The sequence below is a fragment of the Dermochelys coriacea genome, chromosome 6 (assembly GCF_009764565.3).
Source record: "Dermochelys coriacea isolate rDerCor1 chromosome 6, rDerCor1.pri.v4, whole genome shotgun sequence".
NCBI lineage: Eukaryota > Metazoa > Chordata > Testudines > Dermochelyidae > Dermochelys > Dermochelys coriacea.
Genome location: NC_050073.1, coordinates 60,150,653 through 60,433,556, shown reverse-complemented (window position 1 = coordinate 60,433,556; position 282,904 = coordinate 60,150,653). Strand labels below are relative to the sequence as shown.

The following is a 282,904-nucleotide window of genomic DNA, read 5'->3' as shown; positions in this document are numbered from 1 at the left end:
CCAGCCATGCCTTCCCCAAAGCAGTTTCTCCATCTGTCTGCTCTTATAACGTATCCTTCTTTCTATCTGAAAATCCGCTTCCGCCTTCAGTCCTCAGCTCTGCTTCTTCCCCCTTACACTGGGGGGAGGTCTGAGCCGAGAGTTAAATCCCTACTTCCGGAAACCATGAAAGACATCTACCTCCCTGGCATCGTTTAGTAAAAGTTGGGCTTTACAAAGCTCATATTTTGTGTCATATTAGACCTAACATCTCTTACTCTCAGTGCTAGTCAGGGTAACTTGTGTGTCCTCCTTCTGGGGGAACAGAAAGCAGAATCCACTCCAGTATATTCATGCAGTGAATGAGCCAGCAGTTTCAGAATGGATACTCTCTCATCACCAACCTGTGCTGTTCAGTAGAGGTTAGATACACCTGTAAGCAGATACGCAAATCTGGTTTACAAAGTTATGCTTAAAGCCAGCATATTATTCAATTGTCAAGTATTAGTGGTGCACTGAGTGCTGTATAAACATAAGACAGGGTCCCTGCCCTCAAGGAGCTCACAAACTAAATCTAATTACAGGAACAGGTAAAGGTTAAAGTACATCTTACCCAAAACAAAGTAGACAAAGACTGTCATGTCCCTGTTGCCTTCTGCTGACCTGGAAAGGCAGCCATTCATCTCAGTGCCATATCAGGGAAAGAGTAGGAGAACCCCAGCCCTGCAGGGGCTGGTAATGCTCAGGCACGTCAAAGAAGTCTCTGATGGGGGTAGTATACCAACTGCATCACTTTCCACTACTCCCTACAGGCCTATTAACGGCACAACATGAATGTCAGATTCTGTGCACTTTCCCACCTAGCCAAAGGGAGAGGTGATTGTAGGGGGGCAAGGGTGTCAGTCAGTACAGGAGAGCTGCAGTCAGAGAAGATCAATCAATGGAAGTGTAGGGCAATATCTGCCCTCTTGTTGGTAGCCTGCCTGGGACATCCCATTAATTAGGCTTTCCTGTGTTGGTTTCTTCCTCTAATCTTTGTGAATTTTAAAACTCAGTTTTAAATTATCTGTCCAAGTTTGATGTACATTCATGATGCCCTACACACTGCTGGTGCTATACCAATATATAATAATTGCCACTGTTCTTGAAATTATAATCAGGAAGCCCTTTGCACCACACAGTTTCCTGGTATTGGATGGAAATGCACAAGACATGCATGATCATTTCAGTAGACTGTTTTAGCTTTGGCTTATTCAGTGATCTTATAAGAACTACCCAAAAGGTTCACTAGTCTGGCATGGGAAGATGCAGGTACCACCCGCATGAGAAAACCCTGCTATCTGATTGAGGTCCTGTAAGTGTGGTATCTCACTGGAATCTACACAGACTAGGATAGTTAGCTGAGTGATGACTTCAATTTTTTTTTAAAGAAGCATTATTTAAAAAAACCCTGATACAGAGAAATTTTACTTTAGCCTAGACTGGATAAGCAGTATGGCATTCACACAGAACTTTGCCCATATTCATTTTTATTCCAGCCTAGGGACCCCACCCAGCTCTGCCAATATACCATTATCCTAACCTGCATCACTGTCTTCTATTCCATTACTAGGCTTTGGCACAGCTCTGCCAGTTCTGGTTAATCCCGATTTACAGCATCCCCTGATATTCCAGTCCAGAGCCTTTCCTGTCTAGAGCACGATTTATGCCATACCATGCAGCAGTTGTGTGCCATGGACAAAGACCTAACTGGCAACGTTTGAGTTTAACACTCCTCTCAATTTACACTTGGATAAATCAAGAGTGATTCCACTGAAGCCAGTGAAGTTACACCAGTGGAAATACGGTATAAGCAAATGGAGACAGGACCTTTTATTGTTTCACTGAGCAGGGGAAGGGGACCAATAATGTATTCCTTCTCTATACTCTATACTCTCTATCCATTTAGATCCCATGACCCTAGAGTAGCGGCATTAAAAATCAAGGCTAAATTCCAGTATGGGTAGTTAGTCTGCCTGCCTAACATTCCTCCTGCAATTTCAGTTGAATATGGGGTGGTATTCTTTGCTTCTGAGCTATACTGTTGTGTAGTTTCTTGGGTACTCTTAAACACTTGTTTTGTTCCACCTTAGAGATGGCTGCATCTCACTAGGGGGTAAAGTGCTTCCTATATATCCCACTGGCAAAGCAAGATGGGATTCTCCTGCTAGATAAATATAATTATTTATATTATATTCAACAACATCACTGTGGAGAGATGGTAATTTTGTTAATCCCCCATACAGAATTATAACAACCCTGGTGGCATTGAGGGTGGTGATACCCTGGTAAAACTCCTTAGAGGGTCAAAATCTCTCCACCATAATCTCAAAAGGGTCAAATTCTTTTGTGTTTAAAAATTTTTCTGATCATAGTGGCATGTTATGTACAATGCCTTCCAAAGCCAATATTCCCTATCACTGCTGATCATCTGCTGTTTCTCCCTGATGATGTACACCTTCTTTGAAGGTATTGGAGAAGGCTATGTACAGCAGGTTTTCATATATTCATAGAGCTTAAGGCTAGAAGTGACCATTAAATCATCTAGTCTGAACTCTTGTCTATCACAGGCCACTAAATTTCACCCACTTATCCCTGTACTGAGCCCAATGACTTACTTGTCTGAAGCATGTCTTCCAGAAAGGCACCCACTCTTGATTTGAAGGCATCAGGAGAGAGGGAGAATCTATCACTTCCCTTAGTGGTTTATTCAAATGGTTAATCACTCTCACTGTTAAACATTTGTATCTAATTTGAATTTGTGCAACAGAATTTGTGTGCATATATTATGCTGCTGTGTCAGCTGAAAAAAATCCCCAAGGAAACAAAACAAGTTAGACTAATGGAATGATTCTTGCTGTTTAATTGTCCACTAGTTCCCCAAGGATGCCTGGCAAATTGGAAGAGGCCGATCTGGGACATCAGGGAGTTTCATATGCACTAATGAGCCTAGGGGAGTTGAGTGCCTAGCTCCTTCCCATAGGCTCTTTTGAAAATCCCAGCCATCACTTTTAAGTCTGTGGGGCCAAATTCTTTGCTGACACAGCTCCAGTTTAGTCAATGGTGTTACATCAGCAGAGAGCTTAGCCCAGGTAGTTAACTGAAAACTTCTAAGAAAGAGAGGTCTGAAATAATAAAGGAAGATAGATAAATGGTTGGATCCTGTATAACAAGTTCTAGCAACCCCAGTATCCCGATGCTTCACAAGGAAGGCATAAAACCCATCCCAACTACACAATATTGTTGGAGGTGGGAATCTAAATCAGTACAATTTGGGCTATTTGGCACATTACACTCAATATGCACCTTACATCATTAAATAATTATCTCAAAATGTGCATATATGTGTTGAGGATTATTATTATGGTAACAGTCTGCATACAATGTGTATAGTGTTTAAAGATATGTATTAGTTGTCCTGATGACAGTTGTTTGGGGAAAATGTTTAATTGGACATGTGTGTGTGTTACATGCCACAAAAATTACTATTGTGATTTGAATAGTACTGGAATAGACTGCAGAATCTTCACAGGACTTGTCTATTGACCTATGTGTAGTAAAAGCCAAAGCCACCTTTGCTTGTGTTTAATGGAAGTGATTGTTCTGACTTATGATCAACAATTTGCTGACTTCTAGGAAGTATTATTACTTTAATAAAAGGGAAAATTGAGTCCTGGATTAATGTGTACAGCTGCCTTTGAAGTCAGTGGGTGTTGCAACCATTCCCAGCACAACTAAATTTGGCCCACTTCACATAAAAAGGAAGCAGGAAATATAATAGAAAAAAAGAGGTGCAAGTTTGGGGAAATCTTTTGAAGTCTGAGATTCTTGAATACTCTGGATAATTATCTCTTCAGAAGCATGTCCATCTGTCCCAAATAAAGTAGTATTGGGAAAAGAAAATTATCTGTCCTCATCTTATAGAAAGATGGTCAAGCCTTTCCACTGTCGTAGCAGATTGCCCTGGTAGTGGAAGTCTGGGTTTAGAGTGAAACCCATCTCTGGTGAGGAGAACAAGCACAAAGCTCTCCACTGTCTAGGGGCTGCAGGAGGGGAAGAGGGGCTTGCCAGCTCAGCAGTCACACAGCAATCCGTGCCAAAATATGCAGGAGTGATGCAAGAGAGCAATTTGAGGGTGGACCGGGGAAAGGCTGCAGATCCACATTTTCACAGGTCCACTGGCCCGAGTAGCCCCCACACAGGCTGAAGTAGCAGCTGTGGAGTGGAAGAAGTTATGCAGCCATCTTAAACTGGGGATGAATTTCACCTTCCCAGCTTCCCTGTACAGAGCCTGAATACTTGGGCTTTATGCAGGTGAAGTGAATTTTACCCTTATTAAGCCTAAAATATAAAAATCACTGGTATCTGAAAGGACTGAAATCATAGTGTGTGACAACTCTGCAGGCATGGCTGCTGCTGTGTGTGGTACAAGGGGAATTTGCACTAGGAGAATAGTGATGATTGCTGGAATCCCTATAGACATGGTATTGCTAGTAACAGTCATGGTGTTTCTGTAGGGGATTATATCAGTACAGAAAGGGTGTAATTACTTTTTAGAAGAAAAATCTATATGCCTGAATAAAGCAGGAAACTTGTAAACATCAAGCCTCATCCTATCCAACCTTCTTAATAATAATAATTGTACTCAGCATCTTCATAGGGATTTTCATCTTTAAGATGCTGTACAAAACGTTAACTCAGGGTATGTCTACACTACAGCAGCATATCTATGGTGTTGTAGTTGTGCTGCTGTAGTGCAGATGCTTCCTATATCAATAGAAGGGGTTTTTCCATCAATGTAGTTAATCCACCTCTCTGAGAGGTGGTAACTAGGTCAACAGAAGAATTCTTCTGTCAGCCTAGCTACATCTACACAGGGGATTAAGTCAACCTAACTACAGTGATAAAGGCGCAAACGTTTTCACAGGCCTGCCCAATGTAGGTAGGCCAGTCTAATGTTTAAGTGTAGTCCTGGCCTTAGTCCCAAACCAAAGGCTTTATTAAAAAAGAGTTAAGATTAAAAGTGTGTTTCAATGGGGTCTAGCTAACACCCAAACACTGTATTACACTTCAACTCTATAGCTCTTTAAAAACTTGAACAATTAAAAGTCTGACAATGGATAGCTAGGGGTTCCAGACAGTTTCCCACTACCACAAACCTACTTTCATCACCCGCCCAACCTTAACTTCACCCTCTTTTTTTTATTCTGTAATGGTAATATGCTGTTGCATGTACACTGACATTGTCATCACTTATTAAATGTACAGTAAAGATTTTTGAAAGGAATACAGCCATAGTGTGCAGTAAATAAATCAAACTTCTGTACATTTTCTTTTTAATATAATGGGGTGTTGGACCACAAGGATATTTTGATGGATAGAATTGAAATGATTGATCTGTCTGGTGTTATGAAATATGTTGATCAGATCATTTTGAGGGTTTATGAAAGTGTATGAAGATATTACAATACAGCAAAATATTTTAGTATAGTGCATAGCAACAATTTTTTTTGTTGCAGTGAAGAATGTTTGAACATATGTAAGAACAATCCCCTGAATAAAAAAAGGGGGGGGGATTTTATCGTTGGGGGTAAAGTTAAGATTCGGTAGGCAGTGATAAGTAGGTAGTGGCAGTGAATGCCAAGGGATTATATGGCATTGGGAAACTGAGTAGATTCCCTAAGGGTTTCTTTCCAGGCTTTCTAAAGTTGGGGGCGGGGGATAAAGTAGCATTTTCCCAAAGGATGTGTAGTGTTGCTTTCGGTTCTAATGGGGACTCCAGTGAAATACTTTTTCAACCTTAAAAATCTTTAACAAAAAGTTGTTTGGGAATTTCCCAGTTTTTTGAATGAGCTACATAGTTTAAGCTGGGTTGGACTCCAAATGAATCCCAGAAGAGAGGAGCTCAGTTCTAACTGATTTTATCTGGCTTGTTAAAGCAGGACTTCCTTCTGCCTATCCTACCTACCTGGGAAGAGAATGAATAGAGACAAGTGTTGAGAGTCAGATTCTCTGGGCTTCCTAGGCCAGAAAGAGCAGGTGGAGAATCCCCCTTGTGTAGGGGACCTCTCTGCTAGCAGAAAGCTGCTCTGCCACCTCCTGTGCAAGGGAAGGGAGAGGTTGTGTCAGGGGCATTCCACTGGCAGGCTGTGATGACCAGACCTCCACTATGTCCGATTTTCCACTGGCATAATAAGAGCTGAAAGGCTAACCAGAACAAAGTTTTAAACTCATTTCTGTCACTGCGCTAGCAGACGTCACTCTAAATATACAGCAAGCAGATCTGTGGAGTAAGAATGTCTGATTTCCCTTTCCCCCCGCCCCCCCCCCCACAGTCAATTTTCTCACCATACCTGCCCTTTAAGGATATAGCTACCTGCCCTTGGGAAATTTCCCCCTCAGACTACAGTGATATGAACTGCACAAGTCAGCCAACCACACCAGAGTCAATGGTCCTAATTCTCCACTGCCTGGCACCTTGTGTAAAATGTGTGTAAAACATTATCAAATTGGAGTGCTCAGTTAGGCATGTTATCCCACCTGCTTTAAAAAGGTGTACCTGAATACAAAAGAAGGACCAAGGCTGTGGAGAACTGGGCCCAAGGAGCACATGGGCTATGTCTCTGTTCAGATTATTTTTCTTCACTTGAATCGGCTTAACAAACCTAATTATAGACATTCATAAATAAATGCACAGAAAGATTTAATGTCATACATTGTCACCTATTGGTCTTCTTCCAGGGACAGTTCTGATTCTGACCAGATTGTCCCATGTTTTGAGATATTAAAACACTCAGAAATATCTTCCATAGAGAGGACCCTTGGTTTTGACTTCAGGGCTGGTGGACACAATAGCAAGATGCAAATTTTAAGATGCCCGAGTCCAACAGTTTTGTATCAGAGTCTAAAAAGTAGAACCTTTTCTACAGTGGCTAATGCGGTAGGGACTTTTCTTTTCCTTCTCAAATGAGGGGAAAGACATTGGTGTCTTAAGACTATGTTATTCTTTACAGCGACACCATCCAATCCTGCATTTAAATTGAAGCCCTGAGAACCAGCTCCATGTATCTGAAGTTGAGCAAGTTCAAACTTCTGTACTAAACTGATATAGAGTTTGTTTTTAAAAAAATATATAATTTCCCACCCATTCGGTATTCCAGCTGCTGAGCCACATATTCAAAGACCACACACAAGGTACAACAGCGGAAGAGGCCTGTTGAAAATTAAAGTGAAGGGACTCAGTAAAGAGACTGGGTTCCAATGTTGCCGCAAAGTAAATGGGAGCAAGAGATGAGGACAGAGAGGCTGATTGGAAGATGGGGAGATTCAGGCTGAAAGCAGACAGCACATGGGAATCTAGATTAGAGCAGGTTTTACAGAAATTTCCTTCCCATACCCAGAAAGCTGCAGCGATATGAGGCTTCATAGGCTAAATGGATAGAGGGCGGAGCTGAGAAAGGGAGGTAATGTTATCTAGTGGTTAGAGCAGGTGACAGCTTGTCAGAACTCCTGGGATTTGTTCCCAACTCAGCCACTGACTTGCTGGGTGACCTTGAGCAAGTCATATAACCTTTCTGTGCCTCATTTCCCCATATGATCTAAGATTCAGTTGATGAGATTTGTAAAGTGCTGTGAAATCCTCCCATGCCCCCCTATGTTAATGCAATCTATTATCATCACAGACATTCAGCATGATTCTCCAATTTATGTAACCAGTCACAATGAAAGACTGCTTTATTCACCACCCCACTGGGTATATTGATCTGAGGAAAAGTAACTGGGCTGCTAGGCAGGATTATTACCTATTCCTGTTAATCTTGTAGCAAGATCAAATAATTGCATTGTGACTCTGCTTCATGATGATGCCAAGACATAAATAGCATGAAGTTGGGTCAATCACATACCGACACAGCTTTATCATGTCACAACAGCTCTCTTTCTGGTGGAAAAAAATGGGGATTCTTTCCCCTGTTTTATGAGCCAGACTTGCAGGGCCTTGGACAGACCACTGAAAATCAGAACTATCCTGTGGATTTCTGTTCATGTGTTAATGTTCTGCACTAATCCAACACTGTTATCCATAAGATCTTAAAATGCTTTAAAAACATGCCACAATCCATTGCTATGTGATACAGAATGGATGCATGTATATTGTATGTAGCTGCTAGTCATGGCTGAGTTGAATTTTACAGTAAATGTGGATTATTTTACCCATCACTGAAATGAAGTTGCCTTTAAAGCAGAAAGCTGTGGCGCTCTAACAGCACACAATAACACTACCCAACAGTTTAGAACAAGAAGCGAAGATTTACAAATGAGGTTGCAGAGGGAATTTAGGGAGGCCAAATGCAGTTTCTAGAGTTTGAATTTGGCCCAGACACAAAAGCTACCACCCTACTCCTATGAGAATTGCCACTGAATCTTCAGTCAGCATAGGCAGTTGTGGCCTCACCTGGAAGAAGTCAGTTCTATCGATAGCTCCCCATAATACCATTTTGGGGGATTGGTTCAGAATAGATTAAAAGGGAGGAGCTCCAGGTACTAGATCATGAACCTTTCTGCTCCACCTGCAAGTCCCAGCTAGCAACTGTAATCAAACTAAGAATATGCTGGAAGCAAATGCTAGCTCAAACTACCCCAAATCAAAACCCCGGAGCTAAACATTGGAGTAGTTTGAACCCAGAGCCAAATGTTGTGACTGGCACCTTTCTCAACAGTGGACTGAACCAAAGCCATAAATCTGAACTCTCAAAGTGTTTGGGGGCTTTTGCATCTGGATCAAGATCTGGAGTTCAGAGAACAAGCTCTTAAATAAGACAGACACAGACAGTAATCTGTGCTAGCCAATTCAATCATTCCCTTAAATTTTGATACTTCTACAAATATATAACACTTAAAAAAAGGTGTAGAAGTATCAAAATATATATAAAAATTATCCTCTCCCTCTGACTCATGCCAGAAACTATATACAGAGAGAAGTCATTCAGTACATAATTGCCTGCAACCATCTTTTGGAATATCCCACTGAGGTACATATAACCCTTTTTCTTTTGATTGATAGACATTGCTGGGGAAACTTAACAGAACAGATGTGTGCGCATGGGTGCCATCAAAGGAATTTTAATGCTGTTTCTCCCCCCCCCCCCCCCCCACACACACACACACTTATAAAGCTATTCTAAAAGACACGTGAATCCAAAATGATGGGGGGGGAAAAGAGAGTTTGGGGATTAAGGGAGATCTGAAGAAAGCAGTATAAAATAGCACTAAAAGCAAAAATCCTCCCAACCAACTCACCTCCCCATCCACCTCAGTGTCAACAAATATGCAACCAATTAATACAATTGCAGAGTTATTTATGGTGCACAGGAAAGTGTAGTCAGGGACCCTAAGAAACTAAGCTGTAGGGATAGGAAAGGGTCCCCCCTCCCTTTCCCCCCATCCCCATTTGGGGATGTTTAAATTGACTTGTGGTATCCATGTGTCTGGTATCCAAGAGCTTGTCTTGAGCTCTGCTTGCAGGTGTTATTGCTGCATGGGGGTGGGTAGGAGAGTGGATGGTGGGAGTTAAGGGTCTTCTGGTTTCAAACTGTGACCAAAAGATATGGGTTGTTTTTAGATAGCCTCCTTTGCAGTCCACAATAGCCCCCACTTAATCCTCTTCTGGTGACCCTTTTGACAGTAACAACAAAATTTGCACACCCCACTAAAAAAAATTCTTAATTCCATGATTTGATTGTTCAGGGTGACAGATTTGTTACTGTTCAATGCCCTGCACAAGAGAGGTTTTAATTAGAGCTATTGAGTGGTTCGAATTGGCACAATTAGGGTCAGCATTAATGATTACTGCATGTGTTCTTTTGAACAGTCAGGCCCGTTTTTTTGTCCAGCGACAGGAGGGGGTAGCAGCTAATGAACCAGGAGAGTACAAATGCTCTCTGCAAAGCAGGGGAAAGCGTAACACATACTGAGGATGAAGCAAAGAGTAGGAGAAGACATGAAAAAATGCTTCTAATGGGCCAGATCCAGAGTACCTCCCAAGAGGTGCTGAGCACTTTCAGCTCCCATTAACCTCCTTAGTGGAGTACAGCACCTTGACAGGGAGACAATGCGTGGCAGAGGAAGGCCTTCCTCTGCCAACTACATGCAGTATTTGTAATACACACACACACACACACGTGTGTGTGTGTTACAAATTTTGCATGAACTTGACATACTTTATATGTACTTTTGTGTCTAAATATATAGATAAATAAAAGAAAGTCAGAAGATGCCAGGAAAAGAGCTCCACTCTGTTGGGAACAGAAACAAGTTTGAAAATAAGAGGTCTGATCGTGTGAACCCTTACTCATATGAGTAAATCTTACACACGCAACAGATCCCTTCAATGGGATTACAGAAATACTCCAAAGAGTAAGGGTTTGTAGGATCTACATACTATATATATTTGTGTACAAGCCACACCATATCCCACTCTCAATTTACATGTGAAAACTCCTTTCAAGTGAATAGAACTGCCTATCTGTACAGAAGATTTATACAGGAGTATAGTCCCCATGGGAGGTACTGTGAGCGGTCTCAGTCCCAACCCCTGGTGAGAAGACAAGAACCATCACAGCAGCTGCAGCTTTAACGTACAGAACAGGCCTTCTTAGGGAATGCTTTCGAAGCTCTGCCCTTGCAGGTCTCATATGATCTGCACATGCAGAGCCTGTAACATCTGTATTCATCCCCATGAATGGCCCCAGCTGAGCCATTTTGCTGGCCAAGGCAGAAAACGTTTTTGGTGCCCCTCCCCTGAACAGCCAAGCAACAAAGGGACCAGTCAATCAATGAAACAAAAATGGCCAGCCAATCAGAATGAAGAAAAAACCCAGCACACTGCCAAGCAGCACAACAGCAGTCCAGCACTCCCTAGGGGAAGCCCGCTAGGGCATCTTAATTTCTTGTTCAGTTTAAATCCAGTTGAAACTATAAGAAGAATATACCTTAGTTGAAATTTGACCAGGACACCAAGGTTAGCAAGCTTACTCTTGAGAAACATGCCATGTACTCCAGGATGACCACAAATCATTAAAAAACCACTTTAATTTTACATGTTATTTGAAAGACATAATATTCACATTTCCTGGGAGGCTGAAGGCACCTTTAGCCTCATGTTTACCCAACTCGTCAGAGGTGTAAGGGAATCGAAGGGAAATCTGCAGACCTTGGTGAACATTACTACACACATCAGCTCTTATGGCAGGGTTGATTGAAAAAGCTAAACCAAGCCAACATTATACTACCACCAATCCCAGTTATCTTCCAAGCCATCTCCACTACAGGTCTCCCACTGTGTATTTGTCTGATATTTGTCCATCTTTTAGGGTCCAGTTCCACAAAATCCTCTCAGCTCTCACAGGAGCAGCTTCATTGACTTCAGTTGGACTAAATTGGGCTACTTTTGCAACTAAGAGATACCCACTATGAGTCATGGAGTCTGAATGTGGAACAAACTATCAGAAGAGAGAAGATTAAGTCAAATCCCACCTGTGCTTAGAGCATGCTGCAAAAATCTGCTGGCTATAGCCTTCCCATCGTAAGAGAGGTGAAGAATTATTAATGCTCAACAACAACACAAGCACAGAACCTGATAAAGGCAACAAACAAGATCTACTATGGCATCTGGAACAATACTATTCAAATCTAAATTATTGTATTTAGCCATTTGGTACTATGGTGATGAACACTAGAAATACCTAGAATTGATAGTCTAGAGAGTAAAAGTTTCAAGATCAGATCCCTGGGCTGTAAGCTCCATGAGGCATGTATATGATTTTATTTCTATTTTGTACAGCACCTAGCACACTGTTATTGCTTAACAAATAATAAGCAAAAACTATAACGGCCCTTCATCTCATATCTACAGTTCAATGGAGTTATACCAGGGATGAGTTTGGCACTTATACAGCACCTTTCATGCACGAAGGTCAATGTGATTTACTATGCAAACATCACGACCTGGCACTGCTGCCATCGAAGTCAGTGGCAAGATTCCTATTGACTGCAGCATGAGCACTGTGACTTAAGCCTCACAACAGTACTCAAATGTAATCAGTATTATCCCCAGCCAAGATTCACAAATGAGTGCTTAAAATTAGGCTCCCAAGTCTATAGTTAGGCATTGAAACAAAATAAGAAGCCTGAATTTCAGAAGTGTTCAGCAAAGTTCACTTTGAATTTTGGCCAGCAGTGCTAGTGATTTGACTGACATATATATATATATATATATATATATATATATATTTTAGTACTGACACTTTACTTCTGTTAACCCTCCATTACTAACACAGCCATGGGTAACTAAGATGGAGTCTATTCTGCCTAATGCATCACCATCTGAATTGTTAATCAAGTGCCAGTTGCAAGATCTTTCTGGCTTATAAAGTATAAAGGGACAAGGGTGGGTGAGGTAATATCTTTTATTGGACCCACTTCTGTCGGTGAGAGAGACAAGCTTTTAAGCTACACAGAGCCCTTAATTCAGGTACCTAGGAAAGGTACTCGGGCCATGTCTACACTAGAGTTATGTTGACCTAACTTTCATCAGCATACAGCCAACACAGTTATTACATCACTTGTGTGGGAGCACAGGTGGTTCCTTGTGTCAGCGGTGCACATCCTCAGGAACACTTGTATTGATTGTATTGTCACTGTGGGGCATTGTAGGAGGGCTCCTGAAAGCCAGTAGCAGTCAATGTAAGCAACAGTGTCTACACTGATACTGCGTCAACCTAAAAACCTTGTGTGTGACACTATGTCGCTCGGGAGGTGGTGTTACTAAATTGGCATAGAGAGGCACTTAAGTCAACGGAAGCCAAATTTAAGTGAAGACACTTCCACAGTTAGATCAATGCAAGCTTATATTGACCTAACCCTGTAGTATAGACCAGGCCTTAGAGTGTCACTGCTACATACAAGATGGAACAGATTGTTAAGAAAAGGATTTAACACATATTGCAAGAAACCATTCAAGGTGAAGTGGGCAGTTCAGACCTTTGCAAGTCGTAGGACAAAGGAGGATTACTGGGTTACAGACTGTTGTAATGAGCCATAAATCCATGATTTTTAGTGTCTAGCAAAGTTATGGAGTCTCTCTCCAACAGAAGCTGGTTCAATAAAAGCTGCTACCTCGCCCACCTTGTGTCTCTAATACCCTGGGACCAACTCAGCTACAACAACACTCCAAAGATTTCTTATCATAGATTTCTTATCATAGAATATCAGGGTTGGAAGGGACCTCAGGAGGTCATCTAGTCCAACCCCCTGCTCAGAGCAGGACCAATTCCCAATTTTTGCTCCAGATCCCTAAATGGCCCCCTCAAGGATTGAACTCACAATCCTGGGTTTAGCAGGCCAATGGGTAGCAAAGAACTCAGCATAACTGTCAGGGTGAGTTTGTGTTGCTGGCGGTTAGAAGAATCATTTTGTTACTTGTAAACTGAGCACATCTGACGTGGAATCATGACCGACACAAAGATCCAGATCCATAAAGATATTTTGGCTTCCATCTTTCATTAATTTCAATGGAAGTTAGAAACCTAAATATTTTTGAGGAACTTGGCTTAGCTCTGGAACTTCACAATGCATTGTTACAGAGCCACTTCTCAGTGTACTGCAAGGTCAGATTCCACCAGTGACAACCCCAGTCACTGAAGTGGTTGGGAGGTTGTGGAAGACTCCTTTCAGGGGGAGGGAGTGATGTAGGGTTCAGGAGATGCACTTATCCAGCCTATCCCCTCAAGAGTCTCCACCAGCAGGGCTCTTAGGTCCGATGAAGCTCTGTCCATCACTCAGTGCTGTTGCCACTAGTGGAAAAATCACAAGCAACACTGCATGTCCTCTCCGCAAGAATTCCCCATTTGGCTGCAAGAGGCCAGATTGTATAATTTAGATCTCTCCAGCCTGTCTTCTGTAAATCAGGCCCATTATCCAAATCTCCCATCTGTATGTATCTTCTTATGTGTACCAGTGTGTTGGCAAAGAGGGATTTTTATATATTGAATAGTGGCCACATTACTGAGGAGAATTTTCCTGTTTTCAGTGCAGCTGTATTATACATTTCCTGGCTTGTTTTGACTGCTTATCTCTCAAGATGAAGAATCTAGAGCTATGCTGCCACAACAAAGAAGAGAGTCAGTAACATAAATATAATGAATATTTATCACAGACACGCACAGCAAGTGTTCTGTGATGCAATGTCTTGTTTTCGGCACAGCTTGGGAAACATTAAATGCTTCTCAACTTCAGCTCTCTTGAATTTTCTTTAGAGTGCATCTCAGAGCAACAAGGATGCTTTGGCCCTTTAACAATCTCCTCTTGTCCGCCAGAGTTCCTTCTTTCATAGTCCCCAAAGTTCTCCCTCCCCTCACCCCGGAGCTAGTTAATATGTGCCAAGTCCTGACACCCTGAATGGTTTCTCAACGCCGATACTAATCACGTTTTAGGGAGCAGGTCAACAGTGCAGGAGCTGAAATTCGTGTGAAAAAGTCCCTGGGATGGCCCCGGTGGCTCACACCTGCATGCCCTATTCATCTGCACTGTTTACACATTGTCATCCACAATTAATTCTTTCCAGGGACGCTCCACTGATTGCCCTCCCGTTGCACAGGGACCCCATTCTGAGCCGTTGTGTCTGTTAAATTGAGCATGGGGCGCTGTGATTAAATTAAGTTTTGTGGCTCTCTCTCCCACCTCTCCCTCCTCTTCTCTTTTCTCTCTGTTAATAACACTGCCTGATTGAGGACTGCTGGCACTGGAGTAAAGAGGTAATTATACACGCTAAATGTGGGGGGAAGAAAGGTTTATATTTGGAAGTGTGAACCGGGACGGCAAGGGGAAATCTTTTTCCAGATGGCTAAAGTTGGCATGAATGTACGGAGGGCGCAACAGTGCCATGCATATGGCAGGCAATGAAGGAAACGTCCTAGTAGGGCTGGGGGAAAAATCAAGATGGAAATTTGAATCAGAGTGCTGCATTAAACATGAATGAGAATTTTCTTCAACAAACAATGTTACTGCTTTACAGTGCCATGGGATACCAAATAGGATCAGGCACCCATTGTGTTAGGCAATGTGCAAACATAATAAGAGACTGTCCCTGATCCAAAGAGCTATAGAGTTGTTATGTCACCACACTGTTGGATGAAATTTTGTAATTAAAGGGGTTTTCTGAGTTTTTTTTTATTTTTTTGGGGTGGCAAGAGGGGAGCAGCTAGGAGGAAGAGGAGGAGAATCTGACAAAATGTGTCAGTTTCAAGTTTACAAATTGTCCAGGAAGTTGCAGAGTTGCAGAGCTTTGCATATGCACATGCACAAAATTGACAAATATTTCTGATTATTTAGATGTTTGTGAAATCAAAAAAGTCATTTTTGCTCAAAAACTGACACTTGCACATTTCTGAGTGAGAGCAGGTTAGTGGATTGATCATAGGAGTTCTGGGCTTTAAGCCTTGAGCTCTGCTATTCACAGGACTTTGTACCACAATGTCTATGGCCATCTTGGACTTCATATTGTCAAAACATTACATGTCACATTCAGAATTTCACAGTGGCAATAATAACAGAACTCAGACACGCCTGCTCCAAAAGCACAGCCCATCCACTTGAGCTAAAGGAGAATCTGCAGCTGCAGCTTGCGGTATCAGTCTATGATACACAACACAGCCTGAAAACTGTACCAATGTGAAAGTCCTCACCATTGAGATATTTATATTAAAAAAAAAAGTTCACCAGGTACATATACAACCTTTTAGTGGCTGCAGGGATAGTAGCCTCTTCTCTAAAGAATTGTCCCACCAAAATAAAACCTTTATGTTGGCTACTAAAAAGTCTCCATATAAACTGTTTTTTTTGCAAACAAGTCTCATCTCAGACTTGACAAACTCACTACACTTAAATACATTGCTTACATTTACAGGGTAAGTTTACAGTGGTCTGCTAGTTGAGTTGGTGCTCTCAAGGCACAAGCTGCCTATCCTTTGTTTCTTGATCACCCTTGTGATAACCATATTCATGTTTTCAATTAATTCCTCCTGTAGCTCTCCCACCTGTCGCCTTAGAGATTCTAGCAGTAGGCACCTCTCACACAGATGGTCTCCCCAGCCTAGTTTTCTGTGATGGCTGACCTAGGAGAGAAGGGTTTAAAAGCCAGATGCTAAGTGACCAAGGGAAGCTAGCGAACAGGAGAGTATGAGAGGGAGTTTTAGGAAGGAGAAAGAATAAAATCACCATGGTTCAGAAAGGCCTTATCACCAATAGCTGCACTGCTCCTGGTTCCTCCACCGGCACCTGTGTCCCGACAGAGAATCTAACCATAGATGCCTCTATCCAGGCCCCAGTGTGGATTTGCAGAGACTGTGGCCTGCATTTCCCCATCACAGAAAACCAGGCTGGGAGAGCTACAGAAGGAGGTGGATATGCTGAGGAGCATCTGTGCACAGGAGGAATTCATTGAAAACATGCATATGGAGACCTCCAAGTCTGAGGAAGAAGTCCAGCTGGAGAGGAATGCAGTACCACCATCAGGGGAGGAGAAAATTTCTCCTTCATAGGGAGGTACCGGGCTACTGGTTACTTCTGGCAGCAGGCAGTGCTCCACCCCAGATCTAACCCACCATCCACAGAAAAAAAACATGATGTTGCTCTGGCAACAAGGGATAAGGCATCTCCCACACAGGTGGAAGAGGAGAAGCCATGTACCCCTAAGTCTGGAAGGATCACAGCCACCACTCCCAAGAGGAAACGAATGGTGGTGGTGGCCAGTGACTCTCTTCTAAGAGGGACAGAGGCATCTATCTGCCTGCTTGACCTGGCCCCCAGGAGGTGTGCTGCCTGTTCGGGACCCATATTAGACACATTACAGAAGGATTTCTGAGGATCATCCAGCCCTCTGATTACTGCCCCATGTTGCTCATCCATGTGGGCACTAATGATACTGCCAAGGATGAACTTCAGCAGATCAGAAGTGACTACAGGGCTCTGGAAGTGAGCGTGAATGATTTGGGGTGCAGGTGATGTTCTAATTGATCCTTCCAGTGAAGAGGAGGGACCCGGGCAGAGACAGACACATCCTAGAGGTAAATACGTGGCTGCATGGATGGTGTTGCCAGGAGGGCTTTAGATTCCTCCACCATAGGATACTGTTCCAAGAAGAAGGACTGCTGAGCAGAGATGAGGTCCACCTATTGAGGAAGGAGAAGAGTATCTTCAGACAGAGACTGGCTAGCCTAGTGAAGTAGGCTTTAAACTTGGATCAACAGGGGGAGGAGACAAATACCCATAGGTAAGTCCAAAACATGGAAACCTGGGTGAAGGGTTGGAATCTGGGGGGAACATGGGCAATCACAACAGGCACAAAAGAGAGACAAGAGGGAACATAGAGGGGAAATCTAACAAATAGCTTAGATGTCTGTATCCTAATGCAAAAAGTATGGGGAATAAACAGGAAGAACAAGAAATACTCATGAATAATCACAATTGAGACAAAATTGGCATCACAGATAATTTAGAGGGATATTCACATGACTGGAACATTGGTATAGAAGGGTACAGCTTGTTCAGAAAGGACAGGCAGGGAAAAAAGGGGAAGAGATATTGCACTTGCACTGGGGTTGAGATAGAAGGGAAAGTCAGACCTGTTGAAAGTCTCTGGGTAAGAATGAAAGGGTGATGTCATGTTAGATCACCTAACCAGGAAGAAAAGATGAAAGAGGCTTTTTTTAAAAAACAACTAACAAAATCAACCAAAACAAAACAAGACTTGGTGGTGATGGGAGACTTCAAATATTCAGACATCTGTTGGGAAAATAATATGGCAGGTCAAAGATTATTCAACAAATTGCATTGGAGACAACTTTTTATTGTGGATGGTGGAGAAAGCAACTAGGACAGGCTATTCTGGGTTTGATCCTGACAAACAGGAAGGAACTAGTTGAGAATCTGAAGGTGGAAGGCAGCTTGGGTGAAAGTGATCATGAAATGATAGTGTTCATGATTCTAAGGAATGGTAGGAGGGAAAACAGCAGATGTATGGGTGAATGGCTCACTAGGGTAAGGGATGTTACCCTGCACAGTACCACACTCTGGGTATGTACATTCACACGCACACCCTATTTGGCTGGCTATGGGCTTACACTGACTGTTTTCAGACGCATTTATTTCTTTGTTCCAATTCTCTTCCCCGTGTCATGTCCCATCACACCACACCTCACTTTGCCACATAGAATCATAGAATTGTAGGACTGAAGATACCTCGAGAGGTCATCTATTCCAGTGCCCTGCACTCATGGCAGGATTAAGTATTATCTAGACCATCCCTGACAGGTGTTTGTCTAATTTGCTCTTTAAAATCTCCAATGATGGAAATTCCACAACCTCCTTAGGCAGTTTATTCCAGTGCTTAACTATTCTGACAGTTAGGAAGTTTTTCCTAGTGTCCAAGCTAAGCCTCCCTTGCTGCAATTTAAGCCCATTGCTTCTTGTCCTATACTCAGAGGTTAACAAGAACAATTTTTCTCCCTCCTCTTTATAACAAAATTTTAAGTCCTCAAAGACTGTTCATCATGCCCTCTCTCTCAGTCTTCTTCTCCAGACTAAACAAACACAGTTTTTTTCAATATTCCCTCATAGGTCATGTTTTCTAGACCTTTAATCATTTTGTTGCTCTTCTCTAGACTTTCTCCAATTTATCCACATCTTTCCTGAAACGTGGCACTCAGAAATGGACACAATACTCCAGTTGAAGCCTAATCAGTGCAAAGTAGAGCGGAAGAATTACTTCTCATGTCTTTCTCACAACACTCCCGCTAATACATCTCAGAATGATGTTTGTTTTTTATATAACACTGTTGACTCATATTTAGCTTATAATCCACTATGGCCCACAGACCCCTTTCAGCAGTACTCCTTCCTAGGCATTCATTTTCCATTTTGCAAAAAGAAAAGGAGTACTTGTGGCACCTTAGAGACTAACAAATTTATTAGAGCATAAGCTTTCGTGAGCTACAGCTCACTTCATCGCATGAAGTGAGCTGTAGCTCACGAAAGCTTATGCTCTAATAAATTTGTTAATCTCTAAGGTGCCACAAGTACTCCTTTTCTTTTTGCGAATACAGACTAACACGGCTGCTACTCTGAAACCTGTGATTTTCCATTTTGTATCTGTGTAATTGATTGTTCCTTCCTAAGTGGAGTACTTTGCATTTGTCCTTATTGAACTTCATCCTGTTTACTTCAGACCATTTCTCCCAGTTTGTCCAGATCATTTTGAATTTTAATCCTATCCTCCAAAGCACTTGCAACCCCTCCAAGCTTGGTATTGTGCGCAAACTTTATAAGTGTACTCTGTATGCCATTACCTAAATCATTGATGAAGATATTGAACAGAACCGGGCCTAGAACTGATCCCTGCGGGACCTCCCTTGATTGCCCTTCCAGCTTGACTGTGAACCACTGATATCTACTCTCTGGGAGCCAGTTTTCCAACCAGTTATGCCCCCACCTTATAGTAGCTCCATCTAGGTTGTATTTCCCTAGTTTGTTTATGACCCATGGTGGCATGCAACCACCCACAATGGTGAGCTGCCCCTCCTGTTTTAGTGTTCTTTAACCACTGGCTGCAGCAGTAGCTTTGAGACATTGCCTGATTCTTCTCCAGTCATGGAACTAATCCTGGGGACATCCATTGCAGACAGTGGGGCCAAATGGCCCAGAACCAGCTCTGGATATAAAAACAGAGATCTCTGTTTAACTTGGGAAGTTACAATCTCAGCTTCTAGTGCTTTTTGGCTTCATAACAAGCCTGATTCAGTAAAGTCAGAGCAGAGTTGTAAAGTGTCCCTCCTCCTTGCACTCATATAGTGCTATGCGAACAAAGCCCATTTCACCTGACATTCACCAACATGGAGGCCAGGCAGTGCTCCAGTCCCAGTTTCTGCCCCTGCCCCCCCCACTCCTTGTCCCAACCTATTCCTCCAAGACTGTCCTCCCCCCCCAAAAAAAGGTCAGGCTCTTGTCCTCTCTGCATTCAAATCGGGCAGCCTCCTCCTCCTCATAACCTGGTCCCAGCAGGAGAGTAACAGGAAAGTAGCACGAGACAGTCTCTCAGTTCAGATGTCTGGATCTGGAAGTGGATCCAGCCTGACCCACAGCAGCAATTGCAAGAAAAGTTCTGCTTGTTCCCAGGCTGGAGTATGCCCAGTATGGATGGAATCTTTGGGGAATTCAGCTATTTAAATCTAAGTAGTCTCTACTGAGCAAGTGAGAATTGATTTTTTTCCCCAATGGCTTATAACTTGGCCAAATTTGGGAGGATTTTCCTGGGGTTAGCAAAAAAAAAAAAAAATACATCCCTGCCAAGAGATCAGCCCTTCCCAAATCTCAAGTCCCTGCTCCAAAGCATGGGGGCACTAGAACTTTTCAAAGAGAAAGTCACAAAAAAATTTTGACCTGGGCAAAACAACATTTTTCCCTAGCCTCATTTTTGGAAATAATTGAACCAGTTTGGCTGAAATTTTCCAAATAATTCAGCCTGAGGCAGACACCCAGCATGGAAAATGATGATGGGAAGTATTGAGAAACCTTAATAAGCAGGTGATGCTACCAGTCTCACCTACGATAATTAGAGGGAAAGACATATCTCTAGATGCCTCCCATATAGCAATTCTTCTTTTTAATAAAATTAAGGCAAATCCTGTGAGGTGCTGAGTTCCCTTTGCTCCTGCTGAAGCCAGTGGGAGCTGAGGATGCGCTTATAATAGTGTGAGCTGCCCCGTGCTCTTGTGACCAAGGGTAGCTGTACAGCGCCAAGCCTCAATTTCCCCTTTTAACCCTGTAACCAGCTATATGCTCTCTTTGTATCAGGGCCAATCATCATGCCCTCATTCTCCACCATATTTGAGATACTGGCTTCCTCACCAGCCTGGGGAATTATCAGCGATATCTAATTAGTGTTTAGCCCTTGATTCTGGGCTCTATTTATTGTCCACGTCACCAAAAAATTACAAAAGGAAAAGAAAATTTCCAGCTGGGGATTTCGATGCAGGCACAACTCCTAGGGCAAGGGTGGCCAACCTGTGGCTCCGGAGCCATATGCGGCTCTTCAGAAGTTAATATGCAGCTCCTTATATAGGCACCAATTCCAGGGCTGGAACTACAGGCGCAAACTTTCTAATGTGCCAGGGTGCTCACTGCTCAACCTCTGACTCTGCCACAGGACCCCCTCCCCCGAACCTGCTATGCCCTCACTCCTGCCCCGAGCCTCCTGCATACCACAGAACAGCTGATCAGGAGGTGGAGGGAGGGAGGAGGAGGCACTGATTGGCAGGGCTGCCAGTGTGTGGGAGGCACTGAGAGCGGGAAGGGGAGCTGATGGGGGGCTGCTGACATATTACTGTGGCTCTTTGGCAATGTACATTAGTAAATTCTGTCTCCTTCTCCAGCTCAGGTGGGCCACCCCTGTCCTAGGACTTCCCACCTGGATTTCCTCAGAGACTCTGGAGATGGTCCTTTCCTCCAGTCCTAATCCCAGTTCCCCGCATTGAGCCACTTGCTGGCTTTTGTAACCACTTACTCCCTTCCCAGCTGGGTCTGATAACTGACTAGGGCTGCTAGCTCCAGGAGTTTGGCCCTTAAAGGGGCAGGCCACCCTCTTACAATACCAATTAATTAACAGCACTTACCTAGCAATTTACATTTTTTAAAGTAATCTAGAAACATGAACTAATCAATCATTAAATAATTAAGATTATTCTTTCTATTTCTCTCTAGCATTCCTAAATTGATGGGTGTTACTATAGCAACCAAGCAGTACAACTTAGTCAGGACAGGACTGTGTTGCTTAGCAATAGGGTGCTACTGGGCAGGCCCTTTGGCCCACCAACCCCCTGGAACTCCCACAGGGTAGGCAGAGAGTGCCTGAGGGGGTGGCTTGCTAGAGGCCTTGAACCTTATAATGAAGGCTCTGGAAATAGCAGTGTTCACAAACAGGTATCATGAAAAGGAAATGGAGTGTGACAGGGCAAAAATACACCTCAGCTGAGATCTCAAAGTTGACTAGGAGTCACATCTATAGTTACGAATAACTGGACCGCAGCCACACTCTGGTCCCACCTTGGCCTCACCCCCTGCATGGTCCCCACACACTGGGTCTACACTGCAGTTGGTGTGGGCTCTTCACCACCCAGGAAACCCTCTTACACTAGTTCCACCACCTTTAGGGACCCTTTTACTTCACTAAAGACATAAAGGGGCCATGTCTTTGAGAATCAGGCCCTCTGCCTCTGCATGGGAAATAATTCAAACCTAAAGCCCTTACAATGGTCTACCAAGTGAGATTGCTTGACTGGCTGCACTATATCAGAGTGTTCCTTGAAACTGCTCCACAGAAGAGAATGAATGAGCGGAATAGAATGAATTACTATAACTGCTTGTAGTAAATCTTTACACAGTATCCCCTGCCTGGTCCCTTTGTGAGCTATGTGGGATATAGCAAAGCAACTCATTTTATTGCCGAAGCTACGAGTAACATTTCTTCCAAGACAGACCTGGTAAGACCCTACAAATACTCCCAGTCAGGAACTGAAGAAAAGGGGAGAGAATGTCTTCACTTTTCTGGCCCTAGGGTGTCCCGATTTTATATGGACAGTCCCAATATTCAGGGCTTTTTATTATATAGGTGCCTATTATCCCCCACTCCCCTGTCCCAATTTATCACATTTTCTATCTGGTAACCCTACTTGGCCCAGAGAACAAACTATTCCCCCGGGCTACTTTTCATGCTCCATACCTTCCTTCATACCCCACAATACCTTGGTTCTAATTCTCTCTTCCCATAAGCCAAGTGGTCTTCCTCAGGTACTTCAAACATTTCTTTTGCATAGACTTTCAGTGCTGATCTCCTCACAACCGTGTCTGCATCTCTTTATATCTGAGCTGTTATCCTCTGAATTGCATCAAACTGAATTGGATTGGAAGTTACCTGATGCAGGGATCTTGTCTTCCATGTTTTGTAGTTGGGTCTCTTACCTCTTGCAGCTAGAATGCAGTCATGCCTCAGTTTCCCACTGATCTGTACTTTCCCTCTTACTGGTTGGGTAGTTTAATTTAGCCCTCTTGCTAAATTAAAAAGAAAGAAACCCTCAGCCCTTTCAAAGTAAACAAGAGTCCAAATGAAACAAAACAGTTGCTTGGCTCTTTTCCTTGGGCCACAGCCTCTCCCCAGGGTCTGTGCAACCCTTGGCCGCAGTAGATCACAAAGGCCTTAATGTAGGGTATATCTAGTCATATCCCCTTGGAGTCAATGAGGAGGTCATGCCATCCCTCTATTACAAGCTCCAGCTCCGGGGGACCTAGACAATGAAGCAGCCATCCTCTCTATCCGCACCTTGTCTATGCTTTAACTCCCCCCCACCCCGAGTGCTGCAGCCTCCATATTCTCCCACCGACTTGGGATACTAAGGAACACTCTGTGACCAGCCTCCAGCTCTGTTCATCTTAGTGCTCTGTAGCAGCATGACAAAGACTTCTCCCCATTATACATTTCTTATCCTTTCTCTTACGTCTCTTCCCAGGCATTCATCTTTCAGTTCCTGGGTTCTATACTCCAGTCTGGTCCTACCCCAGTGCACTTACCTAGGGAAATCACTGGTTCTGGACTCAGCCTTACTGAAAAAAAGGGAGCTGTTTTATATCCCTTTCCCAGCATGCATTGCTGCCAAGCCTCCAACTCCCACCAATCTTGAGAGATATAGTTCTCTTGTTTTGGACTGAAACTGGGAACAGGCTGTGCCAGGTGTGTACTGACCGTGTCATGGTGCTGAATTCATATCTATTGATAATGATGTCATTCTAATTCATAATTCATTCTCTTAGGATTGAAGGGAAAAAATGCAGGGAAAAAATTCATATCACATCAAGGGCTAAACAAACTCTCTTGGGTTCTTTTGTTGTTGGGTCCATGAACTGAACCTGGCAGGATCCATTTATAGAGATTGGCAACAGATCAGTCGTTACAGGATCACTTGGAGGTTTGGATTTGACACAAACCTCATCTTCAATCAGAATCCTCACAATTTCTCCACATGCCACCTGCCTATAGACCAAGGGAACCCCCAAACCCTCAGGCCATTTTCTTTAACATGGTTGTCCTGAGCCAGGAGGGCAGTGGAGAGGTGACCTGATATACACCCAACTGCTTCCTGGCGTGTATTGCCCCCACCCTCCAGCTGTGGTGTGCAATATCTTATGGAGCTCTGTTGCTCATGATGCTGTGGATAGGAGATCACTGCAGGGGACAGGAGTGTTTCTCCCACCCTGCTGCCTTGGGATTGTGAAGATGCTTCATGACACATGCATACTAAGGACTATAATGGATTGCAGTGGCCATCACTGGCAGTCCCCCATCCCAAAAGGAAGATTGCAGGCAACCAGGTAGTGCCCCCAGCAGACCCTGGGGAAGACAGGGATGGGGGCTGCAGCGTTAAGCCACTCTTTAAAACTATGGGAGTCGCCAGGGATGAAAGAGGATAGCTCAGGGAGTGGTAGTGGGGGACGGATGCCTTTGAGGGATAACAAGTGGGGGGTGGTGAGATATAGGGAGAACTGTGCCAGCCCAAGTCAGGCAAACTTTCTGATGCTGATGCTTTCAGTCTACTCTGCACCCTCCCTATAACCCACAGTGTGGGGTTGTATTCGGGCTTTGGAGTGAACACTACTCAGATACACTAATAAATGCAGCATGGTAAGGAGGTCTCCTCTGGCTGAAGTGTACTATTCTCATCATAGTCACTGCTCAGATGAGACAGAAGTGCTCCCTGGGGAGAGAGGAAGGGAAAGAGGGAATGCATGTGTCACTGAAGTTCTGAGACACAAGCTGCTGCTTCCTTTCACCAAGGACATCTGCAACTTACTGACAGTTCTACATTTCTTTCTGCAACTTTGTTCTCCTAAATGGAGTTGGGGAAAGCACTGGAAAAAAGGTCCACCTACATTCTTCTACCAACCCCCATGTCTCACCCCTAAACCACACCACAGCCTTGTGCCCTCCAGCTAAAGAGGGCCCAAGCACTGATCACTGGACCTAGCAATATGTATAGAGCTTCATCTCCTGTGGTATGTACCTAAAGGATCGCACGAAAGGGGAGTGGGAGGGAGCTTTAAATCATCTGCTGCATCTTCCACACTTGCCCCAGTCGCCATGACAGTAAACACACTTTGGCAGGGACAAATACCACAAAAAAACATTAAGTTGGTACCTCTTTAGGTCCAGGTGCAAGAAGACATCTGGGAAATTTCACCCGTAACTACTTGTCTGCTACACCAGAATAGCAGCACCTGTAAGGTCCCTATGGATATGGGCCTCATCCTGCTCCCCCTGAACCCAGTGGGAGTTTTTCCACTGAGTGCACCATGGGTAGGACTGGGCTTTATATAGCCCCATGCTCTGCTGATGTTCCAGGAGACGCAGTAGGAGCCACAGGGTAATCAGGGGCATGTCTTGTACATTGAAATATTAAGGGTCTTTTCCCTTGCTTTGACATTTTCCATCGACCTCTGTGTTCCTTCAAATCTCTTTGATGTGTGAATTATCCTGGAGGGTTTTATTTAGTAAATAATCCAGGTCAGCTATGCACTAACACCCCCTCACAATTGCTGCCAACACCTAATAATACATTTTAATTGTTTCTTGGCTCTTGATGCCTGAAGCCTTCTAGACAACGATATCATTGTTATTTATATACCACTGCAGGTGTACCACAGTGCTGTATCGTAGATCAGATGTGCCAAGCACAAATTATAATTCTCTGTATCTGAAATAGATTGGGAGCTCCTAAGAACTGTGTCGTCTTTGTTCTAAAAGCACCAAGCGCACTGTTGGGCTCAGCATCCTTGGCTCAAAGCTCTTACTTTCTAAAGGTATGAGCAGATAGAATAGAGAACAGCACAAAACAGACCACATTCATACACGTCACTCTAGATAGACACATCAGTGGAAGGAGGAGCTTTGGAAGATTTTGAGAGGGAGGGCACGAGGTGAACATTATCAGGCAGGCAATTCCCTGTGTACATAAAGGCACTGTAAATCAAAACATTATTATAGCTGGTACACTAGCTAGCACTATAGTTAAGGTTACATGAACCGTGCCATTAAAACAATCTCATGTTTTCAGTTGTTCATAACTTTCCAATATTTTCACCCACCGGGCTGAACTGTTTCTCAAATCTGGTCCCTGCCCTAAAGGTGAAATTTTCTGGGAAGTTTGAGAAGGGAGAGTCTAAAGCACATTTTCCCTGTTATAAAAGCATTATTATGAAGTTTGGTTTAGTACAGTTTTTATAAGTGGCGGTAGCGCTGAAATGGATTAAGCACATAAGAATGGCCATACTGGGTCAGACCAGTGGTGCCAGATCCTGTCTTCCAACAGCGACCAGTGTCAGATGCTTGGAGAAAATGAACAGAGCCAGACAAGTATTAAGTGATCCATCCCCTGTCGTCCAGTCCCAACTTCTGGCAGTCAGAGGTTTTGGGGCACTCAGAGCATGAGGTTGTGTCACTGACCATCTTGGCTAACAGTCATTGATGGATCTATCCTCTATGAACATATGTAATTTGTTTTTGATTCCAGTTATACTTTTGGCCCTCACAACATGGTAACGAGTTCTACCGGTTGACTGTGCATTGTGTGAAGAAGTACTTCCTTTTGTTTAAAAACTGCTGCCTGTTAATTTTATTGGGTGACCTTTGGTTCTTGTGTTATGTGAAGGGCTAAATAACATTCCCTATTCACTTTCTCTACAGTACACCAGTCATGATTTTATAGATCTCTAGCATACCCCCGTTCTTCTCTAAACTGAACAATCCCAGTCTTTTTAATCTCTCCTCCTATGAAAGCTGTTCCATCCCCCTAATTATTTTTGTTGCTTTTCTCTGTACTTTTTCCAATTCTAATACATATTCTTTCAGATGGGGCAACCAGAACGGCATGCAATATTCAAGGTGTGGGCATACCATGGATTTATATAGTTGCATTATGATATTTTCTCTTTTATTATCTATCCCTTTCTTAAGGGTCCTAACATTCTGTTATCTTTTTTGACTGCTGGTGCACACTGAGCAGATGTTTTCAGAGAATTATCCACAATCCAAGATCTTTCTTGAGTGCTAACAACTAATTTAGATCCCATTATTTTATATGTATAGTTGGGATTATGTTTTCTAATATGCATTACTTTGCACTTATCAACATTGAATTTCATCTGCCATTTTGTTGCCCAGCCACCCAGTTTTGTGAGATCCCTTTGTAGCTCTTCACAGTCAGCTTTAAACTTAACTATTTTGAGTAATTTTGTATCATCTGCACATTTTGCCACTTCATAAATGTTCTGGAGAAGTGGGTGAACAGTGAATATATTATATAGCACAGGTCCCAGTACAGATCCTTGGGGGACCCCACAATTTATCTCTCTCAATTGTGAAAACTGACCATTTATTCCTACCCTTTGTTTCCTGTCTTTTAACCAGTTACTGATCCATGAGAGGACCTTACCTCTTATCCCATCACTGCTTCCTTTGCTTAAGAACCCCTGGTGAGGGACCTTGTCAAAGGCTTACTGGAAGATTGAGGTTGAAAGCTGAAATTGGGCAGAGAAATTGTTTTAGCTGAAGAGAAGCACCCAAGTGCCCTGGTGAAAATTGGTTTCTATTTGACTGAGTTAAGAGGGTTTGGAAATTGCACTTTCCAAACGTGCAGTAGTTTCTATGGGATTCTGCACCATTTGTTGACATTGTATGGGAAGGAAGGAGGCTGCACTGTGAGTGGATCCAGATGCTAAAGTGTGCAGTGTGGCCCCAATTCTGCAAAGCACTTAAGCTTGTGAGTAGCTCTATGTCCATTGCAGTCAGTGAAGTCAGGCAAGTACTTAAGGACCTTGCTGAACCAGGGCCTAAAAGAGGCAGGGCTCCTACTTCATTTACATTTAAAACTAGGGAGGACAGAGCACCACAGACTGCAGTATATACTATAGAGAACAACTGGTAAATGACCAGCAGGTGAGGAGCAAATGGCCTAGTACTGTCACTCTTTTCTTTTTATGTAATGATACAGAAGGGCAATGGGTCCCACAGAGGAATGAAAAAAAGCAAACAACCCTCCCCAGGATATAATAAATATACACAACATATCCAGACCAGGCACATACAGATATAGCCAGAAAGGAACCAAAAAATGTATCCTGTTGTACACAAAAGGGAAGAGATTTCTAGAACCATGTGCCCCCTGCAAAAATATCCCTGCCCTCACCTCCACTTCTTGAGATTATACCTTGGCTCAGTCAGCAGTTCCAGCCACAGTCTGCCAGGGGAGATAGTCCCTGTTGTAAACTATTTCTGGTCCTGTTCCTATATCATTCAAGGCTTTATCAATGTAACCCTTCTGTCAGGTGCTGATGTTAGGCTGTACTCCTACTTCTGGCTATGGGGAATTACAATATAACCTCCCTGGTCATGTTTGTAGGTGGTTTTTCCCCCCTCTTGCAAGTACTCTAGAGCCCTTAAGAAAATGGAATCACAATACTTTGGAGACAAGGGAAGAGACAAAAGAAACATGATAACCAGACATGAATTTACATGCAATAAAATGAGCAAAACCATTGGCATGGCCAACCCTACAATTGCAAATATTCATTGCCTGGCTTGGTCCAGAGCCCTTAGTCATATAGCAATCCTCACCTTCCTAAAACCTCATTCAAAGGTCCAGTTAGACTCAATGAAAAGCAGGGGGGAATCAGATGTGGCTTTCCTCTGCCTGTCTGCCCCAGCTTAGAGAAGTCTAAACCACCATCCTGCTCTGATGTGCAGCTACCTGGGTCAGTTCTTTGACAACTCCTCTGCCACCACCGGTCTGGGAAAGGTACTCCTTGACTGAAGAAGAGCTCTGTGTAGCTCGAAAGCTTGTCCCTCTCACCAACTGAACATGGCCCGAAAAAAGATATTACCTCACCCACCTTCTCTCTCTAATATCCTGGGACCAACATGGCTACAACCACACTGCATACCACCAGTCTGGGCAGTCTTGCGGCAAAGTCAGCTCTGTGCTGCCACCACCTGTCAGGGTGCTATGAAGTTGGCCTTAGGCTACTGCCATTGGTCCAGTCAGGCCCCACTGCAAAGTCAGCTATGGAGCAGCAGCACCACCATGAGTTCAGCTTGATCCAAGACAGTCCAGTCCCCCAGAATCACTCCCCACAGGGTTCAGAGTCTCCTGGGGGAAGGGAGAATCCACAGCAAACCAGAATCCTTGGACACAGTCCTTGATCTCTAGAACAGAGTCTTCTGCACTTTCTGTTGAGCTTGAAGCCTGTTCCCAAGCCAGAGTCCACTACTTGTAATACAGGGTGACCCACTCAGTCCAGGGCATATCTTGCACAATTCTTATGCCCTTTCATGTGTAGAGTTACAGTAACAATCCATTGTCATTTATACAATCACAACATAGACACATTCCAACTAAGACAAAACACAGTATGTGGAACTATGAGTAAAAGTCAAAGTCCACCCCAAGCCACATTTCGCTGATGTCGTTGAAGTACATCAATTTCCATAGCCAATGGTACACAAGGGAGAGAGGTGGCTAGCACCGGGTCTGATCACCTTTGACTCCCCTAACCCAATAGATCAGGTACCCATTTGTAGCTGGGTGGACTGGCGGTGGCCATTCTGGGTGAAATCAAGCAAGACTCAAACCCACAACTTCTGGGATTGCAGCCAGATACACAGTACCTCACTATAGATAAGTAAGTAACATTATAATTCACGTACATGAGAATGGCCAGGACTGGCTTTTCCTCTACAGAGGAAGTAGAGTGTTCATCTCTTTAAGCCTTCTAGCTCCCAGCTAACTTCAAGTAATCTTGAAGCAAACGCTCTGAACAGCCAGCCAGCCATTTGAAAGCAGCTAAAAACCATGTAGCTTTTTTCAGCTGTACTGACAATGTGGCATAAACACAAAGTCTGGCAGGGCAGCCCTGGCTTCCAGCATAAATAGGCACCTAAGAATTCATTGTGAAGGAGCATCTGACATTCAAAGCCTAGTTCTAACACTGCTCTCTAAACATACAAATACACATTCTGTGAGAGAGCATTGCCTCATGGCTAGAGCAGGGGAAAGACAGTCAAGAGCCCTCAGTTCCATTCCTGGCTCTGCTACCAAATCGCTGCATGAATGTGAGCAGGTCACTTAACCACTCTTTGCCTCAATTTCTCCATCTCCAAAATAATTTTATACAGGGAACTATGGGGCTTAATGTATGAAAATTACTTCATAAGTCTCAGGGGGAAAAAAAAGATGCTATAGAGGCCCCAGGTATCACTATTATGGAGCAACCAGCCCATGAAAAAAAACCTTTAATAGAAAATAACTTCTCTGTAGTTTTATTTTCAATTAAGCACCTTAGAGAACTCTCTCATTGCAACAGAATTCTAGATGGTGCAAATATCTAGAGAAAGGAGATTTTTCTTAAAACAGTGTAACGGGTTTTTAGAGTGATTGTTATAAATCCTATTTATAGTTCAATACAACCTTACTGATTTCATCCCTGGTAAATTGCATAGGATTTTTCTTAATTAGGCTTTAGGGCCCTGGGAAGTTTCTGTTGCTGCCCCAAGAGCTTGGGAGGTCTGGAGCACACAGACAGGTGCATTTGCACTTAGCCTTTCAAACTAACATTGTCACCTCCACTTCCAGCAGCCCCTCCAAAATCACAGGTCTGTGGAATTCCTCAGCAGCAGACTGCTGCAGAAGAGATCAGCCAGGAAAGATGGGGCAGGCCCGGCATTAGGCCACAGCAGCTATTGCTTTTGAACTCTGTGGCAGCTGAGGTCTCTTCTCCCTTCTCCTGTTCTGAGAGGCCCACCAGGATTGAGAGTCATATATTATGTGCCACAAAGGAGTATAACTCTCACCTCACAGAGCTGCCCTGTTTCGTAGATGGCACTGGGTCTTCTGTGCACTAGAGAGAAATGGAGGAGCGTTTCCGGTGAATTCAGGCCAGGTACCACAGGGATGGGAATAAACAGGGGAAGCTGGTGTAAGTCATTTCTACTGTCATTCTCAGCCAGCTTGGAAATGAGGAACTATTGCTACACCTGAGCTAGTCTTCTGGCAATTCTAACAGCCCATCAAAGTTACCTCAAACTCATACTTCAGCCCACATATGCCCTAGATCATACCCTTTTTCAAGGCACTGCTATTGGTTTCCACAGAGCAGAGATGAAGTGTAGAAAACGTATCTAGTGGCAGGGTCCATCCACAGACATATAAATAGTTAAAATTCACAGGCAAGAGTGATTCCCAGTTGAAATACATGACTTGGGCAGAAGAAGGCATCTTCTCCTATCCTGCCAATCCCAAGCACTCAAAAATCATGAGTCGGGCTCCCCAAATCATAGAATCATAGAATATCAGGGTTGGAAGGGACCTCAGGAGATCATCTAGTCCAACCCCCTGCTCAAAGCAGGGCCAATCCCCACTTTTTGCCCAGATCCCTAAATGGCCCCCTTGAGGATTGAACTTACAACCCTCGGTTTAACAGGCCAATGCTCAAACCATTGAGCTATAAATGAATCTTCATGAGATTAACTTAAGAAAAGTAAGATTTTTTTTTAAAATGGGTTCTTATTTGCCTTCTGGCTCTTCTCCACAGCCATGTGGGCTAGAAACTTTTTTTTAAATGAAAACTGAGATTCTCACATTATCACTTGACTCCAGGAGCTGGAGATTTAAGTAAAAACACCAAGTATCACTAGACTCATGATAAAATCATGAGAGCTGGCAACCTCTCTTATATATGTTGTGGGTCTCTTACCCACCATTTCCCCCTTGCTGTGTGCAAAAAAGCATTAAAAGACTTTTGCAACTTTGAAAACAGCTCATTATTTGGAGTACGGGGAAACCCCTTGATCAAATGACCTCAGATTTGCCCCAAAGAGTCTCCCTCTGGACCAGACCTTGCCTACCAGTCTTCAGCCCGATCCTTTCAGCCTTTGTGGAACAGAAATTTAATACAAATATAACTACAGAGCAGCTAGACACCACCCGTAATACCTTCTTCACTTCCTGTCCCAAACTGTTGAAATAGTTGCCATGTTTCACTCCAGAAGCATCTGCATCACAGTGTTGAATAGAGTGATTCCTTCCTAGGAAGTATATCAGTTTTAAAGCGTATAGTGATCCACCCTACTAAAACCCGCCATAAATGTAAGCTCATTACCATTACAATTCAAAGGCTCTAAATAGATTTACAATCTTTATTATTGATTACTGCCTGTAACAGAATGGGCCACTCTCATTTGCACTAATCTCATTAGGTTTGTTTACATTAAAACTTCCTGAAGCACTCTCTGTTGTAGATAATGACTTCCTTTGTGCTACTTAGTCTTTTGTTTGCTCTCAGAATGAGCAGATAGAAACTAAAGCATATTCCCAACAACTGTGTCCTTCTTGTGTAATTAAAACAAGATAAAAACTGCTGCTCTTTGGGGCTGGGACTGTGTTTTGAGGGTGCTTGGACAACAGTTAGCACAGTGGGCTTGCTACTGGAATACAAATAATAAAAAGATCCCAAAGCATACTTCATCTGTGGAACTCCTTGCTTCCAGGTGCCATTGAGCCCAAGAGGTTAATATGATTTTTAAAGATTAGAAATGTATATGGATAGTGAGAACATCCACAGTTACATTAGACCAGACCTAAAAACCAGAACTATACATTTCTTGCTTCAGGACTTAAGCCAACAACTAACTGATAGGAATTAGGAAAAAAACTTCCTCTATGGCAGATTACTTCATAATCATCAGCTATGGGGTTTTTGTTTCTTCCTCCAAAGTGTTTGTTGCTGGCCAGTGCCAAAGACCGGATAGTGGGCTAGATAGATTCTACTTATCTAATCTGGTATGGCAATTCCCATGCTGCTACAGTGAGCTCTGCCATTTCCTTATAGGTAAATAAGGATCTGACTTCACTGGAGCTTTGGCTGCCCTTGAATTCTTCAGCAGGTAAAAGTGGTAAGTGTCACATGCTGAGTTCTGTGTCGTGCCATTGCCTCCAATACTGCATTACATAGAACAGAACCGTCTCTGCTACAGATGCCTCACACAGATGACAGGGGAAGCCCCCCAGTCTCACACACTTAGGGATTTCTTAAGCACACTATGCACTCCGGGCAAGCCCTGAGAATATGACATGGCTTGTAGGCACTACAGGTTCTGTTGGTATAAGTTATGTCGCTCAGAGGTGTGAATAAGCCATCACCCCCCCCCCAAGCGATGTAAGTTATACCGACAGAAGTGCAAGTGTGGATGGCGCTATGTCAGCAGGAGAGCTTGTTGTGGAGGTGGTTTTATTATGCCAACAGAAGAACACTCTCCTGTCAGCATACAGCGTCTTCACCAGACACACTGCTGAACTTTTCATGGCTCATCCACACTGAATGGAGCTGCCCATATTGGTGATTGACCTACCAACAATTCAATTAAAGTAGGATGCAGCTGGGCAAGAGGACTTTCTAGGACACCCCAGAGCTCTGGAACAAGGTGATCCAGCTCATGGACAGCCACCATGGTGAGACAGAGAAGACCCTGACTCACCCTCAGCTGGAAGGACCCAATAGCTCACGAGAGCTTATGCTCTAATAAATTTGTTAGTCTCTAAGGTGCCACAAGTACTCCTTTTCTTTTTCCAGAACCATTGTGTCAATACACTCTCAGCATGCTATTGCTAGAGGGTCTCTAGCCAGAACATTCTGGATCCAGAGCCAAACTGCCCATTTGTCTGAGGTACTTCTATGGGCCCCCCTTTACTCCACCCTCTGAGCACCTCACAAGCATCATTGCATTTCTCCTCACAATATCCCATGAGGTGGGGCTATTCCCCCTGTGTCACAGATGGGAACCGAGGCCCTGAGAGACGAAATCTCTTGCCAAGGTCACACAGGGTGTCTGTGGGTCACAAAGCATGGAACTGAACCAAGGTCACTGGCTCACATCCTAACCGCTGGGCCATCCTTCCTCTCCAGCTTCCGTGTGGCTCCCACGCTATTTATTAGAGTTGGGGGTGAAAATTGACAGTAAACTCCAAAATGAAAAGAAATTCAAGGGGCCAGCTCCTTCCCTGCTGTTCTTTCTATGGGCCCCTGGAGGTAGGTCATCTCCCAGCCAGCAGTTCACTGCTGCCATCTAGTGGAGCTCTCCTTGAATGCGACTGGTGCTTTGCAAAGTTAAGGTCTGACTTTTGAATAAAAATTAGGTTTGGCAGAATTTGATTTTTATTATTTTGATGGATAATATCAACGTTTATTTTAAGCCATTTTAAATGTTTATCGGTTTAAATTTTTAGTTTTGGGAAAGCTGGGGAAAAGGGTCCAATTATTTAAAGACAGTAGACCTGAGATTCAAAAAAAAAAAAAAAAAAAAAAAAAAAGTTAAAACTTGATAACCATTAAAACACAAATTGTCAATATCACATGTCAAAATATTGAAATTCAATAGCCTTAAATCAAACTCTAATAAGTTCTCAGGCAACATTTTTTATTACTTTGGCTATCTGTAAATTTCTATTAGTATTGAGGGAAATATTTTTTCATGGGTTTGTGTGCGTACAGTGAAATCAATGTTTACTGACATTTACCAATAAAAATTGAATCCTTCCAAACCTAAATAAAATCCATTCTACAACATTCCACCCCTTCTCCTTTTCCTTTTGCAAAATCTCTATTTACTCCCTTATTTGTTGGTGAATAACTTGCAGGCAGTTCCCACTATTTACTTTTGTGCCTCCTTTGATTAGTATGAACACAAACTGCTCTGAGGCCCAACTCAAGCCTTGGAGCGCTCCTCAAGGCAAAGCCACTGCCAGCAATGCTCTTTTAAATGTTGTGCCACCAGCTGGGGGCATGCCCCCTTAGGGTAGGTCTTCACCCTAAAACACTGCCAATGTGTCTCTTCACTAATATCCAGATAATCTAAGATAGCAGTCTTCAATTAATGGTAGTCTCTAGCCTGCTCTGGGTCAAGGCTATGGTAGACCAGCTGTGCCTGTACCTCAGAAAGGGGGCTGTCATGGGGTGCACTCACTGATGGTCTGGTGCCTCCTCCTGGTCACCATAGGGATTAGCTGTTGAGGTCAACATCCCCATCCGCAATTTACACACCATCATTTATCCCTCTGACAGGTCTGCCGCTCCTCTTGTTCCAGGAACTGCAGTGTCCTCTTTGTGACTCAGCCCTCCAGCCAGATCACTCAGTATTCCCCCATTCCAGAGTAGCAAAGTTCCTTCTCCCTAGCAATCTTCGCTCTCACTGCCCCAAGGTGTCACTCCCTTAGTAGCTGGTAGGGGATCCTGGACCCACCCTCTCCTCCAGGTTCCAGTCCAGGGACTCTCCGCTCAGCAGTTCTGAGCCTTCCTCTCTCAGCCCTCACTGCTCTTTCCTTGAACTACTTCCTATCACACCTGGTTCCCCTTCTCCCTCAGGGTATAGCAGCTCCAAAACCCTCATCCAAGGGAGAGGCTGCTTGCAACCTTCCCCATATCTGTTGCCAGCTACCTGGCTTTATATAGGGCCCACCTGTTCCTCCACAGCTGAGCCTGCTCTCAGTTATGTCCCTGCCACCTCCTCCTCCAGGTGCAGCCTGTAGAGTTAATTGGCCTGCATCGCCATCTTACCCCTTTCCAATCCTGTATGGGGTGGACACCCCATCACAGGGGCTAAAACTAACTCTCAGTGCTTTGGAGGCTATTGAGAAGCCAACACTACCCTCTCAAAGATGGTGAGGAATGCCTCCAGATCATAGTTGGGGGCCATCTTAGTTAACTTCACTAGCACAGGTGGCATAGCTCCCCTGGTATATTGGGCCCTGCCAGGCCTCCCTGAGCAAAGGTCAGGGTTTTTAACTGCTGCAGAAAATCTCTCTGAAGTTCTTTCTGGTGGGTCACAATCTCCTCCAGCAGCTGCTATTGCTGTGCTGTCAACTGCTGCAACATCTGCTGCTGGACTTGCTGGTGCTGGTTGGCTTGCTCTGTTGCCATTCTGCCATCCATTTATACCAGTGCTCTGGATCCATCTCAACTCATGCCCCTTCTTCAAGGACTGGTGCAGAACCTGTTTCTCTCTCAAGGCCTTGTATCAGGCATAGGGCATCATGCCCACATTTTCTAACACTTGTAGTCAGCCAGCTCTCAGCCTGGGCTCAGCCATCATCTCTTTATGCCTCTTGCCTGTGGATCCCCACAAGAACCCCCACCCCTAGGCAAGCTCACTATTCCCTACAGGAGCTAAGCTCACTCTTGGGGTCCTTTCTGAGTCTAATTATCTCCAGTCCCTGGCACTGCTCCTCAGGTCCAGCTACAGAGCAGACAGCCAGAGCCCCTCTCAGAACTGTTGTGTCTGTCTGCCCTAAACCAAGGGGGAGGAAAAAAGTGGGGGTGGACTCTCTAGCAGCCTCTCTTCTTTCTCAGGAAAACTCTCCCCCCCCCCCCCCCCCTTTGTGGCCAGCCTCACCTCTTTAAGCTCCCCTTCTCCAGGCAGTGCATGCACTGCAGGTGTGCCTAATTAGCATTGCCTGAGTGCAGGGATGCTCATTAGGCTTACTGTCAGTGGGCTGGGCATGTGTCCCATCACAAGCGGACAAAAAAGTACCCCTGGCACTTGGAGCAGAAGGTTCCTGAAGGAGTTTGTTCCACAGACTTGGAGCATCCCCCCCAGCAAAACTCTGTCTCCTGCACATATGAGCTTTTTTACCCCCTTATACAAAGGGGATTTGGGGAAAAAATTGCTTGGTCTGATTACTCTCTGGCTAAGCAATGACTGAAATCTAGGCCTGTGGAGAGGAAAACAGATTTCCTAACAGTGTAAGTGCATCATTGCCCTGTGTCTGATCAAATCAGAACTGCTCCACTGTGCCACCCACACTGTGTTTGCAGCACAGGTGCAGAGTATGGTGTAAGCTATACAGGAGATCAGAATTGTTCTCTGAGTCAGAGTGCCGCCTACTATGTACGCAGCGGTACCACACAGTTACACCATCAAGGGATGATGCTGGATCCAGTTGTCGGTGAATAAATGAAGCTACAAACTGGTCATAGCTCTCTAACTTAAGGACCCAGAGCTCTCAACCATTTTGGCTCATGCCAACTAGTGGAACAGGCAGAGGCAGATTAAGATTTATTGGGGCCCTGGGTGCAAAGAACATTTGGGCCCCCCCATCCCATTAAAAACATGAATGTATCAAAATGCATTAATAAAAAGACTCCATTCAGTGCTTTCACACTGCATTAATAATAAAGCAAATCATATCCCAGTTCATTATGCCTAAATTAAGTGCTCAGTTTTTCCACATAGAAATTGAATATGGCTAGATATTATACATACCATTACACAAAAGTGTTCACTGCTAATGTGGACAAAACTGGGGTTACAAGAGTCAGTCATTCACAGGTCAACCAGTGGTTTTTTCACCTCCCCCAGTTTTCTTAAACCTGATCATTATGCACTTTTTTCCCACCTGTTGATGCTGTTACAGTTTTTCTACTGTGGAAACAAAGATGTCTGAAAGACAACTGTCACAATTCCAGAAAGTAATTTAATTAAAAGAAATAATCCTAACCTGAGGTAAAATTATTCCATTATTAAGAACTAAGTTTCAGCCAATGGTGAGAACTGGTTTAAAACAAAGTTTGCAACTGATCACATAAGCTATGAAAAAATGGTGAAAGAATCTGAGGTGTGTGCCAAAGTGACTCTTTTGTCTTTCTGCCAAAGGCAATTCATGTCAAACCAGGAGAAAGTTGACATTTTGCCAATTAAGTTTTAAGACTAACTATTTCAGCCAATCAGAAACTAGCTTATACATATACATTAAATCACACTTTTAAGAATAGGCTAGGTTCTGATTAGCCAGAGCACACAACAGGATGTTCAGTCATGACTCATTACTAAAACAATGAGAATATAATTTTTCCAATAAAACTGCAGAGATAGAATATTCATCACTCCATTCTACCAATGCTTCATCATCAGTGTAATGGAGAGAAAAAAGTCACTGGAACTGAAGGTCCTCACAAGATAAATCTCTCCCACGTCTATAGCTATCTGGGCTTGTCCTTTATGTTTTATCCCCCCCAACCAGGCTTGGCTTTGGAATTCACACAGCAATAGATAACCATTAGCCCATGACAACAGGTGATTCCACTGACCATCTTTGTTAAGTAAATTTGATTGGGTCACAATTCATTGTGAAATTCATAGCTGAGTGAGTTGGGTCTGGAAGCAGTGGACAAGCGTAAATAGTGCCACATGAGTCCATGCTGGTTGAGGGGGGAAATACACACAAAGATCTTAAATGGGATAAATAGCACTATAGTCTTTTATCCAATGCTAAGGAGGGAGAACTATACTGTGGAAGGCCTCATGTCAGCTGAGCAGGCAGATAAATAATGCCATATCACAATGTATATGGCAAGAATCCACACTAAGATCCCAAGGCTCTGAACCACATGGCTGGGGAGGCGGGGTCCACAAAGGTTGCAGGGGTGCAGGTGGGGGTAAGTAGAGATATATCATGACATATTACAATGGGATAAATAATGCTGCATTGTGAGATACAGGGATGGGGCATCCAAAGGCCTCAAACTGTGGATGGAGGCATAAAGAAACCCAAAGAAAGCTTCTGTCTCTCATATATTTACAATCACCAAAAGATACAGGAAAAAAACTGGAAGAGGAGGGGAGAGAATAGGTCACGCCTTGGGGAGAGAAGTGATTGAACATTGAAAGGCAAGGAAGAGGCAATAGCGGCTCCCACAGTGTGTGTGGGGGGGAAGGATTGGTGGTTTCCATGTTTCCCCATCTTGAGCAAGACAACAGAGTGTCCCCTGCCCTTGGCTCCCCGTGTGCTTGTGGGGGTTGCATTTCCCTGGGGGCTGCCCCCGTGGGTTGAGTAGTGAGGATTTCCCCAGCCGGGGGGGGAAGCTGTAGGGGGATTTCCCTGGTTCCCCTGGCTGTGGGGAGCTCCCCATCCCAGCGAATCCCCACCCCACCCCTCTTACCGTCTATGTTCTCCTGGTCACTGATATGCTGTAGGTTGCAGCCCGTGTCCTGGGCAAGAGCTCCATGAGCCCATGCGTTAATCTGCCCCTGGGAACAGGGCTTACATTTATTTTTTAAATGTACCCATCACAGTGGTTCTGGGCCCACGTACATAAAGTAGCACAAACAATACCAGTTTCAGAGTAGCAGCCATGGGTTAGTCTGTATCCGCAAAAAGAAAAGGAGTACTTGTGGCACCTTAGAGACTAACAAATTTATTTGAGCATAAGCTTTTGTGAGCTACAGCTCACTTCATCAGATGCAATACGGTGAACAATACAAAATTAGTTGTCTGTTCAACTAAATCTAAAGAGATAACCCCACAGTCTGAGCTGAGATACGCCTCTCCCCTACAGGCAAAACCCTCAGTAAACAGAAGAGCTTTACGTCATGCCCTGAAGGACAGCAGAATGGTTTTGTTGGACAAATGGCCCAGGGAAAGTGAATGGAGGGCAGATATGGCCTCCATGCAATATACTCTGCCATCAACCCCTAGACAGTCCAATCTGTGGACTGTTAGAAAAAGCACATCAGCTTATCTCAGCTGTTACAATGGGACAGAGGTGGCTTCCACAGGTAACCAGGTTCCAAACCACGTGTAATCAATAGAAATATCCTGAATAACACCCATAATTGAATCTGGAGCCAGTGCAGTCTTGGAATGATGGAGTGGTATGCTTTGTGTGGCTAACACAGCTCTGCAAGTGCGGCCATTTGACAATGGGTGTTATACTGTGCTTCTGCAGAGAGAGGGTCACTAAGCCTTGGATAGCTGTGGCAAGAGCCAGAGTGTAGATAAACTGCTCCCATCAGCAGATGATGAACAAATGAGAAAAGTCACTTCTCCTGGCCAGGGCACGCCCTAGACCAAATGACGGCCCAGGTGGGGAGCATCTTTGGTACCCACCCCGACTCCATTTGCTACACTTTTGAATGCCTTATATTTTATTGCATTTGTACCCCATTTCATTTTCATTTTTTGTCAAATTTCCCACCATTGTATTACTCGGCGTGTGAACACTGAAAGCATTTTTAGTATTTATTGCTATTTATTTATGTAGGAAGTATTACAAATCCTTGCCATGTAAGATTCAGAAGCAAAACAATAATCATTACTACAACGAGCTTTTGTTTAAAGAGACATTATAGAGTAATATAGTCATCAGATCTCTCTGTTTCACAGGGTGTTCCCATCTTATAGTGTGAGTATCATTACAGCCCTATGACGTATCGTTTCTAGTGATTTTATTAAATGGAGAGAAATCCCTGATTACATGCATTTTACAGACCAGGAATGTCTATCAAATGTTAATATCGAAGAATACTGGACAGGTGTGCTGAGGGGATGGGGGTTGCAAGTGAATGTACTTTGCCTGAGTACTGAATAAATGGTAACCAAATATCTAAGTATCTGTTTGTTCTGTGTATATTTTGCTGGGTACATCAGTGGAGTGTTAATTTTTCCATAACAAACACCCTTATTTTTTGAACCATTCCTCTAGAGTTGGACTATTTTTAATTTTACAGTGAGCGGCTATTAGTAGCTGAACAGTTGCTAGCGGATCAGAGATTAATTCTTCATTTCCTTTTGTGTGATCATTTCCACTGGAAGCATTTTAATCACAGTCACCTCTAGATCTGTGGTTAAAATGCTGGCAGACAGTCTACACTAGCACCTGGCTGCTGTTGCTGAAGCAGCTGTAAGAGTGGTGTGACAGGGGGAAATTTGAAAAGGAATGCTTCTGTGGAGACAGCCTTGTTTTGTTAAATTTTGTTCCAACTCAGAGTCAACAAATCTGGGATCTTTTTTCTCCTGAAGTTTCCATTTCTGCCTTCATTGGAAGATGCCAACCCCAGCCCATGCCATCACGCAGTTAAAATAAAATCTGAGAACAGTTAGGTTTTCTGATCATTTCAAGTACACAAAAAAGGTCAAATTGCATATTCCAAAGTATACCTAGATAATTAGAGAAACCTTAGCTGAATAGAAAACTGGCATCTGGGTTCTACTACATTCAAATCCTGGGTCAGATACTGACTTACTGTAATGCGCTGGACTGATCAATTAACCTGTGTTAACATTTCTATTGCAGTAACACGTAAAGGCCACAACCAAGTTGGGCCCCCTTGTACTATGTACTGTACAAGCATAAATAAATGCCAGCTTATGCTCAAATAAATTTGTTAGTCTCTAAGGTGCCACAAGTACTCCTTTTCTTTTTGCCCCAAAGAGGTGTGCCTCATTTTCCCCATCTGTAAAATGGCAAAGTATTTACCTATATTGCAGGGGGATCTGAGCGTTAATCAGTTAATATATGTGAGCTTCTTTGAAGGTGTAAAGTGTAAAGGGGATTTTCTTTAAAAAAAAAAAGCAAACACAGAGCACACCATTTCACCTTTTACTGAAAAGTCCATAAATCTCTATCGTATTTTTAAAATACATTGTTAATGCATGGAGGATGGTAAGCATTCTGTGTGCAGCACCACTTGTTTGGTTACTTTCTACCAAAGAGATTTAGGGGAAGAAACTAAACAGTGTCCATTAATTTTGGGTGCCCCACTTGCGGCACCAAGGTCAAAACTGTGGCACTTAAACTTAATCCATGTTGTTTAAAACTGAGGCCTTAACATCCATTAAAAGATCTCGCTTGCCTTTTAGGACTAACTATTGTGCTATTTGTTACCATTAGTGGTGCTAGTGTGCATTATATCTTGCCAAGCTATTTAGCTTTATATCACATTGCAAGAATAAGGTCCTTTGTACTGTGAGAAAATATACTTGCGCTTATTTCTACTATGGGGGAAAAACAAAGAGTTCATTGTGCTAAGAACTTAGTCCAGAAATTGTCCAGAGTAGGAAAAAATATTTGTATCAATTACAGTTCCCAGGGCAATCTCTGCACTGGGAATTAAACTGTCTTAGCTGAATGGGTTTAAAATGGTTATGCCCACTGGCCTAGCAGTGAGGGCTCAGTTGTGCCCTCACTTACAACCATGCAACCTGCTTTGATATCTCAGCAGGTTTCTGCATAGGGAGAGGGCAGAATGCAGCCACCCATTGTTAAACTATGTTGAGGGAACTTGGTTGAAAACAGTTCAAACTAATATAGCTCAGTCCCCAGTGTGGATGGGCCCCACCCAGCCAGTAGAAACTTTTTAAGCACAAGCCCCTAGTAAGTATTTTTTAATTGTTACTATTATTAGGACAGTTCAGACAGTTGCTACACTCCTAAAGATGTAGATGGAGAGAACTATTTACAGTGTTGTCAATTTTTAAATGTTTAACTCCTGCAGCGTCGCTTGGGATATTCTTTGGGCAGCCAACGCAGTGACACTGAATAAGAGACCAAATGCTTTTGATTAACCCTCCTTGCATCTTATGACATTATTCAGTATTAACATAGAAGACAAATATAATAGAAAGCAAACAGCTACCCAGAAATTCTGTGGATATTTGGAGAAAAGGAAGTGGGGGAAGGGAAGAGAAATTGCTGTGGATTTTACCCCAAAGTTCCCTCTAGATTTCCAATGCCCTTGTACATGTGCTACCTTGATTGTGTTTATTTATCACTCATACAGCCCTTTAAACCATGCCCTCCTTGCCCCCAAATAAAAATGCATCCAAAAATGCACAACTCTACATAGCACCTTTTTCTTCTTGCTCAGCTATGGCCTTGGAGACAAAGATCTACCTTCATATTATATCACACCATTCACCTGCAGGTCTCAAAGCACTTCTTAAAAATGAAGCTTCACAATGCCTTCTGCAAGGCAAATAGTATTATCTCCATTTTACCAGGATGAAGATTATCCATGAGTGTGAGAGGTGATGCAACAAAAAGATCAAATAATTTTCTTGAGGCCACATTGCAAGTCAGTGGACAAGGCAGGGAAAGAACCCAGGCGTCCCTGTGCCAACCATTAGTGAATATGCTCATTAAATTCTACCTTACCTATGGCTCCCTCCTTCCCCTAACCTGACTGGGGATGCCTATGCAACACTCAAAAGTTGTTGCTGCTCCAGCTACTTCTTCCTACCCTTGTGACATCCTGCCTATTAGAAGCGTTTTCAAATCAACACTAGAGAGAGAAACAGGAAAGAAAGGCTCCTACATTCCTTCCAGCTTTCAATCATGTTTCCAGAGCAATTGGGCTGGAAAGTTGCTCACTGGTGAGCTCCACTATGAATAGAAGCAATGAATAAATTACTGCAGCTGACAAATTAGAGCTGTAGAGCTTCTCCAGCAAGAGGGAAGGGTTCACAGAGAAAGCAGTGCGGTGAAAATCCATTCCCCAACCCTGTGCCCAGGAGAAAAAGATCCAACCTGCACAGGCTGCCTCCAGCCACATCCCCACCCAGAAGATTCCAGTCTTGGTCTTCTAGGAGCTACTATCATACTCTGCAAGCACAGGACCAGGCTTTGCCAGATGGGGAAGGGATTTTCTTGAATCATAATGGCTAAAGGGCTTTCTGAGTTTTATTGCTTGGAGAACTCAGCCAGGAATGGATCATCAAGTAGCATGTAAACCCTTTGAAAAGTGCAAAGACAATATCCACCTTCTGAAGCAGAAGTCTAAGGGCTAACGGTAAATTAATTAATTTCCACTCTGTACTTTAATGTGTCTAGGGATGGTGTGTTTTTGCAGACACCAGGTCTGATCCTAATGGGAGTCTCCAGATGGCTTGCTCCATATTTATTTTTGTATGTGTATAGGGGCTTGGAGAACAGGGAGCAAAGAAGAAGATTGGGCACCAGTAAATGCAGTTCCCAAGTCTGGCATACAGAATGAAATGTGTCCTCCTGATACATGGTTAGAATGGCAAGGACCTACTGGGGGATCAGAGGAATCATTTCAATTTGCAAAATAGTTTCTTTAAAGGATACCATGCTGGCCCCCTCTTCCTCCTTATGTCCACCTGTGCAGCTCCCATTGATGTGTGCTGCTGGTAGCTGCAGGTATGACAGGAAACATGGCTGTCTGTCCCATGCTTTAACAAGGCCAAGAAACCTGGGGGTTTTCCCTGCTCTGCCACTGACTCGGTGTGTGTCTTTGGATGAATTAGGTAGCCTCTGTGTCTGTTTCCCCATCTCTAAGATGGGAATGCTACTTTGGAACATTGTGAAGCTTAATTAATTCATGGTTGTAAACGTAACAGAGGAATTGCCCTACCAGATCAGAGTCTATCTAGTCCAGTATCCTGCGATCAGCAACAGGTGCTTCAAAGACAGACACAAGACAGCCTGTACTGGAATAACCTGTCCACAGGAAAAGCTTCTTCCAAACTGCCATGTGTCGGAGGTGGGCTTAGCCCTGAAGCATGAGGGTTTGTAACCCTTCTTAGGCTTCATCTATACTGTGAGGTAGGGGGTATGAGTCCCCTGCTCATGTACACATATTCTAGCTAGACTGACGAGAGTTAGTGTGAGTATAAACAGCAGTGTAGCCACTGTAGTATGGGTAGCAGCAGCAGAGGCACAGCTTAGCCATGCCGAGTACAAACATGCCAGACCCCCGTTGGTATGCACATGGCGTGGCTAAGCTGTGCCTAGGTTACCGTAGTTACGCTACTATTTATACTCACGCTAGTTCAGTGAGAGCTAGCATGGGTGCGCGAGCAGAGGAATTGCACCGCTAGCTCATAGCGTAGATGTAGCCTTAGAGGGAAAAAATGAATTATTTCTAGTATAACGGGGGATGTTCTCACTGGGTGTAGAAACGCCTAACTATTTTGAATCCTGCTAAGCTCTTGGCCTCAGTAGCATCTTGTGGCAATGAGTTCTACAGGCTATTTCATTTTATCGGTTTTATATTAGCTGCCTTTCTTTTTCATTGACTGTGCCCTTGTTCTCATCGTGGGGGAATGGCTAAGGAAGTTGGAGAGGAGTCAAGGCATTCAGTTGGAAGTCTTGGAAAGCTAGTATATAGTGGAAGGTTTTTATTCTTGAAATCAATGGGCTCTGTTTCTTGGCTATCAATGAATAGCCATGAGACAGAGGCTGAAATTTTGTCATGCATGAAATATTAGTCAGCCATCAATGTGGATATTAGAGGGGTTATTCTAGTCCTAAAAATTAGGAGAGTGCTTTGAATTCCTAGGGCAGAAAGGTGCAAACTATTAAAAATATGATCCCTGACAAAATAGCCTTCAGCTGCATTCAGTACTAGATGATAAGAGCTCGGGCCTGAAGAAGAGAAGGTACTGACTGCAGGAAGGGGGAGTGCTGGATGTGATGTTTACGTGCACTGGATTTGTATTGTTTCAGGCTTTTGAAGTGGCTTCCTTCCTCACTTTGCCAACCACATCAGAAAGAAGGGACGGCTAAGCTCATAGTGACAATGAACAACTCCAGAGGAGCCGATGGGAGCCCAGAATCCTGGAACCCAGAACACACCAAGAATGCCTCCTTGCCCAACTTTACACTGCCTTTCACGTTTCGCCAACGGGCCACTGACCAAGCGCTGAATGGAATCCTCATTGCTGTCCTGGGCATTGTCATGGTGTCACTGGGGTGCACCATGCAGCTCTCCAAGATCAAGACTCACTTCTGGAAACCTAAAGGGGTGGCTCTTGCTGTGGTGGCTCAGTATGGCATAATGCCTCTGACAGCGTTTGCCCTGGGAAACCTCTTCCATTTGGGCCCTATTGAGTCTCTGGCTGTGCTCATCTGTGGCTGCTGTCCAGGTGGAAACCTCTCAAACATTTTTAGTCTGGCAGCAAAAGGAGATATGAACCTGAGGTAAGGAGAGCTTGGTACCTCACCATTGTCATTGGCCAGGCCATTTTAGTTAGGAGACTGGTCTACAGTCTAACTTATTAGTTCTCCCAATTCTAATGCTTGAGGCAGGAATAAATTTGGTATTGTACCCAAAGTATTTTTGAGTACTCATCAGCTTGGTGCTAAATGCTGCTTAGTCACTATTGGTCCAGAGCAGCGCTATGGCACCTAATATCTAGAACAGAGCTGCACTCCAGCACTTGGGGTCATACCACCACTAAGATTTGACCTGGCTACCCCTCCATAATGCCAGCCAGAGCAGTAGTCAAGCCAAATTTCAGTGGCGGTGTGACCTGATGTGCCAGGTTGCAACACCACTCAAATTTAGCCCAACCACCAATGTTCCCTCATGTTCCCCACACGTGCATCAGTAAACTACCTTATGTGGCTGGGAATGTGACTGATGCCTGGGTTAGGCTCTCCTGCCAGAACCCACAGCAGCTCCTCTTGGCACTGGGGAAGCCTCAAACCAGCAGGGAGGAGGGAGAGTAAGGAGCAGAGTAGGGTGGAAGGGAGCCCAGCCAGCAGCTGAGTCCTGTTCTGCCTGCTGAGCCCTCCTGCCAGAACCCACAGCAGCTACTCTTGGTGCTGCTCTGGGAACCAGCAGGAAGCTGAGAGCCAGCCAGCAGGGAGGAGTGAAGTAGGCAGAGGACATAACACTCTCCCAGGAACCCAGGGCGTAGGATCAAGCCATCACGGAAGGTAAGGAGCAATGTGAGGGTAGGCAGAGAAATAGCGGAGTTTCCATCAGTCAGGACCCAGGAATTAGATACCCCTACAAGGATTATAGCTTTAGGAGGAAAGAAACACCCAAAAGAGGAAGACAAGCTGTGTACTTTTGTTGGTGCCATAAGAAGAATTGATTTCAATAGCTTACCTGTGGCATACTCATCAGTCTTGTTACTCAGCACAGTATTGGACTACAAGCTGCATTTCAAAGAACTTGATGTGAGTTTAAACCTCTTCAACCCAGGATTCAATCAAATGGAAGATGTTGTGACCAATTCCCAATCTAATCATTTAACTACCCAGTCAATTTGTGAGACAAAGGTCTATGTAAGCATGATGAAAATATAATGATAAATTAAAGCCAAATCAGAGTGGTCCCTGTTTTCTCATCCTTTCATTAACAAATTCAACTGGTTGACATAAAATAAGGGACTTTTGATTATTTAGTTGGTTGTTTTAATAGTGCTTTTTGTTGTGGTGGTGCTGGATTTTATTTTTATTGCATGGCAATATGGATCCTTGTGTTTGGTCCTGTGACACAGAGACCACATTTTCAAGACTGGGCTGCATATTTATGATAACCTTGTTTGCATTTGGTGCCCAGTCACATATTTTGTGAATGCAGAAAAGCAAAAGCTGTATGTGCTCAAAAACTGCAAGTTTGTCCGTGGGCAAAACCGTAGGTTCAGATATAAAGAAATGGGGCTTGATCCTGCATTTCATTAACTCCCCTTTTATAGCGGTGTAACTCCATTCATTTAGTTCAAGTAGAGTTACACCAACTTGAATCTGGAGTAACACAATGGTGATTCATGGCCATGGCTGAGACCCTTTTGAAAATTCAGTCAATTCAGCATAAATTCACATGCCACAGAGGTTTAGGAGCAAATGCTGAAATTAACTAAGGAAAAGTGGCATTTCTCCCTGTTAGCTCTCTGCCATTAAACAAAGTGCCCCATAGTGCATCTTTATCAATAAACTCATCAAAATGACAAGACTTTCTAGCAGATCTTTTTGTGCACCCTGTGATTTAGAATCCACTCACCATAGATTTCCCATATGACTACTATGCAAGACCACTAAACAGCAAAATACTGATCAAACATTTCATGCTATTTTTCCTAAGGAGATGATTTAGAAGCAATAATAGGAGAGGGTCAGAAATTCAGGAGGCAAGGCACAGTAGGGAATATATCCTGTGAAGGTCTTTTGAAAACAGTGAAACGCTTTATAGAATAAGCGGGAAAATACTACAAATTAAGGACAGGAGATGCAGTAGATGGCACCTCTCTCCTCAGCTTTTTTGTTTATTTTTAAGATATCATTATAGTCTGAATCACCTTAAAACACACCAAGTTTTCAAGTTGAGAGTCACACTTCTTTCCAAGCTACCATCATAAAAATCTTATGTATTGATCCAATCTACCTTTCTTCTAAAAGGTTATATGATCAATTTAATAAGTGGATGTGAAATCTGAGTAAGATTCAAGACCAATGTAAAATATTCTTCTGGCATCTTAAATGCTTTATTTGAATTTTGCAGAGCATATGTTTTATAAAAGGAGTATTTTACATGTTCTGCCGATGGCCTCTGACTAATTACATGTGTGCTTTGCTACTTAGTTTAAAGTTTGATATAGGAGCTGAGCTACACGTTTATATTAGAACAAAATGTGCATTTATTACTAATGTGTGAAGTCTCAATTACTGTTGCACCGATTTTCAATTAGATAAAATTTACTGGTAAAATGTTAGTTAGGTTTCAAAAATGGCTGCTTTATCTTATGGTGACATCACATGCAAGATGAATTTTGGAGACTCTCTCACGTGATAGAATTACCACCTTGAGGGAATTTCTGCAGGGCTCCTGCACTATCTAGTTTAGCACTACAGCATTACTGTTGCATCCTCAGATGCATAATGGGGTTTTATACCTTTTTTTTTTTTATGTGTCCAGCATTAGCCACTGTTGAGGGCAGAATATTGGTGTAAACGGACCATTGTTTTGTTCCAGCGTGGCAATGCCTACATTCCCTTCACCATTCCAGTTATTAGTACTCTTAAGAGACCTCCTTCCATTCCATGTAAATCAAGCAAGTCTTAAGGGGCTACCCCAAACAGAAAAAGATAAGCCCCTCCCCCTAAAAATGAGACAAGCATTGCCTCAGTCCAGTGGCCCTTGTCCAAGATAAAAGAGTGGAAACAACAGCAAGGGAAAGACAGCTGAACTTTGCTTTCTCTGCATAGCTTCTGAACTTTTGCACTTTATGTACATGGATAACAAGAACATCCAGAGTTATAAAAGTAAGTATTTAGAAACAAACCAACCCAAGACCTTTGAAGATATAAACCGTTATGTCTCAGGGGAAAGCCAAACTTCTAACTAATAGGAGTTGAGAAGAAATTTTCCCTATGGGCAGGTTATTCCATAACTGCCTATTGTGCAGTTTCTTGCACTTTCCTTTAAAGCAACTGGTACCAGTCACTGCTGGAGATAGGATACTGGACTAGCTGGACATGATGCAGTATGGCAATTTCTATGGACCAAGATGCAAAGGGGAGAAATGGGAAAAGTGAGCTGAAATTGTAGATGGAAGTAAGTGTCCAAGTTAGATAAAGAGAAGAATATTCCAACAAATAATTTCATTCTACTGCTATTACTTTCTCCCTTCATCTCAGCATTGTGATGACCACATGCTCAACGCTCCTGGCACTTGGGCTGATGCCTCTTCTCCTGTATCTTTACTCAAGAGGGCGGTACCAGGGCAACCTAGAGGTCAAGGTGCCTTACAAGGGAATAGTCATCTCCTTGGCCATGATGCTCATTCCCTGCAGCATTGGCATCTTCCTGAATGAGAAGAAGCCACAGTATGCTCGCCTCATCATCAAGGTAAGAAGTGGTAATCACCTTTCCCTAAGGGCCTCAAAACTATTTACAAACATTTTTTGTCTTGTCTTTCCCAACTCCTGATCCACTTTTATTTCAGGCAGGGATGATTGTGCTGCTTGTATCATCTGTTCCAATAATCGTTCTGTTTGTGACAAGTGTTGGAAACAGTATTTTGATCATCTTCTCGCCACCCCTACTGGGAACGTCTGCCTTGATGCCTTTTATTGGTTTCCTGCTTGGCTACATGCTATCTTCATTTTTCAAGCTCAATGACAGGTAGGTCTCTCTACATCCGTGTAGAGGGGCAATTACACCCTATCCCCCTTTGGGGGGAGGGGCAAGTCTGTCTGCCTGCCCTGAGCTTCAGGGCAGTATGGCCCAATGGCCAGAGTCAGTATGCTTACTCTTGTCATCAGGGCAGTACGGCATAGTAGTGGAGTCAATATGGTTGTCAATGTCAGGGCAGCACAGCCTAATGGCCAGAGTCAATATGGTCACCTTTGCCGTCAGGGGAGCAGAGTCAGTATGGTTGCCCATGCCTTTAGGGCAATATGTTCTAATGGCCAGAGCCAACAGAATCCCCTCCTCAGCGTAGTCGTGTGGCCCGATGGCCAGAATCAATGTAGGCTGCCCTCCTCAGCAGGGCTGGATGGTCTAGTGGCCAGTTGGGGGAATAGGCAGTCATCAGTTGGGTGGGTGGCAACCAGGATAGAGGGATCTGGGACCTCCAGGCTCCACTCGGTCCCAGCCCAGGGCCCTGACAGTGGCGAGTGTAATTGCCACTGAGTCAGCAGGGATCTGACCAAAACACACTGGCTCAAGATCCAGTTTGATAACTGGTCCACTGTCTAGTTCCCCATGGCTACTTCCTACCATATTCCCTGATGCTGTGGTCTAGATGTCTTTGGCGTCTCCCGGATTTCTCAGCGTGCACTGTTCCTGGCAGCTCTGGCCTCCCTTGGGCGTCCACAGGTATCCAGGCGTCTGCCTGGATCTCAGTGCCTCTGGCTCCTGCCATCTGGGGTTCCAGCTGCTCCCGGGCTGAAGCCTATGAGGTGCATCCTTCCTTTCAAGCAGTCAGCCTAGAATGAGCTGGGCTGCTCCATTTTATACTGCAGCAGCTGTTGGAGCATGCCCAACAGGGTGAAGGAGCATGGTTTCCTCTGTCCAGAGTGTGGTATTAACCTCTTCTTATCCAGTGCAGGGCAAGTACACCCCATCACAATCCCTTATCACACTCGCTCCTTTTTTACCTGGGAGTTCTAAGAAAGGGGATTGAGTACAAAAGAATGACACTGAAATCTTGGGAGACGCTGAATGAGTTGCTTTCAGCATGGAGGCTCTGACGCACTCTGACAACTGAACTTTGAACATGATCTCCCAGTGCTGATGCTGAAGTCTGAGCACAGATGAGAGAAGCTGTCTACACAGATCCCACCCTCACCCCCCAAAAATATGATTTTGTAGTGATAAAATGGTGCCAGCAGCAACCCCGATATTAACACTTCTTATTTAACTACAGGATGCACTGTCACAGCCTGTATTCAAGTGTAAGTTACCTCTGTACCAAGTTCCCTCTAAGCTCCATGGCTGCGCAGCTGGCTATCAAGGGTCACGCAGGCAGGAAGAGGTGCCTCTCCCCCAGTCCTGGAGCTGCTGCAGCAAGAGAGGGCTGGGGAGAGTCCTCTCTTTCCGCCCCAAGGCAGCCTGAACCCCAAACCTACCATCCCTGACCCCACTTGAGAGCCTGCACCCCCAACCAGAGCCCTCAACCCCCTGCACCAGCCCTGAGACCCCTCCCACACTCCAAACGCCCCACCTCTGCCACACATCACCTCCATATTGGTGCACATAAAATTAATTCTGCATATGGATGTAAAAAATTTGAAGGAGCATTGCCTCTGTATTGTCCCTAGCCTACGTGCCTCAATCCTTACTGGGAAGAGAGATAAGTAGAGTCTCATGGACCAATTCATTCTTTGGCTCTCTTGGGTCTGCCAAAACTGAAATCAATGGCAGAGGCAATTCTGTCAGATGGATGTGAAGACCCACCAAGCTGTTTCACACAGGCCTCTGAACAAGCTGATGGATGGTTTGACTTTTGGTCACTACAGACCTGTTCATTTCAGAATTCTCAGTTACTGACAATGAAATATGAAAGAGAAAAAAGTCAGGAGAACTCCCAAGTAGAAAGTGATGGAGAAAAGGGTTAGTGAGTGCTGATAGGACTGCCAGAACTCAAACAATTATTCCTATTTTGATAACTGCCTCACATCACAAAGGGCATAACAATATTCAGCTGAAGACCCCAACACTGACTCAAAGCAAGGATCCCACTACACAACTCTGAATCATCCCTTATCATGCCTTGAGACCATGGGTAACCCAGCCAAGATAAACCTCCCCTTACCTTTCCCGGGCGGCTCTCTCTCCTCACTTTTGAACCAGATTTTTTTTCCTTGTGGTAGCAGCAGCTCCTGGAAAACCTCAGATTCATGACCGCCAAGCATTACTAGGCAGGATTTCCACCCATGCACACCACCTGTCACTACCTACCCTTGCACACTTTTAAAGGAGTGCTGGGCAAAGCATCTCATTTGAATTCTCAACACTGCTCCTAATGCAGTTTCTTTTACCACAGTCAAATGCATAAACATCTGGGCACCTTGTCTATTTTAAGTTGTATAGAAATGTAACAGTTCTGCAATTCACACCTGTGTTTAACTCCTTCCTATACAGGTGCAGGCGGACAGTGTGCATGGAGACTGGTTGCCAGAATGTGCAGCTCTGCTCTACCATCCTCAAAGTGGCCTTTGCCCCTGATGTCATTGGACCCCTTTTCTTCTTCCCTTTCCTGTACATGGTATTCCAGCTTGGAGAGGGCTTTCTCCTGATACTGGCCTTCAGAGTTCATGAAAAGCTAAAGAAACCAAACGGCAAGTGTAGTATAACCAAAACCTCTCCTGTTCCTACATGCTTTTCATCTCAAAAGTAGTGTATAAACCACACACTGGTATCACTGCCCCATCACTGAACTGCTGCTATCTCTGGGGTGGAACTCAGTTGCTGTATAACAGCACACAGCAAAACGAAACAGCAGCTAGAAGTGAAGAATAGCCTCTCCAGATAATACTGCATAGGGAATTGAGGATACTAGGGGCCACAACTTCTGATATCAAAAGTTTAGTAGTGTGAGATACTGACTATGCAACCCACCAATGGTCACAGCTTTCCAGAGGATCCTGTGCTTCAGTGTGCAGGCACACCCCAAAAGCAGGGAATCTGTATTGACACAACTCAAAGGAGATGAATATCATGTCCATTTGAAACTGAGAGGAATATGAGGTAGACAGCAGCCTGACAAATCCTGAGTATCACTACACGTTGTTGAGTGAGGGGTGGGAAAGGAATGGGCCCCCCTCATATGCAAGTCACATGTCATGTCATTAGAAAGTAAATGCTGGGAGCAGGCCCCTAGACATTTCCTATGTGAAATTTCTGCATAGAAATTAGAGGCTCCAAGACTGGAAGCTCTGTAGTGTGACATACGAAGATCTTCACCTTCATATTGTGTTACCCAGCCCTGGCTAGTAACATCATGCTCATTACCATCTGACAACTGTCAGAGGTCACTGTGACAGGGTGCAACTCGTGTGCACCCCTTTGTGGTACAACATGGTCCTATGACTGCTCTGCCTCAGTTTCCCACATACATACTATGGCCTATCCAACCATAGTATCAACCAGCCCTCCAGCCAAGTGACCTCAAAGCATCCAGCCCCTTCCAGGAAAAGGGATCTTTCAAAAGATACAAAACAAAGGTATCATCTGCCCAGCCAGGCTCTACCAGTGCTGTAATTGCCAGGCATTGCACGCTACCTCCACATCTCTCAAATAGTTTAGTTTCATAAGTGCAGCAAATGTGGATACCTGAGCCCAAGACTGGCCTTTAACCCTTTCTAGCACAGGATGGGACAGTCTCACCCCATCACAGTGGCCTACAAATAGGAGTTGATTGTGTCATTGAAGTTCTTAATTAACATGAATTCACTTACCTCTGCCACATGCTGCTCTTCTGGACCAATATACAATAGTTTAGGACAGGAAGTGAAGAATGCTTAATCCAAATGAGTGGATTGCTTTTTGGTGAGGTTGCAGACAAGTATTGCAGCTGAGAGGGGAGACTGGTTGGATGTATAAGCAAATTCAGCAGCTGCCTTTGTGGTTTTAAAAAAAAAAAAAAAAAAATGGGTAGGCCAGTTTCATAGCAATCAGGACAGCTGTTCTAGTCCAGTACTACTGCAGCTCTCCTTCTGGGCTTCAGCTGGGGAACAGCTTCAAACCCCATTGAACCTTACAGGCAGGGGCTGCTTGGGAGAGCCACTCAAGCAGAACATCTAGCAGCCATCTTAGGCCTGCCCCTGCCCTAGATAGCTGGCTCTATCTACTTTGGTAGACAGAGCGGAGGTTTATTTGCACCATGGAGTGCAATAGTGGTGGTTTGTCATATTTTGTAAATGCAGCTAGTTTGTGGATAGACATTTTCTTTTAAATTGAAAAGCAGTGTGCACTGGAAACTTAGAAAAGGTGACATTTTCCACTTACTGTTAAATGAATTTTTAGAAAAGAGTCCCATGCAAATGAAAGTCTGGTTCATGAAGTGACTTGAAACAAAATAGCTGCAGGTTTTTTTGTTTGGGGGAGGGGGGGGGGAAGAGCGGGCGGGTTGCCACTTTTATTTTGCACAGCTCTGTCCCTTGGGCTTCTTTGAGATCTAAAGAGGGCCAGGCATTGCTCAGTGCAATATAGGAATCCCTGCATTACAGCAACCACTCATCTTTCCTCCAGCATCACCTTCCAGTGATATGGGTTAGGGACAATGTGGTCTCATATGACTTTCCCCCCCCCCTCTTCTTTAGATACAGCAAAAATGATCTATACAGCTGTGGATGATCTTGCACAAGAAACAAAGCCACCCAGGCTCCTACGAAACACCAGCAAAATAGGGGGCTACTACAGAAGCACCACACCTCAGATACACCCACCAATGCTCCAGGTTAAATCTTCGGCACCTGGTTTGCTGAACTCCAGCAGTTTTGCATGCAATGTTGATTTTAAAACAAAGGGGTGAGCAGATCCTCTCAAAGGCCCACTTCTACCCCCATTGGATGTTCTCCAGAAAGGGCACCAACCACCACAGGCTATAGTTTGAGACTCATTGGACTAACCAATTTTTGGTCATCTACAAAACATTCATATTTTGGCTGATGATGAAATGGTGCAGTCCATCCCAGTGAGCTCTCTCCCAGTTTCCCACGAGCTCTGTGCCAGACACTTTGCAACTAACAGCATTACAGCTTATTATTGATTGCTACCATTAATGCAGCCAGACCCATTCTTTTGAGTTGTTTTTCTGTGCACAGTTTTGCTGGCAAGCGTTAGAGGGAGAGGCAAAAGCCTTTCAGAAGTTCAAGCTAATTTCTCTAATTAGAATCTAAAAGCTAGCCTGGAATTTTCTCCTAACAGGATTGACAAATGAAAAGTGACCACATATACAGTTTAGGAGTCTTTTACTATCAATCACAGGCACTCCCCTTCACCCCAGCTGTTTTGTACATCTACGATCCCCAAACCATAAGCCTTGGAGCCCCAAAACACGACCTGCAGCCAATCTCAGCTTGTCTATAATTTAACATGGAGAGGTTTCTAAAATACTTATAAGGCTGACCCTAGTGTCTGACTGCCTCATACACTTAAGATCTATTAACCACATCTTATAAAAGGAGAACTGAGGCACCCAGAGGCTGCGACTTGCCCAAAATCACACAATATCAGAGCAAGAAACTGAACCTGGATCTGCCTCATCTTAAGCTAGTACCCTAACTGCTGGACTAGTCTGCCCAAGGACAAGACCACTTGACCCGAAGTGCCTTGCTTTGTAGAAAAACTCCTACATCTGAAGTAATAATACTGAACACTTTGAAAGCATCATATAAGCATTAACTAAACCACAAGGCCACAGTCAGTAACAAAGCAACATTAGAACTCAGAAGCTCCAGGCTCCCAGTTCTGTGCTCACACCAGTGGTTCACCGTACCTCAAAGTAAAATTTAAGAATATTGAGCACATTAAAAACCACCATTCAATAAAGCCAAACTTTTGACTTGCAAAACTACAGCAATTGTTACATTATGTAAATTAGATGTACGCCTTAGGCTCCTGGCAAGAGGCCAATAGTCCTTGGTGATGCAAAGGATGAGAACTTCTTTTGCACGCTTAGTTTCCGATTAAGACCGCATTGAAGGGAATCGGAGCCTTTCCACTGACTTCCATTATGCTGCTAGCCATCATGGTCGTAAAGCTCTTTAGAAGCAAGTATCTTTAGCCACTGACCATTTATTCAATGGCTGTCTCACTTGCATTCCAAAGACTTTTATCCCTTACGCTGCTGGATAAAGCTTTCCGAAATGCAACAATTGCATATGGATAATGTCCCTTTAATAGCTAGTATATCTTCGGCTGCAAAGTTTAAAGATTTCACTGTAACTCTGCCAACCCCCTCCATTCAAAACTCATCGGGACCCCTCCCACAAAGCATGGGATTGCCTTAAAATTGTGGTGTCGTTTTTCAAACCCATTTTTCAGCAGCACACATTCACCCTCCACATTATCCTGTCCTCTACTTGGCTCCTACATGACATCTCATGGTGGTCCACCATCTTCCTTGAGGGCAGATTGATTTCAGCCCCTTGGAAACAGCGTTTACTGTCTTCACTGATAGCAGCCTGACTGTGACCAGCTGGGTCTTTAGCGCCATGCACATTAGCAGCAGCCATATTAGGAAAGAAATAAGCTTCATAGAAGCAAAAACAGAATCAGTCAGGAAAATCCTTATAAAACACCACATATACTTTGGGAGCAGAGGCATAATGAGACCTGACAGAAGCCTGCTGTGGATTTTAAGGGTCTGTTCTGTTAACTTAAGTTTAAGCATAAATAGAACTATGTATCTGTAAGTGTAAGAAATTGCAGTGTAATCATGTTTGCAAGACCAAGGAAGAAAGTGACTAAAAAACTAGGCAGCCAGTTTGAATCAACACTTAAACTTGTACTGAGAGGAAGAAAGTTAACATGGAAATGAAAAACTAATACATATGCATAAGAGAACAAGTTTATGTAACAAAAAGGTAGTTTAAAGCTGTATATAGTCTAGTGCTGGAAACAACTGATCAGGTCATCCCACTGAGCTTCCCATTTGTAATGGGCTGCTACTTGCTGAGCGTTTGCCTTAATAAAGATTTTAGACTTATCTGCTGAGTGACTCCAAAGCCAACAATCTATTGCAAGACTTGAAACAATATTGTGAATTGGTAATACTATCCTTGGAAGAAGTTGCACATGGCCACCACTTGTACCCCAAACAAAAAAACCGAAGAAGTAGAAAACAAATTCTGCCTCACATTTAATTGTGAGTTTAAAAGGAACAGGGCATTTTCAGTGCCAAATATGCAACTCCTTGCAACAAGAACTAAGCGTACTTAAGGTATCGCTTGTTTTAAAGCATAAGGCAAGTCCTGTTTTTGCACAGACCAGAATCTTAACTGTAACAAGTCTAACAAATTTATTTGAGCATAAGCTTTCGTGAGCTACAGCTCACTTCATCGGATGTAGCTCACGAAAGCTTATGCTCAAATAAATTTGTTAGTCTCCAAGATGCCACAAGTACTCCTTTTCTTTTTTGCGAATACAGATTAACATAGCTGCTACTCTGAAACCTCTAACAAGTCTGTCACCATCTAGAACCGTCACTGACGTGTGGACACATAAAATGGCAATGGTAGCCATGACAGAACTCTGATCCAGAACCTAGAACTGGAATTGCTTAGCAGTACATAGCCTCTTTTATATGCAACTGAGCAGTTAAATGGTTGTACGCAACTTGTCCTAGCAGAACATATTTCCCCAGAACGTCCTATATTGTTATAACTGCACCCCAAGAGATCATCCATAACCAGCTGCAATTATTTTAGTATTGGGCACTGATAATTGTTAGAAAACAAAAATTCACACATCACTTGATTTTAAAGCAGACCTCAGCCTACTTGGCAAGAAGTTGTCAAGTTACTACAGCTTTCTAGGCCATGCCAAAGTGCTCTGCTACTGCTGAGACCCTAACCCACGATGAAGTATTACCCAGAGATTTCACGTCAGCTAACCATCTATAGCGCTCTGGAAAAGGCTCCCAGTTTCTGATCAATACCACTCAATTCCTCAATGAGCTCCACCTCTCCTAAAACAAGGCCCTGACTACCTCAAGAACTGCTCCTGCTTCCTAGCAGCTTTTTAAGTACATGTAAATAATGCAAATATACTACAAGTACCCACATTCTAAGTGTTCAGAGTAGCAGCCGTGTTAGTCTGTATTCGCAAAAAGAGAAGGAGTACTTGTGGCACCTTCGAGACTAACAAATTTATTAGAGCATAAGCTTTCGTGAGCTACAGCTCACTTCATCGGATGTAGTTCACGAAAGCTTATGCTCTAATAAATTTGTTAGTCTCTAAGGTAGCACAAGTCCTCCTTTTCTTATTGTGTTTCCCTGTAATCAAGTTCAAGCTTGCTTTCTTAATGGCCTCTTCCTGTTACCACCTTTGCAGATTGAAAGAAGGAAGAGTCCATTTTACACCCCTGACTTTTATCACTAATTTCTCAATGGCCAAACCTCTGAGCATAAAAGGCAGACTGCTTTTCATGACAAGATTCCATGTATACTACTGTGGGTAGACACCACATGACATGAGAGGCAAGGTGGCTTTAAGAACAGCCATACTGGTAAGAGCAAACACCCATCTAACCCAGTATCCTGTCTTCCAACAGTGACCAATGCCAGGTTCCTCATAGGTAATGAGCAGAAAAGGTAATCAAGTGATCCACCCAATTGCCCATTCCCAGCTTCCAGCAGAGGCTACAATTCCTGCCCAGCCTGGCTAATAGCTATTGATGGACCTATCCTAAAGGAACTGATCTCGTTCTTTTTTGAGCCGTCAGTCTTGGCCTTCACGTTTTCTGGCAGAGTTCCACAGCACATGTTGTATGAAAAAATACTTATTTTAAATCTGCTGCCTATTCATTTAGTGAGTCCTAAGAGTTGTGTTATAAGGAACACTGCTACACCAGTCATGATTTTATAGACCTCTATCACATCCCCCTGAAGTCATCTGTCACAAAAGAGAAGTCCCAGTCTTCTTAATTGCTCCAAAGCCTGAGCTCTTCCCTAATCATTTTGTTGCCCGATTTGGTATCTAGGAATAGGTATCTCGTTGGAAATGACGGCCACATGAGCACACAGTATTTGATGTAGATGTACCCTGGATTTATATAGATGCAATTTGTGTCTAATCTTTTCTAATTATTCCCAACATTATATAGTCACACTTGACTTCCTTTCTTCATATCCATTTAATTGTGCTTACTCACAACCAGCTGTTCCTTGAAGATATGCACTATCAAGTGTTAGCTAGGAGGACAAAAACCATTTCCTTATTATGAGTCTGCTTGCACACAGGGGAGCTACACAAAGTCACCCCCACAAGTTCCCACATGGCCTGAGAGACAAAAACTGATTTTTTTTTTTTTTTTTTTAAATGAACTGTGTCATTAGGAGACCTGAGCAGCATATAGATGTTTTGGGTTCTTTGAGTATTGAGTGAAGATGCATTTTAAATGAAATGAGAATTTTTAAAATTAAAGGTTTTATTATCAATCTTGAACAGCATAGTTATTTTGCTGACTCAACGGAAACAGTTGAAGCACAAAAAACTCCCCGATATAAAGCTTTATGTACAGCACATTTGTAGAGCTCTTAAAATGTCTAAAGCTACTAGTTTAATTGAAGACATTAAACTAATCTTGAATTACCTTTCACATGTCTGAATACACTGGGAACTAAAACGTTCAGGTGATTTATTTTTTTTGAGTACAAAAAAAATTGAAATTAGCTTTAGTTATAAAGAGCTCTGCCCATATACACAAAACTATACACTCAACATCCACAAAAACGTGAGCAAGAAAGAAAAGATTATCAAAAGACAATACATTTAATTCATACCCCGCTGTGGTCCATATCTACAAAGTTTTTATCCCTCCCCCACATCCAAACCCTTCCCCACAGAAAAACCACATACTTACCACAAGTTTTAGCAAGTATGCTTTTAAAAAAAAAAAAAAAAAAAAGGGCCTTCAAGCATGTTACTTATATAGTTCAATTTCCACTGTCAACAGATCTGGACCTTGACCGAGACCTCTGCCGATCCACAGATGCTGGAGATTTTGATCTACTAGAAGAACCTCGTTTCTGGCTCTTCTCAGGCATTGGAGACCTACTAACTGAACGAGACTTGCTACGGCTCCTACTCCTGGACCTGGTGTAAGACTTGCGGCTTCGGGAACGAGAACGGCTGCGAGACCTGGACGAACTCCTGCTACGGGAACGAGAACGGCTTCTGGACCTACTAATGAAGTTATACAAACCGATGTTAGCTACTACATATTGACATAGTAGTACAATAGCAATGTAAAATTCTGAATGCTTTGTCAAGCAGATGTGAGTGTTCACAAGGAAATTTTAGTCTGTACTTCATTTGGAGGTTTAAAAAAAAACTCATACCTGTGTCTTTTGCTGCCTTCAATTAGTTTAATTTTCCTTCCATTGATTTCTTTGCCAGAGAGTTTTTCAATAGCATTCTTTAAGTCACTGTAAGAGGCAAACTCAACCACCCTTTAAAAAAAACAAAAACAAAAAACACACACCATGATTCACAGGTTTCAGAGTAGCAGCCGTGTTAGTCTGTATTCGCAAAAAGAAAAGGAGTACTTGTGGCACCTTAGAGACTAACAAATTTATTAGAGCATAAGCTTTCGTGAGCTACAGCTCACTTCATCGGATGATTCACATTAAGTGACAGGAATTACCTAGCCCACATGATAGCTCTTAAAAGTATTGCTACAAGATTTGTTGGCTCATTCATGTCAGTAACTGAACAGCAAATTAATGTTTTTCTCCCCCAAATGGTACTCATTTGCCTTTTTGCTAAAATCCGATGGAGCCATGTTTCAACTCAAGCTGTGGGCACCCATTAAGAGTGCTGAACATACATTCAGTATTTAGAAATATCTGAATCTAGTAATGACCATTCAACAAGTTTGAGAGAAGTTTCAGATACTGACCCTTCATTTAGCTTAGGCCTGTGTGCATCTGCAAAGGTTACTTCCCCAGCTTGTCTCATGAAGTCTTTGAGATCCTAACACAAGACCAAATTTGTTATGCAAAGAAACAGAACCAGTGTTTACATATATAAAAAAAGATAAGAACATGACTACTGAAAGAGAAGATGTTAGATAAATTACAAACATGGCACTTGCCATACTTGTATTCTATCAAAATTGAATTAGCTACATCAGGGCACGAAATAAATGAAAATAGCACATTTGCTTAAAGCAAAATGCTGATAGTTTTAACATTAAAAGAAAGTATTAGTCTATATATTGAGCTCAGTGCATATTACCTACGTATTTTTGAAGTGTAAAAAAATACTGCAATAGAATAAGCCTTATGTTCATACAGAATGTTTACAATACACCAGTTATTTTGTGCCCCATATGTCATAAAAATATAGTTTACTTTACCTTCATTAAAATTTCCCTAGGCTAGCCAAGCAGCAAACTGCATTAAGCGATCGAAGATACCGTCATGATATATGCCCGACTGGCTCTTCGCCACCCATTTGAAGAACACTACCCAGTCGATGGAAGCCTTTAATCGCACAGCCCTCCCTATTAGCAGACTACTGACGGATGCAGACATTTTCTACTCCTGTGGAGTTACCAAGGACCACTTTACTGCGATCAGGATTCCAACGACCGACCACCTAATTTCGTATCTTTCAACTCTTTTCGACCAGGACCTCTTATTCGGAAGCGTTACAGGAGGAACAGCTCTCAACTTAAGGATCAGATCTCGTTAACTCTCTGGGATCGCTGCAAACTGGCACTTTAAGGAAGTGCATCGAATACGTCTAGACCGGCAAACACAGATCTAGAGGTGGCCAACTGCTACATTGTAGGAGCTGACTGGAAAAGTCAACCAGGCCCAACCAAGAGTGACCAAGACAACGATTAGGATAACCCACAGGCACTCCTCGTCATAAGGCCAACGACACAGATAGGCTGGCAAATAAAGGGTTTAATATGTGGTTAAAATTGATTTTGAACAAGAAAAAATATATATATATTTATAAATTTGTTCAAATATTTACATTGAGTATTTACATATTACATTAGTTCTGAAAATACCTAAGTTATTTAAACTTACATTAATAATGTTTTCAAGTATATATTTTATTAAAATATTTTTAGTAAAAGTATATTTTACATTACATACCTATTAAATGAAGACAAAATAGTTAATTATGTTTTAACAAACCTGCCAGCTGACTCGGGAGGACAGATTCTCTACTATCAGACGGTTTTCTGTTCGTACAGGTGGGGCATTTCTGTGTGGAACAATATTTAGTGTCATCTTCAATATTTTGAGTCAACACCACTAGAATTTCAGTAAGTTTTGCAGGACCAAACGAAAAAAAAGGATGGTTGAGGATTTATAAATATAAGCTACAAAGTAAGCTTCCATAAAATAAGCAGAACATGCCTATTTCATGTAGTATCTACAATTGATATAGCAGTGCCAAAAGAAGGACTTATGTGGGAAGTGAAGTCAGATGGTGGTATGACACCACTTAACTGGATTCATATACATTAAGACTATACATACCTCCTGTCATTACGTGGACGACGGCTACTAAAGCGATCAGAATATCGCCCTCTGCCTCTGCCACCTCTGGAACGGGCCCGTGCATGTTCAATTGTAACCCTGAAAGAAAACAGGACTCCATTTCACTTGTGTACCCTTTGTGACAAGCTTTTGTTAATGAGAAATACAAGAGAACTGATATTCATGTTTTATACAAAGTGAATTTAAGTTTAAAACAATTGGATTTACTCATCTAGTTTTATTTTAAAGATGCATATGAAGCAGCATACTGGATGCTATTAGTATCAAGGCATTTACCTCTCACTGCAGAGCTCCTTTCCATCCAGTTCATAGACTGCATCATCTGCATCCCTTGGATCCTCAAATTCCTAATTCATAAGAAAACATCATTTTTGATACTACATTTAATAGAAAAACATATGCAAACTGCCTTGTTATTAGAGACTACTACAGCCTTATAGAAGAAATCATTAATAGCAGCTCTCCAGTTTATGAAACTGAACCTTAGCCCACACTAGGAAATTAGGCTGGCATAACTACACCACTGAGAGGTGTGAAAAGTCCATACCTCTGAGCATGTAGTTAAACCAACTTTAACCCCAGTGTAATCAGGGCTAGGTTGACAGGGGATTGACCAACCTACCACCTTTTAGGGAGGTGGATTACCTACACTGACAGAAGTCCTGCACTTGGCATAGGTGGTATCTTCACTAAACCACTGCAGTGCTTTAAAATGTATACAAATCTTAAATACATTCGCAAAAAGAGAAGTTGTACTTGTGGCACCTTAGAGACTAACAAGTTTATTTGAACATAAGCTCGGATGCATCCGATGAAGTGAAAGCTTATGCTCAAATAAATTTGTTAGTCTCTAAGGTGCCACAAGTACTCCTTTTCTTTTTGCGAATAGAGACTACCATGGCTGCTACTCTGAAACCTGTCATTACAACACATTGCATTACTAGTAGAAAACTTCACTTTTTAGACAAAAATTTTTAACGGAAATGGAAGTTTACAGGCTGCATTCCAGCATGTTTACACTGCACCATAAACTCTCAACCCAGACAAGCAAAATCTGTTAGTCCAACTTCCACCCATCCCAAATGAAAAGAAAAATTACACGTTTTATCTGACTAGAATGGAAAGCAGACAAGGACATAAATTAGGTCAGTCCTTATCCAAGGAATGAATCTGCCTATTTCACTCTCACCTATGAGGTAGATCCAGTATATTTCAGAGACACTGATTGCAACCTCTGCAACAGCTCTTACCACAAATCCGAAGCCCCTTTTCAGATCAATGTCCCGGATGCGTCCGTATCCCTTGAAGAATCGCTCCACATCCTTCTCCCTGGCTGCAGGGTTCAGCCTCCCGATGAATACGCGGCAGCCGCTCATAGTGTCGTTGTCACGCTTAAATCGGCTGTAATAGAAACAAGGCGACCATCAGCCGCGCCAGGCGGCAACTGGGGCCCGACGACTCCCCTCCCCCCCCCACCTCAGGTAGCTTTTGTCTGCCTCTCCCCCGCCCCCCCCGTCCCGCGAGCCGCAACGCCCACCCCACCCTCACTGCGCAGCCGCAGAGGCCAGCCCTGTGCCGCAGCGCAGAAACCCCGAGAACATCAGACCGGCCAGCCCCGCCCCTCCCGCTCAGCCCCAATGGGAACGTGCCAAGTAAGACACCACCCCTCCCTGCACCAATGGGGACGAGCCAAGAGCGCTCCCGCCCCACACCCTGGTGACTTTTCGGCCGAGTTCAGCGACCCGCGCACGCGCGCAGAGTTCCCAAGTTAGAGGAGAAGGCAGTAGACGCCGCCATTTCCATTCCACAAAATGGCCGCCCGAGCCGCGCCCAAAGAGAACGGCAACGAGAAGGACCCCCCGCCCCGAGACTACCACCCAGCGCCCAAAGGGCTGGATTAAGTACCACCGAGAACGCGACAGCAGCACCAAGCCCCTCCTCCTGCTTCACTCCCGCAGACCAGAGACGACCTCCCCCAGGAGCGCTCCTCCTCCCCACCCCGGTCTTCCCCAGCCCCGTCCCGCGTTCCCCGCAATTTCCTCTCCCAGCTCCCTTCTCTCCTATGCCTAGCGGGGCCCGCTAGCCCCTCACCAACCTGCGCTACGATGGTCTCGCGATGCGTGCCGAGGCCAGACGGGTGCGCGGGTTGGATGAGCAGTAACTACTTGCCCGATCTTCCCTCTGCGGCGTCTAGCTCCCGACTGGCGAGTCCGCTGCTTAGCTGCGCCACAAAATGGAGGCTGCTAGCGCGTGACGTTGGCGTCACGTGACCCATCTCCGGCTCCCCCATGGGTGGAGAAGCCGGGGGGGGTGGGGCCCTCTTGACAGAGAGAAGCCAGGTCAGCGGGTAGGCGGGGCTTGTCCAGGCACCCCTGAGTCTCGCGATCCGGGCCCGGCGCGCGGCCCTGCCTGTCAGTGGGGGGGGGGCTGAGGCGCTGGGCCCCGTAGAGCCGTGGGGCGCCGCCAGGACCGCGGAGAGCAAGTCGGGCCGGGCCCATCCAGTCCCCCATTTCTGTACCCCCCCCCCGTACCGCCGGCCCGGTGCAGTGCCCACCCCACCCCCGGCGGCAGTTGCTGGGGCACGAGCCTTTTGACACCTTGACTCACTCCAGGGCCTGGAGGAGCCTGCGGGCTGGCCTGGGAGAGGCCGCTGGAGCGTGGCGGGGGCTTATCAATGCCAGCGCAGCCTCCGCATTCGTAGCGCGGTAGCACCCCCGTAAGCGAGCCCGGGACTCCCCGCACGAGTGGCACATGCGTCAGGGGAAAATCGCCCCTTTTTCCAGCTTGGGGAAGCCCTCGCGCGTGGTGAAATCTTCCGGCTGCCCTGGGTCCTCCTCCCTTTGTCATATTTCCCTGCTCCCAAACTTCCTGCCCCCAGGCTGGCCCCACTGCTGGTGGAGGGGAGAGATTGGGGGGACGAGGTCATAGCTTTTATTGGATCAACGTCTGTTCATTGCAGCATGGTGATGAAGCTGCCGCTGACGAACTCATCAAATCCAGTGTTGTTCTAGCACACAAAGGGCAGGACCAGCCAGCACTTTAAAAAGAGCGTTTATTTCGCAAGATCCTTTACAGACATCAACAGTAACTTGAAACTGTCTTAGTGCGCGCGCGCGAGAGAGAGAGAAACGGCTGTAAAAAACTGGCCTGACATCATAAAGTCTGGAACAGAAAGGGTTAAACATTGCATCAGCCAGGAAGCCATCTTGGGGCTGCGGTGGAATACAAACAACTCTGTTTTCATCATGCTTCCTAGCCCAGCAGCGTACCTGAATCTGAAATAAAGTGCTAAGCTAATAGCAAGAAGGGTTAATAAAATATTGGGCTCTCTCATCTTCTAATGATACAACAATTAAGAACTGCACCTCTGTTGAGCATCTCATGGTCAGGACCCAGACAGGAGTGAGCAGAGGCTTGCAGGAACTGAAAAGCAGTGTGCTCTTGCCCACCAGCTTATTAAAACAATAAAAATAGACCAGAGATCTAAATAATTAAGGTTAATTCAGAACCAAGCAAATAGTGACAAAGTAAAGACATAGCCAACTTCAGCCCTGATTTAGCGCCATTGATTTCAGAGATTAATTTGGCCTAGGATTGGTTTTTTTAGTTTGATTCCAGAGGAAATCCGCAGTCAAGATAACAAAAACTGGGTTCTACAAGTGAAAAATCTAGAAGTTAAAAAATAATGCAGTTTAGTTGTTTCTTCTAATTTGAACTGAATTAATTGTGGGAGGGGAGGAGGTTCTTGGTGTGGGGATGTGAGAAGCTAAAATATGAGACTGCCATGATGAGATGGGCCCTTTAACTCTTGGATAAACCTTGAAAGATAGGAGTAAAAACTAAGACTCCATGGACATGTTAGGCAGAACTCACTGGTTTTTGATGGTGCTGGAAACAAGCAGAAATATGTTCGAATTCCCTTCAATAATCAGTGGGGGTTTTTCTTCATTACTCCATCTTTTTCCTGTCTCTTCACATTCCTCTCTTTTCTTTGTTTCTCCATACCTTTATTTCCTTGTTTTCTGCATTCCTGTTTTCCCCTATACATACTTTGTCTCTTTTCCGTAATCTCTGTGTACTAGACTCCTCTATTGTTATCATTGGTGTACCTCCACTGGTGAGAGCGATAATGAAGTTCTTGTTTTAAAGGTGTTACTGAAATGGCAAAAATTAAAACATAGAAAATAACCTTTGCACGCTCTTTGAATTGTTCATGGTATTTGATGAAAAGTGAATTGATACAGAGAATAGTATGTTTAAGAATCATCCCCGGCAATTTTTCACTGGATTTCCCACTTTTTTATTAATTTTGCAAGAAATCTAAAATCCTCTGTATTAGTCCTTTATCCACATTGCCAGTTCCTGTTTGGATTTCTGGTAAATTATATATATATTGATAGTGTTTGTCTACAGAACATTTTATAACTCTTTAGCCATCATAGAAAATATGTGCACCAAGCTAAACTTCTAGATTTTAATTTGATGAGAAATTTGCTGTGAGGTGGAGATCAAATGAGAAACTAACACCAGCTTAATCAAACTTGTTGTTTAGGGCAAACCTTAATAGGGAGCATAGTCTAAGAAGAAAGAGCAGCTCCAGAGACAAGGGGGGAAAAAACCTGCTAACACGACTGCATGAAAACTGCCACCCAACTTCATTTAGTGCATGCTACTTTGGCAACCTCCTGGTGCCTTAATTGTCTCTGACAGTTGTTTTCAGTGGATGGCTCATTCACACAAGTTTCAGTGAGGTTTAACTCAATGCATAACTAGGTTTAACTCAACCCATAATAATAGTGACCTCAGCAGCGTTAATGGAGAATAACTTCCCAAAGACATGGAATGTGTGACAGTTGATAAGCATATGAGGTCTGTTCAGGTTTTGCCTTAGACTACAAGTTTGATGAAGTTGGGGGTATATAATGCATTTTGGTATCTGTTGGAGATGGAAGCAAAGGGAATGTTGGGAGAGCATTATCAACAGCGTAATAGTAATGAAGATGGAAAGGAATGTGCAAAGCTTTCCCTTTAACAATTTAGAGTCAACACTATAAAATTAGATCCACCTAACTATGTCTTTCAGGGTGTGAAAAATCCATACCCCTGAGTGACATAATAAATCCAACCTAAGACCCAGTGTAGATAGTGAATGCTCAGTTGATGGAACAATTTTTCCATTAACCTAGCTACTATCTCTCAGGGAGGTGAATTACCTACACTGACGGGAGAACCCCTCTCATTGGTGTAGGTAGTGTCTATACTGAGGTGCTACAGCGCTGTAGCTCCAGCTGCACCACTAGCATTTCTAGTGTAGATAGTCCGTAAATTCCATGCTTTTAAGGTTTTGGGTTGATAGACTGTCCTGCCATAGCATTAACTATCCGTAGTTTTGTGTGCTAATTTTAGAGAAACGTTAAACACAGTACTAAAGTGATCATGCTTCCACTACACAGCCCAGACAAACTGTGTTTAAACTGTGGTCATGATTACAAGAACCATTTTTAAACCAGATGGACTAACAAAACACTGTAATTACCATACAAATGTTAGCAAAGCAGAATTACTTGCATATCCGAGAGAGAGTTTTACATGCATAGGTGGTGTCTATTTTTATCTGTGCCCTCCAACACCCAAGGTCTTGTGTTCCAAAAAAAAAAAATCAAGATGCAATTTCCTGTACAGTCTGAGCAGCATGGAATTGTGTCTTAGGGCTGGTCTACACATAGTGTTGGTATAGGGCTGGTATAACTATATTGGTTTAGAACAGATATATTTAAAACAATACAGTCCTTTAATGTGGATGTAGTAATACCAGTATAAAGGTGTTTAGAAATGTTTATTTTGGTAAATATATAGGAATAAGCTATTCACTGACAAAAAAACTTTGTTAATGTAGAGCTAAAGTTACCTGGTGGTATCTTGTGCCTTTCCAGAATGTCGAGGTTAGCAAAACTCAAACTTCTGAAAACCAAAGAAATGAATTATGGTACATAGTCTCTAAGGTGCCACAAGTACTCCTTTTCTTAGTCCTAACTCTGCCCTCCTGAAGCTGACAATGCCACAGGGAATAATTTGCTTGTAGGTGTAGGTATACTGAATGGTGTTAGGGTAGCGATTTCCCTACACTCCCCCCCCGAATTTCCCCAACACCCCCACCAGTTTTGTGAACTAGTTCCGTGCCAATTTAGTGAATGTTTGGAAATTTGAATTGAAATTGAAACATTAATACACACTTTAAAAGCATATACAGTGTATAATAAAATAATTCCAATTCAGAAGTCATCAGCCACACTATCAGAGGCTCGTTCACCTGCGCATCTACCAATGTGATTTATGCTATCATGTGCCAGCAATGCCCCTCTGCCATGTACATTGGTCAAATTGGACGGTCTCTATGTAAAAGAATAAATGGACACAAATCAGACATCAAGAATTATAACATTCAAAAACCAGTTGGAGAACACTTCAATCTCTCTGGTCACTCGATTACAGACCTGAGAGTGGCTATTCTTCAACAAAAAAACTTCAAAAACAGACTCCAGCGAGAGACTTCTGAATTGGAATTAATTTGCAAACTGGTTACAATTAACTTAGGCTTGAATAGAGACTGGGAGTGGATGGATCATTACACAATGTAAAACTACTTCCCCATGTTATTCCCCCACTGTTCCTCAGACGTTCTTGTCAACTGCTGGAAATGGCCCACCTTGAGCATCACTACAAGAGGTTTTCTTCCTTCCAACCCCCTACCTCTTGCTGGTAATAGCTCATCTTAAGTGATCACTCTCCTTACAGTGTGTATGATAAGACCCATTGTTTCATGTTCTCTGTGTATATAAATCTACCAACTGTATTTTCCACTGAATGCATCTGATGAAGTGAGCTGTAGCTCACGAAAGCTTATGCTCAAATAAATTTGTTAGTCTCTAAGGTGCCACAAGTACTCCTTTTCTTTATTGCAGCTGAAGTGCTTAGCCCTGCTGTGGGGACAGTGTTTCTGTGGAAGACACAGCCCAGATTGCACTAGCAGCGAGGTTTCCCCACTGAGAGCTCAGCTGAAATGACTGAGAGCGGGGTGGAACCTCAAGAGACCAACTCACAGAGGTTACAGTGGCAGGTGGCAGCAGAAGGTGACTGCGCAGGGCCATTGGCAACGGAGTGGTGGAGTGAACGGTGGCACAATGAACAGCAGAGGCCAGAGCGAACAGTGAGCAGCTGGAGGAACGAGCAAGGTGCCTTCTTTTCCCCCCATCTGGGTGGTATACTCACATGAAAGCACCTCTGAACTCTGAGTCTCCACTGACCAAGGACAACACCGGTGAGTGGGGTGCGGTGGAAGAAAAAGTGAGGGGCATGTTAAATAAACATTTGTTTGTTGGACTATATTTTAGTGACTTTGCTCCAGAATGCTATATTTGTGACTGGGAATGGAATATGTTTCCTAGTAGGCCAAGATTTTTAAAATGCATTATTTGCCAAGGTTGTTATCTCACAATGTTTCTATCTTGAGAGGTTGTTATGTTGGGGAGTTTCTGTACTAAACATTTTTTTTATTATTATAATTAATTTTTACATAAGAATGGTCATACTGGGTCAGACCAATGGTCCATATAACTCCGTATCCTGTCTTCCGACAGTGGTCAAGTCCTGGTGTTTCAGAGGGAATGAACAGAACAGGTAATCATCAAGGGATCCATCCCCTGTTGCCCATTCCCAGCTTCTGGCAAAAAGGCTAGGGACAGTCAGAGCATGGTGTTGAATCCCTCCCCATCCTGGCTAATAGCCACTGATGGACCTATTCTTCAGGAATTTATCTAGTTCTTTTTTTAATCCTGTTATAGTTTTGGTCTTCACAGCATCCCCTGGCAAAGAGTTCCACGGGTTGACTTTATGTTGTGTGAAGTACTTCCTGTTGTTTTTTTTTTAAAACCTGCTGTCTATTAATTTCATTGGGTGACTGCTAGTTCTTGTGTTATGTGAAGGATTAAATAACATTTCCTTATTCACTTTCTTCACACCAGTCAAGATTTTATAGACCTCTATCATATCCCCCCCTTAGTCGTCTCTTTTCTAAGTTGAAAATTCCCAGTCATTTTAATCTCTCCTCCTGTATCATACCCCTAATCATTTTAGTTGCCCATCTCTGTACCTTTTCCAATTCCAGTATACCTTTTTTGGGATGGGGTGACCAGATCTGCACACAGTATTCAAGGTGTGTACATACCATGGATTTATATAGAGGCAATATGATATTTTCTGTGTTATTATCTATCCCTTTCTTAATGATTCCCAACATTCTGTTTGCTTTTTTGACTGCCGCTGCACATTGAGTGGATGTTTTCAGAGAACTATCCACAATGACTCCAAGATCTCTTTCTTGAGTGTTAACAGCTAATTCAGACTCCATCATTTTGAATGTATTGTTGAAATTGTTTTCCAATGTGCATTACTTTGAATTTATCAGCACTGAATTTCATCTGCCATTTTGTTGCCCAGTCACCCAGTTTTGAGAGATCCCTTTGTAACTCTTCACAGTCTGCCTGGGACTTAACTATCTTGAATAATTTTGTTACATCTGCAAATTTTGCCACTTCACTGTTTTACCCATTTTTCCGGATCATTTATGAATATGTTGAACAGTAATGGTCCCAGTACCGACCCCTCAGGGATACCGCTATTTATCTCTCTCCATTCTGAAAACTGATAATTTATTCCTACCCTTTGTTTCCCATCTTTTAACCAGTTACTGATCCATGAGAGGACTTTCCTCTTATCCCATAATTTAAAGTCAATTTAAATTAAATACATTTTTTTTAAAAAATTATATTTTTTTAGAAATCTAAACCTATGTTTTGCTGTATCTTGCATTATCCTTATATTAAACTTGCATTATCCTAACAAAATGTTTACTTTATTCATATCTCTCTTATATGTTGCAGGTCAAAATGAAAATGAAAAGACAAAACACAATACAACTTTTCCACTCAAAGGCCTCAAAAACTAACCAAGGTGAAGAACATATCAAGAACCAAGAATATAGCAACATGTCATCTGAAGGTTCAAGTGGTATATCTACATCCGACCAGCCCAAAGCACAAATACAGCTACCTATGGAAGATACAGTGTCTCCAAAACCTAAAGGCAGTTCCCAATGTTCGTTGGTCAAAGTATTCCCATTTATTGAAGTTACAAAAGATGGCTACTGGTGCATCTCTTGCAAAAAAGCTTACAGAAGAAGGAAAGCTTCCCAATGCTATAATTGGTAAAAGTGGAGGAGCTTGGTTTGTCAAACGGATCAACAAAGCCAATGCTGACAAACTACATGAAAAGGCTGCAAAACACCAGGCATCTGGAGTGCATCAACATGCAGAAAGCCTTATAAGCCCACTTTCAAAGCCAATTGTAGAAGTACTTAATGAGACTGTTAAGAATGCTGGAGACACAACACAGTTCATGCGAACAAACATGGCTGTGGCATCCTACTTTCTATTTAAGCAAGAGATACCACACACTACAAACGGAGGCCAATGTTAAGTGCATTGTCACTTGTTCATCCTGAAGTTGAAACTGGTTCCAAACAAGACCAGCAAATGCTCACTATCATTCTGCAAGAAACTCAACTGACTGGCTAGAAGCATGTGGTGCAACAGTGAAAGACTCAACAGTTCAAAAAAAAGTGAAGAACTCTCTCACTACATTCAAAAAATTTGCATACATGAATGCACTGATGCAAATGGGCATCAAGTATTAAGTCACTGTGTAGGTTATCTTGATATCAGGGGTAAGACAGTAGATGCATTTCTAGATGTTCAAGTTATAGAAGACACATCGGCTGCATCTGTTACAACCCACATCTTAGAGTTAAATGCTTGTCAGTTGGACTCCAAACAGATGGCTGCTTGTGCATTTGATGGAGCTGCAAACTTCTCTGGAAGATGTGATGGAGTACAAGCTTTGCTCAGAGAAAAGTGTCACTCTGATCTCTCCTATACACATTGCAGAGGCTATCTACTCCAACTAGCACTAGTATGAGCTGCAGAATCTTCTAAAGACATTTAAAAAGCTATACATTTAATGTCTTCATTATATTCTTTTTTCAGTAGGAGTCCAAAAAGACTGAATATCTTGGAAAATATAGAAGATACACTGGGACTGAAGTTCAAATTAGTCCAACCTGGGAAAACCCGCTGGCTTTCTCATGAGCGATCCTTGGCTGTTGTCTTAAAATTACGCCAGCCATTATTACTGGCTTTGGAAAGTATCTACCAAGATGGAATGGATCTAAGTAGAGAGGCTGGTGGATTACTTTGCTACTACGTTCAGAAAAGACTATTGCCATTCTCTCTCTCGTAAGTCTACTGTTGAAACCACTTGGGTCATTAAACAATGCCATCCAGGCATCTCCTACAGCAGTAGTAGATCTTTGACCAGCAATAGAAGCTACGTTTGGATCAATCAGAGAGCTATCCATTGAAAAAAGAACTGAAAGAAGCAAAGATTTCAGTCCAGAAGTTGACTAATGAAGGCATTTATATTGAATCCTTAAGTGAAGAGGATAAGAAGTGTTTAAGACAACTGAAAACATACACAGACTTGATTCTTAAAAATTTACAACAGCGACTTCTAGATTCTGCTTAACCTCTACATAGCTTTTACAGATGCCTGTCGCATAAAACACCGAAAGTTGAGTGGAGTGAGGCACTACCAGCAATGGGGCTGCTGGGTGCTCAGGACAGAATAGAGAATTTGAACACAGTGTAATATCATACAATGAATGAATGAAGATTTGACTTCAACTTCTTTTTTATCATCACTAGTGGCTTGACCTGATCTTTGTGCTATGTTTCCTGGGATAAAAGAAGTAGGAATTAATCTCTTGCTACTCCCAGTCACAACAGCTACAGTTGAGTGTTTTTTTCATCATTGAATAGAATTTTATGTTCTGAAAGAAGTCGCTTTCTGCCTGATCATGTGAATGAATTAATGAGCATATCAATTGAAGGAATGGAAGTACCGGACACACGAGAAGCCACCGAAGATGAATGCATTACATTCAAGAAATTCACGAACAGAGTTGTGCAAAATTATAACAAAAAACCAAGAAGGATGTGGACATAGTGGTTCATAGAAGGCTTGAGTAGCCAATTTTAATTTGTGTGATTTTGAAACATGAGTTAAATCTAATAAATGATCATGAAACATTTTTTCAGTTTTTTTACTATGGTGCCATACAGCCCACCTTCACCCTCTGGGTCTCACCCCTCGTTGGCCCTGACCACCACCACCCCCGGAAATTCAAACACCTCCCCCCACCTGCCCCTAATTTCAGTTTCTGGGGAATACACTGGTTAGGGGTTCTCTAACTTCATTGCATTGCAACCGCCTTGTGACAGCAAAAATTACTGCACGACCCCAAGATGGGGGATCAGAAGCCTGAGCCCGCTCAAGTCCCACCACCCCAGGCAGGGGGATCAAAGCCGAAGCCCAAAGGCTTCAGCCCCAGGCTAGGGCCCTCTAACCTGAGCTTTGTCAACAAGGGCTTCGGCTCTGGTCTCAGATAGTGGGGCTCGGGCTTTGGCCTTGGGCAATGGGGCTCAGGCTTCAGCCCCTGCCCCTGGGCCCAGCAAGTCTAGTGCCAGCCCTGGTAACCCCATTAAAACAGTTGCAACCCACTTTGGGGTCCCGATCCACAGTTTGAGAACTGCTGGTGTAGGAATTTGTGAAGCATCTTGGCAGAGCTATGAAAGGCAATCTGGGGGGCTAACATCAATGTGTGTGATCAAAGGAAAGAGGTGCATGTATACCCTGAGAGATTCAGTATGTCTTATTTCAGAACTGTGATGCATAAGTATTGTCAGTAGCAGGATACAGGGGTCTTGTTGCCATGGGGATTGTCAGTCATTAGGTGGGAGAAGAGTGTGATCTGGGATTAATGAATGGTAAGTGAATGTATAGTGTTAAATGGCATCCTGCACATAAGGGTGAAAGAGTTGTAAAATGAAATAGGTGTGGAGTTCTTTTTATGGTCTAGGTTTCGTGTTTCAGTGTAGGGCAGATACAGTTAGGCCAGGGGTGGGCAAACTTTTTGGCCTGAGGGCCACATCTGCGAATAGAAATTGTATGGCGGGCCATGAATACACACAAAATTGGGATTGAGGTACGGGAGGCGGTGAGGACTCTGGGTGTGTGGGCTCTGGGGATGAGGAGTTTGGGGTGTAGGAGGGTGAGTCTCTCCAGCCTTTGATAATGTTACTGTTGTTCTATGATCTTCTCCAAGTTTATCTGGATTTTAGATTTAAGAACAGCACTATTGATATACCAAAATAAATACTGGCTTGCTTTGAATACATGGTGTCAAGGCTGATTTCCCCACTCTGGCACTTCGAGTGCAGAAGGTGGGAGCCGTCAAGGATTCTAAAAAATTATACTGGCCACTCCAGGCTTGTATTAAACTCCCAAGGTTACAACTTTTTCCTGAGCTTGGATGGGTAGATGTTGCCACCACCTAAGTGCAAAAACACCTTTGAGAACCCAGGAAGGCGCACTTGGGAATTTCTTCCTGTGGGGTACCCTCAAGCCCTTTCACCCTCTCCTCCTCCGGGAAGAGCTGACAAAGAAAACCAGCTGTTGCCACCAGCTAATTAAACAACATATGCACAAACCTCTTAGGACATAAAAATCCAATCCTGCCCATTCCAACTTCTTCCCCAAATCCCTGCCCCAGCCCTGCCTCTTCCCCCCCCCCCCGAGCGTGTCATGTTCCTGCTCCTCCCCCCACTCCCAGAGTGTGCTAATGCTGCCAAACAGCTGTATGATGGCGACCAGACGGGAAGTCCTGGGAGGTAGGCGGAGGAGAAGGGACACAGCGTGCTCAAGGGAGGGGCAGGGGGTGAGGGTAGCTTGGCTGCCAGTGGGTGCAGAGCACCCACAAATTTTTCCCTGTGGGTGCTCCAGCTCCAGAGCACCCATGGAGTCGGTGCCTATGCTACCAGCTTTGACTGCTTTTCTTGAGGGGAAAACTGTGAATTCATATTACCAGGCAGATCTGACAAAACTGCCAGTCTGTATTGTGCTGCTAACATAGGCATAAAAACGGGCTCCTTCTCTAGTTAAAGGGAGATACATGAACCCTACCCTCAGACATCTGAAAGATTAAAAATATGTACTATTTCACTAGGCACTGGGACACTACTTAACATGGGGAAGAATAGCTTCCCCTAGTAAAAAACTACAGGAATCCATATTAATGTTTTAACATACAGTAGTAAACTCAGGTGAACTGGAGAATTTTAGAGGATTACTGCATTTCTTAAAAGGTGACCTGTAAAGGGGGGGGGGGGAAAGGTGATTTGGGTTGGGAGGGTGATTTTTCCTGTTTATTTTTACATTGGGGAAGGGAGGATGGTACTGTGGTTAAATAATTGAACTGGGACCCGAGACCTGGGTGTTGTGAGGATAAAATCCATTAGATATTTCAAAGCACTCAGATACTATGGTATCTAGTATGCAGGAGGATAGAGAGAGAGAAGAAATATACTGTGGTCTACCTTTCAAGACTAACTGGAGAATAAGTGAAATGAGGTCATCAAAAGGACCAAGATGGTGGAAGCTGTGTTAATGAGAGGGAAATATATATTTAATCCAGCTATTTAAGATTCTCTTTTGTTTAAATGTATTTAACTTCAGTAGCTAAATAAGATTAAATTGCTAATGGGCAAAGGATCCTTTTGCTAAAGCTTCAGCAACTTTACTCTTTTAAGAGCTCACAGAGAACATGTTGTGAGGTACAAAGGCAGACCTTACATTCCTGATATTTCTAAGGTAGAAGATATTTTAAAAAACATTTTTTCATGCCTTCATTGTATAAAATAAAGCAGCAAAAAAACAAAACAACAAAAGACAAGTTCAATTCTTTAACAATCTTTTGCTGGTCCCACATAAGAGTTATTTAGGGTTATGGATCCTAACAGCTACATTTTCTTGATATACATATTTTTTGAAAATAAAAATAAAAACATTAGAATTTTGGCTGCTCAAAATTAAAAGGCAGTAGCAAAAGTTGCCCAAAAGCGTTGCCAGTCCCTGTCTGTTGAGTTTATATCTTCTTGTAAAGAATGGCTCAGAGTTGTTTGGCAAAACAAATAGGGCAGGGCTGGTTCTGCCATACAGGGAAGTACAGGTAATTGCTCACAGTAGCAAAATAATATATTTGTACTATATATTGCATAGCTCTGACATTCACTGGGCACGCTGTCATGTCTAAGTTATTGACACAAACTATACACTAGATGAATTGTCAAAGTCAACAACAAGGTAGGTGAGGTAATATCTTTTATTGGACCAACTTCTGTTGGTGAGAGAGACAAGCTTTTGAGCTTCACAGAACTCTTCTTCAAAGAGGGCTTGTCTCTTTCACCAACAGAAGTTAGTGCAATAAAAAAAATATTACCTCACCCATCTTGTCTCTCCAATATCCTGAGACCAACACAGCTACAACTACACTGCAAAAGTCAACATTACTAAGACAACTCCTTGTCAGACTGACCAAGGAAGCAAGTTCCAGAGATGAGGACCCTCTGCTGAGAATCTCCTTCCCCAACCCCAGATGAACAAGTTGTATGAGTTGGCGCAAATGCCCCAACTGATCTCATCTACCGTGTTAAAACATAAGGAGATAAGGGATCTCACAAGTCTTGTTTCCACGGGACTCTTTTCTTAGGATTTCCTACTGTTGCTATCACCACTACAGCTCCACTGAACTTAGCAGAGGTCAAGGTGGGAGATCTAGTTTACCCTATAGCCACTGATATTTTAACAGTTGTGTCTTCTAAAAATTCTTTGAACTGGGCTAGAGGTCACAGTGGTTAAAATACTAGCAGCTAATGGCGCTACTCTTGTACTTCCACCATTGCTAGTACTAGTAAAGTCTCCCCACAATAGCAATGGAGGGTTCGTCTACACAGGAACTAGACACACACGGCTGGCCTGTGCTAGCCAACTTGGACTTGCGGGGCTCAGCTGCGGGGTTGTTTCATCGCTGTGTAGACTTCTGGGCACAGGGTGGAGCCCAGGGTCTAGGACCCTGTGGGATGGGTGTAGACATAGAATCATAGAACTGGAAGGGACCTCGAGAGGTCATCTAGTCCAGTCCCCTGCACTCGTGGCAGGACTAATTATCTAGACCATTCCTGACAGGCGTTTGTCTAACCTCCTCTTAAAAATCTCTAGTGATGGAGGTTCCACAATCTCCCTAGGCAATTTATTCTAGTGCTTAACCACTCTGACAGGAAGTTTTTCCTATTGTATGATCTAAACCTCCCCTGCTGTAATTTAAGCCCATTGCTTCTTGTCCTATCCTCAGAAGTTAAGAAAAACAATTTTTCTTCCTCCTCCTTGTAACAACATTTTACGTACTTGAAAACTGTTGTCATATCTCCTCTTTCCCAGACTAAACAAACTCAGTTTTTTCACTCTTCCCTCATAGGTCATGTTTTCTAGACCTTTAATCATTTTTGTCACTCTTCTCTGTACTCTCTCCCATTTGTCCACATCCTTCCTGAAATATGGCACCCAGGACTGGACACAATACTCCAGTTGAGGCCTAATCAGCGTGGAGTAGAGTGGAAGAATTACTTCTCGTGTCTTGCTTACAACACTTCTGCTAATACATCCCAGAAGGATGTTTGCTTTTTTTTGCAACAGCGTTTCACTGTTGACTCATATTTAGCCTGTGGTCCACTATAACCCCCAGATCCCTTTCCGCAGTACTCCTTCCTAGGCAGTCATTTCCCATGTGGTATGTGTGCAGCTGATTGTTTCTTCCTAAATGGAGTACTTTGCATTTATCCTTACTGAATTTCATCCTACTTGCTTCAAACCATTTCTCCAGTTTGTCCAGATCATTCTGAATGTTAATCCTATCCTGCAGAGCACTTGCAACGCTTTCCAGCTTGGTATTGTCCACAAACTTTATAAGTGTACTCTGTATGCCATTACCTAAATCATTGATGAAATATTGAACAGAACTGGACCCAGAACTGATCCTTGTGGGACCCCTCTCATTATGTCCTTCCAGCCTGACTGTGAACCACCGATAAATAGTCTCTGGGAATGGTTTTCCAGCCAGTTTTGCACCCACCTTATAGTCGCTCCGTCTAAGTTGCATTTCCCTTGTTTTTTTATGATAAGGCCATGTGGGACAGTATCAAAAGCCATACTAAAATCAAGATCATACCATATCTACCACTTCCCCTCATCCACAAGGCTTGTTACCCTGTCAAAGAAAGCTATCAGGTTGGTTTGTTACGATTTGTTTTGGACAAATACATGCTGACTGTTACTTGTCACCTTATTATCTTCTAGATGTTTGCAAATTGATTGCTTAATTATTTGCTTCATTATCTTTCCCTGTACAGAAGTAAAGCTGACTGGTCTGTAATTCCCTGGGTTGTCCTTATTTCCCTTTTTCGCTATATTTGCCCTTTTCCAGTCTTCTGGAATCTCTCCCATCTTCCATGACTTTTCAAAGATAATTGCTCAGATATCTCCTCAGTCAGCTCCTTGAGTATTCTAGGATGCATTTCATCAGGCCCTTGTGACTTGAAGACATCTAATTTGTCCAAGTAATTTTTAACTTGTTCTATTTTAGCCTCTTCTGATCCTACCTCATTTTCACTGTCATTCACTATGTTAGACATCCAATCGCCACCAACCTTCTTGGTGAAAATTGAAACAAATAAGTCATTAAGCACCTCTGCCATTTTCACATTTTCTGTTATTTTTCCCCCCTCAGTGACTAATGGGCCTACCGTGTCCCTGGTCTTGCTCCTAATGTATTTGTAGAATGTTTTCCTGTTACCCTTTATATGTCTAGCTAGTTTGATCTCGTTTTGTGCCTTGGCCTTTCTAATTTTGTGCTTACATACGTGTGTTATTTGTTTATATTCATCCTTTGTAATTTGACCTAGTTTCCACTTTTTGTATGACTCTTTTTTGATTTTTAGATCATTGAAGATCTCCTGTTTAAGCCAGGATGGCCTCTTGCCATACTTCCCATCTTTCCTACACAGTGGGATAGTTTGCTCTTATGCCCTTAATAATGTGTCTTTGAGAAACTGCCAACTATCTTCCATTGGTTTGTCCTTTAATGTTAGGAATGTTTAGGCTAGACAGCTCCTGTGAAACCCTATGGTGGGCAGATGCTTGAAGTATCTGTTTTTAATAGACACGAGGTCTTTGGTTCCCTTTACACCTTTTCAACACTTGTATAGCATGTTATGCAAACAATGTATTTGGAACACACAGCCAGATTCTCAGCACTCCTTGTGCCTGCTTTGGACTGCTCATTAACATTAGAATCTTAATTCTGTTCCCATATAGATGCCACACTTCTATCACTTCTTCCTTCCATCACATTTTCCCCTTCCCTTGGGAGCAGAGTTAAAGTTGTTTTCCAGAAATTTTGTTTATATTTAATGCATTTGTTTTGATATTGAAAGACTGATTTTTGGAGTGTCTAACATTTCATTGCACCCCTTGATCTGCCCAACCAAAAAAAACCCCTAAACATTATGTGACAACATATAAAACTAGGTAATTTTTGTCATTAGGTCTTGTGAGAGGCAGTTTTCAATGTCAACTTTTTTTTTTTAATTTGTCTGTTACTTTGATTTAGTTTTCAAGCAATTTCTCATTCTGTCCCTGCCAAAATGCTTTCTTTGTCTAGGGGAAATTTTGCATAGTTTCATGTTTAACTGATTAACACAGTGTTTAAGTAACGTGCAAAGGTGAAGTTTGTGGTAGTGCTGGGAACAGAGGTCTAACCTGTGTAACCCATATCTCATCCACTGGGGCATAGTACTTTGATATAGATGACTTTAAATTTTTATACTTTATTAAACCGAGTTTAATGGGGCTAATGCTGACACCTCTTTGAGATGTGCAGGCGAAAGAACACTAAGCACATTTTTCAGTAGGTTATGTGGTTGAGGCAAAGGCTATGGAACTGCAGACACAGGGTTCTTATCTCAGCTCTCCACTTGGTTATGGTTTATCTAATAATCTAGTCAGCTGAAGTCATGGTTTTGTTACACTGTTCACCATTTCCTGTAATGTCTGACACAAATCTCCATGATAAAGCCACCAGATCAGCTGGATGACAGCTCTGTGCTTCAACCCAGGTCCCTCCCCTGCAATTGTTCTCTCATACACAGCAGAAATGTTTTTGTTTTAGGTTACAGCCAGCCATTGATAGTCCCATGCAGCCCATTTTGGGCAAGGTCATCTCAGAACCTTAAAAACAGGGATGCCCAAACACTTCCCCCATAAAAATCACTATGGCCATTTACCAAGAGGAGCTGCACTTAATTTACCTAAAATTCACTTACAGAGCAGTTTTCAGCCACCCTCATCTTTAGTAATACTGAGACAAGACCTACAAGGCTGCTGGACCCAGCTTGCACTGCTTCAATTTAAGTCAACATTAAGGATTGCAGGCTGGAACTGGTTCTGGTAGCTCCACTGACCCCATCTCCACACTTAAAATGAGACTGGAACATGACTGTTGTGTTCTGTATTACTCTGTGGGCCATGCTTTTGCCTAAGCTACACTTTGGCCTCCCAAACTCCTGTTCCGCTGAGCTGTGAAATGAACTTATCATAGGTCACCTGACTTGCCAGTCAAAATTGTAAACATATCCCTCCCATTCCCTATGGACAACATTCCTTTTCAACAGGAGATGGTGCTATTTAATCACAGTGGCTTCTCTGTCAGAGGTTTTTCTATTCTCAACCAATACAATATAAATAGAATCACTAAATGGGGGATTACTAGCATCATTAAAGTTGGGGAGACCTCAGAAGGATCTGTTGGTAACTCCTGGTCCTGATTAGAATAGCTTAATGACTTTAATTCAGAATGGCAGTGAAGTGAAAGTCCTTCCAATATCAGTGCTCTTCAGTAATAGCTTGTCCTGTGCAGCCTGCTTTTAACTTTCTTGCACTGATTTCCAAGGAAGTATGTTCTGGTTAATAATCTACCCTTCTCTAGGTTGCCTCTGCCCCCTGCTTTTTCTCATTTGCTAGCCCTTCCACCTTCCCTTGCATAGCATGAGTGGTGATGCATAAGCCTCTGGGCTAATGAGTCATGTTTCACAAGACATTTTGGATAATATAATTAGATGTTCAATGATCGGATATTTTCAGTAATCATCTCATGGTACAGTAGTAATAGATAATATACCTTCAGGTCTGGATTTACTATGCATGATAAGGAGGACTAGGTGATTTAAGTGAGTGGTAATGAGCTAGAACCATTAACCTCTTGGTCACCAGTCCAAACAGTTAACACACCCCAGGTCAATAGTTAACATCTGGAAATGAATGAACTGGAGAGGAGGGTGTGGGTGTGTCTCAGTCAAGAGGCCAAAGACCAAACAGATCTGATAATTGAGGTATCATTTTTGTAAGAGGACCGCTCAATGCAATAAAAATAAGTCTATTGTGACAAAGCTCTGTCCATGCCTCCATGGGTTCCACATTTCCTGGCGGATTTCGCTAGCCTCAGAGGCTCACTGTGACCCTCCACGTAACCTTTCTTTCTCTAGAGACAAGGGTCACAGTATACTGAGCCATTTTCATCATAAGCCAGCGAGGGAGGTGAGGAGAAATTATCCTTCCTTGCACAGTCTCTGTTGTCTCCCAGTCTCAGTGATTAATCAGGGGGCAAAGGTGGTGGGGGAGCCCGGGCCCATCCTCTACTCCAGGCTCCAACCCAGGAACCCTAATAGTATCAGCTATGGTAGCTGACCTTTTAGAAACATGACATGGACAATTCCCTGGGCTACTTCCCCCACAGCAGCCCTCATTTTCTCAAGCTCCACTTCACCCTTACCTCAGGGCCTCCTTCCTTGTGCCTGATATGGTGTGTACTACTCAGCCTCTCCAACCACGCAACTTCTTCCCACAGCTCCTGACATGCACACCCCCACCTGACTAACTTGGAGGCATTTAACTAGTTTCAGCCAGCCCCTGTTTGGCTTCAGGTGTCCCAATCAACCTAGCCTTCTCCCTACCTTCTGGAAAGTTCTTAATTGGCCCCAGGTGTCTTAATTGACCTGGAGCAGCTGCCATTTCACTTATCCTGGTACCAGGGATTTGTTTAGCCTGGAGCTAATATATCTGTCTCCCACTACTCTTCCATAGTCATCTGGCCTTGCCCCGTCACATATCCCTCCCGTCGCTCAACACCATAGAGTTGGGCTACTTGGGACGCCAGGCAATATGCTCGTGACAGACCATCAACGTTGCCATGGTGGCATCCAGCCCTGTGCCGTATGCAGAACTGGAATGGTTGGAGGGATAAGAACCACCTGGTGACCCTTGCATTATTTTCCTTATTCCACTGCATCCACTGGAGGGGTGCATGGTCCGTCACAAGAGTAAATCGCCCGCCTAAGAGGTAATAACAGTGTCTCCGTAGCCCATTTGACAGCAAGGCATTCTCTCTCAATGACTGCATATTTCTGTTCTCTTGGGAGAAGCTTTCTGCTTAGGTAGAGGATTGGGTGTTCCTCTTCTCCCACCATTTGTGACAGAACTGCTCCCAACCCCTCCTCAGAAGTGTCTGTTTGTAAAACAAATTCCCTGTTAAAGTCCGGGGCTACGAGTATGGGGTCATTACAGAGGGCCGTCCGAAGGTCTGTAAATGCCCCCTCTCCTGCATCTGTCCACTTTACCATGTCGGGACCTCAGGCCTTCACCAGGTCCGTTAGAGGACTTGCCCTAGTGACGAAGTGGGGCATAAACCATCGGTAGTAGCCTACCATACCTAGGAACGCACGGACCTGCTTCTTTCGGGTCGGCCGGGGCCAGTTTTGAATTGCCTCTAGCTTATTCATTTGGGGGCTTCACTATGCTCCTTCCCACAGTATATCCCAGGTACCTAGCCTCTGCTAGCCCTATGGCGCATTTAGCAGGATTAGCAGTGAGACCAGCCCACCTTAAGGTACACAGTACTGCCTCAACTTTCTCCAAGTGGTTCCCCACTCTGGCATATAGATGATGACATCATCTAGGTATGCAGCTGCATAATTAATATGGGGGCGCAGCAGCTTATCCATGAGGCACTGGAATGTGGCTGGGGCCCCATGTAGCCCAAAAGGGAGGACAGTGTACTGGAATAGTCCACCCGGGGTGGAGAATGCTCTCTTTTCTTTAGCTTCTTTGGTCAGAGGAATCTGCCAGTACCCTTTTGTCAGATCCAGTGTAGTCAAAAATCGGGCACTACCCAGTCGGTCAACCAGTTCGTCGATGCGTGGTATGGGGTATGCATCAAAACTGGGATATTTCATTCAGTTGGCGAAAGTCATTACAGAATCTCATGGTACCGTCAGGTTTAGGCACTAGAACAGTTGGACTGGACCACTGACTATAAGATACTTCAATAACCCCTAATTCTAACATTTTCTTTACTTCGGCTTTGATTTCCTCTCTTTTGGCTGGTGGGATTCGGTAGGGTCTCAATGTTACCTTGGCTCCGGGGATTGTGCGGATATGGTGATAGGTCTCAGTCATCTGCCCTGGTTTTGTAATGAACTCATCTCTGTTGCAATTAATCATGTCGGCTGCCTCGATCTTTTGGATCAGCGTCAAGTCGGATGATATCCTCACTTGCTCGTGCAAGTTATCCTCCTGGGGAAGGGTCTCCTGCATGACTAAGCATGTCTCTCGATCGTGCCAAGGTTTTAGAAGATTGATGTGGTAAATTTGCTCCGATTTCCGGCGGCCTGGCTGCCACACCTCATAGTTCACCTCTCCCACGGCTTCGATTATTTCGTAGGGTCCCTGCCACTGGGCCAACAGTTTACTTTCTACTGTGGGCACCGGTACCATCACCCGATCCCCTAGTTGGAACCGTCAAAGCTTCGCTTGGTGGTTATAATGGGTTGGTTGGGTCTCCTGTGCTCTCTCCGAGTGTTCCCGTACAATGGGCGTAACTCGGGCTATCCGATCTCTCATCTGCAGTACATGCTCAACTATGTTCCTTCCGGGATTTGGCTCCTCTTCCCAGGCTTCTCTGGCTATATCCAATATGCCCCGAGGATGGTGCCCATATAGTAGTTCGAATGGAGAAAAACCCGTGGAGGTTTGCGGAACCTCCCGGATGGCGAACATGAGGTAAGGCAATAGGGTATCCCAATCTTTCCCATCCCAGCTCACCACTTTCCTGATCATAGCCTTGAGGGTCCTATTGAACCTTTCCACAAGGCCATCTGTTTGCGGGTGGTATACAGAGGTCCGTAGGGTTTGTACATGGAGCAATGAACAGAGATGTTTCATCAACTTGGACATGAAAGGTGTCCCTTGATCAGTCAATATCTCCTTGGGTAGCCCAACCCGGGCAAAGATCTGTACTAGCTCCTTAGCTATTGTCTTGGAAGCTGTGTCGCGCAGGGGAACAGCTTCCGGGTACCGGGTTGCATAGCCAGTACAACAAGCACATGTTGGTGGCCCCAAACTGTCTTCTCTAGGGGCCCTACCAGATCCATGGCTATCCGTTCAAAAGGAACCTCTATTATTAGAAGAGGTATCAAAGGAGCCCACAAGTGTGGGCAAGGGCTATGTAATTGACACTCTGGACAAGAGGTGCAGTATTGCCAGACATCTTCATGTACTCCTGGCCAGAACCACCTCCACAGGATCCGTGCCTGAGTATTCTCTACCCCAGGTGTCCTCCAAACAGGTGACTGTGGGCGAGACTCAATATGGCTTTTTGGTGTTTTCGTGGCACCAGAAGTTGTTGTATCTCTTGCTCCTGCATTTGCACCACGCAGTACAGGAGATCTTTCTTCACTATAAAGTAAGGTCTGGGACCCTGGACCTTCCCATCCACGGGTATCCCATCAATCTCGGCCACCTCTTTCCTGGCGTTATCACGTCTGGGGTCCTCCACCTGGTCCCGCCCAAAGGTCTCTCTCCCGGGACTAACCTGCCTAAGTTCCCAGGGGCTGGCTTCTGCTTCTTCCAACGGCTCGCTGCCGTCATGGCTGGGGGCAGCATCTGGCTCCCCTTCTGTGGTGGAAGTTTCTCTGTTGGCTGTTCGCGTCCATCTGCCTACTAGGGAGGTCTTCTGGCCCTGGATCAGGATCTGGGTTCCCAAGGCCTTCGCGGCCTTCCTCTCCTTTTTTTTTTTGTCTTCCAGGTTTTTCGGGGGGCTGAGAACAGATCCTGAGAAATCTCAGCGAATATCGGGGGTTGACATTCCCCCGGTGAAAAGTTGCTGTCCTCAGGGTCCCCACCTCCCTCCAGCCTCTCCAGGGGGAGTAAATTATCAAACCCTGGATAGTCCCTCCCAATAACTACAGGATATGGGAGTTTAGAAACTACACCCACGGTCAGCTCAATGGGGTTTCCCTGAACATCTATCTCCACTGGGATGGTGGGGTAATGGCTCACGGCCCCATGCACGCATGTCACTGCTACGCGTTGGGCTTGTAGCAGCTGACTATTTTTTACCAGCTTACCCGATATGAGGGTGGTAGCACTCCCAGAGTCCACAAGCGCTGTAGTCTCTGCTCCATTTATCCTCACTGGCCTGGTATAATTATGCGGGGCTAATGCAACCCCCGCGAGGTGGATAAGGGAGCATGGGACCTCCCAATCCCCCAAGTTATATTGCATAGGCTCCTCGGTGGTGGGACACTGTGCTGCTATGTGTCCCCACTCCCCACATGCATAACATCTATAATTGCTTTTAATCACTCCCCTATCCCGGGGGTTAGGGGGTTTAGTCCCCGGGCTCCCCCCTCTCAGGCCAATCCCTTCCTTCTGGGATCCCCGCTGGTTTTCGGCCCCGCCTTTCTTCCACCTAGGACTTCACCTAGGACTCCCCAGGGGTTTGGCTGCCCAACCTTCCAGGGTGGGGGTTGGGTGCTTGCTTCGAAAGGGGCCTTCCTTGGGTAGTCGGGTCAGTCCCCTGGCTGTAATCTGTCTTTCTACCAGTGTTATCATCTCGTCGTACGTGGATGGATCGTTCTGGTCTACCCATTTGCGGAGATCTGGCAGCAGTCCTCGCATGTAATAGTCTATGACCAGGGTTTCCAAAATCTCCTCCGATCTGCACACCTCGGGCTGTAACCACTTCCGTGCGAGGTGTATGAGGTCGAATAGCTGGGACCTTGGGGGTTTGTTCTCCTCTTATTTCCACTCATGGAACCTCTGGGCCCTTACCGCTGCCATTACCCATGTTCGTGCTAGGATCTCTGCCTTCAGACAGGTATAGTCAGTGGCATCTGTGGCAGGCAAGTCAAAGGTAGGCTTTCTGGGCCTCTCCACACAAAAAAGGGGTGAGGATGCTGGCCCACTGCTCCTGGGGCCACGCCTCATGCTGAGCAGTCCTTTCTAATGAGAGGAGATATGCCTCTACGTCATCCCCTGACGTCATCTTTGGCAGACAACCAATGGCCCTCAGAGTTCGCGTCCCATCAGACCCCCGGGCCTGGGTGGTGAGGATCTTCAGCTGGTCCACCACCTCTCTCAAGAGAGCACGATCTTGGGTCCCCTGGCTCATCAATAATTGATTGGTTTCCTGCTGTAGCTGCATAGATTCCTGTTGTGCCATTGCCTGAACCCGGGTGGCCTCCTGCTGGGCTGCCATGGCTTGTACCAGAGCTCTTACCACCTCCTCCATTGTGGTACAAAGCAAACAAAAAAAACCGAAAGAAAAAAAAAATCCAAACCCCCAGTGCACTTTTTTTTTTTTTTTTTAAAAACCTCTTTCTTCCGCCACGCTGTGAATGAAATCCTACTCCTGACACCAGTTGTGACAAAGCTCTGTCCTTGCCTCCGTGGGTTCCACATTTCCTGGCGGATTTCACTAGCCTCAGAGGCTCACTGTGACCCTCCACGTAACCCTTGTTTCTCTAGAGACAAGGGTCACAGTCTACTGAGCCATTTTAATCATAAGCCAGCGAAGGAGGTGAGGAGAAGTTATCCTTCCTTGTACAGTCTCTTTTGTCTCCCAGTCTCAGTGAATAATCAGGGGGCAAAGGTGTGTGTGGGGGGGCAGCCCGGGCCCACCCTCTACTCCGGGTTCCAGCCCAGGAACCCTAATAGTATCAGCTATGGTAGCTGACCTTTTAGAAACATGACATGGACAATTCCCTGGGCTACTTCCCCCACAACATCCCCCACTTCCTCAAGCTCCACTTCACCCTTACCTCTGGGCCTCCTTCCTTGTATCTGATATGGTGTGTACTACTCAGCTTCTCCAACTGCGCAACTTCTTCCCACAGCTCCTGACATGCACCCTCACCTGACTGACTGGGAGGCTTTTAACTAGTTTCATCCAGCCTCTGATTGGCTTCAGGTGTCCCAATCAACCTAGCCTTCTCCCTGCCTTCTGGAAAGTTCTTAATTGGCCCCAGGTGTCTTAATTGACCTGGAGCAGCTGCCATTTCACTTATCCTGGTACCAGGGATTTGTTTAGCCTGGAGCTAATGCATCTATCTCCCACTACTCTTCCATAGCCATCTGGCCTTGCCCCATCACACTATGCACTGGCCTGCAAGCTGATAACTCATTACTTGGTTTAACTGTATCACAATAGGAAAACTTCTATTGATTAAACATGTAGTAAGGGAGGGGTGGAGCATGGATCAATTCCATAATACACTGGGTAGCCCAGTTAACCCTATCATGAGCACTTTACTACCATCTGCTTGTCCTCCTGGTGCCCTTGCCAGGGCATGGTTGAGCACAGCAGACGGTGGCCAAGGCACAGTACAGTGTTGGGGAAGCTGATCCATCTGCAGTCATCAAAAGTTTTTATTGTGATGGTTTTTAATTATAACTAGAAATGCAAAACAAAGAAATTATTACCACCAGAGGTGAGGTAACCCTGACCTTCAACCTCTTGTAATATTATCCAGTGGGTTAACATCCCAACAGATACTGGCATTCCCCTCACAGTGCACCATGGCTAGGGGTAATGCATCATGATCTGAACATTATTTTTCAACTATGATTGGTGAGATGTGACTGATTTGCCTCATCAAAAGCAAATGAAGATTCCCACCATAGAATGACTCTGAATGCACAAAAGAGGTGGTAAACTGGGGTGGAGGCAAGTGAGACAAGGTCTGCATGAGGAAGGGAGAAATTGGTTCAGTCACTGGGACCTATTCAGTCCTTGGCCTTTCTGCCAAGACTGCCATCAAGGGGAGACCACCATAACTGTGGTGGTGGGTTTTCTACTGTGAACCCCAGGCCATCAGAACCAGGACTGTGATGATAAACTCACACCCCAACTAATCAACAAGTGATGAGAACTTTTGATCCTTATTGAAGTGGGGAAAATTCAGACACGTGTCCCAGCACCAAGTGTTGGCACTGCCCAGATGCCCACATTCAGCAATTGCTACATTTTATACCATTTTGGGAAAGTCTTAATTTTGCTACCAAAATGCTGCAAGTGGGACGATTCCAGGCTGTTTAGTTCAGCTCTCCTGGATGGCTCTCTAGAGGCTCCAACTCTTCCTGAGGCTCCATTGACCTCTACAGAACTACAAAGAAGAGGGATTCTTTTCCAAATAGGAGCCTGTAATGGTCTCATCTCAAGCTGGGAGAGGATCATTCAGCCCAGAAGCAGGATAGCACAGTAGTAATTTGGAAGCTGTGTAGCAAGGGGTTGCATTCATTAACCTACTTGCACTATGAATAGAGGGATAATATCTCAAGTTGCCATCCACCTCATCCCCATATGCGATACACCCTGGATTTGGACTTAATTGAAATCATTGGAGCAACAGTTGAGCGTTATTATTGACTCACTGTATGTATGTTATTTAGTGATGGAAGCATGATTCCATCATGGTTAAAGCACAGGCCTGGGCTGTAAGGGTATAGGAGGGCTGTCAGAAGAACTGTGTTCTTTTGTGGCTCTGCCAGACTTCCTGTATGACCTTGAGCAAGACATTTAACCTCTCTGTGCCTTGCTTTCCCATGTGTAAAATGGAGATAATACTTACCTTCCCGATGGGATGTTGCGAAGATGAATTAATGACTTTGCAAAGTGGTTGGAGATCTTGGGATGGAAGGCACTGTAGAAGTGCAAAGAATTCTTATTAATACACGGAATGATTCTTTTTACAGTTTGGCAGAGGCAGCAATACGTGGATCCAGATTAGGATTTGGGATGTAGGAAGCTGCTAATATCTCAGAAACCATCCTGATGAGACTTCAGCCCCAATTGTTGGTTTCAGAGTAGCAGCCGTGTTAGTCTATATTCGCAAAAAGAAAAGGAGTACTCCAACGAGACTGCTGAATTGGAATTAATTTGCAAACTGGATACAATTAATTTAGGCTTGAATAGAGACTGGGAGTGGATGGGTCATTACACACTGTAAAACTATTTCCCCATGTTATCCTCCCCCTCCCCCCCACACTGTTCCTCAGACGTTCTTGTCAACTGCTGGAAATGGCCCACCTTGATCATCACTACAAGAGGTTTTCTTCCTCTCAACCCCCCCCTCCTGCTGGTAATAGCTCATCTTAAGTGATCACTCTCCTTACAGTGTGTATGATAACACCCATTGTTTCATGTTCTCTGTGTATATAAATCTCCGCACTGTATTTTCCACTGAATGCATCCGATGAAGTGAGCTGTAGCTCACGAAAGCTTATACTCAAATAAATTTGTTAGTCTCTAAGGTGCCACAAGTACTCCTTTTCTTTCAGCCCCAATTGTTGTAAATCTCTTGAGAGCAGCTGTTATTGTGCAGTTTCTGCCCTCCTGACCAGACATCTCATGGGAACAGAGAACAGTTGTTTTTGCAAGACTGCTGTCACACCTGAACCACAGCTGAGATGTGCATTCCTCCAGTTTGGGAACCAAAACAAAACCCAAACTGCAGGGAGAGGATGAGCTCTAGGGAATTAGAACTGAAACCCACCTCCAACCCCTCACTCCTTTTATTCTCATCTCCTAAATTCAAGTGTCCTGGTTTTGGTCCATGTCAAGTTGTTCGTTAGGACAGGCAAATTCTGAGTAACCAAACTCCCATTGTCTGAGAGGGCTGTGAATTGAGAGGTTTGTTTCCCTGAGCACACAGCATTCATGTCTGACCTCTGAGTGATTTAGGTGATCAGAGTTTACCTGTATTATTTTAAGACTTTACACAAACAAAACAGCTCCAAAAATAGGCAGGGAGCTGAGCTCCTTTAAGGGAAGAGCTGCCTTTCAGGCCCAGCCCACGTGTGCAGCCTGATTAAGAAGCATACAGAGGGGAACTGGAAAAGCTGGCTGTGCGTGACTGAACGCCTCTGCTGGAACCTGTGGCTTCTCCTCAGCCCAACTCGTGCTATGCAGGCAGTTTCACAGACTGCAATTTACACATGAAATAAAGTCAAGCATTGAAAGCCAGCCTATTATGCCCGTCCTTTACCTCTGTCCCACATCCTTCCTTTGGAGCCCTTTGCTGTCCTACACTGACATTAGGGGGTGCATTTACAGGTAACTGACTCCAATGGAAGGGATGTAGGAATATAACCCCAATTACAGCATAGACAGTTAGTGATAGCAGTTGGTGAAACGCTGCCGAGAGCTCCTTTGCTGCAGAGCTTCGTCTCCCAGTGACTCAGGAAGTGACTGCTCTGCGCCAATTTGCACTGGGTCCTCCTCACAGCCATAACCGGCTCCCAAGGCTGCTCACCTGCTGGTGCTCTGAGACTGCCCCATTGCCCCTCACGTGTCACTTCCAGCTGGCTGGTGATATTCTTGTCCAGCACAAGCTCTGCCTGGCTCTCAGGCAGCTGCTTGAATCATTGCCCAAAATGACCCGCCCTCTTTCTGGGCCTCTGGATTTACGGCCTATGCAGCGTGGCGCTCTCCCTTTGCATGGTCACCCCGGCTCCCATGGTCCAGCTTGGGGACAGGAAGAGCATGACTCTCCCACCAGGCAGGTCACCCACACCTCACTTCAGATTTATGAGCTAGGAACCTTGTCCTCCCAGTTGCCACGGAAACACAGCTAGCCAAGCAGGGTTGAGAAGAACAGAGCAGGCTGGTGAGCTTCCCCTTCACCATCCCCACTTCCCGCTTGGCCTGGCCACCCTGCACTGTGCCAGCAGTGGCCCCCATCCCGCCGCCAGGGAGTGTGCATGAGAGTTACCAGGCAGTGTAACAGATCAGCAGGGGAGGGCGGGAGAGAACTTGAGGGGGTTAAGGCTTTTCACACTGGATGGAATCCCACCCCCGGGAACTGCACTGTATGAATACAGAACAAGACAGTCCCTGCCCCAAAGTGCTTGCAATCTACGTAGAAGACAAGCAGCAGCAGATTGGTACAGACAGGGGAGTACCAGGAAACCATGAGTCTGTGTGCCACATTGCCCTGGTGGAGGGAACCTAGACCCTTCATGCCCTTGGATCCTGGGTTTTGTTGTGAATGCAGCTTCAGGCCTGCAGCTCTGAGGATCCTGTGCTTTGTGATGTGGGACAGTTTGGGCTCTTCACGGCCCAGGCTCCTGTGGCTTGTCAGAGTGGACGAAGGCATGGTCTTTTGTGCCCTGGGGCCCTGGGCTGAGCTCCTGTGTAGACTGATGTTGTCTGTGCTCTTCAGCTCCACTGTCCTCTCTTTGGGCTCATGGTGTGTTGTCCGGTTTGTGGCTTGAGCTAGTCACTGTCATTCCAGAATGAAATGGGACAAAGCTGAAGAGGCCCACATAGTGCCCCAGGGCTCAGGGCAGAGAGAGATTGCATTAACATGTGATAGCACATTTTGCGGCATACAATTTCCCAGCTAACAATCGTCGGTGATGATGCCTTCCAGTGACAAAGCCAACACCGAGCTCTAGTGATAATCCCTTCCGCTGCTCCCCAGGGCATTGCCCTAGAAGGTTTCCATTAACAGATCCTCTTCCTAATATAAAGCAAGCCCTGTGCTCAACGCCTTCTAACACAAAACCATTAGCCCCAATGAACATACCAGTATGAGGGTGGGGGTTGATTCCATATCCTGGGGTAGCCCCAATGGTGGGTCAGAGGCTGTGAGGGAACTGAAGATTCATGGGAGATTCCAAGGAGTGGGAAAGATGTGACCTATTGGAGGGCAAACTGGTGGGAGGGAGCTGGAATCCTATCGGAAGGCATGATGGGGTTGCTGCGCTCAGCAAGGCCAGTGCTGATGTGCACTTGTTACAGGATTCACACAGACAGTTACGATGGAGTGGATGTACTGGTGGTTTTGTATCTGTGGATAATCTGCACCCACGAGAATGCCCTCCCCAGGATTTGGGCAGTACACTGAAATGCCTGGCTTAACACCGGGTGAACTAGGAGGGTGTCTTGTTTTTGTGCGTCTGTTCCCTCTTTTGAGCAGGTTTCTTCAAGCCAGTTGCATGGCAGGGGCATTTTTGTCTGGCTGCCTCTGCAAACTGAACTCCTCCTGTGAGCATTGACTCTTGAGGTACCTAGTACTCCAGACTTTTCTCTCCCCACTGCAGCCCAGCTAAGTCAAGCTTTTCTGCATATGGACCTCACTTGCTAAGGCACAAACCCAAAATGACAAATTGTTTCCAATACATTTAGCCGATAAAAGCTGCAGAACACCACATATTTCTAGCTGCAAGAGCTGCTGCCAGCAGCAAGCAGCCATAGCCCTGTAAATCTATTCCCAGAAGGCATCAACCACACCCACCTGTCTGACACAGGAATGCCCACAGATGCTGTGGGAGTCGGAAAAAGGATCCTCCATGTCAGAACATCAAGTGTTACAGCATCAATGTGGTATCTGGAAGTTATGTTTGAGAATGCATTGTGGTAAATAAGCAGAGATGTCACCTCTTCTTCCCACTTAACCAGTTTTCCTATGCTGGGATTTGGGATGCAGAAAAATCCATGACAAAAATTCTCTCTCTATAGAAAATTATGAAAAAGCCTTAGTGTCTGGATTGAACAAGATGGTCTGGCTCAAATAATTCCTCTCTTCCCCTGAATGTTGTGCTACTGATCAGCTTTCTTTAAAAACCAAAAAAAGGCCCCCTGGAGTATGCATTTAAGTATGTACCATGGGTCTGTGACATCTTGGCCCATGTGAAACTCTCTCACAATAACTGTTAATATAGCCAGCAATCCCCCATGCTCAGAAATTCCACAGTCTTAAAGACTTAGCAGAAAAGTTACCACATCCCACCATGTCAGTACACAGCAACAAATTACCCCAATTGCCTCTGAAAATAGGATCCCATTGATAGGAGAGAAGATAAGCAGCTTACAGGGCTTTCCTGAGGCACCACCACAACACACTAGATAAGCCTGGGAACCAAAACCTGTGACAATCTATAAGATTTTGTTCACCACTTTTACAAGACTATGATAAATTCTGTACAAAGTACATCTTGTGAGGGATCACTGAAATATCATAATCTGCTGAACATTATTGCCCTGGTAAAATGTGTGTATCAACATTGCATGTGAAGTTTATAAGATTATACACTATGTGTAATTATAACATGCTCCAAGACAAGCAGGCCCAAACCAGTTTTTCAAAGACAAAGACGCACTAGTACCAGCTTAAACAGCCATCCTCCAGCAACGGGAAGGTGTAAGCAAAAAATTTACATTTCATCACAGGGACAGTTCAAACCTCACATCCACAATGGACTGTGAGTCACCATGACTCAGAAGGATGTTTCTAGCACAAGAAATTGAATTATAAAGAGGGGGAAAATACGACTTCACTCCTCTTTCTTCCTCCCATCTCTTTGCTCATGACATCAATGAATATCTGAATGGCTCTTAAGGGAGAGGGGCCCTGGGCTGACAGAAGACCCAACTTGTAAAACTTACAGTGTGTTGAGATAAAACCTTTTGCTTTTAAGTTCACATAGCTTGTTAAATTAACTATTAGCTTGCGTTTTACTCAGTCTCTTTTGTAACCAATCCTGACTTTTATACATCATCACTTAAAAACTACCTTTCTGTAGTGAATAAATTTATATTATTGTTTTATTTTAACCAGTGTGTTTGGATTAGAGTGTGTGGGAAACTCCATTTGGGATATCAAAGTTGGTGCATTATCATTTTCCTTGGGTGAAATGGACTGTCTATGAGCTTGTACTGTCCAGAACTGAGCAGTAAAAGATCCATATTTGGGGGTACAAGACTGGGACTAGGACTTTGTGGGTGTCACCCTGTATGTAATTCACAAGTGGCTGAGTCAGAGTGCTCATGTATTTATCTGGGAGTGAATTTGCATGCTGAAAGCTGCGTGAGCAGGCCAAGAGTGGCTGTTCTGACAGCAAATCAGTGTAAAAGGCACCCCAGGCTAGAGAGTTAAGGAGACGTAGCTGTTCAACAGTCCAGATTGTACCCTGGGGAATGTCACAAAGCCAAAACCTTTGATGGTCTCCATTTCTCTGTGGTTTCTGAATTTCTTTCCCTCCTCATGTCTGTCTTGTATTTCAGCATAGATCAAAGGATGCAAGACCTCAGACTCTCATTATATAGGTTACTGAGGCAAGGATCGCGATTCCTGGAAACACCATTGATATTTGCAGAATTGAGAAATCCCAAACCTTACCCTGGCCAAGAGACTCCACTGGCCAGACAGGCAGCTGCCCAGCAAAGTTCAGCTTGGGTATGTATCCAGTATGGTTTCAAGTCTCATTTTTTTGGTCTAAGATGGTTGAATCATTTTGGAGATTTTAGGGAACTTCAGGTAAGCACCTGTGAGGGAGTCTTACCTGGATTATCAGGAGACTCTGCTCACTGCCTCTATTTCCCCTTGCTGGTAGCCTCTCCTGCTAAACCAGAAACTCCTCCCTCTCTTGGGTAACAAAATTTCCAGGACAAACGTGGAAGAGGAGCCCACAAAACCCATCTCCGGAGGGTCCATAGGCTTTTAGCTTCTCAGTCCAGGGGAGTGGAGAAGAGCTTTTCTCCCCCTGTGCTGAAGTTGTGGCCCTGAAGAAGGAAGCAATTGCCTGCATCAGTTGTTCAAGTCACCCTGTTCAGGGGCTCCCCATGCCAACAGTTTCAAAATGCCTCCCTTTCCAGCTTTCCATTCTCTAGCTGGCTGTCAGTGCAGGTCAAGATGGAGACCATTCCTTCCCCAAATGCCCCAGACTGCAGGCTGAAAGCTTATATACAGCTGGCTCCCTTCCCAGAATTCCTGGAGAGTCTCCAACTCTCGTGGTCCTTTGGGCCACAGGTCCCAGAATCCTTCTGTTCTTAGTTTCACCCAGAACAGGGCAGAGCTGGTCCTGCAACCTGTCTTAAAGCGGCAACATGCCCCAAGATAGGATGTCACACCCCCAGTCCTTACTCTGGGACTCAGTCAGATCTGCATATCCCCTAGTATTCTGCCTGCATTTCGGAATGCCTTTCCAATATCTCCTCCTGATGTCCCACTGCTATCTCTAATTCAGGATCTCAGTGGATGAGCTTGCCTTTCCTCCTGAAATTCTCTCATCCCTCCTACTTCTCACTACCAAACCCACCATTGTCCATGACCCTTGTCCCCGAGACTTGTAGCCTTGTCGTTTGTTCAACTCTTCTTTATCCTTCCCCTCCAAATCCTCTCTTCCTGCATCAGCGCTAACATCCTCCCTTTCCTTCATCCCAACTGCTAAACCCTTAGTGTCTGGTTTATTGGAACCCCCTCCTCCTCTCAACTCTCCCCACTCCAGTCTATTGAAACCTTGCAGCAATTACTGCTCTTTGCACTGCAGTAGAGCCTAGAGGGTCTAGCTCCCCTGTGCTAGGCACTAGAGAAACAACTTTAAAATAACCACTCTGTTGCTACTCCAAACATGCCACCATCCTCAAGTACTTCCTGTCCCCTTCCTCAACATGCAAGTGCAACCTCATCCCCCAAACTCTGACCCGCTCCAACCTGCTTACATCTCACCCAGATTTCTTCTAGTCCTACTTCATGCACAACGCTCTGCCCATCTCCCCTTTTCTCTTTTCCCCATTTGTGGATTTGGGCCTTTTGTGTTGTCCTCTGTATCTTGGAAAAGGCAGTCAATCACACCAAGTGTCTTCCCTCCATTGCTGGTTTGTCACTGCTGCCTGCTCTTGTGCCACAGTTTTTAATGGGTTTTGATCTGCTAATTTAGGATGTAGAAGCTCACTAGACTCCTAACCCAGTGTTCCCATGCAGTTGTAAATTACATGAACACATATGATGCTAAAGCAATTAATAATAGAGGGAAGCAAAATGCCTTGTTCAAGATCATGCAGCAAGTTAGTAAATCAGATGGGATTAGGACAGGGCATCCTCGTGCAGGATCAGAACTCTACACCATATGGCATATGCGGAAAGCAAATAGGGATGGGTACATATAAGAACTGCACCAGACAATGGCCCTGGAGTTTGTCTCAGGAAATCTAGGCCCCCTCCAATTTGTCAGGAGATTAAGAGAATCCAGTGCTGGGATCAAGATATCTCAACTTGTTCTTAGGCTAAAGCTAATTTATACCAGGCAAGCTCAGTAGTCTTCATTACATCTCTCCCAAACCAAGTCCACTTAATACCAACTGTTGTTTCACTGGCAAATCCGCCCAACCACATTCAATGAACGCCACACTCTTCTTGGAATTTTCCTTCCTACCACTCCTTCACCCTCTACTTTTCCAGAGTCACTTTGCCCATTCACCTCCCACCCCGTGTGTCTTATTTCGGGGAAAGACGGGGCCCTATTAGTTGAAAGTTATGCAGCAGGCCCTGCTATTTGTAGGCATGGAAAAAGGTGACTGCGCAGTCACACAACCACCTGTGGCCGCTATGCACAAGCTGGGCTCCACTCAGCTAAGGGAGTGGCCAGGGAGAGGAGGCTCGGAACGTCCATTCCCCATGGCAGAGTCTTGTTTTGGGCAGCAGAATTTATAGTGGATATAAGCGGGTACCTGGAAGACACTAGCAGCAATGAGGCCTTGGGGGAACACAAATGGGACAAAATTGGTGAGAATAGGTCTATGTCCCCATGGATCCTTGGCAGAAACTGGCAATGTCACCCCTGGGAATTCCACTGCTCTCCCACCACCTAGGAAGAATGACATGTGAAGTATGTGCAAAAAGGCTGTGCAGATCTAGGCTTCCTTCCGTACAGTTTTAGGCTGGGAGCATAGAACCCACTGTGTCAACTTTATAGATTGTGGGTTGTCTTTATTTACAGGTGCAGACTGGGATTCAAGAGCTATGGACTCCAATTCCTGAGACTGCTGCAGAGCCAGTGTAGCCTTGGGCAAGACACTTGACCACTCCCTGCATCAGTCTGCTTCTATGTAACATGGGGACAGTACCCCCTTAGCTCCCATTTGTGGTAATGCTTCATTCGTTGTCTGCAACATGCTTTGAGATCCCCAGATGGAAGGTGCTAAAGAAGTGTAGAGTATCATCAGATAATCTGCTGGCTGGTTTCTCCACTCCAGCCAAACAGCACGAGGCCAAAGGACAGCATGTTTTTAAAAAAAGCACACTCCAGAGGTTAGACACTCACTTCAAAAGAATTTTTAATTTAGAAATGCAGTTATATACATAGAACAATTAAAATTAAATTAAACTTTGTACAAATATTAAAATACTATCTTCACACCCACTGCAATGTACAGGAGACCAGAAAAGCAAAAATAAAACTGATTGAGTGACATCCTGCACAGCATCAATTACGTTTCATTTGTTTTAAAATCCCACATCTAGGAGTACCATTCCGCACACAATTCCATAGTGGTGTAACTCAGATAAAAACCAGAAAACAAATTAATGCATTGAAGGCAACCAAGCTTCCCTATTTGTAACTACCTGCAGTGTACTCACTGCATCACACAGTGTCTGCTCCACAGACAGTTCAGCTTTGTGTTTGGTTTGAACTCTTATGTAAAGTTGAGAATCAAAAATAAAGCATTACTTTCCAGCAGAATTAGATTGCCCCTCTCCTTGGTTCACCCTTGGACAGAGGCAAAAAGCATATGTTAAAATAGAAGAGCATCAATTTAATTCAGACACATCCACTCTGGTGCAACCACATGTAACCTATTAAAGTTCTCCAGAAGGCCAAGTTAGAAGCAGTATGTAGGACAGAGAGGTCCCGGAGACTTGCATGCTTTGTCTCGGGAGGGGTGAGAGCAGGACAATCATTCTTGGGGTTTGTTTTGTTTTTTTCCCACAAGGTTCTGAAATGTTGGTGGAAAATTCATTCCCAATATAAAAACACTCCCTCAAATGAAGCCAGCCTCTCTGCGTTCCCAAGGCCTTTTACAGAGACAACTGAAGTTTCTTAACTACAAGTTTCTGTGAACAAATGTTTTCAAATTTAATCAGCAGTTCCTTCTTTTCAGGATGAAATTTATTGTGCTCGTGTCTGAGAACCAGGAAGTGAAACGGATTATACTAGTTCTGCTGTCCAGGCTGGGGTAAAATTAGTTTAACAACATGACATGTTGTAAACAGATCAGCAAGGAAATCTAAACATCTCTATCTGGCTGCGTCTCCACTTTTTTACATGGCGGAGTCATTGGTTTTTAGTATCTGATCATCTAGGCACAGTGAACCCTTCTTTATGGGCTCACCATTATACGCATTGTTACCCAATAGTTTGAGTCACCTACAGGGCCTGCTGGAGCTTTTAACAGCTCCTACTCATTCACCCCAAGTTTTCTAGGTGCTCTCTCTTCTGTATTCACAGCAATGATCTCCCAGCCCAGCTTACATCCTACAGCAGAACTTACTGCGCTCACTGAGTCCCAATTCAAATCAACCCAAATTCTCCACACTTTGGGGAATTTTATATTTCCTTCTGGAATAATGTCAATATTTCTCTCCCAAATTACTCCATGTGCTCTGAGGGCAAGTCACCCCTCCAGATGCATAAAAACCCTGCTAAATTGTTGAATTGTTAAATGGGGAAACCCTGAGAGAGTTCACTTCCAAGAGGAAGTACGTAAGATGATGCTCACAGAGTGTAATTTTATGTTGCAAGTTTGCTGTTGGTTTAAAAGGATAGGAATCCTCTGGCTCTGCTCCGTCCCAAAGCCACAAAGCTCTAATTGTGCAGCAGTCCTATAATGGAGGAGAATGCTACAGAACCTTGCGCCTTCCACCTGCAGGAGTGAGGACCTTATTTAAAAAAACAAAAAACAACCAATAACAAACCACCAAAGTTCCCTTACCTGTTACTAATCCCTTTACATTATTTCAACACTGACATGATTAAAGTTTGCTTTTAATTCACCTTGCACTTCATAATTTGGGCACTGAGAAGAGACCAATCCAATTCACTTTCATTTGTAGTCAGTTTCACTTTTTGGATCTCCCACACTTGCTTGGTACTGTAATATTTGAATTGCAAACAGGGCAGAGGAATATCCTTGTTTAAAAAACAACAACAAAAACCCTTTCAATTGGAATAGCAAAGAAATCATGGAAGAGTTTCTATTGTACATAGTGTTTTGTAAATTTCTCCTGACAGCGTCCCTTTACGTTTTGTACCCCCTTATACTTTTAATAAGTGCTAGCTATTTTTAATTTTCAGGTATAATTAAATCATTTGAATATTCTTGTTAAGCATTTCAGGGTACAGAATGTGTAAGACAACACAAAACTGCACCATGCTGGGAATGCTATAGGGGGACTGTCTCCTTTTTACTACTCTGGTCTATGATTCCTGCAAGAAATGTGGTATTCTTCACTCCAACTTAATGCTAACATCTTATGGGAGAGCTCATAAGCAAGGGTTCTTTAAGGCTGAGTTCTGCAGTTCTTGCTCCCATTGACTAAAATGGGAGTTCTGAGTGTGCAGCATCTTGCTTATCTTTCTAGCTCTCTTCCCTCCCCAGAAATTGATTCCTACCCTTTCAAGTCTCCCTAAGACTTTAAAGGTATGCAGGTAATGGTCCACATGTTGCTCAGTAAAGAGAAAGAAAAAGGGTTGTTTTTTCTTTTTAAAATCCAGCAAATAAGTTTTCAAACAGGTTTTTCCCCTCCTCAATCTCTCTCATTTTATATGAAAGTAAACTCTAAAGCTGAATGCTTGGGAAGGTGAAACACAAGAACCCAAAAGCTGTTTCTGCTTGTTCCAGCTTGCATGGGATTTAATGTCTCTAGTCTGCATGGATGTTTCCACAGAAGAAAGTAACATGCTGCTTTTCTGCAACTGCCAAGGCATCCGGGGCATCAGAGATTACCAGCCAGCAGGTTAGAATTAGGGCCCCCCATGAAAAGCCAGTATCACTACCTGCTGTTTTATCCTCTTAAAATCAAAGAGGCATCGATTGTCTATTTCTACTGATTATTAAGATTACAGCCACATCTTTTCCCTCTCCCCACACCATTCCCTCCTGGGAAAGAAACTCTGGGGGACTCTATAAAACAATATTAAGGTTCCCTTCTTCTGTTTTTCCCCAGTTGATTATTTCTCTCAGACTGGTGGCTAACCACACTATTGTGAGTCGGGGTTAGTGGACACAGCCACTATGCGCTCTCTGTTAGGTACATAGCTGTCAGTTTCAGCATTGAGAGCAAGGTTAGGCCCTGGGATCAAATTCCAGCTTCATTAAGAGAATGCTCTTCTGTCAGCTGAAAAGTGTGGCACCTGGCCTTTGCACCCAGGCTGCTGGATGTCAGCTTTGGTTACCAGGGAACCTTAAGTTAATTAGAGAGCAATTCATTCTATTTTGTATTTGTTTGAGGAGAAGAAAACAAGGTCAGTGTTTGCACTTTGATAAGAAGTGAGAGACCAGGTTATAGGGACACTTATTTCAAATGTGATTTTGTAGAAGAACAATTTTAAAACTAACAGTAGAAATATTTCCATGTTGATTTTCTTTAAATTCCAATGGAAATGGTTTACAAATTAATACATTTATGCCTGCACTGTCTGAAAGCCAAATACTGCAGCACCATTAAACTGGAAATGAAACAAGTTCGTTTTTTATTGTCCAAAGTGAGACAGAAACAAACCCACCAAGGATAGTGAAAGTTGGATTTGTCAAATTCTTGCAGTAACCTAGGATGTGGCAGGTAAAGAAGTTTGTTTAAAATATACTATTTTTAACTTGACAGTGTCTCTTTAAAACAATTCTTGTGACTTAATTTAAGAGATACAAGGGATGGGGGAAAACAGAGCTGTTCCCCATATACGCACACACACAGTTACAGTTGTCCTGGAAATTAACAGGAAAATGCATTAGGGAATTTAATGAGCAGGGGAGGCAGGTTGCTGGCTTTACACTGCAGCCAATCCCTGCCCACTGCAGCTGGAGCTTAACCTCAGTTACTGTAGCAATAATCCATTTTAAAAAGTGTTATATAACACTAAGTATTCTAATATAGTCACTGCTCTGGGTAGGGAATACAATTATAAAAGGGGAGAGAAAGGGGGGCTGAGGTATTCACAACTTGCTGAGTAAAGCCACATCTCATTGCACCCTCCATTTCAAATACAAATTCACTGGCTTCCCTTTGGGGCAACTGCTGGTTGACGAGCTGACTAAGATACTGGGTGAGCATGCACACCTCTACCCCGGCCCCTTTTGCCTTAGTCCAATTAATGAGCTGCATAGACCTTTTTTTGAGGGGCTAAGCACCGCTGCTGTAACCAACTCTAGGGAAGCTGCTCCCTTGTCTTCCCTGCTTAACTCCTTTAAATCCACCACCAAGCCCCAAACATGCATTTGGCCATGGGACACAGTTGTCCCTATGCAGCACCATTCATTCAGGAAACACCACATGTAACAACCTCCAGTATGTCACACCAGGCCCTACATTCACAAGTGACAAGAAATGTATTCCTAGGCTTATTTTAAGACAGCCCTGTCAAAAGAGTCATTAAAACTCATGCTCTGGACTAGGGAGTGTCCTGCTCCAAGTAACTGTTTAAAAACTGCTCTGCTGTCTCCATAATGACCACGCAACCCAATGGTGTCAACTCCACTCTTCAGAAGGGGTTTTAGTGAACACATTGTTCCCCATCCCCATGAAGAAGAGGCCCACACGTGGGAGCAGCTCCAAATGCACAAAGAGGTCCCATTAGGATAAAACAGCAACACAAGTCTTTCCATTTAAGGTTCTGAAGACATGGTGCAACTATTTAGAAAGTGTGATGCTGTACTCGAGTACCCTGCATTATGGTATCTCTTACCAGGCAATCGAGGATGCTAACCACAAACCCCACCATTAGCTGACAATGTTAATATTTCTGCTGACAAAACTGCAAACATAAAAGAAGGCCAATAATCCAGAGAACATATTAAAAAGCCCTAAGGGACAATGTTACTAAATGACTTTTCCATTTTTACTGTCATGTCAAGTTAAAAGTTGTTTGTGGTTGGCAAACCCAAGCAGTTACGCAGGAAAACCTGATATTTTTAAAACAGTGTCAGACACCCGACACCTGCAAAAGAACAGGCCTTTGGATAAACTGGGCCACAAACATGGTACACCATGGCAGCAGAATGTGATTAACCTGCAGTTAACATACAGGCTTGGTTAACTGGAGATCAGAAAATCAGGGTTGTACTGAAAGTTTTCTTGCTTCTAAGCCTTGACTACAACTAACCTTTTGAAGAAATTCTCCTAGAGTTTAGCACCAGGAGCTGCCCCTGTGCTAGACCAGCACTGAAAGGAACTGGTAAATTTTCCTCAGAGTAGACACAGCCCTAGACTTCAGGAAACACAAAAACTGAGTGGATTGTGAGGTCAATGAAAGAACGAGAGAGTGTGATTTTCTGGAATGGAATCTTGCAGAGAGACAGTCTGCTACATCAAAGGTGTATGTATATTTGGGGGGGGGGGGAAGATGAGGGATAACAAAAAAGGCATGAAGGGGAAGAAGAGAAAAATCTTCAGGCTTTCCAAAAATCTTGTAAAAGATGTCAGACTTCTCTGCCTTTACAATACTCAGTGATGCCTAACTGTTAATATGCAACCAAGTTACAGAACATACCACTTTATTTTTTAAAAACTATGAGCACTGCTGGATAGTGTAAATTACCCATATTGGAACTTTTCCCAAGCCCAGGTTCAGCCTTCTTGGAGAATTCTGTCATGCCCTAGTCACCAGGAGGATACTGGAAGAAAGGCCTTTATATAAACTATGTCTGCACCCAACGAGCAAGCAGTTCTTGGTCCCTGCCCTCTGGGCTGCTGAACAGCTAGTGAGGCCTGTGAGAAGCTGCGACAAGCCGGTGTGAGAAGGAGAAAGGCACAAGTAAGTAGCAGCTCTCCAGACGCTGCTGTCAAACATCTGGCACAGGGAAGGAAGAAGAGGGAGGAGCTCAAATCCATTACATTACTCAAGCCCCTAATGCAGATGGAATGGGAAGGCTGACACTGCACCAACCCGAATGGCGCATCGAGGAGACAACCTGGCGATATCCTTTGGATCTTCAGCTGAAGGGTCTCTGCTTGGAGGTATCCAGGGCCCAGCTCATGAAGGTGGGGAAGGCTGCACAGAATGCTTGCATCCCAAGGAAGAAGAGGGGGAACCAAGAGGGAGAAGGCTAAACAAGTGCAGCAGGCCTCATGCTTCCTTCAACAAAGGAATATCTGTGAGGGAAAAGAAAAAAAAAAAAAAAAAAAAAAAAAAAAAAGGAGAGGTCAGACTTTATATGGGTCACTCTATGGAACTTCTAACAGGTGGCAACAAAGTGCACAGACAGGGCATATGTTACAGCCCCTCCCACATCCCAGTACAGACACACAGTCTCCTACAATGGTAGTGCAGCATTTGCCCTCCGACACCAGGCAGCACTTCTCCCCAAGCCCTCCAGCAGCCTCCCTACAGATCAGGAGTTTCTTATTGCCTTAGCCTAGCAGCAGCAGATGACTGCAAATAGGACTGTGGCAAGTTAACCTTTAACTACAGCCAGTGCAAGTTCCCATGTAGGTGGGAGTTAGGTAGCTTCAGCATGATCTTGACACAGTAAGCTAACTTTTTGGTTAGTCTTCCTTTTAACATAAGAACGGCCATATTGGGTCAGACCAAAGGTCCACCTAGGCCAGTATCCAGTCTTCCAACAGTGGCCAGTGCCAGGTGCTTCAGAGGGAACGAACAGAACAGGTAATCAAGGGAGACATCCCATCGCCCATTCCCAGCTTCTGGATTATAGCAATTTGCCCTGCTCAGAGGTGTTTTAAACAGTGATTTAAAAGCAGTGCTAGACACTGCAGAACACATGGATTGTCCGCCTATTTCTGCACAGTCTGAAAGGCCCACTGGATCACCTTTTGGCAACACTATCCCCCAACTCTGCTACCCATGTTTGAGGTTTTCCTCCCATATCTGGGAATCTGGTATTTCCCTCTGCATATGGGAAATAACCTTTGTGGTTTTATTGTTGAGTAGGGTTCCAAGTCATGTTACTGACTATTATAGGGCTTGCAGCAATGGAAAATAAAAGTTCTGCTTTGTGCTATCTACAAGCCATTTATGCTTCTTGACCTAGCAGGTCTAACCTCTACAGAAGCAAAGCTTTGTTGTGTCTCCATATCAGCTCTGTCCTTGTAAGGCCTTTCTTTTCACGGAGTCCAGAGAACTCAGAGGGCTGGTCCATGTTATGTGGACTCCTGTCCACTACAGGACTGAGGCACAAGACCATCATAACTCATTCCTTTTAGGACTTCAAACTAGACTTGAGCTCTGGGTATGTAGTGCTTTATGCACTATGGTAGCCAGTTCCTTGCCTTGTCAGTTACAGTGCCCCAAATGGAGGAGTCCCAGAACTGTAAAGTGCTCATTTTAAAAATAAGTGCCCACCTCCAACAAGCAGTTGCCCCTAAATGGGACTGTCCTGCATTTTCATGGCACTGCTGGGGGTGGGGAGAAAGTTCTTTGCCAATGACTTGATAAAGACCAGAGGAAGCACCAGAGCAGAACAGACCCTTGGTCCTAGTCTGGCATCTTGCCTTTGATGCAGGCCAATGCTGGATGCTTTGGAGAAAGATGTACAGCCCCCAGTATGCACTTAATTACATAACACTGTACAGTGGAGGCAGGGAAATTTCTTTGACACTCAGCTGGTGACCAGCGTGTGCCCTTAAGCACAAGAATCAATGGCCCTTGTAATTCTCATCCTAGCTAGCTGCACTACAGTGACTATTCTTATTCACATTAGTGTCTCATTCAGTATTCCCTGTTCACATCACGTACCGTCTGTGTATTCCTCCGAGGAAGTAAGTGATAAAAGGCTTTGTATATCACTGCTTTCTGAGTCTTGAGCATCTTTGTGCACAGGTCTACTGCTAGCCATGCCAGCTACCCAGGAAGAGGTGGTGGCCTGGTGTACGAGAACAGTTTCAGAGCGTTGAGAGCCACTGGCTTCACACAGTCCAGAGCGTCCTGGGGCCTCGTCCTCTCCAACAAAGCAGTCCTGAGCCCCTTGGTCCTGCTGCTGCTGCATCTCACTTGTTCCACTCTGCCCAGCTCCCTCTGACAGCACAATCTGTACTCGTGAATCCGAGGGCGGAATGCAGTTCCCTGCGCTGCCATAGACTGCTTCTTCATAGGACGGCAAGGCCACCTGGACACCATCCACCATCATGGAGACCTGATCCCCAGATACACCTTGATCACGTCTTGTAAGAGGAAAAAGCTAATTTAGAGCGTATACACAGACCAATAGCTCTGTGTGTCTGTGAGCCCTCCACCACGCCAACGAGCCATGAAGTAATCTTTCCTTAACCCAATTCCACCACTCAACAGTGACCTATTCAGGGGGAGAAGGACTAAATTTTACCAACACCCCATTAAAAGCAGTCACCTCCTTGTGCTGCCATGCCAGTGACCACACACTAGTTCTCCTATTAACAGTGGCTGGCCCTGCAGAAGATGGGGCATGCTCCAGAACTGTGCCCTCAAATGAGACAATGCCCTGCTGCTCAACAGCCACCCCGCCAGCTGTTTAAGGAGCAGCAGTGACTGGCTCAGAAGACCAAGCTGTGCCCATCCAGAAGGGCAGCAGAGCACAGTACACACTGCTGGCAATGGCAGCAGTTGAAATGCGAGACCCTCCCCACCTCCACGTACAGCTGTCTTTTCCCAGGTCAGGAGGGCAAACGTCCTGTACTTCTTTTTTATTTCCCCCGCTCTGCCCTCCCTGCAGCAGGGATAATCAGAGATGTGCACATACGTCAGAAGCTCCTGAATAATTAATTTACTCTGGCTGGTCAGTACCTTTATTTAGTGATATCTGCACAATTCACAGCCACAGAAGCAGAGGGATCTCTTAAATGAGCTGGGCACTGGCAAGGGAAGTGGCAGATGTAAATCCATAGGCTCTTACCTTAGTAATCATCCAACACTGGAAAAGGAAGGAGGCTGAAGTAGAGGACAGTCCAATAGGATTTGGATAACGTCTTACATTTAAAATTTAGAAGCACAGAAATAGAATAGCAAATAGATCAGGTGGAATGGGAGAACAGTAGCCACAGAAAATGAGAAGCAGAGCACCATCCAATAGCAGTGCTGTATCCAAGTTCAGGGGATCTCCAGGAGGAGCAGTTCACAAGTGCTGGGCACACTGCTTCATAGTGTACAAATGCTGTGTTCCCTGAAGCCATGGACACTCTGTGCCACCCACAGACCTCTTCCCACCCATAATACTGCCTGTGCCTCGTCACTGGAGACACGCAAGTGGGGCAGCTAAAAGTAATGGGTGCATTGGGGGGGGGAATAAAAATAAAGAAATCACAGCTCCACTATGTCCTGAGTTTGTGAGGCCCATGGTTTAAATAGGGCAGGGGACAGCCCTTTCCTCAATTCTATTCAGTATGCTGTCCTACGAGAAGTGAATCTGGGGGGGTCAGGCCCAGCTTCCAATAAGCTACATTCACTTCACAAAAAAAACCCACCAGCACACATTAGTGCTGACTGATGGCAACGACGGGAAGTTTTAATGGACAGACCAAAGCCTGACAGGAGCTGGAGACTAAACCCTCTCCAGATAAGGGCTGAGGTACATTGACAGGGCAGTGGAAGCTTGTGGTAAGATTGCCAGTATTGCATCTATTCTGTGAATGAGAAGAACAGTCTCTTCTTGTGTCATCAACCTGATGGCATCTTTTGCCAGCAGTAAATTTATTTAAAGGAAAGGGATGAGAAGTTATGGCCATTAAAACCAGACCCTGCTCAACACGACACGAGGAGATTATACAGAAACCCAGCAGACCAACAAATGCAACAGACTTGAAGAAAGAGTGATGAAGAAAAGCACAAAAGGATGAAAAAAGGAAATAAGAGAAAAAACAGAACAGGACAGAGAAAAGAAAGAAGAGTGATGGGGTTAAGATGACAGAAAGAGGAGACAAACCCAACGCCCTTGTGGACTGCACATGTAAATAAATATTACATCCCCCAGCCCCTGCCCTCTGTTGAAACTTTTCTCCCACTGAGCTCACCTGCTGTGATGAAAAGACTTCAGCTTTGGCTGCAGCAAAACGAACAGCACAACTAAGAGAAGGATCAGAGCTACTGAACTTGCTGTGGATGCCACTATGGAGAGGGTGGGGACCCCGATTGTCGGGGGCGAATCTTTATCTACAAAGCCAAAAGAAACAAATTAAACGGTTCATGCCTCAGAACAGCCATCATGTGAACAAGGTACATATAAGGGTCCTCTGAAAAATGGAGGGAGTGTCAGGGAAGAGCAATAGAAGGGGGGAAGGAGGCTAAAGGGGCTGATTTAGGAGAGGATGAGTTAAATGCATACATTTAGTTTGGCTAAGTGACAACTGTGACTGCAGCAGGGAGTGGGGAGTGTTGACTTGGGAATGTGGCAGGGGAGTTTCACTGGAGATGGGATACCTGAGAGCCTGTAACCTGAGCCAGGGGAGAGATGGGGGAGGTAACACCTCTGCCCGGGAAACTGGACAAAGGCTGCAGGAGAGAGCCTGCTGGGGGGGGGGGGGGGGGGTTGGTTTCAGTTTTGGGCTGGGTGGTGGAACGCAGGGAACCCCAAGGCTGGGGTCTAAGCTCCCTGCCCCCCAGAAAAACTTGAATGAGGGGTCCTAGTTGTACCCACAAGCTCTGTTTTAGACTGTGTTCCTATTGTCCAATAAACCTTCTGTTTCGCTGGCTGAGAGTCACAGTGAATCCCAGGAAGAGGGGTGCAGGGTCTGGACTCCCCCACACTCTGACAACAACTACAAAGAGGCTTGATGACAATAAGGAAGGAAGAGAATTGTTTAGCGTAACAGAAGGGGTGTTTTAGGCTGAACAGCAGGAGAAGCTCCCTGTTAATAAAAAGAAAAGGAATACTTGTGGCACCTTAGAGACTAACAAATTTATTAGAGCATAAGCTTTCGTGAGCTACAGCTCACTTCATCGGATGCATTTGGTGGAAAAAACAGAGGAGAGATTTATATACACACACAGAGAACATCATACACACTGTAAGGAGAGTGATCACTTAAGATAAGCCATCACCAGCAGCAGGGGGGGAAAGGAGGAAAACCTTTCATGGTGACAAGCAAGATAGGCTAATTCCAGCAGTTAACAAGAATATCAGAGGAACAGTGGGGGGTGGGGTGGGGGGGAGAAATCCGATGAAGTGAGCTGTAGCTCACGAAAGCTTATGCTCTAATAAATTTGTTAGTCTCTAAGGTGCCACAAGTACTCCTTTTCTTCATGGGGAAATAGTTTTACTTTGTGTAATGACTCATCCATTCCCAGTCTCTATTCAAGCCTAAGTTAATTGTATCCAGTTTGCAAATGCATTTTCTGTGAAGCGGTGCAACACCCAAAGATGGATTAAGATGTGACTGTTCGCTTTGAAGCCCATGGTCTTAACACAGTTTCCTCATTTTTCACTGGCTTTTTCACTACCCTTCCACCAGTGACTTGAGGCCCTATGTTTCTGGTCAACCCAGGCCACGTGTGATATTAACCCATCCCCAGTGATACTAGAGAAAAGCCGCATGGCCACTGCCCTTCACATTGCTACTTGCAGTCCTGGAGTGGGCAAAATGCCATCATGCAGGAATGCTTTCCAAGCATGGCGAGTTGTCACGGTGAAGGGTTTTCTTGTATGGACTGGGAGTGGGGAAGGAAGTGGGATGAGAAAGAACAGAGGAATTCTTAAATCCCACACTGAACTCAGAGCGCTTTCAGGTTCTACCTGGTTGCAAGTGAATTCCACTTCCCCCTCCCCTGGCACAGATGCTCAGAGTAAGGGCTGTAAGAGTGGCCAGAAGGGAAAAAGGCATCTTTGGTACATCTTTAGAACAGTAGGTTCTAGTGGCCATAGAGCTCGGGTGAACTCCGAGAAGGGGTGCTTTTCTGTTTGCTTTCTGATTAAGTTAAACCAGAAAGCAAAATATGTTATAAACACTAATCCCTGAGGAAAAAAAGAAGATTTGACTCCAATTGTTGCTGCTGAGTCATTCCACCAGTACATGGGCTCCTCCCTCCATCAGCTTTTATTGGGTATGTATGTTTTTTAAAACCAGAAATCCTTTAACAGACATATACAGCTGTATAACAAATATTTTTCTGCAGACCGCTTTACTTTCCTGTCATGGGAGAAGAATTCCTGTCCAGCTTGGGAGAGCCTCACATAACAAAAAGCTGTCAATTCCCATTTGGAAAGAAAGAAAACAGAAAACAGCAGCAACATCCATCAGGCCAGGCCAGGCCAAACAGCACCATGGAGCTCTGCGCTGCAGCAGACTGCAAGCCCCAAAAGCAAATAAATCAGCCCCTCCAAAAATGGGTGTTAGAAAGCACTGGTGAAGAAGAAAAAAGACAGACACACAGACAGTTTGCTTAGATGAGGAAGGTATTGCCTGCAATATTGTTGTAGCCCTGTTGGTCCCCAGGATATTAGAGAGACAAGGTAGATGATGTATCGTCAGCTTGCCAGGAGCCAGAGGGGCAGCACTGAAAGCGCACACAATAGAGCAGCTTACTGCCCCCTTATCTCTAATACGGCAAGATGGAATCTGTTGTCTCAGCAGGCTAATACGGGAGCTGCCACTCAAACCATGATGGAGATCTGCATCCAGAAGCACATCTTCAGAGGCCATGTTTCTGTGTTAAAGAACATGGGCTGGACTTTGACAGGAAGAATGTAGCAGAGGTGTTGTGCTTTTACACTGTGAGCTGGGATTACCACTGATTTTGTTTGTACAGCACCTAGCACAACGGGCCCAACCTTGTTGTGTTCTTTAGGCACTACCGCAATATAGATATCAAATATTAAAATACATAAATAATAGAGAAGACAGTCTAAAATAGAAGCTACCTTCCTTACTTGCTGTAATGCATTACTCACCTTGGCTTAGCCTACAGCTAATTTCCATGGCTGGATTCCATTCTCCATTCTTGCATGTCAAGTATTTGTAATCTCCCTTTAGCATGTAGCCTTCATCACATACATACTCTATGACGCTGTCAGATGTCAGAGGGTCACTGCAAGGAGTTGGATGGCATTTGTAGCCTCCATTCTCAGGCTCCGGCGGACGGGGGCAAACTGGAGGAAAAGAGGAAAGGAGAGAAACTATCATGAAGATGTTGCATAGAGGAAGACTCCAATTGTGCAAGTACTGACTGCAAAAATCAGCTGAAAATGTGGCGCATGTTCGTAGTTCCTCCTGCTGGCTTCTGAGAAGTGTTTTGTTCCTAGAAATGGGAAGAAACACCATAATACAGCAATGATGCTCCACTGCCTGGGTTTCACCCCTACCAAATCTAGTGCAGTTGCTGAATGCTAGGTTTTATTCCAATATTATAAGTTATCCACCAAGTTGAGGAAGGGTCAAAAGAAACAGACTTAGAAAACAAGGTAAGTAGAGCATGTCTACACAGCAAAAAAACAAAAACCAAAATCCATGGGTCAACTAACTTGGGCTCTGAGGGCTCATGTTACAGGGCTAAAAATAAATGTAGCTGTTCCCATGTAGGCTGGAGTCTGGTCTCCGAGACCCACTCCCTCCTTGCTGCGTTTCAAAGCCTTGGCTCCAGTCCAAGCAGGAACATCTACACTGAAATTTGCGTGCAGACATGGTGCCATGGGTTTTTTTCCCCTTTCTTTTCAGTGTAGACATACCCTAAGACACATCCATAGCAGTGCCACTTGTAAATTGCTTCCAGTGTGGACACCTCTCTAGACAAGCCCATAAAGTCCTTAATCCTATGTCTCCTCACACGGTCACTTCATTATTGCTTTTCTTCTTTCTCTAAGGTCCAGACAGCTTAGTCAGCCTGCACAACTTGATATGGAGAGATAACATGGTTTCCTCCCACTCAAATTATAGAATCATAGGACTGGAAAGGACCCCAAAAGGTCATCTAGTCCAGTCCCCTGCACTCATGGCAGGACTAAGTATTAGACCATCCCTGACAGGTGTTTGTCTAACCTACTCTTAACCTCCAATGATGGAGATTCCAACAGCCTCCCTAGGCAATTTATTCCAGTACTTAACCACCCTGACAGTTTGGAAGTTTTTCCTAATGTCCAACCGTTGCTGCAATTTAAACCCATTGCTTTTTGTCCTATCCTCAAAGGTTAACTAGAACCAATTTTTCTTCCTCCTCTTTATAACAAACTTTTAAGTCCTCAACGACTGTTAATCAAGTCCTTTCTCGTCTTCTTTTCCAGACTAAACAAACCCAGTTTTATCAATCTTCTCATGTAAATCATATTTTCTAGACCTTTATTCATTTTTGTTGCTCTTCTCTGGACTCACTCTAATTTGTCCACATCTTTCCTGAAATGTGGCGCCCAGAACTGGACACAATACTCCAGTTGAGGCCTAATGAGTGCAGAATAGAGCAGAAGAATTACTTCTATCTTGCTTACAATACTCTTGCGAATACATTCCAGAATGAGGTTTGTTTTCTTTCGCAACAGTGTTGCGCAACTGTTGACTCATTTAGCTTATGATCCACTATGACTCAGATCCCTTTCTCCCATACTCCTTCCTAAGCAGTCATTTCCCATTTTACTTCCTAAGTGGAGTACTTTGCATTATTGAATTATTGTCCTTATTGAATTTCATCCTATTTACTTCAGAGCATTTCTTCAGTTTGTCCAGATCATTTTGAATTTTAGTCCTATCCTCCAAAGCACTTGCAACCCCTCTGCAAACTTTATAAGTGTACTCTCTATGCCATTATCTAAATCATTGAGGAAGATATTGAACAGAACCAGACTGGATCCCTGCAGGACCCCACTCATTATGCCCTTCCAGCATAACTGTGAACCACTGATAACTACTCTCTGGGAACAGTTTTCCAACCAGTTATTCCTCCACCCTATAATAGCTCCATCTAGGTTGGATTTCCCTAGTTTGTTTAGGAGAATGGCATGCAAAACAGTATCAAAAAGCCTTACTAAAATCAAGACCATACCATATCTACCACTCCTCCCTCCACCAGGTTTGTTACCCTATCAAAGAAAGCTATTTAGTTGGTTTGACAAGATTTATTTTTGACAAATCCATGCTTTACTTATCACTTTATCTTCTTGGTGTTTGCTTAATTATTTGCTCTATTATCTTTCAGGTTATGCTGACTGGTCTGTAATTTCCCGGGTTGTCCTTATTTCCTTTTTTATAGATGGGCACTATATTTGCCCTTTTCCGGTCTTCTGGAATCTCCTCCGTCTTCCATTAGTTTTAGAAAATAGTCAATAGAAAATATCTGAGCTATCTCCTCAGTCAGCTCCTTGAGTATTCTAGGATGCATTTCTTCAGGCCCTGGTGATTTGAAGACATCTAATTTGATATGAGCAATGCCCAGGTTGGGAACCTTTGCCTCAGATAAAACAGTTGCCTCATTTGAGGGGAAAAGCAGGCTCTAAGAGCTGAGTCTAGAGGAAGGAGGGCAGGCAGATGAAATAGCATCAGAGCTAAACCCAGCTGGCAGAAAGACTTATATTGTGTTTGTTTTCGTACCGACTTTGGACCCTGCTTTGTGTGAGTGAGTGAGGTGTGAGAGTGTATTTTTGTAGTAACCTGGCCAGCAGGCTCTGCTGGAAGCCATCAGAGCTGCCTGAAAACCTTGTTGGGGAAAACTGAGGCCAAGCAGTTGAAGCACGGTGCCTCATAAGGAGGTGGAAAGCAAACTGACAACATGGTAACTTGTCAATTTAGAAGGGGAAAATGCATTTCAAGGCCTCGTGGAAAACCGAAGACAGTTCTGCTACATTTTTGCCAGTATAATCAATAGCCATGCATGGGAAAAAATAGAAAATGAGGAAATTGGAATGAAAACAGGATCTTTGCTGCTGCTGATTTCATCTCCTCTGGCAGCTTACTGTTATTGCTGGCAGCATGCAGAGTCTTTGATATGCTCTCCACTACCACCACTTATCAAATGAGGAACCCAATCTATTCTGAAGGTGTTCCTCCGCCAGTAATCTGGATAGCGAAAAAATATCAAACTGAAGCAAATAGTCTTACATTATTCAAACACCGAATGCAGGGGAGAAGAGTCCATCACCTCTCCCTTTAAATCCAGATTGACATCTCAATCCTAGTGAGGAAGCTTATTCATATTTAATAAAACACTTTGGGGCCTGAATAAATTCAGGTGCTTTACTTTTTAACCACAGTGGGTTATTCACACCCTCTCTTGTAATCTCTGACATACACATATCTTCTGACACACGCAGAGGAGTGATGGTGCTACAGTTCCACCCATGATCCCAGGGTAACTGGATGGTTTTACTTGAAATGATCACCAAAGAAATAGTTAATCCTGACATACCATATACCCTTGTTCATAAGCCGAATATTTTTGGTAAAAATGTGATGCATCAAAGAGCAGCGGTCAACTTATAAACGGGTCTACACCAAAATTTGATTTTAAACTCTTACATCATTGAATTGAATATCTAATACATTGTCATTTTGTTTACCTGGAGCATCTACAGGCATGGAACCCCTCAGTTCCCTGTGGCTGTGGTTTGCTGTTCCCAGCTAATGGGAGCTGCAGGAAGTGGAGCGGAGAACCCCGGCCACTGGGAGCTGAGGGGCTCTGTGCCTGTGAACACTCCAGGTAAACAAAACGTCCTGACCTGCCAGCGGCTTACCCTGGCGGACCGGGAGCCAAAGTTTGCCACCCCCTGAAATATAGGGTCGGCTTATGAAAGGGTCATACAGTTTTTACAATTTTTACCTATCCATCTTGGGGGCGTTGGCTTATAAATGAACTGGCTAATGAATGAGTATGGTAACTTGGAAAGTGACAGCTTATACTCCACAGTGAGATGAGGGAGGGCAGGTCATATCTCTTAGGACTAGATGCTTTGTACAGAGGACCTAAGAAGGAATCCTCCCTCCAGTCCAGTAGTACAGTGTGCTATAGCTACAACCCTGAAAGTTGGGAGCAGACGGGCACAACACTTGTACACCCACTACACAGGACATGTAGAGAGTCACTTAGTGGCAGGCTAAACAGCCACTACTCTGCACTGTCCTAGCCACACCAGACTCTTCTATGTGGAGTCCCTTCAAGCAGTCTGCCCCCTCCCCTGCACAAGCACCATCACAGTGGTTCTGCTGAGTTTAGGGCCTGCTTCATCTGCAGGGGGAGGCGATTTAAGCATCTTGTTCACCGAGCTATTTCATCATGTCTGTCTGCATACTCAGGACTGCAGTGGGTCTCATTCTAAGTATTTTCCCAGCAAAGTTCCCACCTCCCCCTTTTTAAATGGAAGTTTAAACTGATAGGTCCAGAAACTTGCTATTGGAACATACTGCTGAGGAGCAACCAGCTCAATACAACCCCTGGTGACAGAAGTAAGGCATCGTTAAGCAGTTTTCATATGGACTCTAGCCACTAAGGCGGGGGTGGGCAAACTACAACCCACAGGACGGATTCGGCCCATGAGCTGCTTTAAGTTGGCCCACGAGTTCCTGCTAGGGAGGGAGATCTGGGGCTTGCCCTGCTCCGACACTCCAGCTGGGGCACAGGGTTGGGGGCTGCATCATATGGCGCGGCCCCGCTCCAGAGCTCCAGCTGGGGCGCAGTGTTGGGGGGATGCACCACGCGGCTCCCAGAAGCGGGCACATGGCCCTCCTGCTCCAGCTCCTATGCACTCCCATGACCCCCTCTGGTGCTCCAATGGGAGCTGCAGGGGCGGCGCCTGTGGATGGGGCAACGTGCAGAGCTGCCTGGCTGTGCCTCCATGTAAGAGCCGAAGAAGGGACATGGCACTGCTTCCGGGAGCTGCTTGAGGTAAGCGCCACTCGGAACCTGCACCCCTGAGCCTCTCCCCACACCCCAACTCCCTGCCCCAGCCCTGATCCCCCTCCTGCTCTCCAAACCCCTTGATCCCAGCCCGGAGCACCCTCCAGCACCCCAAACCTCTCATCCCCAGCTGGAACCTACACCCTTTCCCGCACACCGGCCCCAGCCCTGATCCCCCTCCCGCTCTCCAAACCCTTCGATCCCAGGCCAGACTCCTCATCCCCAGCCCCGCCCTAGAGCCCTCACCCCCTCCTGCACCCCAACCCAATTTTGTGAACATTTATGACCCGCCATACAATTTCTATTCCCAGATGTGGCCCTCAGGCCAAAAAGTTTGCCCACCCGTGCACTAAGTGTACATCTCCATGGGAACTAAAAACCCTTGTTGGCCAGCTTGGGTTGAAGGGCTGTAAAATTGCTTTGTAGACATTTGGGCTCAGGCTGGAACCCGAGCTCTGGGACGCCGAAGTCCAGTCTCCAAGCCCGAGCATCTATAGTGCAATTTTTAGCCTCGGAGCCTGAGCCCAGTGAGCCCAAGTCAGTTGACCTAGGCCAGCCACAGACATTCCACAGATCTTTTATTCCAATGTAGAGGTACCCTCGTTGCTTAAGAATGTTTCTTCTAGTCTCCATTATTTTGCACTGTATTCATGCATGCCTTTTATATCAGAAGCCCTATTGGGCAGGGTTGTATTTCTTTGTTTGGTGTGCTCTCTATTGTGAAGGGCTATGTACACCAGTGATGCTATATAAATTACATACAAAAAGCTTTAAACTTTAAAAATGTTAGGTTATGCTCAAGCAGTTGAAAGCTTGCAAATACCAGAATTTAGGTTACCTAAACAACCTTGTGTGTATGAATCAGAATGAAGAGTCTTCAATTATGTGATCACATGTTTTCCCTCCAGAAACCCCTGGTCTCATTCAGTTCAAAAGACGGATGATACTCATGGAATGAAGCAGTTGAATATTGTTATCCTCATCATTCAGTGATTCCCTGCCTTATTTATTGCATACAATGCAATGATTACAGAATGAGTCATTTTCTAGGGCGCTTATTGCCATGCGATCCGAGTGCCTCACAAATATTAATAATTCATCTCCACTGGGAGGTAAGTATATTGCCATCTGCATTTTATACCCCAGGAAACAGACACAAAGAGACATGCCTGAGGCCAAATGGTGACGCAGTAGCAGAGGCAGAATTAGAGCTAAGCACCTCCCAAACCCTGTGCTTCTTCCAGCCCACACAGCCTTAATGCTACAGGGGTTGAGCGTGCACAGCTCCTAATGACTTTAATAGCAGCTGAGTGCTCAGTACCTCTGCAAACCAGGCACCGGGTGTCTCAAGAGGATACCCTGAAAATGAAGAACATGTGGCTATAAGCCAAACTTTGCATTTAATGACAGCATCTAAATTCTGGAATTTCCTAGCTTTTGAGTGCTTGATTTTGCAACATAAATAATGTTTGAGTTTTTTGTATGCAACTCATTAGGTATTTAAAAAAAGGGGGGGGAAATCTATTTTGTGCAACTGTAATACCATCTTCATTGTGCATCAGGAGCAAGGTTTGAACCCCGACCATTCCACACCATAGCATGCCTTGAGCTACAGGACTGAGGGAACCCATCCCAGCTTCTCCCCACTCCTTCATTGAATATCTAGGGGACCTACTTCCCTGTGTGGTGCCACCAGAGGGGTGGGTTTCCAGGTGGGCCACTGGGGCTATGTGCTGAATCCAGAAGGAAGACTTGGTCAGGGGAAAGCCCAGCTTGTCTCTCTCTTCCCCTTTCCCTGGGAGGTATGTAGATGTGAGTGTATGGGTGTGTGTGAAATTCTTTGGAACCCTTCTCCATGTAGTGCCCCAGAGAGGGGAAATGGGCCACTGAGACGGTGTGTTGTGTCTGGAATACAGTGGTCAGGAGGAGTTTGGCCTAATTCTCTTTGCAGAGAGACATTCTCCGCTGTTGGGTTTAGCGCAGTGTGGGGGCCCAGCCTTACATTAGAACACTCACCTTCAGTGTGGCATGTTGCCAACATGTTCCCCACGAACACAAACTACAGAAGGGAAATGATGATTTCCCAAAGTTATTTCGCTCCGTCAAACCTGAACAGAATTTCATCAGCCAAAGAAAAGACCCTTCTCTGGCCCCCAGGCTTACTTCCTGCCAAATTTTAAAGGCCTGCTGCACACCTCCGTCTCAAAAAGCTAACAGGAATTCTTTATAATGGAAAGTGTTAAGCAACCTAAAACCAGGGGGAGCTGGTAGCCATCTCTACAAGATAAATGGCACACTCCCATTTTCACTGTTTTTTTTTTTTATGTATCTGAAACCTTAACAGACTTATGTATTTCTTGCCTCATCCCCAGCCAAAATGGTTTAACTCTTGCTCCTAGAAGTGTGAACAGTGGATGGAGCTCCGTGTTGATGAGACACTTATGGCATCGTGCCAAGCAATGGAGGGAAATAAAATAACTAGGTAATCATAATTTCAAGCTTCCCAAGGGGTATTACAGCCCTGGGTGAGTAAAAGCTGTTTGGAAAGCTATGCCTATCCCCTTGGCACAGCTTTCTTTTAAGATTCTCTTAGTGTAAGAATAGGGTTTGAACACAGCCTACTGGTGCGAGGGGCCAAGGTCTGATATTAGGTTTACACTCTCTTCAGAGAGAGATTGTTCTTAGCTGGGAAGGGATGGAGGGGGAGAGAAGAGGGAAGAATCAAAGGTGAGAAAGCCAAGCATTTGAGTATCACTGAAATCAGCCCAGCAGTAGAGATTGCCATCTCCAGATTGAGAGGCAGGTTTAATCTATGTATCAGGATTTCTACAAGGGCAGTTCTAAATGCGTCAGGCATTTTTATTCATTGTCAATCAAAATGCAAGACAAGTAGGATGTTTGGTTTCACTCTGTAAAATAAAAAGTGACAGAAGTCTTTCTTTGCTTTATATCACACTTCCCCTTCCCAATAACCAGTGGGACACAGAAAGTTGCTGCTAACCCCATGTTGTCAGTAGATGTTCTCAAGAGAACTCTGCTCTCAGAAGGGAACCAACCACTTTCATGTCCAAGCTGTAATGCTCTTTGAATACATTTTTAATAGGACAAAAGAGCAGGAAATATTCTTCTATCATGTGGACAAGAAAAGCTACCACAAAATGACCCTCCTGGACTCCTACCCCAAGACAGACTGCAATTGTCTTCTCCATTTACTTCTTTCCACCAAGCTCATAGCCAGACATCCTTCCAGCTAAGAGGGGCTAGATGTGGCTTCCTTTGGAGCTGATCAAAGATGTGTAAAGTAAGGTAGTGTGGTTACCAAAGTGTTATATAGGTGTTCCTGGCCTTTGCTAGCCTGGGAATATGCTCAAGTTCTGAACTCTGATCAAAGATGGTGCTGTAAAGAGTTTCTGATGAGTTGTAAAACATAAGCCCAGACCATGTGTGGTCATTAAGTGTCCCATGGCATTTTCTGTTATGGTGGGATACCTACCTACTACAGCTGCCCTGTTCCACCCCACAATGGCCCTCAGCAGTGAGTGAAGCAATTCTTCCTTTTTTTAGGAGCCCCTTCATGATGAAGCATGATTTATATGCAAAAGAGATTATAGCTATGACTGGCAATTAGATAATTTTGTAACTTTCCCAACTGGGTATTCAGTTTGGTTAGTGGACCTCGGAGTTGCCACTTAGTGAAGGAATAAAGCATTAAAAACCTCAGTCACTCCTTATAGAAGTATGAAGCACACAGTTTCTCTTTATTTTGCTATGAAATGTAGATCATCCCACGAAGTGGCAAAGTCACATTACAAACACAGAGACCGCCAGAAACAAGCCAAGAAACCCACACAAGCACACTAGATAGCAAAACAGACAGGTTTCAGAGTAGCAGCCGTGTTAGTCTGTATCCGCAAAAGGAAAAGGAGGACTTGTGGCACCTTAGAGACTAACAAATAATAAATTTGTCTGTTAGTGTCTGAGGTGCCACAAGTACTCCTTTTCTTAAACCACAGACATCCACAACAGAAGAATGACTCCCAAAAGACTGGATTCTCCAATGCCCTTAGTTACCAAAGACCAAATGGAGAAAAGCACAGTCTCCTGCCACACTGTGGAGTTACATAAAGTATAGGTTTTAGGATTATAACCAAAATAGAGTACTTGAACCTGACAGAAATAACCTCCACAATTAGTGACTGAGTCACAATACAAACAGATAAGGAATCTGCTGTGGCAATGAAGGAGTGTAGCACAATTCACTGACATGGAGGATGAAAGAACAAACTAAACACTTAAATCCACAAAACTAGATGAAGGCTAATATTAGCAGCTTGTCATAGGATTATAAAACCCATAGGCATTTATCTTCTTATTGCCCAGTAGTGACACCATAAGTGATGCTAGAAAGGCACCTGGGTCAAAGTCTTATGTTCCTTTCACAATCTGTATTAGGAAAATTTGTACGTGCTTAACCTAAAAAGTTTCCTTTCCTCAGCTGGCCAGGTCCATAGATCCTACAGCGTGCTTATTGCAGCAGAGGGTGTAGAATTCAATTCCATCAGTCGCTGGCTCAGAGATACAATTCAGCTGCCAGTTTAGCACTTACACAGCTATGGTGAAAACTGTGTCCCCTTCTAACCAAATACATGAGCAGAACATGAACAACTAATTATGCCTCCTGAAGAGCATATGAAATGTGTTATTCCCTTACCTACCAAGCCACAAACCTTCTCACCCAGGTTGGCTTGTGTACTCCTTACGACAAAGGAAATTTGGGGGTAAGCACAGTTACATTTTCCTATGCTTCAACACAGCAAGGCTCACAGGTGATTATCAGCAGTTTGTAGACTGGGAGGGAAAACAGTTTAGCCTAATCAAAATCACTAGTCACCTGGGCCAGGCCCAACTCCCATTGACTTTTATGAGCAGGGGTGCCATTTTGGGAGAGCAAGAGGCGGCACCTCTTCCCCCTCCCCCATGGACAGAGATTGGGGGAGCATGGGGTGGTACTCCCCTCTCCCCCATACTGGATACATGCCAGAGGCAACACTGCCTTTCATTTGGTCCTGTTCCCCCCTCCCCGAGCACAGCTATGCAGGGCTAGCCCTGTGCCCCCCTGGGTCTGGGTTGGGCTGCCAGTTGCCCAGCCCTGCACGATGGGGTCCAGCTATGGCTGCCCAGCAATTCTGGCTGGCAGGGTCCAGTGCTACGGGGTCCCTTTTCCAGCTGCCCAGCTCCACTCCTCATCCTGCTCTATAGAGGGGTTTGAGCGGGGGGTGGGGAGATGGTGCTGGGCATAGGGGACAGTGGAGGGGGTTGGGAGGGTGCTGTGGTTCTTAACCTGCAGCTCACAACACAGGTAAACAGGTTAAGAACCACTGAGCTAAACCGTTAGTCACGTTCAAAGCCCAAGCACAGAGGCTGCCATGCCAATTGACATGCTGCTGAAAATGGTGTCTGCAGCCGGCAGGGACCCCGGGGGATATGGCTCACATGAGCTGAATGACAAGAGTTTAGAATTCTGTACCTATGTATTTTACGTAGGAGCTTTTCCCAGAAAGTAGAAATTCTAGGCTCTGAAAGATTTCCCAAAAAGGTACCAGCCAGATAGTTAGCAAGTGACTGATATGTTTAGAGATGCTGCCCCTGGTTCAGCTGCTGGAAGAAGGAGCATGTGTCTTTTCTCTCTCCTCCAGAGTTCTGTCGACAAGGGGGGCAGGTTTCCACTCTTACACCACTTGCCTTGCCTCCTGATTGTTTTCAGAGTGTAGTTGGGAGCAGGTAAAAGAACAAGAGGACTTTGCTAGTTCACCCCTACCTCAGCTTCCTTTTAGGGTCCCTACTCCTTACTGAACATATTCCAGTGCCTGCCTCTGGTACCCAGAGATTTCCAAAGCAGAGCAGCATAAACTTCACATGATCATTTAACAGTGTCACTACTGCCCTTAGGGTTTTGAATAGCAGCAGGGAAACTGACCAGAACATTGATTTTACTCTGTTCTGCTTGGCAAAGCTATGAGCAGCAGCAAAAAACACAGGAGATGTCTCCCCGAGTCTGCAGTCAGACAACACTGTATTAGTTTACATTTGATATCACATTTGAAAAGGTCTCATAAGGGCTATATTTTTTTTAATTTTAAATTCTGCAGGAATTGATCTAGACCCCACATTCACAAGGGAAAGCTCCCCACTCAGCACTAAAATATGCTCTAGGCTCAACAACAAGGGAACCTAAAGCACTGGTACAGAACAAATGAATGCAAATGCCATTTTCAGCACTGAAAGCTTATTATATAACCCTTCCCAGCTGGCCGCCAGGAAATCCATTGTCTAGCCTAGCTCCTTTTCTCATGAGAACGTCATGTGCCAAAAGGGTTTGGCTAGTCAGCTGTTACTGTCTTGGTAAAGATATACACTCCAATTACTATATCACTATACCTTTCAAGGGCTCCTCCAGTCAAAGCCTTCTGCTATGCCACTGACTGGAAACATGTCTGGGGGAAAGCCAGCATGGCAGCTATCACCAATTCAGCCATCTGAAACAGTGATTACATAACAAAAATTCCAAAGATCTTAAGCAAGATCACTTTGCTTAAACAATACAGGCTGTCCATAACCCACACATTTCCTTCCTTCCTCGGGCAAGACTTGTGTTTGGTTACAAAATTCTTTCGCAGAGAGGGAGATTATGAGCAAAGAGGACCAGACATCATCTGTCCTCAGTGTTAAACAATTGCGTGTCTCACTCCACACCTGCAACACACTCCCATCAACCCACAAAAAGCAAAGCAAAGCTGCCACCTCAGGAAATTCCTCCCTCAGGAAGCCGTTTGAGTGGGGAGATGTATCTGAAATCAACAGCCCTCTTTATGCCAGCTGTACCAAACTAATACACTCCCCATTTCCTCGCAGGAAACTATTCCCCATGCTTCTGGCTTGCAGGGAAATGGCACCAACCTACCTGACTCAGAAACCACAGACAAGGGATAGGGCTGGGGATGCAGGAATTGTTAGCCATAGAAATGGCCACCACAGCAGGTCACAGTCCCATGCCTGGTTTTTAGGGTTCCAATAGCTTGAAACTCCCAGCAATAGGTGTTTGCCGAGCTGTGCCCTTCTAGCTTTCTAATGTGGTGGCTTCCTACTACAGCTACAGGTTCTTTGAGATGTGTCCCCTTGTGGGTGCTCCACTCCAGGTGGCTGTGCGCCCCAGCGCCATTGATCAGAGATCTTCAGTAGCAGTGCCTGGTCGGGATGCACGCGTTCAGCTGCTGTCTCGCAGTCACAGGTTTCAGAGTAGCAGCCGCGTTATTCTGTATTCGCAAAAAGAAAAGGAGTACTTGTGGCACCTTAGAGACTAACAAATTTATTAGAGCATAAGCTTTCGTGAGCTACAGCTCACTTCATTGGATGCATTTGGTGGAAAAAACAGAGGAGAGATTTATATACACACACAGAGAACATGAAACAATGGGTTTATCATACACACTGTAAGGAGAGTGATCACTTAAGATAAGCCATCACCAGCAGCAAGGGGGGGAAAAGGAGGAAAACCTTTCATGGTGACAAGCAAGGTAGGCTAATTCCAGCAGTTAACAAGAATATCAGAGGAACAGTGGGGGGTGAGGTGGGGGGGAGAAATACCATGGGGAAATGGTATTTCTCCCCCCCACCCCACCCCCCACTGTTCCTCTGATATTCTTAAAAAGAAAAGGAGTACTTGTGGCACCTTAGAGACTAACAAATTTATTAGAGCATAAGCTTTCGTGAGCTACAGCTCACTTCATCGGTTGCATCCGATGAAGTGAGCTGTAGCTCACGAAAGCTTATGCTCTAATAAATTTGTTAGTCTCTAAGGTGCCACAAGTACTCCTTTTCTTTTTAAGAATACAGACTAACACAGCTGCTACTCTGAAACCTGTCTGATATTCTTGTTAACTGCTGGAATTAGCCTACCTTGCTTGTCACCATGAAAGGTTTTCCTCCTTCCCCCTCACCCCCGCTGCTGGTGATGGCTTATCTTAAGTGATCACTCTCCTTACAGTGTGTATGATAAACCCGTTGTTTCATGTTCTCTGTGTGTGTATATATAAATCTCTCCTCTGTTTTTTCCACCAAATGCATCCGATGAAGTGAGCTGTAGCTCACGAAAGCTTATGCTCTAATAAATTTGTTAGTCTCTAAGGTGCCACAAGTACTCCTTTTCTTTTTAGTCTCATTAGAGTCTGCCTGAGCGCACGCGACCCATGCCCCCCTCAGTTTCTTCTCTACCATGGAGAAGTCAGACTATTACTCCAAAGCAGAAGGGAGGAGAGCGGGGAGTGGAACACCCATGGGGGACACATCTCAAAGAACCTTAGTTACTGCAAGGTGAGCAACTCTTCTTCTTCAAGTGCTGTCCCTGTGGGTACTCCACTCCAGGTGAATGTGGAGCAGTACCCACTATGGCTGGTGGGACTTTGGAGTTACGGCAGTGAGTACTGTAGACAGTACTGTATGGCTCACTATGGTGTCTGCCATGGTATCCTGCGTGGTAGCATTGCCTTCTACTTAGGCAGGACTAAGCCATTTCGTAAGTCCTTGTGATTATTTGTCTCCACTACCGAGAGTTTAAAGGGTGCAGCCATTTCTACACAACAACTTTTCAAGCAGATCTCTTGGAGATACCTGATATATGACAAGCCCTGGTTTTGAGGCTCGTGCAATGGCCACACTTAGCAGAGATGTGTGTCTCGCCGAGAAACTTCTCACAACGTGAGTGTCTATCGGACCTTGGCATACAGTCCTGACAGGAAGCACATTTCTTAAATCCTGAACTCCCTGGCATTATTGAACTTGGAGTGCCAGGGGAGAGTGTCTCCACGGGAGACAAGCTTGAGGAAAAAAGTTCTGTTTTTTTCCCCCTTCTTTTAAACTAAGTAACCACTATCCTAACGGAAGAGAAACAACTGGGATGTTACTATTTCTATATTCTTTGTAATTGTTTCCCTTAGAGACCAGGGAAGAGGATCAACACTGCCCCGAGTCCCGTCTTCAGCCAATGACAGTTGAGAAGGAACTGAGGGGCGCACGAGACGCGAGCGCTCAGGCAGACTCTAAACGAGACTGAGACAGCAGCTGAGCACGTGCATCCTGACCAGGCACTGCTACCAAAGATCTCCCGATCTATGGCGCCAGGACACATCATCACCTGGAGTGGAGCACCCACAGGGACAGCACTTGAAGAAGAACTATGATTGCTCATGTAGTGGTCCTATACTAACAAAGGGTCACCTACTCAAAATGTCAGGGGTAAGAGCCAGACACCAACTACCTGACTTTTGGGTGGTGTACATGTTGTCACCCAACATTTTAAACACATTTTTGACTGATGTGATTACAGCCCACCATGCAAAGGGTTCTCCTCCAGTAGTGACATTAGAACACAGGTTTATCCTCTTTTCCCAGAAGGATTGGCTCTAGGGTGACCAGATGTCCCAATTTTATAGCGACAGTCCTGATTTTGGGGGCTTTTTTTTTTTTAAATATAGGCACCTATTACCCCCCACCCCATCCCAATTTTTTACACTTGCTATCTGGTCACCCTAATTGGCTCTGACACATGCAATTCCACAAGGTGGTAAATTGTACTGTCCTGCAACCCCCAACACACACAGCTATCTCCAATGAAATGCAGTCTCTGGCTAGAAAGAATAAAATATACTGTATATTCTCTTTCATTTCCCCTTCCGATACAATATGTTGCCTCCAACTTTGCTAGGCTAGGTTATTTAAAAATAAATAAATAGAAAGTTGGGAGCAGCATCTAAAATGTCTAAGAAGTTATTTAAACTGCATCAGCTACCTGCTGCTGATGACTGACCATTTTGTTTCCAACAGCAGCAAGCTGCTTGAACAAGCTATGTAAATGCTTTTAGTTGAAGCCAGAGTCCACATGATAGCAGTGGAATCATCTGAAGTCCAGACCTTCCTCAGATTTATTACAGTAAGATTGTTTTGTGGGGTGGGAAGAGCCCCTGGCCATCTTCTCTTCAGCAGTTCAGCTTTCTCTAGTACACGAGCAGATGGATCATCTCCCAGAAGGGCAAGTCAAAGAAGACAACTGCTACCACCAGTGCCAGTCCTCACAACAGGGGTTAAAGAACCTCTTTATATTTTATTTGCAAGAGGCAAATCACAAGAACAAAAGGACTCAAATGTGAACATGCAGAGTTCCAACATACTCAACCCATAAAACAGAGGGGTCTTAAAAAAAATAATCCCAAAATGTAATCTCCTTTGGACTACAATGTATTGCATGGAGGACAAAGTCCAATGGAAACCAGCTCTCTGTCCTTATTTGAGCCAAGTTCCGCTCCTAGTGAAAATCAACAACAACTTAAATCAATAGGAGCAGGACTGGAAACTTTATTGGGAAATTACAGTTTCCCTACCAAGAAAACATTTTGAAGAGGAGGCTTAATTTTTCATGCACTAATGTGGGCAAATGAGATGAAACCGAAGAAAGGAGATCTGTATATATAATCATATAGCAGTGTATTTATATAATCAGACACAAGTACTTATGCGATGTACAGTAATGGATTCACTCAGACATTCGATGCATGCCAAAGAATTTTTAAAAAGACGAAAAAAGAAAAAAAGACTAATTGCAGTCTTCCACCAATGCAGTAACCAGCTGGTGACTCAGTAGAAGCACAGAGTTAAACTAACTTAATTAACATGCTGCAACACTAGAAAAAAAAAATCACTATGCTTATTAACGCTCTGCCATGATCAGCCAACCATGGAGGAAGCCTGCTATTGCCACTATAATTATGGATATTGTCTTTTCCCATTTGAAATTATTTTTTCCAGTGGTGTATTACTCTGCAGAAACAAAAATAAAAGCCATCGGCTTCAGCCAGTCATACTGCCCCACGTGCCTGTTTCTAAAGCTGAATTTTATTTCTATCCCTAAGAAGTCAAAATGCTTTACAATCGCATGCAGGTAGCTGGTTGTGCTTCTCGATTGCTACAACAACTTTATTTAAGATGAAGTTTTACAGACTATGGGGGAGACTTTTAGAGAGACAAATGGCAGTTAGACCCCTCGCTCACTGGACTGTCAATGGGAGTTGCATGTGCCTTTGGGAATTCCTCCTCCCACTCCATCATGTGGAACAGGAAGGAATAATATATTGTAAAAACAAGCAAACAGTTCCCAAACCACTCCTTTTGAGTAAAAGAAAAAAAAATCTCACACAAATGAATACTCAGGAGTTTCCAGGCCTGACATAAGAGCCAGACTGCAAAGGCAAGGTCTGTATGATGAGGGACCATGTTATAATACAGCAGCGACCCAAGCAGTAACATAGTACTGTTTGGTCTTGCCTCTGTAAAGGAGAGCAAACAATTTTATAATCAGGTTTCCAAACTCTGTTACAGCCAGGCAAAGGCATGACCGGACCATGGTTCCTACATAGTCAGGATACTATAATGCTAACATGATTCCCCCCATAAAGTCACAATTTGCTTGGGTTGACAGGCCCGAAGTCAAGCAACTGCCATGATTCGCAAAAAGAAAAGGAGTACTTGTGGCACCTTAGAGACTAACAAATTTATTAGAGCATAAGCTTTCGTGAGCTACAGCTCACTTCATCGGATGCATTTGGTGGAAAAAACAGAGGAGAGATTTATATACACACACACAGAGAACATGAAACAATGGGTTTATCATACACACTGTAAGGAGAGTGATCACTTAAGATAAGCCATCACCAACAGCAGGCGGGGGAAGGAGGAAAACCTTTCATGGTGACAAGCAGGTAGGCTAATTCCAGCAGTTAACAAGAATATCAGAGGAACAGTGGGGGGTGGGGTGGGAGGGAGAAATACCATGGGGAAATAGTTTTACTTTGTGTAATGACTCATCCATTCCCAGTCTCTATTCAAGCCTAAGTTAATTGTATCCAGTTTGCAAATTAATTCCAATTCAGCAGTCTCTCGTTGGAGTCTGTTTTTGAAGCTTTTTGTTGAAGTATAGCCACTCTTAGGTCTGTGATCGAGTGACCAGAGAGATTGAAGTGTTCTCCAACTGGTTTTTGAATGTTATAATTCTTGACGTCTGATTTGTGTCCATTCATTCTTTTACGTAGAGACTGTCCAGTTTGGCCAATGTACATGGCAGAGGGGCATTGCTGGCACATGATGGCATATATCACATTGGTAGATGCGCAGGTGAACGAGCCTCTGATAGTGTGGCTGATGTGATTAGGCCCTATGATGGTATCCCCTGAATAGATATGTGGACAGAGTTGGCAACGGGCTTTGTTGCAAGGATAGGTTCCTGGGTTAGTGGTTCTGTTGTGTGGTGTGTAAATAGTTTAGCTGCTAGAGCGGACCACAGAGTCACAAAAGGCATGATTACGACTGGGGTAACTTGGTCTCTGAATCACCATTACAAAAGGTGTGCTGAACTGTTTTGTGCTCTCTGCATTAGCAATGGTCACATTTGTCAGCACCAGCTGAGCAGCGATAAGAGGGAACACATTGCTGCCATCGTGAACAGCAGGTAATTTTTTTGAGCACAGATGAATTGGGAACTCACAGGACCTAAAGTTTGGGGGTAATTCTGTGGGGAATTCCTGAGCAGGGCACTTGCCCTTCAGTAAAGTCCCATGTCCTCCTCCCCATACTGATTTTGAACTTCAACTCCATATCTTCATAGTGGCTTCCCCCGCTGAAGAATCCCCTGCTAAACTAATTCAGAGATTACTGGCATGTTAGCCACATCATTCCCTTAATCTTTTTCCAGAATGCTCTTCAGTCCACATATAGTAACATAGTATTCCCTTTAACACAAAGTATCCTCAGGGCCTAACATCATGGACAAGAGGGCCCTGATCGGAGGCAGACAGATGCTTGTTCAAGACAAATATGCAGAAATAATAATGAATGCTGACGATCTAGCAATGAAGAAAGACCAGGTGTTTTATATCAGTCGGCAGATTTTGATACTGCTGACCATTAGGTTGATCCGACTAGTCCAAATCCTGGCTGAAGTAAGTGCTATTGTTCCACTGGCTCTGGTCTCTGCTTAAGGAAGCTCCAGAAACTGGTGTGGGGGCAATTGCACTTCTGCAGGATATGGTGTTCCATGGGGTTCTGATCTGTAACCACTCCTGCTCAATTGGTGGCCATAACCTGGATGACAAGCAGCCATCTTTTCTGCTGTAACAGACACCCCACTCAGTACAGGTAAAAATAGTAAGGTTGGCCAACTGAAGGAAAGCATCTTCAGAGGATGGTGCGGCAACACCTGCCTCTGCCATTGACTGAAGGTCATGTGCAATTTGGACGTCTGGCTGCTCATAATTTTCAGAGGTCCAAAAGGGACTGCCCTACACTACATTTATGTTTAGTATGGTGGTAATGACCATTGCTCTCTAGTGCAGACCTCACCACAACTGTTCTGGGGTTTGTGAACTCCAGAGCTCTACCATGGTGCTGTGAAGCTCACTCAAGCTTTGGCTGGTGCAGGATGTCTGCCTGGTAACATTAAAAGCAGTGTGAATATTATACTAGTTGGACACTTATAACATCTCTCTCTTCACTGCGGAGTGTAATTCAAGCCATTGCCATTGAACCATAAAGCACATAACCTTAGTTCTTGCTATACGAGAGTCTACCTCACTCGTCAGTTCTAATCCCAGCTCTACCTCTGATTTGTTATGTGACCCTGTACAAGTTACTTAACATCTCTAGGTCTTTGTTGCCGCACCTATACAAGGAAGGGGATACCTATCTCACAGAGAGGTTGTGTCGATTAATTAACATAAGTATTTTAGGGCACCGGAGTTGAGAGAGAAACCAAATGAACCCTTCATACTTGTGCACAAGAAGATTCTTACCAGCCAAGTAACTTTAAGACCTATCATAGAATTTTCTCATTTACTAATGGCCTTTTGCAGGGAGTTTGATCCAATTCATTTTTCATCCCTTCTGCAACAGTAGCTGTTGGATATGCTGACTCAGCCTACATGAAAAATACTAATTTGGAAATTGTCTGGGCCAGTTGTAGCAATGGCATTTACAGTAACGAGTTCGCAGTCTGCTCAAGTGTCTATTTTCCATCTATCCTGAAATGCCACCCAGAGAAGTCAAAGCCCCAGATTATAGAAATTTCTTTCTGCAGCTGGTTTAATGACAGCTTCCATGGGAGGAGTCAAACAGAGTAAGCCCAGCAATACTTACCAGCAGTGGGGAAACCTTATTCATTGACAGGTTTCAGAGGAGCAGCCATGTTAGTCTGTATCCGCAAAAAGAAAAAGGAGGACTTGTGGCACCTTAGAGACTAACAAAATTTATTTGAGCATAAACTTTAATGAGCTACAGCTCACTTCATTGGATGCATCACATGCATCTGATGAATTGAGCTGTAGCTCACAAAAGCTTATGCTCATATAAATTTTGTTAGTCTCTAAGGTGCCACAAGTCCTCCTTTTCTTATTCATTGAGACAGTCTACTTATCTACCCAGCTGTTAAGATGTCAGTCTTGCAATTTCTCCGAGCTAAGACAAAGGTCAGGGTATCTCTCTCCTTTATTTAAAAACAAAAAAACAAAAAAAAACTTGTAAGGGGACTTGTCCATTCGAATGTTCAACCATTTACCACCAGCAGGCCTAGTAACTCCTTAAAACCCACTGAAACATTTGCTTTTAACAAACAAATTCAGACCTTTTGGAACCAAAGTTTGGTATAGCCATTCACTCCTATGCCCTCTTCCCAAAGGGTTTCAGAGTCCCCCACACTGTTCAAACCACCTCTTTACGCAGTCTGGCACAGAATCTGCATTCAGTCCGGTCACTTCATCAGAAAGAGTTCAGGGGACACTGCCGAGTCTAGAGACTGCAGTATTCTCAGTAACAGTCATGAGCCTGTGAATCTGCTCCCTGAAGAGATCAGGCCGAGAGTGACTCATTCTTGCTATCTTCAGATTATGTAGCAGGATGTGGCTCTTTGGACAGGCATTTGAAGTTTGCCTCTCATGTCAGAGGCTGTTAAGGGCAGAGTGATTGGAGAATTATGCTCTTCCCAGCATGGATGTTTCTTAGGCTATGCCTACACTTGCAGAGTTTTTGCGCCGTCAGTTTCACTTGAGCTTGCAGAGCTATAAAACTGCAGGATAAGTGTTCGGGCCTGGGTCCTGAGGCTCAGCAAGGTGTGTGGGGGGTCTCAGAACCCAGGTTCCATCAAAGCCTGAATGTCTACACCGCTGTTTAGCCCTGCAAGCCCGAGTCAACTGACCCAGGCTCAGACTCTGTTTTTTATCAAAATGTAGACATACCCAAAGAACATCCCACTAAGGTAACCAATTGGTGGGGTAAGAGGCTGAGAAGTGACCGACAAGTGTTAAGAAATCAAGGGAGAGTATGCTGCTACTGCTTTGTCTTATGAACCACAATAGATTCTCTACCTCATAGGCAAAGTCCCACACTGTCTTCCCTCACCAGCGATGTGGGCGAGTCTGCTGTTAGATCAAACAGTGTCAGTACTGAAAGTCTACTGGACACGTAGCAACTTTTTACAACCCCTAAATATGTGGTACATAAAAGGAGCCCTATTTCTAGCCATTTCTTGTAAAAACTATAACTATATACATAAAATACACTCCCTATTATTCTGTATTTTCTTTTAAATTTTTAATTGCTGTTTTTCCAGTGCCTACTCATGACTCTAAGCAGTTCAAATAACTAAGAACAAACAATATTTCAGACAAGATGCAACACCTGCAAGCACCACTTAAAAACCACCTGTCATCATGAACATGAAACCCCTGGTGACCTTCCAGCCCCTCAGCTCATCTCCAAGTGAGTGCCCAGGTAATTAACAAATCCTTACTGTGGCAGACCAAGGTAGGTGAGTGCTCCAAAATCAAGTACCTCTCAGGGTGAGTCAGGTCAGCATCCTCCTCCATTTCAGTGGGGCACCTCTCAGCTGACTAAAATGATGCTATCCATCACAGTGGGAGAAAGGCAGTCACCCTGGTAACCAGATCCCAAACCATTTAAGCACTTTAGAGGTTATAATCAATCCCTTGGATTCCACCTGGAAGCCAGCCAGTGGTATAATGGGAGATTTTCCTTTTAACTGTTTTGAAAAATCATAAAAAGCACCTTGATAGAGACTGACAGAGAAAAACTGGAAGGAAAAAAAAGGCAGAGTAAATTGAGGGTCATTTACAGTTACAGGCAAGCCAGTATTGGAGTGCCTTAGGTCCAAATTGTGGGGTAACGGTGGGAGATTACAGAGCACTGGTGTTGTGTACGACACTCCGCTCATTAAGCAGGCAACTACATTTTGTACTAGCTTGAGATCATTTGGAAATTCAGTACAGAGCTCCAGGTAGATCCCATTACATCTAATCTAATCTTGAACTGACAAAAGAAACTAAGGTTCACACCTGAAAGAAACAGTTGCGCCACTCCTGCCAAGACTAGATTTAAAAAAAGGTAATCAGCTACTGCCTGAGCAACCAAGAGCAGTCCTGGATCTAACCACCACCCCAAATTGCAAACCTGTGGGGGCAAGCCATAGATTCTTTCCCTCACCTCAAGGATGGCAATAATATGGCAGACTTTTAGTGACATCTCCCATCCTACCAACATTACCTCCATCTTGTCAGAAATGATCCGTAAGCAGTTAATCTCACACTCACTTGGTCACTCGTTCTACTTGGCATCCTGTCATTATTAATATTACTGAAGTTATGTCTTCTAACAATAAGTACTTCATCTCTACTAGTGTTGTGAGCAATCCTCACAGAAACTACAGTGTGCCCAACTGTCCTGGGGAATCCCAAAGGAATGTGACATACAATTGATATTGTGCTCTAGTGTCTTGTGCCATAGTTCTCCCAGAGGACAAAATATTGCATAACGGCTCAAGCCTCTAAACTACTCCAACAAGAATTTAAGGTTCATGACTAATGTATTTTTAACATGAAAAATAAGATAATTTCTGAAACAAAAATAAAATGTAAATAGTCTTCCACTATTTCTGCTCAAAATTTAACCTGCATCATTCAAATCCTAGGTTTCAGAGTAGCAGCTGTGTTAGTCTGTATTCGCAAAAAGAAAAGGAGTACTTGTGGCGCCTTAGAGACTAACAAATTTATTTGAGCATAAGCTTTCGTGAGCTACATCCGATGAAGTGAGCTGTAGCTCACGAAAGCTTATGCTCAAATAAATGTGTTAGTCGCTAAGGTGCCACAAGTACTCCTTTTCTTTTTGCAAATCCTAATATTTCTGTTGAAATTAAAATTTTCAAATGTAACAGTGTGGCTATATGCAGAAGCACTGAAGGGCTCCAATCTGGATGGGGAGGAACAGAGGTCATTAACATGGATTAGCGACTCTAGCACTGGTATACTTGACCACTGAATACTGGGTACAAGTCTGGATGGGTAGCTTACCTACCTACCGAATCTCTGGACATGGAGCTTAATTCCACAGTGAGAACTAACTGGAACATTAAAATCAACACTCATTCAAAAGTTGTCCACTCCAGAGCACACACCTCTCCACCCAAAATGCAGGGAGGGAGGGAGAGACATCCTCCACCACCTTCATGAGTTCAATCAAACCATGGCCAACTTGAATGTACCAATTCATGAGGACCTCCAGAATCTTATGAAGACATGCCTGAAATCGTGTTAGCCTTTCTGGGATCAGGCTAAAGCTCTTAAAAGCATCCTCATTCAATTCTGAGGCACAACAGAAATGACAATGCTCAAATCTCACAAACACCTGATGGCTGACCCCACAAAAAAAGCTTGCAGGCTTCAACCTACCCCAGGAACAATGGTTCACGTCTAAGCATTTCAGAACATCACACTGCAGATGCTGTCATGTTTTATAACTTTGAAGATGAAAGAATGCACAATGTGACTGTGGACACCAGTCGCAAACTATGGACCACCTTGCAAATCGTGCCCACTTCCATCGTTTCCTGGTGGCAACTCAGATTTTCACCAAGCCACTTCTGAAGCTGTTCACTGGCTCACTCATCTGGACTTGGTTATCTAAACACTGATAACCTCCCTTGCCACATAAAAGGAGGAGGAGATGAGGTCATTTTGGGATCCAAAAGGATATCTATAACGTGTTCATCGTGCTGGGTCATGGACTCACTAACGATCTGTGAATTTATTAGCTTGCTGGCACAGAAGCATATTTTATATTTTTGTCTTGTTCAAATAAAAAAGCTCTATAGATCTGCCTATTACATGTATTGATCTGGGCATTTTGGATGGGCATTCCTACCGGATAGTGGGAAGACTGGGACAATTACCATGATTGAATCACTTTTTAAAAAAAGCAGCAAGAAAAACATTCTGAAAGTTGTTTGAGGTAAGCAAATGTACATGTGAAAATGCCAAATTTTGCAAAATCTTAGCACACTGCTGGTTGTTAATCCCAAGCTATACCACTAGTTTCAAGAACCTGGCTGGCAGTAAAAGTAACCTCAAAGTAGATGGTGAAAAAATATTTTATTGTTCTTTAAAACTCCACTTGCTCTTGGACATATTTACTGGTAAGTATTGGTTTGAGCCAGAGATAAGAAAGTCAAAATACCTTGTTTCAAAGTATATAATAAAAAGGTTGGAGGTGACGTGACCTGTAAGAAGAGAAACTTGTCTGTAATCACATCTAAATCTCAACAGTGACAAGAGATGGATTGTCATTCCTTTTGTTCATCAGGAAGAGGAGTTTGTTTTTTAAAACACAGTATACTATTTTCAAAACAAAATCCACAGAAAAGACCCAGAACTCCACAAGAATCCTAAGCTTCAGTTTTCATCTACCCTACCTTAATGCTTTTACACAAGAAGAAATACAAGCATGTGTTGTATGTCAAATATTTATATTCTTTAGCACCTTTGGAAATGCATCTTTGTTTTAAACCAAATTAGATATCAAAATACATTAACAATTTGTGCAAGTTGCCACGGTTTGCCTGCTTCTACTCTTTTCCTGTGGCTTTTGGAGTGTGGCTGGCGCAATGAATCCTGTGCTAGTATAAATTGCTATGAAGCTCTGACAATTTACACCAGTGAGGATCTGTTGGTTGGTGTTTCAGTGGGTTAGTCCTTTTCCCGAGAGACTGAAATCACAACATTAATACTTTCATCAATGGCATCAATGGATTTAACACCAGAAATTAAAATGTGTGCCTCCCCCCTAAAATGGGAAACGTAACTGTAAAATGATAACTATTTTGTTATCCCTGTTTATGTTGGTTTCTCCAGTTCCTGAACTCCCCTAAAGCTTTCATTTGCATAATCAGAACTTCATCAGAGGAAGAGGTGAGCATGGCTGGACCACCACCTGTCAATGCTACGATCTAGTTTTAACATGATACAAGGCATCCATTGTACGAGGTCAAGAATGGGTTTTATACACTAGCTGTAATATTTCACTAAATTTTGTGTAATGCTTAACATCATTTCTTTCTCTGCCAGGCTCTGTTGTGTGTCCCTTGTTTATGTGTCCCTTTATTTGTGCATCGGTTGATCTGCATTGGTCATACAAGTACAGTTCTAAACAAACAGAGCAAGATCATTCTGGGAAATGTACAACTAATATTGAGAGTCTGATCTTGAGAGCTGCTGAACCCTCTTAGCTGTGATCAACTTCAAATGGGAGTTGCAGGTAACTAGTGGTATCAGGGTCATGCGATTATTTTCAAGGACATCTGAGCATGAAAGATGCCTTCATAAAAATCTGATGCTATGGTATTCTTAGAACCGGAGTGGAAGAAAGACTGATGGAGACTTTTAAAGAGAATGTTATTTTAAAAAAAAGGAAAGGATTGTTTTTCCAGCTTGGCCATTTCCTAGAACACGGCAATTCTCTCCCACTCCCCAGTCAGCACACACACGAACAAATCTCCATACTGCCGCCACTGACTTTCACTCAAGCAGACAATAGATTTCATAATCTCCTGACTCAAACTTTTAAGGGAAACGTTTAGCAACAGAAGGCACGAGTTTGAGAGAAATGACAAGTGCCACTTATCTAACTTCCAAAAAATGTGACAAGGAAAAAAAAAGCAATCTATAAAAACTGCTCATGCACAGAACTTTTCAGATGTTCTCTGGGGAAGAAACAGGCAGCATCAGCATGCCTGAATGTCAAAGGAAATACTCCCCAGTGTGTGTAAATTTCCCTGATGTGTACAAGAGAAGTCCCTAGTTCCCACCAGCTTTAATGTCAGTTCAGCAGAAGGGCCGATAATACCAGTGGGAGCCTTCATGTAGACTAGCTCCAGCAGCTGGACCTATTTGACCACCAATCAGTTAAGTCTTCTGAAAGCAAGTCCAATTGACACAGCAATAAAAAAATAGGTCCAACTGCTGAAGCCTTGTGTATGCTAGTATTCTCACTTATTACCACAAGATCCACTAAACTGGCATTGAAAATGCAGAGCTTCCCGCACCACCCCCAGTAAAACAGTCTTCATTAGAGAAGGCTTTTAAAAAAAAGGGAGACTGTATACTATGTTCCTTGCCCTTTTGTTGGCACCCTGTTTGAGAACAGAGGACAAAGACCGCCAGAGAACCAGAAAAGGCCACTGGGATTATGATACTGGATTTTTTTTATTATTATTTTATTAGAGGTCAGTACATTGATTGGCTCCTTTTTTTACAGATGTGTGTGGGGGTTGTTTTATATACAGTAGATGAGCTACCTTTTTACTACCCACAAAAAACAGCAGAGCTTAAGCAAATTCTCAGGAGCTAGTCACTCCAACCAGTTTCAGAGTAGCAGCTGTGTTAGTCTGTATTCGCAAAAAGAAAAGGAGTACTTGTGGCACCTTAGAGACTAACAAATTTATTAGAGCATAAGCTTTCGTGAGCTACAGCTCACTTCGATGAAGTGAGCTGTAGCTCACGAAAGCTTATGCTCAAATAAATTTGTTAGTCTCTAAGGTGCCACAAGTACTCCTTTTCTTTTCACTCCAACAAGTTATTGTACACAAAGCCGCCACTGCCATTTTGGTTCTTTGTCTCCTTTATTCCGTCCCTCAGATGGATCACCTCCATGACATGCTTCCAAACACACAAAGCAGTGATCCTAGACCTCTTAGAAAGCAGCATGAGGTACTGCTGCAGCCACTCTACCTGGATGTTATTTTTCTTCATTCTCTATTTTACTCCCTGTAACTGTAAAATAAAATCAGTCTCCTGAATGAGCATGGTGTATTTCTACATGATCAATGCTCTGGAAATTATTCTTCTTTTCCATTCCTTCTACCCCTCCCAAAACATAAAAGGGCCTGATTTTCAGAGGTATTAAAAGCCTTCAGTTCCCAGGCATTCCAATAAAGAGAAGTTCTCAAGGATCACACAGACCTTAGCCTCTCCTTTTTGCCATCCATAACACCTGTGGCTATTACAAGAATTGCTTATTTTGGGAAAGTAAAGGCAATTTATTTTTAGGTATATTTTAAAGCTATTTAACAGCCTAAAATTAGGAGGAGCTGTCAGCACCATGTGACCAGCCAGCACTACATGGGCTGTCAGCATGCACCCTAGGGACCTCTGAACTATAACTATTATTCCAGCATGCTGTCACACCTAGTCACCAACAGATTTACAGTCTAGACATCACAGAAAGCAGAAAAGCCTTTTCCACAGTGCTGTATTCTGAGGGACCAAACCAACACGCACAGGAGGAGGACTGGGACATATTAATCCTTGCTACAACACAGACTGCCTTTATATTACTCACTTGAAGCTATTAACAAGGGCTTGTGGCAAAGGGAACATAACCTGGAAATCCTAATGAATAATGAAGGTTCAACCCAAATAAGTTCCTGTCTAGAAGTAAAACCACAGAGGGAACTGTGGCGCTAAATACCTGGGCAGACAAAGGTTTGTTATAGTGAAAACTGACTTTCAGTGTCTGACAGAAACAGGCGGGATGGTTGCACAAAAAGTGCTCCAAGGGCAAGATCTAGTAGTTACTTTTGTTGCATGGCTTTATAAATCTTCACATGTCACTAGCCACAGGAGGACAAGATTTGCAGTGTATTAAACAGAATACTTAGGGATATTTTGTCCCATTGATAGGTCTTGGATGAGAATAACCAACAGCATTGCACTTCACTCCCATACCCTCTTACACTTCTTTGTATTTTGATTTAGGATTAAAAGGGGGATTGGTAATGGAAGTGCCCATGAGAACTGTAATCAGGGCACTAGAACAAAGACAACCAATGCTAATATCTTATGCAATGCTCTCCAAAAATCATTGCCATATATTTGTAAACATGTCGCTGTTCTTATCCCTTTCCAACTGTTAACTAGCTAGGTACTAGAGGCTGAAGGAGAAATGTATTATGGACATCAAAAAAGGATTTGTGCTAATTACACTATTCGCAGTTATGGTAGCCAAGAGGTGGGTCCCACCTCTTGCAATTCTGCCCAGCGAGCGGCAAGTGCTTCCAGAAATGGGTCAAATTGTATAATCCTAGACAGTTGTATCCTCGGGAGGGACATGCGCTTCTCCAGATGAGATTCCAGTCCCTATATCCCTGTGCTGCCAGCAGCTTGGTCCAACCTCTACCTTCCCAGCCACCCATTCCCCCCTCCCCCCCATTTTAGCTGTTTAACTGGACCACTCCACTTCTATATTATGATTTTGGAGAGGGGAAGTTTGGGATCTTTTGGAATAAAGGGCACAATAGTAATAGGAAACATTTAAGGGAACCCAAATGCTTCTAATGAATATCCATGACTACATGAACAGTGATAGATCTCCACATTAGAATCATAGCGATACAGTTCATCTCATTTCCTCGTTTCATGAAGTGATGCCTCCCCATTTAGACCAAAAATGCACTGGCCTTTTCTACTGCTTTACTGCATTGCAAACTCACGGCTCATTTGCAGCCTACTATAATCCTTAAATCTCTTTCAGAATGAAGGCTTTCCAAGTTTCTCCTCTGAAGTCTGGATTATTCTTCCTCTGAGATGCTTTCATTTTCTTGACATTTGAGTCATTTGATTTTCTGTCTATTTTTCTACCCTCTTCAGGTCCCTTAGTATTATTTCTCTACCTTCACAGGTATTTGCAACTCATCCCAATCCACTATTACCTGCAAAATTTCCTATGTGATGCTTACTTGCTCTTTTAGACCATTAAAGATGATGGGTAACATTTTCAAAAGTGCCAGTAACTTCTGAGCCTAAACCCCATTTACTTCCAATGAGACAAGATGCTTTTGCAAATTTTACTTGATGTTAATTAAATCCAGACATCACAGCTATTCCACTAGACACCTTTCCTAAATTGAAGTAGATAAAGGATAATGGTAAATGGCAGCATGGTTAATCAGACAATTTTCAATTTATGTGGTCATGTTACTACATAAGTCAATTTAAATTAACTGAAGTATCGTAAAATTGAAATTTATCAAATGATTTATTGGAATCCAATGCTATTATATTTTGTGGTTCTATCAAAACAAGCACTGTCAAGTTTTATCATATTTTTAGTTCTGACAATTTTCTTTTAATAAACTCTTATGCTTAGTACTTACGTTCCACTACTCTCTAGACATTTAACAATTTTCTCTCAGTAGAAGACCTCCTACTTTACACTGACAGAAGCTAGAAGTATAAAGTCTCTTGTTTGAAAGTTAATACCACAATTTCTTTCCTGCAGTTTGAGTCAGTGCCTACTAGCCCATGATTTTTCAAATGTATTGGTAACATAACAATTAAATTTCCTTAATATCTTATAATTAGCTTGACCAGCTAATTTGTGTATATTAAAGTTTTTTCTTACTCGCTTCTTAAGTTATTTTTTTCAGAGTCTTCCTTACTTTATAGTTGTTCAAACGTATTTATCTTGTTCAAAATAGCTGATACCAAACTTTTTTTAATCTGAGTAATTAAATTCATTAAATTTACAATGGCAGGAAGATAAAATTAATGTAATTTATCTCTAGTGGTTTTCCTTTCCTCTCACCCCAGCAAATTTTAGAGAAGCCTTCAATTCCCCCGATTCTTTTGGCCAGCGTGAATTATTATTTTTAAGTATCTGTACGGCTGTAGCACATAGGAGCCCCAGTATCCCACTGTGCTAGGTGAAGTACAAACACAGAATAAAAACGGTCCCTGCCCCAAGCAGTTTTCAATCCAAGTGTACGACAAGAGACGACAGATGGATACGGATTGACAGGGTAGCACAAAGAAACAATTAGCATGATAAGCAGTGGTCTCAACACACCAGCAGCCTAACTGTTAAGTTTTTTGTAGGCATATAAAGGAGAATTTTAAGGAGGGAACTGAAGTAGGACAATGAATATGTTTTGCAGCTGTTTACAGGGAGTTTCTCCCAAGTGAGAGGTAGCAAGGGAGAAAGCATGATGGCACTTGTTTGAAAATTTTACAAGCGGGCCCTGGCGGCGGGCATCATGGGTCGAACAGAAGCAAGAGCAGACACTGATAACGAATGAGAAACATTATGTAGAAGGGGGAAAACTGACTTTGAAGATGAGTAGCTTATGTTTAATGCAACAGAGAAGGAGTAGCCCGTGCAGAGATGCAACAAGAGAGGTTTCAGAGTAGCAGCCGTGTTAGTCTGTATTTACAAAAAGAAAAGGAGGACTTGTGGCACCTTAGAGACTAACAAATTTGAGCATAAGCTTTTGTGAGCTACAGCTCACTTCATCAAGAGAGGTGACATGGTCAAAGCGACAGGCTAGACAAACAATCTTCGCAGCAGCATTCTGAATAGATATGAGGGGGACAAGACTGCATTTGTCTAGTCCAGAGGAAAGAATGCTGCAATAACTGAGATGTGAGAGGACAATGGCTTGAACGAGAGTTTTAGCTGTGTGGAGATAGGAAACTCATTCTACTTTTTGCTGCCTTTATCCTTCCCCTGCTAACGTTAAGTGTATATCAATGTCCTGAAAGTAGAAAAGGAGGCAACCAAAGAAGATGAACAATTTTACACAACTCAACTTTGGGCAATCTCTCAGAAGCCACAATGGCTACTTCTTGTTTCTTGCATTCTTCGCTTCCCTGAATTGAAGTCCATTTCATCTTGTTTATGGTTTTAGCATCTCCTCAACGTTCTTCCCCACTAGTGGAGTTTAATATTTCCTCTCATTCCATCTTTCTCACCAAAGACAGGTAGGAAAAAGAATGCCAGTGAATTGTGTGTTTGTTTTCCAGAAGCCTAATTCAGGCACAATGGTAAACAGACTATTTCAGCCTTAACTTCTTGGCAAGACAGCAGCTAAGTTTCTATAGTAATCTCAGCTGGCATGCTTGCTGCACGAGACCAAACCAGATCAACAGAAGGACAAACAATGTGAGCATAGTGACATACAGATTTTGCATCGATAGCTCTCCATCCATCACAGCTTGGTAGAAAGCTGAGTGCACAAGAACCAAAGGCAGCTGGGTTTTCCCCATCTATAGCACGTAAAATCCAGTCTTCAGTCCAGTTCAATATGTGGGTGTGAAGCTGATGCCACCCCTGTCCTGTCACAATATTTTTATAGGTCACATAAAAATGACTGGTCACAGTATAAGAGTCTTCAAAAATCAAATGAGAACATTTACACAAGATTGGTAGAAATAGTCCGATAATATTTGCTGGGTAAGCATATACAGTAGAACCTCTGACTATGAAGACAAGTAGCTTATGTTTGATGCAACTGAGAAGGAGTAGCCCATGCAGAGATGCAACAAGAGAGGTGATATGGTCTCAACTCTGAACACCAGTTACAGACTTACCAGTCAACCGGACATCCTCTGGATTGGAAGTAATTGTGCGCGCATGTGCACACACACGCGCGCACACACACACGCGCGCGCACACACACACTTAACTGCCTGGGGGCTTTAGCCCTGGGGCTCAGGGCTTCAGCCTGGGAGGTTAGGACTGCAGCTGTAGGGTGAGGGGGGGGGTCAGGTCTCTAGGCGGGAGGGTTGTTGGGCTTCTGACCCTTGGGAGAAGAGGGGCTCGGGGCTCCAGTTCCGGGGGAGGGCCACTGGGATTCTAGCTAGGAGGGGAGCACCTGTTTCAGTCCTGGTGCCCGCCGACCCTTGGCTGAAGCCAGGAGGGGAGCCGTGGGGCTCCCCGGTGCCCCCCATGAGGCAGAAGCTGGGAACAGAACAGTGGGGCTGAAGCCCTGAGGCCCTCCCCCCCCGCAAGCCTGGGAGCAGAGTCACGGGGCTCAAGCCCCGAGTCCGAGTACTCCCACCAGATCTAAAGCTCTGGTGCTTCCTGGGGCCAGAAGCCCTAATCCACCCACCCTCCGCCTGGATCCCCGACTCTCTCCCCCACCCCCAAGTGGCTGAAGTCCATAATGTCTCGTTCAGAGTTATGGACAATCTTCATTCCCGAGGTGTCCGTAACTCTGAGGTTCTACTCTATCCCTTTTTAGCAAATACCACCACCATTCCTGCAACTCCGCTTAATTCTTGTATACAGGTAATAGAGATGTTTGAGAGAACATTTTTGTCTTAGCACTTAAGGCACCAGGGTGTCTCAGTAACAGGGCAAATTGCACCTTTGACCCTCTAAATTTCAGGCCATCACTTCCCTCGGGATGGAATCCCACAGTTCTCCCACTCTCAGACAGGGCCCTGGGTTGCAGTCCTCTGTGTACCTCCTGTAAGCACTTCAGCAGGTCTGACTTAGGTTTCTGTTTCCTCTAGGGTAGTGACAGTGTTTAATACAGTGCTCAAACAGCCTCCTTAAAACAGCGTATTAGTTACTTAGAACAAAAGTACTTCAGAGAAAACAGCAACAAACACAGACTTACATACATCTCATTCTTCCCTAGGGCTTACCTGGATTTGGGAAATCTCAATTAACTTCAGACTCCTCCACAGAACCTATCTACTTCAGTCTCTCACCCTAGAGAGCAGATGACCAGTGAGCCCACCCCTTCTCCTGCACCCCCAAGACTTTTTTTTTTTTTTTTAACTTTTTAGTTTCCTTTTGATTTCCAGGCTCTTTGCTCCAGCAACACAAGTTTTGCAACCTTTTGGAGACAGCATTCTCAAAGGCAACAGCTTGCCCATTGTCTTTCTGGTATGTGCCTATAGGTTCTTATCTGGAAAACTATTGTACTACAGGTTTCAGAGTAGCAACCATGTTAGTCTGTATTTGCAAAAAGAAAAAGGAGTACTTGTGGCAACTTAGAGACTAACAAATTTGAGCATAAATTTTCGTGAGCTACAGCTCACTTGCATCCAATGAAGTGAGCTGTAGCTCACGAAAGCTTATGCTTAAATAAATGTTAGTCTTTAAGGTGCCACAAGTACTCCTGTTCTCACTGTACTATAGTACTTCCCTGTTCTTCCCACACTACACGCTGAAGTCAAGCATTATGGTGTATAGTATAGACTGCAGTAAAAGTTACAGTCTCTCAGTAACTAGGTCATATATCAATGTTCTAAGATGCTTCCAAAGCAGCTCCTGCCGTATCAAACCCTTATTACAAATCAGCTCCACTTTTACCCCATTATGATTCTTGCAAGATTCCCTTTAGTGCCTGCACAAGAGGACAGGTGAATATGCACAGCAGGGAAAAAGCCTTAAGAGGAGAAAGATCTGCAGACAGTTTTTAGGTACGTGGACATCAGGATATTTTGCTAAAATTTCCCCCCATTGCCACCACCAGTTCAAAGCCATCAGTGGTATAAGTACTAGTGCAGACACAGCTTGTGGTAGCCAACAGCATCTTAGGCACTACGACATCCGATCCTGCTCAATCACAGCAGATCTAGACGACACAGTGGTTAGAATATCAGAAGCACCCTAGAGCTTCCGGCTATTGCTACCACTGAGGGGGTCAAAATATTAGTAACAACTGAGATATTCTGGACAGAGAGCCCAGTGTGCACAAGTCCCTAATATAAGGCTGAAATGAAGAAAACATTTTTGGCTCCTCAGTCAAAAAAAAAAAAAAAAAAAGGAAAACTGTCTAGTGCCCTACTGAGGAGATTAATGAGTTCTTACTCTGCATTTTTAATCAGATGTGCTCAGGTAGTTTTAGACCCCAAGATTCAGGTGATTTTTTAAAAGAAGGGTTGTTACAAGGCCAAGGATGTACAGAAATATTTTCCTGAAATTCTGAAGTGTGTCAGTAGAAACAATGTGTTTGGATGCAAACAGCTTTTTGCCAGTGTATGATAACCAGGATGGTAGACTATCAACAGAAAGCACCAAACCATTCTACTTTTAACTGTTTGAGGCACAAAAACAAAGCAATATAAATTAACTTAAAATTCTCCAAAATTATTCACAAATTTCATGATTTAAGGATGCCTCCCTTGAATAGGATTTGGTCTCTTTAATTAAACTTCTCCAGTAGGTAAGTGTCACCCACTCTAAAATTAGTAAAATAAAACAAACAACTTCATGTTTAATTGCTTAAATTTTTAGTCCTATAAAACAAAAAGCTTTCTTCCTCAACAAAAGAGTGTTTTCAACATGATGTGGCCTCCTCCACCAACCCTCTACATCTGCTACCTATGTAAATCAGCAATATTGATAGTCATAAAGCAGCTTTTCTATTAGCAGCCAAAACACCTCCCTCTTAGAACTTGGGAGCTGTGGTAATCCCCCTTTTGAAATGCTAATGTCATTACAACCACAGCACCAGAGGGCAAATGGCAGGGAGCTGGGAGACAGAAGCTCCAGCTGTGCCCTTATACATATGATTTAAGCAGGGCCTTTTGTACCTCTCCTGCAAAGCCATCTCTCTGGCATCATCACACTCAACAGGATCGGCAGCTGCTATCCAACACTTCTGATAAATGGGGGTGGAAAGAGGCTTTTTCCAAAGTGATGAATACATGTGTGGTGAGCAGCTAGTGAAAAGGCAGTAGTGGACATGGGTATTGTTCTTTCAAACAGACTCAGAAGGAGAGAGAGGTATGGGCAACGCTTGTGAAGACAAAGCAAAAAAGCTTCCCTTCTCTTGCTAACGTGGAAACAGAACACAGTTACAAAACTGTGGCAAGAGGTTTGAAAAGTCAACATAAGAGAATCAGATACAGAAGAGTAAGAATTAAAAACCAAGAATTTTGGAAGGGAGAAACCCTCATGCTTCAGTGCACAGGCCAATCTCTAACTGAGGGCAGCTAGGCAGAATCCTGCCAACGGTGAAATCAGTTTCCTAACTACCTACAGCATAGGGTTTTTTGTACCTTTTGGTAAAAGCAGCTGGTGCTGGCCAATGACAAACAGGATACTGGAGTGGACAGATCACAGGCTGATCCAGCATGGCAATTTTCATGTCCCCGTGCAATATTTAACAATTGTTAGCATACAGCTGTCACAAGTTGTGGCTGTTCTAGGGATTATGAGTTTTTTCACCCTCTGATACCACTGAGGCAATTGATGGCAAATACTGACTTTGTAATGGCGATCACCAAATGCACCAAATACATTTAAAGATTTTTTTTGTAACATGTTTCTAGCCGCTTACCATTTAGTTATTTCTCAAAATCTAATTTTCACAGAACAAGTGAGACTGCATACACGATGGCTCAGTTCAGTCTTCACTCAAGTGTAAACAGGCTAAGGTTTTACATATTTAAACAGGTGAACACACACATTAACTGGAAGAGTGCGCTACAGTCCAAGCTACTATATCCAGTTCATGAATACTGCTGCGTTCATAGTGTTTTCCACTTTGCTGTTGCAGCCTGGCTATACCTAACGGACAAAGAAAAGAACTTTTTGCCAGAGCAGCAGCCGTACATAGAGGATTCACACAAAGGGGCCATTTAACATTAGACGAAAGTTTGATTACTGCAGCAGGGCTTTGGCCAGTGAACAGTCCTTCAAACCTCACCAAGGGGTTTATTCCATGTGTGACTGGTTCCCCTCAGGTGCCACCTGAAACTGGGGTACCACTGAGCCCGCCTGACTCACCAGCCTGGGCTCCCTTTACACTGTACTGCTATGACAGGCCCTCAAGCCCCTTCCAGCATACACACAGGTGGGGACACATCCAGCTGCAGCTACACACATGCTGAGAGCAGCTCTGCATGGGAAGGCTCAGCTAAAGCACCTCCCAGTTCTTAAGGCACGCACCCCCCTTTGGAGTGTAAGCCCACAATTATACCATCTTGTGCTACACCGGGAACTGTACAGCGTAAGCTCATAAAATTCACCCCCTCCCTCAGTGTGGAGAGAGATATGCAACAGCTTTCTGCCCCCAGTTGTTTTCCACACACTGGTTTTAACTACAAAAGATAGATTTTAAGTGCTTATAAGGGATAGCAAACAGATCAAAGCAGATTATCTAGCAAATAAACAAAAAGCAATCTAAGCTTAATATACTAAAAAGAGATTGGATACGAGTAGCAAATTCTCACCCTAACTGTTTTAGGAAGTTTGCAGAGATTCTTGAGGGCAAGCTGCATTTGCTTGCAGTTTAAAATCCCAGATATTCTTTTCACAGGCTAGAAATCCCTCTAGCCTGGGTTCAGCCCTTCTCCTTTAGTCCAGTCTTTATTCCTCACGTGTTTCCAGCAATCTTCTTGAAGAACCACGATGACATCACTCCAATGCCTTAACTAGCTTTTGCATATGGTGGGAACCCTTTGTCTCCCCTCTTGGTTCCCAAACACAGTCAGTGGAAAAACACCGGTACTCCAAGATGGAGCCCAGTACCAAGTGACTTGGTCACATGCCCCTGTAGGGACACAGCAGCTGTGAGGCCATTTGTAGAGTCCTCAGGAAGACTCTATGGTGGGAGATTAGCATCTTCTAAAACCAACTGTTCTCCCTAATGGCCCTTCCCAGCCAGCCATCTAGACTGATTGCATTCTGCCTAGTGGGCATTCCCCTGGTGTAAACACATTTGTAATAGATTCATAGACAATATTTCAAACTTCAGATACCAAAATGATACATGCATATAAATAGGATAATCATAGTCAGTGAATCATAACCTATCTTGCATAACATACATCAGTTGTGCGTAATCATATCATAGGACTATGAAGAATATGGGGTGTAATGCCACACCCTGGTCACAAGTTCAAAACAGCTGATGCACACCTATCATTTTGAAGATCACACTTATCTACTTTGGGCCTCTGGTCTGGTCCTCACATACCAGAGGATCATTATTAAATATTTGTTCCCAATGTAGATAGACTAATCAAGTCACTCCTTACCCTTCTCTTTGTTAAACTAAAGAGATTGAGCTCTTTGAGTCTGTCACTATAAGGCATGTTTTCTAATCTTTTAATCATTCTCATGGCTCTTCTCTGAACCCTTTCCAATTAATCAACATCCTTCTTGAATTGTGGGCCCGAGAACTAGACACAATATTCCAGCAGCGGCCACATCAGTGCCAAATACAGAGATGAAAATAACCTCTCTACTCCTATTTGAGATTTCCATTTATGCCTCCCAGGATTGCGTTAGCTCTTTTGGCCACAACATCACATTGGGAGCTCATGTTCAGCCGATTATTCGCCATAACCCCCAAGTGACTTTCAGAGTCACTGCTTCCCAGGATGGAGTCCCTCATCCTGTAAGTATGGCCTACATTCTTTGTTCCTAGGTGTACACATTTACATTTAGCTGCATTAAAATGCATGTTTGCCTGCACCCAGTTCACTCTGAATCAGTTTCCTGTCCTCTTCATTATTTACTACTCCCACATTTTTGGGTCATCTGCAAACTTTATCAGTCATGATTTTAGGTTCTCTCAGATCACAGCTAAAAGTGTTAAATAGCATAGGGTTAACCACCAATTCCTGCGGGACCCCACTGGAAACATACCCACTGGATAATGATTCCCTGTTTACAATTACATTCAGAGACCTATCAGTTAGCCAGCCTTTAATCTATTTAATATGTGCAATGCTAATTTTTTCTTCTAGGTTTTTTGTGTGCGTGTGTTTTTTTTTTTAAATCAAGATGTGTGGTATCAAGTCAAACACTTCACAGAAGTCCAAGTATATTACCTCAACACTATTACCTTTAACAACCACACTTATAATCTCATCACAAAAAGAGATCAAGTTAGCTTGACAGGATCTATTTTCCATAAAACTATGTTGATTTGCATTAATTACATTACCCTCCTTTAATTCTTCATTAATGAGTCATGTATCAGCTGTTCCATTATCTTGCCTGTGATTGATCTCAGGGTGACAGAACTATAATTATCCATCATCCCATTTATTCTTTTTAAAAACTGGCACAACATTCACTTTCTTCCAGTCTTCCCCAGTATTCCAAGACTTAATGAAAGTCACTATTAATGAGTCAGAAAACTTCTCAGTCAGCTCCTTCAAAACTAATTTAAAAATATGTAACTTGAGTAGCTTCTGTTTAACATCCTCCAGAGATATTAGTAGAAGAGTGATATCACCATACGATGAGACGATGTCATGTTTTTTTCCCCCAAATAAGAACAGAAATATTTATTGAACACTTCTGCTTTTTCTGTATTATTATTGATAATTCTAGCATTTCCATCTAGTAACAGATTAATACCATTGTCAGGATTCTTTTTTTCCTAGTATATTTTTAAAATGCCTTCTCATCGTCCTTAACTCAGGAGAAATCTGTGCTCATCATCATTCTTCTCCCTTTTGCTTCCCCTATTAGTTTTCCAAAATTTCTACCTTCTGGATTTATATTCATTACTAGCAACTTCCCCTTTCTTACATTTAAAAAAAAACCTTATATGTATATTATGGCTGACTTCTCTTCCCCTCTAACCAGCACAGCCTTCTTCCTCAATCAAAAAGATGCTTTTTGGGCATCTAGTCAGGTTTTCTTAATTGGAACTCGTTTATCATTCACATTTTTCTGAGACTTGGTTCTTTCTCCCAGCTGATTTGTCTCAAATGAAAAACATGAGAACTGCCATAATGGGCCAGACCAGTGGGCTATCTAGCCCAGTATCCAGTCTCTGACAGTGGCTAGTGCCAGAACTTCAGGGAAGTGTACAGAACAGCCGCCACTGATGGACCCTCTGCCATGAACTTATCTAGTTCTTTTTTGAACCACAAGTTATACTTTTGGCCACCACCACATCTACAAACTTTGTCACTTCAAAATGTTCATTACTGATCTGGAACAGGGAGTGAACTGTGAACAGCACATGTCCCAGAACAAAAGTTTGGAGTACCCTGCTGTTTACTTCTCTCCATTGTGAAAACGGACCATTTATTCTTACCCCATTTTCAGCTTTGTGAAATTGGCCCTATTAAAGCAACAAGTCTATATTACTGGTATGGACTTTATTCTGCTTCCACATTATAAATATGATCAAGTCATGATCACATGTACCTAAGCTACTATTAATTTTTAGTTCCGTCATCAGGTACTCTGTTAGGACAAGATCTAAAAGAATTCCCCTGTGTAGGCTGGAACACTGAGTTAGGGAACGGTCATATAATGTTTAGAAATTCCAAGGATGTTTTAAATTTTGGCAGCATGAAACCTCCAGTATGTCATTCAAATTGATGTCCCCCATGATCAAGCAGTTTTTTCCCCCTACGCATTGTAGATGGGTGTGTGTGCTTGGAATATGCTTCAGATTTCAGTATTCTGATCTTGTGCCCCAAGACTGCTACGCTGAAACCAATCCAGTCAACAGAAAAATACATTCCACAGCTTTGTAAAAAGTCGCTAGTTACTCTCCTTAGGGAAGCCAAGAGAGTCAACAGAAAGAGAAAGAAATATTGTACTAGTCATTGGGACTGTCAAATGTCAGGTCCATTCTTTCCACATCCATCCCAAATAGAGAAGGAAGAAGTGTCTGAAATACATCTGCACATGGCTCTGCAAAAGCCACCTCTAAAACAGCATTAGCAGTTTTCAGAAGCAGCTCTCTTCTTGGTGTACACTGGGCCTAAAATAAGAACTATTTAAAGTTTACAATCTGGTGGACAGTTTTCCCAGCGCTATAGTCAAGTTTCTTAGGAGCAGCTAAGAGAGTAAGCAACAGCCATCTTTGTGGCATAACACAACAAAAAGCAGTTTCAGGTAGAACTCCCTCTGCAGCAGAGAACACAATTCTCCTGGCTCGCATCTTTGGTGGCACTGGCGCCCAGAAAGTAGTCAGCCTCAGTTTGTTACTTTTTCCCCTCACCCTATTGCATTAGGGAAGACCCTTCTCCACTGAAAACCCATACAGACCTTGTCTACGCTGGGGAAATGTAGCATTAGCAGAAGCCATAGTTTTGACAAGGTTACAGTGGTTTTTAGAGTTTTCAGACCACCACATTGATAGTTTTAACTTGTCTACACTAAGGCTCCCACTGGACCAGTGGGAATTTTATTTTCTTTCCTTATTTCTTTTGAAAAACTCCCCAACGCAGACAAAGTCACAATGGTGGCCAAATAGAAAAGGAACCCCAAAAAAGCAGGTCAGAAAGCTATTTTCAAAACTTTTAATATGAGCAAGAAAAAAAAATTAGAAACCTCTCTGAAAAGTAGAGAGCATCACTCCAAATGTAGCAATGGCTTCCATTCACAATTCCCCTCCACCCCTTCATTTCATGGCCATGCATTTCAAACCCTCCCCAATCTGATCTACACCAATGGTTTCAGGGCACTTACAAAGGCAGCTAACAGCAGATGCTCCAGTCATCAGTATTCCCACCATACTCTGCTGCTTATTGATAAAAGGTTTCAGAGTAGGAGCCATGTTAGTCTGTATCCGCAAAAAGAACAGGAGTACTTGTGGCACCTTAGAGACTAAAATTTATTTGAGCATAAGCTTTCGTGAGCTACAGCTCACTTCATCGGTTTTCATGAAGTTGATAGATTTCCACTCCATACGGCTAAATTCAGTGCCTTGCATAATGACAGGTTTTAGAGGAGCAGCCGTGTTAGTCTGTATCCGCAAAAAGAAAAGGAGCACTTGTGGCACCTTAGAATGAAAAACTGATGAAGTGAGCTGTAGCTCACGAAAGCTTATGCTCAAATAAATTTGTTAGTCTCTAAGGTGCCACAAGTACTCCTTTTCTTTTTACTGATAAAAGGCTTCCATCCCTTGGGAATCTCCCTTAATTCCACAACGTGCTATGAACCCTCAGGCCTCAAATCAACTTTTAAAATCCCTACAATACTCTAACAACAGAGGTGTTGTTAATTGCAGCTGCAGCAGAGACAGTGAACTCTCCTAAGTATGATGCTGTAATGAAGTAATCCACCTCCACCCCCACCCCCAGACCCTGTATTAATACAACCTTACCTAACCATTAAAGTGTTAAAGTTCTTCCAAGAGCATCATATTATTCTTATCCCTCCCACTCTACTCCTCTGCTTGGATACCTAAACACCCCCTTCATTTCACTACTCACCCTTTGAGCTATTAATTGGTTTGTCAAACCATTGGGTCCTTTTTGCAACTCTAAATCTAAACCTTCTTTTACAGTCTACCTCCACATACTCCTCCCCCTCCCTTCTTCTGCCCATCCTAGCATTTTATCTTTCCAGTTTCCCTCTTGCAACTTCATTCCATCCTCTCCTCTCCCTGGAGCTCCAAATGTGTCTGCAGTCTTATTTTATGGCCATATCATAGCTGTGAATCTCTATAGCTAACATTGCAGGAGACTCTATTCTTGGTCCTATTTTTGACTCTCTTTTAAATAATCTGCTTTCATGTAACCCAGAAAAATTTCACCCATGGCTAAAGCAACGTGACACCTTTGCCAGTGGAAGTTGACGGAAAAAATGCAAAACTGTCCAAGTAATAGATTCAATACTGCGGCTACAATTTATAATCTTAATTTGTTTCTTTAGCACAGGTGGTAAAGGGAGCATGAGGACGACAGAGGAGAGAAACTGGTGTCAATGAAAAAACAACAGCCTTCATGAGAACTGTGCAAGATACCACGGGATCCTGCCAATGCAGCTTCACACAAACAGCAGCAGCCCTTGGTTTTCCAGGGTCTAGCTTTTTATATATGTGCCAGCAGCACCACATTCCTAATCCTATCTTTGGGTTGTGATGACAAAGTCATCCTCCAGTGATGGCATTTATCTTCCTTAAAAAAAAAAAAACAAACAAACAAAAACGCAGCATTCTGGGGCCTAAACAGCGTGGTGATCCCTTTTTCCTTTAAAAAAAAAAAATAAAAACAGGATCAGCTACAAAGACAAGCATCAATAAGCAGCAGCAGCAGCTATGCTACAGAGATCAGTCCTTGATTCTGCTCTCAAGTAGGGAGTAAAGATTTGCCCCACTGAAATAAACCTGGCTGAGCACAGGAAACGGAGCATGCAAGATTAAATTAAGGTTCCTTGGTTACCGTACTGCTTCATTCCCTAGCTTCTACTTCCGAGACCTTTTTTGTCTTACAGTCCACACAAACAAATGCAGCATTCCTTTGCTTCCATGAACATCTTGACTGCAAAGAAGGGAGTCATGCAAGTACACAGCACTGAAGCACTTCCTGTTGGCAGCTCCCATATATGGAAAAAACACTGGGGCACAAGAGAAAGCTTCCTCAAATGCTGGCAGCACAAATGCTGTGACAAAGCAATTCTCTCTCTTTTCCCAACCTCTTTCTTCAGCTCCGTGCCTCCAACACACTCACCCCCTTCCTTCCTCACACAAAGGACATAAGAATGGCCATACTGGGTCAGACCAATGGTCCATCTAGCTCAGTATCCTATCTCCCAACAGTGCCAGATGCTTTAGAAGGAGCAAACAGAACAAGGCAATTTAATCTAATGATCCATCCCGTCATCCAGTCCCAGCTTCTGGAAATCAGAGGCTTAGGAACACCAATGGCTATTCACCATCTTGGCTAAGGACCTGTCCTCCAAGAACTGATCCAATTCTTTTTTGAACCCATTTATAGTTTTGGCCTTCACAACATTCCCAGCATCAAGTTTCACAGACTGACTGTGCGTTGTGTGAAGAAATACTTCCTTATGTTTGTTTTAAACCTGCTGCCTATTAATTTCATTTGGTGACCCCTTGTTCTTGTGTTATGAGAAGGAGTAAACTCTTCCTTATTCTTTTTCTCCACACCACCCATAATTTTATAGACCTCTATCACATCCCTCCTTAGTGGTGTCTTTTCCAAGCTGAATAGTACCAGCCTTTACACTCTCTCCTCATATGGAAGCTGTTCCATACCTCTAATCATTTTTGTTGCCCTTCTCTGTACTATTTCCAAGTTTAATACATCTTTGAGATAGGGTGACCAGAAATGCACAGTCTTCAAGGTGTCGGCGTACTATATAATGACATTCTGATATTTTTTCATCTTGTTATCTATCCCTCCCCTAATGGTTCCTAACATTCTAATAGTACCTAATCGTTCCAACAAATGGAGACTGCACAGCCCATGTATTCTCTTTTTGCTTAGATACAACAGATTTCAGTGTGATCCAAGGAGCGTACCCTACAGTTACTCTATCCAGTGCTTTAACATGCTGCTGTACCTACAGGTGTGACTCACTCCCCTTCCCAAAGCTTCCATAGCATTTCTTTCAGTGCTTGAAATTGCAATTCATTCATTCTCCAGATACAACCCAGCCCCCTGTGCAACCAGAGGCTCAGCTGCCTGAGGGGAAAGGCTGGTTGTAAAGGAAAAGAAGTCTGAAAACTCTCCCAGGTTTTTCTTGTTTTATTTTTGCTTTTTTTGAGAGACTGATACTTATGGTAAAAATACTTGAACCTTGACTACACTACAGCCTTTAGCATTAGGTTTCAATTTTCCTAGTGCAGACACAAGCTAAGTCTTGATCTGGTGACCCAAATGTTTCTCCCCAACTGAGACAGCCACATTGTACAGTTGGGGATCACTAGCAACTAGAAATGCTAGTACTTAACCCACCCTCAGAGAGCTTAAAGCTATCGGAAAGAGGAAGAATCTGTCAGGTAACTGGGAAGAAAGAGGCCAAAATTTTGGGGGAAAAAAAAAAAAAAATCTATCCTACTTGAAACACAGGAATGTAGGACATAAGACTGGAAAGAATCTCCTGGGTCATGGAGTCCAGTCCCCTGCTGTTGCAAGCAGGCTTATCATAAACCCAGCACTTCAGCTGCCAGAAGAAGCAATTCAGACATCAAAAGGGAGAGAAGTGACAGGGGAGTGACCAAATTACACGTAAAAAGTTCTCCAAGTTGGATTACCCTATTTCGAGTTGGGTCAATGGCAGGATATGGTCCCACAAGTTCCAGAAACAAACCCAAACTTGAGAATGTTTTCAAACTGCAGTGCTCAATAACTAAGAGTCAGGGCCAAGCGCCAGGATTACTCTGCATATTCTTCTATTCAATTGTTTGACATGGGCCATTCTGATTATCACTACAAAAGTTATTTTTTTTCCCTCCTCCTGCTGGTAATAGGCCACCTTGATCGATTACTCTCAGAATTGGTACGGCAACCCCCATTTTTTCATGTTCTCTGTGTCTATCTATCTTCCTACTGTATTTTCCACTGCATGCATCTGATGAAGTGGGCTTTAGCCCACAAATGCTTATGCTCAAAATAAGTGTGTTAGTCTAAGGTGCCACAAGTACTCCTCGTTCTTTCTGCATAAAAAGTTTATAAGGGAGATGAGTGTCTTCAACATAGTCTGCAGAGAACATCAAGGAAAAAGCAATTCTGATTTGCCATCCTCTCAAGAAAACCAGGACAAAAAAAAAAAAAAGTCATGGAAGCCTTCATGCCTCCCTCTAGAGTACCAGTTTCTTGATTTCATGAGCACTAACAGGCTGGCTCCATTGGTCCTGATCTCATTAGCTCAATGATAGTGTAGAGAGGCAGGATCCTCAGCCAGCACAGGTATTGCCAGCAGTTACAGCTGAGCCAAGTACCCTGGGGGCAAGAATTTAAATATCTTATTAAAGTCAAACTTAAGAATTTGAGGAGCCCATTCTATGTTCCCCTCCTTCCCCCTGAACACCATGGCAGGATGGGCAATAAGACCACCTTTTTGGACCCTACATACGAAGAATCAGGAGAAATTTCAGGCAGAGTGGCTCAAGTTTTAATGAGAGTTTGGTGGGGAAAGAGATTATGTCAAAAATCTGTCTCCCAATAGAGACCAGGCCATGTGCTCAATTATTTATCTACTTACCATAATAACAAACCTTCTGTAATTTGCATGAGGGAAAGGTTCAACCAGAAAGACCTGTTCTGATCCCCAGTAAAGAAATGCAATAACCCACAATTAATCTACATAACCTAGCACCTCTGGCAATTTTCCCTTCTTGCTTAGATTAAAGGAAATAAAGGTTTTTTGCCTCAATTTGTCCTTACCCCTCACATGCCCCCATCTTCTGTGCAGCCTCAGAGCATTGTTTTCCCTTCTTCTGCCAAAAGCAGCTGCATACAAACAGTCCTTAAAGATCAGCTGCAAATCAGTGAAGCCTTCATTGTGAAAGTCACCCCCTCACATCCCAGAGAGGACTGATTCACAACACAAGACATACGGTCACTAACATTCCTAATAGTTTCATCTGTATTTAGAATTTTTAATTTTGGAACAGGGCAATAGTTGTCATATAGTAAAAGCCAAAGCCTCAAGAGACCAGAAAAGGAAGACTCCAATTGAGAAGACAGTGGCAGGTTCCTCAGGAGTGAGTCAGAATTGGACACTTAGTTCTAAAGGCTAATTTATAGTTACCGTTTCTTATCCATTTTCTTATTATCCTTCAGTTCTCTTTACTAATCTAAATTAGGTTTCCTAATTGGCATAGTCTTGCCACAAATTGTGTATACACAGTTCAAATTTCACAACTTTCAGAAATTCTGGTTTTCCTGTTGAAGGGTTTTGGGACACACACAGACACACCCATAACACACTCTTGGGAAGTACAGACTGTCATTCTCAGATACCTCATCATTTGCCTCCTCTTCCCTGAACAGGCGAAGTGAGGAGCAAGTGACAACCTTGTTTACTGATGTTAAGGAAGGAATTCAGGCTGCTGCCAGTTCAATTTCAGGAGTGTCTCACCAGAGGTCTGTTGCAGCAGCCTGAGCATGCTGGATACAAAAAAAGAGTAGAGTAAAAAAAGGATCATGCCATCCTACAGACCACTAATTTCTGTGTGTTCTGATACACTATTTATTCCGAGTTACTCACAAGTTAACATTTTGTACTATTACAGCACTTTTCATCTGAAGAGCTTAAAGTGCTTCACAAACAAAGACTTAGGAACCTTGGCACTTAGGCACCTATTTAAGCCACTCCCCATTTCTCATTAGAATGGGGCAAAAATTACAAATCAGTTCACATACAAAGGACCCAGGGAGATTTAATAAAGGACTGCTATCATGGTTTTATTAAGTCTTCCAATCTGAATTTGCAAGACCCATCAAATTGTGTGGCTGGTTCAGTTTAAACAGAATTTTAATAAAATCAAAGTCTTGCTTGATTCATCACCAAAAGTATGTTTGAGTGGTCTTGTTCTGGTTCCATATGGACCAGTTTCCACATAAACCAAGCCACTATAAAACACTGGCACTGTTACCATCATGCGTGTGTGATCAATGGATCCATTGTTTTACACTTTAATCCTCTGCATTATATTTCCAATGTGTGTGTTCTCCTTCATTAGGCACCCCATCGACCACCAACCCTCTTCCCTTCCTCTGCTTCTTTTCCCATTGCCAATTTTCCTTCTCTTTCCAAGGTGCTGTATCCCCTCTTCTTTGGATTTTAGATAACTACAAAATCAGCCCAATCACTTGTCTGTCTAGCCAGTGCTATCACAACCACTAAATAATTCACCCACAACTGCATGAACGTCATGTTTTAATCTATCATAATTATAGAGACAAAAGCAATCTTCAGATTGCTATTCCTCTCGAATGTATATAAAGCAAACAGAATCCCTCAGTGCCTTGGATGTGTTCTCACAAGAACAAGTAGGAATAGTGAACTAGCTGTTCCATGGGATGCAAACATCACTCAGCAGTATCCAAGAGCCTCTGCATGGAGCAACCTTAGCACTGAATAGGCCTTAGCACAGCAAACATCACATTTGCCATGTTTGCATCAGAAGCAATATACAGGAATCTCAGTATATACATCTCCTCAGTTCTTAGGTGTTTGAGCCTGAACATACAAATTGTAAGTGGTGACCTTAAAAACAAGTAGCTTGTTGTACAGTGCATATTTCACTAGTGACTAGTCAATGACACACACACAGTATCTTGGCCACAGTCTAGATGCATCCTACAAGGAAATGGAATCAGGTAGGACAGGATTTCAACTGCAACGTTTCTGGCCCCTATTTTCAGAATGCTCTTTTGGTCTCCAACTTCCACCATCTTCTCTCATTGAGAGACTTTGAGAACTTGCTAGTATGACCGCAGATACAAAAAGAGCAGAAAAGGGGAGAGACTTTCCCTGTTATAAACCCAAAGAGTATCCTTAGGAGTCCACTGTTTTCCCCTCAAAGCCAAAACATGGAGCTGTGAAGTACGATAGATATTTCTGAATATCCCCCTCTTCTGATAGATTGGAAGCTATGCTCAATCAATCAGCACCAAGTTGTACTGTTTTGTGTGTTAAGGGTATTGCTGGGAGTTGAATTTCACTTGACTGAGAGCCCTGAAAGTTCAAAGCTGCTTTCCCTAAATACTGCAACATCCTCAGTCACTAAGCAACTTATCACCTTCACCTTGAAGCACATCAAGGATATTAAGAAAGATTGCTTGAGACAGAGTACTAAGGATTTTTCTCAAAATCCATACATGAATAAAATCCATTTAACACACAAAGCAGAGACCAGATACCAACTGACTAGAAATGAGTCTGTCCTCTGCATCTACTCACACAGCAAGGAAAATGAGTGTTTGTCTAGATATGAATATCTAACCTACGGGCTGCTGAAATAATATAGGTTACAGTTTATACAAAGCAATTATACACACATTATACACACTACACAGTCCTATATAGATTTATTACATTTAATACTGCACTAGCCACAGCCTTTACCTTCAATCTTTCTGACCAGAAAGAAGCCTATTGTTTTTACATTTATAACAAGACAACCAAGGCAACTCTTGTACTGTTTGTGGACTGCGACACATGTGGCTGTAGCTCTGCATTCAAGACAGTCTTAACACAGGAGTCTTTATGAAGCAAAAGCTTATACCATGACACACACCCATGTCCCTCCAGAGCATTTATGTGAACTAGGAGGAGTCTGAAAGAGGGGCAGGGGGCGGAAGAGATCATTTTCCAACTGATTTGCCTGTATTCATGGTTTATACCTCTGGATCTCAGCTCCTTGGCAGACTCTCTCACTAGCATGACTCAACTGACAAGCTGCTGCAGGTGCACTCCCTTGGTTATGTGCCACATTGCCTTCTCCTCCTAGCAACTATCTTTTAAATCTGACACCAAGATCTCAACTAAGAACTACTGCAACAAAGCATCTGAACTTGGAAACACTCACTTCCCAAACATGAGATTCTTTTCCTCCTATAGGAAATACAAACCTATCTTGATCAAAAAAAACTCTTCTCCTAGATTGTTCTCACCATTTCATACCTGGGCAAAAATGAATCCATGTGGGACAGAAGGTAATTGTTGTAGACTAATCCAGAGTACTGGGTGGAAGAAGGGAAACAATCCAAAAAAACTCTGGGCTTTTCTGACATGGCAGTTGAACGCTCTCTAGTGCTGTTGTGTGTAACACAACATTAGATATCTCTGAAAAATAACGCTATAAAAGCTTAACAGGGTCATGGTTGACTATTCCCTTTCAACAGCCCTGTACAGCAGTGGTCATTTGCATACAGATTACAGACTCAATTACAGATGTTTCAATAGGCAAATGGAGTTTCAGGGATGGTGGAACTTCAGTCCCAGATCACAGAGTACTTGACAGGCTGGTGGCTACAGAGTCTATGCTGGGTTGTTATTAGGGGTATAGGGGCTGGAAAGAGAGATGGATTGTGATTTTAAAAGGTCTTTTCCATCTACAACTACAGATTTTAACGTAGATAGTGGTCACCCATTCCTGTCCGTCTCTCGATTCCAGCAGCTCCCTCCCCACCAGAAAAGGCCAGATGCGCCAACAAGAGGGGCTCCTCATTTGTCAGTAGCTCCCAACATCAATAGGCTTTTCTAGCCAAATCCACCTCCAGAAGCAATTGGGCATCCCTTATAATTGGCATTTCTAGTACCTAGAGGAATCTCATTGTGCTAGGCCAAGGGTGGCCAACCTGTGGCTCCAGAGCCAAATGCGGCTCTTCAGAAGTCAATATGCGGCTCCTTGTATAGCAGGCATAGGCAAACTTTTTGACCTGAGGGCTACATCAGGGTTCCGAAACTGTATGGCGGGCTGGTGTAGTGTATTAAATTGCTCCCTATAGGAATGTGCTACTTACGGTGTACTACTTACAGCTGCCAGTCCTGGTGCTCTGAGCAGCATGGTAAGGGGGCAGGGAGCCGGAGCTGGGTTGTTTGGGGAAGCACAGCCTTCTACATAGGTGTATTGTAAATTGCTCCCCATAGGCATGTGCTACTTACGGCTGCCAGTCCTGGTGCTCAGTAGGTAGCACATTCCTACAGGGAGCAATTTAATACACTACACCCAGTGGTGGCTCTCGCAGCCGTGCTGCCCGGCAGGAGCTTGCAGCCCCACCGCCCAGAGCACTGGCAGCATGGGAGCTGAGGCTGCGGGGGAGGGAGGACAGTAGGAGAGGGGCTGGGGACTAGCCTCCCTGGCAGTGAGTTCAAGGGCTGGGCAGGACGGTCCCGCAGGCTGGATGTTGCCCATTGGCCATAGTTTGCCCACCTCTGTTGTATAGGCACCAACTCTAGGGCTGGAGCTACAGGTGCCAATTTTCCAATCTGCGGGGGGGGTGCTCACTGCTCAACCCCTGTCCCCACTCCACCCCTTCCCGCCCCCTCCCCCGAGCCTGCCATGCCCTTGCTCTTCCCCCTACCCCCAAGCCTCCTCTATGCCACAAAACAGCTGATTGGGAGGTGCAGGGATGGAGGGGGAGGCACTGATCAGTGGGGCTGCTGGTGGGCGGGAGGTGCTGGGAGCCCCGTGGGGTGGAGTGGGTATTTGAGCTATAGATCACAAAAGTTTATGCTCAAATAAATTTGTTGGTCTCTAAGGTGCCACAAGTTCTCCTTTTCTTTTTGCGGATACAGACTAACAAGGCTGCTGCTCTGAAACCTGACATATTACTGTGGCTTTTTGGCAATGTATATTGGTAAATTCTGGCTCCTTCTCAGGCTGGCCACCCCTGTGCTAGGAACTGTACAGATAACTACTGCTAGGCTCTGTACAGACAGAGGAAGTGACAGTCCCTGCCCCAGAATCAAACTTCCAACTGTCACATTTTGCCGATTTTAAACTTTTATTTGCAATGATTATATCCTCCTGTCTCCAGCTACTGAACTCAAGACCTCATTCACCCTCTTAGCTCCCTTCTTCCCTTCCTTCTCCATTCCTTTTGACTTTCAACCCCTCCTTGTGCTGACCTCTACTCCACAATGTCCTTCCCCCAAACCTAGAGAGAAACTAAATAGTCGCTCTTTTTAAAAACCAGGAACCACTAACAAGACTAGCACCAGCCACTACCTACACTACTTTGCTTGTATGCTGCATCCCTTCTCCCACATCTCATCCCAGGTTTTTAGTCTTTAAAACTGTAACCTTTTCGGTGCAGGGGTGTATGGCTTCTAGTACGTATTGGGTGCTACTAGACTATAAATTACAATTAGGCTTAAGACTTATTTGGAATTTATACTTCATTTCCAGCAGGAAGCCACTACCATACATAGGAGCAATTACTAGAAGTCAACACAATTTTCTTTTTTGTAATATGTCTTATTTAAGATCGCTGTGCGGGAACGAGAACGCCCTCCTCTCCCCCCTTCCTAATATTTCTCATTCTAGTGGTCACCACTGCAGACGTTCACTGTGGTGCATATCAAAAAGCATCTCAAGAAGGCTAGTAATAGAGAGAGGTTATTAGCTTTCAACATGCACTTTATTTTTAACACATACACACACACACACACAGAGTGTGTGTGTGTGTGTGTGTGTGTGTGTGTGTGTGTGTGTGTGTGTGTGTGTGTGTGTGTGTAAATGCAATACAATGCTAATTGATCAGTGAGCCCTGGTGCATGTATGTATGTGTATATATACACACTAATATACATATACATATACATATAAAGTGTGTGTGGGTGTGTGTCTTATTTGTGCATTTCCTACATAAATTCTACCCTCAAGGGTAGGAAGTGATGTATTGTTTGGCACTTTCTCCATCAGCCAGTTTTGTCCACATTTGCACCTCTCACCACACACTTCTGTCAGAAGAGCATCAAGAAGTAACAAGAGACAAGAAGAGAGATGAGATGAATGGGGAAAAAGCTGGAAAGTGGCTAACAGCAGGTCAAGTGACATGTCAGAAGTTACCAAATAAGAGACCAAAATGAAATCAATTAATCCCAAACTGCGGTCTGCAGAGCATTTGCCAGTCATTTGGTGCTGGCTCTCTATTTCGTTTCCAGATTTCAAAATCCCATTTGCAGCACTAAAAATACATTAAGGCCCTTCCCAGTAGTATTTTTCCATGGAAGCAGTTGCTGTAGCTGCCACGCAGATGTTATATGATCATCTAGAATAGTGAAAAAAGCACAATCACAAACAGAAGGGGAATGGAGCCTGTAAGAAGATCTCTGTATACGAAGAAGTGGTCTCTTGTGTTTTGCCTAACACTATGTAGGTGAAAATTTGCCACTTGTGTATTTTAAAATGCATCTACCCTGCACACACAGTAAGTAAGTACTGTAAAAGGTTTTACTTACCTGAGGCCAGTCCCTCCAAGATGAAAGTACTGAAGATAACTAACAGAAAAAATAATCCATGACCAGTCAAGGCAAGTGGTGATGCTGTGTTGCTCTTTGGTGCTACCATTCCATGGCACATCTTATCCACCCAAAATATTTTTTTATCTTAAAAGAGTTCTGGTCGTCTGGGAGTGATCCAATCTACAACACAAGAACAGAAGAAAAATGCAAGTGAAGATGACATTTCTATACTAGTAGAGGGGAAGGGAATAAAAGAGAAGTAAGCAAAAGCTGCTGCTTGTTTTAATGTTTAGGAATCCCACCATGTGAATTCATCTGCATTTTAGTGAGGGGGGTGGGGATCGCAGAAAGATTTCCATGTGAAGTGTCAAAAGGCTAAGCCAGAGCTTTTTTTGGCTGTAATCCATTCATATTTTAGATGAAGGCAACAAAAACAGCGCTTACATTTTCTCTCTCTCTTTTAAGACACCCAGAGTGACTGCAGCATCTGGAGATGTTGCTTAAAACAGATTTCAGGTAAACCAGTTTTGCTAGACAGTCGCTGATTTTAAGAATGTCTCAAAGAAACAGCAGTCTGACTACTGGACAGCTAGGATAAATAAATCAAATGCTTCCTTAGCTACTTGGAGAGATATAACAAGCAACAGCACACTTGCATGCACACGCTTAAAGACTACCTTAAGGAGGAATGTCAAATAGACACTGAGGTCAAAACATCACACCTGTGGATTACAGAGTGCAACCAATTAAATTCAAGGATGTGATGTCATCATACCTGTGAATTCAGCCAACAGTTTGTCACCTTTTTCCACAGTCAAAACATAAACCAGATTAACAAGAACTGTCCTGATGACAAATCAGTAGGGAACCAAAGAAACACAAGTCAAAGCCCCATGTATGTGATGGGAAAGGCTGTATAGGCGTGACTCCAGAGATCCAAGGTTTACTACAGTTTATGTAAATTTTGAGTTAATACACCACTCAGATTGCATCTCTAAAAAAATCCCCTTAAGGGAAGTCAGAATTAAAATTCCAGTTACCCTTTAAACTAAATATATATTTATTTTACATTTTTTGCCAGGTGGCTAATGCTATAGTCAAGGTTATATGGACACTCACTATAGCCCCTCTATTTTTCCATGTACTTAAGACTTTAAGAGAGAGATTCTCTTTTGGGGATAAGATCTTCCCATGCCTGGCCTCAACTAAGGAATTTTAAATTTGGGGGGGAAAAAAAACAAAAAAAACCCCAACCAAACAAAAAAGTCCTCTTCTACTATGATTTTTCAGTTCAGTGGATGTTCTCATTGTAGGAGTTTTTTTGCTTATGCAAAAACAGCTCAGCTTCAGAATTTGGATTTTTCAGGTTGATTAGTCTTCATTTAAGGAAAAATCCTTTTTCTGTTTTGAGGTTGTGGAAAGAAAGAAAATAAAGTACAAGATTTTTAAAACTTGCCATTAGGCATATGTGGTAATAAATTTGGCTGTCTCTAAGATCTAGGATACTAAGTTAGTAACACAGCAAATAAACAGTCAGAAACTGACGTTTGTTTTATCCTGTCTTCAGTTTTTTATTCTGCCACAGAGAAAATACTAAAGAAGTTGTTAAACCTGTTAAATGAAGGGAAATGATAAACTTGGGGATCACTTGAGAAAACTGGAGGAACATTAGTTGAGCTTTCAGTCAGATAGCTCAAGCATGGGCTTAAAACAGCATTTAAACCACCACATTAACAAGAGGCTTGGAGCATCTCTGGAGGGCAGGCTGCTAGTATGAGAATATTTGTCTGTGCCATAAGAACCATGAGAATAAACCTGCGGTGGTGTAACCACCATGTCACACTTGCAGTATAAGAATGGATTTATGACGCTTTGTTCACTCAACTCATTCTTTCTATAGTGCAAAAAAGGATTAAGATAGTTGCTGTCAGTTACTGGTAAATTTATTTTTTTTACGTGAATATTAGACCACATTTAAACTTTACTGAAGCAGAAAGCAGAAACACACTAAACAAAGGAACACAAACCAGACGACAAACAAATGTGTTTGTCCCCAACACAGTCAGATCTACTGCATAGGATTTTAGAGTTGTATTAAAGAAGGAGGCCTAACTATACGCTACTCTCTACCATATGGCCTATAGTCAGTTTCATTCTTCCATGAGCCATTGCTCTGGGCTAAACTACAGACCCCAGCATGCAATGATTCATCTTGAGCCAAGTATCCTTTCTGCTTACATCAAGATGAGGTACTGCAATTTTCCCCAACTCAATGAGACTGTACTGGCATGATGAGCTATACAAGTGTTTCCAAAACATTAAAAAAGAAAAAAAGAGAAAAAGAAAAAGAAAAAGAAAAAAACCACCGCCTCAAGGATAGGTACCTTCCACACAGGAAAGCACTGGAGACTGGACACAGGAGTAAACTCCTGGATATGTGTTTGTTACTACTCATTGCTGATCTGGTGACAAACTGCTGCATAGCACAATGCTGCATGTCTCCTTTCTCACAGGGTCAGGCACTACAGTTTCTCTTCGTCACTTTTTGATGAGAAGTCTCATATGGAGTGCTGAAAATTTGAGGAAGTATCTGTGTGACCCAGGGACCTCTTGGTGCCAACTTGAAGGGGGCACAGTCGTGCATAAGGGTTACTGGGATCTCCTGGATCTGGTATCTATATACTAGTTCACCAAAGGGCGGCATGTAAGGTCTCTGCTGAAAGCCTGTGTCACAGCGATCATAATCATTGTGAAACGTATATACGGATATGCACGCACACGTGCACTGAAAATATGTTCTTAAGGCCTGTGAATTGGGGCTGGTCTCCAAAAGATGATGAATAAATTGCTTTTAGGAAGGAAATGCTTATCTGTCTGGCTATATGCAAATTGAGTATTGGGTGCTTCACAATGGCCACTTATTTACAAAACAGAGAAAAATGCTAATCAAAAGATTGCAAAACCTACAGAGGAGATTTTCCACATGAAAAAACAAACAAGCAGCAGGGGGTGTGCTGTTTTGGAATAAAGACAATGGAATGTTGGAACTGTAACTAGAGGCAGAGAAACACCCTGCATCCTTCATCTAGGGCAGCAGTTCTCAAACTGTGGGTCAGGACTCTAAAGTGGGTCACAACCTCATTTTATTGGGGTCGCCAGGGCTGGCTTAGCCTTGCTGGCGACTGGGGCCGAAGCCAGAGCCCCACTGCCCGGGGCCAAAGCCCAAGGGCTTCAGCCCTGGGCAACAGGGCTCAGGTTTCAGTCCCTGCCTTCCTGGGGCTGTGTAGTAATTTTTGTTTTTAGAAGGGGGTCACGGTGCAATGAAGTCTGAGAACCCCTGATCTAGGGCAGTGGTCTCCAAAGTTTTTGGATCGCGCACCCCCAGGGTGCCGCCGAAGAAAGGAGAGGGGAAGACTTGCTGCAGGCGTCCTGCCAAAAAAAGACAGAGGGAAGGCCTGCAGCAGGCATGAAGAGCTGCCGCCAAAGGAAAAAAAAAAAAAAAAAAAAAAGGCGGAGTGCCCTCTGGCGGCGCTCCTCCTGCCATGCACCCCCTGGGGTGTGCGCACCCCACTCTGGAGACGGACTGATCTAGGGGACAAGCTGCCAGCATTCTTGTCTTATGAACGGAGGGTCGCAGCCAACCTGGTTAAGGACTGGGAGAAAGACTTTGGGTGAGCAAAACTTCATTAGACAGGAAAATGTCCTGTTAACGAAGTCTAGGTCCTAGTTATGATTTTATTTTGCATGTAACTAGCTGTTTTCAAATATTTCTATTGCTATCACTTGAATCTCCATGCTTTGTTAAATAAACTTCTTGTTTTTACTACAAACATATCTAAGTGTTGTGCAAAGTGGTGATCTGAGGGGGGAATAGGTGATCAGGTGTGTTTCACTAGGAGCAGAGAATCTGGGAGTTCTGGAAGTGTCTAGTGGACCCAGGGCTAGACACTATAGATGCAGGGAAGGCTTGGGGTGTGCCTCTTGCTGCCTGCAGAAGGGACCTGTGTAGGAGTACTTGTGTTGCATGTGGCTGGTGGAGTCAGGGAGCCAACCTCCAGTCCTGTAAGGTACAGACAAGGCTTCCTCACACTGAGGGCAGGTGGTAGTGAGGTGTCTAACAACTAGGGTGACCAGATGTCCCGATATTGGGGTTTTTTTTTCTTATATAGCCACCTATTACCCCCCAGCCCCAGTCCTGATTTTTTACACTTGCTATCTTGTCACCCTACTCACAACCATGGGTACTTCCAGGAAGCATCACAATCTGGTGCTGCTCTGCTCTGATTTATGAACACTGTATGCTAATCTGGTTATTGGGATGATGTTTACTGTATGAATATGTTGGTTAAATTTAATTGCGAGGTGAAGGGAGAGTTGCAAGAGGAAAAAAAAATAAGCAGGAAGTAAAACAATGGCTCTAAATAAGCCTCACACCCTGAACACCCAGTAAACCAGGGGTCAGCAACCTATGGGACGCATGCCAAAGATGGCATGCTGCTGCCTACCGGGACCCAACCACCAACCCCGCTCAGCCCACTGCTGAACCCAGGCCAGGACCCTGGCAGGCAGCAGCATGCCATTAAAAATCCTGCCCCCTGCCCCTTCCCCCCCCCCCCCCACCGGGGCAGGGTAAAGAAGCTTGGTCCTGCCAGCTACTGCTGCAGAGCAGGCGAGCTCCCGCCTCTTCCCCCAGCATGCTGGGTTCCTGCCCCTCCTCTCCCTCCCTGCCGCCAATCAGCTGAGGGCCCTTGCGAGGGAGGGGGAGAAGCAGAGCTACAGCACGCTGGCTGCTTTGAGGTGGAGGCAGAGAAGAGGTGGGGACGGGGGTGGAATCAGGGCATGGCCCCATGACCCCAGCCCTCTGCCCTGACCCCTCCCACAACCCCAGCCCTGACTCCAGCATCCCCCCACATACCCAGCCCCCCCCACACCCTGACTCTTGCACCCCCCACATTCCCACCCTGAGCACCAAACAGGAACTCCTGACTACCCACACATTCCCACATGCACCCCTCGCACCAAATGGGAGCTGCCCAGGTAAGCACTCCACACCCAAACCTCCTGCCCCAACCCCTAGTCCCCTCCCTCATTCTAGCTCCTGGCCAGACCCTACACACCAACCCCCAGCCTGCTCCTTCACCCCCAGCCCTGTGCTCAGTGCACTCCCACCCTCAGCTCAGTGCAGAGAGAGAGAGAGAATGGGCTAGAACCAAGGAGAAGGTAGATACCCACTCTATGTGGGCAGGGCCAGGATCCCAGACTGGCAGCGGGCTGAGCAGGGCCAGCAGCTGGGACCCTGGCTGGCAGGAGCCGGCGGATGGAACCCCAGACCTGCAGTGGAAGGGAAAAGTTACGGGCAATCAGTATGGAGATATAGATGATTTGATTCATAAAAAGATGCCTCTAATCACTGCATAATTACAAACAATTACAAGAACACTACACTAAGGGATCATTAGACACACAAATGAACAGCACCCAACTTTTAGAAAATTAAGAAGGTTTCCTAGAATCACCTTATTTAACATAATGAGCAGCAAAGTAAGTAAAAGTATGAAATCATGTGGGGCTTCATTTAGAGATAGGAGGAGCAATACAGAATATTGTTGCAGTCCTCTCCAGTTGATTTCTTTTAAAATGTGCTTTATTTTGAAGAAAATTCCCTTTAGAAACTATTGTTTCAGCATTTTTCCCCCCCGCACTATACTGCATCGGAGAGGCTAGGTTTCATATTTTCAGCTTAATCAATCCAACAGAACATTTGCAGAGGGCCAAATGCACAAAATGTTCCAGAGCACTTTCCAAAAATAGTAAGACCTAAAAACAATAAAAATCACAATCTAACTGAGGGGGCTTCAGGGAAGGAAAATGAAGACAAGCCAATGAGAAGAGCTAGATAACCTCTTGAAAGCCTGTACAAGCATGAGAAGGTACTTACTAACAGGAAATAGATTCTGAAGCAATTTTGGATTGGCATGCTGATTTGCCTACACCTACCCAGACAGCTCTTCCAGTTTATACAGCTGTGCCGATTTCAGTTTCAGGAAACAAAACCACAAGGTCTGTATGCAATGAAGGCTGGCTTTATGAGATGAACTGTTAAGTATGTTCTTCACCACCCTCTAAACTTTGTACTTGTGTTCCAACTTACATGGCTAAAAAGCATCCACATGCTATGCATCTGGCTGGAATATCTTTTCACAGTACTGCAGCATTATAGCTAGAAGAGGGTGCCCAACTGGGAAATCCTTTTGTTATCAAAGCTTCCCATACAACTAGCTTGCCATTTGACTAGTCACCAGTCATACCCAGAAGAAAGGATGGCACTCCTTTATAGATACATTAAAGCGACAACTGAAAGCAACAGTTAAGTACAAAGTGAGTTTAAGGACTGCTGTTCCGATTTCCAGAAATGAAAACATCCACACCTTCACTTTTTAAAGGGTGAGAAAATGTTTCAAAAAGTATTGTATTTAATTTAAGTTAATTTAATATGAGGAGATACAGTTTTTAGGAAAGGCTCATGCAGTACGTTCAAAAATCAAATATTTCAAACTCAATTAAAAAGGAAAATTGTTAGCACAGGAGGTTGGTTCTTTCAAATTCCATTACTGTCAATTGTCAGAAAAAGCAATGTTCAAACATCCAGTTTTTCCACTATCTAGTTTTATTGACCAAGTTAAATGAATTACAAAAGAGAAAATGAGTTTCACTTTCTAGATCTCAAACATGAGATCACGTAGCTTGGTTTAGGATTCTAACACGGAACGGAAATGTTTTAATGAAAACTTCCATTAAAATTTTTTTAAAAATACAAAAACCTAAAAAACACAATAGTGTTTCACGAGGGCTTGTATTTTGCAATTAACTACCTGGCACCGTCCTTCCTTTGCTGCTGGAACATGTACATGTCTCATGACTCCATGTTTTTCAGTTTATTAGCATGCACAAATCTCTATACAAGCTACATAGTGATAAAGAGTGATGACAGCAGCATCTGACATATTTGGCTTTGCTGGACATAGCAAATTTGCTGTTTTGTCAGTGTAGCACATTTAAAAGGGAAAACTGAACTTTGCATTGTCATTCAAGGCATTTGTGATTAAGACTATAAAAAAAAACCCAGAGCCTCCCAACAGCCTTTTTACCTGCAATCAATACCATTCTGCTGAACACAGCTCAGGGAGGTGTGACTGTTAGATATGCAGGGAGTAAGCTGCAGAGGTAAGTGCCTTCCACAGAGAACCTGCAGTCACGAGGCACACAAAAATTAAGAACAGCAGATCTAAACTGGTAGGATAGAAGCCATCATTTAGTCTCAGGTCAAACAAACAATCAGCTTCATTTTGATCAGGCTTAAAACTCCCTCATTTTCTCTTTCCCCATCCAACATCCAAAAAGACATGTCAGAAAGAGGAACAAGAGCATCCCTGGAGTTCAAAGGGTAAAAGCCCTTAATTAATCAATACCCTCATTTTGCCTCTGAAAAGAGCTCTCAGCAGATTTATGCTCAATCTTGCCTTTCACTTGCTTAAAGAATTGTGCCATGTAGAAGTTTAAAAGGAAAATCCCTTCATAGGCACTAGGAAATGTAATTGTCAAGCTAGGGGGAAGAAGAGCTTCAGAATGAACATAAGACACAAAAAAGGTATGTACCTAAAAGGAAGAAAAAACCCCATGTGTGCACCACAGCTGCAGTGCAGTCTGAGTCATAGGGGAAAATTATTCCTCAACTCTTTTGAAGCCAGACAAAGATGCCCAACTGTTGGGTTTCTATGTGAACTACATACTGCAATTTAAAGAAGAAAAACCACACACTGAACAGTTAGGCAAGCATTTTAAAAGGAGCTCCGGGCATCAGAAGTGCACTGGCTGGTAATATTTGTTAATCCAGTGGTTTAAACTACCTGCTGTTTTGCAAACTGGTACTAGTACTTCAGGCTTTGGTGACTGGGACTGTCCCTTTCTTCCTTAATGAGGAGACCGTGTGCTGGGCCCTGTTGTGCCCCAAATCCATGGTGATTAGTGCACGCATGACTGATTGAGGCCTGAATTGCTCCCAACACAAATCTTGCAGAGGAGGTGGCTGTGCTTTAGAGCAGGCAGTTCACCGCTGCAGGTTGGAGAAGAGATCTGAACAGGAGACCAGTAGGCCCTGGATGAACCACCACAGGTCTCAATTTGTTAAACTGGTACAGCTCCTCCAGAAAGATGAAAAGTCAGTGATTAATCAGAGAGGACCCACTGTGAAGTAGCAAACAATTACCTGAAACTCTGCTCTAAACAGACCCGCAACTGTGGCTACCTCTATACTATGAGTTAGGAGTGTGATTCCGAGCTTTCGGAGACAAAAATCGCACTAGCTTTCATTGAACTAGCACGTTACAAATAGTAGTGTAGTTGTAGCAGCATGGGCAGCACCAAGCGGTGGCACAGGATAGCTGCCCCAAGTACAAATCAACGCAAACCCTGTCGGTATGTAACTCAGGCAACCAGCCCATGCTGCCACTGCCTAGGCTATCCTGGATACACTACTATTTTTAGCATGCAAACTCAGATAAGAGCTTGTATGAGTAGATCTACATGAGCTGGAACTCTCACTCCTACACTATAAGCTAGGTGTAGCCTTGAAGTTGGGTCAAATTCTCACTTCCCTACCTTCCAAACAGGGGAAGAAATGAAGACTGAAAACCCAGAACAGAATGAGAGGAAACAGGCCACACCAGAGAAGAGAGGGACACAATCGCTGTTTGTTCCTCTGTGCCCCACTATATTATTACATAGCGAGGATTTGAGTAGTAGAAGATCACATCAAAGGAGAACAAGCAGTAACAGCATTACAGGAAATAGCAACATTTCCAACTGCCCTCTTTCAAATGTGCATTCATCAAGTGTGCACCGCTTATTCCTGGAGTGCGTCTCTCACCATTTCGTAGCTACAAGAGGTTACTCTGCATGCAGCCCAAGAACTCTGAAGTATTCAGTCCCAGAGATCTTTCTGAAGATCAGGGAGAGACGTGAGAGTTCAGAAAGCAGGGACTATTGAAGCTCCTACTTCTGTTTTGCTTTCTCACAAGACTGCTTAAGAGCACACAGCCAGGTTGACTCAGAATGTCCTCTACACAAATATTACCCAAGATTAGATTTCCCTTTTAATGCAAAAATACAAAGACAATAGATATGAGAATAGCATAGGCCAAACTTCCTGAATACTGTTAAGAGCAGCTAGCTAAAGGTGGGGCTTTCCTGTCACCACACACTAAAAAGCTGGTTCAATGGCAAGGCATGTTTTTCGGTGGAACGTGCCACTCATGGATGCAGGCCATTTAACTGTTTCAAAGCTGACCAACATACCACACTTGGGCAAAACTTGCCCTTGGTCCATCCTAATACATCTGGTACTCCCCCCGTTTCTAGAGTGCCATGTTCTATAGCAACAGAACATGGTAGCATTCCTGTAAGTTGTAATGTAGTGTGGTAATATGCATTTCTTCAGCAACACCAACTTTCCAATTTCTGGGAAGATGGCTGTCAAGCATCCAGGTTACTTTCCAGGTATTACAGTACCTGAAATACTGGTAATAAAGAGAAAGCGGCCTCAATAGGTTTGTGTGCTTTCCGGGACCTGCAAAAAACCCACTGCAAACTTTATGGCACCACAATAGCTCTTATACTCAGTGTTAGCAGAATGTGTGTTTGTGTCTATATTATATATCAAGAATCTCTTCTCCCACTTCCCCGTTCACATAAGAAGAAATCAGGAAGCAGAAGAGCAAGAGAAGTGTCAGATCTATCTGGTGAAAGTTCTTAGCTCAACAGGAAGTGAGCAAAGCCTACAATCCCTGTTAAAGAGGCAAAAAGAACTGAAGCAAGGAATTTGCACGTGCCTTGCTCCCTTCTTAGGCAGGTATCCTAAAACAGTCCCTTACCCTCTAGGGCAGGGGTGGCCAACCTGTGGCTCCGGAGCCACATCTGGCTCTTCAAAAGTTAATATGCGGTTCCTTGTATAGGCACCAACTCCGGGGCTGGAGCTAAAGGCACCAACTTTCCAAAGTACTGTGGGGGGGAGAAGAGGGGGGGGGTTCTCACTGCTCAATCCTTGGCTCTGCCACAGGCCCTGCTCCTACTCCACACCTTCCTGCAGCCTCCCCCAAGCCTGCCATGCCATCGCTCTGCCCCCCTCCCCCCGAGCCTCCTGCACACACAAAACAGCTGATCAGAAGGTGCTGAGAGCGGGGTGGGGGAGCTGATGAGGGGCTGCTGATGTATTACTGTGACTCTTTGGCAATGTACATTGATAAATTCTGGCTCCTTCTCAGGCTCAGGTTGGCCACCCCTGCTCTAGGGTATGTCTACACTGCAGCTGAATCAAGCCTCCCAGCTGGGCAGACAGACTCATGCTAGTGGGGCTTGAGCTAGAGTGCTACAAAAAAATAGCATGGATAGTGCAGCTCTGGTGGAGACTCGTACTGGACACCCAAGCTCAAGTGTAGGGCCTTGGCTGGCTTGCCAGAGCCACAAAGTCTACACAGGTTTCAGAGTAGCAGCTGTGTTAGTCTGTATTCGCAAAAAAGAAGAGGAGTACTTGTGGCACCTTAGAGGCTAAAAAATTTATTTGAGCATAAGCTTTTGTGAGCTAAGGCTCACTTCATCGGATGCATTCGGTGGAAAGTCTACACAGCTATTATTAGCTCGCTAGTTAGAGTCTGTGGACTGGGAGGCTTGCTCCCAGTTGCAACATAAACATGCCCTTAGAGACTAGGTTCCTGCCTCACAGTGCAATGATTAATTGTACAAAGGCTACTGAAATTAGAGGATCACTACTTATATGCAGCAGGCTAATTGATTTTGTTTTTAATAAGTCTTCCATTCCCATCTCTGGCTGGTCACACTGTACTCCAAGCAGCATCATGTTTAGGAGGGACCAAGTATGGAGTTACAAATTACTATGATCACTATTGCAAGAGTGAAGTATTAAAGGCAGGCTAGAGGTGAGTTTTGTCCCACTTACGTTACACTGATGAGTGATGAATATCTGCACACCCAAGCAAGTTATACTGAAAACTATAAACCAGCATCATTTACCAATTTTTGGTCAGGATAATAAAGTCTAATAGCCCACTCTATTTTCTTGTGGAACCTGTGAGTGGACTGTGGGTTTTTTGTTGGTTTTGTTTTATTTGTCGTAAGACACTAAGATTCACTATGACAAAGAGATTCCACTCCATATGGGAAGTTAATGTTTGCTGAAATGCTACATGACTTGAGAGTTATTAATCATAAAAACCAGTTTTTAAACACAGAATCCATTCTTCAAATACACTTACCCAATTCCATTATTACTTTCTTCAATTTGTGAATTTGATATGCAACTCGGGGCTTTTTAAAAAAAAAAAAAAAAAAAAAAAAAAAAAGACAAAAATCCTCCTCTTTCACCAAAACAGCTAACCTATTCCCGCTTTAGGCTAGGTGATTTACTGGAAGGCAACAGATTTCCTTTGCTAAAATCTCCTCAATCCTCCAACATTCCCAATTGGCATTTCTTCTAAGTTCAGGCAATTAAAAGTGAATCATAATGGACGGGCAGCTTTCCAGTTTATTTGTGTACTGAAATGACTGATTAATTCCAGGCCAGTGGAATCAAACAAACATTTGCAAGGCTAGCCCCTCAGTCTCAAGTCCTAAAATACACCCAGCATGATGGATATTTGGTGTGGGGAGGGAGAGAAAGCAGCAGTAGACTGACAAGTAATTGCAGAGCGGTGACACTAAAGTAATATTTGGTCACATGCTCAAGAGAAATGGAACAACTGCAAAGCAAAAACTGTCTTTTGTTGGAGAGGAATGGCTGCACATAGGCTTCTTTCACACAAAAAAGCTAGTTCGGCCTCTTATCCCTACCATTTGAAGGCAACCTTACGCAAAGCCTCCAGAAAGCCACACCACAGAAGTCTTCATTCAAAGTACTAGTGACTTAAGTTACCCTCATCCTCTTAAGAGTCAACTAAAAAAAAAACCCAACCCCACACACACACACACACACACACACACGAAAACATGGAAGAACTGCTACCATCTGTAGCTCTAAATCAGTTTAGGCAGCAATTGGAAAGATCCTACTCAAAACACACGACACAACAGTAAAGGCAAAACAATTTTTAACAAGGGCGAAGGGCTTAACATTTGTTATCACCTAGTTTTCAAATGACAGTTCCTTTCAAGCTGGACAGGATTTTGGAAAGTTTTGTTTATCAAACAGCCAAGCCACCTTGATACATACTCACTGCCCCCGCCTACCTGATAAGAGTGCTTCCTCTTGGCAGACAGATGTTACTGTTTAACTTTCATACTTGAGCCTAAGTGGCCTCCAGAGAGCAACGTATCTTCCTTGTGTCCCTCCCACTTTAATGCCCATTGTTCAAGGTCATTTATTCTGTATTTTACTTTCAGCAATTCAGGAGATTGGGCTTTTTCCCCTTACCTAGGGCAATATTGCACAACAAACAGCCCCACTAGGTAAACTAAAGGGGATGAAGAAAAGCATATTTAGCTGTGCATCCGATGAAATGAGCTGTAGCTCACGAAAGCTTATGCTCAAATAAATTTGTTAGTCTCTAAGGTGCCACAAAAGTCCTCCTTTTCTTTTTAGCTGTGCTAGCGATAGTTCTCTCTCTCTCTCACACACACACACACACACACACACACACACTTACTTAACAGAATCGCCACCTCTGATTAACTACCATTTATTTCATAGCAATACAATGGCCTTTGCTAATACATTTCTGCACCCTTTGCCCTGATACCTCCCCCAATCACTTACCTCTTCATTGAGACAAATTCATGAGAAATGGCACTGAAGGAGAGTTGGTATTTTCTATTGCTTTTGAATCATACACCTAATTTTGAAGGGCAAGCTGGAAGTATGAAGGGTATTTAAAAAGCCTAATACATTCTATTCAAAATTCTTTACATGCCAGTCAGTTAACATGCTAGCTCTGCATATTTGCAAACTACAGTGCATATACTTGGATATGAAATTAAAACTAGTTTGGTGGCCTCCGCCTACTCTGTAGGTCATAGCTGCTCACTTCATAAAACCACCACTTGGCCACCTCACAAGCAACTATGTCAAGGAAGCCCGTTAGAATATGGTTATCGCTTGACTCAATAAAAGCCTGGTTCCATCTTGCCATGCAGCATACTTAGGGCCATCCAAGGATTTAGTCTAGTCCCGGTCCTGTCTACATTACAAAAACAGGACAATGCTTAATTTTATCAAGGGACAACAGTGTTCTTACTGGAACTCTTGCAATTGTGTTTCAGTGTAGACAGGCTCCAAGAAATTGATGTTTTAACAGTGTTGAGAACCAGCTAACCTTGTTATACCAGGGTCTTGTCATGCGTGTGTTGATGAGAACAATTAGACATGCTGTAGCCATAGTCTTTTTAACATATTCAGTAAGGAACCGTTTAAACACTGTCAATATTATAGCTGCAGATGGCCCAACAGTTTAGCAGCAACTCAACAAAGAGCACTCCCACACACCCTGCTGCAGTGAAACACAGCATTATTGGTCAGAAGAAATATACACTAGCAGAGCTGAAGAAGCTTGGTACTGTTGCTTAATGAATAGCAAAATTCAGTCAGTCAATCTTAAAAATAAATTAATAATCCAATATGTATTATTCCAAAGGGATCCGATTTCTGGTTTAAAAGGCCTTTGGGACGCAGGCCCTTTAAAATTAAAGGTACCTTTTTAATTTCAGCAACAAGAGCGTGCTTAGTTGGTACCTCTTTGCTGAAGTGCAGACGTTCCAACCTGCAATGAGGAACGAAAAGGCTGGAGGTCGGCAATGCCAGCACAATCAGCTGCAAGCTGCACAAATTCCCCAAGTCTGGAAGCTTTCTATGCACTTTACCACTCATATAGTGAGCTTGCCAAATGCATGGAGCTCTATAAATGCACTATGGGATACTATCACAAAACCCCCAAATGTGGGAATACCATAATAAAACCCCAAGTTTGAGGGAGGAGGGAAAAGAGTGAAGGGGAAAAGAAGAGAATCAGTGACTTCTCATCTTTGTGGGACCAGTCAGTCAGTCACTCTGGAACACAATAAATACAGTAAATAAATCCCCAACACATCGCTCCTAACCATAGCAGATTACAGTCAACTTACTGTGGGAGCGCAAAGGGCCCATATACTACAGCTGACAAAATGCAGGGTAGTCTCAGCTCAGAAAAACATTAATTCAGGACACCACCTAAAATGAACAGATTGGATTAAAGAATGAATGGAGTTGAACAAACAGTTTGAGGCTACCAAAACAAGAGATATTCTCTGAGGGGAAAGAGAATTTATCTAGAGAATATGCAACAAACTCAGCAAAGGACTAAGATGGCTAAGAATCAGGACATGCTAACAATGTTCCCGTGCTGGAGTCTGCAGCTGGAATGGAGGGTGGAATCTAGGGCATCATCATAACATGACTGGGGTTTGGGTTTTTTTTTCTTCCTTTCTTTTTGGGGGTATGGGGACGGGGGAGAGTCTAACCTACAAAGAGAGCCAGTGTTATCAGAATGGGTTAAAGAAAGACCCACAGCACCTTCATAATGACAGTGACAAGATTACTGCCCTAGTGAATGGGGGGGAAGTTGTAGATGTGATAGAACATCTTATTGTTCATAAGGCTTTTGACAGTCTCATGTGACAGTTTTATAAGAAAACTAGGGAAATGTGGTCTAGATGAAATTACTATAAGGTGGGTGCACAACTAGTTGAAAGACCATACTTAAAGAACAGTTATTAACGGTTCATTGTCAAACTGGGCAAGTGTATCTGGTGGGATCAGTCTGGTACTATTCAGTATTTTCATTAATGAATTGGATAATGGAGTAGAGAGTACGCTTATAAAATATACAGATGACACCAAGCCAAGAGGAGTTGCAAGCACTTCTGAAGACAGGATTAGACTTCAAAATGACCATGACAATTTGGAGAACTGGCCTGAATTCAACAAGATGAAATTCAATTCAGACAAGTACTACACTTTGGAAGGAAAAAAAGCAAATGCACAACTACAAAATGGGGAACTGGCTAGGTGATAATACTGCTAAAAAGGGATCTGGGGGCTACAGTGGATCATGATCTGAACAGGAATCAACAATGTGATGCAGTTGCAAAAAAGGCTAACAGGAGTGTCACATGTAGACACAAGAGGTAACTGTCCCACTCTACTCAGCATTGGTGAGGCCTCAGCTGGAGTACCGAGTCCAGTTCTAAGTGCCACACTTTAGGAAAGATATGGACAAATTGGAGAAAGGCCAGAGGACAGCAATAAAAATGATAAAAGGTTTGAGGAGAGCTTAAAAAACTGGCCATGTTACTCTTGAGAAAAGACAACTGAGAGGGATCAGATAACAGTCTTTAAATATGTTAAGGGCTGTTATAAAGAGGTCTGTGATCAATTTGTTCTCTGTCTACTGAAGGTAAGGACAAGTACAATGGGTTTAATCTGCAGCAAGGGAGATTTAGGTTAGATATTAGAAAAATGTTCTAACTATAAGGGTAGCTAAACTTGAACAGGCTTTCAAGGGAGGTTGTGGAACCCCATCATTGGAGGTTTTTAATAACAGATCGGACAAACACATGGAAGGGATGCTCAAGGTTTACTTGGTCCTGCTTCACTGCAGGGGGCTGGATTTGATGACCTCTTAAAGTCCCTTCCAGCCCTACATTTTTATGATTCTATAAAGGAATAGCCTGACGACTGTGGCAAGACAAAAAAACCCCACCTTCTAAAAAGAAAAGACACAATAATCCTGCTTTGAGACTCACACCAGCAACCCAGAATTAGGGGAAAGAGCAGCACAGGAATCAAGAAAACCTTCTCAAAAGATTTAGAACCTTCTACTCAGACACATTCAAGTATAAATGGTAAAAATAGAGCACTTAGGGAATGACAATTCTGCCCCAAACCTGCTGGACAAGCCACAGCAAAGTCTCAAAAGAGGCAGATGATTAACACTAGATCTATGTAAAAGGAATATTTTGGAAAGAGCCCCTTTTCTAAAGTTTGATAAGCTTAATGCTAACTATTTACTCTGATACCATTCTTACATAGATATCTGTATCGCCTAGTACAACAAAAGAGCTGTTAATATAGTTAAGATGGGGTTTCAAAAGTGCAAAGCAACTACATGTTGATAAATTAAAATTACTCAGAAATATGGACTATGGTAATCTATCCACAGAGCTCACTGTAGACATTTAGGGAAGTCATTTCTGAAGTTGTTTCATGTTTGTCTTTAAACTGGTAACATCACAGTTTAAGAAATCCTAATTCTGTGTGCAGCAGTGCCCAGATTTTCCATCCTTCCCCACAAGCAGTGAATAGGCTTTTATGCAAATCTGCAATTTCACACATGTTGAGATTTAGAAGGTTTTTCAGAAGTAGAATATTGGCAATAAAAAAAAAAAGATAGGTATATACCATCACTGGTTGATTAGATCTATTATCTTACATGTGGCCACTGAAGTATATTTACTTGGAGGAACTAAGGCCCCACTCCTTTCAGCAAGATTTCTTTGTTTGCATTACACTAAACAAGCTGGCTATTACATAGAGAAATAATGAATTTTAGCTACAGAATCTTTTTCAGGCTGCGTAAGAAAAACCCTCCCCCACTGCCATTCCCCTCCTCCCCATCCCAATGGGAGCGTCTCAGAAGAAATGACATTTATCACATTTTCCATCCCTGGCACACGTATCATAATATTCTCATCAATACTTCTGACTAATTTTTCTGGATTCGCTATGTAAGTCTGTACAATGGGAGAGATGCATATGGGAAGCCTTGGATACGTGCCAGAGGATGAATTCTTGCTGAAGACTAGTGTGCGCTTAGTTAAGTAAAACCCAAGCAAACGATCCCGATTTCAGAAGTATAATCTGATTTGCAACCATTTCCTCTGATCCTATTTCAGCAGGTTCTTCCAGTTCAAGACAAGGAGGTTAGTTTTCAAAAACATTTATCAAATAAAAGTTCCTAACATGCAATAAAACGTGCAAGTACTAAAAAAAATAGATATAGATAGTGTTAAATATATGGATTCAGAGAACTGAAAAATAATGTGAAAGGCAGCTCTGGACATGTGTGCTCTTTCTGCCCCAAATCACGTAAAGTATTTGGCACAGAGGCAAAAGTTATAGCACGAGACTGCTTAAAGAAAGCAGAGTTTGAGGTTAATGTTCAGTAAATATTTGACTCAGCTTTTCATTGCTGAAATGAGAATCACTGATATTAATTCAATTTTTTTAAATACAGATTGAGAGAGAGAGAGAGAGAGAGAGAGACACAGACAGACAGACAACCCTGCCCCAACCACTTTCCTCTTTAAATCTCTTATAACTTGCTTTTCTTCAATTTTCAGCACTTTGTCCTCACCTTCAATTTTCTACACAGACTTCACCTCTGCCTACATTTCTACTTTTACTTCATCTTGCATTTCCCCACCCCATTCACCTCCTTATCGTAAATACCCCATCTTGGCACATACTGTTTCACTCCTTGCATGTGAGGAAGAGCCCAAATCCTTCTGCAAAATCCATTTTTCATGACACTTCCTAAAATGAGCTCATCCACAAGGTTTCCAAGCCTTCCCAGGGCTGAATAACTAACTGCTTCATGAATCATACAGGAGTTGGTAAGGTTTGCAAGTATGGGCTTTCTGCCATTTGCAAGACCCTGAGCACAGTTCCAGCTCTAGAAAATTATATCTACTAGTTTCAACACACGCCATCCACTTATTTTATGCTAACAATTTAAGGAGACTTAATTTGGACTGATTTGGTTCCTCTGCATGGAGCTTGCAATCTCTACTACATGGTATCTTCTGGAGCTTTCTAAAGCAAACACACCTGGTCACATGGGAAGTCCCCGTCCCAGCAGGGGAAGGAAACGGTAGGCACCATTAGGACCTAGCAGGGGCAAGATAGCCATGTGCCTGTACCTCCAACATTAAAAGTACCTTCAAAGATTATTGATCGACTTAAAACAAACAAAAAAGTTCACTCATTTGAGAGGGTTTTGATTGACCACTGTTTTGCCCTCCCCCACAATCCCACCATATACACACACAGAACTCCAGAGAGATAGGATCATCCAACACAAAACACCTCTTGCACTGGTGGGATCTTGGCTGGAGTTGCCTTTACACTCTACTGGACATGATTTTCAAGCTTCTCAAAGCAAATCTTTCAGTGAGCAGGGTGGGAGAAAGGCATATTTGAACACACCAATGGCTAACCAGGCTGGCTGCGGCATCTCGACAGAGGAAGTGGAGGATGTAGGGATGAGAAGCAAGTCTGGTCTTATTTTAAAGATGAACCCTCTATCTAAATGGCCTCAAAAGTTTTACTTGTGTGTCATATCTAATTAGATTTAAGCTCTCTAGGGAAGGGGGTTTCTGTTCACGTCTTTTGAAAGCACTAAGCTCGCTATGGAAACTTCCGCAATATACTGTAAGTACATCATTTCCTGTTACAATTACAGTAAGTTCTTGGTGTTCCCGGAGGACGGTAAAGCAAGAATACACTACAATTTTCTTCTGTAAACATCATTTGAGGAAAAAACTACTCTTTTCTCAGAGCCCTGTGAGGTCAGCCATGACTTCCCACAACATCTCTTCACTGCAGGGAAGATGGAAACAGACCCTCCCTCAGCACTCCACCATCTCTCCTGTGTGTACACCACTCATCCAGTGGTGTACACCTTCCTGAATTCTGCAACAACACTTGAAGCCTGACCTACCTAGATGGCCTCAGCTAGAATCTCAGACACATTCACCCCATTCCAAGCACATTACATTAAACATCAGCCCCAATAGCTACTTTTACTAGACCCAATATTAACACAATAAACGAAGGATAACGCCTTTGGGGGCAGGTAAGACAGTGGAACGTTTCAAGACTGAACCCTCAACACCAGTTTGAATGGGATTCCTATTATCTAAAATGGTATAAATGTTTTTCATCTCACTACTGCCAGTGTTCCTTTCCACCTCCTCTACACACTCCTCCCACTGAAAATGGCTACACTTTTTCCTTAGAGAAGATTACACTATGCAAGAGGTCATACTACCCAAATCACATTAATACTTTCGGATTAAACTTTGGTTGGTTCTAACCAGGACTGGCACTCAAATTATTTAGATTTAAAAAACACAAGGCGCATGCGCACACATACTCGCTCTGCAGGCCACCAGTCTCACATTGTTCTATGATCCACCTAGCTAGCATTTTGAAAATAAAACTTTTCTTCCAAACAATCTAAACGTAGCAAAAAGAATGAAATTTGCAGATTCCAAAATACACCAACAGTGAATGCTGGATTAAAAATAAGAAGCGTCAGCCATGAACTGTCAATCACATCAAATACAAATTTTCCACCAGTCTAGTTACTGCTCTGGTTTGGAAGCGCCTCCTCACAACGGTACGTATCAAGTAAGTTATTAGTAAACATTCCTTTCCTTCTCTTCCCCCCCCCTTAAAAAAAAAACAACAACATATTATGCTTCTCCTGTTCCTGCTGGGCCTTAGTGCAACTCCTGCATTGCTCATTATACAAATGTTACTAGAGCAATCTCTGTTTTCTGACATAATTAAAGTCAATAATCAAACTAGTCTCTATTGCACATGAATATTTTACCTTAAAAAGGGCCTGTTGAAGCAGAGTGGTCCCATTGAAGTGAATAGGTATGAAGTGGTACAATAGCAATATTCCCCCCCCCACACTGCCCTACATGTATATACATTAGCACTAGGGCGACCAGACAGCAAATATGAAAAATCGGGATGGGGTGGGGGGGGGTGGGGTAATAGGAGCCTATATAAGAAAAAGACCCCAAAATCAGGTCTGTCCCTATAAAATCAGGACATCTGGTCCTGATTACCACTGAAATGCAGCCAACTTGAGATGGGGGAGGTAGCAACCAACTAGCACAGCTGTAGCAGAGACAGAGGAAGATTTGGCCAAGGATACCATCCAAAGCCCTACCTTTGCAGGAAGTGCCATGGGTTCCCCAGTGTCTGTACATAGCCACCAAGCACCTTGATGTATGTTGATTACCAGGTGCGCATACCCAAGTTGCATAAACATGCACTGTGCACAAGTCATTAGTGTGGTGCATGCTCAAAAATAATCCCCGATTTGCACACGTTAGAGTTGTACACGTACAGCTCTAGCACACGCTTAAAAACCAAAACCAAAACACCCTTGACTACTGGGTTTCCTGAAACCCGTATGAAATTCAGTTTATGTACCTCAAAAATGAAGGGCTGAGTCCTTCCTAACAGAGAACACCTCCTCACTCTACATTCCATTGTTAAAAAAAACAGTTCATGGTTGCAGTCATTTATTTCCTGCACACCAGACTGCTAAGTGATGCTGCAGCATGTATTTGGGCTCTTATGTGAATGCCTTTCTAAAGCAATCTATCATCATCATCATGTCTGCTCTACCTTACTAAGCAGGAACAGCAGCTCATGGGTTCATACCAGAATGAACCAACAATTAGACTGGGAGGGGGAATACAAAAAGCAGCAATTGCTTATATGCAAAAAATATCCCCACCCCCTCAAAACAACATTTCTCCAGAATATAAAATTATGCAGATTTGTGAATAGAGATTAAATTCACCACACACACAAAAAGCAGGGGGAAGGTGGAAGACTCAGATATATATTAAGAAACCATGTTTGAGGAGGCCAACAGAGACAGTCACACAAAGGAGAACATCTTTGACTGGGAGCCTGGACCCAGAATCTACTATCCAGTTACTGCACTCTCTCAAAAGGATGCTTCAGATCCACATCCCAAACAGCTCCTTCATCCAGTCTGACATGAATTGTAATATACACATTTAGAAATTCACACCAATAACCTACAATACCAGAGCTGCTGTTGTGATAGGTAGGACATGAGAAAAACAAAGAAGAGCCATTCAACACAGCAAAATAAATAAATAAAAATACACACAGAGAAACATCTGCTAGTTTCACCAGAAAAGTCATATAGTACATTCTAAGGATGACTTAATTCAAATTTAGAGAAGTGACCTATTTTGCTTTTAAAGATTAAAAAAAAAATATGACAATCCCCTTTCCTCTGACCCCAGCACTACCACCGCAAAATTAGTATCTGGCTTGATGAAGAACCAATGTTGCCAGCACTCTAACCAAGGCAGTAAAGCTAGGAACCCTTTTCATGAGATGATGCTAGAGTAAGGGGGATCAGAATACTCATTTCAAAATTTTTATTAGCTCTAACACAAGGTTTGTTTTACCCACAGTGCACTTAATGCTGCTGCACTGAACAACTAGTTTTGCTACTAGCCAATTACAGTGGAACTGTTTAGCAAGCGCGCACACACACACACCCACCCCCCCCCCCCCCCCCCATCTGGCACAAGTTGGATAGTTGCAACGCTAAATCTGTATCCATTCTCCAGTCAGTCTGCAATTCCTAAAACAGCAATACACAGAATCGGAACCAGTGCAGCAAGTCTAGAAATGAGAGTTCAGATACAAACTAGATAGAAATTAAAAGGAAGCCAACAACGCAGAACCTATCAAATTCCAAAACACTGACGCATCCCTAAGATAGAGCTAGAATCTGATGCAGGCTTGAAGCAGGCATAAGAGTTCCTGAGCAATCCCTTCTGGTCCTTAAAAAAAAATCTCTTTATGTGAGTACGTCAGTGAATTCAGTGTGTTCAGGGAAGAGTCTCCAACAACTAGTGATGGTCTCCTAATACTTATGAAAAGTGAATGGATTTGCATGTTAATCTTGATCTTTTTTAGAAGCCTTCATAACAATCCTCCCTGCATTTCTTGCCATATTTGTCAATTCTTTATTTCTTCCCAGCTTAAATTCCTACTCACCTCTGTAAAACTGAAGTGCTCAAGTCGTGAATTTTGTTTTCCAAGACAGGAGGGTGACTGTGGAAAGGATTATTAGGATTTCACAGCAGCACAAACAGAGAGGGAATTCCTATTCCAAACAACTACAGTGGCTGAAGTAAAACAGAAGAGGACTGGCCAAGTCCACTTCTGTCGGCGTTGTACACCCCCCAATGCCTCTCACATACCCCAATATAAGAGCCCCTGTTTAAACAGCTGCAGTCAAAATCCAAAACACATTCTTTCTTTCCTTTAAAGTTTACACTATTAACATATCCAGTATTCATTCAAGATAGATTTGTACACAGGACATATACTTCTAGCCCTGTATTAATTTCATACTTGCAGGAGAGAGATTGGACAAGAAGCCCAAATGCTTCAAAATCCAAAGATCAGCCCTCCTGCTGTCCCCATATCAAGAGTAACCAATGAACTGTTTTAGCAATGCCAGGCATTTGCTTACTGAAGGGTACAATCAATAAAGACTCCTGGGTACCAAGCACAGCTTTATTCTGAACCACCTTCCTCTGAGCTGCCCAGATGCTTGGTTTTGTGATGCTGCCAAGGTTGTTCCTGCTTACGTGTGCACTGCAAGAAGTGAGAAGGATTGCTCTATGGAAGCAATTGGGTAGCATTAGGGCCATCACAGCCAAACACCATTTGGGGTGGGGGACCCAAACAAACGTGCAAAAAAATTTGACATCAGAACTTCATCACAAAAGTATTTATTGAGGAAGGGGGTGTCAATATTCTCATTTTGAAATTACAGGGTCATCTTTACCCTTTAAAGAACCAGCTTTTGATGACAAGCCACATTTATACGGTATGTTGCCTAAAAATGAAAAACAAGTTTTGTTTTTTTCAGATTTTTTGGGGGGGGGGTGTGTGGGGGAGGGGGGCTCCGTTTCACTTACCACTGTTTCCAACCAATGAAAGCTCTGTTAGAGGAGACATATGCTGACCCAGACAGAAGTAGAGAGAAAAAGATAGATTGGCCAACCCTCATTGAAATACAATCCAAGTAGCAGCAGCCCAGTAGAAACTGAAAATTGGTCCAAAGGTTCCCACTTGAAGTTTTTTTGCCTTCTCCCATTCTGGGTTCACATGCACAGCTGTACGTTAGCCTTATACAGGAGCTTCCATGACAGAAAGGAAAATTACCAGTGCTCTGGAAAGTAAATCTTACAGGAAATTCAGATCTCTCACATACAAGCAGATTCTTTATTACTGGTGAAGGCATCAAAGGTAGAATTAAGCTGTGTTTTCAGATCCCAAGGAGATGAGTTTGTGGTACTGACACAGTTAGAAAGGTCACAGCTTGACTTTAACCAAGAACATTTGAGCTGGAAGCCACTGAGTAAGACTACACATTGAACTCCACAATATAAATTCCGACAGTCACTTTTCTGCTTGTAATCATATTTTAACCTGCACATGGCTCACACTGACAGAGCCTCATGACTCCCCTCTGGGGAGCAGGGTGCTGTTGGGGAAATAAATGGGAAGCCTGTACTTCACAGCATGGGATCTGGGGCAACCAATCCACTTAATCTTGCCAGAATTCAGAAATGCCCTTCACACATCCTTTGGGCCACAGTTTTCCCCTCACATCCAGACAGTCACGCACTGAACTCTTGTCAGGCCTCAACCCAAAATAGAGTCAAGGCAGGTCTGCACTTAGATGGGAGACCTTTATCAGTATGTCTACATTGTAACATAATCCCATGCTTGAACCTGCCTAACCCCCATTCAGTCTACACTGCAATTGCACTAAGTCAGGGCTGGAGGATCCAAACTTAAGTCAAGTTGGGACTTAAGAGTTTGAGCCATTGTTTTTAATTAGTGAGTGCCTGTAAAGTGATCTGAAATCCTTAGACGGCAAGTATTTACACACTCCTGCTAATGTCCAATTATGTTCCATATAGAGGAAACCATTCTGTTCTGCACAGTCAAACATTTGAGAGGATATGGCTGGTTCTCTGATTTTTGGACTTGGGCTTTCATGAAAGCAGAGAGATCAATCCTGGGATTTGCAGTTATTGCACATCTTTGTTCTTTGACTTGAATACCAGAAAATCCATACCTAACAAGATACCCTTTTATCCTATAATTTCTGTTTCAGGGAAACCATCATTGCACACTCATATTTGAGGTAAAGCAGACAGACTGTATTTCATCTGGTATAGCAAAATCTGTACCTGTACAGCCTGGAACACACTTGACAGTTAAATGGTTCGTTCCAGAGGCCTACATGGGGTGAACAGAATTTGTAATTAGTTAAAAAGGTAGGGAGAGGTCTCTCTCCTCTCCCTACTGTATTCCTAGAGTCTTCTTCATAAGCAGCACTGAATTACGATTTTTAAAACCGAGAAGCAGCACAGCATTCCTGTTGCGGCATTTGTTTTGGATTGATATTTAAATAACTGAAAAGTTCTATGTCTAGTTATAGCTCAGCTAGTCTATGCAAAAAACAAAAAATACCCACATATATTGCATAAACTTTTATTACCACTTTGAGGCTCACACTCCCTTCCAACAGAATCTAAAGCAAATAAAACCACTTGGTAAACTTAATTCCTGACTGGCCGATTACTCTTGGGTGCTTGAAAGGAAGTTCCCAATTAGGGCCTACCTTTCAAGGCATGAATTTTATAGCTACAAAATGGTTTATTATAGGATTATCCACAAGATTTCCAATGCCATTTCACACCCAGGAGAGCCAGTCTAGAACCCCTGGCCAAATTCTGGCCACATTCCACAACTAAAAACTCTTTTGTTTCTCAGTTGATCAGATGTTAGTTTATGTCTGCACCTAACAAGACCATGAACAAATACAAAGCTAGCAGAATTTACTATAAAAAAAGTTTCTTTATATTAAAAATTCAGACAGCATTAAAAATCTGATCTCTCTTGAAAAGTCACAGCAACAAAATACATAAAAATGGGGGGGAGGAGGACATCCATTTCTTTGCAATTTACCTTTAATCTATAGTTCACCAGTTCAAATCTTACTCAAGATTTTTAGTAGAGACTGAAATTGTTACCATCTGATGTATGTTTCATTTCACACATGCCATGCCTTTATAGAGTTAATTTTTTATGGCATCCACCACCTCACAAAATTTAAACAAGTTACCACTGGACAAATTAAACAAATCTCACCAGTTAACTAAGCCTCCCAAAATCTCCAGTCCCTCAACTTGCTGATAAATCTCTTCTACAAAAGATGCCTTAATAAATAAGCTACACTCACACCTTCTGAATAAAGCAAGACATAGGCCCTGATCAAAGTTTCAAGGGCCAGATCTACACTACACACTTACTTCAGCATAACAATGTCACTCAAGGGTGTGAAAAATCCACAACCCGAGTGACGTAATCATACTGACCTTAACCCCTCCCCCTGGTGTCCAATGCTATCGGCAGGAGAGCTTTCCCACCAACATAGCTACTGCCTCTCAGAGATGGAGTTACTCAGCTGATGGGAGAGCTCTCTCCTGTTGGCTTAGAGCATCACCACCAGAATTGCTACTGCGGCACAGCCGCATCAATGCAAGTTTGCAGTGTAGACCTGCCCAAAGGAAAAGATTTCCAGATCAGATGATATCAGTCCAGCTTTCCATTTCTGCTCACAGCTGCACCATTCTGTATCATGCAGGTCCATACAAACTGTGGGTCACTTTTGTTCCCACCCTCTGCCCAACCCCACACATCCAGGCATTGTCTAGATCTTGCTAATAGAAATGGCTGACGTTTTTCAAAAACCTGCAAAGTTTCTATTAAAAACTTTTGCACAAGTGAATCTCACACCCCCGCTGCCCCAGTGCAGGAAAGGTTGCCATTTTCTGACCAGCTCTACTTGTACTTTTCTCTTTCTTCACGTTTCTCAGATATAAATATTACTTTCTGCACACATTGCTGAAGGCCATTGTCATCTCCTGCTTCCATTATCGCAAGCTCCTTTTCTCTGGCCTTCCCCACATCTTCTGCCTCAGTCCAGCAAAATGCAGCCTCTAAGATCAACTTTTTGCCTGTTCTGTCACCCCCTCTTCAAATCCCTACAGCGGTGACCCCTTTCCCACTGCCTCAAATTGAAGTTTGTCAACCCTCACAGCCCTTTGCTCCCCGCTTACTTATCTGCTCCCCTTACCCACACATACCCATTCTACCAATAATGCTGGCACTAGCCATCCCTCTAACTCCTTCTTCCACAGCCACCAATATACACGGAATGCCCTCCCCAAACTGATCTGTAAAGCAACTCCCTACCTCTTCCATCCCTCAATAGTTTAGATATATATTTTTAAATCTTTGTGTACTTTTTCTCTTTCCCCACTCTTAGCTTTCATATTACTGGCCTGGAAACTTTTGGACATTTCCTGTGGACAGTCGTTAGCACATTGTGGGTGTGTTATGGTTGTTATGGCAGCACCATGGAAACTGAACTACCCTCTCAACCCTGAAGACTATCTTTCCAAATCAGGGGGAAGCACACTGGTGGCGTGTGCGTACACATGTGAGTGCAGACAAATTACAATACTGGATCAAACCAGAAATCCATCTAGTCCAGTATTCTCCAACCATCACAAGATACGCCATAGGAAAGTGCAAGGAATGCTGCAGAAAGCAATTATGAAATAAGCACAGCACAGAATGATGCTTACATTTGTGGTGCCCACACACTACATTTTTTGAAGACCAATGGATGATCTCAATCTCATCTTTCACTAACATTGTAAAATTAACATTCAAAGTAATTTTATCAGTATCAGATTCCTCTGGAAGTTGGGACAGTTGTAAATTTCCAACACATCCGAAAGACTGGATATCAGCATCTCTTCTATTTAGGACATATCTGTCTTTTCCAAAGATAGAACAACACCAGCTCTCCATGAACTGGAAACTAAGGGTCAAATTCTGATCTCAGTCATAGGTGTAAATCTAGAGTAAATCCATTGAAATCAATGGGTCTTCCTACAGAATGCAGGGCGGGGGAGGAGGCCACAGGCACGTGGGAGGGTCAGTGAATGTAATGCTAATGTAAGCGTCAGACTGACAGCCTTGCAGACTGGTACGGTCACAGAACAGGTACAGCAGGCAACACAGGCTTCCCCACACACCTGCCTCAAACCTCACCTGAAGGAACAGAAAGAAAAGGAGTACTTGTGGCACCTTAGAGACTAACACATTTATTAGAGCATAAGCTTTCGTGAGCTACAGCTCACTTCATCGGATGCATTCTGAAGGAACAGGTCAGTCTGCATAACTCGTTCAACCCTTGGCCTTTTTACTCACACTTCAAGATGGACAAATACATCCCAGTTTTGACAGATCAGTGAAGTGGACAAGTGTCTAGTAGCCAGTACAGTCCAACTTCCCATCTTCTCAAAACACATTGGGTAAAAGATCACGAAGAGCAATACCTTTGCCACTATCAATCTGTACTGGATTCTAATCTGCAACACTATATCCCATTACCAGTTGCCTAGACCTATCCACTCCCCAGAACAGCAACTGTATGTTGAGGTTGAGAGAGAGAGAGCACGCGCGCACACACACACACACACACACACACACACACACGTACGTTACAGGTAAATCTAGTTGAGTGTTACAGCAAAAGAGAAAGTTGCAGCACACGAAGAACCGACAAGCTCACAGTTTCAGTGAATGAAAGGAGAGGTCCTGGCACACAATACTTTCATTCACATAAAGTTGCTTGCAATGGGAAAACGTATGTAATATATCCTTTTACAATAAAAGTTGTTCAGAACCATTGAATAACTTATCTAATAGCTTAAAATCAGTAAAAATTGCACTGGTTCCATTACACTGGGTACACACATCTATCATGGCCACTGCAAACAAACAGCTTTACATATGCACACATCCTCCCACTCAAACCAGGGACTGGCTTGGGATTTACGTGAATTTTTATGGGTTTTTTGGCTCACACCAAGAACCTAACCAGCCAGTCATTCTTTGCATAAGGAAACAGACAGGTGAAATCTCACCTGGGCACCAAACAGGCAATTTCTTTTTATTAATGTAATGTATATTAGTTTTAAAAGTCATCCAAAATAGCCCCTGGTATTCCCTCTCATGTGCTGCATGGCCCAGCACTTCATTTTGAAAAGAGAATGCTGCCATGAAAATATAAAACAGATCTATACAGAGGAATGGAGATTTAATATAGGGTTCTCCAATTTCTTCACATCACAGAACATAGAGAGAGAGTCCTAAAAGTAACGTAAATTTTCCTGCTTTAAACTAATAGTTACCGTAGATTACTGGGACACAAAACACTTATTGAAGGCATAGGTTAAAGAGCCTTACAGGAAACTTCAAACAGAATTGTCTTGGAGATGCTTCTGCTTATGTACCATATTTCCCTGTATTCTCTTCTCTTTCCTTATTATCCACAGGATATTTTGCTTCTGAAGAATTCAACTGCTCCCCATTACTTGAAATCATGATCCTCCAAGCTCAGTGGTTTGAGCATTGGCCTGCTAAACCCAGGGTTGCGAGTTCAATCCTTGAGGGGGACATTTAGGGATCTGGGGCAAAAAAAATAAAAATAAAAATAAATTGGGGATTGGTCCTGCTTTGAGCAGGGGGTTGGACTAGATGATCTCCTGAGATCCCTTCCAACTCTGATATTCTATGATTAGAGAAAGATAATTAGTTGTGGAATTGTTTAGAATCTCTTCAATCAAAACTTAAAACTTTAAGTGGGACAGCTGAAGATGTACTCTTTCACACATGAAAAATCCAGTTTTCAAACACCATTGTCCTTCAAAATTAACACACCCAGAGGAAGAGAAATAGCTATAAGGTGGTAATATTTTAGAATAATTGCTTCTAATTACAAAAAACCCACTAATGGAATGCTAAAAATTACTCAATATAAATAGCTGAAGTACAAGATATGCCTTCTCTACAAGTGCCATGCACATACCAGTTGAGAATAAAAAAAAAAATCCACATACACACACACACCGACCTACTAGTTTTTATTTTCAAGTTACCATGGGGCTGGGCATTTTCTGGGGTTTAATGATGGGCTGGGGATAACTGCCTTCACCGAGACCATTAAGCTAGCCAATCATTTAATCCATACTAAATGCAGTACTCCTCAATTAGTTATCACCAGTGTTTTTTCAAAGGTATCTAAAAAGTGTCAGCTGAGCCAAAGGTGAGGGGGAAGCTACTCATTCCATTTAGCATTGCCCTTGAATTTCCTACTCACTCCTAGCACCTCTGCAGTGACAGCCACATCATGAGATGTTAATGCTGGTCATCAATAAGTCTTGGAACTTTGGGGAAGTTCCAAAAGACTAGAAGAAAGCTAGTGTCGTACCAGTTTTTTATTTATTTATTTATTTATTTTAAAAACAGGGTAAATGGGATGACCTGGGTAATTAAAGGCTTGTCAGCCTGTTATCGATCACGGCCAAGATAATGGAGCAGCTGATATAGGACTCGATTAATAAAGAATTAAATGAGGGTAATGAAATTAATGCAAACCAACATGGGTTTAAGGAGAATAGATCCTGTCAAACTAAACAACCTTTTTTTTCTTTTTTGATGAGATTACAGGTTTGGTTGATAAAGGTAACAGAGAAGACATAATATACTTGGATTTCTGTAAGGCATTTGGCTGGGTACCACACAATGTTTTAATTAAAAAGCTAGAATATAAAATTAACATGGAACATATTAATGGATTAAAAGCAGGCTAACTGATAGGTCTCAAATGTAACTGTAAACAGGTAATTGTCACTGAGCATGTCACTAGGTGCGTTTCCAGTCGGGTCCCACAGATTATCGGCTTTATGCTATTTAACATTATCAATGACCTGGGGAAAAAAATATACAATCACCACCAATAAAGATTGCAGATGACATAAAGACTGGGGGAATAGTAAATAATGAAGAGGACAGGTCACTGATTAAGATATATCTGAGTCATTTAGTAAACTGGTTTTAGAATAGCAGCCGTGTTAATCTGTATCCGCAAAAAGAAAAGGAGTACTTGTGGCACCTTAGAGACTAACAAATTTATTTGAGCATAAGCATCACTTCATCAGATGCAAGCAAACTGGGTGCAAGCAAACAATCCAGGTTTCAATAAGGCTAAAAGTAAATGCATATTCTAGGAACAAAGAACATCGATTATACTTGCAGGATGGAGGACTCTTTCAGAGTCACTGCTTCCCAGGATAAAGACTTGGAGGAAGTGGTAGATAATAGCTGAACATGAGTTCCCAGTGTGAGGCTGTGGCCAACAGAGCTAATGCTCTCTTGGAATGCATAAACAGGGGAATCTTGAGTAGGAGTAGAAAGATTTTACCTCTATATATGGCACTGGTGCAACTGCTGCTGAACACTGTGTCCAGTTGTAGTGCCCACAATTGGACAAGGTTCAGGGAAGAGCCATGAGACTGATCAAAGAATTAGAAAACCAGCCTTATAGCGATAGATTGCGCTCTTTAAGTCTATTTGGCTTAAAGTGAAAGTTAAGGGGTGACTTGATTACAGTCTAAGTATCTATAGCGGGGGACAAATATTTAATAATGGGGTCTTCATTATAGCAGAGAAAGGTATAACATGATCCAATGGCTGAAAGTTGAAGCTAGATATATTCAGACTGGAAATAAGGCATTAATTTTTAAACACAGAGTAATTAGCCATTGGAACAATTTGCCAAGGGTTGTAGTGATGATTTTTAAATCAAGACCAGATATTTTCCTAAAAAAAACCTCTGCTCTAGGAATTATTGTGGGGAAGTTCTCTGGTGTGTGTCACACAGGATACCAGAGTAGATGATCACAATGGTCCTTTCTGGCCTTGGAACATGTGAAGGTGGGGGGGGAAGAGGTAGAAAGATTGTGCAATCAATCCCTACCCCCCTTCCTCAACAAATTAACCCGCAGAAATGATAAAAACAGATAAAAACAAGGCAAAGCTATTAAAAGATAAGATGGAGAGGAAAATAATTGGATCATTTCAGTCTATATTGGAATGCCTTGTATTAAGCACATCTTCTGTCTTCTCCCTTCCTTCCCAGCCAGGAATGTAGCTTACAGATAGGGCCTTTTGTTTTCAGTTTTAATTTTATGTAATTTTTCCCTAGATTTTTTCGTCTAGATATTTGCCTAGTTTTATAACAAAAACAGGTGAAAAAATCAGTGCAAAAAAACTACTACAATAAAAGCTCTTTTATCCAGCACTTCATCAACCAGCAAGATCCATAAACCAGCATTTCTGAACTGCACTGAAAGTCTGGTTTATAGTGTGGTTGGGTGCGGGACCAGCAGGGGGCTGAGGTATGGGAGGGGCTGCAGAGTGCACTCTGGGAGGAGTTTGGGTGCAGGAGGGGGATTGGGGCAGGGGTGAGGGAGGGACTTGGGGTGCTGGATGGGACGGGCACTCACCTCCAGCAGCTCCCCATCACATTGCCTCCGTACCGCATCCCCAAGCGCTGACCCCATTCGCCAGGAACCGCAGCCAGTGGGAGCTGCGGGGGGGCAACGCCTGCAGACAAAGGCGGCATGCCCACTTGCAGAGCTGCCTGGCCACGCCGCCACCAGGAGCAACAGGGATAGGGAGCCGCTGGAGGCGAGTGCCCTACCCCATCCAGCACCCCAAGCCCCAACCCACTGCCCCAAACTCCCTCCCAGACCTAATGCCCCACAGCCCCTCTCATGCCCCTTTCTCGCACCACCACCCTGCACTCCAAATCCCTCCCTCTGAGTTAACCGGTATTTTTAATTTACTAGCATCCACCTTCCCCCAGCAAGCTAGTTAAAAAAGCTTTTACTGTAATAATTTTTCTGGGTAAATATCAGGGTTTATTTTGGTGGATGAAAAGACGGGGGGGGGAAGTATTCAGTAGATTAATTCTTTGAATTCTGTTCATCAATGTGGTTTGCTGCAGAACTTAAACTCAGAGGTGGCATTGTGCTGTGTTAAGAAAACAATACATCTCTAATCCCCAAATAAAAAGCTTTTCATTTGAATAAACCATTTACTGTTGTAGACTTAGAACTATTAGCCTACAAATATTTACATTTAATAATTGAGGCACATTATTTGCAGCGCATACACTCAACTTCATCCTTTTCTCCTGTTTTGTTTTGTTTTTTAAAAAAACCTTGTGAATAGTTTGTGTTCTGAAACATACTCAGATACAGATTTTCATTTTCTTCCCATTTTAGTGTGTCAAATCTTTTAACAATTATCTGCTAATAGCTTGAAATGCGTACGTGGTGGGTGAGAGATTCATCACTATGTTCAGATGCGCACGCACTTGAAAGATTGCATGCATGCCTGTTTATTGTGTGTATCTTTTAGACTAATAGATAGCCTTACTTCAACAGGCAGCTGTGATATACACACAGACTAATGTATTATTGTTTTATATATATATAAAAACATCATGCAATATATTGTACTGTTCTAATAAAACAAGTTATTTTTTATATATTCAAATGACACAAAAGTTGGGCAAAAATCAGAAAAAACTGAAGAATACTTTCTGTAAAACCTGGGAATTTTTTGGTAAAAATTGGTTTAAACTGAAAACAAAGGGGCTTACTTACAGGTAAAGGATGGTTTAGTTGACTCATTTTAAATGTTAAATTACATTCAAAGTCTTCCTCATTGTATGTCTAGGCTTCAGGTTCCACTGTTGACTGCTATGCATTTTCTCTTGCGGGTGGGGAGAAAAAAACCCAATAATTGCAGCAAGTTAAAATATCAGGATGTCCTATCACAGTTGTGCACATCCATTCTGTAAAGCCGAGAACTACAATAGAACTTCCATAGCACATAGGTCTAGTTACCTTGGTGTGGTCTTTTAAAGGGCAATAAAAGTTTAAAACTCTCACCTTCTGTTGTTCATTCTGGCCAAAGCAAGCAGTAGGCGGAGGGAGATGAGGAGGGAGGGAAGTTACTTTTGTTTGAGTTTCATCTACTCACATACCTGCATTTTTCAGTTACTTGTTCCAACACATAGCAGGAGATACCACGATACTGAATTCTAAACCTAACATGTCTCTCACCCGAGAGCCACTTCTAGTTATAGCCATCTCCAAAATACTTTTTTAAAAATTATATTAAAAAAATTCAAAAGTATCAACATGACCTAAAAGCACAAGTCCCACTGACAGTCTCTGAGATCTGTGTTCCTAAATCACATAGGTGCTTTTGAAAAATCTCACCAGAAGACAATGAAGAATCTAACAAGAAAGATCTAAAAGCTCAAGTTAGAGCAGTGGTTCTCAACCAGGGGTATACACACATACCCCATGGGGTATGCAGAGGTGTTCCAGGAGGTACATCAGCTCATCTAGATATTTGCCTAGTTTTACTGTTATGTTGGATCATATTAAAGAAGTTCTGTATCAAAATCACAAATGAGTTTGATTCCCCATAGTTTAAATTCCAGGGTATTACTAATTAAGAGGTTTCTTGGTCTCTTACTGTTTCTCTCCCTCTCTGTGTAAAACTTGCAAGCTACTAATTGTGTTGGTACAGATTTAATAATTTTATTAAGATGATGAAGTAAAAAGAAAATGGTACAGAGTTTAAGCATAGAAGTTTCTGGTTATCAGGGAATAAGATACAGATCATCAAGGGGTGCGAAATTCGGTTTAGGAACGGGGGCGTAACAAATATATAATCTGCAATCTCCCCAATTGGGGGTAAGAGTTTAATGGGTCAAAGTACAGACATTGAAATATGGGGGTATGTTGTCCATATAATGGCTATGAGGGGATACAATGAGGAGGGTGGATTTACCCTCATTTGGTGGTATTTAATGTTCAGTGAGTTTATGGTTATAGTTCATATGGTCCAATGGAAAAAGTCTCTCAGTCCCTTTCCCATAGTTGATGCACAATGTCATACTGGCTCACACCTCCTGGTACTGTCAGTGGCCAGTGATGTGTTCAATGTAGATATCCCTGGATCATGGGATGGTGTACGAGACCATGAGGCACCGCATGAGCCTTGCGGAGCGTCGACCGACCCTACAGGTCCACAGCACACGCTCGTTGCAGGGGTCCCGAGCGCCTAGGGCTCTGACGATCACAGCATCCATCTGCACCTCGTAGCCCTTCGCTCTCAGGGTGTCGGTCGGGGGGCATATTTTTCCAGCTTACGAGCTCGGGCTTTGCGGAAGGCCGGGGTCCCGTTCTCAAAGGAGACCGTAACATCGACGAGGATGATCTTTTTCGGGCCTCGTCTGTGACTATCACGTCAGGTCGCAACTGGCTGTCCGTCCCGGAGATGGTGGAGTTCATGGCGACTTCCCTCAGGCGCGGTGCGATGGCTTTCACCAGGTGGTTCTGGATGGCGTTGTGGCGCAGCTGCCAGGCTCTGGAGTGGGGCTTGCAGCTGCACAGGACATGGGGCAGGGTCTGGGAGTAGCCGCACTTCCTGCAACGCTTGTCTTGGTTCCTGTGGTGGACGGCTCCGTTGAGCGGGACGCAGTTGAGCCGGTGGATTCATAGTGGATGAACTGCCAGTCGACGAAATGCATGAAGCCGCCCCTGGAGAGGAAGTGGTTGCTGGCGTCCCACTTGCTGGTCAGTTTGAAGGCTTTACCCTGGTCGGGTTTACGCTTCAGGGTTTCCATGTACAGTGATCCTGCAAGATCTCCTGAATGGTGTCCTTGGGTGTCTGCCGGACACGGAAACCCATCGGTGTGCCAAGGTGCTGGTACGCCTGCCCCTCTACCAGGGGGGGATGATGGGCTCGCCCTGGATCTGGAACCCTGTCATCTGCACCGAGTCCCTTTTGCTGCCGTCTATGTGGAGAGTTGCGCACTTCTTTGCACTGAAGCAGAGCCCCATCCAATCGGCATCTAGCATACTTTGGAGGTTCTCTGGATCATCCACAGTCAGGACCAGGTCATCCGCGTAAGCCAGGATGCTCACCCTCTCACCGTGGAGGTTGATGCCATCTGTGCCATTGGAGATCGCTCACAGCAACGGCTCCATGGCAAGATTAAAGATGATGGGGCTGAAGGGACAGCCCTGCTTAACTCCACTCCGGATCGGGATCTCGATGGTCTCCCCTTCGACCGAGCGAATGGTGGTGCTGCATCCCTCGTACACCTCAGATCACACGAAGGAAGTTCTCTGGCATCCCAAACCCCTGGAGCGTGGCAAATATGTGGTGGTGGGGCATGGACCCAAAGGCATTAGCCAGAACGAGCCATGCAACTGTGCACTGCCTGAGTGCCCTTCTGGCCGTTTCGATGGTGGTTTGGAGGACAAAGTTGTGTTCATAGCACCCCTCGCAGGACACGAAGCCTTTCTGGATGGAGCTGATGGCTCCCCCGCTCACTCTGTGATCCTTGATGTCAGGTAGCTGGCACAGAGCTTATACATCGTGGAGCAGAGGGAGATGGGCCTCCAGTTGCTCGGGTCGTCCTGCTCACCCTTCTTGTACACCAGTACCGTCATGGCCTTCTTCCAGGAGCAGGGAATCTGGCAGAATTGCTTGCACTGGTTGAAAAGCATAGTGAGGACCAGGCTGCCGGGATCTTGCTTTTTCAGGAGGCTGTAGGGGGTGCAGTCTTTCCCAGAAGCTGTGTTTTTTGTTTTTGAGAGTCTGGACATCACTTCCTTGGGATTATAGTCAGTTTCCAGGACACCTGCTTTATTGACACGGGGCAGGGGGCAGAGGCACTCTGGGCGCTGAGCATCATTCTGGGCTATGCAGTCAAATACATCCTTGAAGTAGCTATAGAAGCGCTCAGATGGGATCGTGCAATAGGGCAAAGGCCCATCTAGGATCTCCCTCATGGCCTTGGAGGGTTTGCCCAATACAGCTTTTGGATCCTTGAAGCCGCTACTGGATCATAGCGGCGGCTGGCGTCTCTACTTCTGGCTCCCCTGGTGGCGGTGTTGTGGTTTGGAGCAGGCGTTCTGTGGGCAGGTGGGGCGTTCTCCTAGTTCAAACTTCTCCCGTCTAAGATGGAGTCTGTAACAACAGAAACAGCACACACAGAGACTCCCAGCCCTTTTGTGTATTTATCTCGCTTTGTTAACAATTGTGATTAAACAGAGACAGAGGATGTATGTGGATGGATGCTTGGTGTGGACAATAACTGAATGATCAGGGAGGTGCCAGCCTAAGAATCCAGTGTCCATCAGCCGAAGAAGGTGTCAAGTGGAAACAACCAGAGGACCCCCGGAGGGCAGACTGGAATCCACCCAACAGCCTCAAGGATGGGAGAACCAAAGAACAAGATAACATCTGGCAGCACGGAGCCGTCAGGAATGTGCCATCTGCTGATTGATTCAGCAACAGCATGATGAAGCAATTCCCATAGACTGGCATAGGAATAAATTCCTATAAAAATGGACTCCAGGAAGTGAGAACTTTGGGGTCTGATTCTGCAAACCAACTTCCAGGAGCACCAGATGAGCATCTGACAAGGCCGTGCTCCCTCCTCATGTCCAGGCCACCTGGCCAGTGGCTTGGCATGAGGCACTCTAAGGCTGGTAACTATGATAATAACCTTGCAGAACGTACGTGTGTGTGTGCGCACGTGCGTATATGAATGAGTGAATAAATATGAAATTGAATGGAATGTTATAGCTATAACTGCTTACTATGTTTCTTTCTGTATTCACAATAAATGTGGCATTTTGCCTTTTCCCCTTTAATAAGATCCTGCTGGATTTTATTGGTATAACATTAAAACAAGCTACGTAAAAAGCACTAGCAAAGTCAACGCAAACTAAAATTTCATACAGACAATGACTTGTTTATACTGCTCAACATACTATACACTGAAATTGAAGTACAGTATTTATATTCCAGTTATTTTATAATTATATTGTAAAAATGAGAACGTAAGCACCAGGGAGAAGTAAAAAGCAGGCATGCATAGGCTGTGAATACATAAGGGATAAGAATCAGAGTAGCTGCCGTGTTAGTCTGTACCCACAAAAACAACGAGTAGTCCGGTGGCACCTTAAAGATTAACATTTATTTGGGCGTAAGTTTTTGTGGGTAAAAAACCCACTTCTTCAGATGCATGGAGTGCAAGTTACAAATGCAGGCATAATATACTGACACATGAAGAGAAGGGAGTTACCTTACAAGTGGAGAACCAGTGTTGACAGGGCCAATTCAATCAGGGTGGATGTGGTCCGGGAGTAGTCCACTCCGATTGAATTGGCCTTGTCAACACTGGTAACTCCCTTCTCTTCATGTGTCAGTATGTTTATGCCTGCATTTGTAATTTTCTACTCCATGCATCTGAAGAAGTGGGCTTTTACCCATGAAAGCTTATGCCCAAATAAATCCGTTAGTCTTTAAGGTGCCACCGGACTCCTCGTTGCTTTTAAAAGGGATAAGAGTGTACATTTGCATAAAATGGAACTTATCACTGAACGAGTAGTAGAAATTGTTACATAAAGTAACTGGGGAACATGAACTATGGAGGTACATTTTAGATGCAGTCCTGTGTCACAGAATTCAGCACTCAATTTCAAATTCCCTCAGCAAGTTTTCTGTAGGGGCGAAGAGTAAATCCAGAGGTACATGGAGATATTTGAAATATATTTAAATAGTAAATATTAAAATGAAAGATTATGGGCTAATGATTTGGAAAATAACATTGAGACACAAACTGTAGCAATCTCCCTCCAAAATAGACACTGAAGGGTAAAATTTTCAAGAGCATTTAAGACTCACCAAAAAGTCCATGGGACTTAAGTGCTCTTGAAAATTTGACCAAAAACTGCTGGACTATACTTCCAATAATTTCAATCGCTTTAAAAAGAAGAAGAAAAAATCCCCAATCACCTTAGAAGCCTTTTAGTCATGCAGCACCAAAACATCTACACTCTTTCAAAACAAGGAATAAGAGGAACAGATGTTTAACAGCGACTTGCAAAAGGAAAAAAGAATTAGGCTTATGCCTTTTTCCATTTCTGGAGGGTGGATAAAGAAGGCCCAAAGAGCACAAAACCAAAAAAACAACCTTGCCTTCAAAATAGAAGTCTTCTCTACCTTGAAAGATCTGATGGCAAACGGGGAACTATTGAAACTGATACATCATGAGAGACAAAAGTGAAAGATGAGCTATGGAGAAGAGAAGTTTTTTTTTTTTTTTAACTCAAGCTGTTTAAAAACTTATTTTTGTTACCACATATTTAACCCCAATGCCTTTGGAACATTCTGAAGCACACAAGACCCCTAAATCAGTCCTCAAGCAAAACCAAGGAACACAAAACTTGATGTGACTGAGATTAAGGCCACCAGGGTCTCCTTTATTCATCAAGAGCAATCACAAAGGAAGTAGTCTCTTCCCCTAATCTGTTAAAAGGGCCTCTGCGGGTCACTTAAGAAGCTTGTGCAACTTTTAATAGGCTCTGCTGAAGTGAAACCAGCGCACAGTCCATGAGGTAATCTCCATTGTAGCCTTGTACTCATTACACAGGCATTAATTTTTGGCAATGCAGACCTTCTACAGTGCTGTTCCGGCAATATCATGGAGCAGCAATGCTAGAGTTTCCCAAAAGCTCTTGCCTTCTCCTTTATCTCTTGCACTATGCACTTCCCACTCCCCATCCCCACAAGAGAACAGCTGCTTTGAGGTGCATTTGGTTGTATATATTTTGTGAAAAGGTCCTATATATGGCAGATTGATCATAGAGGGTCTATACAATGGCAGATAAAACAGTGTGGAATTTATCCAATGTCAGAGCAGTGCTTGGGCATTTCTCTGTGTTCTCTGCTTTTAAAGAAAAAAATCCCAATCTACTTTCACAGAAAGAATAGTATTTTTGTCTACAAAAAAGAGTTGCTTGTGAAGTGATGCAACAGTGTGGAAAGACTTAAATTTTGAGTCAGTTTCTCTTCTTTGGAAAAAACAATATACCCTGAAGCAGCACCAATTGCTAACTAGCCAGTTTAAGTATTTTTCATAGCACATCAATTTTCTTCTGCTTTTTACCTTTTGGATTACTGGACAGCCACATCTAACATGTATTTCTTTATACAGTTTTTCCATTTAAGCAAGCTTCAGGGTATTGGTGTGCTTGTCTAATCTGACATACAACAGTCACTTTTTTTAAACAGGTATTTTGTTTAAGTGGGCTCCACGGTCTAATGGAAATTCTGACAGCTCTCTCACTGTAATTACATTAGCACATGGTTTAATTTAAATACCTATTTTTCAAAGACTTTTGAAGATGCAAGTCACCAATCAAAAAAAAAAATCTGAAACTACACTTTGAAAAAAAAAATCAAAGTTCAGACACGTCATTTATTTGCACATTTAAAATACTGCATACAAACTAACAACTTTCATGGCAAGCCAGCTTGAAACAGTTTAAAACTCTTCAGAATCGCATCACAAAGCACAAATTATCTTGTTTCAAGAGACATAAACCTTACTTAGAGTAGGAACCTCACTGTGCAGCCCTGATACACAGGACCACAACAAAGAAATTAAGGCTATGTCTACACTGTAGCTGGGAGGTGCGGTTCCCAACACAGATAGACTCTCATTGGTTCAGCTCAAGCTAGCGCACTAAAAATTGCACTTGTGGCTGTTGCAGCATTGGCAGTGGCTCAGGCTACTCACCCAAATCCAAGCCTGCCTGACCCCTTGGATCCAATCTTGGGTGGCCTGCCCAAGGTACCATCAGTGCCACAACATCCACAAGGCTATTTTTAGCATGCTAGCTCCAGCTCACCTAGCGCAAGTCTGTCCATCCACAATGGGAATCACACCTTCCAGTTGCAGTGCAGCCATCCCCTACATCTACGTTACTAAGAGTATTGCAAAAGAAAGAATATTCTAGTTGAAATTTTCACCATCCATTTACCTTAGCCCCAAAATATGTGAGACACAAAAACCAGAACTAAATTTGGTCACTTTTGCTTTCTATCTATATTCAATTTCACTTCCTCATCCTTCTAAAGTGGTTTAAATGCGGGTCTATAAACTAAAAAACAAAAAAGCAAGGGAAAAAAAAGTGATGCAGTGAAAGCGTTTAGATGCTCAAACACATTAGGATTTTATAAAACTTAAAATGGGGAGCTAAAACTAGTTAGTCTCTACTTCTTTCATTAGGGATTATCTTAAAATGGTGCACTGCAAGTCCAACTGCCTCGTTAAAAAGTGGACTTTTTCTACCAAGCTTGCAGGCAATGTTAATGTAAACTAAGAGCTTCACAAGGAACTCAGACTGAAGTGGATGTCCTCTGATGTACAAGTGCTTCCAGAAGCAAATTTCACTTCACTATGACCTATCAGCTTTGTCTTGTGTACAAGGTTATTGTCAGAGAGGTGACTGCCAAGTAATACCACTACATTCCACTTATGCACACTTGTATTAGGGAAGAGGATTTACTTGTGGATGGGCTGGTTTCTAGGATAGAAATCCCCCTTGAGGAATTATTGAAGTGGCATGAGACACACTGATCCTTTCTGCAGTGAATAAGGTTCTCAGTGCCATACTTTGCTTCCAGAGCCTGGCCATCTTTCACACTTGTGAAGTGAAAGATGCAGGCAATGGGGTGGACAAAGAGACAGGAGTCACTTCACATCTAACTTTGAGACTGTATGTTTTCAGAGAGAGCCCCTTAGTTAATACTGCTGCACTGCACAACAAATCCTATTGATTACAGCTAAACAGGCTAGGCTTCCACTGCCATCTGGCCCTCCTTGGGAGGGACTCACACTTCCTAGACAACGCAGAGTATCAAGACACATGGTCTGGCATGGAGCAATGTGTTACTGCCGACCGATTTTTTTTTTTTTTTTTTAAAACACTAGCAATGCTAGGTTAATTCTGAAACTACAGCACTGTGTGTGTTCTGTGCAAATATCCTGTTTGAGGACTGCAGCACAAAGGCAGATGAACAACACTAAGAGCTTCCTGTTTTTACTCATGCTTTTATCCAACCAACAGCAGGTTCCACTTCTTGGTGTGCAGGCGAGTCTACTTCCTGTGGAAGTAAACTTCCCAAAGCTGTTCCCTGCTTAAGAATGATTCCGCAACTACTCTGCACACAAGTCTCCCACTGAAGTCAAAGGGAATTCTACTTGTGAAGAAGCTATAGAATCAGAACCAATACTACAGGCCTCGCAAACAGACACAATGAAAAGTGAACAAAAACACATGGCATATTTAAGAGTTACTCACCCACCACAAGTTCTAGTACAGTTGCCAGTTACATTAGTATAAATCCAAAGTAACTCCATCTATATCCAGAATCACCTCAAGATTTGAATATGTGAGAGACTAGAATTTAACCCTATATGTTTAAAAAGCAGAACTTGACATTTACAAACATTTATTCAGCCAGCCTTGACAACACCCATGAGTTTTTAAAGGGATCTGCAATGTGTGAAAAATCTCCTCTTTTAACTTACCAGAAGCACCTTGACTGCATTTATTTGGCTAGATATGGAAAAAATCTGTATAGAGCTTTTTCCTTGACTTTATTATGCTTGTCTTGTCCCCCCACCATACTGAGATGTATGCTTTTCTTTAAATATAGGCTTTTAAAAGAGTAACAAATAAGAATGTCAAGTGCCCTGCTGTCACAGGCTGGCTGGTAATTTAAGGGGAGTTGGACCCAAGCTCACCTGTGAGTAGTCAATTACTTCCCCAGCCGAGACTGATCAGCTAGAAACATATTTAAAAGCCAGCAGGTACGCCAGTCGGGAGAGAGCTGGAGGGGGTAGGATAGTTCCTGCAGTAGATTCTTGGGTAGTGGGAAAGAGCTACAGGAAACAAGTTGGCTCCTGTGGCAGGCCATTGCTCTCAGGGAAGTGGCCCATAGAGTAGACAGGCCCCTGTAGCAGACCCTGGGTTATGGGGAGGGGACAGCTGATATGCTGTTCTAATTCTATATGGAAGAAAGAGCTAAAGCCCTGAGAAAAAGACCTGAAGAAAACAGTGGCAGTGATGTCAGCCCTTTCTAGGTTGAGGGAACAGACCAGAAGCCCACACCTGCCTTCTCACAAGAACCACAGAGGCCACAGTGATGGATATAGTATAAATACAGGTTTCAGAGTAGGAGCCGTGTTAGTCTGTATCTGCAAAAAGAAAAGGAGGACTTGTGGCATCTTAGAGACTAAAATTTATTTGAGCATAAGCTTTTGTGAGCTGCAGCTCACTTCATTGGATGCATTTGATGAAGTGAGCTGTAGCTCACAAAAGCTTATGCTCAAATAAATGTGTCAGTCTCTAAGGTGCCACAAGTACTCCTTTTCTTTTTAGTATAAATACAGAGAGATGTAAGGAGGAATGGTGCAACATGAACAATTACGAACACATACAGAACCCTGAGTTTGTTGTTGGAGGATCACACAGCCGAGAAATAGGTTATTAATAGCACAGTATCTTACTTTTTGGAAAGCTGAAAAGATTCTCAGGGTTAGGAGAAACAGTTAAACGTTGGGACTGGATTGCTCATGGGAGACAGCCTTTCACTTCTAAATCACCATGCTGAATAAAAGACAAGCTGCTAGTGATCAAAATAGTTACTATTATCTGGCTGTTCAGTGGCCTACATGAAATAAGGTATCAGACTTAGTCCCATTCTGAGCCAGCATCACATGCCACAACTGACATTAAACATCATCTTTGTCAGTCTCAGCAGAGAGACAAAGAACTGAATGGCTCATGGAGACTCTCCCTCAAAGCGATCCCTCAGGCCAGGGCTGAGTCACACTGATGAGCATGCAAGAGAAGTGGGGGTCATAGCGGAACTTTGTGCTACAACTGTTCTGTGGTCAGAAAACTTCTGGCTCAGTACCTTTCAACAACACTGAATTCACTTTAAAAAAAAAATTGTGTACAAAAATATTTCGAGGATAGGTTCATTTTGGCAGTGGCCTTTTAAATAAAAGTCATTTTCCTTGTCATAAACCAGGTTTTCTTCAGCTGGAAGTATTATATAATCACAGGTTTCAGAGTAACAGCCGTGTTCGTCTGTGTTCGCAAAAAGAAAAGGAGTACTTGTGGCACCTTAGAGACTAACACATTTATTTGAGCATAAGCTTTCGTGAGCTACAGCTCACTTCATTGGAATGCATCTGATGAAGTGAGCTGTAGCTCACGAAAGCTTATGCTCAAATAAATTTGAGTCCAAGGTGCCACAAGTCCTCTTTTTCTTATTATATAATTGTAGCTCACTTTTAAAGTAGGTTCAGGTATACCTTCTTCCCCAAAAGAACCCACTGCCAATTTTCTGGAGATTTAGAAATTGCATTTTCCAATTTTTTTTTTGTAAAAAAAGTGTTGTTGCATTGACCTCTTACACAGCAGTAAGGGAGAGAACAAGAAAAAAACTGGCTTAACAGAGTGCTGACAAGTGCACAGTTATTTTTTACTCAAACTTTCAGTTACATGAATTGTAACAGTATCAGGTTTAAAAAAAATCATAAGTGTGATTTTTAAGTTGCCAGTGTCCCTTTAATCTCATGTATAGCCATAAATTATGATGCCACAAAGAATTTTTACCTCTGCATAGATATAAGTGGAACAAACAGTGGGTGGGGAAAGAAAAAAAAAAAGGCAGAAATCTGTTTGTAAATCTGCATCTAAACTAGTCATCTGAAGGATCAGCCATCAACTGCTACATAAAACCATATTTATGCTTGTATTACATGCCGCTTAACCTTCAAGAATTGAAGTTTAATATGCAAATCATCTTCTGCTTAGTGGTTTTGTCTCCTCTTGATGAGCACAGACACACTACAAGTCCCAGCTACAGATGCTGATTGAGGGGAGAAACCCTCCCTTTTCTGTACACTGCCTGGGCAATTCCTCAGTTTGCTGAGAATAACCATTTCACTTCTGCTTTAGCACTGGAGAAGGGAAGCAAGTATTAAAGGTTTTATTACTAAAGAGGAGACAAGGTAATCATCCTCCCAGTTCTGACGCAGGATGCAAGCAGTAAGCTGGTGTTTGATGTCGTTAGCACAGCCTGAGAAAAGGGCTGAACAACTGAGAGTAAAGATGCCTTGGAACCGAACCAGAAATTTTGAGCTTAGTCTCATTGCATGAAAAATTTAAAAAAAAAAAAAAAAAGTTTAAAAAAAAAAACCCCTCTTCCTAAGTGGTAATAAAGAACCTTTCCCTATTGTTCTTACTGTAACTCTCCTGAACAAACTGCATCTGTCAAAAAAAAAAAAAAAAAATTAAAAAAGCCAAAAAAAACACAACACATAGGAATTAGTGTGAAAAGAGACTGCTGCCAAGAGACGCACTATTACACAATAGCATTTATAGGATCACACACAAAAAGCCACCAGGAAGTACGATGAGACAAGTCATCTCAGTTTCTCTATTCTTTGCAATTCTAAACACGTCAGAAACGTAGGATGAAAATATTCTGAAATCTCCCACCCCATGCCACCACCAAATAAAAGCTACACTATAAATAAAAGCCACCCAGTCACAATAATTAAGCCTCCCAAAAGAATAAATCCATTCAAAACCATGTATATCTGTTGAGACCTATTTAAAGGAATATGATCATTCAAAAATGTTTTTTTAAAACCCAGGAGTCACTAATAATGAAATATTATAACTGAATCATTTGTTTATGTTATTTACTTTTCTCCATTTCTCTTATACTGGATCCTGAATACGAGTCAGTTTCACTTTTGTTGCAGCTTCTTTCCACCTACTGGTTCTTATATTACAAGCTTGTAATAGTTGTTACAAATTCTTTAGTGGATATTTATAACCACCTAAAAACTTATGACCTATTTGTTATAAACACCACATAAAACGTTATGCCTAAACTCTGCCAGTGCCTTATATGTTTGTATAGTGCCTAGCACCATGATGCCGTGGCCTCAAGGTACTACTGCAGTACAGATAAATACAGTACTAGAGAAACCTATTGGGCCCCCACCCTAACTGAACTCAAATTTCACATAAGGAGATGGAAGTTGTCAGATCTGTTTGACCAGCTAAATCATTTAAATTAATAAATAACTCAGCTCCTCTATAGCATTTTCCATCAGTAGATTTCAATGCACATCAATAATCTCTACAGAAGACCAATATTGGAATACCAATTTATGGGAGTGAGATTTAAGAGTTCTCTATACATGTACCAATATCTTATTGCCCAAGATAAGGTATTCAAGAGGTCTCCCCGACACTAGAAAGGATTCTGAAAGGCTGACCAGGATAACTTTAGAGATAGTAGACTAGTAAGAAAATGCAACTTAAAATCGTAAATTATTTATATAGCACAGTAAATATAAAGAGTGCTTAACCTACACAGCTGTGTTAATTTTTAAAACATTACATAATGGAACTAATCAAAAGTCATCAAATGCATTAATCATTTTCTTCTATTACTCACTAGTTGCAGATCTCCATTTCCAAAGTCTGTCTATAAAAATTTTAGGAAGACAGACCAAAGGTGGCAGTTAAGTTTCCCTTGGCAGGGAAGGAAAGTGCGATAGTTGTTTCTGTTGTATGTGGTAAATTAATTACAGAATGTATTAACTAGCAACTAGCAGGCTGACTTGTTCGGAATCAAGATCAACATGCTGTCTGCATTCCATGATTAACAAAAAATTCCAATGTCAAGTTTCATGGAACTGGGATTTTGTTGCAGCCGAGAGGCGCAAGCACTTTTATTCTAGCAATTAACTTTTGATCCCACTTGCTCTTTTCAGTAGTTGCTCCCACCCTTTTCTATTTAACCAATTATTTAGAATCTAGCCTCACACAGAGAAACTGCCAGACCAGAACTAAAGCTAATATTTAGTACCAATACAAACAAGCATTTTTGTTTTTCAGGAAGTGGCTAGTTAGCAAGAATACTACATTCAAATAGAACAAAAAGCAAACAATTTTTTAAAAGAAGTGACAATTTTCAAGAAGGAGACAGCGTTTTAACTTTACCCAGGAAATACACCATTTCTGAAATATCACCCAAGCAGTCTGCTGCCGGAGACACAAAGGAACTAAACACTACCAAGACCTACAAAGTTTGTTTCACCAGAGAGCTTTTTCTGTCTCTCTCCACCAATTTCCACGGTAAAAAAAATTAGAAGAAAAAGCTTTTCTTTCACAGACGTCAGAAACAGAGAAGATCTATAAGGTCATCTAGTCCATTCCTAGGAGACATTGTAGGATTAGTCTGTCAGACGCTTTGTCCAGGGTAGTTTTAAAAGACTCAAGCAATGGGATTTCCCCATTTTCCTTGGGAGCCGACCCCACAGCCAACGGGGCAAAGGCGATCCTCAGTTATAGTCATGCAACCCCAGTGAACTCAGAAAGCGATCCTGCTGTCACTACTCCCCACACCTAGCCCAACTCCTAGTTACACGCCTTGGTACCCATGGGAGCAGATCTGGCACATTTAAGCCGCAGCTCCCCGGGCGCCCTTCCAGACAGCAGCACTCCCTCTTCAATGACAGCCGAGGCTGGCACATCCGAGCAGGGACTGCGTGGAAGCGGGGCGGTCCCGAGGGGCTAGTGACAGGTCCCGGCGCCCAGGAAGGTCCCCGATCTCTAACCAAGGGCTTTCGTGCCGCGAGCTCAGAAGGCCGAGGGGCGTGCGGGCAAGGGGGAGCCGGCCAGCCCGCCCCGGCTCCAGGCACGTGCCCGTGCGGGGCTGGCGCCGAACACCCCACCCCACCCCACCGTCCGCCCCTCGGAGGCGACTCACCCAGCAGCTCCGTGGCAGGGCACCGGGCGAAGGCAGCAGCCGGCTCCCCTCTTCTCCCCCGCCTCCGAGGCGCTGGCAGGCTGGGCTGCGGCAAGGCCCGCGCGCCCTTGGCTGTCTCGCTCTGGGAGGGAGGCGGGGAGCAGCGCCTGTCGCAGGGCTCGCGGAATGGACCATTCGCGGCCGCAGACGGGTACAAAGCAGCAGCAGCAGCAGCAGCAGCAGCAGAACGTCCCGTCCGCATCAGCGTCTCGCGAGCCGCCGAGAGCGCGAGGCTCCTGCTGCCCCCGCCCGCGTGGCTCCGCCTGCGCTCTCGCGCTAGCTCCCCTCGAGCGCCGGCCGGGGAGAAGAGAGAGAGAGAGGGGGGCGGGGCTGAGCCCCTTAAAGGGGCAGAGCCTGGCCCGCCCGCTGTGGCCGCTGTTCCGCCCGCCAGCGACACACGGCGGAGAGGCAGAGCCGAGGCGGGAATTGCGCGGGCCGGGCCAGCAGGAATCCGCCCCCCCACCGGCGCAGCAGTCCCGCACCACAGCTTCAGAGGGGTGATACCCGCTCAGCTGCCATTGCCCAGCCTCCACTTAGCACAGCGCCCTTCACACAGGAGCGGCACAGGGCTTACCCAATTGCAGGAGCAGGCTGCTACTGTCCCCCGTGGCCGGGCAGGGCCACGCTGCATTGCAAACCCAGCTCTGGGGGACTCGGGCGGGTGGACTGGATGCCTCCAAGCCCGCACTTGAGACTCCACACTGCGTCGTAAACCCAGGTTTACAATTGCTGCAGCTGGTTTTCACAGCCAAGAAAACATATCCATGCTGCACTGCACACTGCCTCTGACTCGGGTCCGCGGCTTGAGCTGCATCCATGCTGCAAAATGACTGGGCTTGGACCCAAGCCCCAGAGGGACTTAGGCTCTTACCCATCAGTCTACCAAGCACCGAAGCCCTGGGGCGGAGTGCTTGCTGACCCCAGTCAGACTAATTTGTGTGTGGATAGAAATGGGGCATGGGCTCCAACCTGAGTTACAGCTCAGGCATAGCATGCAGCATAGACATACCCTATGAATTCAGGTTTCAGAGTAGCAGCCCTGTTAGTCTGTATCCGCAAAAAGAAAAGGAGGACTTGTGGCACCTTAGAGACTAACAAATGTATTTGAGCATAAGCTTTCGTGAGCTACAGCTCACTTCAGCATCTGACAAAGTGAGCTGTAGCTCACGAAAGCTTATGCTCAAATACATTTGTTAGTCTCTAAGGTGCCACAAGTCCTCCTTTTCTTTTGCCTATGAATTCAGCCTCACACCACCACCACTGTAAAGCATCATCAACCCTATTTTAAACATGGAAATGGAGGCTGCTGTTTGGGGGTTTTTTGCATTTAGTTAAATCTAACTACAATGCTCAGTTACTTTCTGGTTCTAGCCAGTTTAATTTCTTCCTGCTGTAACCCAACCTTGAAGGATTTCAGCTTCAAAACACTCCCAGTATTATTTTAAAATGCTAACCAAAACAAATATTTTTTCTTGACTTTTTACTTCCTAAATTATACAAAAACATTTATACTTATAAGATTTGGTAAAAAAAAATATTTTAATCAAAAGGTAATATCTGGGCCTACACTACATTAAAAGAAATAATACTATCCCTTTAAAAATCCAAGCTAATTTATACCAAGATTCTTGTCTTGTCAGAGTAACTATTTGTTTTTATTCATGAATTCTAGTTATGTGGATTCTGGGAACAGAGAAATTCAAACAGTGATCACATTTGTAAATAGGAACACATGTATGTATTTAACCTAAATTTTGTGTTTCTCTGTTGCTGCTTAGTTCAAATAGATCCCGACCCTTATCTTTGTAATCACTGTACAGGTTTCGTCACACTGCATTAGCCACTCTTGTAAACTGTATCTTCTCTGTAATGTACAAGCTAGACTTCCTCAGCCTCATTTGGTATATGACCTACATAATTGATCAATTTAGTAGCTCTTTTCCAAAACTTCTTCATAATTTACACCCCCTTAAAGGACCGGTGCCCAAAACTGGACACACTATTCTAGGTGGGGTTTCTCCATGGTCTTGTATATGCCTTATAAGGAAATTCTTATCCGTCAGTCTAATGAAGGAACTTTTCTCTGCTGAATCAATCAGGACATGTCATGTGTCCATTGAAAGTTCATGATCAGCCAATTTGTGATTAGCTTGTATGATAGAGCATTCATTCAGAGTTTTTCTTTGTTTTTAAACGCCAAAGGCAAATTTTCTACTTCATACAATACATCTGGGATGAAATTCACCCCTAATTGGAGGATCAGCACAAGCCCACATATTACTTCAATGCTACTTAAACCCTCAAAATACAGAAGAACCTCAGGGTTACGAACTGACCAGTAAACCACTCTCATTTGAAACAGGAAGTACGTAATGAGACAGCAGCCGAGACAAAAAAAAAAAAAAGAAAGAAAGAAATACAGCACAGTACTCTGTTAAACACAAACTACTACAAATATAAAGGGAAAGCAGCATTTTTGTTCATCGTAAAATTTCAAAGCTGTATTAAGTCATTGTTCATTTGTAAACTTTTGAAAGAACAATCATAATGTTATGCTCAGAGTTACAAACAACTCCATTCCCAAGGTGTTCGTAACTCTGAGGTTCTACTGTAGAACTTGAGACATTCCTATCAATTGAATGAAGTTTTGGGGTTATGATTTTATTTGGGGGTGATTGGTTTGTTTTGTTGTAGGCAAAGCCGAAGATGGAGCAAATGATGTTCTCTCTTCATTCCCTTATTCCATAGTCTTCATTTGGTGGAAGTAGGTAGAATTTTATTTTTTCCTCAGGTATTATAACAGCACTTACATAAGTGCTAAAGAGATAGAAAAGTACAAACAAAAACTTGGTACTGAAATGTAGAAATATTATATGATATACTGAATATCATTATGTAGCCCATGGTTAGTTGTTCAAATCTAATCACATGATGGACACTCAGCTAGTGCTATAATAGTTTCCCCCGGTTTTGTTTACAGTTCCCCTGTTGATGAAGTATAGGACCTTACTGGCCTTCTTGTCTGCAGCTGAAGAGTTTATTTCCATCTTCATGTTACTTGTAGTATTAATCTCAATGTGTTTCATTTCTACAACATTCCACTCAGCAACATTTAGGTTGCCTTATGATTTTTATATCTAATTCAAGTATCACCTGTAGACATCATTCAGTTAAAAGGTATCATACAGTCATCTGTCAATTCAGGTGTTTGGTCCAGTGGCAGATTACAGTTTTGTGGGGTCCTGGGCCAGAACAAGGGGGGCCTCCCTAACCCTTTCCACCTACAGTCCTGTGTCCCCCCCCAGCACTCCTGCCAGGGAGCAGGGTCAGGACACGGGGCCTTGCCCCACTCCACACGTCCGGTGCTCCTGCCAGGGAAGAGGGTTGGGATGCAGGGGCGCTCATTTTCCAGGGCCTCCCAATTGGCCAGGGTCCCTGGGCACGGGTTGATAGATATGACTCTGCAGAGGACTTACCAGGTATGACCTGTTTACACTCAAGAACCACCATGAATGGGATTTGAGTTCTGTACTGGAGGCAATTACCAACTGCACTTCCAAAAGGAGTTTTAGTTAACACTTTAGGGTAAAGCAGAGTAAAAACAAAGGATCTCCAAGTTGGTCATAAACAAGCCATTGTTAACCTCTGATGGTTCAGTCTCTACTGGGGTAGTGGCATGAAATGTCTCAATAATATTTAGGTGCAAAATAAAAAGTTATACCCACCCACCTAATTTAAGCCTTGTCATAATGTAATGAGGAAAGGACTGGCTAAAGGAACTGTGGTGTTAAGTAGGGGTTAAAATACTTTTCTGGGTATGACAACCCACATTCAACCACTCACAATGAGTCTTTCATTGGAACCCAGAATCATTTATGCTAGGATCAGCAGTACTTAAAAAAAGTCCCGTGAGAATTGGGGCAAATATTTACGGGGCGTTTCTGGCACCAGAGGAAGACCAGGTTGCCAGTAACTTATGAACTCCACTGTGCTGGCTTTCTGTTTCACTGGATTCTATCTAACTGAAGCAAAGGGTTCCATTTCAGAGTAAACCCACAGAAGATTTTTTTTTAATAGTAGCTGCATTTTGCACATGTACAGCACTCTAAGGCTGCCAACACACTGTACAAATACTAATGAATGAAGGCTCACAACGCCCTCTGAGGCACCTCCATCTTAGAGAAATTGAAGCACAGGTTCAAGATCACACAGCAAGTCAATGGAAGAACTGGTAAAAGAACCCATATTGCCTCACTCCAACACCTGTGCTTTAACCATTAGACCTCCCTGAACCATGTTTTAAATCTAGACAATTCTAGAGAGGGTTATGCTTAGGGAAAAGGAGTATATGTCCCACAGCATTGTCAACCCCACACATTCAAAAATCACAAGTTAAACTTCTTTTTAAAAAAAAATCTCATGAGTGGCTTAAAAGTCATGAGATTTAAAAAAAAAATAATAATTTTGGATTTTTTGGGGTTGAGCCCTTACAGTACACTCAGTACATATACTTAAGCTTTTCTCTGCAACCAGGAGAACTAGAAACATACTTTTAAATGTAAAAAAAAAACAAAAACAGTCACTTAATTCCCAGGCCTAAGGCTTTAAGGAAAACATCACATATCACAAGAAATCCCCCTCTCCTCGGACCAGGGACCCATCGCTTTCATTTGTTTGGGTTCTTTCATCCTTTTCCTACATGGGGAGGAAGTAGCTTATACAACACCAACTTCAAGGTACATTCCCAGAGTTGAGGGGATCTTCATTACAGAATAATAATATTTTTAAAAAAATCACTCTCACGGCAGACCAAGACAGGAAATAGCAGCTGCCTCGTGGTTTTTTCATCCCCACTTAGACACCTACCAGTGTTTTCCGCCTTCAGGGTGTTGACACCCATGTATTGAGATAATTAACAAAAGAATTCTTCTGTCAACCTAGCAAGATCTATACCTGGGTTCTTAGGTCAATCTAACTGTGTCTCTCAGGGGTGTAAATATTTCACACCCCTGAGCGACATAGCTAGGTCAACCTAAGTTTTAGGTGTAGACCAGGCCTTAGATTATAACTGCTTTAGAGCAGGGACCATCTTTTTGTTCTGTTTGTACAGGGCCCAGCAAAATGGAATTCTGGTTTATGACTAGGGCTCCTAGGGACTACAGTGATACAAATATTAATAGAACAATTTGCACTCATGTAGATCACTTTTCCTGTGCACGTCTTTTTATTTCCATAGTTTTATTTTTTTAAATCAGGGCGGTGGTGGAGGGGGAAGGGGCTGGTTGGTTTATTTTATTTTATTTTATTGTTTTTCTTTTAATAAATTGTTTTTTTTTAAATTGTATAAACATTGCTTGGTTTGTTTCATTTTCTATTTTTGTCAAAATATAACTCTGGAGAAGAGGTGACAGAGATGCAAATGGTAAAATTGTAACGAGAGCTCAGAAGATAGACAGAAATGAGGCACTGCAGAGAGGGGAAAGGGATAGGAACTGAGAAGTGCTGAAGACTCAGATGGTGCAGAGGAGGAGAACGGAATGACACTGGATAACTAATTTGCAAGGAGAGGAAGTGAAAAGAAGCAAAAAGGCGGTGAACTGAAAGTGGTCAGTTAGTGAAAGTGGCAGCAGTAAACAGTTTCATTCAAACAAACAAACAAGGTAGTTATGCAAGAGGCACCAACAGGTTAGAAATTGGCTGAGTGACTCGCATGTCAGCAAGAGCTCGCAGTTTTCCCGACTTAAAAAATTGTTTTGGTTCTTAATCCAAAAAGCTAACATCCACAAACAAACAACTCTTTAAGAGAGGACATACTGAAGACAGCCTGAGACACGAGCACCTCACTGCAGTATGCTGTCTCCAGCCATCCCCAATTTCTTTTTTTAAATGTGCAAGACTTCCCTGAGCACAGCTGCCAGCTGTTTGTATTGTGTGGATGAAAAATCAAGGCAAGTAGGCAGTCTTCCCATGACTTTCTGTTGCTAGATAGAGCAAATATCCAATCAAACATCAGGCAGCATTAAATTAGTTCAAAATCAGAGATTCCCCCCTAGACACCAGTGTTTTCACCTATTTGTTACAAACAACACCTTAGACAGGAGCAGGTCAATCTGGTGATTTGTGGTATGTCATGACAGCACTTCATAGGTGCCCCCATCCATTACTGCAGACTTTCAGCCTTCTTTTTTTTAAAAAAATAAATAAATAAAGGGCCAGAGGCTCAACTGCTATAAATTGGCCTAGCTCCACCAACTTCATTAGAGTTATGCCAATTTACTCTGGCAGCCAGACGCAATGCATGGGATCATGTGCCCCCCCCTCAACCCCCAATTTTCAGCCAGCGGGGAAGTTGGGCTGAGTGTGGCTGAGGCAGGGACATGACTGGGAAAGGCAGCAGCACCTAGCACTCCTGCTAAGCCCCGCTAGGAGGTACCCGGAGCAGGGAAAAGGGAAGGGACTGGCAGCGGAGTTCTGCCAGAGGGGGTGCAGGAAAGCCCACTGAGTCCTGTCCCTTCCTCGCCTGCAGCTGAAGTTACTGATGCTCAGCAGTAGGTGTCTGGAGCCCACTCCGCACTCACAACAGGAAGGTGATGGGAGAAGTTGGGAAGGAGCTGAGAGGGGAGTGGGGGCAAGGTAGTACTGGCTTGGAGTGGGTGTGGGAGACATGGGGGAGTGGGAAAGGAGGTAGAAGCAATGCGTGGGGTGGTCATGTGCCCCCCTGAACCTTTAAATTGTGTCCCCACCCCTACTATCGAGAGTTACATGTGGCCTCTGTTGGCAGCTGAGGATCTGCCCATAAGTTTCTAGTGCTCCTGGTTGGGACAAAAACCTTCTGTGATGAAAAACAATGAGGAGTCCTTGTGGCACCTTCAAGATTAACAAATATATTTGGACATAAGCTTTCGTGGGCTAAAACCCACTTCATCAGATGTATGGAATGGAAGATACTGTAGTCAGTTATAAATACACAGCACATGAAAAGATGTTTGCCTTACCAAGTGGGGGGTCAGTGCTAATGAGCCAATTCAAATAAGGTGGAAGTGGCCTTGTCTCAACTGTTGACAAGAAGGGGTGAATACTAAGGGAGAGAAAAATCACTTTTGTAGTGCTAATGAGGCCAATGCAATCAAGGTAGCCCATTTCAAACAGTTGACAAGAAGGTGTGAGTATCAGCAGAGGGAAATTAGTTTTTGTAGTGACCCATCCACTCCCAGTCTTTATTCAGGCCTAAATTTGATGGTGTCCAGTTTGCAAATTAATTCCAAAAAGAAAAGGAGTACTTGTGGCACCTTAGAGACTAACAAATTTATTAGAGCATAAGCTTTCGTGAGCTACAGCTCACTTCATCGGATGCATTTGGTGGAAAAAACAGAGGAGAGATTAATTCCAGTTTTTCATTGGAGTCTGATCAGAGTCTGTAAAAGAAAATCCTGTACCAATAGCTTGAAGGCAGGTGTGTACTGTCCCCTTTCATCTCAATATAGTGTTTACTGAAGCTTTAAGATGACAATTTAAATGTCAACATTATTAATCTTTTCACTTCAGATCATTTGAGAAGCATCCAGCTTTTCTGGGATTTTAGGCCTTATCTAATATTTATTGTAGAGGAAGTTATATTAATTGGCCCCCCTTAATCAATTGAAAAGCACTTTGAGTCTGTCTACACAGCATTTTAGAGGGAGCCAGAAGGCACCTCCCAACCCAGGTCAACTCCCTTTCCTAGGCTTCAGAGCCCAAGCTCCAGCCAGAGCAGCATCTTCACAGCACACCCTTAGACAGCTAGTGTGAGTCCCGCTACCCCAAGGCTATAGACCCAGGCTGAGAGACTTGGTCCCACTTACTCCAAAATGCTGTGTAGACATACCCTTGTGTCCACACAGTTAGGTCTGGTCTACGCTTAAAATTTAGATCGCCATAGCTACATCCCTCAGGGATGTGAAAAATCCATACCCTGTAGTGCCGCAGCTATGCCAACCTTCCCCCTGGTATTGATGCAGTAGGCCAATGGAAGAATGCTTCTGCCAACCCAGAGACCACCACTTTGGGAGCTGGAATTCCTAGAGCAGCAGAAAAACCCCTTCCATTGTAGGAAGCGTAAAAAGAAAAGGAGTACTTGTGGCACCTTAGAGACTAACAAATTTATTTGAGCATAAGCTTTCGTGAGCTACAGCTCACTTCATCAGATGCATGCTCAAATAAATTTGTTAGTCTCTAAAGTGCCACAAGTCCTCCTTTTCTTTTTGCGAATACAGACTCACACGGCTGCTACTCTGAAACCTGTAGGAAGCGTGTACACTACAGTGTTACAGTGGCACTGTAGCCCCCACAATGTAGATATGGCCTTAATAGATTGTTGGGGAGGCAGAATTTATATGGGCATGAACCACGGTAGCCCAAACAGGTGGAGGCTCAGTGGACTGCATGCCAGTGTGGACATAACACATAGGCACAATTGGTGCACTCACCTCTGACAGCTGTCACCTTTGGCAACTCCATTAGCCCACTCAGCATCTCTTCAGCTTCCTCAGTTCACCAGCTGATAGGTCCCTCTGCACTACCCCAACCATCTCTCTCAACACTACCTTCACCGGGAAATGCAAGCCCCTCAGCTCTACAGGTCCAGCTGGGGATCTCCAGCCAGGACTGCACTCTTCCCTACCAGACCCCCTGCACCCTCCATATCACCAGCTTTACACAAGTCAACATTTGAGGTGGTAGGGAGCATACACAAGAGAGCGGGGCAGGGGGCCTGGTTCCAGAGGTTAAGCTACAGCTCCCTCTCTATATTCACAGCTTCTTGCATCTCCAAAGACAGCAGTATGTGATCATCTTCGTTGTTCATCAATGCCACATTGAGTCAAGAAGGATTTCGTCCTTGGTTTCCTCTCTCCCTCAGATTAAGATTTGATTACTGGTTGCAACCAATCACCAGTCCCAACCTGCCCTGCTGCTAGTTCATATTTTTTGCTATTGGGTATGGACCTATATGGTCCTTTCCCCCCATATGAAATATAAAATATCACCAGATATATCCTGTATGGGAGGGTAGGAACAGTTCAGATTATTGCCAAGCAAAACAACATCATCATCTAGCTGTACCTTTACTCCTGACTGCAGTAGTACAGGGATCACAACATAAAGACAAACTGTAACAGGCTATAAAAATAGTTTCCAATTACTTGATCCAATGCAAGACATGACTACTATACGTGACAAATCATTTCTTTATACAGACAGCACTATTGACACTTTAAAATAAAGAAGCAGCAGGAAACAGTCACATTGTCTACATGGAAAACATACACCAAGACAGGAAGGTAGAAGCTGGAGCACCAGACACAGAAAGCTACAGGGTGATTTCTACAGCTGCTCTGTGGCAAATTCTGTATTTTATTTTGACCCTGACTTCCCCTCTCCTTCCACTACCACCTTTTCTTTGTTTAATGAAGATATCTCCACTGAATCAAAGAGAAAAAATAAATCAGAGAAAACACACAGTCACTTGAAAAAGAGCATCCTGTTTCTCTGGCTGCAGCTTTGATCTTCCTGACCTTACAGCTGCATTTCCTGTTGTAATTCTCCTTAAAACAGTAGCCCCCTGCAGGAAAGATGCACAATTTTAATCAGCTAAGATTCTGAAATATTTTCAGGTATTTAAATTTGCTATTTTGTACTTAACACATGTATTCTAATTAAGAGAATTTCACTGTAGTTATCTAAGGGTTTATCTACACTACCAAATGACACCCAAAAGTCAACAAAACAAAAATCACCAAAGGGTGTTCACACTTGCTCCCTCTGTGGGCAGATCATGTCCACACTGGGGATACCATCATCGGTGTGGTGAGGAATGCAACATGGGTATGTATCCCACAGTGCAGTGTTGTGGGAAGGAAGAGCTGATTGCTGCATGTGTTCTCCCACAGTCCCCTCAGCTGCTGAGAGCAGCATCATGAGCAGCTCTGTGAGCTCTCCGTGCAGAGGAATGGCAAAGCCTCACAGCAGTCTGTCCCCTGCCCCCTGCCCCTGCAGCAATAGTCTGCCTGCTGCTGCGTTCCTAGTGCAGGGCAGAACAGGAGCATCCCAATGATGCCAGTCATGACGCTCTTAGTTTGTTCCCCAAAGGGAGCAGCACACATACTTCCTGGAGCTTTGAAAGGGGAGGGGCACATGCCCGCAGGGCAGCAGAGATCAAAACACTGAGCAGAGCAGAGCAATCAGGGCAGGCATTGTGGGATACTGGCAGAAGCTAGTTCTGTGGACAAAACTATCAGCAGCCTCTACACTGGCTCTTGGTCGACAATAAAGAGAGGGGGAAAGACAAAAGTCTCTCGTAGGGGTGCGTCACGGTTCCTTCCCCACTCTGAACGCTAGGGTGCAGATGTGGGGACCTGCATGCTAAGCTCATTCTTACCAGCTTAGGTTAAAAACTTCCTCAAGGTACAAATTTCAGAGTAGCAGCCGTGTTAGTCTGTATTCGCAAAAAGAAGAAAGCACCAAATGCATCCGATGAAGTGAGCTGTAGCTCACGAAAGCTTATGCTCAAATAAATTTGTTAGTCTCTAAGGTGCCACAAGTACTCCTTTTCTTTTTGCAAAAACAGGAATATACATTCCATTCAGCACAGCTATTTTACCAGCCATTAAACAAAAGAAAATCTAACACATTTCTAGCTAGATTACTTACTAACTTTTTACAGGAATTCTGAAGAGCATTCCTGATCTGTTCCCAGCAAAAGCATTAATCAATCAATCAATCAATCAAAATCTCTCTCTCACTCACTCACCACCCCCTTTGTTTCCCCCCAGCTTTGAAAGTAATTTGTCTCCTCATTGGTCATTTTGGTCAGGTGCCAGCTTCTTAACCCTTTACAGGTAAAAGGGTTTTGCCTCTGGCCAGGAGGGATTTTATAGTTCTGTATACAGAAAGGTGGTTACTCTTCCCTTTATATTTATGACAGGGTGGAAGTTTTTTGTAGCCAAAACTGGGCGTTTTTCACAACAAAAGTCCCATTGTAGTGTGTACTCTCTTGCTGTTTTGTCACCAAAAGGCAGTTTCTGGCAACAAAACTTGGTCGTGTAGACAAGGCCAAAGGCAGTAGTAAAAAAACCACTGCAGTTTTTCTTTGAGGGCCTAGGCCTTGGACATTAACATTTAACTGCTCCTGTGTTTTGTTTATTGTGGAACAACAACACTTGGCACGTATATAACTTTACATGTTCAAAGCACTGTGCAGATATTCACTAATATTTTTAACAGGATTTTCCATACCATATCAGACCACTGATCTGTCCAGCACTATACCCTGCCTCCAGCACTGATCAGTAGCTTATCCTTCAATGTAAAAAAAGATTTCCTCCTAATGCTGTTGACCAATCGTATATAGCATGTGGCTGGGCTTAGAAATACCTTCCTGACCTCTGTGACAATCAGTTTACACTTTGAAGCATGATATCTGATTGCCCATATTCTCATTTTAGTGAGCATAGCCAACTGATTATAAAAAACTATCCAGACTCTCTCTAAGATAGCCCTAATTAACAATGCTAGATGGATCCAACTATTTTTCAGCACATCTATATCATTAACTGGCTGATTTGTTCACTAGTTAGTTTTTCTTCCCAAGAAAAACTTTTCTTCACTTTTGGGTGACATCATCCAGTTTCAGTGAGATTCCTGGTGGTTTCCAGACAGGTGAGGTAAATGGCAGATTAAGGCAGCAGCTGCAGGCTTAATCAAGCTCTCACTTTTTGGCCTTGGGAAACAAGAACAGGATCTTAGCTGTTCCAAATTCTCTCTTTGTGTCTGTTGTTTCTTTTGGTCTTTACACAAGAAGAACAATATGGAGAAGCCACATAGGCACAGCTGGGCCCCAAATGAACATGTTCATTAAATAGAGATAAACATGCAAGGCCTAGCTACATACACTCTGCTGCTCTGACCACTTTCTGTGGGCTTCTGAAACATGGAACACAGTGAGCACCACTAAAGGGCTCACAAACTATTTAGAGGGATACTCCCTATATCTCTACATTACAGTGTTGTAGACCTTGCTGCTTTCACTTCCCTCTCCATACCCCAGTTCTAAACTTAAAAAGGAAGTGGCTGGAAAGCAGAGACTCTCTTAGGGCATATCTACACTATGAAATGAGGTTGATTTTATAGAAGTCAATCTTTAGTAAGTGATTTTATACAGTCAATTGTGCGTGTCCCCACTAAGTGCATTAGGTCGGCGGCATGCATCCTCAATATTGTGGCTAGCATCGACTCACGGAGTGGTGCATTGTGGATAGGTATCCCACAGTCCCCACTGCCCATTGGAATTCTGGGTTCAGCTCCCAATGCCTGATGGGGCAAAAACATTGTCGCGGGTGATTTTGGGTACATGTCGTCAGTCTCCCCTCCCTCCCTCCTTGAAAGCAATGGCAAACAATCGTTTCACACCTTTTTTCCTGGGTTATCTGTACAGACACCATAGCATGGCAAGCATGGAGCCCACTCAGCTGCACACTGTTTTTGTGAACATTGTAAACACCTTGCGCATTATCCTGCAGTATGTGCAGAACCTAGCTAGGAGTTGCCAGCACCAGGAAGATTGTGAGGAGGACATGGACACAGACATTCCTGAAAGCAAGGGATGTGGCAATTGGGATATTATGGCAGTATTGGGGCATACTGATACAGTGGAATGCCAATTCTGGGCCTGGCAAACAAGCACAGACTGGTGGGACCGCATAGTGTTGCGGGTCTGGGATGATTCCCAGTGGCTGCGAAACTTTCACATGCATAAGGCCACTTTCATGGAACTTTGTGAGTGGCTTTCCCCCGCCCTGAAGCACAGGCATACCAAAATGAGACTTGCCCTGACATTTGAGAAGCGAGTGGCAGTAGCCCTGTGGAAGCTTGCAATGCCTGACTGCTACCAGTCAGTCGGGAATCAATTCAGAGTGGACAAATCTACTGTGGGGGCTGCTGTGATCCAAGTAGCCAGGGCAATCAATAACCTTCTACTAACAAGGGTAGTGACTCTTGGAAATGTGCAGGTCATAGTGGATAGCTTTGCTGCAATGGGTTTCCCTAACTGTGGTTGGACAATAGACAGAACGCATATCCCTATCTTAGTACCAGACCACCTTGCCAAACAGTACATAAACCACGAGGGGTACTTCTCAATGGTGTTGCAAGCACTGGTGGATTACAAGGGCCGTTTCACCGACATCAACGTGGGATGGTTGGGAAAGGTGCATGACGCTCACATCTTTCGGAACTCCGAGCTGTTCGAAAAGCTGCACGAAGGAACTTTCTTCCCAGACCAGAAAATTACTGTTGGGGATATTGAAATGCCAATAGTTATCCTTAGGGACCCAACCTACCCCTTGTTCCCATGGTTCATGAAGCCGTACACAGGCAGCCTGGACAGCAGTAAGGAGCAGTTCAACTATCAGCTGAGCAACTGCAGAATGGTGGTAGAATGTGCCTTTGGATGTTTAAAAGGGCACTGGCACTGTTTGCCGAGTAGGTTAGACCTCAGCGAAAGCAATATTCCCACTGTTATTGCTGCTTGCTGTGTGCTCCATAATATCTGTGAGAGTAAGGGGGAGACGTTTATGGCAGGGTGGGAAGCTGAGGCAAATTGCTTGGCAGCCAATTTTGAACAGCCAGACACCAGGGCAATTAGAAGAGCACACTGAGGCATGCTGCGCATCAGAGAAGCTTTGAAAAACAGTTTCATGACTGACCAGGCTACGGTGTGACAGTTGTGTGTGTTTCTCCTTGATGCAAAGCCAATCCTCCTCCCCCACTTCAACCACAGCTGGCACATGAAATAAAGTCCTTATTGTTCTGAATCCATTCATTCATTATTTATTTAAAAAAAAACACCTTGAGATCACTGACAACACTGACTACTAAAAGGTAGCCCAGGTGGGGTGGGGGAGGAGGGAAAGACAAGGCCACATTGCTTATTGTAGCCACATTACAAATCAAAGCTGTTTGAATGACAGCCTTCTGTTGCTTGGGCCATCCCCTGGAGTTGAGTGGCTGGGTGCCCGGAGCCTCCCCCGCCACGTTCTTGGGTGTCTGGATGAGGGGGATATGGAACTTGGCAAGGAGGGCAGGCGGTTACACAATGGATGCAGCGGGGGTCTGTACTGTAGTTGCGTTTCCTACAACTCCACCAGATGCCTCATCGTGTCCATTTGCTCCCCCATTAGCCTCAGAATCTCCTCCTGCATGTTCCAATCACGCTCATTGTATGCTTTCCTGGCCTCTGCCACCGAATGCCTCCATGCATTCAGCTGTGCCCTATCAGTGCGGGAGGACTGCATGAGCTCTGAAAACATGTCATCACGAGTGCAGTTTTTTCGCCTTCTAATATGCGATAACCTCAGGGACGGAGTTGATGCGGGGAGCATAGAAACATTTGCAGCTGGTGGGGGGGGGAAGGGAGAGTAGAATTTAAGAAGATACATTTCTGAGAACAAAAGGGAGACTCTTTCACAATGAATCAAGCAATTCACAGCAAACAGCACATGTGTTTTAGGTACAAGGTCGCATTTTGCCTTTTATTGAGCGCCTGTTGGTATGTTGACACATCACACATGGCTGGGCAACAGAATTCGGTTTCCAGGCAGCCATGGTAAGCCAAAGGGTACGCGGGGTTGGCTTCTTCTGCATTCATAACATGTGGGAATGGTTTCAAACTGCAGCACCCTCCTTTCCCAGAGCAACCAATGCCGGTTGAGTTTGCCTTTTAAAAGGAGAGGCTGTGGTTGCTGTTTAAAAGGAGGGGCTGTGGTTTTGGGATGGGTGTGCAGCACACTCCCCCACCCCCACAGCATGGCTATTCTTTTGGGGAGGGATAGCTCAGTGGTTTAAGCATTGGCCTGCTAAACCCAGGATTGTGAGTTCAATCCTTGAGGGGGCCATTTAGGGATCTGGGGCAAAAATTGGGGATTGGTCCTGTTTTGAGCAGGGGGTTGGACTAGATGACCTCCTGAGGTCCCTTCCAACCTTGATATTCTAGGATGATCCCTTTTAGCCAAGCGCAAACAGCCCAGCATGACCGGGGTTTAATGTGCCGGGGATCACCAAACAGAGGGGATTACAGTTCCCTTTCAACCAGGTGACCATGAATGATATCGCTCTCCTGAGGATGACATAGAAAGATGAAGACCGAATGTTGCATGAATGCAGCCAAAACCCGGGACCATTCCCTGCCATGCTTTGTGCTGCAATGATTCCAGACTACTTGCTACTGGCTTGGCGTGGTAAATTGTTCTACTGTGGAGGACAAAATAAGGCAGCCCTCCCTAGAAACCTTCTGCAAAGGCTTTCAGAGTACTTCTAGGAGAGCTTCATGGAGATGTCCCTGGAGGATTCCCGCTCCATCCCCAGATACGTTAAACTTTTCCAGTAGCTGTACTGGCTGCAAATGCATCCCAATTCTTCAGGGCAAATTAAATACAATTGCTTTTAACCCCTGTAGTGTAGTTACAAATGTGCACTCACCAGAGGGGCCTTCTCTGCCTTCAGGGTCTGGGAACAATATGCCCTGGGAGGGTATTGGCTCCAGGGTAATGAAAAGGTCCTGGCTGCTGGGGAGAATGGATTCTCCACTTGTCTGCTGTGCATTCTCCTCCTCCTTCTCTTCTTCATCCACAAAATGCTCCTCCATGTTTTGTGAGGCTGCACCTTGCAGGTGTCCATGGACAATGGTGGAGTAGTGGTAGGCTCCCCCCCTAGAATGGGATGTAGTTGATCATAGAAGCGGCATGTCTGGGGCTCTGACCTGGAGCAACCATTTGCCTCCTGTGTCTTTTGGTAGGCTTGCCTGAGCTCCTTAATTTTCACGGGGCACTGCTGCATGTCCCTGGTGTAGCCTCTGTCCATCATGTCCTGTGCGATTTTGGCACATATATCAGCATTTCTTCTGCTGGATCGGAGTTCTGTCTGCACAGATTCTTCTCCCCATACAGCAATCAGGTCTAGTGTCTCCTTTTTGCTCCATGCTGGAGCTCGTTTGCGATTCTGGGACTGCATGGTCACCTGTGCTGCTGAGCTCGCCACGCTGAGCGAACAAGAAATGAAATTCAAAAGGGCCTGGTGCTTTTCCTGTGTACCTGGCTAGTGCATCAGAGTTGAAAGTGCTGTCCACAGCAGTCACATTGGAGTACTCTGGGATAGCTCCTGGAGGCCAATAGCATCAAATTGCACAGTGCTGCATCTACAGTACCCCAAATTCCACCCAGGAAGGTCGATTTTAGCACTACTCCCCTCGTCGGGGAGGAGTACAGCAGTCGATTTTAAAAGCCCTTTAGGTCGGCGGAACTGGGTTGTGTTATACAATTGTCCTAATGAGGCTAAATTCAACCTAATCTCGTAGTGTAGATCAGGCCTTACACACTATAGCCTGGTGGTTAGGGCACTGGTCTGCAATGCAGGAGACCTAGGATATGTCTACACTACGAAATTAGGTTGAATTTATAGAAGTTGGTTTTGTAGAAAGCGTTTTTATACAGTCGAGTGTGTGTGTCCCCACACAAATGCTCTAAGTGCATGTAGTCAGCGGACTGTGTCCACAGTACTGAGGCAACAGTCGACTTCCGGAGCTTTGCACTGTGGGTAGCTATCCCACAGTTCCTGCAGTCTCCACCGTCCATTTGAATTCTGGGTAGAAATCCCAGTGCCTGATGGGGCTAAAACATTGTCGCGGGTTGTTCTGGGTACATATCGTCAGCCCCCGTTCCCTCCCTACCTCCGTAAAAGCAAGGGAAAACAATTGTTTTGCACCTTTTTTCTTGAGTTACCTGTGCAGACGCCATACCACGGCAAGCATGGAGCCCGCACAGCTAACCGTCACCATATGTCTCCTGGATACTGGCGGACATGGTACTGCATTGCTACACAATAGCAGTTTATTGCCTTTTGGCAGCAGACAGTGCAGTATGACTGGTAGCCATCGTCAATGTAGTCCTGGGTGCTCTTTTAACCGGGCACCTGGACAAACATGGGAGTGACTCAGCCAGGTCATTTCCCTTGTTTCGTCTCATGGTGATTGAGTACTACCGGCAGTGCACTGTCTTTTAATTTGCAGCCAGCAGAAGACGATGGCCAGTAGTCATACTGCACCGTCTTCTGCTGAGCACCCAGGTGGTGACAATGGCTAGCAGTCGTACTGCACAGTCTGCTGCCAGCATGATGTATAAAGATAGATGAAGTGGCTCAAAACAAGAAATAGACCAGATTTGTTTTGTATTCATTTTCTCCTTCATCCCTCTGTGAAATCGACAGCCTGCTAAACCCAGTTTTGAGTTCTGTCCTTGAGGTTTTGAGTTCTATCCTTGAGGCGGCCATTCAGTTTCTCACAAAGCCACCCCCTTTGTTGATTTTAATTCCCTGTAAGCCAACCCTGTAAGCTATGTTGTCAGTTGCCCCTCCCTCCGTCAGGGCAACAGCAGACAATCGTTCTGCGCCTTTTTTCTGTGCAGATGCCATACCACAGCAAGCATGGAGCCCGCTCAGATCACTTTGGCAATTAGGAGCACATTAAACACCACTCGCATTATCCAGCAGTATATGCAACACCAGAACCTGGCAAAGCAAAACCGGGCGAGTAGGCGACATCAGCGTGGTGACGAGAGTGAAGAGGACATGGACACAGACTTCTCTCAAAGCACGGGCCCTGCCAATGTGGGCATCATGGTGCTAATGGGGCAGGTTCATGCGGTGGAACGCTGATTCTGGGCTTGGGAAACAAGCACAGACTGGTGGGACCGCATAGTGTTGCAGGTCTGGGACGATTCCCAGTGGCTGCGAAACTTTCGCCTACATAAGGGCACTTTCATGGAACTTTGTGACTTGCTTTCCCCTGCCCTGAGGCGCAAGAATACCAAGATGAGAGCAGCCCTCACAGTTGAGAAGTGAGTGGCAATAGCCCTGTGGAAGCTTGCAACGCCGGACAGCTACTGGTCAGTTGGGAATCAATTTGGAGTGGGCAAATTTACTGTGGGGGCTGCTGTGATGCAAGTAGCCAACACAATCAAAGATCTGCTGATATCAAGGGTAGTGACCCTGGGAAATGTGCAGGTCATAGTAGATGGCTTTGCTGCAATGGGATTCCCTAACTGTGGTGGGGCCATAGACGGAACCCATATCCCTATCTTGGCACTGGAGCACCAAGCCAGCGAGTACATAAACCGCAAGGGGTACTTTTCAATAGTGCTGCAAGCACTGGTGGATCACAAGGAACGTTTCACCAACATCAACGTGGGTTGGCTGGGAAAGGTACATGACGCTCGCATCTTCAGGAACTCTGGTCTGTTTCAAAAGCTGCAGGAAGGGACTTTCTTCCCAGACCAGAAAATAACTGTTGGGGATGTTGAAATGCCTATAGTTATCCTTGGGGACACAGCTTACCCCTTAATGCCATGGCTTATGAAGCCATACATAGGCAGCCTGGAGAGTAGTCAGGAGCTGTTCAACTACAGGCTGAGCAAGTGCAGAATGGTGGTAGAATGTGCATTTGGACGTTTAAAAGCGCGCTGGCGCAGTTTACTGACTCGGTTAGACCTCAGCGAAACCAATATTCCCACTGTTATTACTGCTTGCTGTGCGTTCCACAATATTTGTGAGAGTAAGGGGAAGACGTTTATGGCAGGGTGGGAAGCTGAGGCAAATTGCCTGGCAGCCAATTTTGAACAGCCAGACACCAGGGCAATTAGAAGAGCACACTGAGGCATGCTGCGCATCAGAGAAGCTTTGAAAAACAGTTTCATGACTGGCCAGGCTACAGTGTGAAAGTTCTGTTTTGTTTCTCCTTGATGAAATCCCCCACCCCTTGGTTTACTCTACTTCCCTGTAAGCTAACCACCCTCCCCACCTCCCTTCGATCACCGCTTGCAGAGGCAATAAAGTCATTGTTGCTTCACATTCATGCATTCTTTATTAATTCATCACACAAATAGGGGGATAATTACCAAGGTAGCCCAGGAGGGGTGGTGGAGGAGGGAAGGATAAGGCCACACAGCACTTTAAAAGTTTAAAACTTATTGAATGCCAGCCTTCTGTTACCTGGGCAATCCTCTGGGGTGGAGTGGCTGGGTGGCCGGAGGCCCCCCCACCGCGTTCTTGGGCGTCTGGGTGAGGAGGCTATGGAACTTGGGGAGGAGGGCGGTTGGTTACACAGGGGCTGTAGCGGCGGTCTGTGCTCCTGCTGCCTTTCCTGCAGCTCAACCATACGCTGGAGCATATTAGTTTGATCCTCCAGCAGACTCAGCATTGAATCCTGCCTCCTCTCATCACGCTGCCGCCACCTTTCAGCTTTAGCCCTCTCTTCAGCCCGCCACTTACTCTCTTCAGCCCGCCACCTCTCCTCCCGGTCATTTTGTGCTTTCCTGCACTCTGACATTGTCTGCCTCCATGCATTCGTCTGTGCTCTGTCAGTGTGAGAGGACAGCATGAGCTCAGAGAATGTTTCATCGTGAGTGCGTTTTTTTCGCCTTCTAATCTTCGCTAGCCTCTGGGAAGGAGAAGATCCTGTGATCCTTGAAACACATGCAGCTGGTGGAGAAAAAAAAAAGGGACAGTGGTATTTGAAAAGACACATTTTATAGAACAATGGGTACACTCTTTCACGGTAAACCTTGCTGTTAACATTACATACATAGCACATGTGCTTTCGTTACAAGGTTGCATTTTGCCTGCCCCCACCGCATGGCTAACAGCGGGGAACACTTCTATTCAGCCACAGGCAAACAGCCCAGCAGGAACGGGCACCTCTGAATGTCCCCTTAAGAAAAGCCCCCTATTTCAACCAGGTGACCATGAATGATATCACTCTCCTGAGGATAATACAGAGAGATAAAGAATAGATGTTGTTTGAACGCCAGCAAACATACACTGCAATGCTTTGTTCTACAATGATTCCCGAGTACGTGCTACTGGCCTGGAGTGGTAAAGTGTCCTACCATGGTGGATGGAATAAGCTGCCCTCCCCAGAAACCTTTTGCAAAGGCTTTGGGAGTATATCCAGGAGAGCCATGAATGCCAGGGCAAATTAATCATTAAAAATGCTGGCTTTTAAACCTTTTATAGTATTTTAAAAGGTACACTCACCAGAGGTCCCTTCTCCACCTGGTGGGTCCGGAGGCAGCCTTGGGTGGGTTCGGGGGGTACTGGCTCCAGGTCCAGGGTGAGAAACAGTTCCTGGCTGTCAGGAGAACCGGTTTCTCCGCTTGTTTGCTGTGAGCTATCTACAGCCTCCTCCTCATCGTCTTCCTCGTCCCCAAAACCTGCTTCCGTGTTGCCTCCATCTCCATTGAAGGAGTCAAACAACACAGCTGGGGTAGTGGTGGCTGAACCCCCTAAAATGGCATGCAGTTCATCATAGAAGCGGCATGTTTGGGGCTCTGACCCAGAGCGGCCATTCGCCTCTCTGGTTTTCTGGTAGGCTTGCCTCAGCTCCTTAAGTTTCATGCGGCACTGCTTCAGGTCCCTGTTATAGCCTCTGTCCTTCATGCCCTGGGAGATTTTCACAAATGTTTTGGCATTTCGAAAACTGGAACGTAGTTGTGATAGCACGGATTCCTCTCCCCATACAGCGATCAGATCCCGTATCTCCCATTCGGTCCATGCTGGAGCTCTTTTGCGATTTTGGGACTCCATCATGGTCACCTCTGCTGATGAGCTCTGCATGGTCACCTGCAGCTTGCCACACTGGCCAAACAGGAAATTGAAATTCAAAAGTTCACGGACCTTTTCCTGTCTACCTGGTCAGTGCATCTGAGTTGAGAGTGCTGTCCACAGCGGTCACAATGGAGCACTCTGGGATAGCTCCCAGAGGCCAATACCTTCTAATTGCGTCCACAATACCCCAAATTCGACCCAGCAAAACCGATTTCAGCGCTAATCCCCTTGTCAGGGGTGGAGTAAGGAAATCGATTTTAAGAGCCCTTTAAGTCGAAAAAAAGGGCTTCATCATGTGGACGGGTGCAGGGTTACATCGATTTAACGCTGCTAAATTCAACCTCAATGCCTAGTGTAGACCAGGGCCTACAGTCACTTCTCTTCTTTGCCTGATTCAGAATGATAGGGACTGGGGGGAGGAGGGAAGAGAAAGAAAGAAATCTAACCACCCACACACCTCTTCTCAAAATCAAAAAGCTGAAAACCTCAGGTTTCAGTCCAACAAAAACAGATAGAATTCAATTTTTGCAAAAACATTCAAGAGATTTTGGTTTCTTTCCAATGCAGAACAAAAACAAATGTCAAAGCCTGGAAAGTTGCTGTGAAATGAAAGTGTTGTTCCCCCAGCAGTTCTAGCAAGATTCAAGTGTATGCTGTTAAATGACTGAAATATTTCAGGGTGATACCAGTTGCATGTCATACAAAGAACATTTATTTTTGCATCTTAACCCGATTCAGAAATTATTTCATAATCCAGCGGTTATGGATTTTGTTTTTACCCAACATTAGTGATACCATATCCACTTTGTCAATATACTACCTCTTATCTTGGCAAAGATTTTTATGAGCATCTGATCATGCTCTAATCAGCTGACTTAAGGCCCAGTGTGGATGGAAGTACTGCTTTGTTGCAATTGGTGCGTGCCCTAAGCGCCTCAGAAGCACAGGTGCAATGGAGTCAGCTCTCCTGTGGTGAGGTCTTATTTTCCTATTAACCCATTTATGAGCTTGTGACCCTCTTATTCAAAGAGAAGTCAAACCACCAAGAGAAGGCTGAGAGCCTGATGTGCTCAGTGACAGCCATATTAGAGTCAATACCAAGAGCAGTGATACTTTCCATGTACGTGCCGTTTCTTTCATGCTGTCAACTTCTGGGTGTGAGAGTCTCATCCTAGGGCTAAACATGGTGCAACTAGGTGTTTCGCAAATTTCACCCGTACGATTCAGCCAGCATTACTGAGGAGCCAGCCATCTCACTCCTGATAGGCAGTCTCCCCATCCCCACTATTTCAGACTCACATCCTACACAGCTCTGCTAATGCACCTCAAGCTTGGCCTGAAGCACATACAGTCACATCAGTCCTGGGTCTCTCCTGAGGAGAGTCTGCCAGTTGGACTGACTTGGTTATGATGGGTGTTATGGAAACAAATGTCCATTAGGAGCTAGGATCAGCCCAAACTTACTTTCACTGGGGCCTACACTGTATTCATCTCCTGGAGTGAGACAAAGGCACCAAGTCCAGCTTCAGCTCCTACCACCCCCTCACACTGACTGGCAAACCTTTGGCTCCTCCACTTGCTGGGCCATGCTCAGTGGGCACTGAAATCAATGGGAGTTTTACCTGAGCAAGGACTGCAGCATCAGAACCAGTCAGGCCAGGATGGAAAGCAGTGGACAAGAGTCTCTGCTCCGTGGGTGAGAGGCGCTGTAGCTCATGAAAGCTTATGCTCAAATAAATTTGTTAGTCTCTAAGGTGCCACAAGTCCTCCTTTTCTTTTTACTTTACTTAGCACAGCTGTAGCATCTCCATCTCTGTTTTAGATGGGCAACATGACACTGAGCCCTGCTCCCCCACTTCTAGAACCCCACGACTGAGACAGAGATCTCAGTAAAACCAATGGCACAATCTGAACAACATTAGCTGATCAGTGAGTGCCCTCTGGTGGCACATTTTTAAAAAAATCCTTTCATTCTAGTCTGTACATGGGCACACCAATGGGATACATTTTCAAAGCCCTTCCCTTTATATGCACGCAAAATTGGTACCTGGACCTACCTGTGTGTGCAAAACCCAAGTGTGTATTCTCCATGTGCACAAGATAAAAAGGTAGCCTATAGATGCAAGCTCTGATTCTTGCCCTTCTATGTTAGGGGTAAAAGCTTTGTGGTTTGGGCCCATCATGATCCATACATTACTAATGTGCAGTGGTGCTGGAACACTTAATAGTGGGGATGCTGAAAACCAGCCCCTTTACCCTGGTCTGTACTCCCTTCCCCCGAGCTGTGGCTGGGAGCAGGGCCGTGTCTCTGGGATGGGGGATCCGGACAGGTGGAGAGGGGGCTGAGGCTGGGGCCACAGCTGGGGGCGGGTGCGGGGCTGGATGCCTGGACCCCGGGCACGGGGCCGAGAGCCGGTACCTCGCATTTGGAGCTGGGAGCGGTGCCCCGTTTAAAATCTGGAGGTGCTGTAGCACCCCCTGCACCCATAGTTCCCGCACCTATGCTAATGTGCATAAGAGTTCAGATCAAAGCTTTTTGGTTTGGGCTTCTCTCTTAGAAAAAATTAAGTTTCCATCAAAGAAGATCTGAGAACTCTATATGTGCTGGGAAAGCAAAGAAATGGTGAGACACAGGAGTCTCTTCCCATCACTCAGCTTTATTTCCTGACTTCAGTCACCTGAGATGGGCCCAGGTTACAAAAGTGAATGCCTTTTCACATGATAGATGTTAATAGCCACAGCAACATCTTCCATTTAATAAGACATCTGAAAAGAAACATATCCACTACAAACAACAGCCTCCTGGGATTTTGTCCTCTCCACTCCCTGTCTGTTAGGTAAATTCTTAGACAGACAAGGTGGGTGAGAAAACAGCTTTTCTTGGACCAACTTCTGTTGGTGAGAGAGGCAAGCTTTCAAGCTACACAAGCACTCACACGCACCCATGTCAAACCCTTCCACCATAAGATGTGCTGTGCAGGTTAACATGACACCAATTTCAGGGCAATCTCCTTCGCAAGGAGGATCAAATAGACAACACTGGATGGAGAGCTCAGCAGGGAGGGGATCTCACAGCAGTCTAACCGCTAGCAGAGAGCAAAAACATCAGAAGTAATGTTATCTCACTGCAGATGCAAACTTATTCCTGCCCTTGGCATCTGCAACCATGTCAGTGGTCTGTGCCACATCATCTTCCCCCTCCTAACCCACTTATTTTAGTCTCTTGGTTCTGGTAGCTAGTGTAGTGTGTGCTCTTAGGAGTGGTGATGGAGTTCTTTATATGCCATTATTGCATTTACTTCCTCCCCCACAAAACAGAGTCAGCCTGACAAGGTGTTTAAGGAAAAAGAGGGAAACAACTTTACTCTAGTCACAAGCTTACACAAAAATTCTTCAGCACTGAGCTGACAACGAGGAATTTACAACCTCACAAGGCTCCCTCTCACAACTAACCACCTCGCTCATACAGCCTGAAGCCCCCCCCATCCCTCCATATGCTGGCTCCCCCCATCAGTTCCCTTTGGCTCCCCAGTGGATTGTTCTAGCCAGCGCTTCAATGGGAACGTACACAGGGCAGCACCAGAGATGCTTTCTGCTACTCATTCTTGGGATTGTAGTTTATCTGGGCTCCAGCCTCTCCTATCTTGTGAGTACATGACACCTGTGCCCCATCTCTCTCCACTGTCCTCTTGCAGATAGCAGTTATGTGAAGCATCAGTCTTCAGCCTGTTTGAAGTGAGATTCATGACAGTAGCTGTAGCTCAGGCCCAGAACATGCTCCTGCAAGACAGCTTTTTAAGGATCCTCAAAATTCCAAAGGTCCCCACTTGAGTTTTTCTAAACTAGAAATAATGGCCTGGCTTAGCTAACCTACTGCAAATGGCACAGACCCTGGAGTCCCCACAGCCTTATCTTACTTAGCACTTCCTTAGCATCTTTCACTGGAGGTTCTCTAAACCTTTTATGAAGTACGGCAAGAGTTATCCTAGGTGTGGAAACTGAGACAGAGGTTAACAACTTCCCCACGGTCACACAGTCAGTGACAGAACTGAGAGAAGGATCCAGGTCTCCCAACCTCTGAGCCCACAACCACAGCAGCCTCATTCACGTAGCAGTTTGGCTGTCCCCATTGTCAGCACTGGTTCAGTTGTAGACATGGCCATCCACCATCAGTGCAACACCAAGCCACGGCCAGTGTTATCAAAAGTTCATGAGAGGTTCAAGAGAGCCAAAGTGGCCCGTTGACCCTGACCCAAACGCATCAAGAGACCACTCAGGCTATTCAGGACAGCAGCCCTAGCAACTGACACTCTTTACCCACAGCACAGTACTTGCCTACCTGCCCCAGGTGTTGAGAGAGACTTATTGTTTGCACAGCACTTGGACCCCTGTCAGAGGGCTGATCACTAGGACATTACCAAGTTTAGTTCTCCCACATGTTCTGGGTCTTTTTGTGTGGTGTGCTTTATGGCCAGTTGTTTTCAACTTCAGTTACACCTGACACTGCAGCTGCCATTCATTTCCAATGGGGGTCGAAGTCGTTCACCACGTCGTAGGATCAGGCCTATACTTTGTAGATTTAGTAGCACAGCAATGGCCTAATCCTGCAGTCCTTGCCCATGGAAGTCCATTGGACTTGTGTTTGAATTACAGCAGGACTGAGGCCTAACAATGCAGCAGGTAAATGCTACCCACATGTACACAGAACATTAAGAAGTAGTCAAATGATTACAAACTTTTTGCCAATATTTTTGGATCCCAGCCATCTTTTATAGGCCCTGGGGCCTCACTTCATGACTTCCTTCCTGTTCCTTTCATGCTTGAACAAAATCTTCTTGTTCCTGTTAGCTTCTTCAGACATCTCCCTTTCTACACTCAGGCACTCTCTTCACTCCACTCTAATCTTTCCAGTTCTCTTCTGTGCACAAACTGTTCTCCCAACACATCCTTTCCAGCCTGAGTACTTGCTGTTGCGTTTCCTGAGTTATTAATTTACACGTGGGGAGTTGTTACATGTTTACTAGTGCAGCATAAATCATTAATTAAAGATTATTCAGGGAAGATATAAATATGAAGACTCATCCCCCAAAGGGCCCCAAAGTAAAGTAACTTGGGGAAAATTGGCACCATCTCCTGAATTGTAATTTGTGAGGCCTAGATTATCTGGATAGCTCCGCAGGCAGAGAGGATGACTATCCAGTGAACACCAAAGGGGAGTACCTTTCCTCAGCAGCAGCAGCTGCTTCTTCTCCCCTTCCCTCCCCTCTCTCTACAGAGCTGGGGATCAGCTGATGGAGGTGAGGTGCAGGAACAGTTTTTATAGTGGGGGTGCTGAAGGCAGAAACCATGTATTTGGGTCATTGCTACTACTTCAAGCCAGGGGATGTGGCAGGACCCCCAGCACAGATCATCAGGTGGGAAGAAGCGTAAGGCTGTGTGGATCACCACGTCCATGAGCATTCGCTTCCTAGATTAACACTGACACATTACCTAAATTAATAGTCAGTTTCCTCTTCCATGATATGAAATCCCCTGCTGTGGTGCTAGAGTAGCCACTGCAGGAACTGTGCTACCACAAATACAAAGGGAACCAAGGGGCCCTGCGGACAGCACTGAAACTCATGGGATTTGCTGGAGTGGGACCAAACACCATTTGCTCTGAACAAGTAGGCAAAATTCCCTGCAGGAATAACCAAAGGACCTCAGAAAAATCTTGCAGTCTCCTATCAGCTACATGAGCCATTCCTATCTGGGAGCAATGTGGGCCTTAATTATTTTTTCCATAATTACAGCAATTTGATTTTTACCCCAGTAATCCCGGATTTAAGACCATACTGCAACAACAGGAATTAATCTTCACCTTAGACTGTCACCTAGACTGTAAGCCGGGGTAGTCAATAGGCAGACCGTGGGCAAAATCTGGACCACCAGATGCTTTTGAATGGACCCCAAAATATTTCTGTTTACTTATCGTTATCATTATTTTATCTGGAGTCGGGACCTTGACTCTACCTTGACCAAGAAATCTGGACCTTGACAAAAAATAGTTGACTACTCCTGCTAAGCTGTTCAGGGCAGGAAACGTGAACTTACCCGCAGGCCTTCACCTATTTAAATCAATGACAGAACTACCATTGGCTCTAATGGGAGCAAGTTTCTTCAGAGCCTGTATTTATAAAGTACCAGTAACTCTATGATACTAAATGGTGCTGCACATCACGAGGTTAATACAGCCAAATGGGGCCCCAACTTATAGGCAGCATCTAAGCAAGTGCTATATACAGCAATCAAACAGGAATTAAAGATATCACATGTGAAACTTCATAACTTACTCCAAGGGCCAAATTGCCCATTCAGTGACACAGGTGGAACTCCATTGTTGTCCTGGCACTCAGGTACTATGGTGATGAGAGCTGTATGAGCACCTGAATAGAAACCAGGAGAATTTGACTCAGTATGTAATAAGCAGACTAATATAGGGCTAGCTCCTTCCCTCTGTTTCTGTAGGCAGAAGAGAATGAGCCTCTCTTAGGGAGCAGGAAGGGGTGGCTCCTCCATTCTTCACCATCTCTCTTCTCTCCCACAATGGGGCCCCACAGAAGCCCACTCTCCAGTGGAACTCTACAGGGTTCCATGAGGATCCGGGGGCAAGACAGATGGCAGAAGGGGCACCCCAAGGTATTAGCTACTCTATGTGGAATTGTTCCATGCTTAGCGCTCCATATCCCAGTCAGAAGGCTAAGTGGGAGTTAATGTTGCTTCCAGCAGAGGAAGGAAAATGTGAAGGAGAACCCACCTTTCAAAGATATTTTTGCCTCTAGAAAACTAGATTCTGCTATCCCCACTGCACCCTCAACCCCAACCTGAGGCAATAATTACTTGGAAATTCCAAGGCTAGCCATGAGGACCCTCCTGCCAGTCAGACAAAATACCCACAGTGAGAAACCCAAACTGTGGAGAGTAATTTCCCTCTAGAGTAGCAATCACTGCCTCCACACCTGGCCCCTTTGCCTCCTAGTAATTGGATCCAGACTCCAGCTTCTAAATTGCTTTCCTTCCTACTGGGAACTATTCCTCTGGGTCCTGGGTTCCACCCTCAGAAAGAGGCATTGCCTTATTTTATAAAGAAAACCAGGACATGGGGGGGTCCCAAAGTATTTGTTCACCTGTCACATGCACAATAATAGATTGATTATGCAAGGTGCTGAGCAACTCCTGGAGTGCTCATTGTCACCATGCAGGATCCAGGCCTGAATCTTGGAATTGCAAAAGAGAAATTTCTAGTAACTTGATTTCTAACAATAAAACAGCCACCCACCCAGTTACACACAGTAGCACGCTCTGATCTCAGCCACACTGATCTGAATAGTCAATGGAGTTAAGAAGTTCTGAAAAAAGAACTTGCTCCAGATGAGTTTCACTGATGTGAATGATGGCAACATTTTATCTATGGTCCTGTCTGGTTCATTTGTCAGTCTAAGACAGAGTATTCTAGTGGTGAAAACATGGACTTTGGGTCAGGAGATCTGGGTTTTAGCCTCAGCTCCGCTTCAGTCAGATAGTGTTACCCTGAGCAAGTTACTTGGACCTACATTTTCAAAAGCATCCCCTAATTTTAGTGCTCCAGTTTTCAGTTGGCCATTTGGAGGCACTTAGGTGTCTCAACAGACAGTAGAGCTTCTACAAAAGGGGTGCAACAGAACACAGAGGCAGGGCCACTGAGTCCAATGGGCCTACATGTGTAAGCAAGTCAGGGTTGCTGAACTGTGTCATATATAAACATATATATTAAAATGGAATTCTACAAAACTGATTTTAGAAATCCCTGTCACTCTTCCCTGCTCTACATAACTATGAATAGCACTGGGATATTCTGCAATGGAAGTTGCTATTTTACTGATATTTCACAGCATGTACTTTAGAATGGAGGTGTACATGTAATGTGGCTCCTGCTTCTACGAGGTGAACTCTCAAAGTGGTTGGAAGGCAAGTTCTAGTTCTCTTTAAATACCTATAAATAACAGAAGTTACCTTCCAACCACTTTGAGAGTCTCCTGTATTCAAATTTATCTATTGTCCTTATATAGGTCCCATCACCATCATATCTGAGCAGCTCACAATCTTTAAGGTATTCCTCATTACAGGGAAGTGCTATAGTCCCCATTTTAGAGATGCAGAACTGAGGCACAGAGCAACCAAGGCCCATGGTCCAACCTTCAAAGTATTTAGGGACCAAGCTCCTGTTGATGTTAATGGGAACTAGGTACCAAAATACTTTTAGCTATCTGGGCATAAGTGACTCATCCAGGGTTACACAGCAAGGCTGTCAGAGAGGTGGGAATTATACCTGAGTCTCTCAAGCCCCAGGCTAGCACCCTAACCATTGGACTATCCTTCCTCTCAGACATGAGCTGTATTCCCTCTGTCCTAGTTTACATCAATAGAGTGACAAACTTTCAGCTTCCTATTTGATTATGTTTTAAAATTATATTTAAGAAAGTCATTTATGTATAGATTTACTCTGCTTTGTAATTAAATGTAGATATTAGACTCTTTTATATTACACAGCAATTTTTCTTTAGGTTATACCAGTTAACCCTTTGGTACCTAGGCTGTTATATATATATGTGATGCTGGATTCTTTGGTACTGAGCTGCTACATGCAATGACTCCGTGAGCCTCAAGGAATTAGTAAATCGCCAGTTTTGCAATAAGAACTCAGCACAAGCTAATTGCAAGGGCAGCATATTAACACCCCTGTCCAGTGGCTTTCATGTTTTCTGAGGTAACATCTGGCATAGAGTTTTGTTCCAAATATTATCAGAGTTAGGAAGATTTCCCTCCAGCAATATTCAATTTGGCAGTATTCCCAGATGTCAGTTTAAAAAAGAAGTAACATCTATTTGGCATCTCCTCCAGCCATAGTCTTTCATTGCTCAGGTAGAATTGCTCCACTGTTCTTCAAAGGTTGGGGGAAAATGGTGGTATGAAGGCGGAATTAATTCTTGTAGCACCTTCATAGTTTAGGATTAGCTGACTTATACTTAAAACAGGAATTTTACCTCTTAGTTGTGCATGAATAACATAGTGTATTCTTGCCAAGCTCAGGGCACGTGGACAGAACAAATTTTCTGGGAATAAACAAGTAAATTCACTAATTCTAGTTAAAATTAATGTAAAACGGGCCATTTAACATTTTTTTCTGAGAGTCATCTCTTTTTTCTTTTCTTCTAGCTAAGAGATAGATTTGGTGCTCGCCCTTCAAACTTTACATATAGTTAAAACTCATTTGAAACTCAGGCATTTTCTGTGTTTGTACAGCACCAGCGGCCTGGAGCTCCAATCCCAATTCAGGTCTCTGGGTGCTATCATAATGAAAATATTTACTACGATCATTACTACTCACAGGTTACATTTGAAGATACATATTGTGCTTAAGCAAAGTTATTAAGAATGGTTGTTGTATGTAATGGTTATTATGCCTGTAGTCAGGGCCAAGTTAGTAGGTCAGGTAATTGTTAAACAGTGTCATTGTGACAGCAGGGGTAACTCAACCAATCATCACAATTCTTCTCTAGTCCATCTGCATGCTAGACAGGATGGGAAAAATGAGACCCCCCGTCTCCAGCAGCAAGTCGATTAAGCAATGCAGATGGGCCTTTTGTGTCGGTGCGAGGTGAGTGTGTGTGATGTGAATATACCTGCTGGGGATCACTCCTCCCATGGGAGTGTGATTTTACATTTTTTCTTCAAATTCCCATGAATGCCTGAGGCAAGCACCATGGTCCTGATTCTTCATTGTCTTTCACATTATGCAGTAATCTACAGCTATGCAAAATGCTACCCGTGTGATATGGTCATGTTTACATGCATTTTACACTCACACAAATGGAAGTGACGACACACAGTACAAAGCAGTGAAGAATCAGGCCCTATATTGTCATCAGCCCCGCCTCTCACCACTACACCTCACTCCAACATGAGAACTGAGGTGTGTATCTGCCCTCTTCCCCGCACATATGAGGAGCTGCATGCAGCCAAAGACGGTGAGGATTACTAGGACAGAGCAATTCGAATCCATAAATGAAAGAGAGCTCTGAGTTAGGCTGAAACAGTAGGTTACATTCCTGGAAAATATGTGTGTTGGAGGGATGATTTATTTTATTTTTATTAAGGCAAACTTACACTACATGTTAACATACTACATCATACATTGCTCATTCAGGAGCAGGTTAATAGTCGAAGACCCTGGCTAAGGATTCTGGCTTGTTGGCTGGGGACTCCTCCTCGAAATGTAGTTTTAGTACTGTTCCTCACAACTATGATGAGAGGAGGAAGGCAGGAAGGTTGTGTCCACTCAGTTTCAAAAGCTCCATAGGTTCTTGGTGTCTCTTTAATGGGAAAATCAATGGAACCATCAGGTTAAAATCATTTTGAAAGAAAAAAAAATCTCCTCTCTTGTTTTATAAATAACACTTTAGATTACTGAAAACTAAAATAATCTTAAACTCTAATCTCCATCGCACTATTTATTCTGCTTGGTTACATTCTGCATTTCACTCACTTTGGACATTTTCAGACTGGTCATTTTCACTGTCTCTTAGTCATTTCACATTCAGGTTCTCAAGCAATAATACAATACTGCAGTGTACAGCTGCAAGCACTGTGGAGGAGCGGTCATTTGTTTAAAACAACATTTTCCAGTAACACGTCAGCTGGGGTGCTGGAACTATTTTTTATAATGAGGGCGCTGAGAGCCATTGAAGCAAACTGTAAACCCTGTATATAATGGAAACCACTTCAAGTCAGGGGATGCAGCAGCACCCCAGCACCTATGATGTCAGCTTCATGAGTGTTGGGGCTTTCCTTCAAGATGGGCAAGCACACAGAAGGGCAGCAGGTGAGCTGAACTGATAGATTTGAGGGAGCTTAGCCCCCTCATGCCCTAGCCACCTGCAGCTTATGCTTGTTATGTGGAGTCGCTATGCTGTGAGTGCAGGGGAACAGAGCAGTAACCACAGCTGGTCAATTTCTCTTTGAAGTCAGGCATAGCCTGCAGACACAATTACATGGACTCTTTCTGAATATGGAAAACTGGTCTGGGGATTGAGAAACAGACAAAAGGGAAAGGGACATAGGGGAGGAGGGAAAGGGGACCAATCAGCTCAGTGCATGTTTATCTGAGGGAGAAGTGTATACTGGTAGTGAGCAGCCACAAGACTGCCAGCATTGAGTGAGGACACAAAAGATGGCCAGGACTGGAGCCAGAATGTAAAGTGGGAAGAGAGAAAAACAAAGGGCAAACCAAAGGAGTAAATAAAAGGAGACACCATAGCCAAATTCTCTCAAACTGAAACCTGGCAGCTTATCCCTTTCCTTTTCGTAGTCTGGCTACACCAGTGTTCTCGTGTGCTAAGTTTCCCTCCTCTGTGACTGAAAAAACATTGCATGTGGTGTCTGACCGAATCTCACTCTCAACATTAGCCCAAAGCAGCTTGGCTACGATCACACTTACATGGACTGAAAACTGACAGTACAGCAGTAAACAAGGGGTTATGAGATGCAGCAACTGATTGAACTGGAAGAAGGGGTGTGTGTGTGTGCGCGCGTGCATGTGCTGGGATATCACAGGGATAGGCCCTGTCTTATTTAATATCTTCATTAAAGATCTAGAAAAAAGGGAGCAAGCATCATTTTAATCAAACTTGCCTATGATACACAGTGCTAGATTGTGTTTGATAGATCATCTGGGAGTGGGGTGCAGTTGTATCACCCCGTGGGAGGCTCTAGGAGGGATTATGCTGGATTGTGCACACTCTACTATCCCTTAGGAAGACGCAGGATGTTCTGCTGGCCCAGGCAGGGATGGGGGAATGACTCTGCGTACTGCCTTCCCCCGTTGCGGAGGCTAGTCCCTGTGGGGGTATAAGGAGACTGCAAGGAGCGCAATCATACTAGACCCTGCATAAGGGGGCAAGGGGGCTCCTTCTACCCTTCCCCACATACCCATGAAAGGGACAGGAATAGTCTGGGCCTAAGATGGGAGGAATTATGAACCCCAGTCAGTACAGAGAGACCCAGAGGGAGTAGAAAATCCAGACAATACTGATTCATCTCGGAAATCATAAGGAATTACATTAATGGGGAAATAACCATAAACCAAACAGTCATTGGAAGGGAGAGACCTGAGAGGCAGTAATGTCGAAAGAAAATGTAGGAGTCACAGCAAATGAGATCTGAGTTGCAGTGTGATGTTGGAGAGAAAAAGGCCAATGCAACGGCAGGCTGTACATTCAGAGGCACCATGCCACAGAGCAGGGAGGTAACCATCCTTCTCCAGGTGGCTCTGGTGTGACAGTACATGGAATACCTTGTTCAGTTCTGGCCATCTAATTATCCAAAAGATATTGACAAATTGGAGGAAGTTCAGAGAAAAAGCTGATAAATATGGGGCTGGAGGGATTGATTTATGAGGATAACATGGTTAGCTTCGCTAAGGGCCAACTAAGGGAACATGAAAGCAATTTACAAATATTTGAAAGGTGTAAACACAAAGGAGAGGAGGACTGACTTGAGCATAATAAAAAGGGACGGGGCACTTATTTAAGGGAAAATTTAAGCTGAATATAATGGAAAACATCCTGACAATGAGATCTCTGTGGAATGGTTTCCTAAGGGAAATGGTCAAAGCCCCATTTGCTGGCAAATTTAAAACTAGACTGGACAAAATGATTATAAATATGCAATAAAGAGCAGCTGTACACTGGCAGGGAGATGGACTAGCTGTGTTAATACATCTTTTTCCAACGCTGGCTTCTATGGGACTGATTCTGCATTTCCCTGCACCTTGAGCTGTAATTTACCCCAGTGCCAAAGTGCTGTAAAATGCTACCAAAGCAGATTACTAGCATTTTATCTCCACTTTGAATTAGTGTATAAATGACTACACAAGGTGCAGGGAAAAAAGAGAAATAGGCCCTATGATTCTGCAAATAAATAAATAAATAAATAAATAAATAAATAAATAAATAAATAAGGATCAGTGACAGAAATGTCTCTCTTCAATCCCTCCAGAGTGCCTTTGGACATTCAGCTTCTGGTCTGCATTATTCTGCTAGAGAGAGATTAATATGGCCCTGTGAGCAGACTGTGCATATTAATACCTCATAACGACACAGAAGGCTGCTTTTAGTATTCCTTGTGTAAAGAAGGTCTGTAAGTAAACCAGAAGGAACAAGACCCAAACTAGGCAACAGTGAAGACTGCAATAGCAACTTTCAAAGAGCCAAAGGACCACATATACATTTGCATATCAATGTACATAAGGTTTATATCAAAACACAAACACACGCAACTCTAATATTTTCCATGAGGCAGAGAATATAGTTCTAGTTAGGCAGTAACGGAGTCTATTATTATTAGTATTACTAGTTATTTGCATTATGGTAGCGCCTACAGGCCCAACCCTCAGTGGGCGAGACATTGAGTACACCGCCGTGTCCTGAAGAATTTACAATTGATGCATGAGACTGGTTGCTGACCTTTACAATTGTCACCTAGATACTATGACGATAAATCCATTCAATTTGATAAATCAGGATTGTTTGTTGGTAGAGTTTGCCACCTATCTACTTGGTATACTGGTATGGGTGTGCTAGAAATCCCTCGGCAGACAGGTCAAAAGTATTTGTTATCTGAGTGCACAAGCAATAAAACCTGCAGTTGGTCACTAGTCTTACCTTGCTGTTACAAGGAGAGGGCAGTCCTGGACTGCATTTTAGGCCTTTGTGGGCCATATTTGATCCTTAGACTACACTTTGCCCTTAAATTAGGGCTGTCCTAGAGGTCATTTGACTGGTCATGTGTTCTTTTTCAAGTAACCCTAAACTGTAAATGTATCAATTAAATGGCAAGTTGATTAACAGCATTAATGGTTGTAATGAACTGGATGGTATGTTTACTACTGCACTCTATTGGATAGAACCAGAACTGCTTAGCTATGTGTCAGAGACAGTATACTGTTGACAGCTAGCAGAGATTCCCCATACATTCAACTGTGCTTTTACAGCAGGAAACTCTTTATCTCAGAGGTGACAGTGAAGTGTGGAATAGCCAAGACAAGCTGAATAGCGATAACGGTTAAGTCCAAGGAGGCTGCAGATTTATTACAATATATTTACATAGTGAGCTATTTCCCCTCAATTCTCTCCCCAGCAAGCAAAAATGGAATAAAAGTAACAGTAGATAACATTTTTAGTAGGGGAAGTAAGGTCTTGTGGTCAAGGCACCGGACTGGGACTCAGAAGATGTTGGTTTAATTTCCAGCTTAGGCAAGTCACTTAATCTCCCTGTGTCTCTGTTCCCCATCTGTAGAATAAGGTTAATAATCCTTCCTTTCCTCCACACTTTCTTCTGTCTTTTCTATGTAGTCTATAAACTCTTGGGGGTGGGGACTGTCTCTTTTTAGGTATATATACAGAGCTTGGCATAACGGCACCCAGACCTCCACTGCGGCCTGGATGCACTACAGTAATACAATTTAAAAAATAACAACATTCATAGGGAAACATACACACATACATTTCATGGAATTGGCAGGATAGCAGCTGGGGCTTTACACGGTAAAGACGCTCTCCAGGAAGGAGAAAAGGAGTACTTGTGGCACCTTAGAGGAAGAATTCACCTGGCCCTTTTATTTCAGAGCATTCTAAAGAGTTAACACAAGAGGGAAGGGAAACCCGGGGAAGCTAATGAATTTGCTTGTGAAGTTTGTCACCTCCTCCACCTAACCCGCCCCACACTAAAACTGCCAGACGGGATGACCCCAGTGCTGCTTGGAGAACTGCTCATCATTTATGCATAGTCCCTTCTTTTTGACACCCTCCCCCGGTCTTGAAAAGAGAAGCAGTTTGGGGTTATGGGGGGGGTTGTTCCCCCCACGCACTCCTTCTTCAGCCAACCCTTGCTCTCATCAAATCCCAGCCTCTACCAAGGATCGCTCCGGTGGGGGGGAGGGGAGGGGGCAGGAGACCGAGATTTTGGAGGCTGCAGAGAAGAGATGCCTGAGGTTGCACCCTCCTCCTGTGTTTAGGTGAAGTGTCTGCGCGGGGGCTGCTGGGAGCCGTGGAGGGGCAGCTGCTGCTGTTGCCACCAGTAACCTGATCCAGCACTAACCAGCTTGTTACATCTGCTGAAGAGGAGGCGGCCCGGGGACAAAAGCCCACGGTTCCGCCTGCCGCCGAAAGAGCCCAAGCGAAGTGCAGTAAGTGAATGACGCCCGCGATTCCGCTCTGTCCTGAATGATCCAGGAAGGACGTTTAAGCCTCAGCATGCTGTCGGCAGACGGAGGCTGATGCACGTCTCTTTGGGGGTGGTTGTTTTTTAGGGCGGGGGGAGGCAGGGAGTCACAGGCTCCCATGCATGGGGAGGGATGTTCTCCGCGTCGCAGGCTGATGCTTCGGTGCTCGGCGGAGAAAGCGCAGGGGCTTTTTGCCAGGCGGTCTGTTAGCGGCGGCTCTGCATGGTCAAAAAGAAGAGGAGGACTTGTGGCACCTTAGAGACTAACACATTCAGCGGCTGCATCGGATGACGTGAGCTGTAGCTCACGAAAGCTGAGGCTCAAATAAATGCGTTAGTCTCTAAGGTGCCACCAGTCCTCCTTTTCCTTTCGCGGATGCAGCCTGACGCGGCTGCTGCTCTGAAAGCTGCATGGTCAGTGTCCTCGCGCTGCATTCCAGCCCCGGAATCAGCCGCAGAAATGTTGCGCCGAGAAAGCGAAAGGGTGTTTGCTTGGCTGCCGCTGCGCGTTTGATCCGGGGCGCAGCAATGCCTCTGCCAGCCGTCCCCTCCTTCAGGCATAAGGATTGCACCGCGGCTCGGCTCCGCCCCGCCCTTCTCACGGCCCCGCTGCCCAAGGTTAGTGTCTGAGAGGGGGAACGACCCTTAAAAGCCAGGGCCTTTGCTCCCTGCACGAATACACCTGCCCAGGCTGGGAAGCCGGCAGCCAAGCGCTGCCTGGGCAGCCGGTCCTCCCCTGCCCTCCAGTTACGACTCTGCAGCTTGCAGGAGAAATGTCCCGGCACGGCCGGAAGGCGCGCGCGCGCCGGGCGCGGGCTGTTCGCCGCTCGGGGCTGCCCCGGGTTTGCGGGCGCGCGAGAGCGGAGCCCGGTGAATCCCCGCTGGCCGGGGCAGCGCACGAGTTAGCCCCCCCGTGGGGTTTTGTCATTGCAGCCTCTCCGGCGGGCCAGGCATGGTGGATCCGGCGGCGGAGGCGGGCGAGGAGAAACGCACGGACCCAGGCGGCGCAGCCGGAGATGCGGCGCCGGCGGGCGAAGGGCCCCCGCGTCCGCCGCCGCCAACGCCCGCGGGGGAGCCGGGGAGGCGCCGCGAGCAGTCCCCGCTGCTGCGCTTGGACCTCTTCAACTTCGACTGCCCGGAGGCCGAGGGCAGCCGCTACGTGCTCACCAGCCCCCGCTCCCTGGAAGCGTGCGCCCGCTGCGCGGTCAGGCCGGTGGAGCTGCTGCCCAGGGCCCTGAGCGAGCTGGTGAGGGAGGCCCCGGGCAGGTCCATGCGGGTGGCGGCCGGCCTGTACGAGGTCTACGAGATGGCCCGGCAGAGGAAGCTGCAGCAGTGCCGGGAGGAAAGGGAAAGGATTATCCGAGAGGAGAAGAGAAGGATCTTCACTCCCCTCATGCTCAGCAGCCTCCCTTCCTCCCCAGCTGCCAGGATCTCCTTCAAACCCACCACCGATGGGGGCTGCGCCCTAGCCCCAGGGGCGGGGGCTCCTACTGGGACCAAGACCAAGAGCCACTCCCTGGACTCGTTGCAGAAACGGAGAGAGGGGTTCTCCACCAAAACATCCTCTGAATCAGGGGCATCCTCGTCCTACAGCGGAGAAAGCTTTAGGGACCGATGGACCAAAGGGACCCCTCGGACTAGGACGGTGGCTGCCATGAACTCCCTGGCGGGCAGAAGCTTCAGCCTGGGGGATCTGAGCCACTCCCCACAGACCACAAAGAAAGTGGAGAAGATCGTCAGGGAGGTGAAGAAGAAGAAGGGTCTCAAGGAGGTGCCCAAGAGGGACAGAAAGATAGCTGCCCTGATGATAGCCAAGCACCAGGAGGAGAACATCCTGAACGAGCAGAGGTATGCCGCCCACCTCCAGTGGGACAGCCAGCGGCGAAGGGCCGAGCAGCAGAAGGAGCAGGAAGAGAAAGAGAAGCAGAGGGCTCTGCTGCAGTGCCAGAAGATGTGGGAGTCCCAGGTCGAGAAGCGCCGTGGGAAGCTGACCCAAGGGCAGAAGGAGGCTACCATGATGAAGCAGAGGCAGTGCCTGATGTATGAAGAGAGGTGGAGGGAGCAGGCAGAGAAGCAAGACAGAATGAAAAGGGATAAGCTAGAGAAGGCCATCCTGGAAGACAAGCAGAAGAAGCTCCATCAAGAGCACAACCTGAAGGTAAAGGAAGAAGACAAGAAAGAATTCCTGGACCGAGAAGAACATCTTCTGCAGGAGAAGATGTCCACCGCTACACAGAAGAAGCTGAAGAAGGAGCTACAGCTGCAGAAGGAAAAGAAGTTGCTCAACCAAGCTGAGAAGCTGAAGCATGAGGCCCTGCTCAAGGAACTGGCCAGGCACGAGGCAGAGGAGAAGGAGATGCTAAAGGCCTCCGTGGAGGTTAACCTACACAAGGCCCAGGAGAACTATGAGCAGTTACTTGAGAAGAGGAATCAAGAGCTAAGGGAGAAAGCTAAGCGGGAGGAGATGCAAATCCAGAGAGCCAAGCTGGCAGCTGAGAGGAAGGAGAGGGAGCAGAAGGAGCACTTGGAGGCCCTGGCCAAAGCAACAGAGAGGAAGCTCCAGCATGCTGCCCAGGTGGCTGAGGAGGTGGTTCAACAGAAAGCACGCAAGGTGGTCCTAAGCCGCCTGGAGAAGGAGAAGATGCAGAAGGTAAACAAGCAGAAGGTGGAGCAGTACGAGGACTTTCGACGCAGGGAGATCCTCCTGTCCATCGAGAGGAAGCTGGAGAGGAGCGAGCAGATCTTCAAGGAGAAGAAAACTGTCCTGGATAATGCCAAGTCGGTCGCCCGGGCATCCTTCCATGTCCGGGAAAAGGTGCGGGAGGAAACGAACATGCGCACCTTTGACAAGATGGTCTCTGAGGCAGAATTGCACGCCAGCCTGGATAAAAAATGAAAGGCCTTCTCTTTCTGTGGATAAATGGGGAATACATCATCTGGTGCCCATCAGAACACATTAGAAAGCTCTTTCATATTAGAAAATTTCAGTTTTTAACCCTGATTTATTATTTTTGGGAGTAGGGTACAGCACAAACCCCGTGGCAGCTATTTCACATATCTTCTAAAAATGCTTTTGTTTTGGGGGTTATTTTATGAAACTGACCTTTGTTATCCCTACCAGAAGAGAAGTTACCCTATCCCCACTCTACACAAAGATGTGTGCAAGGATTAAAGCAGAAGCACACTAATTTACTCAACTGAGGTTCCAAAGGCAACTTCCCAGAAATCTGTGGGCCACCTCAAATTTGCCTAAAATGGAGCAATTTGCAGTCACCCTCATCTTTATTATGACAAGGGCACACAGTAGAGAGTACATATCTCAGCATGTAACGCTTCATTTTGATTTGAGTGACTTTCAGCTTGGATCAAGAGGCTGGGAACTGTCTTCTCTTTGTGTCATGCTTCCATACTAAGGATGAGGATGGCCCCATTATAGAACTCCATGGGGTGCATTTGGTCCATGGTTTGCACTTTATCCACTACTGATGTAAAATGTGGAAAGAGAGGTGCCTATTACAAGATTTTTTAACACCATGCAAAAAGATACCATAACCACAGCTGGGCATTTGCCGCAAATCAACGTTTACTCAAATAACCCCCCAAAGTTCCTTTTGATGATGGTATTCACAACCCCTTTTATTCACTTTCCGCAGATGATCGCACAAAGGAATTTTTGTTTGCAAGAATGTTTGCAGAAAGGGAAATTATCACAAATACTATTGCAAATATGCATTCCTGGGTTATTTGCACAGGAAGTGATTGTGTGGCCTTCTTGAAAGCTCTGTATATGTGTTATGGAGTTATCCAATCAGGGAGCAGAAATAATACCATGTGACTTAGGTGACAATCACACAGCTTTAATAGCATATTATGAACTACTACTTGACATGATAGCTATGGTGAAAGGTTCATGAGCAATCCATAGACTGAAAATATGTTTGCACAAACCACTGAATAATGTCAGAAAATGAACAAACTTCTGAAAACCTGCCTGTTTACAATCATTTGTGAAAAGAAAAGGGGATTAAATTTGTCAAGTAAATTATTTGCAATGAATAGTTCGCCCAGCTCTAATCATGACTTACTAAACATTATAATATTTATTTGTCCATTGGTGCTAATGATTATGTTCTGTTCTTTATGGCACAGAAAACAACAAACGCACATTCGGGGACAAATTATGTTTTGTTGTGGATTCACTCAGCAGAGGAATGTGGCATTTTCACAACTCTAACTAGGTATCTTGTACAGAGGAATGAGCCCTGCTGCTAAGGAACTGGGACTGTAAAAAACCTGCTCACACCTCATGGAAAACAATCTATATATAGAGATAATTCTGCTCAGATTTTCTGCATTTATTTTCTCCTTAGTTACTGTTATGAAAACATAGCTGCTCGAATACAGAAAGCTTTGCCATGTTTCTTACAAGTTTTTGGTGCACCAGTAGCTTGATCACAAATGGGAGGTATAATCCACTGTCTGTGATATCATATTAGGTTGCTGTGGAAATGGTGATGTCACAAACAGAACATGATCACTTCAGATGGGGGAGAGGCTGCAGGAGCAGCAAAGTTCCTGTGTTCATACAAATAGCTCTAATAATACAAAATACAGGGGAAGAGAAAGACAAAATGTGTGTTACGTTTCACAGATTCATTTCTAAATAGATTGCTCTTCAAAGTTTTCCTTGAGATGGCAGCAGATCTTAAAAGATTTTAAAGAGGATGTTAGGTTAGTGGCAATGATAATGTTAGACCAGTGTTACCAGGGTATGAACCATGGAAATAATATAAAAACCAGTGATGGAAGTGAACAGGGTGGGTGGTTTATACCGAGTCTTACGGTATTTGCTCCCTCTGGCTCACTGGGAAGAAAGACAGTATTGTCTAGCATAAACAGAAGGGGATTAGGAGTCAGGAGACGTGGATTTTATTCCCAGCTCTGCCACTGACTCGCTGTGTAACACTGGGCAAGTTGCTTATGGTACATCTATATTTCAATAAAAACCCCGAGGCTGGCCCAGGTCAGCTGACTCGGGCTTGCAGGGCTCGCACTGCGGGGCTAAAAATACAAGTGTAGACATTTAGGTTTGTGCTGAAGTCCAGGGTCCAAGTCCCCCACTCCCCCATTGTGTTTCAGAGCCCAAGCCCCAAGTCTACACAGCTATTTGTAGGCCTGCAACATGACCCCAAGTCAGCTGGCCTGAGACTCGCTGCTGTGGGTTTTTTGGTTTTGTTTTTTTTTGTTGTTTTTTTGCTGTGTAGATGTATCCTTAGAGCCTGATTCTGCTCCCATGGAAATGAATGGCACTGATTTAAAAGGAAACAGAATCAGGCTCGTAAGCCTTGCTATACCTCTGTTTACACATCTGTAAAATGGGGATAACACCAAACTTTGTAAATCACTTTGAGAGGTTTAGATGAAAGGTGCTAAAGAAATGCAAAGTATTACTAATGTTTATTTATAATTATATGTATTTATTTAATGTCTTTGTTTTAGTTAGTAAGTAAAGTAAAACATACTTGCCAGGAATTACTTTTTCCTTTGGAAAGCACCAGCTTATACCAAATGGCAAGAATATTCAGAAATGTAGGGAGGACACTGCTGGATCGCCATGCCCAGAAAGGATTCTCTTCCCTCACCCCCACTGCTTGGTACATTAGTAAGTTTGAACATTAAAATAGGCCGAATTTCTCCTGTGCAAGCATATAAAGGCCAGCAAGGCACCCTATTTTTTGTACTTAAGTTCTCCACCAACTCCCTAGTAGCCGCAAAGGTCTAAAGCAGCGGTTTCAAACATCTGAGCCCGATGTAGCCCACTTGATGTGCTGATATGGAGCTAGTGACATATACAAACTGGGCACAATCTAAGCTTTCATTACAAAAAAAGAGCAAAGGTGAAATCCGGCCTCAATGAAGTCAATGACAAAATGTCCATTGATTTCAGTGGGGCCAGGATTTCAACTTTGTTTCTAGCCCTCTTGACTGAGAAGAAAATCTTCCAAATGTGATGTGAGTCCATCTAATGCACTATTATTTCAGGCCCTCTGCAGTCCCAGAAAAAACAATGACTGAGAGGTAAGAACTCCTCTACTCGTATTCAGCTCAGTGGAGGGGAGGAGGGGGTGTCTATTTTAAAGGCCATTGCTGATCATTTTAGCAGATACAATGGGGGAAGTAAGTGATGCTGAATGTGACAGTAAAATGAACAAATACATAATAGAAGCTGAAAGTGTAATCAGTCCAAAAAGGTCACATTCTACTCTGCATGTATTATGCTTTCTAAATGTAGTGGCCCTGATCCAAAGCCCGCTGGAGTCAGTGGGAGTCTTTCCATTGATTTCAATGGGCTTTAATCAAGGCCCCAAATAGCACAAATTCAGAAGTACTCAAACTTGTGGCATCAAAGGCCATGTCAGCAAGCTTGGCAGAGGCCTGAGAGAGGCTACTAGAGCCTGCTCCTGCTTCTCGTTGATTTCAGTGGGAGCAGAATTAGGTCCCCAAATACATGTAAAATGAAGCCAATTGTATCTTCAGTATTGAGATGTTCAAAGTCAGAAGTGGCCTTAGCCCTTCTGCTGGCCACAGTAGAAAATGGTTTGGTGCCCCTCATGACTGAGCTAAAAAAAAGGAGGATGACCTCTTGTCAAGGTTCCTTCCCCACTCTGAACTCTAGGGTACAGATGTGGGGACCTGCATGAAAGACTCCCTAAACTTATTCTTACCAGCTTAGGTTAAAAACTTCCCCAAGGTACAAACTGTGCTCTGACCTTGAACAGTATGCTGCCACCACCAAGTGTTTTAAACAAAGAACAGGGAAAGAGACCACTTGGAGACATCTTCTCCAAAAATATCTCCCCAAGCCCTGCACCCGCTTTCCTGGGGAAGGCTTGATAAGAATCCTCACCAATTGGTACTGGTGAACACAGACCCAAACCCTTGGATCTTAAGAACAATGAAAAATCAATCAGGTTCTTAAAAGAAGAATTTTAATTAAAGAAAAGGTAAAAGAATCACCTCTGTAAAATCAGGATGGTAAATACCTTACAGAGTAATCAGATTCAAAACAGAGAATCCCTCTAGGCAAAACCTTAAGTTACAAAAAGACACAAAAAACAGGAATATATACATTCCCTCCAGCACATCTTATTTTACCAGCCATTAAACAAAAGAAAATCTAACACATTTTCTAGCTAGATTATTTACTAACTTAACAGGAGTTGGAAGGCTGCATTTCTGATCTGTTCCCAGCAAAAGCATCACACAGACAGAGAGAACCCTTTGCTTCTCCCCTGAACCCTCCAGATTTGAAAGTATCTTGTCCCCTCATTGGTCATTTTGGGTCAGGTGCCAGCGAGGTTACCTTAGCTTCTTAACCCTTTACAGATGAAAAGGTTTTGTCTCTGGCCAGGAGAGATTTTATAGCACTGTATACAGAAAGGGGGTTACCCTTCCCTTTATAACACCTCTGCTGGTCCTTCACTAGGACTATAAAACATAACCATATCATGAGCTATTATTTTATTATAATCCTAAGATTTTGCCGTTAGACTATGTTTTCTTGCATACTCTAATGATCCCTGCACAATTTACATATCTGAACTTAAAAAAAAAAAAAAAACAATTACCATTGTCAGGGAGTCTCTGTGACCAAAAGCACTGGGTGGTTATCTTCATTACAGATATGCTGGAACCAAATCACACCTCTGAATTTATAGACATTAGGAAGGCTCAGATCCAGATCCACATCTCAAACCAGATCCAAATTTCACAACTGACCCCTATTTCTACTGTGTCAAACCAAAACCCAGACCCAGATATCCCTAGGTTCAAATCCAGAATCAAACTCTGAGACTTGGACCCCTCTCTAATGTCCAGTTGATGACCGCTTGACTGATTATTAGTGATCATTCTTGATCTGGCTGGAATTCGCAGACTGTGAATATACACAGAGCGTTCTGGACTTTAGATAAAAATGCTGTGAGGAGACACTCTCCCATTATGACATAAACTGGAGTGTTGCCTGATTAAGACACGATCAAGCCAGTATTGCTGGAAGAAGAGATATACCTAACACCATGATAGAAAGAGACCTTTTAATAATATGAAGGTTCTCATACTTGTATGTTTTTTTGCCGCATGGCTATGAAAAAGATACATGATGGCCAGAATTCTCTATCTATGGTGTGGCTCTGTTGTCCACAATGCATATCTGCACTCATTGCATGCTAAAATTTCTATTGACCTAAGTTGGACATTCCAGCCACACAATGAAGGCAGAATATGGTAGATCCAAGAGGAGAAATTTTCCCTTTACGTGCTACAAGGCCTGGACTGGATTGGGAAATTTAGGGCACATAGATTTGCTATCCTGGATCAGACCATTGGCCCATCAAGTTCAGTCTGCTGCCTCTGCTAGAGTCGCTACTTACTGCTTAAGAGAAATAACATTTCCTCTCTCCCAACCCTATCGGATTGTGCAGTGCTGAACATAGGGAAAGACCATCCTCCCTGACCCCTGCCATTGATTGCACCCTCAGCCAGGAGATTCGATTTTGGTAGTTTCCACTTGTCTGTGAATTTTCTTGCTTGTGTTGGTTGTCAGAAAGTAAGTGTTCTAACACTATTTTGTGCTGCTGTGTTTAATAGCCTTTTAAAAAGCAGGAGAGAAGGGGGAAAAAACAAAGTAAAACAATAAAATATCCATCTCTGCGGTGCAGAGAGCTGGGAGTGATGAATCATGTCACTCCAAGCTATAAAGCCAATAACCATGCCAGTTTCCATACAGAATACAGCTTTGTGGCCCTGTGGCTAGTTCTCTTCTCTCTAGTATGGCAGACTCTCCTGCACGCCTTCAGTCACTTGTTCCAGGAGTTTGTGCAGGCTGGAAATGCTGTGGAGGCAGCAGGCAGTGCTCCCCTGGTGAGGTCTGAGCAGTATGTCATATGGCTGGTAGAGCTCCCCCACCTAGGAGACATGTAGATGAGCTCTGAAGGGGACTGCAAACTGTTGCAAGCTTTGGCCCCCAACTCAACAACGTTTGTAACTTTAAGCATATGTTTAAGTGACTTGCTGAATCCAGGCCTTTGGGAGCTAGTCTACTGGAAAGAAATTCAGCCATTACAGTTTTGTGGGGGGAGATTTTCATAAGCATAAAGGGCAGATAGGTGTCCAGCTCCCATGTAGTTCCTTTGAAAATTGCCCCGTGATATTTACATTGCACGGGCACGTTACAGTACAACCTGATGATGTTTTAGTGCAACATTATTACCTTTCATGCAAATGTCATTGTGTTGCAATACAGCCTCACAGCCTGCTGCGTTTATAGGCTATGGACATCGCTGCAGGATGCTCAAACCCCTTACAACCCCACATATGGCATGTTGAGTCATCATGCAAAAATTAGAATGATTCTGCAATTCCTGAAGCAGACAGCAACCGTCTACCTCCCTTGATTGAAAGCAGATTACCCTGGCATGGGGTTTTGAAGGGGAGGGGCAGCCCAGGGAAAACAGCAGGGAGGCAAGAAAAGGGAGGCTCCTTGGTAGTGGATAGTCCCCAAAACACTTAGGAAATAAAGTTACTGCTTATATATTGAAACCCATTTTTCAAGTGTTTTAGAGAACCAGATAAAGGAAGAACATAGGGTCTAAACCTGCTCCCACTAAAATAAATGGCCAAACTTCCACTGATTTCAGTGGAAGCAGGATGTGACTTATTGTGCCATACAATCACTGATGGGGGAATCTCTGCAAGGCTAGTTCAGGCAATATCCAAAGGACTGGCTGTTGAGCCCAACCTCTGGAGTCTGGAAAACTGGGCTGTAAATCTACCCCAACAGGCTTGCTCTTGACATTTCCAGCACATCCTGCTTTTGGTCAGAGTGGAAGTGTCAAGAAAATAGCCCTAATGCTACTCCAGCCCTTCTGGACCTGGCCAGAACCTGCGAGTGTGAAGGTAGCACATCAGAAAGAGAAATTAACACCAGGAATAAAAGGTAATGGAATGGGTTTCCCCTTCCAAAGAGGTTCAGGGTTTGGTTTGAGTTTGGATTAAAGTTCAGGACCAAACGGATACCAGTGTCAAACTGGGTAGGTGGCGAATCAGGTCCAAAGGGGGTATGTGAGAATGTGTGTGCGTATGCAGTTCATATTTTACACAGCCCAGTTCACCCAGCCCTATTTTAAATAGTGTCAAAATAGGCCTCAACCACCAACCCAGATCCAAACACACCTAACCTAGGGGTATGTTCAAAACACAAATCCAGATGTGAAATTCACAGTTAGCCTATTTGGGCCAAACCATGAAGATCTTACTCCAGCAAAACTCCTATTGACTTTAATGGGATTTTTGCCTAGGTAAGGACTCTGGATCTCAACATTTATAACAGGATAACTTAAAATGCCAAATTCCCCTAAACCTTGAAAGGTGCTAAAAAGCCAGGTCTGGATCTGAATTTTGCATCTTGAATCGATTCCCATGTAAATTGTTATTCCTTTAGAGGATAGCAGCTTTTCTGTGCAACATGATTGTGTTTGTGCCAGCTTCTAACCCAAAAGGATCCATACCAGTTGCCATGTAATTTTGCATACATCTCCTGTCTCCCTTCTAGATCTATGTTCAGTGGCAAATATCACTGTAGTAGGATATACCACCACTAATACTATGCATAGTATTCTTATAGCACTTTACAGACTTTCCTAGAGCAAATCTCTACCTCCTGTGAGGTAGGTAAGTATTATTGTCCCCATTTTACAGATGGGGAAACTGAAGCAGAGAGAATTAAATTACTGCACTTGCCTAAGGTGATATTAGACGTCAGTGGTACAGCTGGGATTATCACTCTGGGAGTTCCTGACCTCCCCAACCTATGCTCTAACTGATGCCTTTCCTAATTGTTAAGGGAGGCCTGGCTCCACATGATAACAGCAATTCTGAACCCTGCTTTCCAGGTGGCACTGTCTTAGAGAATCAAGGATTTAGAGTCAAGCTCCCATCGTTCACTCTCCTGCAGTGTGCCGAAGTCCAGCAACACCTGTGGTGCATATAAGATTTCCCTACTCTTATATGGAAGACCATAAAATGTAGTTGCATGGGCAAAGCCCTGGGGGGAGCCCTGGACTAGAAGAGCAGGGCCACTGCACGTCAGGAGTGAGATGCATTAGCAGGGTGGTGGGGACTTGGCTGAAATGATGCGGCAAATCAGGACTGAGGCAGTGCTTGGAGGGCGAAGGGGAGGACAATTGCCCAACACCTGTCTAAGTCTGACTAGGCCACCACTTTCATGAACATAGAAAGTAACACTCCTTGTGGGGTTTAAATTGTTAAATGTGCAGGACCCATTTCATCCAGAAGTAAGCACACTGACATCAGTGGAGTTCACCACAGATCAGTGTGACTCTCACAGTCTAACCTCTGAAGTATTTGTGATTATTGCTTTGAATCACTGATTTAGTTCTCATCCGATAGGAGATCAGGAGCCCCAGGGGGAATCATTCTCCAACCTCTACACTGTATCCACGGAGTGGGATGGGAGGGTCGCATATCTGCCTTTTTATTTTTAGGCGCAGTGGTGGGTTTGTCAATACTATGTGCTCCACGCTGCTTTCTGAGCTGTGTGTGGAAGGCAGACATTCTGCCTGAACAGTTGCAGCACTGCTGAGCTGGGGAGGATGGACCAGTGTACAGGTACCTTACGCAGCAGAAAGAGAAACACTAGGGGATAAGAGATTAGACTCTGTCAGATGCTAGTAGAAATGGTGGGAATGTTTTGGGTTTTTTGGAGGGGGAAGGATTGGGGGATTTGTTTCTTCACATCCTTAATCAACATCAAGTCAACCTCATCAATCATAAAATTTTATTTTATGATTTATTTTGGGGAGGGGGGGGCGGGGAGGCCAGGGGCTTGAATTTTTGACACCTGGCTTTAGCCAGAAGACACTCTCCTCTTTCCCCTCAAAAGAAATCCTAACCGTGTTATTTTGAGTAGCGGGGATTGGATGATTGCATTTTGCTACAAACTGAAAGATGGGCCCACTTAACTGAAAAAACTTTATTACGATTTGCAAGTTTCCTGCTCAAAAATGCCCATTCTGAATACAAGCAGCTGCAAAATGTGAATTCTGACATGTTCACAATTCAAAAACCAGCCATTTCCTTGCAGCTTGAGGAAAAAAGTGAACTGGATGAGGCACGAGCAAGATCACCCAAAACAAAAAAAAGCAAGAATTTGTGTGTGCAAAAACAGAGTGGAAAAAAGTCCTTTAAAAACTTGTTATTCCCAACCTGAGCCTGCCATTTGCCATGGCAATGTGAAGGTCAATGGCAACTGGTAGGCCAACGGACTGGCCTGTGCATCAACCAGCTACTCCCAGCAGTGTCAGGACTCCAGTCCCTTGCTTCAGGGTGAGATTTGTTTCTCCATCTTAGAACAGTGCACCATATAAACTATGTCCTTTCCCCTATCCAAGTGTGCTGCCTGGGAGCTAAGGAGAGTCTCTCTGCTCCTTTATGTCTCCCTGCGCTCAGGCTGCTCTTTATGTCTGCAGGCCTGCTTCTCAGTCAAAAATCCCACCCTAGGGCCCCAGGGCTTGGGGCCAAGCCCATCCCAGGGTGCAGCTGAGCCCCTACTAGCTCACCCTCTGATGGACACTTTGTCCTCATCCACCCCCTGCCCTTACAGTGCAGTCATACTGGGAAAGATCTGGTGGCATCTATGCTCAAATCAGCACCTTAGTTAGAATTAGAGTGGAGTAGAAAAGCAATGCTGTTCTTTGGGTTTGCTTTTAAATAGTAGCAAGTGGTTAGTTTTATTACCCACATTAATGGAATTCCCAATAAGTGCACAATGAAGGTATTCCACTCTATAGCACCAAAAGCTGCCCCTCAAGAATTCGAATACAAAGACCTTCCAGTGTGAGCCCCACAATCTGGAACTTTTTACAACACCTTAGCCCTGAGTAGGGGACTGACAAAAGACAATTGACGTCAATGGGAGCCTTTCCACTGACTTCAGTGGGCTGTGGATTAGGACCTAGGTGCCCAGAGCATGGGAAGTGAGCATGCAAAAGGAGCTCCACTTACTTTGTGTCTGGATGGGGCCAGCGGCAGTCGCAGTCTTTGTGCTCCCAGAGCACAAGAACTGGGGATCCAGCGCAACCAGTAGCATTAGATTTATCAGTAGTGTAGGATGAGCATAGGGAAACAGACTGTCCTTAGCAACCAGCAGAATTGAGCCAGTTCAGGGGGAGCTCATGCTCTGCCCCATTAAAAGTTTACTGTGCAGACCCTTCTCTGGCCTGCACTCATTTAGGCCAAGATTTTATGTTGATGTAAGACAGAATACAAAACACGAGGTGAAACCCAGGCCCCATTGACTCAGTGGAGCCAGGATTTCACCCAGGAGGTGTGTGGAATGGGTCATATGAACATGCTTAAGAGTGTGGTTCTGGTGCCTCCAGCACAGGAGAAATACACAAGTGCCCCTGCACAGATCCCTAGAGTGTGCAGCAGCTCTTATAAATTAAAGATGGTGAGTTTTGCTGTGTGTGAATCAGACCTGCAACGGGAGGGTATATCCAAAGAAGCACAGGTTCAAATACTGCTCACACCACTAGGCAAACTTGTACCCAAAATGTCACATCTTCCGTGTGACTCAAGAATAGGCTCCCAGAGTATGGGTTCTTCTGGTCCAGCTACAGGGAAGGACCAGGCCCTCTTCTCTACAGCATAAGTAGTGTTCAGATCACAGTGCAGATCCATCGGTGATCTTCCTAAAAACACCATCCTAGCCACTATGGATGTAGAAGCCCTCTACACCAACATTCCACACAAAGATGGACTACAAACCATCAGGAACAGTATCCCTGATAATGTCACGGCTAACCTGGTGGCTGAACTTTGTCTTACAGACAGCCCCCCAATCTGAAGCAAATACTCACCAGCAACCACACAACAGAACCACTAACCCAGGAACCTATCCTTGCAACAAAGCCCGTTGCCAACTCTGTCCACATATCTATTCAGGGGACACCATCATAGGGCCTAATCACATCAGCCACACTATCAGAGGCTCATTCACCTGCGCATCTACCAATGTGATATATGCCATCATGTGTCAGCAATGCCCCTCTGCCATGTACATTGGTCAAACTGGACAGTCTCTATGTAAAAGAATAAATGGACACAAATCAGACGTCAAGAATTATAACACTCAAAAACCAATTGGAGAACACTTCAATCTCTCTGGTCACTCGATTACAGACCTGAGGGTGGCTATCCTTCAACAAAAAAGCTTCAAAAACAGACTCCAACGAGAGACTGCTGAATTGGAATTAATTTGCAAACTGGATACTATTAACTTAGGTTTGAATAGAGACTGGGAATGGATGAGTCATTACACAAAGTAAAACTATTTCCCCATGGTATTTCTCCCCCCCGCCCCCCACTATGCCTCAGATGTTCTTGTTAACTGCTGGAAATAGCCTACCTTGCTTGTCACCATGAAAGGTTTTCCTCCCTCCCCCCCCGCTGCTGGTGATGGCTCAACTTAAGTGATCACCCTCCTTACAGTGTGTATGATAAAACCCATTGTTTCATGTTCTCTGTGTGTGTATATAAATCTCCGCTCTGTATTTTCCACCAAATGCATCCGATGAAGTGAGCTGTAGCTCAGGAAAGCTTATGCTCAAATAAATTTGTTAGTCTCTAAGGTGCCACAAGTACTCCTTTTCTTTTTGCGAATACAGACTAACATGGCTGCTACTCTGAAAACAGTGCAGTTATGAACACTGTGAAGTGAAAGTCTTCTGATCATGAAGTCACAGGATGTTTGAAACCTCAGAGATCCAACTCTCTCCACATACACTCTTTCATATTTATAAAGAAAACAGTGTTTTTAGCAGTATGTAAAGGCTGCCTCCTTGGGCTGGATGAGGGAGCTTCTTCGTTCCCTTTTTGTGGCTGTTATGCCTCGGGGGTTGGGAGGTCTGTCTAAGAGCTCCAGATCGGGGACAGGATTCCTGAGGATTGGATTGTGTGCTGACCCAATGGAACAAGGTCTGAATGCTTCATTAGGGAAAGGATCTTTTTTTCTATGAGACATAGGTATCTGGGATTGAGGCCAGAGAAGATTGTTGCATGGAAGTGAGACAGAGGAGGTCTTTCAACCCATAAAGAGACTGAGAAATTAATTCAGAATTTTATGCAATACAAATGGGAGCTGCTGGTATTTACTTGCATTTGTGTTAAATAAAAGGATGCATTCAACATGAGATGCACAGTGGCTGACGCTCTGATTCACAGAGTCTGCTAAATGTTGCAAGGTATGGGACACTTTCTGTGCAGGAGAGACACCGTCTTGTAATAAGAAAAGGAGTACTTGTGACGCCTGAGAAACTAACAAATTTATTTGAGCATAAGCTCTCATGAGCTACAGCTCACTTCATCGGATGCATTTGATGAAGTGAGCTGTAGCTCACGAAAGCTTATGCTCAAATAAATTTGCTAGTCTCTAAGGTGCCACACGTACTCCTTTTCTTTTTGCTGATACAGACTAACACGGCTGCTACTCTGAAACCGTCTTGTAATAGAGACTCTGTGACCCCTGCAGGAGCTCCCAGAATCTGTGCATTCCTCTTGACTCAGTACAACATTGTAACACTGATTCCATTAGAATCTCCTAGAATCTGCAGCTGTCTGTGTCACACCTTCCTACTGATATGATGGAATTTGCAAGCTCATCTCTTTAAGGGACAATGTCCTTACCACAGATTTCTTGTGGTGTCCACAATCTCATGATATTAAAAAACTTTCCCTACTGGAGACACTCTACTTGTAATGCAGATATTTCCTGCAGGATCTCATCAAATCTGTAAAACACTCTCTGTATGGACATTGCATTGCAATGCAGATTGTGTCAGATCCCACAGGAATCACAAATCCACATCTGCAAGGACATTGGCCTGTCATACAGCTACCAAGGGATTCCTACAGCATCTTATGGTATCTGCAAGCCCTTCTGCTTCTTTTCAGATCATTCTGATAGAGTTCATGGAAAGCTGCTCAATTCGTCCTGTGTAAAATACATTGTGAATCATCACTACATTCTGAATCTTCTTTTTCATGACAACACATTGTCAGGCCTGGCCCACACAATTTTGGCACCTGAGGTGGGGAGCTCAAATGATGCCCCCATGCCCCCTTGCTTGGGCCAAAACTTTGAAAGGTCTCAATTCTGCCCTTTTCCAGTTCTACACCTCTCATGGTACTGCTCTGCTACCTACCCCAATAAAGGAGAACTAACAACTTAAAATGCCTTGTTCAAAAATGTTAAGTAACATGTAACTTTCAAAGGCCAGAACAGCAAATGTAACTTTTCTTGTCTGCATAGTAAACACATAGTAAACACTGGCATTTTTATCTGTTCGAATAATCAAAGTGGTGCTTTCCGTGCCTTCTTGGTTGCAAAATTTTGAACTACTTCCTGCTGAAGGTCCACAGTCTGGGCCAGCTCATGCTCTATTGAGATGGTTGCAAGGCCAACCAGCCTCTCCTGTGTCACTGCGGAGCATAGATGTGTTTTTATTAACTTCAGCTTGGAGAAGCTTCATTCTCCACTGGCAACTGTTACAGGAAGTGTTAGAAGTATGCGCAGAGCAACAAAAGCATTTGGAAAGAGGGCAGTCATCTTATTTGTGCACATATATTCCAGAACAGCCTTTGGAGTTGATCCTGCTGAAATTTATCCTGAAAGGGCTTTCAGTTCATCACCTAAATCACTCGCATCAATATCGTGCATGTCATCATGTGTCAAAACTGTCTCTAGTGCCCTGCATTGCTGGTATAGGTCTTCTTCAGGTATAGTGAGGCATTTTGTAATATCCTACAACATTCCAAATATACTGCTGTGTTCCTTGAGCTGCATGAAACATTCTTCAACTGACTGTATTGCACAATCTAGCACTTGGTTAAAGAATTCAACTTTGAATTTGTTGTTTAGGGTCTCTTATGGGATTATCCCGTGCCTCATAATCAAAATGTCTTCTTCTTTGGTGACTCTTGAATGGGTGGGAAAATAGCTTCAATGTAAAATTCCTCTGCCAACTTCTGTGCACTCTTCAGAATGTTTTGAAATCCCTCATCTGACCAGTAAGACTGTAGGTATGGACTTTGCTTTGTCCAGTTGTTCCATTGCTCCAGACATATCAAGGTCAACACGTTGGCGTCTCTTGCTTACAACATTTATTTCAAACAGTATGTCATGCCACAACACTAAGCCACACAAAAATTTGAAATTATGTATGTTTCTGGTGATTCCATTTCCCTCTGCCACTGTTCTCCCATGAACAGTTCCTGTCATAGCATTATCCTCCATAATGGCAACTAGGACATCGTCTACCTTCCCAATTGGTGTTTGATGGGCTTTATCGCCTCCACTCGACTTTCCCATCGTGTGGCACTCAGTGGTTTCAGTGTCAGAGAGGATGTTCCCAGATGTTGCTTCAAAATTTGCCATCGATGAGTTGATGCAGAGAAATATACATAGAATCTTTGAATTACATTAAAAAAATTCAGCAGCCTCACTAGAAGCTGATGCTGCATCACTGACCACCAAGTTCAATGAACGAGAACTGCATGGGACAAAAAAATCTTGAGGGTTTAACTCTGGGATCTGTGCCTGCACTCCTCTGTTCTTTCCTCTCATATTGGCAGCATTATCGTAGCCCTGACCTCTCATGTCAGCTATTGCAATTCCCATATTGTCCAGCTTTTTAAGAAGCACATTTGTCATACCAGCTCCTGTCGTATCATCAATGTCAATAAATTCTAGAAAATGCAGGGACATTTTCACTAGATTCTGTTGTTGCTACAAAACGCACCATTAAAGCTATTGTTCCATATGGCTGATGTCAGGTGTGCAGTCTAGAGTAACTGAGTAATATCTTGCTGACTTCAGATCTGCCACAATCTTCTGTTTGACTTTTGTTGCCAGAACTGTATGATCTCATTTTGAATTGTTTATCCAAGGTAGTGGTGCGTGTACATTTCTTGGGTGGTGACTCATCTTAGATGCTCCTGGAGTACAGCATCAAACTCAGCCATCAGCTCCACAATTTTAAGGAAGTTTCCATTGTTTGGCACACACAGTTGATCTGAAGTGCCACACAGTGCTAGGTTTTGGGTAGCAAGCATTCTCACAATGGCAATGAAAGAGACTCTGATGCAATCTTCTCTTGGTGCTGATCATCTATGGTGGCCTTTAACCTTAGTCTTATCTCAAGCTCTTTCCACCTATGGAATGGTCTCTGGTGATTTGCTGCCTTCTCATGGCATGCCAGATTTCTAGCCAGATTTTTCCTGTCCTTTGTTCCTGTAGAACCCAATGTGGCTGGAACATGAGACTGGAAGAGTTTGCAACAAAAACAGTATGCAGCATTTTGGGTGTTCTGGGCCAAGGTGCTCGAAGCACCACAGGCCTGGCAGGAGTACTCTGAGAAAAATGAGGCTTACACACAGCTGTGAGTTATTGGCTTTATTGAAGATTAGTGACCCACCCGCAACGGGGACTCCAAGCGTTGCAGTCACGGAGGCGGAGAACCCAGCACACCGGAGCTTTGCCTGGGACGGAGTCCAACGGAGGGGCAGACAGTCAGCATTAATAAGCATTACACAAAACCAGCTCATGAATATAAAGTTAGGTGCTTCTTAAAGGGGGCTTTCTACTACCTGGTGAAGGGCCATGCAAAGAAGCTGTGTCCTTCAAGAACTATCTCCTACAATAACAAAGCAGCTGTGTCCTTCAAAAACTATCTCTATCCCACAATAACAAAGCAGCTATCTATGTCCCACAGTAACCTCTCGGCTCGAGAAAGCGGAAGTTCCCTGGCTAAGCCGTAACAAAATCTTCTGCAGTCCCTTACACTGGGTTTTTGAGCACATAAGCTATGGCCTCTCCACTTTGTCCCCATTGGGGATTTCACACCAGTAATGTGTTGAATGGACACTTCTATTTTCATTGTCTTTGGGAAACATGACGTTTTTCACTTGCTGTGGCCCATGCAGTACAAGGAAGTCCCTCAGGCTACAGCTCAAGTGGGTCCACAGTCCTGGATTATCTAGACTTAAGGAACTAAACTCAGCAGCAGCTGTTTCTTGCGCCTCCACCACACTCTTCTCTGATCTACACTTTTCTTCAGGAATGTGCATGGTTACATCCATTTGAGATGGAGATATGGATGCTGCAGTAGTTGCCCAGTCACTAACTGGAAGATCCGGCATCTCCTCACCACTCACATCCTCACTGGGGCCGAAAGGCTCACCTTGAACATTTGTGTCTATGTATCTCAGGAGAGCTCCTTCCTGCTTAGATAGAAAAGCTTCCTTTGCTTTCTTTCTTTTTCTGAATGCTGCCCCAGAGGGGCGTTTTCTTCTTTCACTCATGACTGCTGTTCTGTGCCAGCTATAGTGGCTCTCAACACTCAGTTGAAGGGGACAAATAAGAAGGCTGGTAGCAGGGCCTGAGTGAGGGAAGATATCAGCGTCTTAAGGTCCTAATTGGCTCCTCCTATTTCAGTTGACTGCCTGTTCTCCTCAAGTGGATTCAGGGAAGCAGCAGGAAACAGGAAGCTCCCTGAGAAGCTGGGGTTAAGCAGTCCAGGCTCTTGGGGGTGCTAGAGAGGTACATAAGAGGCTCCTCTTCCTCCTCCTCTCTCTCCCTACAGCTCCTGCTGCTTTCTGTTATTCCCTCTCACCTTTTCTCCTGCCTGCCTGTTATGTCTCTTGTGCCCTCCTTCCTCCAGCACAGCACTCCACCCTCTCCGTGCATCTAGAGCAGAGACAATCCATATGCACCAGCAGCAGACACAATTTTCTATACTCTGTTCGCCTCATGGTAAAGCCAGCCCTGCACATTGTGGTGTCCCAGATGTAGAATGTCTCGTGGCATGCTGTGTTCAGGGAAGCTTTGTTGGGAAAACAAATCTCTGTTGAACATACAGGGCATGGTTTTAGCTCAACCCTTTTTTCACTAGGGAGCCAGAGGTAGAAAGTGCAAAGTGAAGAAACGCATTCCGAGAAAAAGAAAAAGAATTGCTGAGCATCTGGGAGAAGAATGAGAAGCCATAAAGTGGGATATTTAAATAGGCTTGAAATTACAGCGAATGAAAGTTGTGTGTTTTAGCCAAGTACCAGAGCTATCCAATACACAGCAACTCCTAAGTGTTGTAAACAGGGTCGGAATGAGCTCTCCCCAGAGTGTCTTTCATACAAATTTCCATTCCAGAACACTTCATAGAATTAATAAATAAAAAGTCAAAGGAGAAATCAAGAAGCACAGGTAATGGAGAAGAGAGGTTTTCTGATAGGATTTGTGACTAGATGGAATGAAGCGGAGAGATACAGAAAAGCTATTTCAGACAGCTGCAGAGATGGCAGCTCTCACACTAACCCTGTGAAGAAGAAAATTCTAGGGGAGTGATGGGACTGGGGACTACAGGGAAGCAAGGTGCATAGGGTTGCTGGAACAAAACCCTGAAGGATCTAAACAAAGGAGAATGTTGAACCTTGCAGTTAACTCCTTGCCCTTTCTGCATTTGACAAATATTAGACTGGAATTCTATTTAATTATTACAGGATCGTGATTGTTTCCTTGGGTGCTTTGTTTGGAAGAGGCGAGAGTTCACAGAATGCCCTTTGGAACCTCCCAGCTCTGTGATCAGAGGACTTCCACCCCACTGCCGAGCCCTCATGTGTGCAGCACACCCTGCTATTGCTAGGCTTGCCTTGTTAGTTTTGCTTGGTCAGCTGATTTAAGATTTTATTTTTAAAATGAAGTCCAACTTCCTTTTGATCTGCTTCCCCTTCCCTCATTACTCCCTCCTTCTCCCATTGTACACCAGCAGGGGCAATAGAAAGTGACACCAGGTGTCCCCTAGCCCTGACAGGGGCTGTGCACATTAGTGTTACTTCCAGCCTCTGCTAGAGTAGGGAGCAAGGGACCAAACTCCCATCCTGTGAGTGGCAACAACCAGGCCTATGGGGCTACTGCAGATCCTGGTGCTTTAGCTATCTTACTTCTAAGGTGCCTGTCTCCTGGATGTCAAATGCTGTACATAAAGCATATAATGTAGGGTTGAAGTTCTAACCAGTACGTGCAGGGCCAGTTTATACACGTTTGTTTAGAAAACCGTTTTACCAAAACTGACTTATGAAAATTATGAGTTTGGGGATTCATGTCACTGCTGTTTTCCCTGCTGTTATTAAAACTGTACATTGAACTGTAACCCAGGGGTGGCAAACTGGGGCCTATACAGGATTCATTTATTTTTGTTAGTTTGGAGTGGGGGCAGAGTGTCTCTCCCTTAAGCCAATTTCCAGTGTAGCCTGGCCCCTAGATACAGTACATACAGTAATTCAGATTTAGTAAGCAAACCATTTGCTTAGGTCTGAGTTTATCACATGTGGGGTCATGAATACAAAGATGCCATGAGAGAAGCCCATGGTGAGAAGCGTCCTGCTGCTCTGTGCGAAACCTGAAGGGGTGTCAGGGCTAGCTGGACTCCTTCAGCTGGCATGCTTTCCATGGATGCCAAGAAACTAAAGGGGTAAGGAACACCAGAGTGCAGAGAAGGGGGAAATTACTTTTAAACAAAGACAGACCAGAAACATGACCATCCCAGGAGCAAGGTACAGTATCACCTCCGATAGACCTGCATTGTCTACTTTGCATTTCCAAGGTAAGGATCCTATGTGATGGTCAAGCTTTCAAATGATCCCCATTACGTAACACCTGCTAAGTGGGAATCAGTTTTATGAAAGACAGCTCCATCCTGAGCACCATTCTCTTATTTTGCAGACATATCTGTCTATTTTAGTAGTCTGGCGCTATTTTGAAATGACAACTGCTACCGAATGATCCTCGCCCCAACTCCTACAGCATCCCACCATCCTGAGGCTTTGGATGGCCTAACCATGGTAAAGCAGTGGTGCAAGTAAGATGTTATGGTCAAGCGGGTGGTGCCTTTTTCATCTCCGCTCCCCCTGTTTTTCCACCTGGCTACGCCACTGGGTCCAGTATGCTGTATCAGTACAATATTTATAGCCAGTTCAGCATCCTGAAAAGACAGAGGAGGAGCCCGCCCTCAGCCCCACTCCCTGCTTTTCCATGGGCTGCGTCCCCTCCATGTGTACAGCAGCAGCCCCGCTGGAGAACAGGACTTGGGAGGCAGGGCAGAGGGTGGTACCGCCGCTGGAGAAGCTGCCGGCGTTCTGCTCCTACTGGGAACCGCAGTGGGGAAAGGAGCAGGTGTGCTGCCCCCAGGCCCGCCCTCTGGCAGGGCTGCTGTACAGACCCCAAGCAGGATGACTCAGGAGATGCAGCTGCGTGGAAGGGTTGGGGGCTGGGCTGGGGGCGGTACAGCCGTGTCAGAGGAGCTGCTGGTGTGGGGCCACCCGGCAGCCCCATGTTCTTCTGCTCGTTTCGCCACTGCGGTTCCAAAGAGCCCTGATCTCCCAGGAACCACAGCAACGAAAGGGCTGCCCCATGCCAGCAGCTCCTCCAGCGCGGGCTGTACTGCCCCCAGCCTGGCCCCCAGCCCTTCCACACAGCTGCATCTCCTGAGTTCTTCTGCCTGGAGTCTGTACAGCAGGAGGAGGACAGAGCACGGGGGCAGGGTGGGGTGATATGGGGAGGTCACATGCCCCCCTCCCCTGGTGTCCCTCCTACGAGTGCAGCGTACCGGCAAGAAATAATTTCTACTTGCACCACTGCAGTAAAGTGTCCCTGATTGGTAAGAAAATCCTCATGCTGTAAATAAAGATACAAAGGAATGAGCTTGTACAAACTTTTCTAAATTAAATTTCATAGTGGACTTTGTGTAAATATTTTAGCATTTTGGTCTGTCATTTGAGTCACTGAGCGGAATGATCACTGTACTGGGCATACAGGACGCACTAGTGGACTGGGCACTTTAGCCCAGATCCTCAACGCTATTTTTAGGCACCTTACTCCCATTGAAGTCACCCTTCGTCAGTCTGTACATGCGCTCATGCGCACACACACAAATATGAGTGCGATACCAAGTTAGAGAGAATTCAGATTAGCACTTGGTACATACAGACAGCTGCGTGGAGGCCCAGGACTGAGACAGCAAGAGTGCCATATGTCATGATTGAGATCCATTGTCAGCAGCATAGGACGCTTGCACAACAGCTGTCTTCATTAGTCCCAGCTCAAGTCAGTCTGATCGGTCATTCACTTTCAGGAGCAATATATTCACTCACTCACTAAAATCAATAAATAAAAAAGGGAGGAAAAATAATCAGAACGTGCATTTTATATGTGCCAGCTAGCACTGAGGATCAGGCACAAAGGGACTATTTGATTCCTGATGTTCCTAAGCCTTCAAATGCACCATATGGCTACATCCACTCAAAAAAAAAAAAAGTGCCCTAGATATTGCAGACCGCAGCCAATGAGCTTAGGAGGACGAGCACATATAGGAACCATTTCCAAAGGGTTAATACAGCTTCTGCAGCCTCCAGAGTAACAAAGCTATTGCTAGACTCTTGTTTTTGCAGCCCCCAGAAAATGGATACTGGAGGGATGTAATATGTTACATTATCCAGTGCAGTGACTTAATTACTAAGCAAAGTGCTTATCCCTTGACCTCGCGGTCACGGATTTATCTCTCGACAAATAACTCAGCCAGTGTTTGGAACATGCTTGAAAAGCTAAACTCTCAATGTCAGCCAACAATCTATAGGCTTATCACTGTTGCTAGAAGCACAATGCACAGTAAGATCCAATTGAAATGCACAGTTTGGCTTTCCCCACCTGCCCTCAGCATCCTCCCTGAGGATAGCCTGGGATAAGCAGGAATCCAGCCTGACACACCCAGCTCCACCTTGCAAGGCTGCCAGTCTTGGGCAGCAAAGTTTATTTGGCACTGTGTTGTAAAGGATAACATTACACAGGAAGAGGGTCATGAGGTATTAACCAAACACTCAGTTGGGGCGAGAGAACAGGGCCCTTTAAAAACAATTTGTACCTCAAACTTGTTGACAGAATTACTTGTCAATGCTCAGTAAATTCATTTGGTGCTCATGGAGTGCTCCTAAGTGCTGCAATTTTGGAGAAGATGCACTGACTGAGGTTTGGTTCCTGCTTTATAGGCAAAGTCAATTCAGTCTTAGGTACGGAGGTGCTACCAGGAGAATCCCCTCCAGCCTTTTTCCGATTCTTCAGGTAATATCCTTTTAAAATGAGATGCTTCATCTCTTCTCATCAGGTTCCCCCCAAGAAGAGGTTTAGCCATCAATCAGGGTAGATAAAAAAAATTTGAATTGATTTTTTTAAAATCAAAAGAATCAGATTTTTAAACATTTAAATTAAATGCAGGTTAATTCTTACAAATAAACCTATTTGAAGCTATGACAGCCTATGTTAATGCCTAAAACAGGGGTGGGCAGACTACGGCCCGCAGGCCAGATTCAGCCCCTCGGGGCTTTGGATCTGGCCCGCGGGATTGCCACTGCCATGGGCTCTGCGCTGCTCCTGGAAGCAGCCACACCACGTCCCTGCAGCCCCTGGGGGTGGGAGTGGGATTGGGGTGGCAGAGAGCTCCGCACACTGCTCTTGCCTGTGGGTACCTCCCCCAAAGCTCCCATTGGCCAGGAACAGGTTACTGCGGCCAATGGGAGCTTCGGGGGAGGTACCCACAGGTGAGGGAAACACGCAGAGCCCTCTGTGCCCCATCCGCACCCCTAGGGGCCACAGGGACATGGTGTCGGCCACTTCCCAGAGTGGTGTGGCGCGCGGCTGCGGCCAGGGCCAGCAGGGAGCCTGCCCTGGCCCTGGTGCGTGCTGCTGCCACTCCGGAGCCGGAACCCCTCCTGCACCGTGCCCCCCAACTCCCTGCCCTAAGCCCTCTGCATGTACCCTGCACCCCTCCTGCACCCCAGCTCCCTGCCCTGAGCCCCCTGCCATACCCCTCCTGCACTCCAACTCCCCACCTTGAGCCACCTGCCACTCCTCACACCCCTCCTGCACCTCAACCCCCTGACCTGAGCCCCCTCCTGCACTCCATACCCCGCCTGCACCCTCACCCCCTTCCCTGAGCCCCTTCATACACCCCGCAACCCTCCTCTACCCCAACCCCTTTCTCTGAGCCCCTTCCTGCACCCCACACCCCAACCCCCTGCCCCAGCCCTGCAAGCAATTTCCCCACTCAGATGTGGCCCTCGGGCCAAAAAGTTTGCCCACCCCTAGCCTAAACTTATTATAATCTATTAAAAACATTTAAAAGTTAAATTTTAAATAAATATTAAACAGTACATATTTGCTGCCAAGTTTTAAAGAAAATGAAACCATTGAACTGGTGGAAGTCACTAGCTAAGCATCAGGAATCTGAGTTTGTTGAAGTGCTAAACCAGCTTTTGAAGCAATAGCCCCTTCTGCAGGCGCAATGAGAATATTTTCTTCATTTCTGTTTATTCAACTAGTTCAGTTTAATGACTAATTCATTCAAAGTTAAGAAACCAATTGTGAGTTGAAAAAGCAGGTAACCTTGTTTTCCATTCCCAGTCTATGAATAAAAAGTAGGTGTGAAAGAATGAAATCTACTAGTTCTAAAATCTTGAACACCATGGTAACCAGAAACAGTCAATTCACTTACTACAGATAATACTTCCTTTGTTTAATAAATCAGTTAGTTTAGATACATTTTTTGATAAATGTTTTTTTCCCTTATGTAGCCAACTGATTTAAGATAGCTTTAACTAATTAAAAAAAAAGAAAGATATTCTTGTGTATTTGTAACTGAATTCAAATGTCCATCCAAATAGAGCTTGACACAAGTCACAACAAATTAATCCTGGTCTATTAAGAAAGAAATGCATTACTGACCATTTTCTAACATAATAAAAAATGTAAATATTAAGAATCTGAATAAAGTTAGGCTATATAATTACTTAAATAAATGTGTATAGTTGCTTAAATAAATGTGTATAGTATATCCACCTGGAGGAAGCACCACATTTGGTGTAAAGGCTGAATTTAGTTGCAAATCAATGTGTTTTAAAAGTTACCAACCAATGAGAATCAACCTTTCTTTAGGAAAATAACTAAAAAGTACAAATGCAAAACAAGATTAAAATTAATGATTAAAATCAAGGTTTCCTACTTGCTGATTTAAATGGCTTTGGTTTAAATCAATCCAGCCTGTCCTTCATCACACATCTCCCTTCTGTTCTTTAAACTCATTCTGTTTTAGTACTTTGGAGAGCCATCTACTATGTTTTGTGGGGACCTATATGAAATAATATCTATGGCACCCTCATCCAGCTCTCCCTTGTTCTACTTACCAAAGACCCCCACTCTCTAGATGCCTCCTGACTGCAACAATTGCCCCTTTCCCCCACATGTGTGTGATTCTCAGTGGCCTCAGTTGATGCCACTCACATCCACAGACTTATACATGGGCCCAGGATTTGAGGAAGAAGAGTTGGAAGCTCAGCTTTCTAAGCAGGCTGCCTGAAAAGACAGTTGAGGAATTCAGTCACCTAGTCCACTGAAGACAGAACTGCATATGGGGAATTGGGACTAGTTCTCTAGTTGGCATGTTGGGGCAGAGAGTGTGTGTGCGTGGGCAGGGGGGGACAGGGGGGGCAAAGGAATCCTGAAACAGTAGGGCCTTGTAAGATAACACAGGTCTAAGGCTGCTGCCCTTTAGCTGTCTTGGGCAATAGGAATAAGATTTAGATATTTAAACAAAAAATTAGAGGGAACATTGCTGGGCAGCTTGAACAGGCTGCATGGAGCTTGGAATGGGACTGATGTGGTTGTTGCAAACAAAAGCTCTTTTCTCTGGTCTCTCATGTCTTACAAGGAGGACAAAGAGCCATAGCTCCCTCCAGTAGAAAATTGAAAGCTTCATGTTTTCCACTTGGCTACGCCTCTCCTGATTCCCTTCCCTTTCCCAGCTGCCTTTAGGGGGAATAAGAGACACTTAATACATTTCAATATTGTTCTTGGGACTTTTTTTTGTCCTAATTGTCTCCTCATTGAAGTAAATCTGGACAATGGCAGGGCTTGAGTTCAAGGAATGTCTCCCTTGCAGCAGGCCTTGATTCTTTATGACTCCTCTATTCAATGTCCCTTGCACAGTCGGTGCGCCTGCAGTCCCAGCCTCTGCAGCACACACTGCCATGGCACAGGCCAAACGCCTCAGATATTTTCACCGAAGCAGAAGCTTGACAAATCCCTCAAAAATGTGAGTCTCAGACTGAATGCACCACTTACCTTATGCTTTTGGTCCATCTGATTTTTGGTCCATTTGTTTGACTGTTTGTTTGTTCCCTGTGTACGGGCTGTAGGTCTAAGCCTAGGCCCCAGCCCCCGAGCAGGAAGCTGAATCAAGTCTGTTTGTTGGTACCTTGGTAAAGGCCACAAGGCTCTGACCCTTGGAGCTTTGTCTGAACTATCTAAGTGGTTGATCACTGCCTGGCGGTGAGGGGGTGGAGCTGAGCTGAGCTAAGCAGGGAGACTTGCTATAAAAGGTCACTTGCTAGGAGAACTTGAGGGCAGCAATCAGGGGCAGGTAACAGGAGAGTTTCAGAGTGAGCGTGAGAGTTTCCTTCCATGTTCAGCTCCATGTGAAATGTCAAAATAGAACAGTGCTGATGATCTGCAATGACTGTGCAATGTTTCCTTTCCTACCTGAAGCCAGAAGGGACTTCCTGTGCATGAAGTGCAAGATGGTGGCTGTGCTGGAGGCCATGGAAGTTGTCATGACTAGCGTTGGGACCATTACCTGATGATGTCAATGTTCCTTTCTCTGTGATCATCATGGAAACATAGATCATCCCCCATGATCTTTCCATTGCAGGGGCACTTGCCCACACTGACCCTTAGTTCTGCTGCTCCTGGGAACCTGTCTAGGATCATGCCAGTCCAGTCAGCATTAAATTACATGAGGAATACCACTGAGTCCAGGAGACAATTCCTGACAGTGCAGCTCCAGCCCCTTGCCCACCCTCTTCCAAGTTATGGCTCCCATTCCCCACAGACCAGCTGGGCAGTGGCTTCTCAAGGTCAGGGTGAAAAGGGAACAAAAAAGGCAGCACTCTCTGCTTCCATATCTTGGGCAGGATCCACCAGATCTCCATTCCTGCCACCCACAAGTGGAGTCCAATCCTGCTTTCTGTTTCACCCACACAATCCCACTGACTTTAAAGAACCTAGTTATAAATCAGTATAAGATTATTGGGCTCAACACAGGGATAAATGGGTGAAATTTAATGGCCTGTGTTTATGCAAGAGGTCAGACTAGTGATCTAGTGGTTGCTTCTGGCCTTAAACTCTATGAAAAATCTACAAAGATTAGATAGATTGATTGATTGAAATGAAAGCAGAATCTGAATCATCTTCAGATACAGCATTCTATCCAAAGATGATTCACTCCCTACTTTCTTTCTATTGTCTCCTCCTTGGACCCCGCAGCTGTACATCTAGGGCTGCTTCATATAGAACTGCATCAAATGCTTTATTCAGGAAAGATGGGGCCATGAAATCAGCTCTGCCACTATATTTAGTGTCTGTCGTGGGGAATGGGGGTGGACTAGGACTACAGGCATGGCAAAAGCTGACCCATTTTCCCTTAGAAAGAAGACAGGATTCGTTTTATTGTTCTCTGGGGCCCCACAGATTATTAGGAGTGCAACTGATTTGCTGCTTCCAAATATTTGGGACCCGTACTAAAAAGCAGCATATGGTCCTATAGATCCTCTCCCCTACTGCCCTTCTGAGTTAATTAACCAGAATGCACCAAATAATGTCTTTCCCTTCTTCTGAACTTTGGTAGATACTGCACTGCAACCTTAATAGGCCAAAACCAAATACCTTTGCAAAACAGCCCCAGCTTACTCAGCACCTCAAAAGCATGAAATCTTCCTTCAACACCCAATCCTGTTCCCCTCAGCATTGTTGCCATAGAAACCCAACTCTACCCCCCCCCATACGCATACAGAGTCTCCTACCCCTTCACACACATTCTGAAGGGAACCAATTATCTTGTATTTTGTTCCAAGTAACACTCAGAGATGCTAAAACACCCTTGATGCATGTGTAAGGCAAATATTTTCCAGTGTTTTAATACGAAGGGTTGTTGTTGGTTTTTTTAACTCCCTGTGTATACAAAAAAGAAATCAGTTACAGGAAGTAGAAATCCTGACAACAGGTCTTTCTACTAGTCTTATTTATGTGAAATTATTGCTGGTGAAAGATGCTGGCTTGACAAGCCCTGGAGATTCATGTCCTATTTATCCACAAAACAGCAGTGGCACTGATCAGATCTCTCTTGTGTAGGATGGAGGGGTAAATTCCGGACCTTCCCTATCCTCACCAGCAGGGATTCCATTGTGGTCCCCACTATTCCCCCCCATCACACACACAGAGGGATGCCAGGTTTCCCTCAGCCAGGGTGTCTCCCGTCTCTCTTACCATGCCACACATGAACTGGTGCCACCAGTAGTTGAGTTCTTGATGTCTCCCCTGAGGTCTGCTGTACAGGAACAAAAAAGAGCTAGATAAGTTCATGGAGGATAGGTCCATCAATGGCAATTAGCCAGGATGGGCAGGGATGGTGTCCCTAGCCTCTGTTTGCCAGAAGCTGGGAATGGGCGACAGGGGTTGGATTACTTATAGATTCATAGATACCAAGGTCAGAAGGGACCATTATGATCATCTAGTCTGACCTCCTGCACAACGCAAGCCACAGAATCTCACCCACCCACTCCTGTGAAAAACCTCACCTATGTCTGAGCTATTGAAGTCCTCAAATCGTGGTTTAAAGACTTCAAGGAGCAGAGAATCCTCCAGCAAGTGAGCCGTGCCCCATGCTACAGAGGAAGGTGAAAAACCTCCTTGATGATTACCTGTTCTGTTCATTCCCGCTGGGGCACCTGGCACTGGCCACTGTCGGAAGACAGGATACTGGGCTAGAGGGACCTTTGGTCTGACGCAGTATGGCTGTTCTTATGTTCTTAACAGATTCTCTGTGCACCAGGTCACAGTGCTATTTGGCCCAGCCACCCCCTCCATCTGGACAAAGGGGCGGATGAGTCAGATTTCAGTGGTGTTGTGACCATGCAGCCAGAGCAATGCTCCAGGCAACTCCAGCATCAGCTATAATGATTGGGCACAGGATCCCTGCTTGAAAGTGATTGGTCCATGGGTCCCTCCCTCCCCGACTTTGTGCATGTGCAGAAAAGCCTTGTGGCACCTGGGTAAATCACTGAAAAGCAGGTACAGTACAGAGAGTGACAGATCATGGTTCCTTCATGCTGGCCTGCCAATGTGCCATAACCCCAACCTGCAGGGCCCAGCTCTGTGAGTGGATAGGACGGTCAGGCTCCATGACACATTGACCTCTACTACCAAGACTGCCCTTAGCAGAGTGAGCATGTATCCTACAAAACCAGGTCTCTCCCAGTGTGTCTCTCAGCTATACAAAAAGCAGTGCCACGGTGGGCTCTGGCCACCTGAAGGAACTCTCACCAAGCTGGGCCAGTGGAACCAACAACAGATTGGAAGATCACATATGTGCCTCAAGTGGGGACTTCTGAGGTACCATGATAATGAGCACCATATAAAACTTGGACAAATGGAGCACTCCCTAACTAGGCCTGTCACAGATTAAAAACTTTCTCTCGCCACTGCCTCACAACACGTCCCAAATCAGCTCCCCACCATTGAGCTCTCAAGGAGTCCTCAAGCCAGCACTTCCCAACACACGAGGAGAAGGTCAGAGGGTTATCTGGCAGAGAGAAGAATGAGCACTATATTCTCTTTCCCATAGCTATTGCCAAAATCCTCCATTGCACCCCTTCCTGATTCTCTGATAGTCTGAAGATCACCTTAGTGTCAGTTGCAGCAAGAGTGTTTTTTGCAATATGGAACCGGAATGAGACTCACCAACACATTTCACAGAGGCCACTGAAAAACTGGTAGCATTGCTAGGCCATGACTGCCCTGAAATTGCTTTTTGTTGTTGTGCAGATGCCGAATGGGCATTAACATGAATACAGAATTAGTTGGTGCCTTTCTCAGGATTGTTTCCCTAAGCACTGCTTTCTCACTGGAACTGATCTTTTATTCATTAACAAGGGAACCGCAGGAACCATCATCGTTACAGCTCTATAATTATTTCCGTTCTAAATCATTCATTTTTTTTCAGGCTGAAATTTTCCGGGTCTGGTCTCTGCCTGATGGGAAAAGGTTCTAGAGAGTAAAAAATGATATAGCCATTTTTGAAAATGAGAAGATTTCTCCCCTTCCTTTTCCCTAAATTATGAAGTAATTCTTGTGATTTTTTTAAATAGCTCTAGCACCAAACCTCACCCAGAGGAGAAGAGGAAATTGACATTTGACAGGGAAATATGAAATATAGTGACTCATTGAAGGAAAGGTCTTTTGAGTGTTCTGATTAAAACTGGGGTTGGTTCAACCAAGTTATGAAGGTTTGAAAATTGCCTTCCACACACGTTTTGCGCTCAATTTTCTCACTGAGCTCATAAAAAAACCCAAGTTCTGCAAGGTGCTGAGCAAATTGTGAAAGTGCTGAGTGTGTCAGCTCCAGGAGATACACAGCACCTTGCAGGCTCAGGCCCAAAGTGTGCAATCACACCTCAGGTTTGTGTGATGATCTGTGAAAGCTCTAGTGAAGGTGCACAGTGAATGCTGCACCGCATTGGGTAGATAATTCTATGAATTCCATGCATAAAATGTTCAATTCTGAAGGCTTTATGTGCTAAGTGCATAGCAGCTTCCAGGCAGGAATCTGGTACCATTAAAAATGCATGAGCAGCTGTATACAGTTTTCTACAGGTTTGTGTCTCAGCTCCTTTACATCCAACAAGGTAAAAGTTGACTAGCTTTTAAGACCCACAGGAGAGGGACTCATTCCTAGGAACTGACCATTCCTCTTGTGTCTGTCATGTTTTCTCATACACACCAAAACAAAGCAAATCATGCCAAGGTAATATTTATTTCAGCCTAAGGAAAACATTAACAAGCTGAGAAAGAACTAATGTAATGTCTCTAGGGTTGGAGGAAAAATGATGGCTTGCTTTGTTACAGTCTATATCTGAACAGCATTGGGTGCAGTATAAGAATCTATATAGACAGCAAAGGTTAAAGCAGGTTGAAATGGGAGGGGACGCTCTCATCACACCAACAAGGAGGGGAAATGTGGGTAGGATCGCTTCCTACCCAAGCCAGGGAGAGGAAGGGGAATTGTCCTTCTGCTTGTAGCAGAGGAGGAGCGTACATTAATCACTGAAAGACAGAATATGAAACACAAAATGGCATGTGATTAAGTGAAATCTCAGTTTTCTAGCTGCAGGGTTGCAGAGGAAAACTTGAAAATCAGAGGACAAATAAAAAGAACCCCAAATGTATTTTTTAAAAATCTCATGACTTTTAAGCTAATTTCATGATTTTTGGGGCCTGACTTGTGATTTTTAAATGCTTGGGAGTGACAGTACTGCCTCCCCTATACTTGAAGGTTCAGTACACAGAAAACAGAATGATTTTTTTCAGTTACGTTTCTCAGTGGCCAGCCAAATATTTCCACATTGTGAAATATCTTTCTTCTTTCAAAGAAGTTTTTTTTAAAAAGCTAGAGAGCATTAAAATTTCATAACAAAGCATCCAAATGTCAAGAAATAAAAAAAAGTAGGTAGAATGTGCAACCTTAAGACTGCCCCCTTGTGTGTATACATACATAATAATACAATCAGACTAATTGCATGAGTAACACTTTTTAAAAACAATACAATATCAGATATTTTTCCGTATCCTCAGATGCATAGGTGTGACATCTTAAAATACTGTCTACTCTATGTGTGCCAAAAAACAGACCCCATAAAAGCAGGGCCGAATTAATTACAAGATACAGTAGACCTGAATCTGGGGCCTCCAGTTCTGACTGACATCCTGTGCTCCAGTAGGGAAGAAGGATCTCCATATGAATCCTCAGGAGCAGAGGTCCACACAGAGCCTTCCTACTGGGGTAAAAAGAGGAAGAACAAGAGAACCCTCTGCTTCCACCTACATGCTCCTGCTGATGTCTCTGGACTGGTACCTGGTCACCTGTCAGCACCTGAGGTCACTGCACAGGAGGTCTGACCAGGTATCTGTCCTCCTCACCTGGCAGGATTGAAGGGGATCCTGGACAGACCCTAGTTTGCCTGAAGACAGGAAGTGGTGGGACAGGGAGGAAGGAGGCTGCAGCAGTCTGATGAAAAACAGTGGCAGCCCACTCCTCCAGTCCAATAGCTGGCTCTTGTGTGGGTGGCCCATGTGATCACCAGCCCAAGCTTTGGCAGGGTCACAGTGGGAGCAGGAGTGGAGTCACAGCACAGGCATATGGCCAGGCGGCCCCTGTGTAAGGATATACCTAGGGTGACCAGGTATCCGGTTTTCGACTGGAACACTCAGTTGAAAAGGGATCCTGGAGGTTCCAGTCAGCACCACTGACCGGGCCTTTGACTGTCCAGTTGGTGGTGCCACACAGTGGGGCTGGCAAGCTCCCTGCTATCCTCCGCGCTGCATGGCTCCTGGGAAGCAGCCATCATGTCCCCCATATGACTCCTATGCGTAGGGACAGCCAGGGGGCTCCACGTGCTGTTCCCACCCAAAGCACTGCCCCGCAGCTCCCATTGGCTAGGAACTGCAGCCAATGGGAGCTGCGGAGGCTGTGCCTGCGGACGGGGCAGCATGCAGGGCCACCTGGCCATGCCTCTATGTAGGAGCCGGAGCAGGGACATGCTGCTGCTTCTGGGAGCTGCTTGAGGTAAGCACCCCCCAGACCTGCTCCCAGGCCCCAACCCCCTGCCCCAGCCCTGACCCCCTCCCGCACTCCAAACCCCTCGATGCTAGCCCAGAGCACCCTTCTGCACCCCAAAACCTCTCATCCCCAGCCCCACTCCAGAGCCCGTACCCCCAGCCGGAGCCTTCACCTCCCCCTGCACCCTAACCCCCTTCCCCAACCCGAAGCCTCTTTCTGCACCCTGAATCCCTCATTTCCCCCACCCCAGAACCGGCACCCCCAACCGGAGTCCTCAGCCCCTCCCGCACCCCAACCCCCTGCCCCAGCCTGGTGAAAATGAGCGAGTTAGGGTGTGGGAGAGCGAGTGACAGAGGGAGGGGGATGGAGTAAGCAGGGGTGGGGCCTCAGGGAAGGGGTGGGGCAAGGGCAGTACAAGGGTGTCAGTTTTGTGCAATTAGAAAGTTGGTAACCCTAGATATACCACAAAGCTAGTTTAGTCAGACCTGGCTCAGAGCTGGGGTATTATTGGTGGGACGTAGCCCCACCAGCCCTAGAGAGAAGCACGGCTAACTGCACAATTACAGGCAGTGGGACAGGAGGGACCTTGTACCTTCCGTAGCTGCTCCTGTGTAGATGCCCTGGAAGAGTAGAGAGTTGCATACGTGTGAATCCCAAAGCTCCAATGACCTTTCGTTCGGTTGGATTTCTACTGTTAGGAGTTTGCTTGTGGCTAGGAGTCAGGAATAGGAATAGTAACTGAGAGAATCACATGCAGGGATCAATACATAGGAGCATAAAGAGACAGGCTGAAAGAATGAGATACAGAGCATGGATGAGAGCCATTAAACACGAAAAAGAGCAACACAGTTAAGTAAAGTAAATCATGATTACTTCTTTGATGTAAATGGTTTCTCCAGGGATTCCCATGTGCTTGCATATTCAGGGTATTATGCTAAATCATTTGCAAAATAACATCGGCTGAAGAAGAGCTGAGATCTGTTAGAGCAATTCCAAAAAATACAGCACTAGGATTGGTTGATAAGGATTCCAAATGATGTGTGGTATGCAATCCAATATTCCAACATGGACCAATACTTCTCTGCCCCTAAAGTGTGACTATCAGCCCTTCACTTTAAACAATAGAAGTAAACTGCCAAACAAAGAGAATGCTCAAAAGCAAAGAAAACCAATAAAAATCACAAAAATAAACGGCATCTAAAGTTGAACAGCTTAGCATGTCCTCCGCCATTGGCAACCAATGGACTGGAACAGCAAGTGGTACCAGAGGTCCTGTGTGGCAGAACTATGTGAGGGCACATGAGTGAGATAGCCTGGAGTGCTGGAGGTCACGCACTGGAAAAGCTGTAGGGAGTGGCAACTCAGGACTGGAATAGAATGGGATGCTACACATCTGAACTGAGGTACACGGGCAGACCAGTGGGGGATTAGACCTTGAATAGCATCACAGACTGAAAACTGAATTGCTTTGGCAGAACAATGTGTGGGGGTACGTAGATGGGGCCTACCCACACTGTGCATGGATCCAGCTGGAACAATTAGTCATTGATTCATCTTCACTATTCACTGGGGCGGGGGTGGGGGGGGAACAACTATTTCTAAAGACAATAGTGGCAAATCTTTTCATTATCCACCCACACCACAGCTAGAAATAAAAACTCCCCTTTCATCCCAAGATGTGGGTGAGTAAGAATATAATCATGGGCTCTCAAGCAGCTGTTAAAAAAAAAAAAAAGAACATTAGTGTCTGACATTCACACAAGTGGATAATTTTAATTTTGCAGCAGCTGTCCTAATTAGCTGGAAGAAAAGACATGCTGGGAAATATCAGAATTGTTAAATCTTGCCTTTATTGCTTAGGGTTTGTCGACACACCCAAGGTGTATGACTTTAACAATACAGGTATAGTTAAAGCAGAACATCCCACGAGTGTGGACACAATTAGAAAGAATTTTATACCAGTATAGCTATTCCTGTATGGGACGGGGAATAAGATTATGCCTACACACGAAGCACTATACTGCTATTCCTATACCAGTAAACGATACCAGCAAAGCACTCCTACTGTGGACACAGCTAAACCAGCAATGCTGCGCTCTGTAGCAATATAAGCGGTAAGACACCCCCCACATGAATGAACAAAGGTAAAAGTAAACGTGCAATTTTGCTGGTATAACTGCACCTACCCTAGGGGCTTTTGCTGCCACCACTATACTGGTCATGAATCACACCTCTTCATACCCCTGACCGACATAGCTATGCTAGCAGAAGCCCGTAGTGGCCTAAAGCTATACTGGGGTAAGGCCCTTCTATACCAGTATAATTATGTCCACACTAGGGACTGTACCAGTCTAACTATATGGGTAAAAAAATCAGTCAGACCCCTAATCAACATAGTTACAATGGCACAAAAACTGTGTGTAGACCAGGCCTTCGAGGGTTGACTGGGTGACTCAGCCGTGCACTTTATTTTCTGAGCTGCCCTCACTGAATGGGATATGGGCAGGGGTTCCTTAACATACAGCCTCTCTCCCAATTGTCTTCATTAAATAGGTGTTTACAAATAACAAACCCAGAGAGTTTTAAGTGGCTTGAATGAAAATCATTTCCCAATCTCACTAGTTCACAGTAGCTTGTGCTGCCTTATGCGTGCATGATTCTGCCAGCTCTCCAGTCATGCACAGTCTGCCAGCGAAGGCAGGATCAGAATTCCTAGCTTGAAAAACAAACAAAAAACAAGAGCAAAACCATCCTTTTGGGTCTTCTCTCTGAAGCATAAACAGTAAAAAATTGCACGGCCACTTTATTCCTTTGCAGGGCACTAAAAAGCCCCATTTCCCTCTCCCCCTTCCCTACTGGGATCTCACCCCTCTTGTCCCCAAAGTTCCACTTGCTCCCTTCCGGCTCCAACAAAGCCCCAATTTCTTGCCTCCTCTTCTCCCCAGAGCCCTCAATCTCTTGCCTACATTCTTATTGCCCTCTCTCTTTTCCTCTGCTCTAACCCCCCAACTCTCCTGCCCCTCCCCTCCTCTAAAATGTGATACCATCCCTTTCCAGATGCCCCCCTAATTTCTCTCTTCTGCTATGTGGTTTCTGTTTATTCTCCATAGCAAGACTCACTGGCCACTATCCCTGAGGCCCTAATCTTGAGCCCGTGTTCTGGTCCGGGTGTGAGAGCAATAGCCAGGGACAGTTCCCTTGAGGTTCTTCTGCTGACTATGTTATATTTCCTCTCTGCACTGCAGTCAAGAGGGGGGCAGAGATGAGGGGGGTATAAAGAGGCCCATAGAGCAGAGTGGAGAAGGGGACACAACCGCACTCCTTCCCTTGGGAGAAAGTTGAATGGGACAAGTGTGTCCCATGGTCCCCTTTAATTACACCTAAGTTCAGTCTGCTTGGCTCATCAATTCCTCACCCTCTCCACTGGGACAGCTGACAAGGGGTCACTAGGCTCAAGTGTGCAGGGAGGTTAAAAGTGGGAGAGGAGAGAATGGAAGGGAGCCACCCCCTACACCAGCATAAGGGGATCCCAGCACATACGTAGTCTGGTATAGCACTGAGGCTGAAGTAGAGGCCATCTAGAGGAACCTAACAGCACTTTCTAAGCATTTGGTCTGATTTTCAGAAGTGCTGAGCATCCACTTCACTGGGAGTTGCAGGGAATCAGCATTCTGAAAAACAGTCCATATACCAACACCCACATGTTCTCGCCCTCCCTTTCTAGCAACCATTTCAGCCACTACTGAAACATAACCAAATCTGGGTGGAACACAGCAGCTATTTTACAGCACATCGCATTTCCATGCTTCAGGGCTTAAATTAGCTGGGGTTGGGAAGCATTTTTCTCTCCATGTTATTGTTCAGCAATAGAAGCTGTGGGAGAGAAAAGGAGCACAGTTTCATAAGAACATAAGAATGGCCATACTGGGTCAGACCAATGGTCCATCTAGCCCAGTAGCCTGTAGTCCGACACTGGCCAATGCCAGGTGCTCCAGAGGGGATGAACAGAACAGGTAATCATCAAGTGATCCATCCCCTGTTGCCCATTCTCAGCTTCTGGCAAACAGAGGCTAGGGACACCATCCCTGCCCATCCTGGCTAATAGCCATTGATGGACCTATCCTCCATGAACTTATCTAGTTCTTTTTGGAACCCTGTTATAGTCTTGGCCTTCACAACATCCTCTGGCAAAGAGTTCCACAGACTGACTGTGCGTTGTGTGAAAAACAAAAGGAAGTATTTTGTTTTAAACCTGCTGCCTATTAATTTCATTTGGTGACCCCTAGTTTTTGTGTTATGAGAAGGAGTAAATAACACTTCCTTATTTACTTTCTCCACACCACCCATGATTTTATAGACCTCTGTCATATCTCCCATTAGTCGTCTCTTTTCCAAGCTGAAAAGTCCCAGTTTTATTAATTTCTCCTTATATGGAAGCTGTTCCATACCCCTAATCATTTTTGCTGCCCTTTTTCAATTCCAGTATATCTTTTTGGAGATGGGGCGAGCAGAGATGCACACAGTATTCAAGATGTAGGCATACCATGGATTTATGCAGCGGCAGTATGATATTTTCGGTCTTATTATCTAACCCTTTCCTAATGATTCCCAACATTTTTAGCCTTTTTGACTGCTGCTGCATATTCAGTGGATGTGTTCAGAGAACTATCCACAATGACTCCAAGCTCTCTTTCTTGAGTGGCAACAGCTAATTTAGATCCCATTATTTTATATGTATAGTTGGGATTATGTTTTCCAGTGTGCATTACTTTGTATTTATTAACATTGATTTTAATCTGCCATTTTGTTGCCCAGTCACCCAGTTTTGTGAGATCCCTTTGTAATGCTTCGCAGTCTGCTTTGGACTTAACTACCTTGAAAACAATGAGAAGTCTGGTGGCACCTTAAAGACATTTAAGACATA

General features: G+C 44.1%; 4 protein-coding genes and 5 long non-coding RNA genes across 9 annotated transcripts; 4 read left to right on the top strand and 5 right to left on the bottom strand.

Annotated features, from left to right (window-relative positions):
* Window positions 1-43,268: 43,268 nt before the first annotated feature.
* On the top strand, window positions 43,269-56,598 carry SLC10A1 (solute carrier family 10 member 1). The gene is made up of 6 exons (XM_038404258.2): window positions 43,269-43,783; window positions 45,463-45,936; window positions 49,384-49,594; window positions 49,692-49,870; window positions 52,334-52,530; window positions 54,514-56,598. The coding sequence occupies exons 2-6, from the start codon at window positions 45,536-45,538 to the stop codon at window positions 54,723-54,725; spliced, it is 1,200 nt and encodes a 399-aa protein (XP_038260186.1). The 5' UTR covers window positions 43,269-43,783; window positions 45,463-45,535; the 3' UTR covers window positions 54,726-56,598.
* Window positions 56,599-56,753: 155 nt separating this feature from the next.
* LOC122460814 lies at window positions 56,754-57,985 on the bottom strand. The gene is made up of 2 exons (XR_006282329.1): window positions 57,370-57,985; window positions 56,754-57,195 (listed from the first exon to the last, which is right to left on the bottom strand). It is a non-coding gene; the product is annotated as an uncharacterized LOC122460814 (long non-coding RNA).
* Window positions 57,986-59,327: 1,342 nt separating this feature from the next.
* SRSF5 (serine and arginine rich splicing factor 5) lies at window positions 59,328-65,060 on the bottom strand. Its single transcript, XM_038404257.2, has 8 exons — window positions 64,538-65,060; window positions 63,693-63,843; window positions 62,719-62,789; window positions 62,422-62,520; window positions 62,074-62,143; window positions 60,819-60,892; window positions 60,259-60,369; window positions 59,328-60,103 (listed from the first exon to the last, which is right to left on the bottom strand). The coding sequence occupies exons 2-8, from the start codon at window positions 63,816-63,818 to the stop codon at window positions 59,854-59,856; spliced, it is 801 nt and encodes a 266-aa protein (XP_038260185.1). The 5' UTR covers window positions 63,819-63,843; window positions 64,538-65,060; the 3' UTR covers window positions 59,328-59,853.
* Window positions 65,061-69,737: 4,677 nt separating this feature from the next.
* On the top strand, window positions 69,738-71,829 carry LOC119856596. Its single transcript, XR_005293360.2, has 3 exons — window positions 69,738-69,760; window positions 70,080-70,119; window positions 71,382-71,829. It is a non-coding gene; the product is annotated as an uncharacterized LOC119856596 (long non-coding RNA).
* Window positions 71,830-75,219: 3,390 nt separating this feature from the next.
* On the top strand, window positions 75,220-125,426 carry LOC119856597. The gene is made up of 3 exons (XR_006282330.1): window positions 75,220-75,284; window positions 94,907-95,078; window positions 124,626-125,426. It is a non-coding gene; the product is annotated as an uncharacterized LOC119856597 (long non-coding RNA).
* On the bottom strand, window positions 97,941-208,458 carry SUSD6 (sushi domain containing 6). Its single transcript, XM_038404254.2, has 6 exons — window positions 208,115-208,458; window positions 161,455-161,637; window positions 110,711-110,908; window positions 107,838-107,976; window positions 105,592-106,016; window positions 97,941-103,988 (listed from the first exon to the last, which is right to left on the bottom strand). Exons 2-6 carry the CDS (start codon window positions 161,573-161,575, stop codon window positions 103,963-103,965), a joined length of 909 nt encoding a protein of 302 aa, XP_038260182.1. The 5' UTR covers window positions 161,576-161,637; window positions 208,115-208,458; the 3' UTR covers window positions 97,941-103,962.
* Window positions 208,459-217,106: 8,648 nt separating this feature from the next.
* On the bottom strand, window positions 217,107-218,891 carry LOC122460813. Its single transcript, XR_006282328.1, has 3 exons — window positions 218,844-218,891; window positions 217,656-217,751; window positions 217,107-217,186 (listed from the first exon to the last, which is right to left on the bottom strand). It is a non-coding gene; the product is annotated as an uncharacterized LOC122460813 (long non-coding RNA).
* Window positions 218,892-242,985: 24,094 nt separating this feature from the next.
* On the bottom strand, window positions 242,986-266,561 carry LOC122460812. The gene is made up of 3 exons (XR_006282327.1): window positions 266,551-266,561; window positions 262,985-262,990; window positions 242,986-243,614 (listed from the first exon to the last, which is right to left on the bottom strand). It is a non-coding gene; the product is annotated as an uncharacterized LOC122460812 (long non-coding RNA).
* On the top strand, window positions 243,903-248,244 carry CCDC177 (coiled-coil domain containing 177). The gene is made up of 2 exons (XM_038407327.2): window positions 243,903-244,100; window positions 245,069-248,244. The coding sequence occupies exon 2, from the start codon at window positions 245,088-245,090 to the stop codon at window positions 247,029-247,031; it is 1,944 nt and encodes a 647-aa protein (XP_038263255.1). The 5' UTR covers window positions 243,903-244,100; window positions 245,069-245,087; the 3' UTR covers window positions 247,032-248,244.
* Window positions 266,562-282,904: the final 16,343 nt, after the last annotated feature.

What these genes read in the sequence shown, in the direction of transcription:
- SLC10A1 (XM_038404258.2), top strand. Translation starts at nt 45,536, where the DNA reads ATGAACAACTCCAGAGGAGCCGATGGGAGCCCAGAATCCTGGAACCCA. An exon ending in ATGCTCGCCTCATCATCAAG is followed by an intron (nt 49,595 to 49,691) that starts GTAAGAAGTGGT and finishes CTTTTATTTCAG; the next exon opens with GCAGGGATGATTGTGCTGCT. An exon ending in AAAGCTAAAGAAACCAAACG is followed by an intron (nt 52,531 to 54,513) that starts GCAAGTGTAGTA and finishes CCTCTTCTTTAG; the next exon opens with ATACAGCAAAAATGATCTAT.
- SRSF5 (XM_038404257.2), bottom strand. Translation starts at nt 63,818, where the DNA reads ATGAGCGGCTGCCGCGTATTCATCGGGAGGCTGAACCCTGCAGCCAGG. An exon ending in AAGGAGCTCTGCAGTGAGAG is followed by an intron (nt 62,521 to 62,718) that starts GTAAATGCCTTG and finishes GTTTTCTTTCAG; the next exon opens with GGTTACAATTGAACATGCAC. An exon ending in CGTCCACGTAATGACAGGAG is followed by an intron (nt 62,144 to 62,421) that starts GTATGTATAGTC and finishes TGTTCCACACAG; the next exon opens with AAATGCCCCACCTGTACGAA.
- SUSD6 (XM_038404254.2), bottom strand. Translation starts at nt 161,575, where the DNA reads ATGTGCCATGGAATGGTAGCACCAAAGAGCAACACAGCATCACCACTT. An exon ending in TAGCTGTAGGCTAAGCCAAG is followed by an intron (nt 107,977 to 110,710) that starts GTGAGTAATGCA and finishes TTGGCTTTGTAG; the next exon opens with ATAAAGATTCGCCCCCGACA. An exon ending in CTCGGAGGAATACACAGACG is followed by an intron (nt 103,989 to 105,591) that starts GTACGTGATGTG and finishes TTTCCCTCACAG; the next exon opens with ATATTCCTTTGTTGAAGGAA.
- CCDC177 (XM_038407327.2), top strand. Translation starts at nt 245,088, where the DNA reads ATGGTGGATCCGGCGGCGGAGGCGGGCGAGGAGAAACGCACGGACCCA.